Below are 288358 nucleotides of genomic sequence, written 5' to 3' on the forward strand. Positions count from 1 at the left end.
GGCATTCATTTTTACCCATCGTCTTAGCTCTTCATTTCTGGCTGCTCAGCTCCATTCTGACAAGTGCAAGAAATATGTGTGCTCCTAGATCCTTGTAAACCAAGCATTAGTCATGCTGTGTGTTTCAAGGACACCAGTCCACTAGTTTGTCAGCTGTAACAGAAAATGTGTTCTGCCAAGAGGCCTTTGTCCCAGTTTTATCGGTTACTAGTAAAAACAAAATTGCATATTTATGGCGATGAAGAGGCAGGCCAAGGTGTAGGAGGAAGACTAGTGGAAAAGATTATGAAGTCTACGTTAGTTCTGTATGGGGTTCCTATGAAAATAATAGCATCTTGTATTTTTATAGAGAGGAGAGGGATCTCTTGCTCCACCAATGAAAGTCATAAAGCACAGCAGCTGTTTAACAGCAAACAGCACTACCCAAGTTTAGGACAGGAACCAATTTCCATTTCACGCTGAAATTGCAGGGTGAATTTAGGTTGGTAGAATGCAAGGCTTTTGGTTAGGACTCAGTCTTTAACAATCTTAGGAAAGTGCCCAGGGATCTTTAAGGTCCTAATCCCTCATAATCATTATTTTTATGCCTCATACAGAACTGGCATTTCCAACACCACAACACTCTCTGTCAATGTGCTGGGCTGTAGGGGCCCCAGTACAGCAAAACACTTAAAAACGTTCTTAACTTTATACTTAAATTTCGTTGACTTTACTGACTCAGGGCCTTAGTCAGCACTGACTGTTAAGGAAGAATTTTAGTTATTGAGATACTGGCAGCACCTACCTGTTCCTTGGAAATCTCTCAGCTCCATGCTGACCCAGCCCAACCTAGGCTAATTAATGAGAGCTGGTCTACACTATGCGGGGGGGATCAATCTAAGTTCCGCAACTTCAGCTACATGAATAACGTAGCTGAAGTTGACGTACTTAGATCTACTTATCTTTACTAAAAAGAACAGGAGTACTTGTGGCACCTTAGAAACTAACAAATTTATTAGAGCATAAGCTTTCGTGGGCTACAGCCCACTTCATCGGATGCATAGAATGGATCATATAGTAAGATATATTTTTAGAGACAGAGATAAGTTGAAAGTTACCATACAAACTGTGAGAGGCTAATTAGTTAAGATGTGCTATTATCAGCAGGAGAAAAAAACTTTTGTAGTGATAATCAAGATGGCCCATTTAGAAAGTTGACAAGAAGGTGTGAGGATACTTAACTCACCAAGGCGATACCAAGGTGTTTATCAAGCATTCTTAAAACTACAGTACCCACCTGCCGAAGTGAAAAAACGGACTGACAGAGCCAGAAGAGTACCCAGAAGTCACCTACTACAGGACAGGCCCAACAAAGAAAATAACAGAACGCCACTAGCCATCACCTTCAGCCCTCAACGAAAACCTCTCCAGTGCATCATCAAGGATCTACAACCTATCCTGAAGGACGACCCATCACTCTCACAGATCTTGGGAGACAGACCAGTCCTCGCTTACAGACAGCCCCTCAACCTGAAGCAAATACTCACCAGCGACCACACAACAAAAACACTAACCCAGGAACCTATTCTTGCAACAAAGCCCGATGCCAATTCTGTGCACATATTTATTCAAGTGACACCATCATAGGACCTAATCACATTAGCCACGCCATCAGGGGCTCATTCACCTGCACATCATGTGATATATGCCATCATGTGCCAGCAATGCCCCTCTGCCATGTACATTGGCCAAACCGGACAGTCTCTACGCAAAAGAATAAATGGACACAAATCTGACGTCGGGAATCATAACATTCAAAAGCCGGTAGGAGAACACTTCAACCTCTCTGGCCACTCAGTAAAGGGTGGCAATTTTGCAACAGAAAAGCTTCAAAAACAGACTCTAATGAGAAACCGCTGAGCTTGAATTAATATGCAAACTAGATACCATTAACTTGGGTTTGACTAGAGACTGGGAGTGGCTGGGTCATTACACATATTGAATCCATTTCCTTAAGTTAAGTATTCTCGCACCTTCTTGTCAACTGTCTAAATAGGCCATCTTGATTATCACTACAAAAGTGTGTTTTTCCTGCTGATAATAGCTCATCTTAACTAATTAGCCTCTCACAGTTTGTATGGTTTCAGAGTAACAGCCGTGTTAGTCTGTATTCGCAAAAAGAAAAGGAGTACTTGTGGCACCTTAGAGACTAACCCATTTATTAGAGCATAAGCTTTCGTGAGCTACAGCTCACTTCCTCAGAGCTGTAGCTCACGAAAGCTTATGCTCTAATAAATGGGTTAGTCTCTAAGGTGCCACAAGTACTCCTTTACAGTTTGTATGGTAACTTTCAACTTATCTGTATGTGTATATCTATCTATCTTACTATATGTTCCATTCTATGCATCCGATGAAGTGGGCTATAGCCCATGAAAGCTTATGCTCTAATAAATTTGTTAGTCTCTAAGGTGCCACAAGTACTCCTGTTATTTTTGCTGATACAGACTAACATGGCTGCTACTCTGAAACTTATCTATACTAGACACGATAAATCGACCCCTGCTAAATTGATCACTGCCTGTTGATCCGGCCAGTAGTGTAGACAAGCCCTGAGATCTGGTAGTGTCATAGCACAAAGTGACATAATTGCAGATTAATTCTATTTTTTTTTAATTAAGTTAATTTGGGAAAGTATCTATATCTACATAAAGGGGCCCTGACATATTCTCTTCGCAGTGTCTCGCCTTCATAGGTTTTGGAGGATCAGAACTATTTAGATAAGCGCTGCAATATTTTTCCTTCTGATAAACTGTTTGAGATGACACTCAAGTTGGAAAAGAGACGTTAGGAGCACATGTTTTAGTAGAACTCAAGTTAAAAAATTTACCATCGTACCTGGGATGGTAATGTTATTTAATGTTGTTTTCACCATTTTAGGACACAGTAATAGCCATGTCATTCTGGATTATGCTTTTTGAATACGTTTTTTTCTGATGTATATAAGAAGATCAGGTTGTTTGATTATTTACATTTGAACAATGTATTACTTTGCAGAGAGTACTGTCTTGTATGTATATGCCAACTGTCCAGACTGCTGTGAATCGATTCCAAATACATTTACAGTTCCCATGCAGAGTCAATGCACAATTCTGTTTCGGACATAGACTCCCAAGCATGAAGAATTTAGCAGATCTGTACCTTATCACACATGCATCAGCGGCTGTCTTTTAATTGCCCTGCAAACCTTTACTTGTGTGTATGTGGTCCTTAATTGTGCATTGAGTCAATAAGATTACTCGTGTGAGTAAGGATTTGTTGGGTTGGGCTCCTACTTACCAAAAGAAAAATATACATTATAACACACTCTCAGCTGGTGAAACATTGATAGAATGTCAGGATTCAGCTATACACTGCAACAGCTGGGCTAGAGGCTTCTATTGATATGATGTGCTATCTAGCGTATATTGGTGTCGCACATCCTAGCAAGTCCCCCTTCCTAGCCCAGTTGGACTGCTACAAGGGGAATCCAAGCCTGTGTTGCTTTGTCTCCCTGGGGTGTTTCAAGCTGTTGGGGCCTGACTGGAATCCAGCCATGGCCCCAATCTCTGAGTCTCTAGGCATACTCTCTCAGCTCAGACCTTCTATCTAGCACCCCCCTCTGAGTGTTGTAACCCACTGTCCAGCTGTCTAGCCCCTCTGCATGCAGCACTGAGCCTTCAGCTCCCTTGTACTTAAGCATACCCTTCTCCTAGAACCCACCCAAAAGGTGTGAAGCTTCTGGTTTACAGTTTCTCTCTTTCAGGGCCAATGTGGTAGTTGTGAGCGCTTAAACACTAAGGGCAAGTCTACACTATAAAACTAAATCGACCTACGTTACGTTGACTTACAGTCACTGGAGTAATTAAATCGCTTTTCCATATCTGTACTAAGCTCCTTGTGTTGTTGGTGCGTGTCCTCACCAGGAGCGCTTGCACAGATTCAATTGTCAATGTTGGGTATTGTGGGATGGCTTCTGAATGGCAGTAGCAGTCAATGTAAGCAATGCAGTGTCTACACTGACACTGTGTCAACCGAACATCAACCTAAACGCTACGTCTCTCACAGAGGTGGAGTTATTAAGTAGTCGTAGTGGGTAAGTTACATCAGTGGGAGTGACATTTTCATGTAGACGCTTGCACTGTAGTGTAGTGTATTTTCATGTAGACAATGTAAGCTGCCTTATGTCGACTTAGGGTGACCAGACAGGAAGTGTGAAAAATTGGGACGGGGGTGGGGGGTAATAGGAGCCTATATAAGACACAGCTCCAAATATCGGGTCTGTCCCTATAAAATTGGGACATCTGGTCACCCTATGTCGATCTAACCTTGCAGTGTAGACCAAACCATACTGGTAGATAGGCTTAGCACCGATTCTAGCACCGCTGTTCTTTACTTAACAAAACACATAGAATACAGATCATACAGAAAACCATAAAATATCCTAAACGTAATGTCCCTCAGTAGCTCACCTTTCCCTTGGGAGCTCATCAGGCAGGCAGGGTTCTTTGCCCCCTTGCCTATCCTGCCCCCGCTGCAGGCTCCCTCATCTTAATCTGGTATAAAATGGCTCCCTCCCCCATGTCCCCTCTGTGTGTCCCTTTATAATTTCCTGCCGGGGAGTGGGGGTGACCTGCTGCTTTTGTTCTGCTTTTTGGTAACTTTCCATTGCTCCCAAGGCACCCCCCCCACCCCTTCAGACAAGAGGAGGAAGTGTCTTATCCCAGCTAGAGCAAATCCATTGTCCAAAGGTATTTTACTTTGAATAGGCTATTGTCTGCTTTGTCACCCACCATTGTCTCTGGCCTGGCAAAAATGTGAAACAACTCTAACTCGCGGTGGTTCTACAAACATATAGGCTTTCCAAGACACGGTAATGTCATGATACAATTTCATAACCTCATCCACAACTCAGAATTGGTACAGACAGAACCTCCAAATCGTCACAGTTGAGCAGATTGTTAAATCAAGACATTTTTATGGGAAGCTTGAATAAGAAATGCAGATTGACTTTCTAGCTGCTGATAAAGCAAGTGGTCTGGGTCATCGTCCAGCCCCCAAAATAAATAGCTGTGAGGTAAACTGGTCACTTTGTCAAGGGATGGTTACACAGCAAAGTTAGAAGCAGCACTGCCCAACTGGCAAACAGGGAGCATAACACTGAGTGTCTTCCCTCAGGGTATTATCCTGTAGTTTCCTGCTCTTTTCAGAACATGGTGGTTCTAGCAAAGGTGTTGTAATGTGTGGGTAGAATGAACGGGGGTTTGCTCTTCTGGATGCAAATTAATTTTATGGGACTACTTTGGTTTGCTTTCTGATTTTCAAACTCTTGGTTTTTTCAATCTTTCTATGTGCTGGTGAGCAACGTGCCAGATTCGGGTTGTCCTGATGCTCTGGGTCCATCTCTGGTCGATGTAGTCACACCAGCCGTATTTGATTGCCAAGTCAGACATTAGTATCTATGCTGCTGCTTATACCTAAAATAAAATAATAAAAATCCACCCTCTTGCTCTCCACCAAGGAAGTAATAACATCATAAATGTGTTTATACAAGCTGTCCAAACCCTACTATTTTGTTATGAACTAACAAAATTCTATTGTCAGGTAATGATAGACTTGGCACATCTTGGAGATCATATTAAGCTCTAATAAAACTCTTTGAACAATGCATCATATGGCATTTCTCTAGCTACCGAATAGCACCTTGGAAATTCAAAGAGCAATCTGAGTAGTGGAAGCTGTTCCCTCAGGATGGAGCCTCACAGAAAAAGATCCCTGAAGGGTTTCAATTTTTTTGAGCATCAGTTTAAAGAGGAAATGATGCATCTGTAAGGGAACTGTGTAAAGAAAGTAGGCCTATCCTGACCTGCCCTCTGGCTGAGCCCAAGAGATGCTCACCACCCACAACTCCCACTGGTGTTACGGGAAGTTGTGGATGCTCAGCACCTCCTTGGATCAGGCCCCAGGGCTTGGGAAAATAAATTAGTTTACTTACATTTTTGTAGACAGTCTATAATCCTCTCTGTTATCTTCTAATGGGACAGTCTGTTTTAATAATAATACAGTGCATATCCATAGCACCTTAAATGTGAGAATCACACATTACTTTACAAAAAGAAAAGGAGTACTCGTGGCACCTTAGAGACTAACTAATTTATTTGAGCATGAGCTTTCGTGAGCTACAGCTCACTTCATCGGATGCATACCGTGGAAACTGCAGAAGACATTATATACACAGAGACCATGAAACAATACCTCCTCCCACCCCACTGTCTCCTTTTCTTTTTGCGAATACAGACTAACACGGCTGTTACTCTGAAACCTGACATTACTTTACAAACACAAGTTTCAAATGACCTCTATAAGGAAGTATTATTATTACCATTTTATAGATTGGTCAGCTGAGGCACAGAAAGATTAAGTAACTTGCTTTAAAGAAATGATTGGCACTGCTAGGAATAGCACTCAAGAATTCTGTCTCAGAGCGTCCTGCTCCCAGCACTAGACTCCCCGAGCTCCTTTTAATGATGTGGGACATTCAGTTGTTTCTTTCCCTACTTTTCTCTGATGTTCAGTGGGATACATGCTCACAAGATGTTGCCTCCATGTTGAGGAAGCAGTCATATTTCAACAACATAGAATATATAGCTGCTAAACTAAAATAAGCATCCTGGAGGTGGGATGAATAATGTAGGGGACTGGTAATGCATGAAAATCTTCACCTGCAGGATCCAGTTTAAATCCAGCCCAGGATGCTAGGGAGTGAAAGTTGCTTCTGATGGCTCTTTGGTGGCCTTTGTCCAATTCCCAGTGGTGAAGTGTCCATAAGAGTAAGAAAAACAGCACAATAATTGTTACTAGTTGTCTTTTAGTAGAGTAGAGCAAGGACCGACTGGTGTGGTGAATAAATTATCCTCTCGGCTCTGGAAGGCTGGTGTCCCCTACATCTGGAGTTTGCTTTGCTGGTATACTGGTGGGGCAACGTGGCAGGAGCTGTTACTGGGACTGCCTGTTCTATAGATAAACAGAGCTGTCTGTCATGCCAGCACTAAAGGCACATGATGAGTTTAAATATATAAAAAAAGATGGAAATAAAAACCATATCAGGGATGTCAAAACAGTCTGTTTTATTTTACTGTGGGCGTGAAATGGCGAATAGGTGCAAAACAGTCATCTCTGTAATGATAAAATCAGTCTGTCTCACTTTGGCTTTTATGAAGCTCTATACATCTGGGAAGGTAGATTTTCCTCTTTTGAAATTGGCTCTCTGATTGAATTTTTTGATCAAAGAGCAATAATAACAAAGGAACCTGAGACCATCATCCTTCTGCTGCTGAACAGGTTCTGTGCAACTGAATTATTCACATGCAGGCTTTTTCCACATGAGGCACCTGCACGTTTTCCCAGATAGAACTTAATGCTGTGTCTTAATAAAAAAGAATCAATGTACATAAAAATGCATCTGACTAATCTGAATGTCTGCATGCTTCTTAGGTACTTGAAAAACAGTTTAGCTACTCTATGCAGAAACGTTTATACTACTCAATTATGAGAAAGGCATTTTGTGCTTCAGTTTCTCCATCTGTAAAATTGGGCTAATAATTCTTAAAAGGACACCAACTCAAAAATCACCTATAGACCTGATCCTATAAAGACTTATGCATGTACTTAAAGTTAAGCATATAGATAAGTCTTTGCAGCATTGTGGCCTTAGATTACTTTAAAAAACAAACAAACCCTTGCCATATTTTTCTCTATTTTCTTCACGTTGTGCATTTGACAGTACTTTATGCAGGTCTCTTTTACCATTTCCCTGGTAAGCTACCAGCCTACAATGTGATATTTGTGGGCAGACCTCTACGCCTGTCATTGAAGAATCAGGCTCTAAGGGCTTGATCCTACTCCCCTATAGCAGGATCAGGGCCCTGAATCAATTCCAGCCTTGCTGGAAATATCTTTACAAATATTAACACGGGAGCAGGCCAATCCCTTATAAAAATGTAAAGGAATGTTTAGAAAGTCAGGATATACTATTTAAAAGCTGATGTATCAGGAACTGGAATTTTTAAAAAGTAATTTTTAAAAGAATGACTTGATAGTGACCCACTATTGAGTCATGAAGTTTTAATTAGTTAATGTTTGTAAAGTAACTCCAGATCCTCACGTGGAAGGAGCTATACAAGAGCAAAATATTATTTTTGTATTAGCAAGATACAGAGCAATCTTGTAACACAAAAAGAAAAGGAGTACTTGTGGCACCTTAGAGACTAACCAATTTATTTGAGCATGAGCTTTCGTGAGCTACAGCTCACTTCATCAGATGTTTACCGTGGAAACTGCAGCAGACTTTATATACACACAGAAATCATGAAACAATACCTCCTCCCACCCCACTGTCCTGCTGGTAATAGCTTATCTAAAGTGATCAACAGGTGGGCCATTTCCAGTAACACAGTTAATTTCAATGGCAGGAATGCAAACAATTATTCTTTGGAGAAAATCAGGAAAAATTAACAACACAACCATGGAAATAGAGTACACAATAATAGAAAGAAGACAACAATCCTACATAGTTTGGAGAGACATCTAGGCTCCTGAAAATAACTGTTGCATTAGGCCAGTTATGCTGCAAACTGTTCCTTATGTAAATCCTACAATCTTTCATCAGTTCTTACCTAGGAAAAATGTCCTTGATTTCAGCTAGGCTTCTGGCTGAGTAAAGACTGAAGGATTTGGTTTCTGGATAGATTTCATTGCATTGCAGTTTGTGAATTTTAATACTGTACAATACAAAAAGGAGAAAGCATTGCGAGTGATATAGCATTTTACATTCCCACCATCCACCCACTCCCTATGCACCCATTAAATAAGTAACAGGGCGCCACCGTTTTAACTCCTCCGCCTCTGCCTCATCCAGTGGAAAACCACGCGAGTTTGCAGTGGAATATGAAGTTTAATGCGACACAAAAGGAACTGAGCATCTGTACCTTCCCTCCCTGCATCCAAGGGAGTCTGCATTGCAGTGTAAAGCAAACTGAATAACGCATCTGTCTTTAGCTCTGCCTTCCACTCCAGCCAACACAGACCACGGTAGTATGCATTGCAATGTTATTTATTTTTATCCTGGTAGCGCCCACGGTATGGTGCTTAACACAGGGCACGACTGACTGAGCAGCAGCATCTGCATTCTGCCCCCTTTTCAATGCAAGCGATGGGAGCTTGCAAGGCAATACAAAATGGATGGTGCGCCAGCATCTACATACCTCCCGCCTGCGCTCCTACCTCTACAGAGCAAATCATGTGAGATGGCATTGCCATGTGTGATGTTTAACACAGTGTAAACGGGCAGGCCCATGAGCACCCGCATCCTCCCCCTCCCGTGCTAAGGGAACGGAGCCATCCCCACGCTGGAGGAGGAAGCCCCGGGCTCTGCAGAGGGAGAGCAGGGGCCCAACCAGCCCTGGCTGTGACAGGAGTCCAGAGGAGAGGGCGGGGTAGTTTTGGTTTCTTCCAGGTAGAGCGTGAAAACAACCTTCCCCCCACAGAGATGAGATGGTTTTTTCCCCATCTGTCTACCGCCCCAGATGGTACTTTCCTTCTCTCAACCCCCGCCCCCCAACATTTCCCGCAGAAATGTTATCCACCCCCATGAGGTGGTCTCTCCCCTCCATGAACACCCCCCCCCGCAACAGGTTTGATTTCTCTCCTCCCTCTAATCCACCCCAAGAAATAAGGTGTGGGTGTCCCCCCCCCCATAAATGGTTCTACCCTCTTGCCCCAGGTGAGTTCTCTCCTTTTGCCCCTCTCCCCCTGCGAAGATTAAGTGGTTTGTTCCCCTCCTCCATAGGAATGAGGTGGTTTCTCCCATCCCGTATATCCCATCCCTCTCCCTCTCGCTGAGTTGGTTTCTCCCCGGCTCCCCCTCCCCCGCCTGGTAACCGCTGCGGGAGAGAATGAACCTAAGCATCAGCCGCCGCCATCTTGATCTTAGCGGCCGCTGGCGGAGTGCTGGGCTCTGAGGAAGGGAGCGGAGCTTCCTCAGCGCCCCGGACCCTCCGCCGCGCGGCGCGGGACGCAGCCCGGCCCGCTGGGGGCGCCCCCTGTCCTGTCTCTTAGGGGTCAATCCCCCCACCCGCTCTGAGCGGGGAGAGAGCGAGCGATGCTGCGCCCCGGGATGCTCTGCCCTCTCCTGACGCCCGCCTGGCTCCTCACCGCTGGGCTGCTCTGCGCTGGGGTCTGGGCTGCTAGAGGTGAGTGAGCCCCGGGGGGGGGGGTGAACCCGCCGCACTGAACCCTCCCTGGGAGACTGCGTGTGAGGGGGCGCCTCTAACCCCTACCCCGTGACACCCCGCCCGTCCTCTGCGGGGCTTGAGCCGCCCCCCCCTCAATTCCCCGTGACACCCCGCCCGTCCTCTGCGGGGCTTGAGCCACCCCCCCCAATTCCCCGTGACACCCCGCCCGTCCTCTGCGGGGCTTGAGCCACCCCCCCCAATTCCCCGTGACACCCCGCCCGTCCTCTGCGGGGCTTGAGCCGCCCCCCCCTCAATTCCCCGTGACACCCCGCCCGTCCTCTGCGGGGCTTGAGCCACCCCCCCCAATTCCCCGTGACACCCCGCCCGTCCTCTGCGGGGCTTGAGCCACCCCCCCCAATTCCCCGTGACACCCCGCCCGTCCTCTGCGGGGCTTGAGCCGCCCCCCCCCCAATTCCCCGTGACACCCCGCCCGTCCTCTGCGGGGCTTGAGCCGCCCCCCCCCCCAATTCCCCGTGACACCCCGCCCGTCCTCTGCGGGGCTTGAGCCACCCCCCCCCCCAATTCCCCGTGACACCCCGCCCGTCCTCTGCGGGGCTTGAGCCGCCCCCCCCCTCAATTCCCCGTGACACCCCGCCCGTCCTCTGCGGGGCTTGAGCCGCCCCCCCCCCTCAATTCCCCGTGACACCCCGCCCGTCCTCTGCGGGGCTTGAGCCGCCCCCCCCCCCAATTCCCCGTGACACCCCGCCCGTCCTCTGCGGGGCTTGAGCCGCCCCCCCCAATTCCCCGTGACACCCCGCCCGTCCTCTGCGGGGCTTGAGCCGCCCCCCCCCAATTCCCCGTGACACCCCGCCCGTCCTCTGCGGGGCTTGAGCCGCCCCCCCCCAATTCCCCGTGACACCCCGCCCGTCCTCTGCGGGGCTTGAGCCACCCCCCCCCCAATTCCCCGTGACACCCCGCCCGTCCTCTGCGGGGCTTGAGCCACCCCCCCCCAATTCCCCGTGACACCCCGCCCGTCCTCTGCGGGGCTTGAGCCGCCCCCCCCCAATTCCCCGTGACACCCCGCCCGTCCTCTGCGGGGCTTGAGCCGCCCCCCCCCCCAATTCCCCGTGACACCCCGCCCGTCCTCTGCGGGGCTTGAGCCGCCCCCCTCCTCAATTCCCCGTGACACCCCGCCCGTCCTCTGCGGGGCTTGAGCCGCCCCCCTCCTCAATTCCCCGTGACACCCCGCCCGTCCTCTGCGGGGCTTGAGCCGCCCCCCTCCTCAATTCCCCGTGACACCCCGCCCGTCCTCTGCGGGGCTTGAGCCGCGCCCCCCCCCCCAATTCCCCGTGACACCCCGCCCGTCCTCTGCGGGGCTTGAGCCGCGCCCCCCCCCCAATTCCCCGTGACACCCCGCCCGTCCTCTGCGGGGCTTGAGCCGCCCCCTCCTCAATTCCCCGTGACACCCCGCCCGTCCTCTGCGGGGCTTGAGCCGCCCCCCCCCCCCAATTCCCCGTGACACCCCGCCCGTCCTCTGCGGGGCTTGAGCCGCCCCCCTCCTCAATTCCCCGTGACACCCCGCCCGTCCTCTGCGGGGCTTGAGCCGCCCCCCCCCCCAATTCCCCGTGACAGCCCCGCCCGTCCTCTGCGGGGCTTGAGCCGCCCCCCCCCCCAATTCCCCGTGACAGCCCCGCCTGTCCTCTGCGGGGCTTGAGCCCCTCCCTCCCCCCCAATTCCCCGTGACACCCTATCTATAGATTTAACCCTATGGCACCCTAGCTGTCCCCTCTGGGAGGTTTGGACCCCTGTTCCCCTTTTTGGAGGTGAAGTTTACTCTATTTATGATGACATCTCATGCATCCCATCTATAATCTCTATGGCATTTAACCCCCAGTTCCCCTCTTTGATGGGGTCTAACCGCATTCTCTTTGGGGCACCCAATTTACCTACCTGTCTGTGTGGTTTGAGCCCCCTGCCCCTCTCCTTGAGGGGGGGAATCTAACCCGTTTTCCCCATGGTAATATCCCCTTTACCTCTCTCGCGGTGGAATTTAACCCTCTCTTATTTCATATGGGAATTAATCCCTTTACCTTGAGTAAAACCACCTTTTATGCGAGGGCTGAGTTGGGGTTGGAGGCAAGGTCGGCTTCCTTCGTTCTTTGGGGGATGATGGGTACTGCTGGATGATGATGCCTCTCTCCAGGGTGCTGGGGATGAAAGGGGGTTACTCACTCTCCTCCATGGTGCTGGGTTAGGGGGTGCAAGAGGTACGATGGGGAGTTACCCCCCTATACACAGCGTGCAACACATGATCCTAATCATAGATCAAAGGATGATGGAGGAGGGAGGAGAGAGTTGTCCTAGTGAGGGAGACTTCCCGACAGCTGGATGGGGATGGTTTATCGTGTGTGTGTTTGTGGTTGGGAAAGTTTAACCCCCCAAAAACTAGGGAGGGGAGTTGCCACCCGCACTTCTCTTTAATGCTGAGCCGGGCGTGATGATGGGTTGTAGTGGTGGGTTATTCCCGGTAAGGGAGACTTGCCCACCTTGGGTTAGGGTGGCTGTTCTCTTCCTTCTGAGAGATGTAGCTCGAGGCTCGACTGCCCAGGTCACTGGGAGTGGCTGGGGAGGCAATGGCTCTGCTAATGACTTTGTTTTAAGATGTATGTTGGTAGGAAGGAGAGGAATGCGGGAAGCATAATGCTTCTGACTCTGTTTTGGTTTGATCGTTGCGTTGATGGAGTCTGCAGCAAGGGGTGTGTGTGTTACATAATTCCCCCCCCACACGCACACAAAAAAATCTTGGATTTTACATCGTGAATATTTTCTTCGTCCTCTTAAAGGTAGTTTGCTCTGAAATTAATAGAGAAATAGAGGTCGTAACTCGTTTCAAAGAAAGGCTAAAGTCGTGAAATGTGATGAGACTACCCGCCCAATCCTAGACTGGTTGCGTATTGTAAATACAGCTTCTCCCCTGGTTCTTGAAAGGCAGGTGTGTGTGTGTGTGTGTGCAGTTTTAAAACCCTGATGGTATTTTGGTTAGTAGAAGAGCTTTGATCGTTAACTGTGAAAAGAAATGGGAAATCTAACACCTTATAGAGCCCCTTGGAACGTAATCTTCATGATTTTATAGAGAACATTGTCTTGTTCCTAAAGTAAACACGTAGTTTTATTGCGTCTTTTGCTATATACCCTTCTTAAACGTTAGCTGTTTGGATATTGATTGATCTTGCAAACTGAAAGCATACGCATTGCAGGTCTGCTTTTGAACAGATTTCATTAGAGTACTGTATTGCAAACTATTCTTTACCAGAATGTGAACCTATGTATTTGAAAGGCATACAAGATACTTTAATTGATCTGGTGGTGGTATTTGTGGACTTTAAATTTATAATTTAAAGGTGGAGCATCAAAAATGTGAATATTTGAAGAGATACTAAAATGCAACTGACTTCTTGCGATGGAAACATTTTATTTGTTTAATCTGTAAAAATGTTTGCTTCTATAAATTCACTGGAGTGAAATGCAATCTCTTGCTGCATTTTCTTTTCATAGCATCAAGACTTGATAAGTAATTGAAAGTCTACAGGACTTTATAGATAGTGGCTATGATTAAAAGTGCACAAGCTCTTTTCAGGTACTCTGACCAGTTATTATGAGTCTAAAGACCAAAATGTAACTATATTTTATACATGTAATATTTATGAAATCATCTCATTTTAACCCTGTGTATCTGCAGAACATGAATACTTGGTTGCTTTGTTGAAGTATTGGTAGAAATATCCGAAGGAAGATCGGAATACACGCTTACCTTTGTTCTATTTCTTTGAAAAGTTGGCTGCAGAAACTTAATTTTCCACTTGCTATTTTTATTTACTGCTAAGATTTCTGCAGAAGACTGTACATAAATGGTAGTTGTTTTAATCCACTAGAATTTCATCTACAGTTTCTTGTCAGAGCTCAGTCTGTTCTTATTTTCCAGCCTAAAGCTGCTTTTACTGGAGTAGAATCCTGAGCTGCTAGATTCTAAAGATTAGTTTTTAACTAACTTGTTGTTGTGAATTGTGGGTTATGAGGCCTTGTTTGGCTTTGGTACATCCACAGATAGAGGCTGCTACGCTTGAACACTTTAATTACTATAGATAGCACATACTAGAATGTTTATCTGAGGGTACATTTATCTGAAGCTACAAACTGTCTATAAGTAAATTATAGAATCGTGACTAGTGAAAGCTAGCAAAGCTTTTCATGGTGGTGTAATTTATAATGTGTATATAGCATTCTGTTACTATGCATAAAACTGAATAAACACACTTAAATTCTTACATTAAAAATACTATTTCCTTATATATGCTACTAATACATTAATAGTTTTAAAAAAGCAGACAGTGAAAATTGAATACTTGTATGTCATTCATCTTTGACAGTGAAAACCGACTAATCAATTAGTTGTTTTGTTTGTAATCAGTTTCACTTTCCAGTCCTCCTAACACAATGCAAACACTGCAGGAAAATGTCTTTGGGATGGGAAGCTGGTTCTCTTGTGGTAATTTAAAATAAATAACTACAACATGACAAAACATGGAAACATTTCAAGTGGGGCTAGGGGGTGTGTGTGTGCACGTGCGTGTACGTACACACACACACACACACACAAAGCTGTTGTCTGAATTTGACCTGACTGTGTCCTTTTAATACTTTGTGATTTCTTCCTACTGTTTCTGTCCTTCAAAGAAATTATATATATATAAGCTTAAATGGCAGTTTTCAGTTTTTGTTTAATCGGTGCTTTCAGGTATTATAAAGAACTAGAATATAAATGTTAAAAGTACAAACTATGTTGTTTAATGTCCATAGTATAAAAAGCAATTTTTATGAAATTATTTCTTTAGTGTTTATCTTGTAATCAGTTATGTTGCACTAAGAATGAGTATAATACCAGAGTTGTTAAACCTTTTAATATCAATTATAAGAAAAGTGTAGTGTTAGTATTGAGAAATACTCAATGCTTTGGTTAAATACTTCACTCTGATAAATAGAACTGAAAGGGAAATTGAATTGCAAAAGGGAAGAGTGCTTTCTTTCTGTCTTTTAAATGAGAAAGCAGTACATTTAATGACTAGTTCTTCAGCAGTCATTTACTGATCAGGTACAACATTAAGGTACCCCTGCTTCACCTCAGTCCTTAAGTCCTGTCTTTTAACTGAGTGATACAGATCACAGAAAGGAACAGTAAAAATCAAAACAGTAGTAATACCCAGGAAATCATAACTGATTTTGAGCAATTCAAGAGGTTTCCTGTGTTCTTAAGAATTTCTCAAACCTAACCACAAACAACTTTCTCACAAGTAGCATATGGTTTTTCAGATTGTTTATTCAAGATATTACAGTGGCCAGTCTTCTTGATACAGAGTGGTATATTTGGTTCCTTTTTTCCCTTTAGAAAAGTCAGAGTTTCAGATTTTCTTAAAAGATGGCTAAATCGAAAGGGACTTCCTTGTACCCTTGTAAATAAAAGAAGTCCTTTATGGGTCTAAAAGAGAAAATATGAAGGAGAAATTTATAAGTTACTGATAGAAAAACCTTTCTATTAATGCATGTATAATGTTGGGTAAGGCGTGGTATAATGGCCACCCTGTAAGTTGGATGAGACAATGCTAAGTGGTTTTTCCATCCATAGTACGAATGAGATGACGTGCATCTGCAGGGATTAAAGTGGAAGAAAAATGATTCTGTTTAAACAAGTATCCGTTGTTATGCCTATGTTTCCAGCATTCCACTACCTACTTTTTCTTCTCTCGCAGAAATAGCGTGCAGGTCACATGTCTTCCCCCCCTTACAGCCAACAAAGTAACATGAGCCGTAAGTTACGCTGATCGAAATCTCTGGTGTTATAGGAATAGCCTTTTTTTAGTTACCTTGTAATAAAAATTGAATGTGACCATGTAAGCTTTCATTCTGCTTTCTGAACTATCCATGAAACACTCATTGTAAATTTCTTTGCCCACTGCCTATGCCCGTCTGTCTATCTGGTTTTTAACTTCAAAATCACAGGCTACAGACTCCTTAACCTACATTTTTATTAACTTCATTTGTAATTTGTGTCAGTCTGTCGGGCTGTGCATGAGACCTCTGAGGTCTGGTCTATACCTTAAATTTAGGTTGACCTAGGTACATCCCTGTGTGATGTACAAGAGGGATGTAGTTAAGCCAACCTATCCCCAGTGACAACACGGTTAGGTTGATGGAAGAATTCTTCTGTTGACCTAGCTACCACCTATGAGAGGTGGATTTACTACAGCAATGAAAAAACCCCTTCCCTTAGCAGGTGTCCACACTGTATTCCCACAGTGGCACAGTTGTAGTGCTGATAGCTATGCTGCTGTAGTGTCTATAATACAGACCTAGGCTAAGTTTGATTTCTAGTCCAGATCCGCTACTTCTGCCTGGGAGTGAGAAACTGGAAATAATCTGATTTGGGTCTACCACATGACAATGCAGGCTGCCTTTAAACAAAAGTGTTTATCATTTGTTTAGTGAGAGTGTTAGAAATTCATGGGGATGGAGTTTTTTTTCCCATTTTTGTTTTGGTTACATTGGAGAAGACATCCAGGGACTGTCAGCATTTCCTTCAGGATTGTTTAAAAAAAAATTGATGTAGATGAGACACCATGATGGATGGTTTCAGAGTAGCAGCCATGTTAGTCAGTATTCGCAGAAAGAAAAGGAGTACTTATGGCACCTTAGAGACTAACCAATTTATCTGAGCATAAGCTTTCGTAAGCTACAGCTCACTTCATCGGATGTATAAAAACATAAATTGGTTAGTCTCTAAGGTGCCACAAGTACGCCTTTTCTTTTTGTGAAGAGATAGTAACATCAACTTGTATTCACGTGTATTTTAAAAGGCATCTGTGACTTGGACTATTCAGCCTGAGCAGTGATATATCTGCTGTGTACAATGAAGGTGAGAGTCCTCGTTAAATCTTGCTCACAGAGCTACTTAACTTCATCACAGGAATTCATTGCTCCCAAAATGGTTGAATCAAATATTGTACTGCTTTGCTAATTCAAGCTTTGCAGCATTAAAGTTTGCTGTTCTGTTGTGTGTTTAGTCTTGTTTAATTATAGCTGAAAAATGACAAGCTGGAGTTGAGAGAATATACAAAAGCTATTGTGGGAAGTTACTATATTGCGCCTTGCTAAACTGTTTAAAAAGAATTGTATCTTCAGTCATCTGGAATGAGTTAGTATTTCTCAAAGTAAAGAAGCCTGTTTTTAGCTTTCGTTGATGGGCATAATGGATATATCCATAGTGGTATCTGGGTAGTTAGGGTATCCTAACCTCTGAGTAGTTTTGTTTCCTGTTATGATTGCTTGCATATATGGAAACTAGGCAGTTTCTCAGTCAAATTTTGTACTCAACTGCAAGGAAGCAGTTTTCCTAATCAATAGAAAGGCTTGGCTGAATTAGATTTGTTTTAAAAATAATTTTGACAGATGATGATGTTTGTTGTTTGTTTTGTTTTTTTTCCTGTTTTTTTTTCAACTTTAAATTTTCACAGTTGCAGGAAATTATGGGGTGAGGGCATAACAATTATTTAATGACGGACATTGAGATTCAAAAAGTTAAAGCTTTATAACGGCTAAAACACAAACTCTCAACAACCCATGTCAAAATATACAAAGTAAATATCTGTAAATCAAACTCTAAGTTGAAAAGAAGCATTTTTGTACTTAGCCTGTCAATTTCGATTATGGATAGAAATATTTTTGTCAGTTTGTTTTATGTATGGTGAAATCAACGTTTACCAGTCAAAAAAAATTCTAATCCTTCCAAGCCTGCCAGTAGATGACAAGGTTAATATATGAAGCCCAGTAATACAAAAAAAAAAAAAAAAAACTTAGTGATAGCGCTTTTGGACCTGGTAACATACATTCTTTTAAATGAAAGGGAAATTATTATTCACCAATTCTGCTAAAATGTACAGTATTCATTTAATTTGAAAAAATAAAGCAATACAATAGACATTATGATCTTGTTTTTAGTATTTAAGGATACTTAAACTTCATTGACCAGTGTTTGTGTGAGTTTGATGTTAATCCTCATTGTTAAATTCAGTTGGCCAGATCTGATTTCAGGGCTTGAAAAATGATCAGATACCTGCTGAATCACTTGATTACCTGTTCTGTTCATTCCCTCTGAAGCACCTGGCACTGGCCACTTTCGGAAGACAGGATACTGGGCTAGATGGACCTTTGGTCTGACCCGTCCGGCTATTCTTGTCTTCTTACCTGTTAGCAGATTTAAAAGGTATTGGGGCCAACCCTCAATGCTCTTAGATTCCTAGCTTCCCAGACACACCCCACTGCTGGCAAGTGAGAAGGTGATGACATTTTGGCACGAGTGCTGAACATGACTTTGCTTGCTAACTTTGTACTGCTGCTGTTGCTTGGTAAAGCTGTGAGCAGCTGCAGAAGTGCTGAAACAGTGTTTGGAGGCTCATGAGAATCATATTTTTAGCTAGTAGCTAATGTTTAGATCATTGTTGGGCAACCTGCGGCCTATGGGCTGCATGCGGCCCATCAGAGTAATCTGATTGTAGGCCGCAAGACATTTTGCTGACGTTGACTGTCCACAGGCACCGCCCCCCGCAGCTCCCAGAAGCTGTGGTTCTCTGTTCCCAGCCAATGGGAGCGTTGGGAAGCAGCGCCTGCAGGCAAAGGGGCCACAGCGACATGCTGGCCATTGCTTCCCACTGGTCCCATTGGCTAGGAACAGAGGATGGTGTCTGCGGACAGTCAACGTCCGCAAAATGTCTCACGGCCCGCAATCAGATTACTCTGATGGGCTGCAGGTTGTCCACTACTGGTTTAGATGGTTTTCCTTCCATCATAAGGAATGAAAACTTTCTGCAGAATGTAAGCTTTCAGTTAAAAGAAATGTCCACCTCAGTTACTGAGAGAGCTACCCACTTTAGAGTGGATTTTTCATACTGGGTAATAATAATTATATTTTACTCTTTTCTAATATCTTTTGTTAAAAGGCCTCAAAATTCATCCAATTTTTCCAGACATGAATTCATTCAACTCTTTTAGCATCTTTGGGTCTAAAGAATCATCACTCCCCTATTTTATAGATGGAAATAAAGTGAGGCTGTATGACTTGTCCATGGTCACATAGTAAATCTGTGGAAAAGCTGGCAATTAGACCCTTGAGTCAGTCCTGTGGTTTAATGGCAAGATCACTTTTTGTCTCCTAAATTATTATACACTTATTCAGTCTTCAGGTCTGTCTTCCAAGCTTGAGTAATGCAAGGCACTGACCAGGAGATAAAGATCGAGGTCTTTGGGGGGAAAAAAACCTCTATACAGTTCAGCATGTTGTAACCAGTCTGCTAAGTAACAACAGTAGCCTGTGTCCTCTTGTTCCCCCCCCCCCCCCAGATGTTCTGGTTTAACTTGGATTTAAACTTGGAGAGTGGTCAGTTTGGATGAGCTATTACCAGCAGGAGAGTGAGTTTGTGTGTGTATGGGGGTGGGGGAGATGTGGGAAAACCTGGATTTGTGCAGGAAATAGCCCAACTTGATTGTCATGCACATTGTGTAAAAAGTTGTCACTTTGGATGGGCTATCACCAGCAGGAGAGTGAATTTGTGTGGGGGGGGTGGAGGGTGAGAAAACCTGGATTTGTGCTGGAAATGGCCCACCTGATGATCACTTTAGATAAGCTATTACCAGCAGGACAGTGGGGTGGGAGGAGGTATTGTTTCATATTCTCTGTGTATATATAAAGTCTGCTGCAGTTTCCACAGTATGCATCCGATGAAGTGAGCTGTAGCTCACGAAAGCTTATGCTCAAATAAATTGGTTAGTCTCTAAGGTGCCACAAGTACTCCTTTTCTTTTTGCGAATACGGACTAACACGGCTGTTACTCTGAAACAGTAGATGTGAGCACTTTATGCCATAGTTGGGACCCTCCTTCTAGATGATGTCCTGGTATCCTTTCGCACTGAGGATACTTCTCTGGGGCAGGGAACTCCACTTATTAGGAAGAGACAGGTTATAATGATGGGCAATTTGATTCTTAGAAATATAGGTAGTTGAGTTTGTGATGATTGGGAGAACTACTAAATAAATTGTGTGCTGGGCAGGAAGGTTGCGAACCTTTTGATCCATCTAGATGGACTTGTGTGCAGTGCTGAGGAGGAGTTGGTGGTCGTAGTACATGTAGGTACTAATGACATAGGGAAAGGTAGGACAGAGGCTGTGGAGGCCAAATTTAGGCTGCTACGTAAGAGATTGAAGTCCAGGACCTCAATGGAAGCATTTTCTGAAGTGCTTCTAGTTCCACATTCAGGGCCAGTTAGATGAGCAGAACTGCCGGGTCTCATGAATGAAATGATGGTGTTGGGAGGAGGGATTTCGTTTTATTAGGGAATGGGAAACCTTTTGGGAAAGGAGGAGCCAGTACAGGAAGGATGGGCTCCATCTAAACCAAAATGGAACCAGATTGGTGGCATGTAAAATTAAAAAGATTGTAGAGGAGTTCTTAAACTAAGAGCTGGGAGAAAGCTGACAGGTGTGGAGGAGCACACAGTTTGGACAAAGATGTCCCTTAGGGGAGGATTTATTAAAAAGGTTACTCTATAATCTAGCAAAGAAGAGAGGATAGAAGTTGATGAAGTACAGGTAGATACTGAAGAGAAACAGTCAAATGATGTATTCATTACATCACATGAAGGCAGACAGCTAAATATTGACAGATTTTACAAGTGCTTGTATACAAATTCTAGAAACCTAAATACTAAGATGGGTGAATCTGAGGGTCTGGTATTAAATGAGTATATTGATATAATAGGCATCACAGAAACTTGGTGGAACAATGGTAATCAGTGGGACATGAAAATACCAGGATACAAAATATATACAAATCACAGAGTAGGTCATGCTGGCATGGGAGTGGGACTATATATGAAAGAGAGCATAGAATCAAATATAGTAAAAATCTTACATGAATCAAACCCTACCATAGAATCTCTGATAGAAATTTCATGCTTGAATAATAAGACTGTAGCTGTAGGCATATACTGCTGACAGGATCGTGATGGTGATCGTGAAATGTTCAGGAGAATAGAGTGGCTACATAAATAGAAACCCCAATTATAATGTGGGAGTTCAACTCTCCCCATATTGACTGTGTATAGGTCATCTCAGGACAGGATAGTGAGAGAAAATTTCTAAACACCATTATTGCCTGCTTGTTGGAGGAGTTAGTCTTGTAACCCACAAGGAGTAAGGCAATTCTTGATTTAATCCTAAATGGAGTGCAGCATCTAGTCAAAGAGGTGGTTATAGCTGAACTGCTTGGTAATAGTGACCATAATGTGGTCATAATAGTGACCATCCCATAATTAAGTATAAACATCCTTGTGAGGGTGAAGATACCAAAGAAACACATCACAATTGTATTTAACATAAAAAAGGGGAGCTATACAAAAATGAAGAAGCTAGTTAAATAGAAATTTAAAGGAAGAATCACAAGGATGAAAAGCCTGCAAGCTATATGAAAACTGTTTAAAAACACCCTAATAGAGGCTCAAATTAAATGTACATCCCAAATAAAAAACAAACACAAAAATGTCACCATGGCTAAATATCAGAGTAAAAGAGGTGGTTAGAGACAAAAAGGCATCCTTTTAAAAATTGGAAGTCAAATCTGACTGAGGAAAATAGAAAGGAGCATAAACTCTGGCAAGTCAAGTGTAAAAGAAAAACTTGGCAAGTCAAAAAAGAATATGAAGAGAAACTAGTTAAGGATAGTTAAGAAAGTAACAGCAAAATATTGTTAAGTACATTCAGAAGCAGGAAGCCTGCCAAACAGTTAGTGGTTCTACTGGAAGATCAAGATCCTAAAGAAGCACTCAAGGAAGGCAAGGCCATAGCAGAGACAGTAATAAAAGGAGTACTTGTGGCGCTTTAGAGACTAACAAATTTATTTGAGCTACAGCTCGCTTCATCGGATGCATTCAGACAGTAATGAATTCTTTGCATCAGTCTTCACCACAGAGGAAGCGAGGGAGATACCTGCACCACTCTTCTTAGATGACAGATCTGAGGAACTGTCTCAGACTGGTGTGTCAGTAGAGGAGATTTTGGAACTAATTGATAAATTCAACAATAAGAAGTCACGAAGGCCAGATAGTATTCACCCAAGAGTTCTGAAGAAACTCAAATAGGAAATTGCAGAGCTACTAACTGTGGTAAGTAACTTGTCGCTTAAATCAGCCTCTGTATCAGATAACTGCTGAAGATTTTTTTTTTTTTTTTTTTTTAAAGCTTGGAACATAAGGAAGTACTTTTTCACTCAATGCAGAGTCTGCCTGTGAAATTCATTGCTAGGGGATGTTGTGAGGGCCAAAAGTATAACTAGGTTCAAAAAAGAATTAGATAAGTTCTTGAAGGATAGGTCTATCAGTGGCTGTTCGCCAAGATGGTCAGGGATGCAACCACATGCTCTGGGTGTCCCTAAACCTCTGACTGCCATAAATGGCAACTGGACAACAGGGAACGGATTACTCTGTAACTGCCTGTTTTGTTCATTCTCTCTGAAGCATCTGGCACTAGGGAAGATGGACCTTTGGTATGTCCCAGAATGGCCATTCTTATGTTCAGTTTTCTGCACAGGCTCCTTATTGTATACTGGGTCAAATAGAAGGAATGGTCTTAATCTTCAAAACCTTTGATGGGTTGGACCCAGGTTACCTCAGAGTGCGCCCTTCTACATGACTGCAAAATTATATTTTTCCAGAAACAATAGAACCACTCAATCCAAACTGTTTGTGAACTCTGGAGACAGAATTCTTGCTGGTTGGCTTATGGCTTTGGAACTTCCTTCTGCAGGACATGAGAATGACCACAAAGCTCACTGACATTTGGACAAAATACAGGACTTATCTTTAATTTTCCCATGGTTATGGGGGGAAAAGGAACTTCCCCTCACAATTTTACTGGATTGCTATGGAGTCATGAAATCAAAGTACAAGTTACTTATTTATTTTTTAGGGAGATCTGATATCATAGTGTGGTGCAGGGTATAAATACTTAAACGGTACAGATGGGTGAAAGTTGTATTTGACTTGGGCATGAATTCATTAAAGTAATTCTAAACTATATGTTACAATTTAAATGAACAAAATCACTAAACCCAGCATAATAGAATATTTTTTAAATGAAAATAAATGTTCTATAAATTTATTAAAATCAATACAATTACATCAAATAAAATTAGGTTGTTATATTAATGGAGTATCTTATTCCAGTGGACTTAATGGACAATGTCCATGTAGGGGTCATTAACCCCCACTGAAATTTAGCTATCTCTAGGGTGGGAAGTAGCATCCATCTTGCACCAGCAATATAACATATTTTTAAAGTAGTTAATGTGTTTTTAAAGGAAGAGTACAAGTGGTATTGGACAGTATATTATTACCTAAATTGAAATTAGGTGAGAATACTACAGTTAACACTCTTGCTTTTGTGAAAAGTTCTACTATATAGAGAGGGGGCTTAAACCAATACCTCTGATCTTAATACCACAATTTAAGTTCAAATGTAAGCTTTGCAGCTCTGGCCCATTTCTGCAACTACGACATGAGCATTTCTGCACTTGTTAATCAATTATACCAGTCATTACCAATTTCAGGGCTGGAGAAGAACCATTTCAGATATATCAAGGATATCTTCTTTGGACTAGTAAATTCAAATTTGAGAAACTGATTAGATGCAGAGGAAACAGGGAACTAGTCCTCCTCTTTCAAGCAGTGAATAAGTAGGCAGCAGAGAGATTTCAGTTTCATGGGAAACATGCTGGGCTCAGTAAATTATATAGTTTTGTTAATTTCCAGAGTAGTTATTCACCTGAAGGTTATGGAGGTTTGGAAGCTATCCGTATTCATACTTCAGCTCAGGCTATGAACACTTTCTCTCCAACTTTATATGGTCTCTAATAATAGAACTAGACCTAGTAGAGAATTAATGTAGGTAACAAGCCTGCACTGGGAGAGAGACTAGATAACTTCAGCTTCCTTACTTTCTGCAGTTTTAATGTCTCAAGCATTAAGCATTATGTTATTCCCTTGTAAAACTGTTCCAGAATCAAATAGAGTAAATTCAAATCAAATTTCTCACTGTGGGAAAGTTTCCTCATACTTAGCTGTAATTTTCATTTCATTACTTCATCCCATTCCTAGAATATCCACGTTGGGAGGGACCTCAGGAGGTCATCTAGTCCAACCCCCTGCTCAAAGCAGGACCAATCACCAATTTTTGCCCCAGATCCCTAAATGGCCCCCTCAAGCATTGAACTCACAACGCTGGGTTTAGCAGGCCAATGCTCAAACCACTGAGCTGTGCCTCCCCACACTGAGCTGTGCCTCCCCCCATTGCTTAAACCTATCCAAGGATTGCTTTAAAAATTGTCTGCAGCAGCCAGACTATGTCAGGTACGTGTACCTTTGGTGAGGTTATCTGTACGAAGAGTTCTATAAAGCCTTTATCTCAATAATTAATAGGCATTTCATTTCCATCATTATAATCTGTGTCATTTTCAAAGCTGCAGCTAAAATTCAAGAGGAAGTAATGTCTAGTATTCAAGAATCTCAGAACTTCATAAGGACTGAAATAGGTATTGTTATACCAGATTGTGTGAGGGAGAGTAGAGGCACAGAAACTGTGAACTGCAACCAAAGTTCAATAGTAAGTCTGTAGCAGAACAAGGAATAGAACCCACTCTTCAACCTACAGACCATGCTTCTCTCTTTTTCTCCAAAGTTTAGTGTGAATACATAGGTTCTATAAGACTGTATTCTTTAACTAACTCAAAGGGAACTGGAGTCTAATCTGGTTGACTTTTCCGTTTCCTCAGTTCTATGATCCTTGTATATTTACTACATTAAAATCCACCTGGAGTCTTGCACGTGAAAAGAAATTGTTTTAATATAAAGATTATGCGTTTATTTTTCCTGGGAATATGAAAGTGGTAGAAGGCTTTAAAATTACAGCTCTCTCACTGTTTAACACTGTATCACAGCAAGCAAAACAGAAGTGTTTGATCCAAGAGGAAGGCAGTGGGCTAAAGTTGCATGATATAATCAACAAAATTTGAATCTCTTGACCTTCAAGGCAAGAATCTTCTATTTATTCAAACCATTGAGGAGAGTAGTGACATTTTCAGAGGAGTTCATTTACACTCACATTGGTCACCATTATCTTGTAATGTGCTTATACTATACTTAATGATGTGTATATATTTTTATAGATTTTTGAACTAAATAAAGACTCTTAAGGAAATAATTTGTCTGAATAGTTTGTCATTGTATTAGACACCTAATTGACTGAGCTTGTGAAGCTCAATGATATTTAATTAGGCAATAATAGTGTACTTTAAATAATAATTCACTGATTTATTTCTCAAAGGAGTTGTTTTGACTTCAGTCTTTCTAACCTAGCTGTGAAGAATATTCCAGATGATGTGATCTTGTTTAACAGCCGCACCTCAAGCATGTCATTAAATGTTATTACACAAATTATCTGGAGGCCATGAAATGTTTTTTCTTCACACATCCTAGTCCTAGCTAGGTAGACTACCTAAAGCTGCAGTATCCCAGCTGCCACATCACATTTATAGAGATAAGATGCCCAAGGTGAGTGAGGTAATAGCTTGTATTGGACCAGCTTTTGTTGGTGAGAGAGATAAGCTTTTGAGTTTTCGCAGAGCTCTTCTTTAGGTCTGGGAATCCTACTCAGGGTGCCACTGTTAAATACAAGGTGGAGCAGATTGTTTAGCATAAATAGTTAACAAACATTTAAAGGGACCATTCCCTTATGCTAAACAATCTGTTTCACCTTGTATTTAACTGTGACACTCCAAGTACGTTTCTCAGACCTGCAGAAGAGCTTTGTGTAAGCTCAAAAGCTGCTTTCTCTCACCAGGAGAAGTTGGTGCAATAAAAGATATTCCCTCATCTCCTTGTCTCTCTAATAGTCTGGGACTGACATGGCCCAACTCTGTATACATCACATTTCTGACAGGTTCATTATCACCTCTCAAGGAAACAAACAATGCCTGTTATATTGATGAATGCACTATAAGGTGGGTAGAAAGCTGGCTAGATTGTCGGGCTCAACGGGTAGTGATCAATGGCTCCATGTCTAGTTGGCAGCCGGTATCAAGTGGAGTGCCCCAAGGGTCGGTCCTGGGGCCGGTTTTGTTCAATATCTTCATAAATGATCTGGAGGATGGTGTGGATTGCACTCTCAGCAAATTTGCGGATGATACTAAACTGGGAGGAGTGGTAGATACGCTGGAGGGGAGGGATAGGATACAGAAGGACCTAGACAAATTGGAGGATTGGGCCAAAAGGAATCTGATGAGGTTCAATAAGGATAAGTGCAGGGTCCTGCACTTAGGACGGAAGAACCTAATGTACAGCTACAGACTAGGGACCGAATGGCTAGGCAGCAGTTCTGCGGAAAAGGACCTAGGGGTGACAGTGGACGAGAAGCTGGATATGAGTCAGCAGTGTGCCCTTGTTGCCAAGAAGGCCAATGGCATTTTGGGATGTATAAGTAGGGACACTGCCAGTAGATCAAGGGATGTGATTGTTCCCCTCTATTCGACATTGGTGAGGCCTCCTCTGGAGTACTGTGTCCAGTTTTGGGCCCCACACTACAAGAAGGATGTGGATAAATTGGAGAGAGTCCAGCGAAGGGCAACAAAAATGATTAGGGGACTGGAACACATGAGTTATGAGGAGAGGCTGAGGGAGCTGGGATTGTTTAGCCTGCAGAAGAGAAGAATGAGGGGGGATTTGATAGCTGCTTTCAACTACCTGAAAGGGGGTTCCAAAGAGGATGGCTCTAGACTGTTCTCAATGGTAGCAGATGACAGAACGAGGAGTAATGGTCTCAAGTTGCAGTGGGGGAGGTTTAGATTGGATATTAGGAAAAACTTTTTCACTAAGAGGGTGGTGAAACACTGGAATGCGTTACCTAGGGAGGTGGTAGAATCTCCTTCCTTAGAGGTTTTTAAGGTCAGGCTTGACAAAGCCCTGGCTGGGATGATTTAACTGGGAATTGGTCCTGCTTTGAGCAGGGGGTTGGACTAGATGACCTTCTGGGGTCTCTTCCAACCCTGATATTCTATGATTCTATTAGGTTAATTTGCCCCACAACATGTTAGAAAAGACTTGCAATAGGAAAGAACAGGGCATCCACAGTGGGAAAAAGTAACATGTACAGACCTAATTGAACATGCATGAGCAGTTCTAAAAAAAAGTCACTGGGATTAAGCTTTTTTAATTCTTCTCCTGCTTCTTCTTTTTTTAAATTTAAAGGGGTGTGTGCTAAATGCAATGCTGATGTAATTATAACTCACTCAACGCATTTACACCTCTCAATGCCAGGACTCAATCTGGTACTCTTTTCTTAACGTTAATTACTATTAAAAAGTCAGGAAATCCTCATTTGAGGTTCCCATACCAACCTTAACACTCCCCACTTGCACATATACATTAGGTTTTTTTTCATCCTTTTGTGCGTCTGTAAGAAATAGCAGAAATTTCTGCCTATCGCTTGATCTGACAAGTCACACCCTTTACTGTAAGCTGCTGCTGTTAGAGAAGCAAAATGCCTAGAGTACCACACTTTCTCAGATTATCCTGCAGAACTATCTGTAGCAATATGAATTAGCATTAGCAGAAACTTGGGTGCTCCATTTCTCATTGTATGAGAAACTGGACATATTAGTCTACAGTGAGGGTATGTCTACACTGCAGCTGGTATAGTGGTACAGCTGTGGCAGTGCAGCTGTGCCACTGTACCACCATAGTGTAGATGTGTTTTACAATGACGGAAGGGGTTTCTCCACTGATGTAGTTAATCTACCTCTTTGAGAGGCAGTAGCTAATTTGACAGAAGAGTTACTCCATCAACCTACCTCTCTCTGCACTGGGGGTTTGGCTAACCTAACCATGGAATTTTGTGCGAAATTTAAGTGTAGACTAGGCCTCAATGAATTTTTTTAAAACTTGTGTTCAGCAAAGCAGATAGCATATCAGGCATTGATGCTCCCCACTCCCCATTGCTTAATAGCAATTGCCATTAGACAGATTAAGAATTTGACAGGTGCTTGGACTGACCTTGCAAAACAGAGCATGTTGCTGGCTCATGTGTGAATGTTAGCGGCTCTAACCTGACATTTAAATTTTCCTTTTATATTACCAACATCAGGACAAAGGAGGCTGTTTAGCTACTGCTTTCTTAATTTTGTTGGTGGGAGTTTTATATTTAAAATTCCATCTTAATAGGTAAATGAGTGCTATTTTAAAGCAGTGTGGATAAAAATCAGTGTTTTTTATTTTAAAAAAAGAACTGGATTTAAGCCTGTTTAAAAGGAAATATGAGTTAAATACAAAATACATTAAGGCCTAAACTTCTTATCTCTTGAAACAATTAAATAAAAAATAAATATGCTGAATCCAGGCGCTTCTGTCAAAAACTTTCAATTAAAGGCTGTTTTTCTATATAAAGAGAGATTTCCCCCCTCCGATTCTCACTTCTGAGATCAAGCTTTATAAATATGGCACAATAGTAGTAAATAGCAATATATCATTCACCATTTTGTAACATACTAAAAATGAATAAGAATCTGAAAATATTAAGTTATGTAGTTGCTTAAATAATTTTATATAGTTATAGTGTACCCTACTGAGTAGCAAAAGATGTATCAAGTCTAGTGGTAAGATTCTTTTATAAGTAAATCAACGTGTTTTAATGGTTATATCAACCAATGAGAATGCACCTTTCTTTAGAAAATAACTGAAGTGCAAATGGAAAAGTTGATTAAATGATTTAAATCAAGGCTTTCCATTTGGTGATTTAAATCAATGCACACTATTTTAACGATGACTAGCAGAGTTAAAGTAAAATTCAGTCTGCAGTCATTCGTGTGTCCAGGAAGTTTCTCTTATTCAACTGAATTAAATGTGAGCTAGGATATAATGTCACATATTCATCATGGGATTTACAGCAGATTCCAGCAGGGGCTGATAAAGTTAGGATGAATATTGTGTTTCAGAGAAACCAGTGTAACTTAACCTGTTTATGTGACAGGAGATTAACAGCAGATTATGCATGTTGTGAATGTCAGAGCTAAAGTGGGCTGCCTCTGTTTTATTTTGAACTGAATATTTCAAGGGCCTTTGGAAAGAGTTTAACCTTGTTTTGTTTTTTTGGACAGGCTTTTGGAATCCTTCTAGTTTTCTGACAAACTGAAGGAAAATCAGACTGACAAAACCATTGTTCGTTATCTAACAAACTGTCATTGGACTCTAGTAGTGTTCAGAGCATATAATGTTATATAAACCAATTGTGATTTGTCAAAGGTGAAATAAGTAACTATTAAGCATTATGTAAATACTTGATGTTTAATGAAACCTATTTAGTAAAGTATTGTACATAGGCCATGTCCAATACTCAGAAAATGCTGGCTTAAGAATTTTTGGCAGTGCTAGAAGGGTCTGACTGACACACCTTTAGTTTGTAGAACTTCATTTAAAAAAAAAAAATGTGGGAAAGGTTGCTATTATGAGACCATTCCGTAAACTACTAATTTCAGTAGTGGGTTCTGACTAAAAATCAATGTCCGGATATGGCCTAAACTTGGTACAGAGACAGCGTTATCTGCAGAAAGGAGTTGAGTGCTTTCACCAAAGCAAACAATTTTTAAGAGAAGCATGTGGACTTTTGGGTTGGAGAGATAGCTCTTACGGTTTGGTTCAGCCTCTACTGTTTATGGACTCTGCAATCCTATAACTTAGATTCATAGATACTAAGGTCAGAAGGGACCATTATGATCATCTAGTCTGACCTCCTGCAGAACGCAGGCCACAGAATTTCACCCACCCACTCCTGCGAAAAGCCTCTCACCTATATCTGAGCTATTGAAGTCCTAAGTATAGGTGAAAATTTGTGCCTCTACTGTAGTCTCACCTTGCCTAAAGTGTGAGATTCAGACTTGGGAACTGAACCTGGATCCCTTGTATGGCAGTTAGCTAAAATCACAATTGCAGCTAGTGTTCCTGCTAAATAAGGATGTCTTAACGTTTTAACTGAATGTTTTGTCAGAACTACTAGTTTCTCTTCCAATATAAGGCAAACCAGTTTATTTATTTATTCAGAATAAAAACCAATGTATATGCTAATAAGAAAACTCTTACTATAACTAGGATTTACAGTTTTAAAAATAGAAATAAATTATCTTAAACATCTGGCTCAGGATATCCGTTAGTCACATAATTGTTTGACTAATGTATTGAAAGCCAGGCTTACTGTAGGGTCTGTTCTATACTTGAAAGTTTTTCTGGCACAGCTATGTCAATTGGGTGTGATTTTTGTTTTTATTTTTAACCTCTTCCTCCCACCCATGATGTAGCTGGGGTGGCAAAATATGGTTGGTAAAGGAAAAATTACCCATGTTGTGAAATAGCAATTGTGCAAAAATTAGTGGACCACAAGTGTATATTTTACCATGGATGTCTGATAAATCATACATCCTTGCCATTCAACAAGAACATAATTCTGCTCATTTTAAATCTGCAGTGGTGTAGTTCAGCTTTTTGTAAGCACTTAAATTAGAATAGTTAATGTGTATGGTTTTGTTACTTGTAGCAAAAGGAAATGTAATGAGTTGGCCTTCAGTTACTCAAACTTGTCTGAAGCTTCAGGACAGCTGCAACAACTGGTCAGTTTTCCGCATAAGACAAAGTATGTTCAGTTCTTCTTCGAGTGCTTGTTCATGTCGATTCCAATCAGGTGTGCACGCACTGCATGTACGGTTGTCGGAAAGTTTTCCCTTAACAGCTCCTGTTGGGTTGGCTGTGGAACTCCCTGGAGTGGCGCCTTCATGGCGCTTAATATATGACCCTGCCAACCCGACCCCCTGCTTCAGTTCCTTCTTACAACTCTGGCTAGTTGTTTAATGTACACTGACTTCAGTTTGCAGAGTCTAGCACTGTGAATGTTGAGATACTATGTAGACAAAAGCATCCTGAAGGATAAAAATCTAAATGTTTATCAGGTGTGAGGATTATAGGCAAGATTCCCTATTAAGTTTTAATAGGAGTTCAAGTCTGAACAAAAATGCCTTCCCCCTTCTCAATCAGGCTATGTTTCCTTGGTGTATGATGTAAGTTTTCCAGACCTCCATAAGGTCCTCCAAGAAAAGCATTGTGGACAAGACCCTGGAATGTGTACTGTATAAATAAGAAGAACCAAGTCCCTGCCTCTTTATTTTTGAGCAGGCAGTGAGACATCTTGGGCCTTTTTCAAACATGAAAAAGCAAGAAAGGGACAAATCCATTTTCTTTCTGTACAGGTTACTTTTATCTGCATTTGATATAATTGCACAAAGGAAAAGGAGTTGGTAGTTTTGTTGGTGGTATGGACCTTGCATATTTGAGTGTTTGTTTCAGCAACACAGTCCTTCATGGGGTGGAATTAAAATACTTTAAATAAATGTATATCACTTGTTTCTGCATTATTTGTGCATATGTGTGAGTAAAGTTGAAACTCCCTTACTTTCTTTCCAAGCTGTATATTAGATTGTTATTAGAAATAAGTTCACTAAAATAAAAAGTGGAACTCTGTTTTTGGCCAGGAATGGCTTTAAAGAGGAGAAAAGCTACCCTCCATGTCCACTGCTCTTTGAACTTAATTCTGGTAGATCAGAAACCACTATTATGGGTTAGTACTATGGAGGAGTTCAAAATTATGCAACACTGGAGGAACTTTTTTCATAATTTAATTTGTTCATATGCAGGTATACAGAATACATAGGACATAGCTATTTTCTGAGTATCTTCAACCAGTTAAGCTGAAACTTGAGTTCTGGTAAAGAAAAAGGCAGCATTTTTAGAACTGATACTTTAGATCACTAATTGCCTGTTATATGATGACGACAAATGCAGCTAGACCCACTTTCTCACATTATTTTTTTTTAACTAATTGGTGCATTGTTTGCAGTTAGTATCTTGTAATTGTTTCAGTTCATGAAATCTTGGTGTATATGCTTAAGTCAGACATGGGGGTTACTCCAAAAAAGTGCAGAGCTGAATGGTTCTGCCTTGCTTTTGAGGGGAGCAGGAGAGGAGAGACCTATTGGTGATTGTACATATTAGGACCTTAATGGACCACCAAAACAAACTACTTTTCAAAGCTGACAGGTAGCAATGTTGTATCTCTTTAGAGTATCTGTTTATGTAATTATTTAACTCTAGTACTTAGATGTACATTTGCAGTGAGAATGTTGCTCTTGAAGCTTATGTGCAAGAACCTGCAGTTTCTTACATCTGTGGTATTGGTAGATTTTCCAGTCTCCTTGAACACTTAATAGTAAAAAGGTGCTGTAAATACAAAGGTTAAGCATGTAATTGGATTGGTGTTATGCTGAGCATTAAGTGGAGCAGTAGGAAGAGCAGTGAGGTTGTGTGGAAAATAAGCAGTCCTCTCATTTTATTCCTTAAACCTGTTTTTAAATTTAAATTAATTTATCTTAGCTTTAAATAAAATATGACTTGTAATTTTTCTGTAACTTTCTTAAAAAGAGAATTTCATACACACAAAATGTGCAAGATTGACATGAGTGTAGATAGAAGTAAAAAACAAAACCAAAGCAGATGTTGCATCAGCAACAGTAGTCTCCATGAAGTGGCCTTGAAAAAATTTGAGCCCTGGCACAGGCAATTCATCTTTGTTCTGATGACTGGTTAATAATAAAAAAATGAATTTCACTTGCCTGTCTAAAGCAACTCTCTTCATGAGTGGGTAAACAGAACTTTGCAAAGCTGCTATAGAGAGAAATTGGTGAGCTGTTCGTATCAGTAAAAGGTTCTTGCATATGTATCTGTATACAAAAAGGAAGTATTTGCAGATGAAGGTATAGACAGAAAACTTTTTTTTTTTTAAATAAAGAACACTTTGGGAAAATGGAGGCATAAATGCATGTAACATTAAGAAACCAGATTTCTTTGTTTTAATAATGTGCTGGTTCAAAATCTGAAAACTCAAAGTGGGAAAACATTTTCAGTATTTTAATAACTTTTAAAATAAAAATTAACTTTGTTTCCATAATCTTTTATTGTTCTTTATAGTTAACAAGCACAAGCCATGGATTGAAACGACATATCATGGTATAGTTACAGAAAATGACAACACAGTACTCCTGGATCCCCCCTTGATAGCCCTGGATAAAGATGCGCCTCTGCGGTTTGCAGGTACAGAATCTATCTTTATTGGTTTTTCCATTGATGTAAGTTCTTGTTTGTTAGAGATGCTGTGTGTTACTCAGCATTTTTTTTCCTAATGAACTGCAGCTTAAGAATGCTTCCTAAGGTTTTCCATAGCAAATGTTGGTTCATGATACTGGGTTTGTGTTTAAAAGATACAGCTCTTCTAAACAAGAGGTTGTTGTATCTTGCAGACTAGAGGTTTTATGCTTACACATTTCACTTCACAAGGAACATCCAGACAGACTGGTACAAGTGTAGACTTTAACCATCTCTTAAATACTTGTGCTCCAGATAACAGTTGCACCATTCAACACAGAAAACGTTCTGCGAAAGTCCGTTTTCTTATCATTCTGAAAGGACCCACCATTTATCTTCATAGTCTTCTTGGCTTGTGCTGGTTCTCAATTATAGACTGAAGGGGTTTGGTGAGGGTATGATTAATTGCTATCAGGATTAATGTTGTGTTCCTTTTGCACCATTTTTGGATTGAGGTTTTCTGCAGAAATCCAAAGGGTCAGTTTATTCAGTAATGTTGGATAATCTTTGGAAATGGATATCCTTTTCTACCTCTACAGTCACTCAGTCTAGTAGTTAATGCTATCCATATGCTTCCTCTGTGTTAGGAGATGAGAAGATATCTTATTTGTCTGTCCTGTTTTCTATATTAAAGTTAGTATTATGGAGTATCTTAAGCATCTTTTTTTTATCCCAGTAATATAGCTTGTTAGCTGAGGATCCTTTAGCCTGAAGTATAATGTTAGAAATCTGATTGCCAATCAGAGTAGCCTGGGAAGAATTCTGCATCCTCTTGGTAGGGAGACTGACTGTTCCTCTTAAGCCCTCTTAAGTGACCAACTAAAATACCTCATGGTCTGAATGCAGAATGCCTTAGTTTCTATATTGAAAGTGTCATATATAGTTTGGCCTGTTCTTGCCATAGGGCAGAAAATATATCCAGAAAATTGAGTTTTGCATCTGCATATTGATCTATTTATAAATTCATGGTACGCCCACATCTTGAAAACTGCATGCAAATCTGGTCGCCCCATTGGGATTGGAAAAGGTACAGAAAAGGGCAACAAAAATGATTAGGGATATGGAAGCTGTTCCATATCCCTAATGAGAAGAAATTAATAAGACTTTTCAGCTTGGAAAAGAGACAGGTGGGGGGAATATGGTAGAGGTCTATAAAATTGTAACTAGTGTGGAGAAAGTAAATAAGAAAGTCTTGTTTGTTTCTTCTCATAACACAAGAACCAGGAGTCATTTAATGAAAATAATAGGCAGCAGTTTTAAAACAAACAGAAGGAAGTATTTTTTCACATATTCACAGTCATTCTGTGGAACTCTCTGCCAGAGGATGTTGTGAAGGCCAAGACTATAACGGGGTTCAAAAAAGAACTGGATAAGTTCATAGAGGATAGGTCCATCAATGGCTATTAGCCAAGATGGGCAGGGATGCAAAACCATGCTTTGAAGTGTCTCTAGCCTCTGTTTGCCACAAGCTGGGAATGGGCTACAGGGGATGAATCACTTGGTTGCCTGTTCTGTTTGTTCCCTCTGAAGCACCTAGCATTGGCCACTGTCAGAAGACAGGATACTGACCTAGATGGACCTTTTGGTCTGACCCAGTATGGCCATTCTTAGAGTGCTTACTTCTGGTAGCTAATCATAAATGTACATCTTATCATTTTTATATCCCTTAAAAATCCCATCAAGTTACTATGGCATTTCCACGGTAAACATCTGATGAAGTGAGCTGTAGCTCACGAAAGCTCATGCTCAAATAAATTGGTTAGTCTCTAAGGTCTCTAAGGTGCCACAAGTACTCCTTTTCTTATGGCATTATGGTAGTACTTAAAGGCTTCAGTAGAGGTGGAGACTCATTCTAGTAGGTGCCATACAGATACATAGAGTGCCAGTCGCAGTTCCAAAGAGCTTTTAATATAAATAGACCAGAAAAATAAAGGGAGATAGGTAGTATTGTTATACTTTGTTTTACAGATAGGGAACTGAAGCACAGAGTAAGTGATTTGTCCTAGCTTGCACAAGACATCTAGGAATTGGATCCAGATCTCCTGGTCCATAAGCAGATGCCTCAGCAGCAAGACCATCCTCTTGCTAATGTGCTTCAAGTGACCACTAAAGAAAGCAGTCTCTAAGCTATTGGATAAAACGTTAGTTATTTGAAGATAGGCTGTGTTTTACTTTTTACATGGGAATAATGGCTTTCAGTTTCAGAAAGAAATTGTTGCTGATGACTATGTTTAAAGATACAGTAGCCAACAATGGGATACAGCTATCCCACAGATAGTCTCTTTGCTTGGGCTAGATATAAGAAGATTGTGTTTGAAGGACATTTCATGTTTTCAGCTCTCAGCCCGAATGAGATGTTTGTCTGCAGACACTTTCTTGTATAAGTAAAATCTTAAAGAATCTAGAGTTCCTGTAAAATAGTTGGAACTAGAGGCAATTCAACATTCTAGGCCTTATCAAGTTTAGGAATTTATCTTTTATTTGCAGCCTGGCAATAAAGACTGGAAATGATATGGAAATGAACTTACTAAATCAGCAGCCAGCTGAAATGTTGAGTATTCTAATTGTGTCAAGTGTTATGGATGTACTGGTCACAACTCCCTAGCTAAGAGTGCACTTACAGCAGGGATTTAACCTCTTTATGTATGAATATAAAGCCTATTCTGCCAAATATATAGCGCTTACACTTTAAGTACAGAACTAATTTTACAAGAATTTACAAGACAATCTACAAATTTATTTGAGCTGAAATTAATTTAAAACTGGGTCCTTTGACACAGGATGCTAAGCTTCATAGTCTTTTTCTTGTCAAGAATGATCTTAACAGGATGATACTCTTCAAACTGTCTGTATAGCTAAAAGTAACTGAAATCTTACGTATAGGCTATAATTTGAAGAAGTAGGCTGTAGCTGAGTTATAAATGACTATATCTAATTGTAGCTATGTAAACTACAGACAGGGTCAGGTCAACAGCTCAGGTAATTTTTAAGAGGAGCCATTGTCACCCTTCTTATACAGCTAATTTACATGAAACAATTACATTGGTTGTAATAAATCCACGATAGGAAGACTAGATAACTTGGGGGGAAATGTCTTTTAGAAATCAGTTTAATTTGGGACCATAAACACTTAACATTATAATGATTTTAAAAACTTATCACATGTCTTTACAGGACAGAGTTAAGATTCTTTGGTATCTTAATGTCTTTGGATTTCTTAAGTGTAACCATAACCCTGAATTTCGTGAGTTTTGTAATGATTGGTTTTGAGAAAACTGCAGCATCCTGTAATGGTTCACCCTTAAATTAATTATATTTACATTCAATCTTTAAACTAAATTAAAATGTAGTTTATCTTGGAATTGGAGACTGTTCTAATTTACCAGACCCTCTAACAGCTAACTTAGAAAGATACTTATCTGTAGCAAGAACAGACTTAATAAAGTTCTAACCATCTAATTATTGATCTCCTCACTTGTGTGCATCTGTCCCTTCTAGTACAAGGGAAAAGAAAACCATGCATAGAGAGGTGGCTCTCAATAAGAGTATGTAGATCAGTTACCAGCTTGCTCCCTCCCCAGTGATTCTTAACCATGGGTATTCTTAGAATTCCATGTTGTTCTACAGGTATGCACAGAGACTATTAAACAAAAAATAATCTAATAATGATATAGGAAGACAGACCTTCCGTCCTGTTGATTAGGAAAAGAGGATAGGACTTCTTTCTTACTGTTCAGAAATACTTCAAATGCTTGCCTTAATAGTCAATTGATGCTATGCAGTAGTTTGTAAAAGCAACAGATTAGGTATTCTGTATCTGCTGGGCAGTAAATGTCTTGGTACATTTAAAGTATAATTAAGCTTTAAGAAAACACTTGCAGGATATGTTCATATACCATATCAAATTTGTGAAGGGGAGGTTCAAGATTAGAGCATCATGTTACTTTACAAAACAACTCCTGTGTAGTGGTAGCAGTAAAAATATGTATGTAAACCTGCTTTACCTTAGCAAGTGCCTGTGACAATTGTAAGCTGACTTAATTGTGAGTTTAAATAAACATTAATACTGTGACTTCCAAGGAAACTAAAATTAGCAAAGTCCGAAGGGCAACAGTCTCAAATTGGCTAAGATCCTAGACTTTTATATGGTGTACATAAACAAAATATGCCGAGGGCTTTCCTTTATGTATTCAGAGCTGGTGGACTCGTATATTTAAATTCCTGATGACAAATACATTATGAGAATTTCTAAAAGTATTTGTCTAGCATTAAATAGGACAGTACTCTAATTTCCTTTTGAGGAGTGAAGATGTGGGCGTGGTGCTGAATCAGCATGATGACCTATTCTGGATTGGCTTATGCATATCTTAGAACAGAGAATAGTATTGTCATTGTCCAGCATCATTTTTGTGGGTGTTTAAGTGAGAAACCCTGTTAGAACAGTGACAAAATGTTGTCATAGCAAAACAAAGAGCTTCAGATTAATTGTTTTATTCTGCTTTAAGTGGTAAAGACTTAAATTGGTTAGACATGCACAATTTGTGTTGCCTAAAAGAGCTGAAGTTCTAATAAACTGCCCTTGCTTGTAGAAATTAAACCACTTCTTAAACTCTAATTTGGTTTTAAAATATTTAAAGTGAACTATTTAACCACTCTGATCATCCTCCATGTTATCCATCTTGAAACCTGTCAATGTGCTTTAATAATGCATTGAATTGTGGGACAAGGAACAGCAGTATTTTATGATTCATTAATATTGCTTTGCTCACTTGAATTGCACTATGGATGGTTCCCAATATTATGGCTTAACTATGATTACACATTCAAAGAATCCCAGGTGTTTGAAGCTAAATGTGATTATCCAAATATCTGCTTCCCAGTTAATTTGAGTGATTGGACATATGGAATATAACATATTTAAATAAAAGCAGGGATCTGAATGTGGTCCTACCAAATTGCCTTGTCTTGCTTTCTGACGTCAAAGTAGTCCCTGTGTAATAAATCTTGCTGATACCCTATTTTGTATCATGGGAATGCCTGGGGAGGATGACTGACAAAGTTGTGCAGTGAATCCTGTGTGAAAGCACTTCTACACTACAAATCTAGCTGTTGGGAGAATATGGTCAAATATAACTTTTTTTTTTCCTGGGACAATCACATTTTGAGTATAAATGAGATCAAACTGTTTAAAAATCATGCTAATGCCTTAAATTCTTAGCATACAAGGAACTTCTATCTACACTTCAATAAGGAACTATGCTTTTATGGTGCTTGTGGCACTGGGTCCCTCAAAACTGTTGAATTTGCAGTGTTGATGGACTTTAAATGGGTTTAAAGTAGGACTTTGTTTGAGATGAGCCACTAGTGGAATTAAGATTCTTCGGCATGATTATAATAGAGTTTTTAAAAGGTGGTAGTTAACCACTCTTAAACCATGTTATTTAGCTTTCCCCATATTAATAAATATAAAGAGGGCCCCCACAAAAATATTTCTTGGACTAGGAATCTTTGTGTTTAGAGAGTACATGTGTATGCAACTCTGAAAAATGCTCTTGTAGGATCTCTGTTCATTCTCTTGAAAAACAAAAAACACGTCTGTTAGCCCCTTCCTGGAGATGCATGTAACTCACATTTTCCAGTTGGTGACTGCTGTTGGTTTTTCTCCACACTGTACTGCCAGCCCTTGTTTGTTTAGGGCAGGGAACTGTGCTGACGTCCTGTCTGCAGCCTGCTAATGCGTAATGCGGCAGTCAACTATATAGTGGCTCTAAATAAAGGATAGGTTGGGTAGATGAATGCACAGTTTGTATAAAGGGTGAGCTTCCAAATGGCTTCCACACTTCAAAGTCCTAGTAATAGAATGATACATGTCTGGAATTTGTTAGAACATATTCATGCTTTCCCTCTTTGGAAGAAATGTTTTTCTCTTTGGAAGGGAGCTGGGATGAGATGCTGACACCAGTATTTTAAGAAGAATTTAGACATCAAACTCTTTATGCCCTCTAGTTCTAATATTTTAAAAACTAATTTTCAGTAAAGTATTTTACATCAAAGTACAGCATAATACCATGAGAGCCTAAAAAATATTACACTCATCAGAGCGTGCTGCAACAAAACAGTAAAAAGTTCCATGATAAAGAATGCCCTTAAGGAGACTGGATTATCTGTTTTCAGGCTTCAGTAAGGTGGATAAATAATCTTGTCAGTTTATACTGAACTGTATCTAAGTTTTGCTTAGCTACAGAGATGAAAATTTATCAAATGATAAACTAATATTCAACATGCTAATTGATTTCCGTTCCCTTCTGGGTGTGGCAGCGATGGAACCATGTTTCACCTCAATTCCAGAATGAGATAAGAAAGCTCTGACAAAAAGCATTGCTATATGAGGTAGATATAATGTAGCATGGTGCTTGTTCTTATTGGGCCGGTTTAGTGCTTGATGCATTATATGGAACTTAACTTTGTTGTGTCAGGATGAAGAAATTTACTAAAAAGAATTGTTTAATCATACGAAAGCTCTTGATGTACCAGGCTCCTGAGTTTTGCTGCAAAATCTCAGTTATTAGTTGTACTGATTTAAGGTGTATGTTATCCGTGCGCCATCTGCACATTGTCTTGTCCATCTTGATATATGCTCTGTAATAATACCTTTAACTTGGAGGGAGAAGAGGGAGCCTGCACCCTTGAAATATTTTGTACTTTAGGAAACTGAAATGTTCTGTTTTGCTGCTTATGTTAGAGACCATTTGGGGGGAAATAGCTGGTATTATCTGACAAGCTCTGCTCAAACTTGAAGCTGCATATGGTCTGTTAACAGCAATTTATCATAACTAACAGTTCGTTATGGGCTTCAGCTTTTTGATGCATAAGTCCCTTTCTTTGTAATGTCAGAGTTTTTGTTCCATAATGTTTTTTAAAATGGGCTTTTTATTAAAATAAGATCTCGTTACAATGAAATGGTAAAAGTTAACATATTGGGTAGATTCTTGTTCTGATAAATTGAACTGTAGTATATCTTGAGCAGAGACTTTAATACCCTTGGGAGTATCTGGAGACACATGAGTATTTATCAGGAAGATTAGTTGTGGATTACTGTAGTGGAGGGATGCCAAGGAATGTAGTACTTGAATTGCCTAGTGGCAGAGGTTGGCATTGGTGCTAGAGTTAGAGTTCAGTTCATCAAGAATTGAACAGCTTTTTTTCCTCCTAATAAAGACAACTGTCACATTAACACACTTCAAGACATTAAGCCCAATAATGTGTGTTGGGGTTATTCTGCCATATCATGGCCCTGCAGTTATGTAGTCTTCTGTAACCTTAATGCCTTGCACAGAATGCTTGACTCCCTAGGTGGGGTGTGCTCAGTACTTAAAAGCATGCAGTTGTGTTATAGTCATTTTTCTGTAGCTTTAGCCAGGAATTTAAGAAGCGTCCAGGTTTTTTTGAATAATCATGCCGTTAAAAATACCTTAAAATTCAGGATTATACTTATGTAAAATACCTTGGAATAGTTTGTACGGAAGCCCTAGGGGATCATAAACCTGGTGCATTTAAAATAAGGAGCTGATTATAAACCTGTGGTCTTCAGGGATAACTTCGTAAGAGGTGATTTCAGAAACTAGCTCCTTTATAATAAGGATCCACTATTTAAAAGTGAGGCATTCTGCAGTAATTTTTCCTTTATCCTGTAGGATACGTGTGCTTTAGTATTGAACCAATATTTTTTCTTGTACTTATAAACATAGCATTGGTCTGTTTGCTGCATAGATAATCTCTTTTTAGAGCCAATATTTAGAAGTTTACTATTGCACACTTATGTATTACTAAAATAAATGAGAATTAACACTGGTTCCACTTGACTTGCATATTAAGAGTCGGCTTTTTCTGTAACTGTATTTCAGATCAAAGATCATAGTAGTCAAAAGTGTAATGTTCAACAGTGTGTAACAAGTGCAAGTTCATAGTTTAATACTATAATTTCTATTTGGATAAAGCATACTGTCAGCTGTATCTAGTAATCATGTGTCCAGATTCAAGAAGTTAAGCGGCTGAGTGTGGCTGGGTAAGAGGAGTGGAAATTATTCCTTGTTCATTAAGTCTGGAAAATATACTTGAGGGTATGAAAAAATGGGGAGGGGGTGGGGAAAAAGGTCTTCCCAAGTTAAAGCTTTTTTTACGTTGAGTACGCTGCTTAAGTTAACATAAATGTTCATTTTAAGTCCTGAATTAAAGAAATACTGTGAAGTTAAATTTGACATTGAACTTAATTTGCGAACACAAGTTATTATAGAACCTATACCGATAGAAATGTTTTCAGGACACACAAAAATCCGGTGGCAATGAAGAAATCTTTGCTGTCTGCAACCCCATACATTGCATCATTTAGTATGAAAACCTGGTGGTGAAACTGATGAATGTTTGCATTGTTCAAGCTGTGAGAAATGTTAACTGTAAATAAACTTCATTAATGGTGAAATGTAAATTAGATTTAAAAAAAACTTTAGAAACCTGAAGTGGGGATAATAACGTTAAGTAAAATTTTAAAAAGCCAAACCCCTATTCAGGATGTATCCCTTAAATAGAGAGACTAGTGTACGCTAAGTTCAGTGAGAATTCAACTTGATGGAGTTCTGCAAAAACACAGAAGTTCACTTAGTATCTACCTGTTTAATACATGAATATCCAGTTTTATCACCAGTACCCAATAAGGGAATATGAAATCTTTTTACAATCTGAAAGCAAGTATTAATTTAACCTGAGAATTCCAGTGTATGATAAACTAAAGGCTGAGGTTAAATCACATTAGTGAATGAGGCTCTAGATTTGTAACAGTTAAGACCACTGGAATTTGTTCATACAATTTTGTCCAAAGCTTTTCTGTGTAATGTGTGCATCTTTGACTTTTTCCTTATTTGCTCCCTCTTCAGTCTTTCCTGTATTACTGACTTGGGTTTATCTTTTCTCCCTTTAGAGAGTTTTGAGGTGACAGTCACCAAAGAAGGTGATAAAGGGTTCTTTCTATCCCTTTTATGAATATTAACCCACTAACTTTGGTTATGAAATGGGGAATCAGCACCTAAACAGAAGATCCTGTCATGCTCTTTTACCCCCATTTTATTCTCCCAGTTTTTTTCTATTTTAAAATATATTGATAGAAACTGTTATGTAGCCAAACCCTTGGTTAGAAATATCTTTAAATCAGACATCCATTTGAACTGTTTGGGATTATATTTAGGATATATGAACACTGCAATTAAGCTTTGGTTAAAAAATAGTACTTTCACTTGTAGCTTACATTTTTGGGGCATCTTAGGTTTCTCCCACACATTTTTTTGAAGAAGTAATATAATTGCCAAAACATAGCCACAACCTGCAATACACTTTCCTCACTATATGATTAAGTAGTAATAGTAGATCTGATTTATAATCCAGTTTATAAATAGTTTTAGACATAATGAAAGTGATTTACTTTCTAGGTTTCTTTTTTAGGTCTGTTAGAAAGAAAAGTCTGACTAGAAAGGAATATCTAGTAAATCCCTCTACATGAAATAACTGTCAAGATTTAACATAATTGGTATATTAGTAGACAGCGTTGAAATGGATGCCTGAAAAGTTGGTATTTCTACCTTTCTCATTCAGTAGTTTATTTTGATTCCCTAATTTTAGCCAGGTACATTGCACAGGAAGACTTTGTCCTTTTGACCTGTTGACAGAATTTCTGTAATTGTGGTGCTGAACCTCTACCTGAAGCTTCTTCACCTCTCAACTCGTAAATGTGCATTTTAACCTTCTGCTTTGGTCAAAGTAAACAAGCTGCTCAGCTATTCCCAGTAGCTTGGCATAGAAGATATTACCAGTGGCCTTGGCTGTATGCTCTCATAAGATCTACTCTTACCCTAGAGCTATCTCAAGTACTCCTGTGAAATGCCTGTCTACGTTTCTCTTTTGTATTCCTGCATGAATGGATGCAAAGTAAACAAGTTGCTTGGAAGGCAGACATATGCTTTTTTTTACTAAATTTCTCGGAACTCACCCATTTTAAAGCACAGTGCTCTTGCTTTGTCCACAGACCCTCACAAATCCCTGGCTGCAAAATACTGAGTCATTTACATTTGAAAATGCATGGAGAGGTTTCTGACTGAAATTCTAACCTGTGCTGCTTTGAATCTCTAGGTGAGATTTGTGGATTTAAAATTCATGGGCAAAATGTCCCCTTTGATGCTGTGGTAGTGGATAAATCCACTGGTGAGGGAATAATACGCTCTAAAGAGAAACTTGATTGTGAACTACAGAAGGACTACACATTCACCATCCAGGCCTATGATTGTGGAAAAGGACCAGATGGCGCTAATGCAAAAAAATCCCACAAGTAAGTAAATCTGAGGGTGGCTGAGGGGAATTTCAGTTTAAGTAGTCTTCTGATTGATGTGGCCTATAGTCTGTATATTTGAAATGAACGTAAATCAGGTGATTCTGAAGGCTTAAAAATTATATTAATGCAAGTGGTTCAAAGCAAAACGAGAATTGCTTTGAAGTCGCTACACGTAAATTCTAGGGTGTAGTGACTTATTTGTCCTTTGACATATTGACACCTCCGGATGTTCCACAGGAAACTAATGTGCTAAATTAGGCTAAATTGGAAATACTGAGGAAAGCAGTTAGAATCCCATGAGAGCAAGGACCTCCAAGGGAAACTGAGCTGAAAGAGTAGTCCAAAGAAAATCTCTCCAATAGGTGTTAGTATTGTGGAGGGATAAAGGAACACATGTTTCTATAATTTCCAAGCAGCCTGAATAGAAAATCAAATTGTTGGTTTAAGATTCCTCTCTTTCTAGATTAAAACAACAATACCAGAGCAATCTGCTCTTTATGTAGATGGAAAGGAAATAACCACATAGTAACATCTGCTTTAAAAATAATACAGCACTTTGGAAGAAACATCTGTACAGCATGTGGCAGACTACTGGTAGTGCTCAGGGAAGAAGGGCATAAACAAGATGAGGATTGGGTCAGGAGGAGATGTCATTACTTTCCTAGCTATATATCTTACCTAAGTTAAAGGGGATACAAGCATGGGAAGCCTTTTTGTAGGGAAAGATGCTGTAGGAAAAGTGATATTTAGGTAAACAAAATATTTGATAATACAATCAACTATTGAAGAAATACTCAAAAGGAAAAGATTACAAACCACTTCAGAGACTGGGTGGAATTCTATCCTCTGTAAAGTGTGGCTTCATGTGACTCCCTCTGCACAGCAGCTGTTCATTTTGTAGTAGAATTTGCAATTTTCAGCCACTTTTCCCCATTGCTGCAGGAGATGGACCAAACACAAAATGGCAGAGTCCTGTGGCACGTTATAGTCTATAAGGTGCCACAGGACTCTTTGCCGCTTTTACAGATCCTGACTAATACTGTTACCCTTCTGATACCAAACACAAAATGTAAATGCCAGTTCCCACCAAAAGGAACATTCCCTAGATACAAAAGGGAAGACAAGCGGAGTCAACAGTTTAGAGCAAGCCCAGTGCATGGGTAAAAAAGCAACAGCACTGTGATACTTGCTTCCTAGAGCATCAATAAATGACTGCTTAAACTCACCCCCGGTGTCAAAAACTGCACTTTCACTTTGTGGGTGGCTAGGCTCTTAGTCATCAGCTCTGTATTACTTGTTCTCTTGGTGTTGAAATATGTTACTCTCATACAAATTATTGAGAATGTACTATCCTGAATCTCCTTAACTGATGTGTGGCAATAAAGTTAATCTCTTCCTGCTGATGAAAATGTATCCTGCATTAAAGGAAATTTAAATGTCTAGTGAGTCTCTTTGCACTGCATTTGTTGGCCATATTGGCTAAAATAAGCCCCCTTTTTAAAAGAGAAACTCTTAGGTAAGCATTAGAAATATTTACTTCTGGAGGACGGAGGCATTAATAAAATGTTTCTCTCTAATGTTTTTACATTCCTGACACTTGTTCCATGATTCACACTTTGCTCTTTGTTGTTTTCTTCATTGACACATTTTTCCATTCTGTATTTACGCACACACTGTGACAAGTGCAAGAGGAAAGGCACTGTGTCCCAGACTTTCTGGGATTACTTGGCTCATGATAAAATATTTTAGATGGGTTTTCTGCTATTTTCATAATCTCTGACCTTTCACTTCCCCCTACAAAAAAAGAGCTAATTTTGTTTTAGCTGACTTACACAACTTTATATATTCTTATTGAAACAAAACTAGTCTAATGTTCTTGATTGAGCCAGTAGTCTGAAGCCTGACTTCTAATTGTCATTTTATATTTGTTTTCCATAACAAATTGTTAATTAAAACATAATATTAGGTGTAGTATAAGCTTGCTATCTGATGGTGCATGATAGCAGAAAGGGATAGTAGCGTGTTTGAAGCACACAATTAATAATCAGATATTGAGGTTTTATTCCCAGTTTGCCACAAATTTTAGTTTTTTAACCTTTCTTTGCCTCCCTTTTCCTCTGTAAAATGGCAATAACTTACTTATTGCACAGGGGTGTTAAGGACTTATTACTCCTGGGGGAATTCTGCACCACTGTGCATGTGCAGGATTTATGTCCCCTGTAGATTTCTTTGCTTCCCTACAGAAAAATTACTTTCTGATCGCTCCTTCAGCTACAGGGGGAGGAATCACTGTACACGGAGCTGCTCGCCCACCAGCCATGCATCCAGACACTTGTGCTGAGCCAGACCCCCACTCCCCCTGCTCCTGGGCCACCCAGATGAACCACAAGCACCCAGATCCCCAGCATACCCCCAGATTTCAACTGACATTCCTATGTTAGTTGAATGGCAGCTCTCTAACATTCCTATTTCACCCAGTGTTAAAAGCTGACCATTCTGTCTCTTCTCCAGAGCAACAGTACATATTCAGGTGAATGATGTTAACGAGTATGCTCCAGTGTTTAAAGAGAAGTCCTACAAAGCAACAGTTATTGAGGGGAAGAGGTATGACAACATCCTGAAAGTAGAAGCTGTGGATGCAGATTGTTCTCCCCAGTTCAGCCAGATATGCACCTATGAAATTGTAACTCCAGATGTTCCCTTTGCTGTTGACAAAGATGGTAAGAACCAAGGAGGGGGGAGAAATTGTTCTAAAGTGGTACTTTAGAATAATGTTTCAAATTTGGTCAATGTCAAAATAAAATTAGTGCTTCAGAGTATTCTATTACAAACTTAAATCACTCCATTTTATAATCTAGTTCTACAGTGTAACTGAGCAGACATGTTTTTGTGAGCATTTTAGAGTCCTATTTGAACTGTATATAATATAAGGTAGGTTGTCTTTCACCGTTAGTATGAACCTCGCTATTTCACCTGTCTAACATATCTAGCTTCCACAAGTCTACATTCAGTGCCACACTCAAATAGCAGTGACTTCAAGTGTTTGCTGCTTCTGAAATTTTATTTTGTTGGAAAGTGTTGTGTCTGTGTCCAGCGCGCCATCCATATTCCCCCCCGCCAATATTTTAGAACCCAGGGACCAAAGAGAGCAGTTTCTAAGGCATTTGCTGTTTTGGTCAGGAAGGACAGTCTTTTTCAAACTTCTGTAGCATGTTTAATTGTGGGCTTTATTGAAGAAGCTGGTGCCAAGTTCAGGTCTTATGGGATGTTAACCATGAAGTACAGAGCCTATGGTCTGCTGCTGTTTTGTCTTTTAAAAACAGCAATGTAGATATACCATGTTCTAAACCAGCTGTTAAGATGGTTTTTCTTTCTATAACTGTTCTTCCGTATTTAGGATTGGTTTTACAAATAAACTTTCTATAAAGCTTGAAAACACCATGTAAAACCTTATTTAAGACAGAGAGGGCTTGAGAGGTTACACTATGGAGTGGAGGATGCTGTGGTCAATGAAAAGTACAAATTTAACTTGCTCCCTGAACTGTGAAGGCCACATACAGTTAGAGTTCTCACTCCTCATCTGCAGACAGTTAAATCTTTGGTTTTATTGAAAGATTTACACTAACATAATGAGCTGCAAAAAGACAGTGCTAAGACTGCATCTGCTGCTGTATTTATTTGTGTTAATCTTCTGGATTTAATCTTAAAGAATTGAGTTTGCTGTTTAGGGTATTACACCCACATAAATTGAGGGAAGGGTTAATTAAAGCTTAATTACATGTTACTATCCAAGTCTTAGCACCTGGAGGGGAAAAAAGTATACTTAATGAAGCTGAGTCTAAAAGATGAACATATATTTGCTGTTAATTGGCTCTCCACTTTTGCCAGGTTATATAAAAAATACAGAAAAGTTAAACTATGGCAAGGAGCACCAATATAAGCTTACAGTGACTGCATATGACTGTGGGAAGAAAAGAGCTGCTGAGGATGTATTGGTGAAGATTAGCATTAAGCCTACATGCAAGCCTGGCTGGCAAGGTTAGTTCAATCCCCTCCTTTCACCAGCTGCTATTACTTTACTGCAGTTAAACACTGGTAAACACCAGAGATCTCTAATCTTATTTCTTTGTGTGGATATACAGGCTGGAGCAAAAGAATGGAATATGAGCCTGGGACTGGTTCTCTGGCTCTATTCCCTAATATACATTTGGAGACCTGTGATGAACCCATAACTTCTATACAAGCAACAGTTGAACTAGAGACTAATCATATTGGGAAAGGTTGTGACAGAGATACTTACTCTGAGAAATCCCTTCACAGACTCTGTGGTAAGAATGCATTGATTGGTTTGAAACTGAGTAAAAGTCAGAATAAGGAATATCAAACGAATGGGCAGACTCAATAACGAGTCAGTACAAAAGTTGCCCCAAAATCTTATCTAGCAGACCTTTATATACTTGGTGAGTCTGACTGAACTTGATGTTTTCAAATGACTATCTCATCAGAGGAAGAAGAATCATATTGTAGTCCCCTTTTAACCTCCCTATTCTCCTATTTTGGGCAGTAATTTCTCTTACTGGTGAAAAATGCTCCAGAATTGAATGACTGGGGGTGTGTGTGGATGTTCATTATTATTGAAAACTGCCTATTTTTCAAGATGCAGGACAAATGTGGGGGTGTCTTTTCAGAGGCCGTGATGAAGAGATGGATTATAAAGTGGAGAAAATAAGTCCTGGAATGAAGGACTTCACTTAAACCAGCTAAATCTATGCTCTGTTGCATAGGGGCTAGAGGGCCCTTTTGCATTCACCTATGCTCTGATTAGGAGGATTAAAATTCGTGAGCCCCTCCGATGCAAAATGAAAGGATAGAAATTATGGGCCAGTCTGTCAATGATGTTCAGCACCTTCAGTTGAAGTCACCCAAGACTGTGGGTGGTTCAGCACCTCTGGAAGTCTGGCCATATGCTTATAATATGTTGCCAAACCGTCTCATTGGGTGTGAGAAGGAAATTCTCCTCCCAAAATGTTAACTGAGGCTATGTCTACGCTACAGTTTCGTCGACAAAAGTTATGCCTCTGTTGCATGTCTGCACTGTGCTCACTGTGTCGGCAGAGCGCATCCATATTAGCAGCTCTTGCATTGACACAGAGAGCAGTGCACTGTGGGTAGCTATCCCTCTGTGTGCAACTGGCGGCAGGGTGCTTTGGGAAGGATTTGCAATGCCTCATGGGGCAGGTATAGCATCACATGATGCAGATTTCTCAATCCCATCTTCCATGTGCATCCAACTAGATTGCCAGCCACTTTTCAACTGACGTGTTGGGGGAGAGTATTTGTGGGGGAGAGACAAACTAGCATGTACTGGGGGAGTGTGTATGTGCGAGATACTGTGTGTGTGTTGGGGGGAGAGTGAGTGTGTCGGTGTGCTGTCTCTTTAAGTTCAGACAGAGGCTGGAGCAACCAGTCCTGCGGCAGGGAGAGGGGGACACTTCCCCCCCCATATTAATCACTGCCTCCCTCCCTGGCTCTGCACAGCAGTTGTCCTTGCCCCCTCCCCCTTCCAGCCTGTAGCCTGTCTGCCCCTGTGTTCCTGTTGCCTGGGGAAAGCAGGATTTTGGGTTAATGATTTGCTATTTGCTGCCATATGCTTAGCTGTCAGAACTTCCCAGAGATTTAAAAACGGAGAGGCGCATGCCTGCGTAGCTGTATGCAGTGTGGCAGAGTTCGAAACAGTGAGCAGAGTGGTCATGGTGGGCATTGTGGGATAGTGGGGGAGGCCAATTATGGCGACATAATGAATGGCAGTGTCTACACCAGTGCTTTGTCTCTTTAACTTTGCTGCGAAAAGCTCTATGTCCCTTGTCAAGGTGGCTTTATTTTGTCGGCAAAACAAGAGTTTTGCCAACAAAAGTAGCATTATAGTATGTACATCTCTACTGTTTTGTCAGCAAAAGCTGCCTTTTGCTGACAAAACTGTGTAGTATAGATAAGGCTTAAACTTATTCTCTGTCCCTTATCATCTCTCCTCTTTACACTATTGTCTTTATAATGGTGTAAGTTTTACATGAGCAATTCTGCTTACTCAGGGGCTGAACTTGACTTGTATGTAGGTTTTAGGTGGATACGTGTGTGCAGCAGTCTTATTATCTGCTGAAACTTTAACCAATAACATCCATATTTGTGAACTTTACTTAATATTGTGGCAGTTCCTGAGCTGCTGGCACTATTAATCAATGCAGAAGTCTGGTGTGCTTCACTGTGACATCAGTTACCCTGGATTTGGAGTTCTGAGTAAACAGAATGCTGAGCTTCTTTTAGGGAGTGGATATTTTGCATGATTAAACGGCCATTCTTGTGACTGATTTGGGCTCCAAAGGGAATCTCATCCAGCCCTCTTTAACCAGAAGAAGTAAAGATCTCAAGACTGGTAAAGAGTTATAACAGGAGAAAAGTGGTGTCATCCTCATGGCTCTGGAATTCAGGAAGTAAAATGCCTTAATGTATGATATTATGACTCCTAGCATAAACAGTGACAAGGAGGCTCTAGGTAGGCAAAGCCTAGAGAGCAAACATTGTTTGCTACATTGGATGTCTACCAAGAGGTTAAATGGCTGGAACAAGTAATTCAAAGCTGTTAGGCTTGACCATGTTTAACTACATTGCAATTTAATTTAAAATTGCTTGGTGCATGACACTAATACAGGATTCTTACAGCTAATGCTGAAAGGTTAGCAATCAAAACAAACAAACAATTTGGTTTGACACCAATTCTTAGATTCCTTCTGTGTGTTTTTAGTAATATACTTTTATTGTAGGTGTTTCCTCTGGCACAGCTGAGCTGCTTCCCCCTCCAAGTAGCACTGCTAACTGGACAATAGGACTTCCTACTGATAATGGCCATGACAGTGACCAAGTCTTTGAATTTAATGGCACTCAAGCTGTGAAGATTCCAGATGGCATTGTCACAGTCAATCTAAAAGAGCCCTTTATGATTTCGGTGTGGATGAGGCATGGGCCTAGTACCAAGGAGAAGGAGACAGTACTCTGCAATTCAGACAAAACAGGTTTGTAAATACTTCAGTTGTAAACAGTCTCTCTTTGGTTTTGGTGATATATTTGTTGCAGGTCACTCAAGGCTCTTCTAGATTAGATTCACTTTGGAAGCAACAAGCCACGCTGAAAAACTCACTTTTATTCTGGAGTAATATCCAGGTAGGGAGTTATATTGGCATAGCTAGAACAGTATAATTATACAGCTGTAGTTCTACTGATCAATTTTCCTGTGTAGACAAGCCCTTAGAGTATTTAGTTTTCGTGTAGATAAAGGGAACTTAATACCAGTTTCTTTATACTGTAGAGATTTTAGCCATTGTGATATACCAATTGATCTGGCAGTACAATCTGTTTAGATTGTGTGATTTGAAACTCATTCTTGATACGTCATGACTATCATGAGGCTATATGCAGTAGGTTTAGCAATATGGATCCTCACTGTTCTGTTCTGTTCTCTTTTTTTTTAAAGAGGATTGAATGTGGAATATTTGCTTCTAGGGGAAAATAGCTCTCTCCCTCTCCTTCCACCCCCTCCATGGTGAAGCTGCTCTTATCCTTTGAATAGTTTCTGTGAATGCTTCAAACACCGTTTTGAAGACAGTATTTGTGATGGGTTCGGTCACAGAGACCCCCTTGGGACTGTCGCCTGTCATGCTGAATTTACCTCTGAGCCCATTTTCCCTGCCAGCTTGGGATTCCAGAACCCTGCCTTGTTGAGCCAGACATGCTAGCTTGCTGCAACACAGACCAAGGTCTGGTCCATGCCCCCAAAGCTGCAGACTTTAACCAAAAACTGCTCAGCAGGTCACCTATCTCCAGCACCGAGATCCCAATGGGATCCAAAATCCAAATAAATCCGTTTTACTCTGTATAAATCTTATACAGGTTAAACTCCTAAATTGTCCCTCCTCTATAACACTGATAGAGAGAGATTCACAGCTGTTTGCCTCCCCTGGGTATTAATCACTTACTCTGGGTATATCAATAAACAAAAGTGATTTTATTAAGTATAAAAAGTAGGATTTAAGTGGTTTCAGGTAATAACCGACAGAACAAAGTAAGTTACCAAGCAAAATCAAACAAAACACACAAGTCTAAGCTTAATACATTAAGAAACTGATTACAAATAAATCTCACTCTCAGATGTTCCAATAGGTTTCTTTCGCAGACTCGACTACTTCCTAGTCTGGGCCCAATCCTTTCCCCTGGTACAGTCCTTGTTAGTTTCTACAGGTGTTTTGGGTGAAAAGCAGGGACTTTCTCATGACTGGGACCCCTTTTGTTTGGCACAAGGCAGGAATCTTTTGTCTCTCTGGGTTCCCACCCCTCCTTCTAAATGGAAAAGCACCAGGTTTAAGATGGATTCCAGTATCAGGTGACACATTCACTTGTCCTGTGAGACCCCCTCCATTCTTCCAGGGCTGGTCCGCACATATACAGGAAGGCTTGCAAGTAAAGAAACCATTTACAACCAATTGTCCTAGTCAGTGAGAGCCATCAAGATTCTAAACCACCATTAATGGCCCACACTTTGCATAATTACAGTAGGACCTCAGAGTTTATATTTCATATTCCTAGTTTCAGATACAAGAATGATACATGCACACAAATAAGAGGAATATATTCAGTAGGTTATATGATACTTTACAAGAGACCTTTTGCCTGAAGCATATTCCAGTTACATCATATTTATACTCATAAACATATTTTTACAAAGTATATGGTGTGCAATGTCACTGTATTGGTACAAAAGAATATCTGATAACTCTTCTTTTGTAATTGCTTGCTGATAGAGTACAAGATTCTTGCCTCTGTTAGCTAGAGCAGGGGATTTGTTCAGTGATTTTTAGGAGAAGGCTTTCTGGGTAACAAGCTGTCTGGTCTCTCAAAGGAAGCCAAGCCAAAAATACAAGCAAAGCAAAACAAAACAAGGCCCCCTATCATTAACAGAATTGAATTTGATCAAAAGAGAGAGAGACATCTCTTTACATCTGATCTAAGAAATATTTTTCAACCTACTGCTGATACTGTCTACCTAGTAGCAAAGATCATTCTTTGAAACTTTTTTGTGTGTGTTTGCTTGAGAGTATCAGGATCAACAAAGAATCCTTGGAATTATTGGAATCCTTGAAGTAATTTGAATGAGAAAAAATAAACTTAGTTCAGAGTTGTGCCCTATTTTAACAGGGGAGGGAGGTGTACAGAGGTGGTATGCAGCATATCTCCAAAACAGACTGCTTTTTCTGCGCAGTTATGCATATTCCAGTATTGTTTGAGGTTGATAATTTCTGAAATTATGAATCCCTTTCATCTTCTTTTCAGCAGGATATTATACAGTTTCTTTTTTTAAAAAAACTAGGTCTCTTATGTTTAATCATAATATGTTTCTATTCATAATACATTTGTGTTGTTGGGATGGGAAACTACAAGGTTTGGGGCTTTTCCTTTCTCTCCCTCCTTGGCTGATTTATGCAAGATATGGGTAACCTGAATTAAAATTACTTCATCCTCACTCTCACTTCCTTGTATCTCCCAACATCTTCCTTTTATATTTAGTTTAGATCCACAGTTCTCAAACTGTGGGTCAGGACCCCAAAGTGGGTTGCAACCCCATTTTAATGGGGTTGCCAGAGCTGATGTTAGACTTGCTGGGGCCTGAAGCAGGAGTCCCACTGCCTAGGGCTGAAGCTGAAGCCTGAGGGCTTGAGCCCTGGGCAGCAGTAGTCAGGCTTCAGCCCTGGGTAGCGGGGGTCAGGTTACAGTCTCCCCCGACCTGGGCTGAAGCACTCAAGCTTTGGCCCCCCTCCTGGCTTTGTCCACCCACCCCCTGTGCAGCAGGGGTTGGGCTTCAGCTCTGGCCACCCCACCAAGGGCGGTGAGAGTTGGGTTTCAGTCCCCCTTCCTGGGGTCATGTAGTAATTTTTATGTCAGAAGGGGGTCACGGTGCAGTGAAGTTTGAGAAACCCTGGTTTAGATTGTTAATTCTTTAGGGCATGGACCATATGTGTTTAATATCCTCGTGAAGCATCTTTCCTACCTATAGTGCTATTATACATAGAATCATAGAATCTCAGGGTTGGAAGGGACCTCAGGAGGTCATCTAGTCCAACCCCCTGATCAAAGCAGGACCAATCCCCAATTTTTGCCCCAGATCCCTAAACGGCCCCCTCAGGGATTGAACTCGCAACTCTGGGTTTAGCAGGCCAGTGCTCAAACTACTGAGCTATCCCTCCCCCCCCAAACATGTTAAATGGTGTTAATTACCAGCAAGATATGCTGTTTAATTGGTAACAGAAGATTTTTCACTACCCACAATTTGAATTTTGTTCGATTTTCTCCTATTGGTAGGCTTACCCCTGTGATGCTTCAGTCCTAGTCCTTGGTTAGGATGGGGAAGGAAGAACATGTGTCTTATTAGCTATGATGTTATCAGTATTACTGTTGGATTGTTTAGGAATGGATGACCTAAAACTCCTTCCTGGGCACTTCTTTTCCCTTGAAGCTATAGCATGCTTGATTTATTTTAAATCTGTCTCGTGCTCTCATTTGTGAAGCTTAATACTATTCTGTAGGACGGTATTAATAGCACATTCACATATCAGTCATGTAGTTTAGGGTTACGTGAATTCTCAACTATCGTTTCCAGTTCTAGAGTTTTAGGGCACAGGGCAATGGGAAAGAGTAACATTAATGTAACCTTTTGTGCAGATATGAACCGGCACCACTACTCTCTTTATGCACACAATTGCCGACTTGTTTTCCTCTTCCGCCAAGATCCTTCAGAGGGAAAAACTTACAAACCTGCGGAATTCCACTGGAAACTGAACCAGGTGAGTATGAAAAGGGTACTTGTTAAGAAATTACAATTTAAGTATCCATAGGAGCCTAAAACAGCATGATAGTTTTACTTGTAAATTAAGTCTTTGTGGCAATCCAAACTCCTTATTCCACAGTTTACTAAAATAAACTGAACTGTGTTTTATAGTTCTAAAGTTTCAAGGCCATATTCTGCTATCCTTATTCATGTAGAGTTACATCTTGCTTCTGTAGTGTCCCTCAGGAAGTCAATGGGGATTAGTTATGGAATACAGTTCAATTCTGTATGAGTAAGGGTGGTAGAAACTAACTTTAGGTGAGTAAATTAAGTGTTTAAAAGATAGGAACCAGATTTGGTGGAACTTGTCTCCATTGAACACAATAAAAAATGAATGACCATTGTACTTGCAAGTATTCCCATGTGTTTATAACAATTAAGTACTTGTGAGCATATGACTTTTTTGTAGCCAGAGAATGTAATAAGATAAACTGTTTTTTAATTTTGCACACTGGAAGAAAAATTTTCCTGACACCATGTGCATTGCTGGTGTTAGATAAGCAAACTGACTTATTGGTAAAGCAATTTTTGTAATATTGGTAGCAGTCATGATCAGGAAGACTAACATTAGAGAGTTTAATTTTTTTTTTTATTGGACCAATAAATGTGAGCAAAATAAGTAAATTTGTGTGGTTAATAGCTCTCATATAGAGGTTCCTTTAACTGCTTCCAGCTAATGTTGAGGATCTGTTTGTTTGGTGCCAGTTATATAAGCAGTAAGACACATCTGAATTTCTGATGCTGGAATGTAACCACACAATTAGTAACTTTCTAGCATTCTTCACATACTGGCATATGCTGCTGTGATTATAAAATGGCCTTGTGCATAGGTATAGTGAGTTGACAACATTCCCATAATTGCAACCAGCTTCCATTATTAAAGATCTCTGATTTTGGCTTGGGACTCTTTTTTTTTTTTTTTTTTTTCCGAAATTGCCATATTTATATATTACACAGAATACTTCAGCAGAACAGGATCAAAATTTTTCAAATAGTGTTTTAATATGGCAGTGTACTAAATGTACTCCAGTGAGTACTTTTCTTTTCTGATTTCGGCTGTGCTGTGTTACAGGTTTTGTAAAAATTAAATTCATTGCACAGAAATATTTGCCCATATGGTGACTTTGCAACTTTCCTTTGTTGGCAATAGAAGAAACTATTAATGGATTTAACACAGACAAGCTTCTTTGGAAACAGCTTTGCTGTCCACAACTTTATTTATATACTTAAAAAAAAAATTGTTTCTTGGACAAAAAATTTTACTTAAGAAATAAAAGGTGCTGGAACTCTGTTTTTAAACATTACCGGTCTTTCTCTTCCCAGGTGTGTGACAAGGAATGGCATCATTATGTCCTCAATGTTGAATTTCCAACAGTGACGCTCTATGTAGATGGAGTTTCATATGATCCTTTCCCAGTGACTGAGGATTACCCACTACATCCTTCCAAGATAGAAACTCAGCTGGTAGTTGGAGCATGTTGGCAAGGTAATGATTGATTTTCTCATTTCCATGAATGGTTAGTTCTCTTCAGGGCAATGTAAAAAGCAATCTTTCATCTCCTACAGATTTTTTCCTCTGGCCCACTATCCCATATTTCTTCTTTAATTTAGTCACCTTTTCTGGAGTGCCGTTGTACTCATCACACATAGGTAGATATGAAATACCAAATTTACATCTAGAAATGCCAGGCAGGGTTTCACTTAAGAAGTGATTTCTGTAATAACTATGGGAGTATAGTCAGTTTCATTTTTGGTAATACTAACAAAGGTACATTTTATTCTTAAGATTACTAGGCAGAACCTTTGTTTCAAATTAGGTTAGAAAACAGACTTTAGAAAAACCAAGCTCTCATTTTTGGCCATGTTTCTATTTGAGGATTTAATTAAGTAACAGTAATGTTTTCCCTTGATGATTTTACCACTTGTGGTTATAAAAAGAAAAAAATAGCAGCAGTTTTATATGCCAACTAAGCTTCAATTGTGATTCTCTGCAGGCTGCTTAATGCTGATTCACAGCCTATATTACTGGTGATGCTTGCTCATCAAAAGCCTGAGAAAATGGGGCAGGTGTCCTCTGAACATGGAGCATTGGAAGTAGATTACCAAGGCACTGCAGTGGGCTGCTCAGTTCAGTGCTTTTTTTTTTTTTTTAAAAAAAGCATTTTGCTTACTGATGAAATTACTTACGAGTTGGAAAACTGCTGATCTAGCTAGAAAATCTTGACCTAATAGAACAATACTTTTTTAGTAGACAAGTATTAGATCATAGATATTTTACTATAGGTCTGCAAGCTTATGTCAAACTGTTGCATCTGCATACAGTACATAGGACATTCATAGAGCATGCAGTAAGGAGAGTCTTATGGTGCCTCTTTTTCTCTGAGATTTGAGGCCTTGGAAAGATAAAATGACAGTCAAGTGGTCAGAATAAGCATTACATATTGTGAGGGGCCTATTACCTTTTCAATACTTGCTCATTTGCAAAATTCATTAACTTGCATCCAGTCTCCCAATCATTAGAGTGAATTAGTGAGGTTCCAGTTCACTTCATTTATTGCTATATAGATGGATTTCAGATTATCCCTTTTTGTTTTGCTATAGTGCAGCAGCAAGTGGAGCAGTAACTAGCTTCCAGAGCGCTGCAGTGTGAAAGGGGAAACCAGAAATAATTTGCCAGCTAAATGTCTGGAATCCTCCAAGGCTTCGATATAGGCTCTTATATCCTAACACAAGCCCAATCATTTTTACCTGTTAATATTTGTGTTCCTTTGGTCTCCACATAGAGGTTCCCTGTTGTGATGTGCATTAGCACCACTATATAATCCTTTCATTCCTTCCTGCTTCCATCATGGCTGTTGCCAGTAATGGACTTGATTTGAAATGGGGATGCTAAAACTTTGGGATCGAGGACTTGTGGGTCTATCAGGAAATTCTATTGAAAACCTTATTTTAAGAGGATTATAACTCAGTCAGAGAAGAATTTATGCAAGAGTGAAACTAATGCTTAAGGTCTTGACCTGAGAGCAATATTGTTTGCTTTACCAAACTTTATATATAATCTAGATCAGCCCAATTTATTTAAAGAAGATTTTAAAACTTTTCCCTCCTTAAAGTTATGCTTTCTAAATCCTCTTTAACATTTTTAGTCTACTACTCTTCTAAAAAGCTGCAATTTCAAAAATTGGCCAATTAATATATGCAGTATTATTAAATTGGTCTGAATTATTAGTCAGTAATGGCTCCTTTTGATCTGTCCATAATACTTTTTTTCCTTAGGAGATCTGTTAACATAGACTTTAATCTCCCCATCATACCTGTGAAGATGGGAATATGAAGTATACCAGCTGCTGGGTTTGGCAATGGTTTATATAAGAAAATCCAACTCTGTGTCTAAGGCTAAAACTGATTAAATTCATACCAGTTGTGAGGAGCTGGTTGGGATATAAGCAGAATATGCTTGGTGAAAGGGTGTGTGTGTGTGTGTGTGTGTGAGAAATAACTTACAAGTCCCTCACTACTTGGTCCCTTCCCCATTGTCCCTATTCTTTGTCTTGCTTTTCTACAGAATATACAGGAAATGAAAATGACAATGAAACTGTGCCTGAAACATCTGCAGGTTGCTGGAGTATTTTCCACTACTTTTTTTTATTTCATTTTTAAGCCAAGACATTGCTTCATCTCACCCATAGCATGAAATGCAGGCATTGCATTTTGGCCATTGATACCCCAACATAATCTGCTTCTGGGCTGTTTTTTCATTGTACTGTTATTTCCAATGCTTCACTTCCTGATTTTATTTTTACTGCATATAAGTGCACATCCATGGACAAACTTGAAACCATTGTGATTGCAGTGAAGTGGTGTAATATGAGCCATTAATTAATGAGCCATTAATACAAAGTATTAGCTACACTTTTTTTATCCAGTTTTATTCAAATATCATTGCATAGATCTTATATGTAACCCAAAGGACAATATGTCTTGATAACACCTAGAATTCCCAGTGGAGTACTCACTTGACCAGAAGTCTGTAAAAATGTCAGTTGGAGCCAACAGAAATACCAGCTTTTCTTCCCATTTGGCTGACGTTGCAATGTTTTATTGTTCTACATAGTTTCAGTGGTTCTCTGGGTTTCATGTCTTGGTTTGAGATTTAATTTACTACATATTTCTAAGAGAATACATTTAGGTACTTAATATTTGTGTAAGGTCTGGAACTGCCTTGAATGCCGTAGAAGTACATACATGAGAAGATTTCTGATAGCTTACTTTTAACTTGGCAAACAAAAGCATAACAAGATCCAAGGGCTGGAAGTTGGAGCTAGGCAAATTCAGTCTGGAAGTGAGGGAAACTTTTAAATGAGGGAAACTATTGGAACCACTTACTGAGGGCTGCTGTGGATTTTTCTATCACTTGGATGTCTTTCTGAAACTGCACTCTAGCTCAATCAATGATGAACTTGAAATAAGAGTTACTAAGTGAAATTCTGTGCTCTGTGTTAGGCAGACTGGATCATTGTAACAATCCCTTCTGGTTTAAAATGTATGCAACACTTCAGGTTCTTGGTTTAGCATAAATTGTACTTTGTTGCACTTTCTCCTGTCCTGATAGGTGTCTCCTGATTTTCTAGCGTTAATGACCAATAGGAGATACCATTTCAGCACTAGGGTTAAAGTCTCATCAGAGAGCTCATAAGCTCTGTCTATGGTCTTCTTTAAGTACACCACCTCGCTGTATAGGCAAAAGTAACATTTGTGATGGAAACACTAGCCTCTGCTTCACAGTTCAGGATGGCCATACATGTCTGTTTTGAGGGCCATATGCATGATGAACTGTTTAATTCTTTCATTGTGCTTGAACATGATCACAAGTTTAATACCCGGAATGGATATAAACTAACTTGCATGTGAATACATAATGGTAAAATAAAGCACATTTGATGATAAAAAGAAAAGGTTTAAGGTCTATAAAGATTTTTTCCCCCTTCTCTTTATAAAGGTGGCGAACTCCACATGGCTCAGTTTTTCCGAGGCAATCTGGCTGGATTAATGATCCGGTCTGGTAAACTGGAGAACAAGAAGGTGATAGACTGCCTCTATACCTGCAAGGAAGGATTAGATTTGCAAATTGCAGACGGCATTGGCAAAGGCATGAAGGTAAATGTGCATATGGATGAAGTGAAATGCACCTGCTGTGATTTACTAAGGGTTTGTCTATACTAGAAATGCTACAGCGGCACAGCTACGGCTCTGCAGCACCACTGCTGGAGTACAGAAGGGTTCTTCTGTTGGTGGAGTAAACCCACCTCTCCGAGAGGTTTGGTCACCAGGTCAATGGAAGAATTCTTCTGTTGACCTAGCACTGTCTTCAGTGGGGCATAGGTTGGCTTAACAACATTGCTCTGGGCTGTGAATTTTTCATACCCCTGAGTGATGTATTTGGTCAACCTAACTTTCTAGTGTAGACTAGCCCTAAGAAAGCACGTTCTTGACCTGGTAAAGATTTTCCAAATAGCTATATTATAGATGCAGCTTATAAAAGCAAGAGTGTTTTTTCTCCAGTATATCTTATACCAGTTCCTCAAATGAAATAATCTATACCAACTAAAGCATTTTTGTGCTAGGATAGCTGCCTTTCACTAAGACTGTTAGTGGTATAGAGATGCAGTTTAAAAAAAATCACACCCCTAGTGATATTAATAAACCAGCAAAAGTTTTCTAGTGTAGGCTTGGCCTCTAGTGGCCTTTGAGAATGCAAATGGATGCATAAGCGCACACGTATGGAGCCTAACAAAACAACTTAACATAATAGGTCTCATTTATGCGTAGGTATTTTATTTCAGTAGCAAGGCCTGTGAGAACAAGGCTACGTTTTCCTGACTTGTTAGCTATATCTCTTTCGGATGACTAGAGTGACAACATTGTTCCAAATTCCTGGAATTTTTCTTGGATAATGAAATACTGTAAATGTTTGACTTAAACTTTTAGGCTAATTGGGGAAGTTAAACTGAGTTGTAAAGCCAGTGACTAATGATTCTTTCTGCTTTGAATACAAATGCTAATTATCTCAGTGCTTAATAGTTTAAGCAGTGCTGAGCTTTTTGGCTTAATTATTCTAGCACATTGGTACTTGGATCTCTTTTTTTGATTTTTCTTCTGCTCTTTGGAATGGTTTCAGATTAATGTGAATCCCAGCCGGTCAACATTGACCTTGGAAGGGGATGATATTGACAGGTTTGACAAAGCCATGCAACATATTTCCTACCTGAATTCCCGCCAGTTCCCAACACCTGGAATCCGGAGGCTCAAAATCACCAGCAATGTCAAGTATGTCCTAGTGCAGAAAAATGCATCTATACATAAGGATATTGGGGACTTGGAGAAATAAACTAGAACAAAATTCTTTAGTGCAATGCCATTGACATGGTCACTAATGCAGACCTTTACTTGTGAAGGCTTTGTTCATGAGCCTTGAGTACTGAGGTGAAAGGGAATCTTCCAGTGATTAAAGAGGGCTTTGAATCAGCCCTTAGAACAGTTACCAATACCAAATTTGTTCTGTTACATAAAAATCCTGATCTGTTTCTTGGGACTGTTGATTAGATATCAGTGGTATTGTAACATTTTTGGGGGATCTGATCCAGGGATCAATATTGTTCTAGATGTAAAGTAAGATATTTGATGCTGATTATGGCCAAAGTGTTCAAATTTAAGTGCCCAAATCTGTATCTAGGTACCTAAACAAGTGGTGTGACTTTTTTTTTTTTTTTAAAAGAGGTGTTAGGCACCTGCAATTCCCGCTTAAGTCAAATGAAACTTCTGGAATAGTGTTTTGGGACAGAATCTTTTTGCTGTGAACAGCAGCCTTAAGTGCCTTGAGCTATTGCATATTTGTTAGCATTGCTGTCAGAACTTCTCCAGACTGGTTTCAGATGACTTTGAAGACACTGATCAGAGGGGGGGTGACCAAAGTCAGGCTGGAAAATGGTAACTTAAAAAAAAAAAGGAAAAGACTATTTTGGATGTATTCTGTCATTCTTCAGGACTTTTTATGGTGACAAGAATGCACAATATTTCTGAGTATGCTGGTAATCTATAGGCCATTGATTCAGCTAGTGGCTGTCTACAAGCATCTGTATGAGATGGTTTATTGAAAGGAACTGCTATGCTGTTTGGACACTTAAACAGAGCTCTTGGCATTGGCATTGTTGCTTTACAGTAGTTCATGGGATGTTTCTCATTGGGTATGCATTTTCCTGGCTTCCTACCCAAGTTTTGGGTTTGAACGTACTCAGTATCCCAAAATAAAACTTGGAATGCTCCGGTGTAAAAAATCTTCACAAACAAAAGTTTCTCCTGGGTTTGCATCAGAGCATATGAAATTGTGAATTATGAACCATTATGTAGTTAGGCATCTAAATCCATCTGTATTTTCATGAAACAAAAAAGCATCATTTGGCCACTTTAATGACCAAAGTTCTCCAGGCCGTGTTAATAGGCATGTCACCCATCATTTCGAGTCTTATTTATATTTCTACTCAATTTATTTCTGGTTAGTTATTTCCTTAATGTCTGGTTTGATTTTTATTTTTCCTCGTTGGGCAATCTTGGTTGTGATCATTGCAAGTGTGCACTGTGAGGACTTCTCCAGTATTGCAGCCTTACCTAGTGGCATAATCTGTGGATGTTAGTCATAGCCCAGAAAATGGGGCAAAATGTTCTCTATGAGCAAAAATTCATTTTAACATTGTTCCCTTTGAGGGGGTGGTAGTGGTGATCTACATTTCCAACACAATTGATGGATTTATTATAGGACCCTTGGGTCTGAGACAGAGCTTATTTATATGGGATTTAATTAAATAGTTGAAATGTTTTGTAGTATTTTAACTATTTAATTGCCACTGCAGTGCATAACTGCCTCTCCTTTAAGCCTGTCTTGCACACTTAAACAAACAGCCGTTGTATCTTTTGTAGGTGTTTCAATGAAGAAGCCTGCATTGCCATTCCCTTTGTGGATGGGTATATAATGGTCTTGCAGCCTGAGGAACCCAAGATCAGTTTGAGTGGCATCAACCATTTTGCCCGTTCTGCCTCAGAGTTTGAGAGTCCAGAGGGAGTTTCTCTCTTCCCTGAGCTTCACATAATCAGCACCATCACTCGGGAGGTGGAACCAGAGGGAGAGGGAGATGAGGATCCTACAGGTAACAAACTTGATTACTAACCTGGTTGTGGAATCTGTCCCCGTCCTGCAAATTCTCTGCAGTGTGGGGATGGCCCTCCATGTGTGTATATCCCCACTGTAGCACAGAACAGAGGGGGTAGGTGTCAAATTCTTCATGATACTGTCTTTTTGATGTAGCAGGAAGAGAGTGGGAAGGCAGGGCTGGGTGAGAGGGTGGGCATACTGTTTTTTCCCTGGGCCTGCAGAACTTCAGTCAGAAGTGAGAACAGTCTTAGACTGTTTCCTCTCCAAGGGAGAGAATGCTTTTTGGGTGTGGTTTCTTAAATAAGAATTCAGTCTTACACCTAGATCATTCTTCATGGTCAAATCCATCGTACCTAGTCAGAAGGGAAGAATTATAGCTGCTTATGACAGCTCCTTCCACTTTGCCTTTGGCCTTTCTGCTTATTTCTTTGGCTTCCATGTCCTCCTTCAGTCCAAGAATCTTTGGTATCAGAGGAAATCATGCACAACTTGGATACATGTGAGGTCACAGTGCTAGGAGAGGAGCTAAATCAGGAGCAGGAAAGCCTCGAGGTTGACATGACACAGTTACAGCAGAAGGGCATTGAGATGAGCAGCTCCAACCTTGGCATGATCATCACAGGTAAGGGGTTGCCACCTTTGGCCTTGTGCTGGGAAGGGTTTGAGGCAAATGAGAACAGGAACTGTGTATTTGTGTGCTTACTAAGTGAAATATTTAAGTGAATGAAAACTTTGTCCTGTCCCATCTCCTTCCCCCACCCCAAAACCCCAAGTCTATAGTTCTGACAAGTAGCTGGGTTTTTTTTATCCTCCCAGGTGTTGATACTATGGCCAGCTATGAGGAGGTTTTGCACTTGATACGCTACAGAAACTGGCACACTGTCTCCCTGTTTGACCGAAAGTTCAAGTTGGTCTGTTCTGAGCTTAATGGTCGCTATGTCAGCAATGAATTTAAAGTGGAGGTATGTGAGCTAATCTCATCCCTTTGAAAGTGGTCAGAGCCTGCATAGATGAAAGTTAATGTTCCAAGAAATTGATCAGTAAATGGTTGGATCTCTGCTTTCTAAATATTACGTCATCAGAGTAGACTAGGGTGTGTTAAGCTATGTTTTAATGGGTTGTCAGTCTGAAAGTTGCCTTCACTGATTCCAACTCCAAGTGATGCACAAACCAGATCATATGGAGTTGGGACTCCGTGTGTATCCTACTATATGGAATGCAGTTAAGGGGAGTAAGTGGGGAAGAGGCTGGATGGGGAGGTGGGACACTAGAAAATGGACTGTTGGGAACAGTACTGCATTGGCCCTAAGGAAATGGACTTGAGAAGTCTTTTCCAACTCTAATTTCTGTGATTCTGTAAATTACTCTATTTTTTCTTGCAATGGGGCTTACTACTGTCTTGCTTGCATGACACAGAGGTTACCAGGAAGACTAATCCTGAGTGACAGGAGGAACTACTTGAAATAAAAATTATTATTGCCCTCCATGTTTACACTGGGAAAGAAGCTTAAAGCTACACAGTATCTATAGAAGAATATGAATTAATGAGTCCTGCTGTTGATGTGAACATCGAGGTTAACTAACCCTCAGTGTAAATATACACCAAAATTCATCAATAGGTCCTCTGAGTGATGATGATCTTGATATTTGCTGCAACATGAAGTTATTGTTGTATTGAGAGCCATTGTTGCATATCTGTATATCTGTCCATTGTAAACTTGAATTTCATAAGCTGCACTTTTAAAAATCAGCCAATGTGAGGACAGTGCAGTTAAATCTGACTAGCCAGCATTTGATAACCATCCCCCACTTCCCTTTCCCCATCGAGGAGCAGAAATTGCATGAGTAGCTAACATGGCTATGCTTCCTGAGGAAGTACTGTAAACTTTGATCCAGGATCTTTACAATTCAGCAAACTGGAAATGCCGTCCTTGGAAATGCTTCCTTGTCATTTACTATATTTCCCCTCTTCCTATTGTGCAGCTGGCCATGCACCACATCTGTCTAGTCACTACTCCCCATTACAGAGAAGGATACGCTTAGCAATGTATTGGTGGAGAGGAAAGGGAAGCTCACCAAAACATGAAATGTGCTGAACTTGTAGCTGAGCCTAACTTAATGAACCAGCTCTTCAGAACCTCTGTTAAACGTTTTTTCAAATGGTCTCTGGAGTTCCAAAGAATCTGAGTGTCTCAGTGTTTTGTCTGTGACCTGCTGTTTACTCATTGCTGTTAACTGAAGGTGATCCTACACCAGAATTGGGCAAACTACGGCCTGCGGGCCACATCCAGCCTGCAAGACTGTCCAGCCCAGCCCCTGGCCCGAGAGGCTAGCCCCTGAACCCTCCCCTGCTGTCCTCCCTCCCCCACACCCTCAGCTTGCTGCGCTGCCAGCGCTCTGGCCTGCCGCTTCTGCCAGGCAGCACGGCTGGCTCCAGCCAGGTGGTGGGGCTGCGAGCTCCTGCTGCCCTGAGCAGCATGGTAAGGGGGTGGGGAGCAGGGGGGTTGGATAGAGGGTGGGCCTGTGACAGATCTGTGCTGGTTGGTATTGTGTTGTGTTGTATTTTGTTTTGAGGGGGATAGATACTGATACACAGGAACTGGATCCCATCTACTTGAACCAAGTGCATAAACAAGCTGCTTTATTTCCCTACCTTATTTTTTCCTTTTTGTTTTCAGGTGAACGTTATCCATACAGCTAACCCAGTTGACCATGCAAATCATATAGCTATGCAACCACAGTTTGTTCATCCAGTGCATCACACGTTTGTTGACCTCTCTGGTCACAACCTAGCTAACCCCCACCCCTTTTCAGGTAAGGATGGTCAGTCACTTAACTCCAATTGATTTTTTTTTTTTTTTTTTTTTAAACTGGGGGCCTGACTGTGTGGCTTCTTGTTGCAGAGGGTTGGAGTTTCTTGGGGTGCCTTTCCAGAGACAGCCAGCAAATTAAACTAATAATCTACACAGCTATTAACTTCAATGCTCTCTAAAATGCGAAGTCCTGTTCTGCTCTCCACACAGGAGGGAACAGCCTGCTAGAGATCTAGAAAATGCCAATCTAATGACAGAAACAAAGTCCAGCCCTTCCTGACTTGGTAATTTTGGAATACAGAACACTGTAGTGGGTGCTGTATAAGGACCTACATAAAGGAACTGGGGAACGGATTTCTCTGAACAGTATGACTTTTTATTCATAGAATATCAGGGTTAGAAGGGACCTCAGGAGGTCATCTAGTCCCACCCCCTGCTCAAAGTAGGACTGATCCCCAACTAAATCATCCCAGCCAGGGCTTTGTCAAGCCTGACCTTAAAAACTTCAAAGGAAGGAGATTCCACCACCTCCCTAGGTAATGCATTCCAGTGCTTCACCACCCTCCTAGTGAAAAAGTATTTCCTAATATCCAACTTAAACCTCCCCCACTGCAACTTTGGACCACTACTCCTCGTTCTGTCATCTGCTACCACTGAGAACAGTCTAGAGCCATCCTCTTTAGAACCCCCTTTCAGGTAGTTGAAAGCAGCTATCAAATCCCCCCTCATTCTTCTCTTCCGCAGACTAAACAATCCCAGTTCTCTCAGCCTCTCCTCATAACTCATGTGTTCCAGTCCCCTAATCATTTTTGTTGCCCTCCGCTGGACATTTTCCAGTTTTTCCACATCCTTGTAGTGTGGGGCCCAAAACTGGACACAGTACTCCAGAGGAGGCCTCACCAATGTCGAATAGAGGGGAACAATCACATCCCTTGATCTACTGGCAGTGTCCCTACTTATACATCCCAAAATGCCATTGGCCTTCTTGACAACAAGGGCACACTGTTGACTTATATCCAGCTTCTTGTCTACTGTAACCCCAGGTCCTTTTCTACAGAACTGCTGCAGAGCCATTCGGTCCCTAGTCTGTAGCAGTGCATGGGATTCTTCCATCCTAAGTGCAGGACTCTGCACTTGTCCTTGTTGAACCTCATCAGATTTCTTTTGGCCCAATCCTCCAATTTGTCTAGGGCCCTATGTATCCTATCCCTACCCTCCAGCGTATCTACCTCTCCTCCCAGTTTAGTGTCATCTGCAAACTTGCTGAGGGTGCAATCCACACCATCCTCCAGATCATTAATGAAGATATTGAACAAAACCAGCCCCAGGACCGACCCTTCTGGGCACTCCACTTGATACTGGCTGCCAACTAGACATGGAGCCATTGATCACTACCCGTTGAGCCCGACAATCTAGCCAGCTCTCTATCCACCTTATAGTCCATTCATCCAGCCCATACTACTTTAACTTGTTGGCAAGAATACTGTGGGAGACTGTGTCAAAAGCTTTGCTAAAGTCAAGGAATAACATGTCCCCTGCTTTCCCCTCCTCCACAGAGCCAGTTATCTCGTTATTCCATTGAGGAAATCTGCCATTCCTCCACTATGTTTTAACTTGGTGTGAATTGTTTAATGTTCCAGTGGTGCATGTGGGAGGAAAGCAATAGGCTTTGAAGAAAGGAGCCTTCATAGTAAATTTTTAATTGGTGGCTGATCTTCTTTCAGATTGATGCAATTATACTTATTCCTCATAGTCCCTGTTTGTCTGATTTCAGTATCTATATAAAAGCACCAGTTGAGCATAATAGGCCTGGTTCTGTTCTGCCATGCAGCTTGGTCCTAGGCCTTTAAGTACTGGCATGCCTCTGGCTCCTGAGCAGATGCTGCTAACCCTAGTGAAACTGCATTTATTTTGTCAACATTCCTTCATCAGACTAGATTGATAGCACCAAACTCTTCACTTCTTACCTGAGCAAGGTATGAATCCAGCCCATTGGACTGTGCCACCAATAAAGAAACTTACTAGTTTAGCAATCTCACCAGAGGACTGGGAGCCAGGACTGTCTGTTTTTGTCCTTGGTTTCCTACTGGTTTATTCTGTGATTGTGGATAAATTTGCCTCAGTTTACTCATCTGTAATATGGGGTTGATATTTGAAAAAATTGTAAGTACTGTGGTATTAGTATGATTATTGTTAAACTCCCTTTTTCTTGTCACAGTTGTTCCAAGTACTGCTACTGTTGTCATTGTCGTGTGTGTCAGTTTCCTGGTTTTCATGATTATTCTGGGTGTGTTCCGAATCCGAGCTGCGCATCAGAGAACAATGCGTGACCAGGATACTGGAAAGGAAAATGAGATGGATTGGGATGACTCTGCCTTGACGATTACTGTGAATCCTATGGAGGTAAGGCTTGTGTCCCAGGATTATGTTACATTGCAATTGATGGAGTGAGTGTATTACTGGTGGGCATACCTAGGCTAGCTTTAAGCTAGGAAGCACATGTAATAGTGTGGACATGGTTGCACAGGCTTCAGCACAGCCTAGTAATCAGAACAAAAAGCCTGCTGGGGACGTTTGTATGTAACTGTTGCTAGTCTGTGCTGAAGCCTGTGCCACTGCGTCCACGCTACGGCTGTTACCTGTGCTAGCTAGATTAAAGCTAGCCTAGGTATGCCCACTAGTATTACAATCGCACCTTTTCTTGCAGAGTAGACAGAACCCTTAATCCTTTTTTACAAATAGTACTTTCCAATCTGTCAAACATGCATGACTGTCAGAGCAGTATCGACCTGGAAAGGGGGTACTGCCGCAACAAGTTTAATGCCACAGGGAAAATTTGAATCCATTCCTCAGAAAGAGAACATAAGAACTGCTATAGTGGGTCAGATCAAAGGTCCATCTAGCCCAGTATCCTGTCCTCCAACAGTGGCCAATGCCAGGTGCCCCAGAGGGAATGAACAGAACAGGTCATCATCAAGTGATCCATCCCCTGTCACCCATTCCCAGCTTCTGGCAAACAGAGGCTAGGGACACCATCCCTGCCCATTCTGGCTAATAGCCATTGATGGACTTATCCTCCATGAACTTACCTGGTTCTTTTTTGAACCCTGGTATAGTCTTGGCCTTCACAACATCCTCTAGCAGAGAGTGCCACAGGTTGACTGTACGTTGTGTGAGGAGCAGTCATGTTTCTTGTGATCTGTTGGGTGTGGCTTGATGGCAATAAACTGCTCAAAAAATACCTGTGTGTTGTGCCAGACTGTAAATAAATATCACTGGCTCCTTCAGTATATTCCTTACAATAAACCCCCACCACATCAGCTTTTTCCATTGAGTTATTCTTGCTGTCGTCCTGGTTTGATGCAGTTAGTTTTTGGGATCATTTCTACTTCAGTTAACTTCTGATGCTTTTTGATATTTTAAAAAAAAAAGGGGGGGTGGGGAGAGCAGGGACACTTTAAACCACTAATGCTGCTATGTTCACACCAAAGGATCCTATTTCAATAGTACTCTCTTCAAAGCACTGGATGACCTTTGGGAATGTATTTATACTAAACAGGGACAAGACTGGCTAGTAACTTTCTGAAATCTCAGAACTACTTCAGAGCCACTTTACTTTTGACAATAGCCAGCTGAGTATTGAGCATTCACAACTCCCAATGAAGGTAGCGTATAAAAGGATAGGAGCCTGTAGGCAGCTAGAAAAGTCAATGGCTAATTTGTGTCTGACAGACATATGAGGACCAGCACAGCAGTGAGGAGGAGGAGGAGGAAGAAGAAAGTGAAGATGGAGAGGAAGATGATGATATCACTAGTGCAGAGTCTGAAAGCAGTGAGGAGGAGGAAGGGGAGCGGGAAGAGGACCAACAGAATGTTAACAGACAGCAACAGCTGGAATGGGATGACTCTACACTCAGCTATTGATTCCAGCTGTTCCCTTTGTTTTTGCTCTAGAAGACTTCACTGTAACCCTCTCCATCAAGGATCCATGGTGTAAAAAAGTCATTTTGGCCAGTAGAGCCAACCAACACATCCCAATATGTGTGTTATATTGGCTAGTTCCTAATACTGTCTCTAGAACTGTAGTTAGCACCACTCCTCCCTCACCTGTCCCTCAGTGACTGGATTTTTTACACTATGTGAGGAACCACCTTGCACTTTTTTCTTCATGTCATCTCAGCTAAGTGACTCTACAGATGTGTAGCCATTGCACATGAGTTTCTGGACACTTCCTTCCCCCCCCCCCGGTGAAACAACTTTGGCTTGATTCATCTTATTCTTTCTGAAAGATGCAAAGGTCACTTGTTGACAAAGGGTAAAGTTGCTTATTTCAGCTTGGTGAATTTTTTCCCCCAAACTAGTGCATGTGTAAAGTGGCAGAATGAGGTTAATATGTAGAATGACTCTCTTTGAATATTTTGTAAATATATTGAATTATGTCATTTGTGGTAGTGAAAACAGGGACTGGGGTTTAAAACACGCTAAGGTAAAAATCATGAAGCATGAAATAATACAAGTTGCGTAACTATTGCAGCAGGAGCACAGGCACAGTTATCTAGTGTAGATGTATTAATAATGCAGTGTCATTGGCCTAGACTGCTGTGTTCACTCCAGCCCTGCTGTTACTTTCTTCCCCTCCTCCCCACTTTGTTTTATGGAGAGAACAGACAAGCTTGCAACTGTAAAGGTTTTTCAGAATTTCAACTGTACAGCCTACTACAGTTTAAGTTTTGATCCTTTGCTTATTTCAGTGTAAGGATTACTAAATTGAGAGGAAGAAATACTGCCTGGATGTAGAGCAAGTAAGTTTGCTATTGATATTCTGTTAATTAGAGTGGGGCTGGTTGTAGTCCAAGGCTGATGCTTGCTGGTCGCATTGCTGGCAGGGCAAGTTATTCAGTTGTTTGTAATAATGGTAACTGAAGCGTCTGAGACCTGTGTACACATGCACCTTGGCTACCAGTCTAGATAGGGATTTTATTTTTTGGGTTGTGAACTTTTCTGATTTAGGGCATGGGTGGGCATAGTTGGCATCATTCCTATTCAACACACTCTTGCTTAGTCCTTGTACAGTAATCTGGACTGTTGGTGTATTTAAACCTTTTGTTTACACTTAGTAAATCTGTTTTCCTGCTGATGAAATTATGGCATATATTATCCAACCAGCAAACCTTGTAAACTGAGTTAAGATTATTGTTCCAAGACATGGCAGGCTGATTTTCTGATCAAAGACCTCTAACGTGGAAGTGCAAACGACTACTTACTTAAAGGAATGGCTGAACGGTACGAAAAGTAAGTTATGACCCCATGGTGGTGAGTGCTAGATTTTTCGTAAGGCAGGTCTTGTTCTCTATTTAATACTTTTGGTCTTATTCAGAGCCTTGTCTTATGTATATCTGCTTAGTCAATTTAACATTTGGAGGTGGGTTAAAAGGTAACTTGATTTGCTTGCAATGTGAAATTAGAACTCCATTCACTCATTATAGTAGCAGAGTTCCAGATTTTGATATTGCATGTAATCTGTTTGTGTACATGGATTAAAACAGGTTAGTGGCTCAGCTTCCACCCCAGTAGTGGCAAATGTTGAATAGTTTCCAGTTGTTCCTTGAGCAGGTATAAAGGTGGGGGTTGGGGGGAAGGGTAGAGAGCAATGGGTGTGAACAACTGAAGGGAAAGTAGACCCAGTTACTTTCTATATCTTTTCAGAGCAGACCTATTCTTACCTACTACACATCTTGCCTCCCAGGGTGTGAAACAGGACCTACGTGTGGGTTTATCTGGGGTAAAGACTTGACTCTGGAGTGCCTTTTACAATAATGGACCTGAAAGCAGGGGAGAGAACCCACACAATCTACTTACTGTTTTTTAATGTAAAATTTTAGATTTCTAAAATGGGGAAATGGGTTTGACTACTTTTATGTGGTAACATAACTATTAGTTTTAAGTAAACTGGGGAACTTTTAACTTATGTCTGACAGTTGTCCTGTGTTAATGTCAATGTGTAGAAGACTTATTCTTCCATATACTGTAGCTGCTGTATTTTAGACTAAAACTGATCATGATTGAATGCTAGTGCTGAAAGGCTGTAAACTTTCTGATGCAGTTTGTAGCCAGTGTGGATGTAACTTTTCAGATCTGTATATTGGTAATAAGTCAGTCCAAAAAGTCTAAGCTACAATAAATTTCTGGTTCTAAAATCTGCTTGCTATGCTTTCTGAATGGTACAAAGTTGATGAGTCAAGTGATGGCTACAGTTTGACTTTAATGCCTAAAGGGAGGGAAAGATTTTGCCAGGACTAGTATACAACTTAAACATTTTATTTTTAGACTTACCAAAAGTGCACCTAAAATCAGATTGAAGGTAACTGAAAAAAATCCATCATGTAAACATACCATGGCTTAAAAAAATAAATTCATTTTTTCAGAGGGCACATACACAATAAGATCATGAATACCTTTCTAAATAAATAAGTATCAAAGTAAAAGGTAATTTCATCACTTTAAAAAGAATGCAACTTGTGTCTTGGACTTATTTACAAAAGGTAATAACCTTCATTTAAAAGAGGCTGAAACCATTGTTTGATACAATGTTTGCTTTGACTAGATCTTTGCTATACAAGATGGTATTAACAATTTTGTAGTTATTCCACAACTGAAGTGAGGGGGGAAAAACCTAAATTATTTTTATTCATGGCAGATAAGGTGAATTCTGCAAGACTGCCATGACCCCATTGTAGACTGATTAGACAGAAAGCACTTTAGTGCCTGCTTGTTTGGTGTGGTGTACACCTGCTATCTATTGCACTTTTAAAAACAAAACAGATGCAACTAACCTGCTGCATCATACCCTTACAAAACTAGAGCAGGGTCTGACCTAATGTAAACAAAAATGCTTCAGAATATTGTATCACTGCATAAACTGAAGGTGCAACTTTCCTGGTTCTATCCACTGCCATCACCCTGTATAGGGACAGTGCATCTTCTATCTTCAGTGGGTGAGGTGGCACCACCCATCTTCTCTCCTTCGTCGACAAGCCAGGCTGAAGGCGGATCTAGGGTGATGTTTCCCAACTACTGTGTATTAGAGCTTGGTAACATTATCTTCCGACTGTCAATAAAGCATCACAAGATGGAATACCCATTTCTAAAAATACAGCCCTGAAAGGGGTGGGGGCAGGTGAGCTGGTGAAATCTTCAACTAGAAAAAGTATTGCCTAGCAGCACCTTCCACTGTGATTACAGAGAGAGAGAGACTGAAGTTTAGATACACCAACATGCTATTTTCACTGCTAGTGCTATTCTAGTCTGGCTTTAAAAAGCTGATATGCCACTGGCCAAATTACAGCCTCTCTGAGCACAGCTCCACATCCCTAAAACTGTGCTAGTTCAGTACATTCCTCACCTACTGCTCAACAGCCTCACCTCCACCCTTAAATGATGGGCTGCATACTTAAGAACTTACATTTGCAAGCTTCACATACACCTACCTTTCAGTGTGTACAGTAATTTTATTGCCTCATGCTGTCCCCCTTCTGCCCTAGAGATCTAGAATGGGATTGTGCAGCTGTTGGTTAGGTAGACTCTTCGCAAACACTTGATCTGTAGAGGTGCAGGTGCTGATCTTCAACATGGCAACATTCAGCAGTCTTTGTCTATTGCTGTTACATTCACCTGGACCACACAAGGGCTATTTTGGTTGCTCTACTGTCTATTATCTTTGGATACATTGTGTGCCAACCAGTTCACCTTGGTTTTCCAGCTCTCTCGCAGGGCTTCATTAAATTTGAGTCTGAAGTGCTTCAATGCCTCCTCATCTGTTTTCCCTAAAGCTAGAGAATCCTGAAGGAAAGAGGCAGAAATTAGTATAGCCCTGCCCACCCAACTGACAGAGAAACAAACAAACCCCCCACCACCTTTGTTTTAGGCAGGCTGCTCTCTCAAAGTAAACCACATCCTATTTTCATGCTGGAGCTGGGAAAATCCTTTAAACACTAGCTTACAGCACAACCCCATTTCATCCAGCTGCAGGAAACCAGGTTTTTAGCACTTCAAAGGCACAGTGGGAACAGAAGGTGGTAGCTGGGAGAGCCAACACACTAAATGCTATGCCTGCCTCTTTGCAGCTGATTCTTCAACTGAGCATACCTGGCTGCAACAGGGGGCAAGGAAAAGGAAGACAGGATGGCAGAAGGTAATATTGCCAACTCTTGCAAAAAGAACAGGTCTCTCAAGCAACCTATTGGTTTTTAATTGAGAGATAATGAGTTTAGTTTGAACTTTTTGTAGTCCACATTAATTGAGAATCTCATTCATTTAAATGAAATCTCCAGCAGAGTCCCATCTCCTAGAATTGAGTGAGAAACTCTAAATAGTATGAGCAGGGAGCAACAGCATGAGGTAGAGAATCAATTACCAGCTGGTGCTGGCTATCTGACAGCTGGCTCCTGCATGCTGGAATATCTACTCATTGCTTTTGAAACTTGAAAGGAGCAATTTAACTCCCACTCCTTAACCGCTTACCTTTAGTCCTACCCTCTCCCACCCCCTGCCTCACCTTGAGATACTGAATGTCTTTAGAGCAGCTGAGTTCTGGCAAGCCAGCAGCTTTCATCAGTGCAAACAAATGCAGGAAGAGAAGTCCATGGCACCTCAGGATCATGTAGGCTTTTTCACAGTAATCCCTGAATCTGTACAGGAAGAGAAGGGGCAAAGAGCAAGTGAGACAAGCAGCCCAACTAAAGTAAGAGTACAGCCATGATAGCATAAAAACATGGCCAAGCTGAAGCTTCACCTCTATGTTGAACACAAGGTGTTCCAACAGCTGGCCAAATGTTTTTCGACTAGCCCATGCTTCCACGTGTTACCAAAAGAATATGCTTTAGCGAGAGCTGGAAAAGACTTAGTTCATAGTATGTATAGTCCAGTGGCACATTGGCCCCAAATCCAGACCTGAGTCTCTCTCACATACGAACTGTGTGTGTTTATGGGGGTATGGACAGAGACTGAGTGAGGCCAATTCTTATGACATGAGTACTTGATGCTAGAGCTCCTGCAGGGGAAAGCCAGTTCTCTGCTGCGCCCTGTAACCAAATCTTCTAAAAATGCATTATCTTAGGAACAGCCACTCATACCAGTGGATAATCCCCAAGGGTTTGTCAGCTCAAGCAAGTGCTAAGGGGTAGTCTGGGTCATTTTGAACTCAAGTACATTCGCCCACCCTAAATTTAAATTGCTGGTGTGGTTGGAAGAGGAAGCGTTGTAGCAAAACAGATGCAAAAAGCTGGAGATATTTCTCCACTGCTATGATGATCAATACTTGGCGCACCACACCTTTCAAGGTCCATGGGCCCCGTGCATGCCTAACGCAACACGTGATGTACCTCATCCAGGGCACTAAATGCTCCAGCAACAGTTCTGTGGGTAAAACCAGACCATCACTGCACTCTCAAATGAACTCTCACTGAATAACGATAAAAGACAAACACGCCCTGTTACCTGGAAGTGAACACTTTTCACAAAACTAGCAGGCCTCATCCTCAAAGGAAACCTGCACAACACCTTCAAAAGACAAGTCTGGGAGCTTAAATTTGCTAGAGCCTAAAAATCATGGACTGAATAGAGAGACTGGATTTACAGTTTAGAACAACAAATCTATACCTGCCCTCTCTTTCCCCTTCATGAATACAGAGGTGGTAACAGGCCACTTCACACTGAATGGTCCCTTGAAACCTGTGTTAACTAGTTATGCTAAACAATCTGTTCCACTTTTTGTATTTAGCTGTGACACTGAACACATTTTCCAGACCTGAGGAAGAGCTCTGTAAGCGCAAAAGCTTGTCTGTCTCCCACCAAATAAGATTACCTCACCCACCTTGTTGCTCTGTGTCCAAAACTGTTAGTGTGCATCTGGGGGCAACTGTTAGATGAAGTGATTGCTACAAACGGACACATCCAACCCAAAACATTTTACTACAGCCCAAGTCAGATCAGTGGAGCTTACCTTTCAAACTTCTCACTGTTGTTAGTTTTCCCTTGCTGGATCACATGCACAAAGTCGTAGGTTAAGATAAAAGGAACGCGTTCTCTGTTAATGCCAAATTTAGTCTTGAAGTTCCCCAAGAAATGGCCAAAATCAATGTGAAACAGCTGGAATTAAGAGAGAAAAGAATTATTAGGGGGATGTGTCTGCTTTCTGCTGATTAAACTCCCTTGCACTTCTCCGTATGAGAATGTGCTTTATCTCTCCAAGCGAAATAAAAAAAACCTACTCAGAATGATCAGGCCCCAGTGGCTGCCTGGCATCTGTACTCTACTCAGGATTCTATTCCAAAGCAATCAGACACAGTCTCATGGGAAACACTAGGCCACCTTTTGCATGTCAGTCCATCGATAGCAGGGGAAGTATTTACTTTGTAGGACACAAGTGTTACCAGTAATGCATCCATGCATAAGTTAAGTGCTGGCTGGGTCAGGAAGGATTCTTACCCCTGCAGCACTTGATACACATGGGGGATTTTTATGTTCTTCTAAAGCCTCGGGAGTAGGTCATTGCCGGAGGCAGGATAGCAAACTAGATGAGCCAATGATTCATTCCAGGAGGGCAATTCTGATTCCTGCATTATGGCTGGAGGGCTGATGCCCTGCTGGACGCAGCTGCAAAACTCTACACATGCCGATGAAGTGGTTGTTTTGGTTTTTTTTTTTTAGATAGCGCTCACTAGGTGAGTACAGGTTTTTCATGACCAGGTTGCAAGGCTGCTCTAAACCCTGAAATAAACAAATCAATGCTGCTGTTCAAAGGGTTCCAAGCACACTCTAGTGGCAAAAAGTGGATTGTCACAAGCTGTGCAGAATTTATATCCAAGAGCCTTGCAGATTCCCAAGCCTCCATGTCATTTCTGTCAAGCAGAAAGAAACCCTCAGCAGCTGCAGCTCTCCAGAGCTTTCATAGAATCGTAGAATATCAGGGGTGGAAGGGACCTCAGGAGGTCATCTAGTCCAACCCCCTGCTCAAAGCAGGACCAGTCCCCAATTTTTGCCCCAAATGGCCCCCTCAAGGATTGAACTCACAACCCTGGGTTTAGCAGGCCAATGGTCAAACCACTGAGCTATCCCTGCCCCCCTTTCTTGAGCCCCGTAGATGCAGAGTGCGAAGTTGGCCCCCTTCCTGCTGCATTCACAGAGCAGAGGCATCTCTAGGTTTTTATAAGGTCTTTCATCACAACAATAACTGTGCTTGTTTCCAGGACAGCACTTGTCCCACAACAGGCATCTAAAACAGTAAGGTGAAGCAGGGATCTAGGGGATGTTACATGAAGAAAGTGCAGACAGAGCCACTTATTTTCCACAGCTCTGAATTTCAGAGCTCAGCAGCTGATCGCTTGCTCACTAACATCAGACAGCAATTCAAACAGGACTATAGCACCTAGCAATCTACTGGGCCTCTTTCTAGTTCATCTCCCATAGACCAGTACATTGCTGTTTCCTATGGCTTTGGCTCATTTCAAACTAGACTGAACAAGAGATGGGACTTCCACCCCTTCCCACAAGACTGTCCCAACAGTCTAATGTGTCCTGTTGGCAAAAGGGGTTTCCCCTTCCTAGTTCTGCCTGTAGCCTCTGGAATAATGGAAGTAAAGGACACCATATAAGCTTCAAGATGAGACCTGAAACCCAATGGTCATTAAAAATCCCAGGGAAGTGAAATTACAGCACAGGTAACTAACTACCTTCTTTGGGACCTCAGCTTTCATTAAAGCCTCTAGTCTTTGTAATAGCAAAGTAAAGTTTCAAAATGGGAAGCCAGTGTAAATGACAACCTTGAACAATAGCTGTGAAGTGTGAATTGCACCCTAGCCATTACAAAGTGGGTGTTAACACTAGTCTAATAAATACTGACATTTCCACTGTCCAGAACTATTTCACAGCTCATCAAGGCACACAAGAAAGAAGGGCAAATATATTCTGAAGCTATATAATCGCCTGTAAGTCAAGTCTAGTTTTGGCCACACAAACGGGCAGAGCTAGTGAGAATTTTTTCCTTTTTCTACTGTTGGGCTGGAAGGTCTGGGGCCTTTATCTGGGCCTCAGCAGCTCCCACACTATCTGATCCGAAGATAGTGAAGAAACCAACTGGGATGTTTCCATTCCTCTCCGAGTGGCATGCACACACCTATGGCGAAAGATACAAACAGCAGCAATGAGATCTCCAGTGCCAGCGAATGCTCCATACCTGGCCAGTTTCCCGGATCATGATGTTGTCACTGTGCCGGTCCCCTATGCCCAGCACGTACGTTGCCACACAGTACCCGGCGCAGGAAAGAGTGAACTCCTCTATGGCTTGTTCTAGCGCTTCGCTGCGGGGGACACAAACAAAGATGAGTCTAAACCCAAACAGAAGATTCTACTTTGAATACAAATACTTCACCCTTGGACTCTCGCTCGCATATCCCCTCTCCCATGTAAACTTGCTGAACGTGGTGTGACATGTACACAAACTACCAATCCTGTATTTTCTGTAAGGTCTTTCACCGGGGACTCTTCTTGTCTCTCCTCCATCAGGGAAGGGTGGATGGGCCTCCTGCTCGGTCTTAACCAAATCCGTTGGCTTCACAGGACTGGAGGGGCTCTGGGGACTGAACAACCCCACTCATCCCTAGTGGTGGTTCCTACAGGTCTGGGATAGGCAGGGTGAATTTGGGGAGGAGGGAAGCACTGTTACTGCCCCACACTGTAAGTGATAGAGAACTCAAGCCTGCAGGGCCATCAATCTGTCCCTCTCATTTATATCCCTTAAGAAGTATCAGGATTCTACAAAATGGGGACGATGCAGGCCCTTATCCCTTAGTTTGCATCAAGAGTCTGATCCAATTGGTAATGAGCATCCATGACTCCCAATAAAGCTGTGGATGCTGAGCTCAGCCCCCCAGTTTGGGGGTGAACCTGAAAAAAGGCTCTCGTATCCCAAGGGAGTAGTGAGCTTTGTCCTGCCCTGGAACATTTCCAAGACCTAGCTGTACACACGGGATGCTTGCTGGTCTATCGGGGAAGGACACAGGCATGAGAATGAAGCTATAGCCCAGGGATGCAGCATGCACTCCCAACTGTTCTTGAATGGCTTGGAAATCAGAAGGAACCGAAGAGGGGAGGGGACAACAGGGCAAAGCACCAGAATGCGTCTCCAGTTGGAAGGAAGCCTGAAGCTGCAGTGAGCACAGTACCACCTACCCTGGGTTCTTGGATTTTAGCCAGTTCAGCAGCGCATCCTTGTTGAAGGCTGCAGTGGCTGCCATGTTGCTCTTGTTCAGCTGGATGTTGGCAATGGTGTCCGAGTGCATGACAACTTCGATCAGCCCCGTTTTGTCGCCTGTGGAGAGGCAGCCGTAAGGGGTCATCCTGCAGAGATGAGAGAAACCCCTTCCACTGAGACCTCACACAGCATTGGCTTGGCTTTTCTTTGGGATTCCCCATCCTCCACTTTACAAAGGGGATTTGCTGGGATAAATCCGGGGGCGGGAAGGGGGGACTTCACCTCAACTTCACACACAGCAACCAGGGACCTCTGCAAATCCCAAGGGTACTCAGCCAGTAACAAGCATCAGTGTACAAAGGTGCCAAGCGCCTCAACTTCCAATGACTCCCAAGTGAGCTGAGGGCAGGTTGCACCCTGGAGGACTGGGTGTACAGAAGAAAGAGGTGCTCACCTGAAGGCCCAGGTTAAACAATAAATATTTTGCCCTCGTCTAGCACCTTTACTCTGAGCCTCTTTAAGCACGTTACAGACATCCACTAGGCCTTGTCATAACCCTCCTGGGAGGCCGGTCAGTTTCATTACACATGCCCCCCCTCCACAATTTTAAAGATGAGCAAGGGCAAAGGGAGGTACAAAGAAGCAGGGTGACTTGCCCAAGGCTTCACCACGACGCAGTGGCAGAGCTTCAAATAAAGCTGAGGCGGCCCAACGTTCTGTGCCCTACTCTGACCACTACTCATGCCAATGCTGAATGTCAGGGCCGATAACTGTAGTAATGATGGAAAGAGGTGATGGGACACGGAGCTGGAGGAGTTCCTTTGGTTCTTGGGGTAAGCAGGAGGGGAGCAGGAGCTGCAGTTCTTCTGCCTCCTCCATCCACCCTCCCTCATTAGCCCCCTAAATAGGGCTAGCAGCTGGTTTCATGTGTAAGAGCAGCCCCACTGGTTCCCTCTAGGCACAGCTGTGACCCAATCAGCCCACATCTACTGTGATTTCAGCTGCAATATCAGACATTTAAGTTCTTTCTCCCTCGCCCAATCATACCTCTGCTCTTACCTCCCCCTGAAACAACCCACTCCACACAGACTCCGGCACAGGGGCTGTGTCTCGGCCTTTCCCTAGTAGGGCAATATAGGACGACTGACAAAGTGATTCGGTCCAAATGCAGACTATCACTGCCACAGCACAAGTGACTCACCTCAGGTCCAAACCCTCCTGCTTCCATAGTACGTCCATCAGCTGGATCATCTGCAGAGTCAGCATGTCCTGACGGAGATCTGGTCAGACGTTACAAATGAAGACAGAGTTCTACTTCTCTTATTTTCCCCCTCCTCCTGCTCAGCTTCAGCAAATGCTTTCTTGAGAGCACAGGCATATGGAAGATGCATTTGCCATACTTCTCACTTTCTATAGCTGACCACTAGGAGGCACCTGCATTCAGCAGAGTTTCCCACTGTCACCGCAACTGGGCCTGGCAGTGTTAGATGCCTTCCCTCTCCCCGGAGCGGGACAGGTTTGTCTATTGCATTTCATTTTGCCACTGGCTCTGTTCCCATGGCTCTGTCTGGGGCATTTCAGAAAGCCTCTCTCTGAACACAGGTATCACTGAGCCTCAGTGAGCCAAAATGCACCATGGCGAGAACCCCCTTGCTACAGCAACCCCTACTGGCAGAGGCTGGGATAGGAGTACCTGAAAGCTCTTCCAGTCCCAGCACTCCTTCCCCATTCCCAGCAGTGACTCCTGCTATGAGAGCCTAGGGCTCCCACGCAGCTCCAGCCTCATTCCTTACAGCGACTGGGGCTACAGAGCTACAAGAAAGTCTGAATGACAGAGCTGTGCCTGGTGACTATTTAGATAAAAGCCTGTTAGATCTCCATCGGAAATCCTGGTGTCAAAGCCGCAGCCTCCTTACCTAACAATGATACACGGTTGAGAGACCAAGCCCCAGCCCATTTACTGCACGTTAATGTTTTATATCTATTAATGCTCCCTGGCGATCAGAGGTACAGAACTCGTAGGACTTACCGTCTCCATTTTTGAAAATGATGCCCACTCCCCCTCCACCTTCTTCTTCGTTATTAAACACAATCCACAATGGCTTCATCTTGGAGTCCATAAAAGTACATTGATCCACACTAGAGAAAGAGAAGAAACCTTTCATCAGTCAGGGTCTCTTCCCGCTCAGACATGGGGTGTGGAGCCTCATATGCAAAACCAGCTGCAAATGCTCTTAACAGACAAGTGACTAGCATGGCAGGGAGGGAGAGATCAGGAAAGCCAGTGACCTAGGCTCTTCCACCAAACAGTAATGCAAAAACCACATGGCAGTTAAGGACATGGAGCACCAATCCTCCTTACCAAACTTCAGCAAGAATAATGGTGGGGTTCAGAGGGCACTGGAGATTGGAAAGTGCCTCAAGATAGGTCTCCTGCTTCATGCACACATGCATCATCTCCTTGGCTTGTGGTTTGGTGGCCTTCTGAGAGCTCACTTTAATGAAGTCATTCAAGGCTTTCATTTTATTAAGTGCTTCCCCCTGACACAGACAGAGGAAAAAAAATAAAGTAAGAAACCCTGCTTATAGGGCCACATGGGAACGTACTGCTGGCTTCATTCTTGTTTCCCCGTAGTGAACACTGGCTACACACCGCATGTTTGGGGGTGGCTGCCCGATGGAAGTCCAGAACTTGAATAGCAGGACAGCCTGCAGGTCAGGAGTGAGCTTATGTTGGCAAAGCAGGGGAGGGACTCAGTCCTGAAATAGCGGGTTAGTGTAGAGGCCCAGGACTGCAATAAGAGAGGGGGCTGTGGGTTAGCCATGAAGTGCTCTGGCAGAGTTGTGTAGGGGTCCCAGAACTGGAACACATATGCTGTGGATCAAGATTGACATGCATTGGCTAGATCTGCTGACAATCCTATGGGTCCTTCTAATTTATCTCTTCCTCTTTATCTAAGGTACTTCCATGGCCCATCACCATAGTACCTGAGCACCTCACAGTCTTTAGCGTATTGATCCTCAGCACAGCCCTGGAGGGACGGCAGCGCTATTATCCCCACGTTACAGATGGGGAACTGAGGCACAGCAAAGCTAAGTGGCTTGCCCGAGGTCACTTGAATCCAGGTCTCCCAAGTCCTAGGCTTGTGCCCTGCACCCTCCTTCCTCTATCATAAGCACTAACATTTCATCCAGAATTTAAACAAACAAACAATTCCGTGTTCACCATGAACTGAACAATGCAGCTTCATCAGAGCACCAGCCAAGAGGGCAGTGCCCCATCGCTCTCTGCTGAGGGGAAGTTACCAAACCTGCTGCTGGGGGTGCGGGGGGGGGAAATTTAACATGTCTTTATCCTGCAGTATAACTGAGGGCTTCTGGCTGTGCGCAAGCACCTCTCAGGAGCTGAAGTTTATGCCGTGGGTCACCAGAGTGGTAAGTGATTTTCAAATCACATCTTGGATTTGGCCTATGCCCTGGATATCACAGTCACATGCCCTCTCCTGGGACAGCTGTGTCTAACAGTCACAGATAATGCTTTGCACTTTTACAGCCCCTGTCAGCCAATGACTGAAACCCAGATTTCTCAAGTGCTTAAATAATCCCAACCTGGGGAAAGTGAAGCAGAGAGAGTCATGGCCCTAAATCAGACAGTGAGACAACAGCAGAACCAGGAACTGACACAGGAGATCGGACTCAGTCCTCACTAGTGAACATTGCATTGCACTGTACTGCTGGTCTGCAAAAAGTCCTATCCATTCTGGACCAACCCAGCTGGAAGAAGAGCACCTTCACTTCTAAACCTCGGATTGTGTGTGTGGTGGGGAGGGATGTGAGCAAAACTGCACATGAAGGGGAAGTCTGGGTCGAACACCCCATAAAGAAAAGAATTATCACTGTCAGTCTGATGTTAGTTAGTTATCCAGACTAAGTCCCTGGGGGCAGGGACCATCCTTTTGCTCGGTGTCTGCACAGTGCCTAATACAATGGGCTCCAGGCTGGGGATGTATCAGTGGGAAGCGACAGAGAAGGAGAAAACCTGGGTGTATTTGTTGATCACAGGATGACTATAAGCCAGAGAGCCGCCAGGGTGATGCAGCTGCGAAAAAGGCTAATGCAGTCCTAGGACACATCAGGTGAGGTATTTCCAGTGGAGACAGGGAAATGTTAGTCCCATTATACAAGGCACTGGTGAGACCTCCGCTGGAATACTGTGTGCAGTTCTGGTGTCCCATGTTTAAGATTCATTCAAACTGGAACCAGTGCAGAGAAGGGCTCCTAGGATGATCTGAGGAACGGAAAGCCTACCTTATAAGAGGAGACAAAGAGCTTGGCTTGTTTAGCCTAACCGAACGAAGGCTGAGGGGAGATAGGATTGCTCTTTATAAATATATCAGAGGGATAAATACCAGGGAGAGAGAATTGTTAATTAAGTTAAGTGCCAATGTTAGCACAAGAACAAATGGATATAAACTGGGCATCAACAAGTTTAAGCTTCAAATTAGATGAAGGTTTCTAACCATCCTCTGAATGAAGTTTCAGAACAGCCTTCCAAGGGGAGCAGTGAGGGGCAAAACATCTAACTAACTTCAAGACTGAGCTTGATAAGTCTATCGAGGGGATGGTACGGTGGGACTGCCTATGATGGCATGTAACTGACCTGCGACTGCTAGCAGCAAATATCTCCAACGGCCGGTGATGGGACACTAGATGAGGAGGGCTCTGAATTACTAGAGGAAACGGTTTCCCAGGTGTCTGGCTGGTGGGTCTTGCCCACATGCCCAGGATCTAACTGATCGCCATATTTGGGGTCAGGAAGGAATTTCCCCCCAGGTGAGATTGGCAGAGACCGTGGGGTTTTTCGCCTTCCTCTGCAGCGTGGGGCCTGGGTCACTTGCAGATTTAAACCAGTGTAAATGGTGGATTCTCTGTAACAATGTCTTTAAATCATGATTTGAGGATTCAGTAACTCAGCCAGAGGTTAGGGGCTTATGTCAGGAGTGGGTGAGGTTCTGTGGAGGACCGCAACGTGCAGGACGACAGACTAGATGATCACAATGGTCCGTTCTGGCCTTAAAGTCTGTGACTAAGGCTCCAAGGCACTACAGCAATGCAAATAAATCTTTAAACACTAACAGATGACATGGCTGTGAGCAGGGGACGGTCGGCCTCCTGCCTCAGAGCAGCCCTTACCTGCTTCATTAGAACTTTCATATGGTAGTTGCTGCCTCTGCAATAGGCCTCCAAAATCAGGCCAAACCTGAGGGCGACTGCAGGGACGTGCATCTCTGACCTATAGAGAGAGGGAGATTAAAGCCAGCCTGACTCTCTGTAGCTAGTGACTTGTTCTCTTGTTCACACCAGCACAGGAAAAATATTATTAATGGCGCCATTTAGATTCTTTTTATGTAACAGAGAAAAAAAAAACCCAGAGGGTTCGAAAGAAAACTCCATTGTCTGAAGCCACGAGCCTTCTTACTGGAGACTGACTTGTTAAGCATTCCTCTTGAGAGCCACCTCAGTGTTCTGGCCTGGAGGAGCCTGAATCCACATTTTCAGAAGCGACTGCTGATCCCGGGTGCCTAGCCTGAGACATCTTAAAGGAGCCTGATTTTCAGAAAGTGCTGAGCACCTGCCTTCTAAAAAGCAGGCCCCTGTAGGGCACCCAGTGGAAGCATCCCCCAGTCACCAAATCTGGGCATACACTGAGATGTGTCTAAGGCTTCATGGGGAGCGGAGAGAGGAGGAGGGAAAGCGCACCCTGAAAATGCAACTTTTATATCAGGATCACCGACGTACATTACAGGTGCAAGCTAAACTGACACAAGCCAGAGTTAAACCAATGAAATTGTGTTGCACTGACTTAGTTAAACCCTGTGTGTGGAACATCATACCTCCTGTTAAACTAGTGCGACTTTGGGTGTGGATCAGGCCTGGTCTGTCCCAGAATGTTTAGAATCTCAGCAATCTGGAGTCTAAAAATATATGCCACCATCTTGCCTCTCAGATTCCAGGGTGAATTTGCCAGGCTGGCAGTTAGAAACAACAAGTAAAACTGTGAAAAGCACCTAAACTGACTTAGAAGCCTCAGTGCTCTGGGACATCAACCTGTCTTAAGCTCCCAAATCACTAAAGTACTTTTGAAAATCGTACTCAACATCTTGTTACTCGTCAAATGAGTCCCATTTGATATGGAATCAGCAAGAGAAGAAACACACAGAGGACCCTGGGATGCCATTTTGACAGTCACTTTCAGAGTCAGAACTGCACTCCTGGAAGTCTCACAACCATAGAAATACTTCAACTGAAAGAGACTGGGTAAGACTTATCAAAAGCCTTTCAATACGTGTATTAAACCCAGTCCCCCCCTCTCTCTCTCACATACACACACTCCTGCGCAATCAGGATTTCAGTAAAGGCCGGTTTTACTTGGTTACCCAGGCAGAGAATGAAACACGGTTGCTCCTTACCTGAGATGCCAAAACAGAAAGTGTCCTATTTTGCGATTGGCTAACGCTCTGTCCAATAGGAACTTGGTTAATTCACAGTCTAAGTAGGATTCATACTTGAGCACCTGGACGAGCTGCAGCAGATACTGAAACAATTCATCATCTCTGGGGAAGGAAAAGGAAGATCAAAGATGACGTCACCCTGGCTGCATCACCCGTACTTATGTCTACAGAAGAGGCTCAAGCATTTGCCCATAATCCTCCTCTGCCACCTTCCAGCCAATCAGAAAGCAGCTCAACAGCTTCCCCGCCGTGGTGTGCACTTACGTCAGCTTTTTTAACGAGTTGATCGTGAAGGAACCAACATAGCGATCCGGGAAGCTAAAATCCAGCAGCTCCAGGGCATTCAGGACAGGCAGCTCCGGCCAGGACTGGAGCAGGGAGACCATCTGCAGGGGCAAGAACGAGATGTGGAACAAGTAGTCAGAAAGGAAGAGGAGACAATGGCCACCGAGAGAGACTGATGCAAGGAGCCAGGCCTTGAGCCTGGAACACTTTGCTAACTGACAAAGGTTGCATTAGTTTTGGCCTCGGCAGCTGTGTATGCTCTGGGGGGCAAGGACAGTTTTCATCTGTGTCTTATATAGCGCCCAGAGCCTGCAAAGCCCAGAACACAGCAGAACCTTGACTTTGTCAGAGATGGTGCGGGGGGGACAATGTCTCATTGGACCCAACAGAACCAGGAGCCAGCTCCTCAAGTCCCAACCCAAAAGCCCTACAGCATATATTGCCTGCACCGTAACAGAATCCACAAGCTCTGGGATCTTAGGACCTGAAGGGGCTGAGGACACCCCAATGCGCCTGTGCACAGAGCAAAGGCCAATGGAAAATGGAAGACAAAAGCAGCTGCACACTGTCCCGCTTCCCAACTGGGGTCCCCGAAGTCCATTATCTGGGCTGGCTGCTTGACCCATGGCCCTCACCCGCCCCAGCCTCACCTGGGCAACATCCTCATGTTTGTTCCACTTGGTGATGATGAGGAGCTTTGCCAAGGCCTCTGGGTACTGGTCCCGGATCTCGTACCTCATCTTCCACACCAGATCCTTCTCATGCTCGTAGAGTTCGGTGTGGCTCCTCCGCTCCAGGATCTCCCTCAGCTGCTGCTTCTGCTCACAGGAACATATGGGGCTCAGTCTGAATTTGAAATGGCCTCGCAGTTCGCTCCATTCCCTGGGAGATGCTGCAAGGCTGGGCCCCAGGGGGAGCTATTAGAGTGCACAACCCAAGTGGAGAAAGGAGCCAGGATGGACATGGGACAAAGCTTGTGGGGGCCCTCTCCCAGGAAAGCCAGGCCCATGCAGAGCTGAGGGCAGCTGGGTGAGGATGGGGTAGGGGGCGGGTCTCCCAGAAAAAGCACCCACAGAGTCCTATGTGTGTAGTTCCTTAGGGAGGGCCTGTCAGACCTGACAGCAGGTTGCTGGATGATGCCAGACACTTACCTCCTCTAGATCCTCTGGTATGGCACGGGTGTACTCTCCGTTCCTCCCCAACTCCAACAGCTGCAATACAAATACAGGCTAAGTGAAGCATCTGCCTTCATCTTCTTCACGGCCCACCTCCCCTTTATGCCCACCGGGGAACCCGCTCTTCAGCTACACTTCATGAGAGCCCAGCGAGTTCCCAAGCCCTCCAGAGCAGAATCAAGCCCTGCTGACAGTTCGGCAGCAGGAGTGTGTGTAGTGATCAGCCATGCAGTTCTGCTCTCACCACCAGGGGTCACTACACCAAGCAGAAAGTAGAAGGTAGAGAAATGGGCAAGAGGGCAGCAATCATGCAAGCCAAGGGTTCGAGTCCCTCTATGAGAATGGCACGCCTGTCAACAGTCGCAGAGATGTGAGGCACAGCCACGCTCAGTGATGTCCAAGATAACACAAGCCATTCCCTCCAGAGCAACAACAGTGATGGATTCTTGGAAGTGCTCCAGCCAAGCAGATGGTTTTGTACAAGCTGCCACGTGTGGTGACACAGTCGGTCATGGACATGTGTGCAGGGAATTATCAATCTCTTCCAGCAAGAGCAGAATTCCCGCTTCCTTTTCTCTCCTGAAGCTGTTTCCACTCCAGATGTCTGGTCAGTGGAGATGAGCAATAGATGTAGCTTTCTCATACCACATTTTCAGTTATCAGTGAGTGCTGGCCAGCTGGGAGCTCTCTCACAACACTCATTTTCCCTTACGTGTCTCTCCCCTCCTTTCCACAAACCTCACGCCAAGACAGGCCTTTTCAGAAACCTGCCCTTCTGTAAACACTGCAGAATTCTGGGCCCTTCACTTCTGACTTGCAACTGTCCATCTGAAATTTTACCCTCATTTGGAATCAGGCGGTTTTGCATTAACAAGCTTCTACTAGTGATAGGGAAACTCTTCCTTTTTGAACAAAGCCACTTCAGATAATCTGAGGTTGTCAAAAGAGGAAGCCCAAAGTTCTGACCCCGATGAAATGCAGGCAGAGCTCGCTTTCCACCACAGCTTGCAAAGTTCGTAAATCAGTTTGCGGACAAATGCTCATCTACGCGGAGCAGGTTTTCTGGGGCTTAGATGGGACTGACTGACAGGCTGGACCCACCCCAGTGTGTGTGGCGATAAGAACAAAGCTTTCAGTTAGTCCTTGGCAGCCTTTATTAACCAGCTACCTGCACCCAGCCCTGCTATGCTGCTCTATGGGACACTTAAGAACTTTGTGTTCTATAGACCAGGAAGCAAGGTGACCCATCCAGAGAGATGCCCTACCCTTTACCTGCTCGAAGGATGGGTAATACACAGAATGGGGTGTGACGCTAGGGAAGCAGATGACCAGGGCTGCTGCGCTCTCCGTGTTGGGGTTGCTCTGGACTGTGCCCATGGGGTTCAACAGCTCCCCTTTCTCATCTGAAAAAGTAAAAAGATCCTCAGGCTGGATTCCCAAAGCTCAGTGAAGGGAGATGGGAGGGCACCGTGTGGCACAGCAGACAGGGCACTGGACTGAGACTCAGGAGATCCAAGTTCTATTCTCAGCTCTGTCACTGACCTGCTGTCTGGCCTAGGGCATGTCTCCTCAGTTCTCGGTGCCCTGTTTCCCCTCCCAGCCTGCTGTGTCTTGTCTCTCTAGCTTGTGAGCCACTCTGGGCAGAGTCTGTCTCTCATGACATGTGCACCCAGCGTGCAGCACGAGGGGCCCTGATCTGGGTGGGGCCTCTAGGTGCTACTGTAACACAGAGACTTAATAACAGTCCCACCAGCGGGCAGAGAGAGTGTCAGTAAAATACAAGAACTCTTGCTCCTTCTGTGCTGCTAATAGGAGATGCCGCCCTTGCCCTTCCTGTGCTCCGTCCCCACTCCGATGGAGGAGACCAGAGCTGTAGTTCCTGGTACCTGGAAATGACGACCACATATGCAGGCAGCACTCTCCTGTTTTCAGCTGGTCCTTGTAGTCGAAGAGCATGACATTCACCCAGGCTATTGGGCAGTCCTGCAAGGGGAACACGGAGATTGAACCAGGTGTGGTGCCAGGAGCTGGCTGATGGGAAGAGGAGAGGGTTAGCAAGGGAGCAAGAGCAAAACAGCCCCCCCCCCAAATATCAAGAAATAACCCCGCCCCCCAAGAGCCCTAAAAATCTCCACATCCAGCACCTGGAGCAGGTAAAATTACACCCAACACTATATAGTACCCATTGCACCCACCCCTGGGGTGGAACCAGCAGCTTTTCAACAGCAAGTAGATCATTATGCTTCAGTTAGGGCAAGAAGAGCACTGTACCCACTTGAAACTGCAGGGGGAATTTAAGAAGGCAGAATGTAGTTACTGGAGTTGGAATTTGGCCACACGGACAGGACTGAAGTGCCTACACTTGTGGGAAGTGATCACACATGGCAAGGACTTCAGAGTAGGGGTTATCATAGAATCATAGAATATCAGGGTTGGAAAGGACCTCAGGAGGTCATCTAGTCCAACCCCCTGCTCAAAGCAGGACCAATCCCCAACTAAATCATCCCAGCCAGGGCTTTGTCAAGCCTGACCTTAAGAACTTCAAAGGAAGGACATTCCACCATCTCCCTAGGTAACGCATTCCAGTGCTTCACCACCCTCCTAGTGAAAAAGTTTTTCCTAATATCCAACCTAAACCTCCCCCACTGCAACTTGAGACCATTACTCCTCGTTCTGTCATCAGCTACCACAGAGAACAGTCTAGAGCCATCCTCTTTGGAATGCCCTTTCAGGCAGTTGAAAGCAGCTATCAAATCCCCCCTCATTCTTCTCTTCCGCAGACTAAACAATCCCAGTTCCCTCAGCCTCTCCTCATAAGTCATGGGTTCCAGTCCCCTAATCGTTTTTGTTGCCCTCCGCTGGACGTTTTCCAATTTTTCCACATCCTTCTTGTAGTGTGGGGCCCAAAACTGGACACAGCACTCCAGATGAGGCCTCACCAATGACGAATAGAGGGGAACGATCACATCCCTTGATCTGCTGGCATGTCTTACCATTACACTTGGCTACTTTGTATATTTCTACAGTTCCCTCCAAGACACTTTAATACAGGGACCAATTCAGTAAATATGGATTCAGAAACCAGGTTGTGCAGATAAAGCCAGGTATATCTGATCAAGGGGGAGAGGGGGATTGTTATTGTTTAATAAAAGGGGAAGGGACAGATTGCTGATCCTTTAGTATAACAATTAGCACTTTCCACCCACAGATCTCAAAGCACTTTGCAAAAGGTGGCAAAGTATAAATAACCTCATTTTACCGATAGGAGAAATCAGAACAGAGATGGTGGCAGAACCAATAATAAAGCCCATCTCCCCTAGACTCGCAGTCTGCTGCTCTTCCCATTAGACTACACTGCCTTCTTGGAACTCCACTGGCAAGCTGAGTTTGTTTGCACTCAATTCTTCAACAAAACAGTTTGGTCAGTGTGGCAGAACCAGCATTAAACAAGACTTGTCAGAAGCCTCCATGGTTTAAAGAGAAAACACACACAGAAACTGATCTCCCAAGAGGGTAGCTGGGGAGAGATCTTAGATGAAATTATCAGCACAGCCTGAAAGGGACATTTCAGTGCAAATGTGCGCACACACACAAAGGGGGCATCTATCAGATTTAAAAGGAGCCATGATAAGCCCTTTACATCCTTCCACTGACACGTTCTCAAGAAAACACTAAGGCTTCTCTAGCAGTCCTGGCAAAGGGATTTTTAATTCATGGGAGCGGCGGGGAAGTCAGCTGTTTCCCTAGAGTACTAAACATGAAACACTTCTGACTGACCTCTCACAATCTCCAAGCCCCTTTGTTGATTTAGTCAGACTCTGGGTAACTTCAGCATGATCACGTTTGCAACATTAGCTTCTAGGCCACAATGAGAAGCCAAACAACAACAAAAGTCCCTATCAAAACACATGGTGGAGGCTGCCAAAGCACAAAGTGAGATACTTAGTGGATAAGGTCCAGAAAGCAATGACTCAACATCTTCTATGTAAGGGCAGAAATAGCTTTGGCATGACTCAAAGAGGAAAGAGAACAAACCAGAAAAACACTAGTAATCTGACTCATTCCTGTAAGCACGCAGGTTCGCCTCTTTTCTTGGTAGTAAGTGATTCAACCTCACCTTCCTGCTTCTGGACAGTCCAGAGAGACCAACGGCGCTCTCCAGCTAGTTCATGCATCGCATCTCAGAACAGTTACAATGCTATTAGCAAGCAAGAGGCTGACCAGGGACCATGCTAGACAACAGGAAAGATTGTGGTACAAGGCTGGGAGTTTCAAAAGAATTTAAAGAAATTGGGCATACAATTCCCACTGAATTTCAGCGATGGCCTAGCTATTACTTAGTCCTGCTATGACTGCAAGGGACTGGACTAGATGACCTCTCAAGGTCCCTTCCACTCCTACGATTCTATGAAATTTGGGCTCCTAAAGGACTTCTTTGAAAAGCCCAACCTAAATGCACAGGCAAATCTGCCTATTCAAAGCCCCATCCTCCCGATACCAGCAGTCTCTCACTAAAGTCCGGTTCCCTTCTATCACCAGGACAAGCACATGGGTAAGAGCCTCTAACAATTCAGCTCAGACTCATAGTCTTTAAGGTCAGAAGGGACCATCGTGATCATCTAGTCTGCCCTCCTGCATATCACAGACCACAGAATCTCGCCCATCCACTTCTGTAATAGACCCCTAACCTCTGGCTGAGTTTCTGAAGTCCTCAAATCATGCTTTAAAGACTTCGAGTTACAGAGAATCCACCATTTACACTAGTATAATCCTGCATGTAACCTGTGCCCCATGCTGCAGAAGAAAGCAAAAAAAAACCTCAGGGCCTCTGCCAATCTGACCAAGGGGAAAATTCCTTCCTGACCCCAAATATGGTGATCAGTTAGAGCCTGAGCATGTGAGCAAGACTCACCAACCAGACACCTGGGAAAGAATTCTCTGCAGTAATTCAGAGCCCCCCATATCTAGTGTCCCATCACCGGCCTTTGGAGATATTTGCTGCTAGCAGTTGCAGATTAACTACATGCCATCGTACGCAGTCTCATCATCCCATCCCCTCCATAAATTTATCAAGCTCAGCCTTGAAGCTAGTTAGGCTTTTGCTCCCACTCCTCCCCTTGGAAGGCTGTTTCAGAACTTCACTCCTCTGATGGTTAGAAACCTTTGCCAATTTCAAGCCTAAACTTGTTGATGGACAGTTTATATCATTTCGTACTTGTGTCAACATTGGCACTTAACAAACCAAACTGGAGTTATTTAAGTTAACCCAACTGCCCAGATTTCTTCCCAATGGCCTTAAAGATGAATATTGCCTCTTGAACATCCACAGAACTGCAGCATTTGAATGACTCTCAGGTTTTATTTGTACTGAGGTAGCACCCAGAGGCCTCAGTCAGGGATCGGGGCTCCACTGTGCTAGGCATTGGTTCCCCCACTTAAAAAAAACCAGTCTCTCCTTCAAAGTGCTTCAGTCTCAGGCCTCCATGCAAATGGGACACCTGCACAGAACGCTGTTAGCATCAATTCATTCTGCCCACAAGAAGCCCCATCAATGCCAACATGGCTCTGTGCAAGCACAGGGGTCCCATCTGCCAGGAGGCACTTGCAGGACTGGGGCATCAGTAAGACCTTATGATCAAACAGCATCAACCCTCTGCTTTTCGATCCTCTTGCAAAGGCAGCCTGATGAACCCTGCATGCCTCTGGTTCTCAGCTTCGGGACTGTGCCTATGTTTTCAAGGAGGTTGCAAACTTTTGTACAGAATCGAAGCATTTGCGTGGAAATGAAAGTGTTTCTTGCCCTTCGGGGGTCGTTAAGAAAACTTTCCAAAGGGAAAGAGCTGGAGGGATTAAGTTTACTGACTAGATAGTACCAGGGAATGTGCAATTCCTGGGTGCAGAGAATATGCTTTTGGATCTATAATATTATGAATTAAAATTATCGCATTCCTGTACACTGGCTGTACAATGCTACACTTGGCCTCATGTGGGACAACAGACATTACCCTGTGTCTTCTCACTTGGGGCCGAAATAGCATAATGCACCCTTGAATATGGCAGACAGAGGATTCTGAGAGATGGGATCACAGGAGGGTCATTTTGGGGTGCAGGCGATGAAGGTATGAGAACAAAAGGAGCTCGCAAAGTGAATATGAGCACCATGGGCCTTCCCTTCTGTTGCTTGCACCAAACAGCCTCCCTAAATGTGTCTGTGCTTCCCTGCCTGTCCAACCCATTTCAAATGTCACCTGAAAACACATCTTTTCTGCTCCCTGCTTATTCCTCTTGTTCTCTCCTCCGCTTGGCTGTAAAATAGCTCTGCACAGGGTTTGTTCTCACGCCCCCTGGGCTGTAAACTAGTTCCTTACAGAGTTTGTTCTCTTCCCCCACTCCCTTGGCGGTAAACTAGCTGTGCACAGGGTTTGCATGAAAGACATTACTATAGAGAAGAGCCATCATATAATGACTTTTAACCTCAGCTACAAATGAGGAAGCCCTGGAATGCAGAGAAAGGGAAATGAAAATAATTCCCCTTTCTTTGCAGTTAAATATGGAGTAAGTTACTGAATTTCCTCTCCCCTCCCTCCCCAGAGCAGTTACAATGGAACAGCTCCATCATAATGGCAGCCATTCCCCAATTTCCTGCTCCCCTTGGAGCAGTTGCAATGGGACAGCCCTTCATGGCAGCAGCTTTTCTATTGGCTGAAGTTCCCTCTTTGAACAGCAAGAGTCCTAAGTGTTTAGCTCAATGCTGCTTCCGCTGCCATACGGAGCTGGTGAGAATGGCCCAGCACCCACCCCAACCCCTCCTGGGCCTCACTTACAGCTTTCTTGGATTTCTTCTTGGTGGATCGTGCCTTCTTGGCCTTCTCGATGACAGCGTAGAGGGCGAAGCAGAGTCGTGCCATGCGGGGCAGGTCACAGATGCTAATGTCAAAATCCAGCCTCTGTTTCCACACCGGCTCCGAACACACATTCACCTCGGCGCTCGACACCATCTTGCAGAGCATCTCGTTGCCATGGTAAAGGCCTGCCTGTACCACCAACTGAGAGAGAAGAGTGCATTGGGATCACAATGTCCTGAGCTCTTCACTTGGGGACGCAGTTAGAATAGGGCCAGAACTGGGAGCCATGACTCCTGGGTGCTATTCCTATCTTTTGCCACTGTCTCTCTGCGAGCCCTTGGTCAAGTCCCTTAACTTCTCTGTGTGTCAGTGTACTGATCTATACAATTAATATGATCTCTTCCTACCTCACATGTGGGTTGTCAGATTTAATTAATGATTGCAAAGTGCTCATTTAATCCACTAGTAAGCTTGTACTACAGGTCCCTTTCTGTGCCCGATCAACAGAGATGAGTCTGTTACAGGCTTGGCTACTGAGCCTGACTATTTAGCTTAAGCTGTAGAAACTCATGTCTCTCTCTCTGGAGGTCACCAGTTCAATTCCCAGCATGTTGGATAAGATGACTGCGATCACCCTTGCTAGAAAGCACATTCTGCCCACATATATGTAATGTTTGGAACCCTGGCGTGTCAATTCAGTGCTGGTAAAAGGCATCAGATCAACAGCCCTGGAGAATTAAATCCTGTTAATCCCAGGACAGGTACCACATGGGCAACAGTGGTACAAGCTGTCCTTTGCCAGTGTGCCTTACCCAGGACCCAGAGAGTCTCTACTCTATAGGGAAATTTAGGCTATTTTCTTAGGAGCACTGAAATTCAGTGGGAGTTGGGCACTTAATTGCCATAGGTTGGAATTTTCAGAAGCACCTGGGTAATTTAGAAACACAATTCCCAGCGCAAGTCAACAGGGAATTGTGCTCCTAAATCACTTAGACACGTCTGACTAGCCCTCCCTTGAATCTCCACGCTCCAGTGAGTCATTGGCCTTTCTGCTGAGCCTGCCAACACAGATGCAAATTGCTGTTATCGGGTTTTTTTCTGGTGTGGTCTTGCTAGGTAAAATTATCAAAAGGGCCAAGTGACTTAGGAGCCTACTTTTGAAAATGGGATTTAGGCCCTTATGAAAAGCGTACCCCTTGTCATAAGACATTACTGCCTTGACAGAGACCCAGGTGAGTGAGGTACTCTCTCTTACTGGACCAACTTCTGTCGGAGAGAGAGAGAGAGAGAGGGAAAGAGAGAAGCTTTAGAGCCACACAGGGCCTTCTGGGACTGTCAAGGCTACAACTATATCGTATACATAACTGAGAGCAAGTCACTCATTTCACACCAGCCCCTAAATATGGGAATAACGCTAGAAATGACGCTGGAATTGTTCTTAGACCAAACATACAAAAATACTATAAACTAAAATCCAACAGCAGTAAAACCAATTGGTGGGAACATTTAACAAATCTTAACTGCCTAAAGGCTAGACAGGCCCAGATGAGGAAACTGGACCATGCCCCGTAGGGAAAGCAACCAACAAGAAACGGACATGAGCTTATGCCAAGGAGAAGCAAATTAATAGCACTGGGGAGGATGTGTAGAACTGGCGTGGATGCAGAACAAACTGCAAAGCACATCGCCGGTGGTTAGTTATCCCCTTTGAAATGCCTCTGCATATGAAGCTGCATTTCTGGCATTTGCAAGTCTCCATATGGGTAAATGCATCAGCCCTCACTTCTCCTCTCTCCTGCCTGGACCCTATCACAGAACAGGAAAGAGACCTCTTCCTAGCCTGTGCCACATCCCTCCTGCTGCACGTTCGTCCAGGTACTAGAAATCACCTCCAGTCAGGATCCCCTGCGTGTACTGGGAGCCACTTTCAGCGAGGCAAGAGCCTTATGAGCCCACAATGTCTACATGTGACACCTTCAGGCACCATTCTCTGCCTCCTTTATCTTCATTTGCCAAATCTCAGGGGTCCCACTCCATTTGTTGCCTGCTCCATTCTGTTAGCAAGTCCTCTGTTTCCCAGGGCCTATTTTCTCTCCATTCCCCCTATTGCTCCCCTATGCTGGGGCCACCTCCCCGTTCCTCTGCCCTTCCCCCCCCCTCACACAGCCCCAGTTCCGCCTCCTTTGCTGGTCTCCAGCACTTCTGCATCTCTGTTGAGGTGAGATCACCGCAGATGAGTAGCTAGGCTCAGTACTCAGAAACTCTTGCAGCTGAGGCTTCCAAGAATTTGCCACTCGCTCAGCAAGCTGCTGGCTAACAAGTTCCCTTCTCCTTCCTGTTGTGAAACTTTTTAGAGGTCGCCCTAAAGCTGAATGAAGGACAATGCGGTAAGGGGTCATGTGATCTTAGGTCTTTGATCCCTGCTATCTTTCACACAAGCGGTAAGCAACCAGATGCAAAAAACCAAACAACCCACACCCAGCCCGCACCTACCTTCATCCTCTCATCTGCATTCACCTTACTGCCTTGCACCAGTTCAATGTAAAAAGGCTGATGAAGGGACCAGAGAGACTCATGAGTTGGCTAGAAAGGGCAGAGAGAACAGAACTTAAGTCAGCACATGGACCAGAATGAAGACCGACCTGCATTCTCCGTGGCCAGGAGACAGGCTGGTGCCCTCCCAGCAGCAGGGCCCCTCATCGCCACTTAGCTAATCTCTATGCTCCCCTGGGATGTACTGTACCCACCTTAGAGATGGGAAACTGATTCAGGACCAAATTCAGCCAGAGTAAGTGGGTGGATCTCCCACTTTAACTGTAATACCTAGCACTTCTATAGCGCTCTTCAGAAAAGGTCTTTATGGAGATGTTCAGTATCATTTTCCCCATTGGGAACTGGGGCACAAAAAGGTGAACTGACTCACCTGGCTGGTTAGAGGCTGAGCCAGGAATAGAACCCAGTTCTCCTGCACCACAGTCCAGTGCTCTAGCCACTGTGCAAGACAGCCAGTGGACGCTGCTCATGCCAGGGCTGAATCTGGCTCAGAAAAATTATGGAATTAATCCAAAGCCAGAGTGACAGAGTGAGAGCTGGAATTAGAATGCTGGAGTTCCTGGCTCCCTGTCCTGTGCTCAAACTATTAACCCTGAGAATAGGGATGGAGAGGTGGACCTGGGGCGGGCATAGGGAGTCACTCCCATATTGACCTCAGGATCTCTGATAGGAAAGAGGAGGTTACTTACCTGTAACTAGAGGTTCTATGAGCTGTGGTAGCCCTATTTGTATTCCAAACGTGGGCGCACATGCGTGCCATACACCCGAGTTCGCAAGGTTGTCCGCTGACCCACACATTTGTCCTGCGTCCCCTCATGCTCATGGCCGAGTGTATAATAGGTTGTATGGGTCAACACCTCTCTCGTATCCCTCTTACCACTGGGTAGTCCAGTCTGCATCACAACAGCTGGAGGAAGGGTACTGGAATAGAGGTAAGGGCCACACATCTCAAAGAACCTCCATTTACAGGTAAGTAACCTCCTCCTCCTCTTCTTCTTCGAGCGATGGTCCTTATATGGATTCCAAACACAGGTGAGTAGCGAGCAACGATCATCGTGGAGATGGGTGCAAAGACGTGAGAGGAAGTGCAGTCCGCAGTACAACACGGCTTACAGCAGCATCCGCAGCTGCCACTTGGGTGACTGAGTAGTGGGAGGTGAACATGTGGACAGAGCGCCAGGTTGCTCCATGACAGATGTCTTGCCAGGAGACGTCCGCTAAGCAGGCTCGTGTAGAGTGTGCTGTGACTCCATCTGTTGGGTAGCGTCGTAGCATGCGCGGATGCACCCGGAGACCCATTTGGAGATTCGTTGGGAGAAGAGGGATTGGCCCTTAGATTGGTCGGCAATGGCTACAAACCGTTTTGGCGATGCGTGAGAGGCATTGGTCCTGTGGAGGTAGGACGCCAAGGCACGGCGGATGTCGACGGAGTGCAGGACCCTGTCCGCATGGGAGACGTACGGTTTGGGGCAGAACACAGAGAGGTGAATGCACTGATATAGGTGGAACTCCGACACTACCTTTGGGAGGAATTTAGAGTGTAGCCATAAGGAAACTTTATCTGTGTGGAATACGGTGTGAGGGGGAATCTGCCATCCTGGCTGCCTGTTCACTGACCCGTCTAGCTGAGGTGATGGTGACCAAGAAAATGACCTTCATGGAGAGCTGGGAGAGGGACATGTTGCCAGCGGCTTGAAGGGTGGGTTCATGAGGGCAGAGAGAACAAGATTAAGGTCCCAAAGGGGTGGGGCTTGAGTACTGGCAGGAAGGCACTGAGTAAACCCTTCATGAAAATGGACAGCGATAAGGTGTATAAACACGGAGCCGCTGTCTACGGGGAGGTGGGGAAGAAGGGGGAGGCACTGAGCACTGTCAAGTGGACTTGTATAGAACTGAGGGAAAGGCCTGACATTTTGAGATCAAGAAGGCAGTTGAGGAGGAAAGGTATAGATATCGCATTCACTGGGTGGTGATGGCAGTGAGCCCATGAGGTGAATCGTTGCCACTTAACTTAGTAGCAGGCCCTGGTGGACGCCCTCCTGCTTTGGTTAAGGATGTGTCGCACCAGAGTGGAGCAAGCCCTAACCACCCTCGTGGTCCTAATACCCGGCCATGAGGTGAAGCGGGCTTGGGTTCCGAACCTGGCCCCAATCCTGTGTGAGGAGATCCGGGAGTGTTCGGAGGCGGAGTGGTGTGCGGGTGGAAAGTCTGAGGTGGTCTGTGAATCAGAACCAGTGTGGCCAGAACAGGGCTATGCATATTACAGTAGCTCGGTCCCGTCGGATCTTGTGGGAGGAAGGGAATGAGGGGAAAGGTGTAGCAGAGGTCACCTATCCATGGGAAGAGAAGAACGTCACCCTGCAAATCCTCCCCTATGCCTCCCCTAGAACAATAAAGGGGCAGCTTTTGGGTTTCATGAGTGGCAAAGCGGTCCCACCTTGGGGTGCCCCATTGGTGGAAGAGGTATCGGAATGTGACGTTGTGTAACTCCCACTCATGGGAGAGGTAGAGAGTCCTGCTGAGTGCATCTGCTAGGACATTTTGGGTGCCTGGGAGGTATGTGGCTTGGAGCATCATGTGGTGTTTGATACACCAGTTCTGAAGGTGGATGGACTTGGAGAAGTGGGTGAGAGACCGGGCGCCATCCTGCTGGTTGATGTACAAGACTGCGGCGATGTTGCTGGAGAGCAGGACCCGATGATGGGAAGAAATGCCTGGCATGCAAAATGGACTGCCCTCAGTTCCAGCACGTTTGTACGAATCCTGGCCTCTCGTGGCATCCAGATTCCCTGTGCTGTGTGATGGTCCAGACAGGCTCCCCAACCTGCAAGGGATGGTTGCCTGCAGGGTGGGAAGGATGAAGGGGGTCCCTATCATGACCTTGGAAGGGTTGGTCCACCACGTGAGGGAGGCCACAACCGTCTTGGGGACAATGACTCTGGTGTCCAAATGGTCCTGGTTGGGTCTGCAGATAGAGAAGAGCCATAGCTGGAGGCAACGCATGTGCAGTTGTGAGTGTAGCATGATGGCGGTACAAACTGCCATATGCCCAAGGAGAGACAGACAACAGCAGATGTGCTTGTGATGCAGGTCTGCAATTATAGTCATCAGCATTATGAAGTGGTCCACCGGAAGGAAGGTTCATGCCACGATGGAGTAGAACCGTGCCCCAGTAAAGTGTATCATCTGTGTAGGTACGAGCACTGACTTCTCCTCGGTGATGCAAATACCTAGAGACATTAGGAGAGTGCAAAGGGCGAGGATGGCAGAGGTGAGTTCTTGTCAGGATAGCACAACAAGGAGCCAGTCGTCCAGGTAGGGGGACACACCAAGTAGCAGCATATTTGTGCTGTTATGACGGCGAAGACAGCTCGCGACCCCCATCGAAACCCCTTGTGACCCCTTGAGGGGGGGACACACCAAGTAGCAGCATATTTGTGCTGTTATGACGGCGAAGACAGCTCGCGACCCCCATCGAAACACCTTGTGACCCCTTGAGGGGTCATGACCCCGCTTGAGAACCCCTGGTCTGATGGCAGTTTGTCCTAGAACTCTACTAGCCCCGTATAATTATTAAAATCAAATTTGGCTAGCAGAGTCTGACAGTTTACTCTTCAGAACTGCAGCATCTCCAGGGAATACATTTTCCTCCCCAAGAGGTCCATGCATTTCGCCACCCGATCTGGAGGGGTTGATTTCTGTTGGTGCTGCGGGAGGAAGGCCTCATTAATAAATGGTTTCAGAGGTTGGAGAACGTCCAGGAGCTGGTGCTGCTGATCCTGAATCTCTTCCAGCAGTATTCCCAGGTCCTCTTCCACCAACTGGAGCAGGTCCTGATACTGCCGGTGATCATCTGGCGGAGACAGGGAAGGAGGAAGTGGCCATGGGGACCGGAGGAGCCAACAGTACTAGCTCAACATCCATCTCTTCCTCTGTGTTCAAGGGTGCTGATGGAGGAGCCTGGGTGGAGTGACAGGATGTTTGGAAAGGCGGAGAGACCTAGCGGTAGGTGTTCCAGGGTGCCCCGTGCAGCCAAGGCAAAGGGCGCTGTGGGGTGTGGGGTGCCCCACAGGTACTAGTACCAGACTCTCGCTGCTGGATCATACACGGGCGGATAAGGCAGTCGGGGACGCGAATCCAAGCTGTGGTGTGACGTGGGGGGAGAACGAAGGCCCCGACACCAAAAATTCCTCTGACTCCGAGGATGGTTCCAGCAGCGGGGGAACCAGTGAAACAGGTGGGCTGCAGGGTGGCACCACCGGGGGGTCATTCCAGGAGCAGCAGGAGTGGTTTGTCCACTGGAGCAGGGACCCCCCCAGGCGAGGGGGGGCTGGAGAGGATCGAAGAGGGAGGGGAGGACAGCACCAATTCCACGGTGGAGAGGAGGGGCTCCGAGCAGCTGGGAGTCCTACAAGTGCCCATGGAAATGCTCGAGGGGCCAGGTAGCGTCTCCGGCTTGTCCAAGTGCCACAGAGGTGGCGGTGGGACAGGTGGTTCAGGAGGTTCAGGAGCTGGTGAGCACTCTGCACGGGCGGGAACTAGGGTGGCCATCTGTACTGCCAGACCCCGTTTGCGCTGAGCTTTTCCCTGCCCCTGGGGAAGGTTGGGCATCGGTGTGGTTGTCTCCACGCATAACGTCTCATCCAACCAGGCGCGGCTCAGGGAGGAAACGCTGCGTTTAGTAGCAGGCTGCTGTGGGGACCTACTTTTGTGCCCATGAGAGGGCTTCTTGCTCTCATGGCTGGGCCTGCCCTTCCCCGGTGGTATTGCTGGATCCGGGGCATGGGAAATAATGGAAGGGGCGCACACCGCCGGTGAAGGTCACTGTGTCAGCGGTTCCGATGGTCCCGGATCCGAACGAGCAAGTGGCCTCATTGCTTCCTCCATGGAGGAACTTAACGGAGGCGGAGCTCCCAAGCTTCCCAGGTCCAGTGCAGGAAGGACATGCAGAGGGAACAAGGAGCCGCAACATGAGCCTCACCACAGTGATAAAGACCCCTCCGGTGCTTGCTGCTCACAGAGAATGAATGCAGGCAGGAGAGAGAGTTTTTAAACCCCAGAACGTGGGCCTGGTGCCCAAGCGAGGAGAGGGGGCAGGGAGTCCCCAAACGGGAATGACTAGCACGAACCAACCTACTACTAACTCTGCAGCTACTGTACACAACTATAGGCAAACGGACAGAAATCACTCTCTTAGCAAAAACTAAGAGCGCGAAGGACCAGGGCCGACACAGGCCATGTGGCCGTAAGAGGGAACTAGAGAGGCTTCGACCCACACGACCTATTATACCCTCAGCTGCAAGCATGTGGGGATGCATGACACACATGTGGGTCAACAGACACTGCTAGGAAACCTTTTGGATTCAGGCACATGCGCAACCATGTTTGGAGGACATATAGGGACCATCGTTTGAAGAAGTAGAGGGTCTCTGTGCAGGTCCTTTATGTAACTGAGGGATGGGCCTCCCCAATTACCCCCTTTTGGCCTTGTTATGATTCCCGCATTAAGGAGCCAGGGTGTCACTCTGCCTGCTGGGCAGTCACTTCCAGGTGGCACTAGCATCTCAATTTGATTGTGGAAAAGACAGAGAAGGAGCAAATGGGTGTGTCAGAGTGGTGGGGGCAGGGAGAGAAGGGTGTCCAGTGCGCTAGCATGGTTACCTTTTTCTTGGGGAGCGGCGGAGGCTTGGCAACCATCTTCGGGGTGTGGGCAGTGCAGTTGGTCTGCTCCTCTCGCATAGCAATGATGGAAGAGAAGTGTACCATCGTCAGGTGGGGCATCAGGCCATGGTGCAGGCAGCTGCGGATGTACTGGTGGGAGGAGGGGCAGAGAGAGAACAGAGTAATCATGGCAGAACAGACGGCCTAGAAGCCACGAGGATGTGGAGAGGGCAGCGATGGGGGTGAACCAGGGCTGGGTCAGAAAGGAGAGGAAGGGCAGCATGTGGAAGTGACCCAGCAGCCACCAAAACTAAGTTCTGCTGCCAATTCCTTTCTAAACCTACATCTTTCCCAAGAGGCGTCTCTGGCACGAAGAACCCTGAAGACTAAAGTGCAGTTGCAAGAGTGAGTGGGTCCAGGTGCCCAAACCCATCCCCCATATATGCACCGGACTGCCTGGGTTTATGGTACGATGCCGGGAAGGATTCATTGCTCCGGACAGCAGAGAGCCCACTTTTGTCACAGCACAGGAGAGGGGATGCCGTTTGGGGGACAGTGTTGCTTCCGAGTAGTGGGAGGCGCTGTTCAACCCTGACGTTCAGCAGCTACATCCTGGCTGGGGAGAGGGGATGGAGGGAGTCACCCCTCAGAACCCCCCCCCAACACACACACAAGCTCACACCCAGTGATGGGTTTGGCTCATTAGCACTCAATGCCAAATGGACTCACAATCAAGTCACACTTTCTCCACCCATCTTCCATGAGCGAGCCCAGCCTTATGATCTTCGTGGTGCCTGCTCATAGACTCCCCACCAGAGGGCCATCCATTGGGGCAGCATCCAGGTCACTTTGTTAACTGGACAACGGACTGGGTCCCTTTAGGGTGTACTTCCAGCTCAACATAAGGGACATGGACGACAATAGCATGGACCTTTTCCTGCCTCCCAGAGAGAAAAAAGTTCCTGTATGCTTGGGAAAGAGCTCACCTGTAGGTGGAGGAAAGAGACTCACCTGGAACTGGTACAGGGGGTAGTTCCCATAGAGATATTCACATTTCCCTTTCACCTGCAGAGTATAATCCTCAGGGCTCTCCACTGTCTGGTGGCGGAAAACGGTAGCTTGCTTCTTGATGGCATAGCTCATTAACGTGACAGGGAATTCCTTGGGGGAGATCTGGAAGGTGAAGCTCTCCTGCAATCCCAACAGAACAGCATGTACAGTCAAATACCAGCTGAGCAGGGGATGAAATTAGTATCGGGAGTCGCAGAGAGAGTCCCGCAGCCCCGGATGCCAGAGGGGATAGCTAGATTCCCCAAAAGCACCTAGGGATGAAGAGAAGGCTACAGATGCAATGTGATTATCCACATTACAAACAGAGGTCAGAGTGGAGAGGGACATGTCCAGTGGTGCAACACAGGACTGGGAGCCAGGAACTTCCTGAGTCCCATTTGAAGTTCTGCCGTCTACTCCCTCTGCAGCCTTCAGCACGTCATTTAAAACTTCCTGCCTCCACTTCCTCAGTCTGCACAAAAGGGGGACAATACCTGCTAATCAGGGGTGGCTGCCAGGATGAATGCTTGGCAAGTGCTATGTTTTATGGATGGTTCCATTCAGGTTGAGCGGGTGCCTCCTTAGAAATTTTGTTTAATGCCTGGGCCCAATATGCCAGGACTGGGGTTATCAGAGGGCAGCAGGAAGGAATGAGAAGTTATCAGGTGCTCCGTGGCAGAGACAGCCTAATGCCTGGAAGCAGCAGGCTGGGATCATGAGACCACTTGACTCTTATTTCGAAAGAAAAGGGGATTTGTTTCAGCAGTGCAGAATTTTGAGAGAGGATGAGGGCAAAGCCCCATTTGGGAAGGGGAGCGTTTCCATCAATCAGTTGTTTGGTGGGGAGGTGGCCGGTTTACACACAGTCCTTCCAAACATCTCAATCTCAAGGAGTCAAGATAACTCCCAAACAGATGGAACCATGGGTGGTTGATCCCACAGCTGGATGCAGAACTGAGCGCGCAAACCCTTTACACATAACAGGAAGCTCAGGTTTTACCCCGCCAGACTCAAACTTGACGTTGACAAAGATGTTCTTGTTGGGGACGCGAAGGGCGCCAGTCCTGGGGCCTTTGGCCAAGGGCTCCAGTTGCAAGGGAAAGCTGTACTCCATCCAGGCCATCCAGGTCAGCTGCTGCCGCTTCGCCGCCTTCTCCTCACACAACTGTCGCATTTTTGCACGGAAGTCATTCACCTCCGGGTCGCGCACCGAGTCAAACTCATGCAAACCTGAGCAGGGTGTTAAAATCAATAGATAGATAGATAGATAAATAAATAAAAGGAGAAGATCCACATAGCAGTAGGGTCACTGGTCCTTGATAATCAGCTGCCTCTGCTGGGCGGGGAGATCGCAGCATCTCATAACATACGGTAGAAAAAGCCAAGTCTACAGCATTAGACTATGATGGCTACACAATTACACCAGTCCCTTCTCGGGACTCTTGCTGGGACAGGCTGGGACTAGACCAGAGGAGAGATCACCCCTTTTCCTCTGTCAGTCCACAGGGACTCCTGCTAGGACTGGCATAGCCGAGAGCTCCCCTAAGTCAGCATGCATGCATCTGAAGAAGTGGGCTTTTTACCCACGAAAGCTTATGCCCGAATAAATCTGCTAGTCTTTAAGGTGCCACCAGACTCAGTCTGTATCCACAAAAACAACACGAACACAGCTACCCCCGATACCTAACTCAGTCAGTGCATCTGTGATACTCCCTACACAGCAACCCTGGCTGAGAGAGGTTGAGCCTGAAGTAACTGAGCTCCCCCTGCAGCCAGCACTCGTGCTCTACCCTGATTAAAGCAGCTCCTCCTGGCACTAAGATGGAGACTCACCTTTCCCAATGAGCAAGCTGATCTGGGAGTTAATCAGCTTCTTGACGCGGTCACCTTCACGAGCCACCAGCCGAAGGACAGGCAGGAAGGGCTGGATGTCGCAGAGGCGCCGCTGCTCATCCTCCAGCTCCTGCTGCTCGGCCGTCTGGTTGATACACGTGAAGACGTACGCTTCGGGGTCATTGAGCATGTGATACAATGGCTCATACTGTGCGTGACGCCAGACCACCTGGGACAAAGCGACAGCAGGGTGTATCCACCGATGTGCCAGCCGACCTATCACATCCCCTCCCTACTGCCCCACTCTCCACCCACAATCCCCCATGGCCATTACACACAGTCACAAACAACAGCAGGGCAGCTATTGACTGGGATCTTGCAGGGCCTTAATGAAAGCCCCTGGAGAAGAGTAATAGTCATTTGTATGACACCTGAGAAATGCCATCCCTTGGAAATTCACAACTGCACACCCATGGGCAGAGGCGCAGTGCACTACAATGGGAGGCAGTGCTAACCCTTTTCACTACATCCCCTGGTCTCTACGCATAGACCACATGAGTAGCTGTAACTATTACTGACCTGATTATTTCTCAATGACTGATCTCACAGAATCAACTGTGAGGACCCAATTTTCAGCCAGACTTTAACCTGGCTTCCCTTTTTGTGCTTGCAATGAGCTGCAATAAATCTCTCTAGGTATCTACAGTATCTGAGCACCTCACAATGCTTATTCTTGGGTTTTTAGCCTTGCAACACCCCTGTCTGGTAGGGAGGCATTACCCCCATTATACAGATGGGGAGCTGAGGCACAAGTCTCACATCTATGACAGACCCAGGAATTGAAGCCAGGTCTCCTGTACCCCAGTCCAGTCCAGTGCCTTCCCCACTAGACCATCCTTCCACCCCAGTGGATGCCATTTAGACAGTTAACAAATTACCTGATTGTGACCACATAGCTGGTGACTTAACAACTAAAGCACATCTATTGTGTCCACAGTTTTCTGGCCTGAAAACTGCCGGCACAGAAAGAACTTCTAATGATCTGGCACTGACTGTCTGTCTCTTGTGCTGTGTGAGTCATGTAAGCCAGGCTGCTATTGCAACGAGAACCTTTTCCACGCTGATTTTTGCCTAGTGAATTGAAAAGGTAATTTCATTTCCTCTACTATTCTGTTCAGCATTTTATGCCTCAAAGGAAACACCGAAAACTTTTCTTTTTAACCAAAGTTCCCAATCGCCACGACACAGCTTCTGCTGTGCAAAAAAATTAGGCTACGTCTACACTGCAATAAAAGACCCATGGCACGGCCGCAGCTGGCCTGAATCAGCTGCCATGGGCTTGCAGGGCTAAAAATGGCAGTGTAGACGCTTGGGCTGGACCCTGAAACCTTGCAAGAGGGGTGGGCCTCAGAGCCCAGGCTCCTGCTGGAATCAGAACGTCTAACACTGCTAGTTTTAGCCCTGCACGCCAAGCCGCATGAGGCCCAAGTCAATTGACCTGGGATCTGAGACTTGGTGTCATGGATTTTTTATTGCTGTGGACACATACCCTAAAAGGGCAGTCACAGCAGAGAACAACTGCAGAACATGTGACTTAATCCAGAATTTGTATTCGGCTTGCCAGGGAGGATTTCTCTCGCTGGCCCACAGAAGACCATTGAGACTGAAAGGCTCAGGGTGAGGAGCGAGTGCTCCGGTGAGCGAGTGAGTGGCAACGGAATATGGGAATCTTTCACTCCTCAGTTGCTGATTCAAATCAGTAGTTACTCAAAAACCTATTACCATCTGAGGGCTGATGTGAACTGAGTCAAGTTCCCAGTGGACTGATGCCCATCACAGCTGGCCCTGTAACTGCCCCATATGTTGGCAGCCTCAGCAGCAACACCAAGGACTGACAAGGACTGTGGAGAGAGCGTCCCAGAGGAGGGTCCCTCTGGGTCAGGAATAAGGCATTCTATTAGCACAGTGTGGGAGAAGCCTGCATTGCTGCCAGTGTGTGGCTAAATGGGGCTGTGAATCCAACCCCTTTCTCAGGCACTGAGTTCACTTAAGAAAAATGCCCTGCACGCTTGTAAAATCGATCCCAAAGGTGACTCTTTAGCCACAGGGGTGAGGCTTGTGGTAAAGGCTGGTACCTTTTTGATGGTCCCCAAGCTGGCATTGCAGGATACAGAGAGGTTCAGGTATATGCCTGTAGGCAGCAGGAAGTCCACCTGGATAGTTTGGTTTTCCTCCTTGGACCAAAATTCCACAGGGCAATAGATGCCTGGGGGCATCCTGCTCACTTCTTAGCTACAATCTGCAACAAAGGGAGAGAAAGGACAATTATTTGTATTGCAGTAATTCCTAGAGGCCCCAACAAGACCAGGGCTTAAGCACTGCACAGACACACTGGGACACGGTCCCTGCTCTGACCAGACCAGATTATCATCCCCATTTCATGGATGGGGAAACTGAATTCAATCCGATCTCCAGAGTCCAAAACCTGTGCCTTAAATCAAGGACGCCCTTGTTCGGGTCCACCCAGACCCTGCCATGCGTACACTTCAAAGCAGTTTCTACGTAGTCATTGGAAAATATGAAATACTTAGTGTTACAGCTGGGCAAATTTTTTTTTAGTGCATGTTAAATGCGCCAAAAAATGAAATTGGGCACAGAAACGGTTTGCAACTTGGGATCACATACCGTGAATAGTTTTGGTCAGAAAAAAAAACAACACACAAAACAAAAAACAACCCACCACCACCTGATATATTTTTTTCCCCCAGAAATGTCATTTCTTCTAGTGGACGTTCTCTTTTGTTAGTCAAACTGTGTGTGTGTGTGTGTTTTGGTGAGGGGAGAAAAGGTTTATTTTGAACTGAAATGGAATTTTTTGTTTTTTACATTTTATTTTTTGGCTTGGCCCTGAACTGACCCCTCCCACCCCACCCCCACGCACACTCCCAAGCCCAATGATTTTATCAGCTCTAGCATTCGTATTAGCCTTCCCATCGACCCCCCACCCCCACCCCCGCTTCACAAAGGAGATTCCAGAATTCTCTCCCCCACAGTACAGGTGGGGAGACTGAGGCACCAAGAAGTGAAGGGGCTTCCCCACACACTCAGTCCGTGACAGAACAGCGAACAGACCCCAGGAGTCCCAACTCCCAGCCTGACATCCTGCTCCCTGTACCTCATTGTCTCAACCCCATTTCTGTCTTCCAGAGCCAAGTTCCAGGTATACTAGGAAGAGTTGGTGCGGGTCCAGATTATAATTTTTTAAGATTAAAAATTATTATTTTGTTTTTAAAAGAATAGGGGGAATAAATGCACAGAGTGGGATGGCCAGGAGTGGGGGCGGGGGGGGCCACAGGATGGGGGCTGATTTTGGCTTTATCCCTCCTTCCTTGCGGGAATGTGTAATTTGCTCCCCACACTATGAATAGCAGGAGAGTCTGTCCCCAAACCCAAAGAGTTGTTTTCAAACTTCAGATGGCAAACACTCCAAGGACAGCAGAGGGCATTAGTCATTACCCAGAAGCCACAGACTATCCTAATCCCCTCACTTTAGGGTTGCCAACCCTCCACGATTGTCCTGGAGTCTCCCAGAATTAAAAATTAATCTTTAATTAAAGTTTATGTTATGGGATGAAACCTCCAGCAATACATCCAACCAAAACTGGCAACCCTACCGCACTTGGTTTCTTCTTTGGGGATATGTAATGCTGATCAGGAGAATTCATCAGTTTCCACCCATTTATCCAGCAGGAAACATCCACAAGAGAACATAGCTTGGATTAATTTACTCTGCTGATTATGGTCAGAAAAGCGTTGTTCCCATCTGTTGATCTGTGCAGAATGAGTTTGGAGATGTTGGGTATAGTTCCTGATGGGCAGGTGCCCACATCACATCGGGATGGTTCCAGTTAGCCCTTTAGGATACGTCTACACACCAGCTGGCAGCATACTTCCCAGCACTGTTCAAGCTAACATGCTAAAACAGTGTGGCCACAACAGCACAGGCAATGGCTCAGGCTAGCTACCCAAGTACCTACCCAGAGGGTCAGACAGGCTCATACTGGCAGTCTCAGCAAAGAAACCAAGGCCTGAATAAGCCACAGGGCTGAAGTCCCTTCTTGCTCGCAGAGGGGACCCCCTTCGCGTCGGGGTGAGGCACGAAGACTATGCAGCGTGAGGAAAGCTCACCCTATTGCTTCTCACGCCGTGGATAATCAAGGCTTTGGCTTCTATCAAACTGACCCCTTTCCCTAGCACCTAAACCCAGTCTTGCCCACACTAGGAGCAACACTATGGGGTTTCATTTATTCTCCCTCCATGAAACTTGTGTTGAATTTGCTGTTTACAACTTAAAACCCAGGCTCAGCAGCTGCCAGAAAGGGGTCGCGTTTGGGGCCGCGAGTTCTCTCCCCCTTTAATCTGAGGGGGAAACCTGGGCTGCAGAGGCCAGGCAGGATCCCCAAAGTACCTCGGGAGCTGCTTGTAAGCCAGTCTTATGCATAAGCATGACAAGAGAAGCCCAGAATCTTATCTGCCAGTGCCTAGGAGCACAACACTTCCCCATCAGCAGTGAGGTAAGGATTCCCAGAAACACGAGCCATGTTTTATCTGTCCCACTTCCTTAAAGAACATGTTGTATCACACTGGGACCGGATGCAGAGACCACAAGCCACCCATGTGTCTTAGAGAGGGAGGGAAGGAGCAGGGTTTGTGAGTTCAAGTCAGGCACAGCAACAGAAATGATCCTGCTCTCCTGTCCACTCACTACCAGTGAGAGTAGCAAATTTCCAGGACTCCCACCCACGACCTCCACTTCCCCACTACACCAACACGGTTCCAGTACTCTCCAGGAGGGCAGCGGGGGGTTGACTCTCCAGCACAGCTAAACTGGATTTTACATCCCATGCGGCATCCTGGAGGTGTGGCTCTGTGATCCAGACAGCAGGTGTGAAATACTGTACCCAGACTCCCTAGCAGCACAGCAGGGCTAACTCAGTCCTTTCCTCGGGAGGAAGATAAATTGAAGACCATGCACTGAGCCCTGCAGGGATTCCTCAGTCCAGGCCTTGAGTAACTCTGCCTGGACTGTAACACCACCATAGCGCCTGGAAACGGTGTGTTAGGAGAAAATTCATGCATCACTCACGTCCCGTCCCGTCCCGTCCCCCCAGCATGCCACAGAAGGGTGATCCTCAGGCTAGGCCCTGGCTTGTACCATGCTCACCTGTGGACACGAAGGACAACAGCGGCAGCATTTCCTTCTCCATGGAGCCGCGCTGTGGCATGCAGCTTACTCAGAGTGTAGCACCAACACTTGGGTCACCGCGTTGAGCTACCCATAGTATATGACTCTTTACCCAGGCTGCCTATAAACGGTGGAGTGGAGGACTGAAGATGCTGATTTTGGCTTTCAAAGCTCTGGCAGGCCCTGGCTCCGTTCCAGACATTACCTGGTGGGTATGCGGGCTCGCCCAGCACCCTGCCACCAGAGATCCCATCTTATGCTCTTCCTGTAGCACAAGTGATAGGGCTCTGAGCTGAAGGTCCAGGGTTCAAGGCCTGCAAATCTTTGAAAGCCACTAGGGACAGGCGTTAGCTTCTTGGCAGGCGCTCAGGTACTACAGTGATACAAGAACCGGAATTATGCCAGAAGGGACCCAGGCTTTAGCTGTGGTGTTCACAGTTCGCTCACCCTTGAGGTTCTGGTCTCTCTCTTCCCCAAACTTTTAAATAAAAGCCCACTCCCAGGTGATGTTTTAAACATGACTAATGTCCCTGTCTTAGTCATTCTTCCTCCCAACCCTGTAGCCACTTGCTCCCTCAACCTGTATTCATTTACAATGTTACAGGGTTCGTTTATTATTGTTGGATGACATTTGGCCAGGTTCTGAACACCGCCCCCCAGCACCCTGAACACACTGACCATGACATTTTGGTAAAAGCCAGGAGTTGGGACGGGTGCCTTTGGGCCAGAATCCACCGCTCCACCCCCTTGTGCAGTGTCCTCCCTGCCAGCTTGTCGCTTCTCCCCACTCCAGGAGGGGCTACACGACTGTCGCAGAGTCTGATCTTTCATCCTGGGGGACCCCAGGGCACTCCAGGGACCATGCACTGGAGGTACATGTAAAAATATTAGCAAGATCAGCCCACCAGGAAACCTTCTTCCACTTTTCTCATCTCCTACGCCCAGCCCTATGTCATCAGTGTCACCCGCTGAACAACACCTGAGAGCCAAACCTGCCGCACATGTGAAAAGGGCTGCAGGATGAGGCTATCTATGGCATTTACTTGGCTCCTATAATTTCATCTTTGGACCTCACAGTCATTAACGCATTTATCCTCACAGCAGCCGGCAAGGGTGGACTGTTCTATTATCCCCATGTCACAGAGAAGGAGTAGAGCCATATATAAAAGAGACTAAATAACTCCCTCAAGGTCAGACAGAAAGTCGGTGGCAGAGCAGGGAATTGAACTCATGTCTCAGGCCCCAGGCTCACACCCTAACATCTTAAACACCCTTCCTCCCTGGGTGTGTATTTTAATTCTTTGTTCTGTAGGGCCCTGACCATAGCCCTCTGCAGGGATATACATAGGTTTGTCACCACACCCATTTGCTCAAGCGGCAGAAAGAGATGCTGTGATGGATGAGTGCTACAGAAAAGCCAAAAGAGAGAAATGGGCACAAAAAAAGCACAGAGCTCCCCAGAACCTTACAGAAATAATAGTCTGTGTATAGACCACAGACACACAGCACAGCAACAAAAATATACCACGAGCACCTCCCATTAGAACACAGCCCTAAGGAGGGGCCTCACCCTCCAATGCTTCCTCATTCACCCTGGGAAAGAACCTCTTTCCTGGCCCATCTGTGCACAAAAGTCTCTTACCCCGGGGGCAGCATTTTAGCTCCTCCGTAGCTCCAAGTCTTTGCTTAACAAGAGCACCAGTGAGATGTCCTTTGAGGTAAGGTGACTATTTCCCAAAGGGAAAACAGGACACCACGTGGGGCTAGCCCTGGCCCTCCCTCCCTCCCTGCACAGGGCTGGCCCGAGCTGCTCACCTGAGGCTTCCCTGCCTCCCGTGCAAGGCTGACCCAACCTACTCGCCCCAGCCCCATGCAGGGCTGGCGTCACTGCTCACCGGAGTCCGGACTGTCCCCCCTGCGAGGCTGGGGCTGGTGTCGCTACTCGTTTCAGCCCTGCTTCCCGCCCGCGCAGGGCTAGCATCTCTGCTCACCCCCATGCATGTTCCTCTGTGCCCCACTTTCATTTGTCCTGTTTGCTCATGCCAACTGATCAAGTTGGCAAAAGCAAACAGGACAAATGCCCACTTCTGCCAAAAAAAAAAAAAAAAGTCGGGACAGCCAGGACAGGGCTTAAAAAGGGACTGTCCTGGCCAAAACAGGATGTATGGTCACCTTACTCCAGGGCTCTGCTTTGGCTGACTGGGCTTTTCAAGTCCTGCAGTAGCTGCCTCTTGGAAGGGGCTGTGTACGGTCTGCAGCCCCCTTTATGGGTGCTGCAGGCATGACTGGGTGCATAGCAATAAGATGAAGGGAAATGTATTTTGCTCAGAATGTATTCTCTGATCTCCTGAGATGGGCAGGGCCCCAGCAGACTGAGGGGCAGAGTTGCCCCATCTTTACCCCTTACCCTTCTGTAAGGAACAAACCTGTCTGATGGGGACCACAATGAGGCTAGCAGGAGGATGCGTGGGAGAACCCATGCAGGACAGGAGACAACCAGGTCATTGCTGGATTCTTGAAAGTGACCTGCATATCTGAGGAAGGTTTGGGCCATGAACACATCCTCTGCGCGGAGCCTTCCATCACCCCTAGCAGTCTTTAAGACAGACAAGCTCCTATGTGACAGAGATGACAAAGCTTGGACCTCCCAGCAGGCATGGAAGAGGAGGCATGATGCCTCAGTTCCCTAACCTCTCCTAGAAGATCAGGCCTGTGAAAGACAACTGATTTTACGAGGCGATTAAGAAAAGCCCACTGCCTCTGCGCACTGACGGCTCCTGGAGGTTTCATCACAGTGTGCTGACCACGGGAATGGCCACACTGTGGAATAATTTTTTTAGAAACGTAAACCAACTGTGGGAGACTGGGCTGGTAATGAGATATTGAGCTCTCTCCCCATGGCCCCCGTCGCCGGTTCAGAGTTAGCCCAGCAGCGACCAAGAGATGGTAACAACTAACAGTCGTTGCGTAAGTTCCTTTGTAAAATGAATGGTGTGGGTTCGGCCTAGTTCCTAGGGGACGTCACCAAAGCTATCACTACTGGCACTAACTGGCTCCCTTATGGCAGCCTCGTGGCCCGCTGTTCCACACGTAGGGGCCTTGTCTTCACTAGGGGTGCTCTTACTTCCAGTTAGCTAACACGACATGAAATCCTAGGGAAGACACGGCAATCGTAGTTTAAAACACAGGCTGGAAATGGAGGTTAAACCTTAAACTCCCCCATAGCCTTCATCTTACCCTGCTAACCCACGTGAAAGCTGCAAACTGCCCTGCCTTCACTAGGCTTCTACCTCGTGTTAGTTACCATGAGATAAGAAGGTCCCCTTCTTCTTAATGCATTTGCACCGCAAGAGCATGTCAGGGCAGGGTTGAAGTACATTGGTGAGACAATGTAGAAAATACCTACAATGCAGGGTAGTCCCTGAACTGGTATATCGGGGTAGCATTTGCAAAACTACATTATTTGTTGCCATGCTAAACATATTGGTATGACATAAGTATGGGGCTTCAGTCATGTACTATGAGTTCAGAACATGCCCCGAGGACGGTGTCATCACATACAAAGCTCTTCTTTATGCAGTACATTACATAAAGAGACACTTAAAGTTATCCAGTCACTATTAAGCAAGCCAGCCCCTTGAAAAACAAAAAACCTATCTCCTCCTACAAAGCTTATCAACCACAGCTCCAGCGTGTTTACAATATGCAACCACTCAGGGGGTGAGAGAAAAAAAAAAGATCACAAACGGCACAGCATTACACAAGCCTCCACCATGCTGCACCAGGCAGATGCGAATGCTCCGACGCCTACAAATTGACAGCAGCAACATTGCTAATCCCACGACTGCAAAACTAACTTTCCAGTTTGTAAAAAGTGCCTGGTGCAGAGCTCACAGGTGATGCACGTAGAGTAGGGGACAGCAAGAAGGGACTTTCATGTTAGGCAGTGACGGGGGTGGGGAAGACGACCAAGGGAATTTATACCCAGACACACACACACCCTTCCCCCACCCCCCAACTTTGATGAAAATAGACCAAAGTTCCTATTTTGGCTCCATTCTTGCAATAAGTTCTGCACAGACAGAAATCACGGTGGACTCACCCACAACAAGCTCACTGCAAGAGGACGGCCTTTGTGGCTACATTTGTCCGTTAAAGTCATCTAGAACCAATTAACCTGGAAAATGTATTTATTTATTTAAAGTGAATTTCACGCTGGTGAAAGGTGCCAGAACAGCTTCCTTGGGGACTGAATTCATCTCTCTGTGGCAATGCAAGCTTCCCCTGCATCATCCCAGCAAATGCATCTACCCATACCTACAGGGCTCTATCTCGGCGCAAAAAACCCTTCAGTTCTAGGCTTCTTTATTGAATCTTGCCAGCAAGGCAGGAAGGACTCTCTGTTCCGCTACCAAGAGTACTGACACCACCAACTCATTTCACATAGGCCACTACTGAACAGCCATCAGATGGTGACTTACTGGTTGCTGTCAGCCTTGAGCAGATATAAGCCAGTAGCTATATCTAGTGGCTAGTAGAAGTTGCTGCTTCACTTCCCCCTTATGAAGCCCCTGAGGAACCCAGCCCACATCATTGTGGGAGTCACCAAAGCCTTGCTCCTGGGCTACCAAGGGCATTCTCTTTGGGGAACAGTAAGAACATTTATGCTCATCAAGTTTTGCTTATACCTTACAATTCCTATTAAGTCATTTATGAAAGGCCCAGACCCTACGGTCCAGCTCAGCTGTGCCTAAAGACATGTTTGTGCGCCCCCAATCCCTGGGACAACCAGTAGCTTGTTTGACCCTCCACATAAATAAGAGCTGCCACAGGGCTGCTCTAACTTCTGTTACCATCCATCCTATTTTACTCCCTCTTAAGGTCTTTGGTTCCCTCTCCAGTATGGTGTGGCCAGATCTGACCAATAAACTAAACACACAAGGTTATCTAACCAAAGTTAGTTTCTTATCCACACAGGTAAAACTCTCATCATCTAATGTTTTTATTACTGCAACTTCTCTCTGGCCCTGACAAATGCCATCTTGCCCTGCTCATATCCATTCAGAATGCTGCCACAAAGATCCTTTTCCTAGGCCATCACTTGGACTATAGCACTCTCTTTGAATCCCTCCACCAGCTCCCCCTCCTCCATTAAATCAAATACAAGCTGCTTGTCTTCCCTTTTAAGGTCCTTCACAGTCAATCCCCACCCTACATAACATCTCTCGTTTCCTATCAAGCTGTCGATGCTCCCCTCCAATCCGCCCACAATGCCAGCTGCCGCTGCCCACTTGTTACATTTTCAAACAAGCACCTTTGTACTTTCTCCTCTGTTGCCCCATATGCTTGGGAGGTGCTCTCAGCACAGATCTGCAACGCTACCTAATTATCCACCTTCAAATCCCTCCTTAACCCTCTCCTTTGCCATGATACCTACAGAAAAAAATTGACAACAGCGACACTGACTGTTGGCGTGCAGAGACTATTGCCTATCATGATGATGAATACTGTCTCATTGTTCACTTATGCACCCCCATCTATCTATATCTATTTGTTGTCTCATCTTATACTTCAATTGTACACTGCTTGGGGTAGGGACTTTTTGTTGTGTTCATATAGTGACCAATGGGGTCCTGGTCCGTGACTAGGTACTATGGCAATACAAATTAATAAATAATTATTAATAATAATATGAAATAAATGTTAATTTCCTCAAATCCTCATTTGTATTATCTACTCTATTTCAGACTATTTGGCCAACCATATTCTGAACTCTACTTCTATCTAAAATAAAATCAAGGAAAGGATTTCCACGTCTTCTCATGTCTAAACCAGCCTATATTTTATACATCAATCATTTATATTCTGCCAGTTAATTCACTGCATTCCTTTGCTAATAGCCTTTTTCATCCTTTTGCTGTTTATATATAATCTTATCTGCTATAATGTTTCTACAGTGTCTTTGAGTTAAAGATCTAAGCACTTGACAATTAATCTCCTTTACTCACCTTCTTCATAGGTTGGTTAAAAACACAAAACTATTAAACTGAAGCAGAGGGGTCCAATTCAACTTGTCCAAGACAGCAGAACAAGAACTAAATCAGAGTCAAGACCCACCAGTACTTTGTTCTGAACACTAGACAATGATTCCCTTCCTTGATAGCAGAAGAGCTGATGTTATCCATTGCTTGTTCGGTATCTCTTAGTGTCAAAATATCAATGAGGAACATCAGTGTAGTGACCATGGAGTCTCATTAGACACCCCACATGATGTAGATTTAATACTGCATTGCCTGACGTCTCAGTCCTGCAGATCAAACCCTTTGCTGAAGTCGAGGGAAATTTTATCTACACAAGGACCACAAGGTCAGCCCCAAAGCATTCACTTCTACCCTTTGGTTTAATCCTGCTCTTTCATATGCAGGAACTCTTGTCCCCAGAGACTTTACACTGCTCACACAAACACATACAGCCATTAGAAGCTCACAGGGGAAAATAATGGGAAGCAGAGCTCTGCTAATATAATCTGGACTGGAACTAACCTTGTTTGTGCATATGGCTAATGGGGAAGGGGCTGTCAGCAAGGGGAGACAGAAAAGAAGTCCTTATACATAACAGGCTGCTGTTCTATAGGTCTTCCTGCTCCAGAATAAATAGAAAGAAGAATATCAAACCGATCCACCCTCACTTACACTAATAGACAAGCATGGGTGAAATACCAGACCCCTGAATCTAACCACAAGCATATGCAGGGGTAAGTGGGGGATGGGGCGGTGGAGATCAGGTAAAAATCATTTAGAAGAAGAATACCAAAGCCAAACATCATGCACCATCCTGGAAGTGACACACAAATCAACGGGTTTGAGAGAGGGGGTAGAGGGAAAAGCTTGGACAAGTTAAAGAGAACAGCAGAAGAATAGTGAGGAAAATTAGCTGTCTAGAGCAGGGGTTCTCACTGCAAATTTTTTGGTGGCCACTATTACAATTTTCCCTAAAATAATTAATTTAAGAAAAACAAATAAATATGCACATATACCTGTCCAAATCAGTTATTTACATAGGGTTTTTATTTGCACACTCAATAATAATGTACAGTTGTGTCTATTCTTTACTGGACTTAAACAGAACAGAAACACAAAAAAGGTGTTTTGCATGTTCTTGTCTTTTTTTGGCTGTGGTTTTTGGAGAGTTTTTTAGGCTTACTAGCTAGAAAGTCTGCTCCTGTGAAGTGATATTTGTATATTTTTTAATATCACTTTTCACAGCAGCAGACTGGTTACCTAGCTCTGAGGCAGTGATGAGTGATATTTACAAACATACAAATACCACTTTTCACATCAGACTTACTCAGCCCTGGCAAGCCAGGGGACATATTAAGCCCTGGATGGGGAGGTGGGTGGGGAGACAGCAGGGGCCAAGGGTGATGGGATGGATGGGTGAAGGGCTGGGGGCAGCAGCGGGGGCCAAGGGTGATGAGGGGGGTGATGAGCCCAGGGCCAGGAAAAAGGAGCCTGCCACTGCACAGCCAAAACCCAGAGCCCAAAGCCCCAAGGTTAGAGCCCGTGGCCGGAGCCTGCCGCTTGCCACCTGCCACCCACCACCCCAGGCCTGAAGCCGGAAGCCTGAACCCCACTGCCCCTGGGAAGGTGGGGAACTCACACCAGCTATCTGCTCCTCTTGGACTTGTGGCGCCAAAGGGGGGCAGGGCCCAACCCCTCCTTGCAGCCCAAGGGAAGGAACCGTTGCTTTGCCCCCACCCCCAATCACTGCCCAGGAGGTTGTGGCCACAAGAAAAGCCCCTGGTGGCCACATGTGGCCATGGTGGCTGCATTTGAGAAACACTGGTCTAGAGGGACCAAAGACCCTTTTCTGGGTAGAAAGATTTTGGGTGTCACAACGCAATAGATGCGTTCATAGTGAAGCGATTGAGTTCTCAATGTTACTTGAGGAAGCATGTCTAGGGGAAAACAGCACAGTCCAGCAGTTAACGCGGGGGCTTGGGCAATCAGGACTCCTAGATTCCATTCCCCACTCTGACTCTGTGTGCGACCATGGGCAAATTATCTAACTCCTCTGCTTATCAGTTTCCCCAGAAGTTAAACAGAAATACCAAAATCTACCTTACAGGGATGCTGTAAGTCTTAAATATTTGTAAAGCGCTTTGGGATCCTTTGATGAAAGGCACAACAGAAGTGGAAGGTATTATTACCTGCTCAACTGAGCTCAATTTGGAGTTTGGTGGAGCTGGTGATGAATTAAAGCATCTAATTAGAGAGAAGACGTTTCTGAAATAAATGTTTCAACCCCTGTATGGGCCATAAAGCCAGAAACCCAATACATCTCACTGGTGGAAAAGAAAGAAGCCTCTAACATATTTCTAACTACCAGACAGGAACCAACTTTCTCTGTTTTTGGCTCCCTCCCTCCCTAAACACACACACACACACACAAGATGTACACATATCTCAGTTTTTAAAAGACCTTCTTCCTCATACCCCATCAAACCACATAATTCAAACTCCACAGCTAAGAACACAATAGGCAGCGTCTGCTGCCATTAACTGGGTATTTGGCAGCACACCCTAGTATCCAATGAGGTAAGGCTGGCTACGGTTGGCCAGCCACAAAAATAAGTGGGTGACTCCTGATAGCTGCAGGCAATCTGCTGGGTGGGTGATGAATTCTAAAGCTCAGGAACAAGGAAGAACAGGCTTAAGTATTAACAGGTCAAGTGCCTTCCACCTAGTGGTGCAGAACAGGAATCTCAGAGCAGTGGGAGATTTAAGAGTGAGCCTCATTCAGCCCTCCTTGGCCAAAAGGAAAGTCACTGCAACATGGTGTTCTCTGAGGTGTTCTCTGAGAAAGGGGTACAAAATGGGGGGGAGCGGAGAATGTGAAAGGAAATTCTTAGGGCTCTGAAAGCAACAAAGCAATCCAGGTGTTAGAGGAAAATATTTCCTAAGCACCAAACTATAGCTCATCAGACTCTTTTAAACTTGCTAAAGAAACAGCTTGTCTGGAGAATAAGACGGTCTCCTGGTGGCCCAAAAATTAATAAGGCTTCATGGCATACAGCACATACTTATACTGGATCCTCCATATGCCACAGCAACATTGAGAGTTCACCAGCTGGCAAGCTACAAAGCATTGGAACCTAATGGACAATGAGGCCTTATAATCGCTCAAAAATGGAGAGATTAAATTGAGGTTTGTCTACACTAAAGGAAGATCTGTAAAACAGCTGAAGTGTCACATGGCAACATGTAGAGCTACAAGAGTGATTAGAAAGCGTGGAGGGACTGAGATGTGAAAAGGTTAAAAGGGGTAAATATGCTAAGCAATAACTAAGGGAGGGAGCAATCTACAAATGCATGAAGGATGAAAAGAAAAACAGGGAAAGAAAGGGATTTAGCGTGTCAACAAAAAGCTATAACAAGGAATAATGACAAAAAGCTGATAATAATTAGGCTGAATATCAGGAAAAACTGCCTGATGCCAAGGTCACATCTATTGGCTCGTAGAATAGCCTCCCAAAGCAAGCGGTAGAAGCCCCATTGCTTGAGAAGCTAAGATTGACGCTAGCTGCCCATGATATGCCAAATTTTCAAACACCTCAAGTAACATTCCCCAAAAGATACTAAACCCCCTTAAATTTCTTATGCCCTATATCTCATGCCAGGATAGAATTTTGGGGGGGAAGTTTAGAAGAGAGTTTTATTTCCTATAATGGAAATGTCTCCCCAGACTAGAAAACCAGGATTTCTTAATCACCTTGTAACCTGATCACATTTGTGATAGTCAAAAAAATGGCTTACAATAGTCTAAATGCACTAGCATCTAAAGTCCCAACCAAGATTGAGTCCCTGTTATACTAGGGACTATACAAAACACAAAAGATGCTGCCCCCAAAAAGCTTGCGAACTAATTACACAGCAAGATTAAGGCTGGGTGGGTTATGTAAATCAAGCAGGGGTAATAATGAGGATTTTAAAGCAATGGGAAACTGTCTGCATCCCTTAACTGTTTACTTCCAGACTTCTTAATGTTTGGGATTTCTTCTGAAGTTGTGGAATTTTTGTAAAGAAGATTTCTGTTGCTAGAAAACTCTTTAATCTAACAGACAAAGTCACATCAAGATCCAATGGCTGGAAGTTGAAGCTTGACAAATTCAAACTGGAAATAAGGCCCAAATTGTTATTGAGGAGGAACCATTGGAACAACTTACCAACCAATGTGGTGGATTCTCCATCACTTGAAGTCTTTAAATCAAGACAGGATATCTTTCTCTAGTCTAACCACAAGTTATTGTGCTTCATGCATGAATTACCAAGTGAAATTCTATGAGCGGACTAGATAATTACAATGTACCCTTTCTGGATTTAAAAATCTATGAAATTTTGGGAGGGTGATGACTGGATGCCATTGAAACACACTTTAGTTTTAATTTGGGAATTTAAATTAGATTGGATAAAACATTAGGAAGTGCATAACAGGGATCAATCCTGAATACGTGGGGGGAGGGGGATCAAGGAGGGAATGGGTATGAAAGGACCTAGAGGACCTTCCTCTGTAGATAGCACAAATTTATGAACAGAAAAGAGCTATAAATGGTCTAGAAAAGGGAGCAGAAAGAAGCCAGATGACATAAGAAATGGATCCAAAAACTCAACACTGGGAAGTGAAACATGTCTGGTCCTGCCAGCCCTTCCTCTTCAATGATGCCTGCCTTCCTTCCCCCCCACACCCCTACAAAAATATAATCTTACAATGGTCTGCTCTCCAAAACGCTTTGTTATAAAAAGCATTTTTCCTTTTTTCTGTTTTGTTTCTGAAGAGTATGATAAGCAAATTGTAATGTAGATTGTTTAGCAAATGTTCTTGGGCATTAAAACAGTTTAACTTGCCTAAAAGGGATGTCTCTTTTAGGGGCAAATACTTCCAATTGTTTCAACAAGTATTATAGTAAAAACCACTAACCATTCAATCCAAACAAGACCAGTCTGAAACAATTGTTGCAGTCAAAGTTGCCACACACAAAAAGACACACTGCTTCAAGCTTGTTTTTCCTCTTGCAACAAAAACCCCTCACAATCGCTTATGATGCTTTGGAAACAAACTCACCTCATTTCTTAATATCACATACTAATATCAGCACACAAAAATGACTGACTTCACGCTACTGAGACGATAAAGCACTCAAAGGAAGGAGGAGGATCTTATTGGAGACTATGTCATATCCTAGAAACAGAGCACTGTGTTGATATATTGGATGTGACAAATTATAATGAACATGCTGGGTTATAAAAATCACACAAGGCAAAAATATTAAACGGCTACTCCTAGGAGAGGGAAGGAAGCGTATTTTAAAATCAGAGTCTGACTTTAACTCCATGTCTTCTTGTTGTGTGTATAGCAAAGGCATCTTAACAACGAACACTTGGTAGGCTTGCATGTTCTCTAGGCAGGGCGGCTGAATTCTTGATGAAGTAATACCATGTAGTGGCTCAGAAAAATCTCAAGTAGCAGGAGTCCGCACACAAAGAAAATGAAATATTCATTTCAGTCCAAAGAACGAGAACATCTGGCATTCAGCAGCCAAAGCGCAGCAGGAGTACATGGGTGCCCAGCTTCCCAAGACCGCTTTGCCTGAGAGGATGGGACCAGCCCACAGGAGCGGAAGGCGGCCCAGCGCTCTGCATTATGACTCAAGGAGGAAGCAGGGAAAGGGACAGCGGGCCCGGCAGCTTTACCCGCAAGGATGGAGAGAAGGGCAAAGCCGCAGGAACGCCGGCAGGGCCCACCCCCACCCTAGGGAGCCTGGGGCGGGGAGGCCAGCGAGGGGCAAGGCCGGGGTGCTGCAGAGAGGAGTCCGGGTCGTTTCCTGCGGCTCCTTTAACGGGGTGCATGGACGGGGGCGCAGTGGGGAGCGCTCCCCCCTCCCGCAGGGGTCTGGCTGCGCCCCCCCCGGAGCATTGGGGGGGCTGCCCCCCAGGAGCATTGGGGGGGCTGCCCCCCCCTCCTCCTCCTCCTCCTCCACTGACCTGACTCGGCCGGCTCCGTGCCCATTCCTGGCCGGGCTGCTGCTCTCCCCGCCCGGCATGGACCCGCTCGCTCGCCCGCCCGCCGGTGTAGCGGCGCGGCTGCAGCCGCCGTCCCCGCCCGGGGAGGGGGAGCGGGGGGCTGGGCCCCAGCGCGCGGCTCCGCCCCTCCCCAGGGATAGGGCAGGGCAGGGAGCGGCGGCAAAGTGCCCAGCTCGGCAGCAAGGGCGTCAGGGGCCGTCTGTAAAGTGCCCGGCCCCAGGGGGCAAGGACTCCCCGGCAAAGCCCCCACCTGGCAGCTGGGGAAGGGTGGCTGGGGGCCCAGCTCCCGCAGCACGAAGTCAAGGGGTTACACTGAGCCGGGGTGAGAGCCTGGGCAAACCCAGTGACATCCCCGCCCCAGGCCAGATCTGGCCCTTGAATTCCTGCAAGACCTACCACACCCAGGAGCATCACTATCCAGACAGACTCTGACCTGGCCAGGAATTTCCCCACAGCAAAGAGAGTCCCCCAGATTACCACAGTACTGATTGCCACAGGAGCCTTGTCAAACTCTACCAGCCTATACTTGTTACTATTGCAGCCTCCATCAGGAGTGGGGCCCTGGCCTGCCAGGTGCTCCTGCAAACACAGAGTGAGGACTATCCACCCTCCACCTTTCAGTGAGCTTGCAGCCTAATTTAAAGTAAAATACAACAAAGCAAGTGTGTCAAACAACAGAAGGGAACCAGAGAAATTATTTTGAAAGTAATACATTAATTTTTTCCATCATCGTCATCATGACGGTTGAAGGAGAAGGTTTTGTACCATGTTTGCAAGTTTGTGCTAGAAATCGAGGGCAATGACTGGCGAGTACCTCTGAGCCTTCCAAGGCCCAAATGTGAGACACAATGTAGCACAAACATCCCAAATCTCTCTCTCGCACACACACAAAATTATTCAGAGCAAACAAGCTGATATGGGATTCATTCCTCTTCTGAAAATAGCTTTCTATAATCTCAGTTACATGATTTTTCCTAATTACAATTAATTTTCAAAATTAAAAGTGAGGGGACACTAACTCTGTGTGGAAAGTAGGTAACTAAAATGAGCGCCATCCATCAAAACGAGATACATTTGAGAGCTTTGTGATAGACACATACTGTAGCTACTCTTTCATAACAGCTCGTTGCATTTAGTCAGTGCCTTCTGTTCAAGGATCTCTCAGTATAAATTGAATGAATCAAGCCCCAGAACACCCCGGGAGGTTGCCATTATCCCCATTTTACAGATAGGGAAACCGAGGCACAAAGAGTCTGTGACTTGCCTGAGTTGTCAGAGAGAGTTAATGGCTCTTAGGAGAGATTTTCAAATGCACACATGGCATTTAGGCTACTAACTCTGATGGAAAATTAATGGGAGTTAGATGGCTCACTGCCATATGTGCATTTGAAAATCTCCCGCTCTTACAAGTTCAAAACGTATTTTTGACGCATGGGGTGTTAAATAATAAATAGCCAACAATAGAACCCAGATTTCCTGATTCCTGTTTCCTTGCTTAGTTCCCTAATGACCTACCTCTTTATGATTTGTTTCTATTTATGTTACAATAGTCGATCAGAGTAGAAAGAGAATAATTCTATGTTATAAATGTTAGAGCATTATCCCACTCTCACTGGTATCAGCTCTTGTGATTTTACCATGATGTTTTTCTCACAACACTTGATGTTTTTCTTGAAGTCCCAGACTCCTGGAAGGGGATTCTTGCTCAGTCACACACAAGATATTTTTTGAAAATATCTCATCATTTTTTACATTTGGGGTTGGTAATACCAAAACCTTAGCATAAGTACAAAATGTCACTATCAATCATAGAGTTAGACAGAACACCTTGTCTTTAATATTGTTTAAATCCAGATATTTTATAAATCACATTTTATTCTGACCTTTTTAAATTCTGAGCCTCTCAGTTTTAAACCATAGGCCCTGGCATGTGTTGAGATATTTTTGACAGACAGTTTACAGGAATTCTGGTTTCTGTTCTGCTTTTTTGTAACAGCCTTTCTATTCATTATTTTTGCCTATCACATGTGCAGCAGTACATGGCAACAACATGGGCTTGTGGCAGTATATGGTAATAACAAAACATTTGCCAGAGGGGCCCACATGACACTGGACAAAGAAAAGTGGGCTGTGGGAGACAGGGGAGTTGAAAGGAGAAAAAAAAAATAGTTACAGTCCCACACCGGTAAGACCCTAAGAACTCCAGGACAGCAAGAGAAAGGAGTGGTAAGTTTTGGTTTGCTCTCTATCCCATATTACTCCAGTAACTCAAGAGTTAATTCTTTTATAGAGACCAAAAGAATACTTAGGGCTTCAGAAAAAACATAGAAGACATGGTCCGTTGCCCCAGAGAATGTACAAGCTAAATTTTACAAAGATGACATAGTAAGTTAGGATAACAAATCAGTAGGAAGCGGGTGTGATGTGAAAGGATCATGTTGTTACTTGGTGTATACACATGGTCTGAGCCAAGTCCATTTAGTTTCTGTGTTCCTGTTTATTAGACATTCCTGAAAACAGAATCATACATTGTTACAACTACTGTTCAAGCCTACACCCGTGTTTAACTGATTATTCTGGAGACTGAGCAAGTGTGAAGGAAGTGTGGTAGTTTCTAAACTGGGGACAAAATTTATTTTATATGCACATAGCCACAAGCGAGAACATTAAAAGCAAAACAAAAAGACCCACCTTTTTGTGAGCAACATTAAAGACACCATTTGTTTGCCTGACTGGGTTTTATGATAGAAGAAGCTACTGGTGTGGGCCAGGAAGAAAGGATTAATGAAAACCCTCCAACTCATGCTGTTGTTGGCCCATATTGCAAGATACCTTGACCCGAGTCCTTCCGGTATAAACAAGGCCCTGAGTTCAGCTCCCCCACCTACAGAAAATAAAACACAGTAAGTACGTGTGTTGGATCATGGGCTGCTGCTGCATGATCACCAAAGTCAAATCGAGAGTATATTTTCAAGGCAGGAGACACCTATCTTGTGACCACATGTGGGTATGACTATATATGTATTACACCCTCCTCTTTGAATTTGTTCTCCTCTTACACCAAATCTAGTCCAAGCCTTTTGTCTTCATCATCAAGGCCTTTCACAGCTCTTTCCCTCCATATTTATCCACTAGCCTCTTTTCACATTGCTCTCTACCCTTTCTGTTCCAAACAATGATGTCAGCCATAACCACCTGCTCATTTGCTTTTCCCACAACACCCCGTATGCACAGAACATGTTCTGTGAACGGATCCATATAGCTGCTAACCTGCCTTCCTTCAAATCCCTTCTCAAGACCAATTTCTGCTGTGAAGCTTACAATAAATTCATCCAATGTTTAAAGGTTAGACAGAACAGGCAGGCAGGGGCAGCTGAAGAACATTATTACAGCTCAGCTCCAGGTACTGCTAGCAAGAGTGCTCTCAGCTACCATGGCGGAACATGGGGAGAGAAATGACATATGGGCTCCCAGGACCCAAGCCCTATAGGGCTTTATAATAGTATCACATATAATTTTATTTATAACCTGTACACAGAACTGCCAGTGTCAAAGCTCCAATAGCCAGGAGTTTAAAAAAAACAAACCCCAAAAAAACACAAAAAAAACCACAACCACATTTAATTGCACCACAAAGCAAACAGGAAGCCATCACACTCTTTGGAGAATTACTACTATTTTCTCCATGGGGTTAACACCATTAAACAGGCAGGCAACCACATTCTTCATCAGCTGTAATTTCCAGTGGATCTGCAAGGGTAGCTGGTTCCCACTCTAATTTAAGCACGATATAAAATCTAGGTAATAAATAAATAAATCATTATTATTATTGAAGTCAAAAGAGTGGTTTTGCCACTGGACGCGTAGCAGGGTCAGGCTTGCGTAGGGTGAGCAGGAGGTCAGGCTAGATGATCATGATGGTTCCGTCTGACCTTAAAGTCTATGAGTGCATTACAATAATGCAATCTGGAAGTCACAGAGGGAAGACGTCCACGACCTCGTCAACTCACCTCTCAGAGTACAAACACACAGAAGATAAGGTCCTTTTTTAGAGGAGCTTACAGCCGGCCAATGGACAGTATACCAGTACTGGTATTTTAAGATATGATGACCATTATTCTAGATTCTCTTTTCCCATCCTCAAGTTGAGTCTCTGCAGTGGGTTCTAGTGTCACACTGCTGCCTTTTACATCCATTCTTAATTTGGAGCAGCACACGGTCTCTCCTGGGTCAGGAACATAAATACAGAGCAGAGCCTAAGAGAGTAGCCTGCAAATCTTAGGACTTTACAGTGTTCTTCTATACCAGATATTAGGGGGAAGGAATAGTTAGCATGTATATACGAAAAAGAAAAGCAGTACTTGTGGCACCTTAGACACTAACAAATTTATTTGAGCATCCAATGAAGTAAGCTGTAGCTCACGAAAGCTTATGCTCAAATAAATTTGTTAGTCTCTAAGGTGCCACAAGTACTCCTGTTCTTTTTATAGTGATATAGATATACAGATAAGTTGGAAGTTACCATACAAAGTGTGAGAGGCTAATTAGTTAAGATGAGCTATTATCAGCAGGAGAAAAAACTTTTGTAGTGATAATCAAGATGGCCCATTTAGACAGTTGACAAGAAGGTGTGAGGATACTTAAGGAAATAGAAAAGGAGTACTTGTGGCACCTTAGCGACTAACCAATTTATTTGAGCATAAGCTTTCATGAGCTACATGCATCCGATGAAGTGAGCTGTAGCTCACGAAAGCTTATGCTCAAATAAATTGGTTAGTCTCTAAGGTGCCACAAGTCCTCCTTTTCTTTTTGCAAATACAGATTAACACGGCTGCTACTCTGAAATCTGTCATGTATATACTGTAGCACTTTAAGTGAGCAGTAGCTCACGAAAGCTTATGCTCTAATAAATTGGTTAGTCTCTAAGGTGCCACAAGTCCTCCTTTTCTTTTTTCTTCCTCAGACTGCTATGAACATTCATTCTCACATTTACAGCTTCCCTATTCTCCACCTTTAAGCACCTAAAATGCCACAGCAGAGCAGTCCAATGAGGACTTTACAGGAAGCTTCATACATGAACTTTTTTAGACAGTCCCTACAGAAAGCAGTAAGAAGGTGGAGCTAATTTAATCCCACTTCCACCTCCCAGACCAGACTATTTAATGATACAAGAAAAAATAATTATTAATGGGACTGAACTAGAACCCAGATCCATAGAATCATAGAATCCCAGGGTTGGAAGGGACCTCAGAAGGTCATCTAGTCCAACTGCCTGCTCAAAGCAGGACCAATCCCCAACTTTTGCCCCAGAACGCTAAATGGCCCCCTCAAGGATTGAACTCACAACGCTGGGTTTAGCAGGCCAAGGCTCAAACCACTGAACTATCCCTTCGCCTTTAGGGAAGTTCAGATCTGGCTCCAAAATTTGAATTTCAAGCCCATTATTATTATTATGGATATAGCATCAACAGCGGTACCACATTAGTGATAGCACACAACAAATCAGAGGCATCATCAGAACAAATGCTCATTGGCTGGTTATACCCCCAAAAGCAAGACACTTAGCAACCAACTAACAAAAGCTGCTGGCTTTACAAGCTAATTTTTTCATAGGTGAGGGTGCCCATAATCTGCACTACACCAATGTGCAAAAAAACCAACACTTTTCCTTTACCGCTCTCAAAGTATTCTAAAAAGTGAGTAATCATTGTAACCTTCCCCCCACACACACACACCCTTTTTCTAAACAGAGGGGGAAATGAAGCCACAAAGAAGTGACTTGCCCCTAAAATCATAGAGGCAGACAGCAAAAGAGTGAAAAATAGAACCAAGGTCTTGAGTCCCCATCCAGTGCCCCAGCCACAGAGCTATAGCGCTTGTTTTGTTTTACAGCGGTATGAATCCCTTGTACTGCGGAGTAGCGGGAAAATTAAACAAAACCTAACAACTCATAGGATCAGGGAGGTGAGTAGTGAGCGCAGATGAGTAATTAGGGTTTTGAGGCAGCAACGGAATGAAACACATAACTGGAAGTATTTAAAAGTTGTTGGCTAATGATCCCTTAAGACATGAATTTGAGAGCAATGAGAAGGAAGATCAGTAGTCCTGAGGGTAATGCCAGTTGCCACCTGAGAGCGTGTGGATACAGGGAGATATTTCAAAGCTCATTGTAAAGGATACCAGGGTTAGGTGATGTGAACAGACGGAAAGAAGAGAGCTGCTCTGGGAAGCATGAAAGCTGGGTGCTAATCTGCAGTACACAAAGCTTCCAATTAATTGGTATTATAAAGGATTCTCTCTTTTTGCTGAAAAATCTTTGTTCTAGTTAAAGCAATTGGGGGGCTGCGAGGGGGCAAGGGAGAGAATTCACTGTGGTACGTTATCAAAGGTAAATGACCTTCTGACCTCTGCAGATGCACCAAGGAACAAAAGGTGAGTTGAGGCAGTCAATCCAAGCACCACCAAAAAGGTATCTCTCACACTGACTACAGTCAGGGAAAGGTCAGGTGACCATGATGAACACCACGAATAGGGACATAAAGGTTACAAGCATACTCAATGGCTATTCTGCAGCTAAGAGGGCCGTAAGAACTGGCATTTAGTATTTTATTCTGGATTCCATTCTCAGCTACATTGTGTGGGTCTTCTCCGGGGTGCCAGCGGAGCTCCATTGCTACTGTTTGCTCATAGGAAGCACGTACACAGAAGCTGGTATTTAGTTCCTTCCGTTCCTCTGTGTTTACTCTTGGGTAACCTTCCCAAGAAGGAGATGTGTTGAATGTAGGTCACGATGAAAATGAAAAAAAGCAATGGTTATTGCACAAGACCAGACTTGGGGTCAGCTGGGCAGTCTCACTAGCTTCTGTGCTAGTTTATAATTTTCCCCCTGGGGAGGATGCCAGGAGCTCTAGAGAAGCATATATATGGACGATAGGGACTTGGTGGGTTTTTTGTTCATTCACTGGACAAACATCAAAATGGAAACAAAAGAAAGGAATCTTTCCGTGAACTCTGCGGAAAGTGACTGATGGAGTAGGGGAAAAAACTCAACAGCAGGCCAGCACCAGGTGCTGGTTGTAACAGAACCAAGCCTATATCCATTGGAGGTTATACAGCACCATGCCACCACACACGTACTGGGAAGGACACAGCATGAGCTTCCAATGACCTTGCCTAGATGGAGTCTCATCTAAAAGGCATCCTTGAATCAAAACATATGCTGAAACAAAACAGGATGTAGAAATGGCAGGAAGAAGGAAGGTGAAGACAAGAAAAATTACCTTCTCTGTCTCAAGGACAGAATGGCACATTTTAGTGTTTATTCCTAGGGGGAAAACACTGTTCAAGTTGTGTGGCTGGATAGTGGACACTGTGGATTTAAAAAGACTACACAATTTACCCCAGCAATATTAGCAGAAGAAAAATAAGCAGCAAGAACTGACCTGAACTAGCTGGAACAAGACAGTTGAGATTCCTATCTTATTGATCACTGATGATAGCACAAGGCTTCTAAAGAAAAAAAAGTCCCTCAAACTTGTTTGGATTAGTAAAATGAGAAAGGAACCATCAGGCCTTGCTTGATACCTCTTCGAATCTAACTTCTGAAACCCTGTTGGAGAAACCAGCTCTGTGTGCCAAAATAGAACATTAAAGGAAAAAAATAAACTGACTTCTGCATTGATTTTACAGACAGTGGAGCAGCACTTCATAGCGCAGAGTGGAATTTATTAGCCACATGTTAAAAAAAGGGGTGGAAAAGCCACTGACCCACTTCTATTGATACATGAGGGACTAACAGCATAAGGCATAGTGTCAGTTATTCACTTATAAAACAAGAGGCAAAACAAGTTTACAAAAAAATAATTAAAAAAAAAAAGTTAGTTTAACCTTTTCACAGAGGGAACTCGGAGTCAGGAGCTCATGAATTCTAATCCCAGGACTGACACTCTGTGACCTTGGGCAAGTCACTTTGCCTGCTTGTGTCTCAGTTTCCCCATATGCAAAATAGGGATGAAACTATTTCCAAATCTCACAGGACTTTTTGTAAGTCTTAATGTCTATACAGTATTCTGAGATCATCAAAGGGCAGCGCTGTTGAAATGAAAGCATCAGTATGTGAACACAGAAAATAACATTGTTAATTTCTTTATCCCTTTAGAAATTGTACCAATTTCCCTAGCCCTCCCCCCCAGGATAAGAAAGTCAGTAATGCTTCTCACACACACTCCTTTTTTTTTTTTTTTGCTGAGGATCTTCAAAGACACAGGTACTAAATACAACGAGCATTAACAGATGCCACAACTTTCTTTTCAGTGGTTTGCAACCCAAATTTCTTGGGAGTATTTTTGCAGAAAGTAAGTGACCCATAAAACCACAAATTTCCACCATGAGCTGCAACGGCCTGTTCAAATAAACCAAGGTATTTATTCTTAAAATTACTGTTGGAGGATTATATAGCCCTTGTCTGATATCAGCAGTGATGAGGCATTCAATCATCACGTACCCAAAACTCCAGTTGAAGTCAACAGGGTGCACAAGGAATGTAAGAGTGGTTACCCAATGTAAAGCTGGGGCTTCAGAGAAAGCTTGGCTTGTGTTTCAATATTTAAATTGCCCTTGAATCTCCTAGCTCTGGAATTTTGGGGGTCCTTATTAGCCGTTTCCATTAAGGCCCAGATCTTGGAAGCGCCTTCTGGGGTGGACGCCGATATGCACAGCGCCCTGTTAAACCCATGCAAGTGCAGCTGTCTGCCTGCACAGGACAGCTTTAGGATTGGGACTTATGGGGCCTGGAAAGGTTGCTTGCTTTGGACTGTTAATTAAAAAAACCCAATTAAAGTTCAAGGTGTTTTATGCTGAATTTTTTAAGCAAAGAACCACACCCAGTATGTAACAAACCAAACCAGAAACTATACAGAGTTATGCATGAATGGACAGTTGCTCGTGACAGAGGTTACAAGAAGTTTTCCCACCACCTGAAAAACCACTTATAAGCAGCAAAGGCCATTGCATGAGTCATTGATGCCAAAGGGCTGAGGGGAAAGAGGTAGTTATGTGAAAAGACTTTAATTTAAAAAAAAAAAAGTGTTTTGGCAAGACAAAAATTGTTAGTTTAGCTATTAAAAGGATGAAATTTCCATTGGTGAACCAGGGGGAATTTCCACCCAAGAAATTCATGAAGAAGCAGCACATGTTCACACAGCAGCTGGGAAAACTGCAACTGTTGTCCCGGGGGGCAGTGCTGGGAAGAAAAGGAACCATCTTTGGTAACAGAAAGATTTTGTACTCAAACTTTGGTCCAAAAAAAAAAAAAAAATTTTTTTTTAAAGTTTGTAGTTTATTAAACATATTGTTAAAAATGACAGGTATGTTTCACAGAGGCATAGTTTAAGCAGGAGCAGGAGCAAGGACTCACAAATATTATCACTACTTATATTTATTATGACATGTTGTTTATAATGCAGTAGTGCCCAGTGGCTTTAACCAGGTCAGAGCCCCATTGTGCTAAGCACAAACATATAGTGAAATACATTCCCCATCTCAAAGACCTTTTACCAGCTCTCTTCTGACCACTTCTGTGATTGTGGACAACTCACAAACTTGTTACCTCAGTTTCTCCTTTTGTGAAGTAGGAACAACAGTATTTAACCACCTCTGAGCAGTGTTGAGAGGAATGTTGTTAATGTTTGTAAAGTGCTTTGCCCCAGTGGTGAGATGATTAGTTTGCACGGATAGAAATAAGACCTAATAGGTTTTCTTTTTTCTTGTCTTTCCACCTATGGTACCTCCACCGCCCTCACTCACCCTTTTATTTATTTTTTTTAGCCTAAAACAAAATAGTTGCGGTCTTTAGGGACAGCTTTTCTGACATCCTGGTTGTAATAATAGGGACTAATTACTGTGTTACATCTGAAATAAATATTCCCCACTCTGATCGGAGATTCTAAACTGTTTGTTGACTAGAACAAACCAAGAATAAAACCACAGACCTGTTTGTGTAACTGTCTCCATACGACTATAGTAATCAACAAACTCAATTGGCACTTTCCAAGAGCTTGGGGAAGTTACTTGAAGGCTTTCTGGTTTGGGCCCGTGACCCCTTGCTCACCACCAGATTCCAGATTGGCAGCTGACAGCCTGCTGGGCTATTAAACAAGGCAACAAGGGAGACCTGTCAACAAAACCAACCGCTTCTTAAAATGTACATGGCCTGAATATATTCCTGCAGTAATTTACTGTGGCAATGGGGTGGCAAGCTTGGGACATGGAACTTTTAACTGGCTTCTTCCCTTTGACTGCAAATGGCCACACACCCCAATACACAGGACACCTAGTGCATCCCCCACAAGAATACAGAGCTCTTCCCTATATTAGGAGCAGATTATGTAATGACGATATATAGAAAATATGTGCCTACAGGTCTTTCTCTCTCTCACACACACACATCCCTACCCCCCAGCCTGATATGGAAACCATACAAACTAAGCTATACAGGAGATGCCTGCTAGATATAAGTATTGTATCTAAAATATATCAAAAGCCATTCCCACATATGTACCTTTACTATACCCTTTTGGACCAAGTGAAATTTTTCATACCAATAGTCTGCAAATAAGTTTCTCTCTCTTTGCAATGTTGGCACTAGGTGCTATAAATAAGGCAAATTTCTCTTCTGAAAATACTGTATCACATCACCCCTTGCAGACTGCAATATGTACACAAACTTCACTTCTTTCTGTGTAGATAATATAACATATATGCCCCTTATCCAGAGATTTCCCTTCCAAGCCCAGTTTGTCAAGCCACCATCCTCTCGCCATTCAAATCACTCATTATTATTTGCCTCTTCCATGATGCCCACAAAAAGTGATTTAACAATTTTAAAAAATTCTAGCCATCTTTCTCCTCTGAGCTTTCCAGTGAGTCATGTTGTCTGTCTGTCTTTTAGGTCCCGATTTAGAAAAGCATTTATGCATATGTTTAACTTTAAGTAAAGTAGGAGCCCCATTAAAATCATTGGAACTTCACTTAAAGCATATGTTTAAGCTAGATCAAAGTTATCCACTCACACTGATGTAAGTGTTTCCACATGGGATGGTTGCACCCATAGCTAAATCAATTTTAGTGAACTGGTGCAATGTGTGTGTAGAGCAGGCCCTTAGAATGTAAACTGCTTGAGGCAGGAACGATGTTCATGTCTGTCTCTTTTACAGCATTGAGCGCACTGCTGGAACTTAAATAGTAAATAATAAATAAATATTTTTGTATTATAGCACTCACAGAGAGCAATCTTATCTAGCATGTTTACATACCAACTTCTGTTGCATAATCCCCATTTTCACCACATATAAGGACTGGATCTACGCACAAAAGTTGCACCAACATAACTAAAAGGGTTTTAATTTACTCCTTTCATTATTTTGGTGCCCATCTGTCTGTGGGTGCTCATTTCAGAATACTGCCTTACGTAAAATCAAAACAGGACACTTTTATTCTGAAAAAAAAAGTGTCTACACATAAATTTGCAGTGACATAACAAAAGCTGTGAATTAAAACCAATTTTATCATTTTGGTTCAACTTTGAGAGTAGACTGGCCCTGATCATTCTCTAATTTGCCTAGTCATCTGAAAATGTCCATGCCTGGTACCAGAGCAAGTGACTGAAGTTTGAGGAAAATGCCTTCATCTAAACTTTTTTCCACTTTAAATAAAATCAACGACACAGTATAACTACCCCCAACTTGTACACCTTCACATATCCTGCTAAGCCGTCACTTGTCTGGAAAGTTGTAGTGTTTTAAGAGTTAATTTCATTCAACTTTATTTCCACTGGGTCCTCATTAGTTGATTCCTGGACAAGTATAGTGCATGGCAACTCCTGTTTCTTCTATACATATTCTTTAAACAAAAATGACATTCTAAGACTAAGTGGTTAGATGTTCTCTTTTACCTGTGACACCTGGAAGCTGCCTCTCCAGTCCATTCCTACTGGAGGTAACTTCAGTAAAGAGGTCTAAAGTTTGGCTCTGCCCAACTACTGAAAAAGAAGCAACATCTTACAGGTGCTGCAGGAAAGTGCAGGCAGGTCATGCACTAAATGCACAGCAAGTTCATAGCTGTAGACAACCTGAGCTTGCATTTCCTATTGTGTTTCCTTGGTACCTGGCAACAGGAAAAAACAACTCTTGTTCCTCTCCCACAACCCACCTCCAGCTCTGTGTTTAGAACAGATGGTGAAATCAGCTCAATGAGCTGCAGAATTTTTTGGGGGACGGGTGGGGAGGGGGGAATTACTTTTTTCCAGCGCAATATTGGGTAAAACAATGAAGGACAAAATCCTTTCCTTGCGTGGTGCTGTGTAATGGGGAAGAAGGCAGTTCCAGCTATACATGAATTACCAGAACAGCCTGAGTGCCTGGGGAATGAGGCTAACAGTGCTGTAGACACTCAAAGCACAGGATTAGGAGAGGGGAGACCTGAATTCTAGTCTCCGTTAGGCCACAGAGTTCTTGTCACTGAAAATCTCCCCTAAATGAGCTGTTCCAAAGGTGGAAATGGAAACTGTGGAGAGGGGCACCTAACTTCCTCAAGCTCCTTTGAAAATCCCAACCTCAACCTTTCTGTGCCTCAGTTTCCTTGTCTGTTAAAGGGGAATGTAATTAATACAAGGATGCCTAGCAAATGAAGCTGAAGCCCTATCGGCATAGGAGAGACAGGGAAGCTGGCAGGTAGGTCTGTGTTAGTGCTCTGCTCTTTGGAACTCACCTCCTGATTGCATCTAAGCAGCTGGATGGCCTAGTGGTAAGGCTTTCGTCTACCAGGCCAGAGATACTGAGTTCAAATAGCTGTAGTGCTGTATTTGGGTGATTGAAAAGTAAAAATGTAGACAGGCATGGCCTAGGAGATCAGGCCCTAGACACAGAATCACAAGACCTTGAGTTCAATTCCTGCCTCTACCACTGACCTGCTGTATGACTCTGGACAAGTCGCCTGCTTTTCTGTGCATAAGTTAAGTTTATGCCTATATGGCCATACTGGACAGAATGCACCCAGTCTTGGCTGATCTCAGAAGCTTACCTGTCCTGGGCCTGGCTAGTACTTGGATGGGAGACCACCTGAGGATCTCAGGTGCTGTATTTTTTCCTGAGGTACACTTTGTCCTGCCTCAGCACTCGGGGGTTGCACTGGATAACCTCTTGAGAGCCCTTCCAGCCCTATGCTTCTATGATTCTGTATCTCTGACAGCCTTCAGCGCATGCTGCAAGGACTACTTTTTCCGCCAGCCTTGCCCCTGAGAAGCTGGGTAGCAATAGTGTGGGAATTGTGTAGGGAGGATGACTGATTTTTATCATTGTTATAGCAAACTGTGCTGTTATGAGTCATGGCTGCATAAAGACTCAGGATGAAACTCCACAGAAAGAGTCAATTACCTCTTGCATTAAATGCACCCTGACAGTTGTTAAGAGGTCTGTATACTGTAATGCAGTTGGAGCGTCTCTGTAATAATTTACAAATGCTGTATATTGACCAGGTGATGGAGAGGTTTTCTGGACACATATATTGGTGTAGTTTAATAGGGGGCTATAAGGAAAAACATAGAGGAAGGAAAAAGAATGGCTCCAGACAAGGATCTTCTCTGCAAACACGTGACGGTTGTTAAGACACAAAGCCAGGAAAAGGCCTGGGAGACAGAATGTCCAAAGGAGTACAGCAGTGTAAAAAGGAACACTCAGTGGGGACTTGTATGGGGGAATCTGACTGACACACAGGCATCTGCTGGGATGTCTGAAGAAGCGAGGCCAGCCCCAGTTGCTACCCAGGAATTGTAAGACTTTAGGTAAGGGAGATGTGTGCAGACTGGTGGTTGTTTTCCAATCTTTCTCTCTCTAATACTTTGTTCCTACTGTTAAAATAGACACTATTTCAGTTTTAAGAAGGCTGTCTGATCACTGGTCACAGATTCCCACAGGAAAGAACTGCAGGTGTCTGAACCCAGTTGGTCCTACTGGGTAAGTACAGTGGATACATAAAGTACTGTAGGAGAATTGTGGAATTCTGCCCCAGAATAGGTAAAGGCATGGGGCCTGGCACCTGGTAAGGTGCATGAAAGGGGACACAGTTGCAGACAGCCCTGTAACCAGCACTCTCCTTTGCTTAAATGAGCAGCCATACCTTTTTTGAGGTTCCGTTATGTTGCAGAGCAGCCACACAAAAAGTTCAATGCTTAGGCTCACCTTTCCAGAGCACGTGGTCCAAGATGAGCTGTTTTGCACTCCCGCATTCCCCAGGTGAAATACGGGGGCAGAGGCAGGAAAAGAAAACAGAGAGGAGAGAACCCAGTACAAAAACAGTCTTGTCTACACAAGAAAATCAGACTAGTTTAATCAATTATTTTAGAAAGTGATTTAGTCATATCACTGCAACCCTCCTGCCTGAGCATACAACTGGCACTAAATACTAGAGTTGGTCAGAAAAGGCTTTCATCACCCTGCCCCGCTCCCCTCCACACACACACACAGAGAAAATGCTGACTTTTCATCACAAAACCAAAACCTGAAAAACTTCCGCCAACATTTTTATCAGTTTTAGCGGATCTTGGGGGGCCGGGGGGGCAGGGAGGGGAGTTCCAAAAGTTTTTGGCTGAAAACCAAAAAGCTTGTCTGGAATAAAATTGTTTTTCCAGATTGAAACAGTTGGTTCTCAAGTTTTGGAGCATTCTGATGTTTAAAAAATAACTGTTCAGGGAAAGCAGATCCTCGCTGAGAAAACATTTAATAAAAAATAAAAAAATTTCCAATGGGGGGAAAAAATTGACAGAAATTTGCCACCACCCACACATCAGAGTAAGTAGAGATGGAGACACACCGCAAAATTCACTTGCAGATTTTGAACCACTACTGGGCTTGGCATTTTCTGGTCTAGGGTTTTGATTTGGGCTCCACTCCAAGATACTAACAAGGAGAGAAGATCACATAAGAACCGAGAGAGAATAAACTAATTGACAGGCAAGTTGGGCGCTGAGAGAGTCAATAAGAGATGGAGTTGATTGTTAGCAATCAGGTCTCAGGCTCCATGTCTTAGAAAAGATGAATATATAAAGACTTAATAATAAGGAAAAAGGAACCAGAAAAAGGAACCAGAAAAAGGAACCAGCTTCCTCTTCCCTGTACTAATACCCATGCTGATGGGAGATTGATACCCACTCCCCAACATCCCACCTCAGCTCAAATGTCTCCTCTGTGCTCAGAGATCTGGAGCTTAAGCACCCCTGCTGCAGCAGATTTAACTCCAGAGAAGAGCTCTTTGATGTGGCTTAGACAAAGTACCATGCTGGCTAGTGCCTATGGCTCACCACTGCCCTCTGCTCGATGAAATATCAGGCGAGCTCACTTCTAGGTCATAAGCCCTAATACTGCTCCAGGTAATGGAAATTCTCCCTGAGCCCAAGGGGTAAAGGCCTCTACTTCTGGAGCAGAACACCAGTTGTCACCATTAAGTGGTGCAGGACCATAGCAAGCAGAAGAGCAACATCTAGGTCCTAGGTTACGTTACAGCAGTTGAAAAAAGCAACGCGTGAGAAGTTAAACCAGCCTGAGACGCCTTAGATGTCTGCCTTTTATATGAGGCGCAGCTTAAAGGTCTCAGGGAGGCTTGTGAGTCTCTCCAGGCAGCAAACATATGACACACCACCTTGAAGGTGTCCCCAATGAGAGTGTTTCCTCTCCACTGCGCTGACCACACATTCACCCACTTACTAGTCTCTCAGGGTTACTTCAGGACGCTCTGAGGAACTGAGATATTCACCCAGCTGTGTAAAGACGAGTTTGCAAAAAACAGGCGCATTAAATAACATAGCCAGATGCTACACCTGTGATTATTATGTGGCAAAAGCAAAGAGCTTCAGAGACCCTTTGACACTAAAAATATATCCTGCCTCCTTCTCAGACTTCTCTTTTTTAAGAGAAGCACACTGCTCTCTTTGCTGTTTCCCAGCCTAATTTGTCTCTCTTGATAATTCAGAAGCATCTGCTCTGGGGCCAAATGGAGCCTCTGGCATAAAACTTCTTCTGATGCCACAGGGGTCTTTAGAGAGACAGGTGGGTCCTTCAGATCCTGAAGAAGAGCTCTGTGTTGCACAAAAGCTGGTCTCTCTCACCAATAGAAGTTGGTCCAATAAAAGACATTCCCTTATCTGTGTTGTCTCTCTAATATCCTGGGACCGACATGGCTACAACAACACTGCGTACAATATATGGGTCTTTAACACTCTGTCACTGTAGAATCTAGGTATAATATCTATGTAGAGATAATTCTGTGCTGAAGGTCCACGCTCTCTGCATTCCTCCATGTACATTATTTATTCATAGGGTTGCCTCTTCCTTTGAAATGTCATCTATTGCTGCTGATTATTCCCCACACTCTATTTGTGACATTTCTGGATTGTGCAGTTAAGAGCCTTGCCTAAGGTCACACAAGTAGTATCTAGCAGAGCATGGAACAAAGGCTACCTCTGACTCCTGGCCTTAATGCAAGACAATCCTTCCCCAGACTACATGTAAAACATCCACAGCAATAAAGAATGTCTGAACAGGGGAGACTGGGGAAAGGAGGACAGGTGGCTCAGCAAATTGGTAATCAATAGTGGGAACATTTCCGCTGCTGGATCAGATCCAGCCCAGGTCTGGAGTAACTGAAGGGTATTGACAGCTGATGGAATTTCAGACACCAACGCTGTAACAAAGGAGATGGAGAAGTACGTGCCCTACGCTCACTCTTCGCACAGCAGCAGTACCCCTCGTCTCCCACAGCTCCCCCTTTGCAGAACTGTTGCCTTCCCTCACCTCTGATTGTCCAGACTCTCTCACCCCATTTACCAGCAGGCTCCGTGCACTGGAGCAGAGGAAGGATTTCCGCAGGATGGACTGGAAGCAGCACCACATGAGCTGTTGTAGCTGTTGTAGAAGGCTCAGTGCCTGGTTCCACTTGGATTGTTCAGCAAGGGAGCATCACAGCAACTCTCCCCACCCATTCTGCTGCCCCTCCTCTAGAGTCTCTGGCTAACTGGAGGGAGGAGGAGGCCAGAATCGTGTATATTTGCAAACATACTGTGCATGGCACCTGAAGCCGCCCCTCTTGCCCGCCCCCCCGTGTGCCATACTGGGGAAACCAAGGCGCTTGTCAGGTGTATTAGCAAGGGCCACATGATCCACAGAGTTCAGGGGAATGAAGCCTTCCAATCAGGTAGCAAAGCACCCACAAGCTCATGGAACACTTATCGTAGAATCATAGAAATGTCCAGCTGGAAGGGACTTTGAAGTCTTCTAGTCCATCCCCCTGTGCTGAGATAGGACCAAGGAAACCTGACAGGGGTTTTTCCAAACTGTTCTTAAAGACCTTCAAAGATGGGGATTCCACAGCATCCCTTGGAGACCTATTCCAGAGCCTAACTGCCCTGAGTTAGAAAGTTTTTCCTAATATCTAACCTAAATCTCCCATGCTACAGATTAAGCCCATTGCTTCCTGGCTTACCTTTAAATGGCCTTCTCTTGGCCCTGGCTCAATTGTGAGTAGCTTCCACTCTTGATCCTCCTCTAGGGGGGCAGCTGCTGTGGCCATGGGCCCCCGTCGGTTAAACAGAGGAAGGGGAGAACACATGTTCTCCCACCCCACCTGCTCCCTCTGGTTCCAGCAGCCTTGCCTGCATGAGGCAAGTTGGCAATCGCAGCAGCACAGTAGCTAGTGGGCAAGCCTCCTTTCACCACAAGCCCCCCGTCACACTGAATTTGGATAGAACCGAGCCGCCCTGTTGGCAGCTTCAGCAGAAAACCTAGGACTGAATGGTCAGCGACTCCTTCCCATTGCTTTGTGGTCAGTTTTAGGGCACGTGAGGAGGGGAGTGTGTGGGAAGCTTGCACTGCTCTCTCTCGTGCCACAAAGAACAAGAAATAGAGGAAGAGACCAACAGAAAACACATATCAGCAGAATCTGATTCTTAAAACACAGGTTTAAGTTTTGCATGAGGAGTCAGCAGCTGTGATTGCCATGTACAAATTCCCCAGAAGTTTCCGAGAGACTTCATGTTACCGAGAGACACGGGGCATTTCCTGTAGATAAGAACCCTCATAGGGAGGGTCACTGATACTTTGTAACTTGTTTCTATGTTCCCTGCAAGAGCCTATCAATACTAACCGAATTATCCCCAACCACCTTCATGGTGCTGACTCTCCATGGATGGAAGAATGATCGGCAGCACTTCTCTCAGTTGCAAGTGCTCAGAATTCACCTTTCGGCTACACACCTGATTTTCCACTCACGCTACTTCCCTGCTCTCATGCTGGGATACTCCCTTCAGTGGTCCTTCATCCATGCTGGGTCCCATACGCAGGGCCAGATTATCGCATGGGCTTTAGGGGCTGCAGCCCAGGGCCTCGGGCTAAGGGGGCCCAGAAAAAAAACAACAACATAATTATATACAATTCAGTGGTCACCAACCCATCGATCTTGGAGCCTCTCCCAGTCGATCGCAAACTTCAGGCCACTAAAAGTCCAGCGGCACAGCAGGGCTCAGGCAGGCTGCCTGCATGACATGGCCCCACGCCACTCCCGGAAGTGACCGGCTGCTGGCACATCTCTGCGGTCCCTGGAGGGGGGCGGCGGAGTGGGGGGAGGTGGCTCCATGTGCTGCCCCTTCCCCCAGCACCGCCCCCGCAGCTCCCATTGCCCAGTTCCCAGCCAATGGGAGCTGCGAGGGCAGCGCTTGCAGACATGGTCAGCACACGGCGACACACGGTCTCTCTCCCCCGGGGGTACGCAGAGACGTGCCAACAGCTGGCCGCTTCCAGGAGCGGCGTGGGGCCATGGCATGCAGCATGCCTAAGCCCAGCTGCACTGCCGTCAGCCGGGAGCCACCTGTGGTAAGTGCCTCCGGGCCAGAGCCTGCACCTTGCACCCCCTCCTGCACCCCAACCCCCTGCCCCAGGTCAGAATCCCCCTCCTGCACTCAAACTCCCTCCCAGAAAGAAACTAATATACCAGCTGTTCTAAAGTAAGAAGTAGGCTATTTTGAATTAACTGAACTATATTCTACATGTTTTAAGAATGAAATGTAACCACAGAACAGCTTTATGTTAATTAAAAGGCAAGTTTAGTATAGCGTTAATAGCCTTGATGCCATAATTGTGATCATTTTGTTTTAAATTAGGAAAAAGACTTGTATACAGGTGCCCCACAAAATCTAATAGCCACAGGAGAGTTAATTTGGCCCTGCCCATAGGTCAGTTGTTCTTCACTCCCAGCAAGGAGCTGCCCGTCAGAAAGCTGAGGGTTGTCAATTTGGCAGCAGTTTTCTCCAATGAATAAAGCATAGTAATAGCTTCATTGCTCTTCTGGGTTTATCACATGTCTCTTTAAAATTGATGAGGGTTATAGAGAAGGACATTGGAAAGAGAGGGGGTTTGACTCCTGTGTACACCTAGCCAGCACAGAAAGCAGACACATGGGACTCTCTGCTAAGATCACGATAGAGCAGTAGCTAAACTCTAGACATGGGAGAACATAAAAATGGCCATACTGGCTCAGAATAATGGTCCGTCTAGATGGGGGAGATCTCCGCTGGGAACCAGAGAGAGAGCCAAGAGCCAAGCAGATGAATAAAACAGTATGGATGGACATCTTGAAGACCGAAGTGTGACACGTTCCCCCCAGGGTGCCACCTGGAACTGGGGTACCACTGAGCCCTCTGACCCATCAGCCTGGGCTCTCTCTCACACTGCTGCTGTGACAAGTTGCAAAGCCCTCCAAGCTTGCACTTCTACCAGCATTCACACAGGAAGGGGCACACCAAGCTGCAGCCACATGCAGGCTCCCTAACCACCAGCCTAGGACCCCAGAGCAGTGCCGTCCTGCCCTAGTCAAATCTGGCTAATATATGGGTTTAATACACGGTCTGCCTCTCCCTCAATGTGAAGAGGACCATGCACACGTGTGGTAACCAAGCTGAGATTTTCCCCAGACACCTTAGTCAAACGCTCACTGGTTTGGATTAAAACATAAAATAAGTTTATTAATGACAAAAGGATAGATTTTAAGTGATTATAAGTGATAGCAAACAGATCAAAGCAGATTACCTAGTAAATAAACAAAACCACAAACTGAGTTTAACACACTAGATAGGTAGGATATGAATTAGGAAATTCTCACCCTGAGTAATAAACAGGTTGGCAGATTCTTAAGGCACAAGCTGCCTTGGTTTTGCAGCTTGGGTTTCCCAGGTTTTCATACACAGGCTAGAAATCTCTTTTAGCCTGGGACCATCACTTCTCCCTGTTCAGTCTTTTTTCCTCAGGTGTTTCCAAGTGTTGTTGTTGTAGGGAGAATGAGGTCCCCCCCATGATGCCATTTTCCCCCTTTTAGATCTTCTTCCCACTTGCTGGAAAGCTCTTTAGCTGTGTCCTGGGTTAAACAGTTCCCACTGTGCAGTGCTATCTCTGAGAGGTTTCTGTTGTACACAGTTCCTGGGGTAATCCTTGTGCTTGTGTGCATTTTCTCAATGAGCCATTCACATTGTTTGGCCTTTTTACTGTTGTACCTAAAAGGCTGCTTGTGGGTGTTTCCAACCTCAAACAGGTTTCAGTAACACACACAGAGCCAAACTTCATAACTTCACATATGATGATAGCACACACAATCCAACGAGATATTAATGTCTAGCAGATCAAGACTTTTAAAAGGATACCTCACAAGGCCTACTTTGCACAAAACATGTCCTAATGACATGACAGTGGTGAATATTGGGGTGCCAGGGTGTCACACAAAGAATCTAAAAGGGCACCACACAGACACTCACACCACAAGCAGTAGGGACACCTCGTTTACATTTATGACACAATAGACTCCCATTACTTGAGCCTATTAGCTATATGTCTGTATCACAGAAGACAGTTACTTCTGCCATCATATCTGAGACCACAAATAATACAGCAGCCAGGTCATTCTTGTGCCAGTGTCCTTGAATTTAACTATCCACTGTTTTGTAATCTTATGAAAAAGGAAATTGTTAATACCCACCAGAAAGCTGGCATTCAGGAACCAGGAGGTACCGATATTCTGACCAAATCCCTTTGTTACCCTGGAACTGCTTCAGGTAGAACAAAGTCACGTAGCCCCTCACATACTTAGCAAGTGTTTGCATACCCTGCTCTCTCCCATCTTCACACCTGTGACATCTGAGGTCAGAAAAGGGCCAAGAAAGTGGCATTTTATTTGTAGGGGTTTAACAACTGTATAGAGGGTACCTCCACTTCCGGGATCTGCACCCACACAAATTAGAATGTTCATTTTTAGTTCCCTCCTGCTTTAGAGTAAGTTAATTTTAAAAAATTGCTCTATTATTTTCCCTCCTCTTCTGTCTCAGTTTGGATCCTTCCCCATGCCTTTGATATGGGCTCTGTATCTGGCTTTATTCCCCTCTCTGCCCCTTTGCCTGCTGCTACCTTGGCTTATTATTTTACAAGGCTCAGTAATCAATGCAATCTCTCCCCTTTTCTTCCTACAGCAGCTGCTCACAGATGACTTCCCATCCACCACCTACTGAGGTGAACCATTGCTAGAGCAAGCTCATTCCCTTTGTAGCTAACATCCCCATTTACCTTTCTCTGAGCCCTGCTGCTGTCAGCCAAAGGGACAGCTTTTTTCAGTCAATGGGAGTCGGAGGGTGCTCAGCTACATCCAGCATCAGAGCCATACGGTATGTCTATGCATTGAGCTGGAGGGGTAAATCCTAGCTCCAGTAGACAAACCTACGCTGGCACCCTTTGGCTGACAGCAGCCGGGCTCAGAGAAAGATAAATAGAACAATTAAATAGAGCAGGGTTCCTTGGTTGCCAGAGTCAATGGTGTAGGAAAAAAAGGGGGGGAGAGACCGCATCAATCATGGGGCTTTGTAAAAATAGAGCGTAGTGCGGGTAGCCGCTCCCAGTATGTACCCATTGTCTTGGACGGGTATGGACTCGGCGTGGCTAGCCCCTCCTGCCAGTCATGCGGATGCTATTTTTAACATGCTAGCTGCTCTATAGAAAGTCCTGTCCACACTGCATCCTGAACCCACTTGGCTCCAGCCTGGACTGAACACAGTTGTTTATCTCCATTCTGCCAAAATTTTGCTTCTGAACAGTTTACTTTTTTTTGGCTCTAGCCAACACATTTGCATCACTTAGTCATGGTGGACAAGATTGTCAATTCTGTAACAACCGTGCTAGCCAAAGTTGGGCGAGACCTGCCTGCTGCAGGGCTTCCTGCACCTTCCTCTTGGCCACCATCAGAGCACGACACTGGACCAGATGGATGGTTCAGCACGGTTGTAACCACAGTGTGTATGAACCTGGGCGTGTTACAACTCTCCAAGGCTGCAACTGTGCAGGTTTGGATATGACAAGTCCTAGTATGGACCTTGTTGTAGATTTGCTATGGGCAGGACCTCAATCTTGCTCATAGCAGACCATTTCTTAACAGAGATTACCTTCTGGAAGCCTTCCTTCCTATTATGGCTGAACAACATCCATGTGACAGGTACTGACATCACTCACATGGAAAAGTAATACCAGGAAAGTATTTAATGGATTTTTAGCTTCTTTGAATGCTATATAGCAGCTGCAGATGACGAGGAGGAAGAACCAGCACCATTCAATCACCCACAGACTACGCACAAGTGCTCCATGGACCAGAGTTTGGGACTCACCTCTCTGAACAGTTCACTCATTTTCCAGCATTTGCACAAGTTGCTAGCACTTAGGTTAGGGCAGCCTGTAGCTTTACCACCTCAGGCTGTGAGCTTACCTGGTCTCACAAGCTAAACAAGACTGGGCCTGCTTGGTATTTGGATAGGAGACCTCAGATGCTGCTGAAAACAGTGCTGGCAATCCAGAACTTAACCCAGCGGTCCCAGGATGGCGTGTGTGTGTGGTGTGGTGGACACAGGACACTATGGGGATGCTGATAGAACTGTCGTTCAAGCTCTGGCCACTTGTGGTCCAGGATCCCATGGGACTTTCCACAAGAGGCCAGTGCCCTGGGCAAATTCCAGCTCAACAATTGCAGTCACATCTCCTGAAATATTGTTGTATCATTCCAGCTTTCCCTGCTGATAGCCCTGCTCTGAGCACTCTCCTGGGCCAGGGACACTGTGAAGGAGTGATGTTCCTTGGAGTAACATGTGCCTATGCCAGCACTCCCGTCTCGGAGATTAGGTAGCCCCTTTCATATGGGCATGGCCCCACATGCAGCTGCAGGTGCCTCTTGGGATGCATCAGTGTGGAATGCTAGGCCTGAAGGCAGAGGCGCCTCCGTGCCCACTAACCTCCTCCTGCCCCAAGCTGTCCTCTCAGTCACTTGCAGCTTGTTGTTTCAAAGAGCAATGGTGTGAAAAAACAGGAAGTCAGCCAGAGGAGAGAGACAGAAGAAAGATCAAGGCAACAAGCAGCAGCAGTTGCAGCAGCTCCCCGCTCCTTTCCCCTCCCACCCCATTACCACAGGCCCCTCTCCGTGAGACGTGCCACACCAACTCTGACGGGAAACTGGTTACGCTGCAGTGTGACCAGAGAGCCCCAGAGAGGGGAAATCCAGCAGCCTGAAGGGAAATGCTTCTTACAAACCTATATAGACTCAAGGGGTTTTTGTGTTAAAATTAAAAAGGGCGAAAAAACAAACAAACAGGGCTGCGGTACAGCAAGGGCTCACGGATCCCCGGCAGCACGGGTTATTAATACAATTCCTGGCAGACCCCAGGCCAGAAATGGACTGAATGAGCAGCAAAACTAAGAAGAGGGAGCAGAGCCCCAGAGCTTGGCATCTCACGCCCACTCCTGCGAGATCTACATGGCTGCTCGGTCAGACCCAAGTCCTCGGACCAGGCATAGTCCATGGTGGACACTGGGAACTCCACCGGGGCAATGTGGAAGGGAACTGTGCTGCCATGACTCCACCCTCTGCTCTCCACAGATACAGGTGTCCAGTGACCCCATCCTGCATAGAGAAGAAATAGCGAGCTACTGTACGAGTGTGGGGGGCCACCTGCAAAGCTGGAGCCTCTACTTCTAGGAGTCCGATGGCAGCTCCCTCCCCATTCCCTTTGAATCCCCTTGCTTTTCCCTCTTTCACTGGTAAGCGTGGTCTCTCCTGGGCTTCCTCTCTCTCCCCTTCTGTTACTAGCCTTCCCTTGGGCTGCCAGCGATTCCACTCCCACTATCATCTCCTCGCCCCCGCAGCTGTTCACTGCTCCAGATGTTCTAGGCTAGATTGTAAGAAGTGACTAAGGATTTGGGGCACCCAAAATCACCAATTGCACTCTAAAACCTTGGTCTCTGTATAGTGACCATGGGACACGGTAGCTCCTGCCATAACAAGTGCCATCCCCAGCACAGACTGTGCTGTTCCACTATGCAGCCCCCTGCTCTTCCCCCTGGTGCTGCTGCTCTTCACTGCCATTGTGTCTGTTCTTTAGTCCTTTCCATAGCTCAGCCCTCCTCCAACACTCTAGCTGGCCATTTATGGGGTTAACGGTTGGATGAGAAACTGCCAGCTACAGCCCTGTGACCCACCCCTCTCCAAGCTAGCCATAAAGGGGCAGGATCTGTCACTCAACTAGAACTTCCAAAAGTTGCATTTGCCATAGGTCACACTCCTGTGGCCATGGAGGACCTGAAATGCACTCCGCACAGAGGCTGCTCTTCTCTCTTGTCAATACTGAGCACTTTCCTTTCTCCCCAGTGTGCTGGATTTGTAGCTTCAAATGCCCACTGAGGATCTGCAGCAAATCACAACACCTTCCATGAAATCAAGTGGGGTAACAGCCTTTGGCTCCTTTTGTACAGCCATTTAATTACTGAGCGGCTCTCTCCTTCCCTCTCACCTAGTCGTGTGCACCCACCGAAGATGGAAGGCGAATCCTCTTGCCCTGCGGCCCCTCAGAATTCAGAGATCACCAGTGATTTCTGAGAGGAGGGAGAGGCCTCTATTCCGAGGAAGTCGTCATTGTTCATGGCCTTATTTCTCCATTGTACATGACACAGAGATTAAGGAGTGGGGAGAAGGGAACTGAACAGCTAGGGACAAAAAGTCAGTGTGGGTGGGAAAGCCAAACAATCCACTGCACAGACCAACAGCCAACATCAATGATCCTTAAAAATAAAAGGAGTACTTGTGGCACCTTAGAGACTAACCAGTTTATTTGAGCATAAGCTTTCGTGAGCTACAGCTCACTTCATCGGATGCATACTGTGGAAAGTATAGAAGATCTTTTTATTTATCGTGTAGCTCACAAAAGCTTATGCTCAGATCTTCTATACTTTCCACAGTATGCATCCGATGAAGTGAGCTGTAGCTCACGAAAGCTCATGTTCAAATAAATTGGTTAGTCTCTAAGGTGCCACAAGTACTCCTTTTCTTTTTGCGAATACAGACTAACACGGCTGTTACTCTGAAACCTATCAATGATCCTTATTTATACAGTTGCTCAAAGGGTTGCCAGCTTCTTCGCTTTATTGCCATGACCAGCTGCTTCTATTTTTACACTGTACAATTAACTGGATAAAGTAGGAGCAATAGAAACAATATCACAAGGAGCTCAGTGATACTGAAGGGAAACATGCTGGCCTTGTGCCTCTGCAGACCCAGGCTCCAATTCTGATAAGGTTGCAGGAAGAATGCATTCAATGATCTCAGCCTAACCTTTATTGGACAACTGGGTTCATAGCATGAAGCCACCAAACAACCTAGTACAGTTCAGAATGATTGACAGCTTCTACTCAAGACAATGATAGTTGGCAGTGTTGCAGGTCAAGACTCAGGTGCATTGGCAGAGCTAGGGGTGGGGGGGGCATCAGTGTAGCACCTCTCTGCACTATGCCTGACTTCAGTGGAAGTCACCCTGCTGGGTTTTGTGGGTTGCAAGTCTCTTGTACACACAAACGAGGGTAGAGTTGTGCAATGCAAAAGCAGAATGCTTGTAACAGTGCAGGTGTCCTCACTGCCACAATTTCTCAGGTACTCATTTTGCATGTTACTAAACTCAGCATGGGTGACAGACACTGACTGTCTGGTAGAAGAGGGAAAGAGACAAGAGAAGAGAGGCTACCAGAGCAGCACTGCAGGATCAGTTTGGATCCCAGATCCACACAGCCTTCATCAGATCTCATGAGTCATGCAAAATTGCATGCACATGTATCAGCACCTGCACTTTACGAGTGCAAATACCTGCATGCATGCTTTTAAAAAATCCAAACACCTGTATGCATAGAATTGTTGGGCTTTGCACCTGCAAAACCCCTTTGCCCTACTGGGTGTTGTGGGTAGAAAGTCTCTTACACATGCAAGTGTAGAATTGTTCAAGTGCGCACACACAGTGAGTACACTATAGCTGGGGTACATATGTGAAAACACAAATGGCAACTAGGGGACAAAACATGCCCTGAATGCAAACCTGACGCTCACACAGTTTAAACTGCTGCCAGACCTGCCATGCAAAATCCACTCTTGTTCTTCTTGCACAGAGAGCACCCCCTAGTGTAGCGAAGTGGGAAAAAAGCTGTCTGTGTCATCCTCTTCTAATCCCTAGTGGGGGAAATGCAACTAACCATTTCTGGATTTGTTTTTAAAAGGTCTTCATATTGCTCACACAGAGGGCTGTGGCTGAGGACAGACACAGCTTGGTTTATTTGCAGGACTGACAACAATAATGGCAATTATTTTATTTTCTTAAAATGATACAGACCTGAAGAGATCAGCATTTAAACAGAAACACACAGGGACACAGACGCAGGAGGAGATTTACCAACAAAAGACTCACAGCTTTAACAGGAATATAAAACCCACCGAGGATGGCCCCAAATACTCCTGAACAGCTAGACCAGCTTCAGGCCAGCCTCCCAGGCTTTGACAAAGTCAGTATTCCCATGGCAGGCATGGAGAACGACAATACTTGGCAGCCCTACAAAAGACCTTGCCATAAAAGGATCTAATTGCTCACTGATGGGGCATGCCTCTTTCCTCACCACCTGGGAAGTGGGACAGACCGACTGCGGCATGAGAAACACCAGAGGAGACAGTGGAAGGTCCAGTCCTTGGCATTAACCTCTGCACAACGGAGTCCATAACCCCAGCATCATGATCGCAGGGCCCGAGTCACATAGGCCCTGATTAGGGATACAGTGAGTGCCATTTCTGTTGGCTGGTCCATACACATATCCAAGCACCTTAATTGAAATTAATTTAACCCAGCCTAGCCGAATCCATCACAAAGATCTCGGGACCAGGTCCTGAGACAGGGTCAGCAGTAGAGGATTCTCATTTATCTGTAGCTCAGTAACAACAACAGATATAGTTTCCGAGCTCTTCTCCCACAGGATGAGGGACCCACACCCCATAATTTTCAGAACCTCCCTCTAGATAAGATTTGCTTACAACTGTAGGGTTTTATGGCCTCATTTTCAGAGGGGATGAGCAATTGTAGGTGCTTCCCCCCCCAATGACTAAAAATAAAGCAGCCACTATCCAAATAGCACAATGCAAAGGCACCATCTAGTGGAGATAGGCAGTAAAGCACCCAGGAGCTGAAGAAGTCTTCTCTCTAGTGACCATTCTCTTAGCTTAGACATGCCCAGCTGCTTTTAGCATCATCAGTGGGAGTGACAAGCACATAATGAAGAACAGACCCCGCCCCCCCTGCCCCCATCCACCTTCCCATGTTCCCTCAAGCTTGTTACCTCTGTGTATTTTGCACAGAGATGAAAATGAGCCTCAAGGGCCCACTCTGAACTTGTCCTAAATTTGGGTGTTTTGGGTGGGGTCCACCTATAATTTTGCTCCATTATTGCTGTGTCTTGATGGGTGATGGGATGTATTCATTAATTGTTTTTGAAAGGTATTGTGAACTGAGATGTAACTCACAATTTGACATTCAGACACACACTGATCAATCTGCACTACCGCCAGAATTTCCTGTCATAGAGGATTTCCATGACAAGGCCTGTCCGAAAGAACTCACACATGCCTGGTACTCAATGTATTCACCTTGGGATCGTTGAGCGGACCCTGATGGGATTCAAACCTGTGATGTTCCAGGGATTCAGGGAGTTCCAGCTCAATGAAATACAGCCACAGTAAGAGGGAGAAAAAGTGGGGGGGGGAGGTATTTGTAAGGAGATACCAGTTAGCTTTCAACCTGCAACTATCCTGCCCTGCAACCAGTATCTCTCTCAATATCGAGCAAAAAGCATTGCACACATGGGCAGGCGTAAGTGGTTAGCAAGACTGAGAGGAGATCTCAGTTGTGTATTCAACCCAATATGCAGTTGGATGTAAGGCTGGTCAAAAATTTTCTGTTGAAACTGTTTTTTAATGGAAAATGGGAGGGGGTGGGTTGACTAAAGTAACTAGACAGTGAAAAATGTTGACTTCCTGCAAAAAAAATAAAATTGATTTTTCATTGAAAAAAACTAATTCCCAAAACCCAAAATGTTTCTATTTGGATACAAGGTCACTGTGTCTTCTGGGAGCTGTAGTTCAGTTGTCTCATATCCCCAGTCTCTTCGATGGACTTTCATTCTCTCCCAGCCAGATTACATCTCGTCATGCACATGGGCAGAGACTCCCATGATGCACCACCTGTCCTCACCAGCCAGGGCTCCCATGCACCAATCAGGAAGCCCACAGGAACATCTGAACTACAACTCCCATGAGGCACTCCATTGGCATTTTGGTATCAAAATATTTTGGGTTAGGGTTTCCCCCCCCCCCACCGAAAAACTGAACTTTTCAGTGGAAAGACACCTCCATTTTCTGATCAGCCCTACCTGGGTGTCTGATGAATAGCTAGGGAGCTTTCATGGCAGTGTTAGTCTCCCCTTTTCAGGGTAACTGATCACCTGCAGAAAGAATGTTCCCATGCTGCTGTAAAGGCCATGACCATGCCAGTGAGATGTACTTACTAAGAGTAAAAGCCATGAACACCATGGAGGTGGAGAAGCGGGGTCCCCCTTCTATATATTTCTCCTGCTCTTTTGTCATCTGCTCACACCTCGAGTCCAGACACAAGCACTGTATCTACCCAGCGGAGGAGACTCAAAGACCATTCCTGATATACTCAACGCCTATTGCCTCCCTCTGCCCCCTCTCCCCCCAGACCACATATCAGCAGATTACAATAACCCTCACCTCACTTAACTAGAGCTTGCCTGGGTCTCCCCTGGGGTGGCTAGCTTTCCACTCTAAGCCACTGGACACCCTGTGGCACAAAGCCTAGGGCTAGATCCTCCCCTCTGATGGGAAATCCATGTGCTCAAAAGGGAAGGACGACAGGGGTCACAGGATCGGCAATACTGCTGGATCGTGGTAAAGACCCCGGGCCAGTAAAAGTTCTGTAGCAACCTCTGCCGGGTGCACCGGATTCCCTGGTGCCCTGCGAGGGGGATGTCATGGGCCAGGTACAGGAGCTTGCGGCGATACTTCTGGGGGACCACCAGCTGCCTCCTGATCCCACAGGACTCTACTTCCCTTGTGGGAGCCCATTCTCGGTACAGGAACCCCTTCTCCCACAGGAACCTCTCCTGGCAGCCTCTCCTCATGGTCCGTACCACACTGAGGTCAGCCAGATCCCTGAGCTTCCGCAAGGAGGGATCTTTCCTCAACTCGGCCTGGAACTCAGCGGCTGGGGAAGGGACGGGGCCCGGTTCCCCCTCAGTGACCAGGTCTGAGGCCTCAGCCTCTCTGAGCCGTGCCCCTCGGCGCTCCCCCCCCCACCAGGGTAGGGTCCTGCGCCTCCGGTGTGGTACCCTCCCCAAGGTCAGGGTGCAGTGCCCCTCGCCGGCTCTGGCTACGCGTCACAACCAGGGCGGTCTGGGGCTTGCTTGGCCAGTCCTCTAGGTCTCCCCCCATCAAAACCTCAGTGGGCAAATGGTGGTGTACCCCCACATCCTTGGGGCCCTCCTTGGCCTCCCATTTCAGGTGTACCCTTGCCACGGGCACCTTAAATGGGGTCCCGCCCACCCCTGGCAGGGTCAGGTAGGTGTTGGGCACCACCCGATCTGGGGCCACCACCTCAGGCCGGGCCAGCGTCACCTCCACGCCCGTATCCCAGTATCCATTGACCTTCCTCCCATCCACCTCCAGGGGAACAAGGCACTCTCTCCGGAGGGACAGCCCCACGCCCACCCTGTAAACCGAGCACCCTGAGTCCAGAGCCTCCAGCCCTCTGGCGGAGTTGGCCTGGGGTACTCTTCCCTCCTGAGCAGGTGGTAAACTGGCAGCCCCCCTTTCCTGGGTCGTCTGCCCCTCGTCCAGCTGGGTCCCTACCCAGTTAACCCTGGGTAGGTTGGGTCTGCTCAGTCTGTCCCTGAGCCCAGGGCACTGGGACCGTACGTGGCCTCTCTGGCCACAGTGATAGCAGCTCAGGTCACGTTGGTCCCCTCGAGCAGGTCGGAGGGGCCCGACGCTAGGCGTTCCCCGTGGGAGGGGGTTCTCCCTATTTCCCCGCTGGGAGGCCCCCTGGTGACTCTCTCTCTGCATCGGGGGGGGGGGGGGGGCTGTTCTTTTGGGACTCCTCCCGGCTACCCCCTGACCGACTGTTCACAAACTCGTCGGCCAGCTGCCCTGCGTGCTGGGGGTTCTCGAGCTTTTTGTCCACCAACCACAGCCTCAGGTCGGAAGGGCACTGTTCATACAGTTGCTCCAGTACAATTAGGTCAAGCAGGTCCTCTTTAGCTCAGGCCCCAGCTGTCCACTTGTGGGCATACCCCTGCATCCGGTTGACCAGTTGTAGGTAGGTGACCTCAGGCGTTTTACGCTGACTCCGGAACCTTCTCCGGTACATCTCGGGGGTCAGCCCAAACTCACGGAGCAGGGCCTGTTTGAACAGTTCATAGTCCCCTGCCTCCGGCCCTGTCATCCAGCTGTACACCTCCACAGCTTTGGGGTCCAGTAAGGGAGTGAGGAACTGGAGCCTGTCCGCAGGGTCAACCCTGTGCAGCTCACAGGCATTCTCAAAGGCCGTCAGGAAGCTATCTATGTCCTCCCCCTCCTTCCGCTGGGCCAGGAAGCACTTATCAAAGTTCCTTGCCGTCCTGGGTCCCCCCTCACTCACCGCAGCCGGCGCCCCACTGCTCCTCAGCCTGGCCAGCTCCAGTTCATGTTGTCTTTGTTTCTCCTCCTCCTCCTGCTCATGTTGACGTTGTTTCTCCTCATGTTGACGTTGTTTCTCATGATCCTCCAGCTCCCTCATTTTCATCTCCCTCTCCCATTCCAGCCGCCTCCGCTCCAGGGATGGGGAGCTCCGCCGGGAGGATCCCCTGCTGGGTGCCAGGGTGCCCTCGGTATTCACTGGGCTTCCCCCAACCCCTTCCCCAGGCATAGGTAGGAAGGGTCTCGGGATGTCCTCGGCAGCAGTCTGACCCCTCCCAGCCCGGTCAGGCCCCAGGGCCCATGCTGCGTCTGCCGGGCAGCTTCCCTCAGGGACAGGGATCGGGTCATCCAAGCGATCCCTCTCCTCCAACTGGGCAATCAGCTGTTCCTTGGTGGACCTCCCGATGCGCAGCCCCCTCTGCCTGCACAGCTCCACCAGGTCGCTCTTAAGGCGTTTAGCGTACATCTCTCTGCTGGCCACTCGCAGGCCGGGCAGCTTCCCACGGTTTCCAGGAAAAGCCCTTAATGTGCCAGTCCTTCTTGAGGTCACCACCTCTTTGCCAGGGTCGAGCTGCAGACTCCTCCGCCCCTGGGACTGCTCGCTGCAATCCCCGGGGAACCCTGTTACTGCAAAAGTCCTTCTCTCTGGTCGCACATTCCCAGGGGTTAACCGCTCCCCGAAACTGTCTCTCTCTGAATCTTCAGCATGCCTGGTCCCTGTCAATTCCCCTTCGTTTTACTGTTCCCCAGTCACTTACTGCAGGAAGCGCCGTTCACGGGGTGCAGTACATCCCACCGCTACCACCAGTTGTCACGGAGTGTGGGGGAGTCCAGGCCCTGCACCCCTCTTCCTGGGATCCACTGAGACTCTCAGCCAGCCAGTAAAACAGAAGGTTTATTGGACAACAGGAACACAGTCCACAACAGAGCTTGTGGGTACACCCAGGACCCCTCAGTCGAGTCCTTCTGGGGGAGCAGGGAGCTTAGACCCCAGCCCTGGGGTTCCCTGTGTTCCTCCACCCAGCCCCAAACTGAAACTAAACCCACCCAGCAGGTTCCCTGCTGCAGCCTCCGTCCACATTCCTGGGCAGAGGTGTTACTCCTCCTCCCCCTCCTGGCGCAGGTGACAGGCTCTCAGGTCTCCCATCCCCAGGGCACATTCCCAGGTCAACACTCCCCCCTCCCTGCTGAGTCACATCGTCACATCTCGTTACGGACTGGAAGGAGAGGGAGCACCTCATGCTGCTCCCTAGTGTCTCCCTGTGGCCAACTGTGGGAACAGCACTGTACCCAACTAAAGCTGGCCAGAAAAGAAGAATTCTGTTTTGCAAAATATTTCACGGTTTTGCCATTTGGTTCTATTCTGATGTGGAATGAAACCAAGAACTTCCAAAAATTTCATGGGGCGGGGGGAGGGGGAGCAACACACAGAGAAAGAGATGCACACCTGGGATGTGTATGCTTTAGCCACCAGGTTACTGGCTATTCTAGAGTGGGTTTTTCTCTCTGGTTTTGACCAGAAATCCCATTCTAGACCTGAGAAACCTTCCCAAGGAAAGTTTCTTCAAGAGGGTTTAATAGGGATGCTCTGCTTGGTTCAGAGCAGGGACCTGAACCTAGCGCTTCCAGATCCCAGGTCAGTGCCCCTCTCTCTAGCCCAATGAATATTTATTCATAAAAAGTGGAACAATTCCAGTAGGTGAGAGTTAAAGAAAGAGACAGACTCTATAGCCCAGTGGTTAGGGCATTCATGAGGGATGTAGGAGACCCAAGTTCATCCTGTTCATAAAAACTGATACGTTTGTGTGAAGTTTTGGTTTCAACAAAATCAGCATTTTCAGACAAGAAAACATTTTGTCAAAAAGCTGCCAACAAGCTCTATGCTCAACCTTCCTCCGAGCGGGAAAGCTGCCTCCATGTTGGTCTTGACAGAGCGGGTGCATTGGGAGGAGGGTAAGAGGAGATCCTGCCCTTCAAAAACTCGTCCAGCAAGACAGTCTTTTGTTTTATCAGTTACTGAGGCTTGATAGACGATCAAATGTTTCCCATTGGGCTTTGAGCACCTTTTCTCTAGGGCTATTTCCAGGATAAACCCTGCAATAATGGTTAAAATTATGAGATAGTTAAGTGAAGAGGAGGAGACCAGTGCTTCCTGTCAAAGTGTTCCTTGGCCGATAAGCTGATTTACCTTGGCTTTGGGAAGCTTTAAGTACCCAAAACAAGACTTAACCCTCTGTGCAGCCACAACTCTGAGGGGTCCATTTACCATATTCTGATCCCTTCCTGCTACCTTCATTACTGGGAAATTCACACCCTTTGCCAGTTTCATTTTACGCAGCTTTGTAATTGTTCCCCTCCAGCGAGGGTCAGTATTTCACTCTTAACATCTGCTCCCTTTCATCCAATGCACAAAGGCACCAAATCGAATGACAGTGAATATAGTCCTGGGAAAGGTCCCCGAGTCTTGGCCCCGATGACTGAAATCTCCTGTTTGTCCACACAGCAGCTACAGTGCAGCCAGCAGCAGCACAAGCTTCCCCTGTACTTCCTCAATCCTGAGCCAGGATGGGTTAGAACGGATGACCTGTAGTTGCCTGTCACCAATGTTCTGATCCATTCATACATCCCTCTGCCCCCACCATACATTTAAAAGGTAGCTTTATCATGCACACCATCCCAAGGATTTTCTCTCTTCAGAGCAGCATTGCTCAGGGATAAGGAAAAAAAACCTGATGTTAAGACTTGACAGTCCACTCAGTCTCCCATTGCTGTGTTTTAGGATTTATCCTGCTCCTTAATTTTGTATTTCTTGGGCTTTTTAAAGCGATCATCATACAAACAGACTTTCTGACATTTAATTAAACACAAATATTGTCATACATGTTAAGCATGCTTAGTGCAGATGGGTCCACTGCAATCACTAAATAAAACAAAGACTGAAGCAGTATTCAAATATTTATCAGCTCACAGCTTCCTTTTCCTAGACAGAGAACACTTTGTGGAGAAAAACAACAGGACCTGGAATGTTGTCGTTGTGAAGATTATTATAGAGACAAGAATTGCTGTTTACTTATTATAATTAAATCCAGACACCTAAATTAAAAGCTAAAACTGCTCCTTGGAAAGCATGATGAGTGTTGTTTTTTTTTTTAATTATCCCTTTCAAAGCCAGAATTTACTATAAGGGACAATTCCTGAAAGAATCTCTTTCAGATGAGAGATTGGCAAATCTTTGAAAGGTGTCATACACATGAAGAGAAGCGTGAAGGGAATGAACAATTAGCCAGGGCCCAGATTTTCAAAAATGACTGATTTTGCATACCTCACAACATTTCCAGTGGCTAAAGTGGTCCTGCCCCTGGAGGTGGGAGGTCCTGAGGTGGGGGACTGAGTGCTGTTCCCTGGAAGTAGGACACCCTGGGGGATTGGGTGCTGTCCTGCCCCCAGGCAGTGGGAGGTTTCTGGGGGTAGGGAAGTCGCAGAGTGACACCCGCCCCCCCCCACCACACACACACCTTGCAGCGGTAGCTCCTATCCCGCAGGGCTGGCTGAGCTTGGCTTCCTGCTCCGGATATCATGACCTGACTCCTGGGATTGCAGTGCTGCTCAGGTTTGGCCTGGCCCCCTCTTTAGCCACTTGAAACATTGGGAGGCATGCAAAATCATAGTCACGGGAGCTGCTACTTCAGATGAACAGAGGGTTTGGGGAGTCCAAGTGGGACAGTCCCACAAAAGCCAGGGCTGTTAGGAGATCTGGGTTTTGGGTGGCCAACTTAAACCATCTTAAAAAGAGACTGATTTTCAGAATCAGCCTCCTGTAACGTGTCTCAGGTCAGATACCCACATTCACTGGTCACTTTTGAAATCTGGGCCCAGGTCTAGCTAAACATGTATACCTTGCTCCTCACTGTAGTAGTGAAGCGTCTGAAGTTTCAAAGTCACTCTAAATTCATCTCTGGAAGCTGGAACAAGAGATATTTAAAAAAATATTCATAACTACAGTATTAGGGTCAGAAAGAGCGACTCTCTCTCTTCCTAAATGCAGGATTGTTCCATGCTTTGTCCAGCCTAAGTGTGAGTAATTTACTTGGATTATAAGGATCTTGGGACAGGGACTGATGCCTTTTTCTGTGTTTGTACAGCACCTAGCACAGTGGGGCACTGGCCCAAGACTGGAGCCCCTCGGTGCTACTGCAATACAAACAACAACCAGGTATGCAAATCTAACAGCTCCCTTTCTAAAGCCGCTGTATAGTAGTTTAACTATCGTAGAAAATATTTCTTGATGTCCAGTCTAAACTGTTTTACTTTATTCCATCCCATTATAGATTGTAGTCAGTTTCCCATTCTTGTCCTTTTTAACCAAGCTACATATATTTAATTCTTATAATGCCTCCTCCACTCTCTGCGTCTTTGTTGCTTCTCTTATTATCCTTTCTAACTGGCCTATGAGCTTGGAGTTCAAGCACAGGACTGAGACTTGGAAGATCTGGATTCTCCTCCCAGATATACCAGGCTCCTCATGTGACCATTAGCAAGTCACCTGCCATCTCCGTGGCTCAGTTTCTCCATCTGTAACAGGGAAACCTATCTCACAGTGTTGCAGGAGGCTTAAATTGTTGATGCTTGTGCAATGTATTGAGATCCTTGGATAAAAACAACTACATAATGGCTGGATTGTAACTATAGTTAGGTGTTCCAAAATTGCAAATAAAATTCCACATAGGGGCTTAGCAACGCTGAATAGAGGAGGACTATCACCTATGGTTTTCAATTAGATGCTTCTCTGTATATAGCTCAAGGTGGCTAAAAAGCTGATTCTATTAATACTTTATGGGCTCATATCCAACGTGCTGGTCACAGTTACAAGCCTACTCTACAACAGAAAAGCTGGCTAATATAACTATGCAGGTATAGCTATACTGGCAAACTCTCCTAGTGTAGATGCAGCTTCTACTGGCAAAAGAGCGTTTTTCCTGGTGTAGCCCATACCAGGTTCCCTGGATTAAAAAGAAAAAAGCTCTACCAGCAAAGCACTCCCCCCCATATTAGGGCATCCACACTTGGGCTTTTGCCAGTATAGGAATGTCATTAAAATATCACCCCCCGCCCCCAGTGCACTATTAAACTGGCCATAATTTTGAATGTCAACCTGGCCATCCACAGGGGTCTTTCGGCATTAGTTCTAACGACTCCCTTCCATTCCCCCACCCCAGCATACTCTGGCTCCTGCCTATCAGACAGCACCTCCTCTGTATGTACCGTTGCAACTGCTGAGATCCGCTAAGGTGCTGGAGCTAAGAACCCATTGATCAAAGTCTGGGGGACAGTTGCAGAGTATTCTCAGCAGGGGGGCAGCAACTCTAGCATTCACTTATTCCACTGGTAAGACAGTCATGTTCTGTTGGCCTTACAGGAGTCATGGAAGGCCTCTCTCTTCTCAGGGTTTTTCCTTAGAAGATAATAACAAAGAGGAGGTTGGTTTCTACTGTCTTTTCTTTTTTTTTTTTTTTTTTTGGGGGGGGGGGGGAAGAGGAGAGAGAGAGAGTTGGTTAATCACAAAAGCTGTGTCCTCCTCCCTTTCAAATCTACAACATTTGCCTTGAGCTTGTAAAAACTGGGCCTGTTTAATCCATTAAAGTGAATCAATTCAACACCGCTGTGTGTGATTGTTTGTGGCTAAACTTAGGAAGTTACATTTTTCCAAATTAAAACTCATTTTATGAGTTTCTGCCAAATTTTTACAGTTTCTCTGAATCACCCTGTACTTCCTTCTTTGCTCCCCTTGGAGTCTGCATCACCTCCTAGCTTGAGACCATCTGTGAATTTAATTAACATGCTAGTTACTTCCATCCACATCATTTACAATCTCACATAGATGTTCAAGCATAACACAATGCTTACCCCTAGGAGGCTCTACAAGTCACCTCACCCCAATTAGATGCAGTGCCATCTAAAAACTATCTTCATTAGGCATCAAAGATCCCTTCACCCCATTCAAATATGTAAAATGGGCGGGCATGTGTTCGTTCCAGCAAATGATTTTTTCTTTGCTCGGTCTCTCATAACAACATCTTGACACTTTGTCCCAGAAACTGTAACTGCATGGTATTCAGTTGTCATCATCAATGTTCTGATGCTCACGCAGAGCAATACCACAAAACCCCTGAGGTTATCAACACAAAGCAGAGAAGACAGACAATGGAGCACATATTCCAGACTATACAGTCTAATTGCCTGACTAAAGAATTTCCATCTCACCCCTAGGATTTGCTGTGAGATTTCAGATATAAGGTTTATGGCCTGATTTTCAAAGTTGCAGAGCACCTGCAGTTCCCATTGACTTCACTGGGAGCTGGGTTTGTTCAGTGCCTCTAAAAACGTGGGCATTAATCATTTGGCTTTTTCTGCCTTTAAAGCCCATGAGCGTGCTCATGGCTGATCTCCCCATGCTGCCTGTTTTCTTAAATGCAGGAAGCTGGATAACTTTTTACACACAGAGCAATACTTGTGACTTGAGTTTGCATGTTTCATACTTTGTTTGATTCACTCTAGGATACTCTACTGCTGAATAGCAAAGGTCAAAGTATAAGCTCAATAGAGACAAACACCCTTTCATTTCCTTAGTAATGAACCTGAGAGCCATCACAACTCTAAAATAAGTCTGTTAGACGGTTTTCCTTACCCAACAGAAACTACCTTATGTGACTCCAGCTACAGGGTGTCAGGTTTTAAATTCGTGAAATGCAAAGGAAGCTGCATATATTGGGGTCAGTGGACATAGGTACAGCAATTCCTACATTTAGGAAAATAGAGACCCTTCCCCTCTCCACCACAGGGTAGAGCCAGGACCAAGAATGAAGGCAAGCCTAGGAATAAGACCACATCATCATACTAATGAAAACCCGCTCTCCCCTCGTAGATAGAGAATGGTGGGTGGATGACTTACAGGACTGAAAATACAAATCAGAGTCACCTCAAAGTCACAGGCTTGAATGAAAACCCATGCAAGTAGCAACTGAAAGCTGTTACTGCTTGGGTGGCTGGTCAGTTCCCTGTGTTCAAGGAGTTGATGGTCTCAGTCCAGCTACCATGTGGACTGCATAGTTAAAACCAACAGGGAAACTGGACCATTTTTTGCAGTCTTAAGAGAGAAGCTAAGGGCAACGGCAATGAACACAGGTGGAACAGTGTGGAGACACTTGCACAGCTAATGCCGTGTTTGTTTTGTGCATGGGAGGGAGGCTTTCAGTCTTCAGCACCTCCCACAAGCACCAAAATTTAAAAAAGTAGAACATTTTAGGAACCAGAGATAAACACCCTGTACTCTGCCCCACATTGATGATGCAGGAGGCGCACTGATGGAATCTAAGGAGTTCCATCTGACCCCCTTTGGCTAGCATGTGGTAATAAAACGAGGCTTTCCATAGGGTAGGAAGTGAGCCAGAGAAAAGGTCAGGGGACCCTTGAGGGACACACAAAAAATACTTCCTCCCCCCTCCCACAGGTTAGAGCTTTACTATCTAATGCTTTCATGTGCACCAAACATCTAACTACTGCCAGGAATAAAGCACTTTTTCACCATCAGCTGAAATATCCAACTGCTAGGGGTTGGTGTTATTTGGTGGCCTTCTCATACCAGCATGTCTGTGGTGACCCCATCAGTTTCTGCACAATTTTTGTTTAACACTAAAAAAACATTGTTCTCTCATTTTTTGTATTGCAGTAGCACCTAGGAGGCCCACTTATAGACCAGGACCACATTGTGCTAGGCACTGTACGAACAAAGACAGTCCTGCCCTAGAGAGCTTGCAATCTAAGACTTTCCTAGTGTGGCTGCAAAGAAAATTTTCTGCATGTGAACTAAATATGAACTGGTGTGTTTATCTTCTTGAGTCTGCAGACAGACCAAAACAATAACTATAGATGAAAGGTATGAACTATGCCTTTCATCACACTGGTGGTATTGGCTCTGAAGCCATGTGACAATATTGAAATGTCACCATTTCACTATGGTTTCTTTTAGCAGAAGCATTCCTCTTCTCTGTGATTGCATTCACATTTTGGGATTACAGGAAGAGCAGAGTAGAGTATGACTACTACTTTCCCCCTGCCCTCCCCTCCCCCAAGAATCATACCCCTGCCAACAGTTTACAAGCTCAGACCCTGACTGCCCATTCAGGCCAGATCACTGAAAAATTAAACAAAACAATTCACCACCCTATTTAAATGGAATTCATTATTTTCAAAGTTCTTCTACCTAGTTTTGAAAGGCTAACGCCCATTCTGATGGGAGCTGGAATGTTATAGATGCCAACAGCAGGAGAGCTGGATCTGTCTTGTACATTTCACCTGTGGCTGCCCACCAGTAACTGCAAGTCCTGCATTGGGTTTTTCCCTCATTTGAAGACAGACATTCTGATACAAGGAAAGGAAACACACTAACAAGCCCTGACCTCTGTAATAAAGCACAAAGCTGATCAGTTGTCTCCTTTTACTATGGTAATTTTTGAAAGGTTTATTTCTCTCCCACTCGTAGACACAGTCATACATATTATGCATATATTTGATATATGTTATAAGGCAGCAAATGTTAAAAGAACATGAACTACCATTATTAACTTCTTTTTGCTTGATGATAACTTTCTGAAAAGATCTATGGGGCTAAACTTTTCATCCCTGCTTCCAGCCTAAGGTTTTTATTTAATATATTTTATAATTCATATGTATTTCATACAGAGAGAGAGAGTATATATATAAATCTGAGGAAAGACCATTCAAAGATTTTTGAGTTATGAGAGGGGGGAAAAAAACCAAAATTTCCTTTTTCAGTTTAAAAAACACATGCGCGCACACACACACGCTCATGTATCTCACAGATAACTCAAAAGTGGCTGGGGACAAAAAATTCCACCGTGGCAGAGGCTCCAGTAACACATTGTATTTATCTCGGGTCTACAGTTTATTTTACTCCTTTGGCTACCTCTTCTATAGTCTGTCTTTTGTCTTCCATTAACTTCTAGGGGAGTCTGGTCTATACTTAAAAGCCTGGTCTATACTTAAAAATTGGATTGACCTACCTAAGCTACTCAGGGCTGTGACAATTTTGCATCCTGAGCACCGTCCGCAGTGAGGTCGACCTAGCCCCCCCACCCCACCCCACCGGGTAAACGCAGCTAGGTCAGTAGAAGGGTTTTTCTATCTGCCTAGCTACCACATCTCAAAAAAGTAGATTAACTACAGTGAGGGAAAAGCCCCTTCCATGGAATTATCCACTGTAAAATCCCAGAATTATTTTTTCGTAGCTTTTTTTCTGCATTTAATACCCAAAGTTCAGCTATAAGCAGGTGGTCTGTTGAACAATATATTAGGGTTCACATTAAAGCAACAGTGGAAAATTACTTATTTATCTGAAAATCTTAATACTGCAACAAATGGATATTTCTTATATACACTTGCTTCACCAACGGATGGTCCCATAACTAAAATCTACTAAGGTTGCTAAAATTTTGTTTGTGTTGTATTATGGAAGTTAGTTTGAAGAACAACAACTTCAAAACTACTTTAAAGATTAAATATTAGAACTCTGGTCTAGTTTGGGTGACACATTCTTTTAAATCAAGGGGAGGGAGGAAGTCAACACAGTATTAAAAATAGTTTAAATAAAGCCATATTTTTTATAAAGTAACAAATATTTATTGAAACAAGTCTCAAAATGTAACACACCAGAAAATGCTGCTATGCATATTGATAGTATCTCAACCATTCATTTCTATAACAAACTGCGATTTCGACTAGAAATACTATTTGCGTTTAGAATCTTTTTTTGACAGGAAAAGAGCTGAAGCCACTCCTGAAATTCAAACAACAAAAGGACCGCTGCATTGCCATTATAACCCTGTTCACAATAACTATACTAACAAGGAACAGTATATAAAATGCCTCTGACTTCACTTCAACCAAAATAGTTTCTCTTTAAATATAAAAACGTAAGGATTACAACATTTATCCCAAAAGTCTTTGGTATTTAGCATCTTTTTAAAAAATAAAGTTATTCCTTTACATAACGCTTTTAAAAAAAAAAAGTTCAGAAATTGAGTTTTGAAGGACATTTGCAAAAAGTATTTCACTTTTAAAAATGATAGCACATTACTTTCAGTCCCCAAAACAATTTCTCAGACTTAACAAAACTGAAATATCAGTTCATCAACTTCTCTTGCTTACAGATAACAGCCCAAGGTCAGGCATTTCCAGTTTCACTAGTACCACTGAATTTAACACAATAAAAGAAACAATGGTTATGCAGTGGAGAATTCACGTTTCTTAGGAGCCACCGGAAAGAATGAAACAAGGCAGCATACTTTAAATCCCTTCAATAATCCAAAAAAAATAAAATAAAATAGACAGGTTTTTAAATTCTTAACAGATGTACCAACCACCATTTTCAAATATATTGTCCTTGATGCTTCCTCAGTAACTGCGTATTTTAAAGCGGCTTTCATGAATAAAAGTCTCTGAAAACGTTAACGCTATTCTTACTTAAACAACACATTATACCACTTCTACAATAACTATGTAACAGGAAACTAGCCTGAAACTCTTCATTCTTTCTTTGGAACAAGAAAGTTTTGACCCCAAATTCAAGTTATTTATAATACTTTGCAGACAGGGAATTTCTAAAATATTAGGGTTAGTTTTGCAGAACAAATAACGTCCTCTAGGATCCTCTGCCCGGAGAAGAATCAGTTTGGAGAGAATTAGAGCTGCAGGGCGAATCTCCGGAGCCCTGATATTGTTAGTGAAACGCACAACTCACTGTATTCATTTGGACTTCAAAGTTAATGCTTGTGTTTGCATTTATAATGTGGTACTGTCCCAGTTCCTCCCCTTTCCAAAGCAAGGGAAGTACAGGCTCACTTCCGAAGTCCATTCCGATGTGGCTCCTCTTCTCAGAACGGTGGTTCCCCTTTCAACCGAATTTGCACCCCCTTCTTTCAGCGAGGCTCCCCAAAAGCCTTTCAACGACTCCTCTTTAGAGGCGGCGCGCAACAAACCTCGCCTGCCGGTTACTGCGTTAACACGGGAGGGGTCCCCGTGATCAATCCAAGCGCTCCCCGCAACGCTCAGAGGAGAAGCGGGGAGAAGGGGAGAACACGGGGTTGTTTGGGCTCCGATCCCGATCCGCCGGGGAGAGGGAAAGGCCGGGGCACCTCTCAGGGTCCGGGCGCAGCACCCGGGGCCCTCTCCTGTCCGATGGCCAAGGAGTCAAAGGTCTATGCCGGCGGGCAAGGCGCCGTAGGGTCTCTCCTGCTCCCCCCAGTACCGCATGAAGGGCAGCTCCGGGGGCTGCTGGTAAGGGCAGCCGGACCCCGCTGCGGCAGGGCTCAGGTGCGGATGCGCCACCGCCCCGGGCAGCAGCAGCCGCGGGCAGGGGCCGTAGCCGCCCAGGGGCGCCGGGCACGGGGCGGGGCGGCCGCTGCTGAGCGGGCAGCCCGGCGGGCCTTGCCCCAGGGACGCCCAGGCGCTGCCCAGCAGGTAGGCGCCCGGGGGGCTCTGGCGGGGCAGGTAGGCGGGCGGCTGCGGGCCGGCGGGGGCCGGGCCGGGCCCAGCCAGGGCGGCCCGCTGGGGTCTCTGCACCCGCCGCCGGCGCCGGTAGTTGCCCTGCTGGAACATGTCGTGGAAAGCCGGGTCCAGGGTCCAGTCGCTGCCCTTGCGCTCGGCGCCCCGCGCCCGGGGCAGCTTGAGGAAGCAGGCGTTGAGGCTGAGGTTGTGGCGGACGCTGTTCTGCCAGCCCTTCTGGCCCAGCCGGTAGTAAGGGAAGCGCCCCGCGATGGACTGGTAGATGCCGCTCAGCGGCAGCCGCTGCCCCGGGCTCTCCCGGATGGCCATGGCGATCAGCGCCACGTACGAGTAAGGGGGCTTCTGCGGGGCGGCCTCCCCCGCGCCCTGCCCGTCTCCCGCCGGCGGGGGGCCCAGCGCTCCGGACCCCGCGCCCTCCATGGCGCCGGCGCACGGCGCTGGAGGAGGGGAGGGGAGGGGAAGGGGCCGGGGGTGTCCCGGCGGCGCCGGTCGCTTCTGGGTCCCAGCCCGGGCGGGCGGCTCCCGGTCCCTGGGCTCCCTGCGCTCCCCCTCTCGGGCTCCTGTCTGCGGAGCCGGCCCCGTGCGCTCTGCCTGCCCTTGTGCCCTGGCCGGGGGGCCGCCCCCCGGCTCTCAGAGCTCCTGGCGCTTGTTTAGGGTCACGGCCAGGTCACGCCTTTGCTGTCATTAAAAACAAAAACAAACAAAAAAACCAAACCCAAATACAGCAGCCGGTCAAGAGGTTGCACCTGGACCCCGCCCTCTCCCCGCACCGGGCAGAGCCTGCAGGGCGCGTTAAAGGCGGGTAAGGAGAGCGAGTTCCCCCCCTCGCACAAACTCACCGGCTGCGAAGGGGCCCCGCCGCCTGCCTCCAGGAGAGACAGCGGGGTCGGGGCCGAAGCGGTCCTCCGCTGCGGGCAGGGTCCAGGGAGAAGGGCCGGCAGCAGGGGGGCCCCAGGGCAGCATGGCCCTGCGCCGAGACATCCCCTCTCCCCGTAGGCCCGGCCCCTGAGCTTGGCCACAGGAGCGTGAGCTAAGGCCTTGTCCACACTGGGCAGCTGCACTGTTTGTAAGGGGACTCGTTCAAGCCGCCCCGGCAGGGCTGGCGCAGCCTGGGGCGCAGCCCGCTCATCACCGTAAGTCAGGGCAGCTGCAAGGCGCTCTCGTACCTCAGCTGCCAGCAGCAGAGCATTCTGGGAGATTGCACAAGCCCAGCCCTGGCCTGAGGGAGGACTCTTGGGGGGCCCTATGGCCACTAAAACAAGTGAACCAAACAGTATCTAGCCCCCCAGCAGCACAGCCCCTTCCCAAGGGCAGGGATTGCCTTGAGCTTGGACAATGCTGGGGGTATTTCAGTCCTGCTCCAGGACACACACACTGTTCCTGGGACATTTTGTTCCAGCACGGAAAGCTGTGGGCCTAATGGTAAATTTAAAAGAATACACAGAGCAGCATCTACTTGCCTCTTTCTTGGCTGTGACTATACATTCAGCAGCAAAAAGAAAGGCCCCTTGATAAGCAGTTAAAGGGAGTTAGTTGATGGGAAAAGCCTTGAACACAGATAACCAAGACCAAGAAGAGAGTGCAAGATGGTTTAAGGTCTATCACAGTAAAGTTTAAAATTAGTGCCAACACCCCTTACGCTTATGAAAAGATAACTATTAAATAATTTAAAGTAATGACAGGTAAACCTCCTCCCGTTGAAATCACTGCTGGAAGTCAGTAGGACTTCTGCCAGTGATTTCAACCAGAGCAGACCTGTAAACAATATTTGAATTACAAAGTGTGGGTCAATGCTACCATGTGAATATAAAAGTTATTTACTTGTCAATTTATACATCTATTAATTTAAATGAGAAAATTAAATTAGCAAATTATACTATATATGTTTTGCAGAGTGTGTGAGGTAGAGAAAGGCTAGTAAGTAAAATTGGGGAATCACTATTTTTTTTTTTTTTTAAAATACTGTCAGCACATTGAGAAAGTTACCATTCACCAAGGAATCAACATATGGGTCTTGAACCCTCCATAGAAAGTGTCTGAGTTTGACTTGTGGCCTAAGTGGCCAACCAGGCTCAATCTAGCACTCTATCCAGTTTAGTAACCCCAGCAGCCTCCCTTATATCAGATAGATAGAGGATGACGTCTGCTGGATGATCCCATAAGTGAAGGCGGCATAGTGGCAGAATGCTACAGTGCTACGGCAACTCCTGCCCACGCTATGCCCGTCTCATCACAGTCTGCCACATTCACAAGTACGACAATTCACCAAACACTAAAATGTAAGAGTCAATGAGAGAGGGATAGTCTAGATTCTGGTTACACAACAAGTCACATTAGATCCTTAAAGAGCCTCTGCAGCTGCTTCCAACCACTTACCTAACCTAACCAAAGCTGTTTTGACTTATAATTAAGACCTTACCTACCTTTGCCATTAATTTAATAAAGTTATTGGTGCTTGTTTGTCTGGGCAACAGAGGCTCTGTTCTGCAGAAACAATTTTTATAAAATGAAGAAAGAGAAATGTATTTGAGTGTCATTTTGTTGCATTTAGATCCAAAGCAGCAATAGCTTGATGCTAGTGGATCACACAAAAGCCGTCATGATACGTTTAATTGATTACTAAATCTCTTACCTTCACTCTCGGACTTAAAGTAATGAGGGTAGAAATAGCACAAAGATATTCAGGATGAAATATCCCCGCCACCAACTGATAGCTCTCCTTTGAAACAGTTTCTGTTGACGTTTCAGAGTAGCAGCCATGTTAGTCTGTAGCCTCAAAAAGAAAAGGCTTCACTAGTACTCCTTTTCTTTTTTCTGTTGAGGGTGGTTTGTAAGGAAGTATGGATGGATTATGGAGGTACATCTCCTCTGCAATGGTGTTCAAGTCTTTGCACACTGCAATGAGAATACATCACTACCACTGCTCTTAACTGTAGACCCATGAAATTCCAGTAATACCTGACAGTGTTTGAAATGAGAAGTTTGCATGGTACAAGGACAATGCAGCCCTTTTAGAGAGTCCAGCAATATTCTCTTCCAGGGCTATTCTGATATCTTCCTATTGGTGCAGTTCAGTGCATTTGAAAAGGAGAAACTGAACAAAACATCACTCTTCAGCTGTATCATTATAAGCCAGGTACAGAAGTCTTCACAGATGAGGATGCAATATTATCAACTTGAAGCATTCTATCTTTAAAGAGGAGAATGAAAATGATGCAGGGAATTATTGACCATTCAGCCTAACTTTGATACCTGGAAAAATACTGGAACAAATTATTAAACAATTAATTTGTATCCACCTAGAATAATAAGGTGATAAGGAATAGCCACCATGGACTGGTCAAGAACAAATCATGCCAACCAAATTTCCTTCTCAGTGAACAGTGGGGAAGCAGTAGAGGTGATATATCTTGATTTTAGTAAGGCTTCACAATCCCACATGACATTCTCAGAAGCAAACTAGGGAAATGTGGTCTAGATGAAATTACTGTAAAGTGCGGGGGACGGGACACAGCTGTTTGAAAGACCATACCGAGTAGTTATCATTGGTTTGATGTAAAACTGAGGGGGTGGGGGAGAGAGCAAGAGTAGTAGGTGCGATAGGGGTTAGTCCTGGGAATGGTACTATTCAATATTTTCATTAATGAATAGTGGAGCGGAGAACATGCATATACAATTTGCAGATGATACCAAGCTTCAAGGGGTTGCAAGCACTTTGGAGGACAGGATTAGAATAGAAAATGACCTTGACAAATTGCAACGTTGGTCTGAATTCAACAAGATGACATTCAATGAAGACAAGTGCAAAGAACTACACTTAGGAAGAAAAAAATTAAATGCCCAGCTAGAAAGAGGGGAAATAACTGGCTCAGAGGTAGTACTGCTGGAAAGTATCTGGGGGTTCTAGCGGATCACAAGTTGAATAGGAGTCAACAATGCATTGCCATTGCGGAAAAGGCAAATATTCTGGGATGTATTAACGGGAGTGTTGTTTTTAGAACAGGGGAGGGAGTTGTCCTGCTCTACTTGGCACTGGTGAGGCCTCAGCTGGAGTACTGTGTCCAATTCTGGGCACCACACTTTATGAAAGATGTGGACAAATTGGAGAGAGTCCAGAGGAGAGCAACAAAAATGATAAAAGGTTTAGAAAACCTAACCTATGAGGAATGGGCATGTTTAGTTTAGAGAAACAAAGACTGAGGGAGGGACGACCTGATAACAGTCTTCAAATATGTTAAGGGCTGTTATAAAGGGGACAGGGGGACCAAGTGTTCTTCTCCTTGTCCACTGAATGTAGGACAAGACATAATGGGCTTAATCTGCAGCAAGGGAGATTTAGGTTAGATCAGGGGTGGGCAAACTTTTTGGCCTGAGGGCCATATCGGGGATGCGAAACGGTATGGAAGGCCAGATAGGGAAGGCTGTGCCTCCGCAAACAGCCTGGTCCCTGCCCCCTGACTGCCCCCCTCTGAACTCCTGACCCACCCGACCCATACAATCCCCCCGCGCTCCTTGTCCCTAACTGCCCCCCCGACCCCACCCCCTATCCAACTCCCCCACTCCCTGCCCTCCCTCCCCCCTCAAGAAGAGAAGGAATGAAAACTATCCAGTAGATTCTAGCATTAAATGGAAGGGAAAAACATACAAAATAAAGAGACTGAAGAACAAAGAAGTCTCCCACACCAGAAGAAAAAGTGTCTGGAAATTAGCACCCCCATTCCATAACAATAAATAGAAAAAATTTTCAGAGAAACTTCAGAAAGACAAAACACATTTGCTTTAATGTGTCCTGGAGGTTGCCAAACACCAGCAATAAAAGGAGGGGGGAAAAAAGTGGTAGTCTTTAAAGTCTACATTCAAACAAGAAGCTCTGATTAACCCACTCAGATCTTCCAAAATTTTAACTTCCACTACAAAATTAAAACATAAGCTTACCTGACAAGTATAAGCAAAACCCTGCCAAAGGAGAACACAAATCACAAGGCTATTGTCATAATTGGACCACCTTGATACTGAAGAGCTTGCACATATGGCATTTGGGGGGCTGAATCTAGCAGCGCTTATGCACTCACATGACTAATCCCTACTCATGCGAAGTAATGCCATGGAAGAAAATAGCACTACTTGCATGTGTCAGGATTGCAGGATCAGGATCTAAGCATCTTCACTCTCTCTCTCTCACATACACACCTTTGCCTATGAAACACTGGAAGACATAATGGCAAATTACTATTTGTATAACAGTATTGCCTAGAGGTCCCCGCTGAGATCAGGCCCATTGATGCCAGGGGCTTTACCTACAAATAGCAGGAGTCCCTGCCTCAAAGGAGATTAAATGACAAAGTCTACTGAAAGAGGCAACTGAATGTGGCTAATAATTAAGAACATTAAGTTTGCTGCACGAAATGGCTTTCCTTTCACCTGGAGGGGCTCAGGCTTCCAAGCACGATCTTTCTCAATCTTCCCCATCTCTGCTCTCTAACCTGGGGCTCCTCCTTGCCTTGAATCACAGGCCTCTCCTCATCTTGCCCGGCCCCATGACAATGAGGCTCAGGACACTCCAGTAGTAATGCAAAGATACTGGCTTAGTCCATGTTGGAGTTGTAGTACTTCCATTCTGGGTTGTCATGAAGTCCCATCCTCCAAGCGACTGCTCTGAAACGGAGGTAGAGGAGGGAGGCTCATGAGGCGTGCAGTTTGGATCCCACCCAGCCAGCTGAAAGTCATCCTTCCAGAGCCCCAGCCTGCGCAGGGAGCAAGTGGCCTGATCTTACACAAATCTTGAGAATTACCATGTGGTGCTGCCACCAAGACACACATTTTTACTTACTTCCTCTAAATTAACATCAGGCTCCAAAGACATTTTAAAACGAATACATCTATGAAATCAACACATTAGGTAGTAGGATTATAAAGCAGTTTCCCATTACACCAGTGTTTATCAACTATTATGTAGTCTGCAATAGTGTCCAAAGGCTCCCATCAGTGCTGAGACCCCACTGTGCTAGGCAGTTATATCAGTATCCACCAGTCTCATTTTTCTATGCTTAAGTTGCATTGTATTTGGCACAAGGAAACCCAACGTGCATAGTGCATCCCAGCTAGCTAGCTGGAGTGTGAGACTAGCACTGGGTTCATAGGCTAGTTACTTACCACTGGGTGTCCAGACTGGCAATGGAGAATAAATAAAGGACCATACAGGGCTAGCAGGAACAAACTCTCCCCATTAAAAAGACATTCTGGTCCATTTCCCCACGGGTAGGCAGCAGGAATACCGAATAGTAAAGCAGAATTTGAAAAATGCTTCTTTGATGGACACACATCATCAATAAGAAAGCACTGAAAGGGGAAGTCCCTAATTTTTCTAGTACACCTTATCGATCACACCTTCTGTGCTAATGAATGGACCTGATATGTCCAGCAGAGATGAGTCTAGACGATTAAATGACTGATAATGGGAAACAGACCCTCTCTCTCTCACTACTGATGTTCTAGCAAACTAGAAATGAAAGTTACCACCAGCTCTGTGGCAGGTCAGTGGCTGACATGGTACCTGTTGGTGGGTCTCAATTTAGTTTCTAATAGATACCTGTCCACATCACAAAATTCCCATTCACAACCGACACCCTGACTGGCAGTCTCCATGGAGGAGAAAGAATCAAATGGGCAAGATTATCAAGTTTCCCACTCACCCTAAAGGCGATTCCCTCCAGGTCAGGGTTGAATTTCATTGGTGGGGCACTGCATGGGGGCAACTTGCATTGCCTTGAGTTGTCTGCTAACTCTGTGTAGCTTTGAGATCACAGCTTGATTGCAAGGTACGCATGCGCACACACCAGCGGTCTCCCCCCCACCCACATGCGCGCACGGACACACAGAAATAAAAGACACATTTAAATGAGATTTATAATTTCAAATTTTTTGGGGTATTTTTTTCTGTTGTTTTTTAAAGAAAAATAATCCTCTTTAAACACCGAGCATGAACTAAAAACCTCCTGGGGACAGATTTCCCCGTAACTGGAGCACAATATAACTAAACTGTACAGCATCAGAGCCCAAAGCAAGCATACAGATAACATACAACATTTCTTTAGTAGGAGATAAGGTTTAGGACTCCGCTTTATCATCATTCCCCCCCTCCCCAAATACCTACTTCTACCAGCAGGTACCTCAAACCTTTCCCCACCCATCCAAGGACACGGAGGATTTGATAGTCACTTCTGGAGGCAGCGTTTGTGGAAACAGCTTCCTTGCACTGACGAAATAGGTGCTTTCTGACGTTCTTACAGACATCTGGGATAGAAGTTAAGGAAGGGTGGTTGGGAAATATAGCAGTATCCAGAGATATCCAGAGGCAGCACAGGCTCCCAGCTGCATCACTTTAGAGACCCCCAACTAGTTCGGCAATGTTTCACAATATTACTGTCACCCAGGAATAGGGAGTGGGATTTGGACGTTCACTGGCCAAAATTTGCCACTGAGTAAGCGGGCTGAACTGCAGCGAGTTCAGTCCGCTTATGTGCCAGGAATGCTTACCTCTAGGTCTGGGCTATTATAGGATATGACAACTTGTTCTCCAAACTCTCTTCACTCCCTGAACAATATACACAACACCTGCTGATACAGCTATGCTCTTGAAAAGTAGCATTGGGAATCCAAGATCCCGCCCTTAATTCAGAGCTGACATCATCATGGGAAGACTCTCCAGGGTCTTGGGACATGCATAATAAATCTGGGCACAGAGAAGAAGGATGTGTGCATCTTTAAGGGAGGATGGGGAGGAGAGAGGGTGATCATTCAGCAGCAGGGCTGAGGTTCCTTTTGGTAAGAGTTCATTTATGTCCCACCTCTCAGTCAACCTTGACCTTATTTAAATAAAGCTCAAATCTTGTTTAATGTACAGAAAGTTTACATCCATCCCCCACTCCTAAAAGGCTTTTACAGCAAAAACAATTGGAAAAATAAAATTCCATCCCTGAACAATATTGTACGAAGACCCATGCCACCAGCAATTCATGCACAAAGATTTTGACCGGGGAACCATTTTTTTGATTCCTCCAAACCAGCGTTATATAGAACAGCAGCAGGATGGACATACTGTCCAGTAGCTGGATTAGGGCTGACAATATAGTGACAAACATGGGCTCAGATCTTTCAAAATGAAGAAACTCTTCAAACATTTATACACACACATGCACACACACTAACAACAGTGAAGGCTCTGCATCAGCAATAGCATCGCTCCTGCTTTGTTCTAGCACCAGATTGAAAGGGCTTGTGAATTTCCTCTTAAGTGAGAGCGTCCAAAAAGTCTTAAAACGGCTTCAGACAGGGTCACCTAAATGCCTGGCCAGGAGCCCAACCTCCTGGCAGCAGATTCAGAAATGGAATCAGGGAGTTCCTGAAACAAGAAACATGCAAGAGGAAGAAAGGAGGGGCTGGGAGTCTACAGAGCCGCGGGTGCTGGGAACAAAGAAGAAATGCTAGACAGGGGCAAATCCAGCACTGGAGTTTGGTGGGGACAAATAAAAACCATGTGAAGTGGGGCCATGTGCTAGATGTGGCGGTGGGTAAATACAGCACAGACCGTGAGGTGAGAAGTGAAACAAATTTCGTAGCATAAGCAAAGTCACAGTGCACATCTATCACAATAAGACATACAAGACCACCATACTCTACGGCATGCCAGTCTCCACTTAGGAGCATGTGAGCACGCCAAAAGTCAGGACAAGGGGCCCTGACCAGGATACCACGGGTTGCTGCGGGTCAGGAGTGAGTTACAGGGCCACAGCGGTATGGAGAATGCTTGTGGAATGCCACTACCAGTTTTTTGCCTGTATGAACACTAAATACAACCCAAAGAAACATTAGAGGGACACAAATCTCACCACTATGAGGTCGCAGACTAGCCCAAACATGGGAAACATTTAATGCAAGTTACAAAGAGTTACTAATCAGCATAGGGCATGGCCCACTATTTCTGATACAGTTGCTAGTCTGAATCTAGGCCGTGGGGAAGGAGTTGCCTGGTAGACAGCCAGGCCAGAACACCAAAGGAGGGTCCAGACAAAGCTACAGAGTCAGAGATCCTGCTTCCACAATCTCTTGATAAGAGCCCGTGGCAGTCAGTCAGTCTCCTGCATGTGACGAGAGAGAGGAGAAGGCAGTAGGAGGGCTTCGCGGACCAATAGGGGCTATAAGAAGGTTGCTAAGATAATGCAAGAATAGGTGCAGAGACACAGGGAGAGCAAGACTTGAGTCACCAGCAATAAAGGCCACTTACCTGGATGGGCAGCACATTGATTAGTGTGTTTGGTTATCACTTTGTTTGTCCTAGGAGAGGGCATGACGGCTCAATAAGCAACATGAAGGAAAAGCAGTTTCTTAAAGCACCAGATCTCTACTATGAGGTGAGATTTTCAGATTAGTAGGGAAGTCTGTTATCGCCAACAGACTACCACAGTGGTTGGTTGTGGAGGAGGAGGAGGAGGAATGCCCAAAGTAGCCAGTAGAAGGGCATGCAGAGGGGAAGAGACATGGCAAGCGCAATTCAGTAGATCCAAAACAGAAGAAGATGTGGAGAGGTAAGAGGATTCAAGACCAAAAGGAGAACAGGACCAGAACCACAGGAAGGTTCTGGGCAGAGTCCTGTCATGCTTCAGAGGCCTCATCCTTTGGGCCAGCCAGGTCTCCCTTTGTGCCATGTGGTTGGGATGGAGGAATTTAGACATTGGGGCCATAATTTTCAGACATGCCCATGATTTTGGGTGTCCAACTGGACACCTTAAAGGCACCTGACTTCCAAGGAGCGCTGAACACACCCTCTGGAAAAAAATTACCTGGCTCCTTTAAGGCATCTCAAGTTGGACACCCAAAAAATGGAGACTTTCAAAATTAGAAACTATTTTTGAAAGTCTTGGGCTAGCACCATGGATTTTAAGGGACATCCTGGACGTTTAGCTGGTCTGGTGCATCTCTAGCTGAGACAGACTTGCAGTTTAGCCAAGAAGGCAATACCTTAAATAATGAATGATAAAGGCCTCCACCAACCATGAGGAGCCAGGCCTCTAGAGTGGGGCATGTTATCAGACTCCTCCCTGTTAGAAGTGCTCTTCACACAGTTTCCAAAACAGTATGTTTATGTGGTTTACAGTAAGAACAAGCTGTGCAGCTCCCAATGTCAACAAACACATCAGCAGTCAGAGCTGCAGCCTGGAGCTCCTGAGGCCCGATGCAAGCGCATCAGGGCACATATTACAGTAGTATTGGCGAGGCAAAAAGCATCGGTTTGCTTTTTTAATGCAGATGTGCCCAGCTCTACAGCAGCTGTACTGGTTTGAGCAATGGACATGAATGGTTACCGGGAGCCAGAATTGCAGGAAGGCAACTGGCTAGAGACCTCAGACAGCAGATCACACACACACACACACACAGAGCAAGAGAATCACAGAGCAGCTAAGGTCCCCACTATGGGTTCCGGAAACCTTAAGGAGGACATAAAACCATTCATATAGAACAGAACCAGGGAGAGTGAGAGGGAGGGAGAATAGGTGCCAACAAGGAAACCAGGCTGGGGAAGCCATTTCAATAATTGAAGACCAGGTCCTGCTTCTTGTCTCCAACTTATTGTTCAAATTCTTCTTATTCCATCGTGACCGTCCATCCAAGGTTGGTTAATAGGTGGGAAAGATGGGGTGAGACAAAGCCAACCAGGTCATTTACATCTTCTCCGGTTCATGCCGCGGACAGATTCTTTAGAAAGAAGATGCAAGGGACGTTAGCTGACCTCTCACCTTGAGCTGGGTATTACGAAGAGTCCCGCTGGCCACCTCCAGCATCACAACAGCCCTTCAATACGTTCTGCTCCGAGGTGGCAGCAGCAGCTGTCTGGCCCGGTGTCCCTGCAGCCTGGCAGGCAGTGGTTGATAAGCAGCATGCGCCTGTGGCATGGCCATAGGACACCAAAGCTGCGGTTGAATTGTTCTCGTGTCAGTCTCTTGGGAAGTAGGTGGCGTCACGAAGAGCCGGGGCGGCGCAGGTCAGCGCAGGCTCTGGTAGAGGTAGGCTGATGTGAAGATCGCATTGGCTGTCAGGCTCACGGCAAGGAGACCTCGGATAGTGGAGTTACCAAAATGACCTTTGCAGGGGCGGAGACGGGAGGGAGGGGGGGGAAAAAAAAGAAAAGAAGATGCCAGTAAGAACTGGTAAGGAACTTGATGAAATAACGATGAACAGAAGTCTCCCTTTCCAGGCCCAATGTTTTTATTCGGATCAGAAGTTGGTGAACCAGGTTTCCAGCCACAATCCAGGCAGGAAAGACTCTGATGTACTTCTCCATCCAATTCTTTCCCATTCCCTTCTAATCTCACCCACCGTTTCCTGACCCAGGAGAACACTGTAGTGCTCAGTGTTTCTCTGACAATCTGAGGAATAAGGAGAGCCTTGTAGTAAAGGCACAGGACTGGCACAGAGGAGATCTGCTGCCTTCTCCTGTCTCTGCCAATTATTTTTGTTTGATTATTGCCAAGTCACTTAGACACAATGAACAGTTCGTTCTCTCTCTCTCTCTCTGAGACACACACACACAGCCTGCCACCCACCTCTCCAGCCTGCTGGGTCTTCTCCTTTGGTGGTTGTGTCCACCACACAGGTGGATGAATGTGACGAATTATCCTCTTTTTTGATGGAATTATTACTGCAAATACTCCCTCTTTCCATGACTGACCTCATATCTGCAAGAGGAGAGGAAGAGGCACCATCAGAAAAAAACAGATGCAATGGAAATTATAAGCCTGTCGCCAGAATTGGATGGTGAAACATTGCAGAGCAGTGCTGCACAAGAGGTTAGGACTGGAAGTGAAGACAAAAGACAAATCCAGGAGCTCTTTGGCATAATTCATCAGTGTGAAACAAACAATCTTACCACAACTGCAATGGCTGGATGAATTTCAGAAGTCAGAATGTAATTATTTAAGCTAGAATGTGGTCAGGACAATTGGGTTAACACCCTTAATCATGTGAAAGCACCTATGATCATCCAAATAATAAAAATAAATAACAACAATGGGATCTTAAATGGCAAGTGGAGAGGATCTTGGTTTCACGTCGAATCTGAAGGACAGGGCCTCCAGCAGTACAGTGGCCCCCTAATTTTACCCACCCCCTACAGTGGTACACAAAGGGCCACTGGACCCAATAGGGACTCTCAGCTACTGAACCATCGGTACCACTTGGGTTTTCCTTGATGGTCTCCCCTTCCTTTTACCAACTGCTTAGCTTGCAAGCTGACCGACTGTGACTGGACTGGATGCTGGGGAAGAGGTCAGGCACGTACCAGGCATTCCACGCTCGCGGAGGTTCTTTTTTGGGAACAGGGTCAGCTCAGCAGCGAAGACATTGCTGTCGGGGTGCGGAGGCTCATCCAAGCTGGTCGGCGTGTGCAGGGCGTCACTCTGGGATGGGAAAAGCAGCAGCTTCTGCCCTTTCAGGTTCAGGCGTGCAGGACTGATGAGGGGCCGGCGGTAATGCAACGAGCCGGAGCTGGAGGTGACGGAGCCAGCCACCGAAGGTGCTGGAGATGGGATGGGGGATGGGGCGCAGCTTCCAGACAGCAGGGAGTAGTACTCTGAAATGGAGACACGCCGGGGGGCAGAGAGAGGGGATTTAGGCTGGGAAATGTGGTGGATGTGTTCGCCAAACAGTCTGCGAGAGGAGGGTGTGTATGTGTCCCTATTCATTTCAAAAAGTCCTTGCTGTGCTATGAGTGACCGGAGCATCTCCTCTATGCCCGTTCTTTACTCTGAGAACACACATTGTAAGATTGGGGCGGTTGGGGGGGGGGGGGGGGGATTCAAAAGTAATTCTCTGCTGTTTCCTAGGGTCAGAGCCAAAAACTTCTATCTTTGCAAAGGAACTTGGGGAAACAAGGTATATCATAGTAGTCCTCAGTTAACTCTGTTAAGGCTATGTCTATACACAAGCGTTGCAGCAATTTGACTAAGCTGACTTATAAAATGATGCATTAGATCTGTGCAACTTGTCTTTAGAAAAGACCCAAGACTTTGCTCCATTTAAATGGAGATCGTTTAAATTCTCTGTTGCCCAACAGAACAGGAGGTTAGAAGGTCAACTCTCCTCTCCGTTCACTGAACTTTTCACCTCATGCAGCCCAGGTTCAACCCACTCTTACCCTTTCCACCCTTTAAGGTTCCCCAAGCCACAGATCAGCTACTTCTACTGCACCATCACCCCAGCATCTATCATGGAACTCAATGGAGAAAATTCAGCTGGGATTTCTGGTACTGAAACCACGATGTCACATCATGGTTCATGCTGGTGCATCACAATGGGGTAACTTTGGAGGGGAGAAGAACACTTAGAACAGGAGAGAGAAGGTAAGTTTTTAATGACCCAACACCCGCTTTGGGTCTGGTCGCTGGGCTCCTTCAGTGGAGTTTACATTTTGCATGCAGCTTATTTTTAAAGGAGTGATTTTGGCAGATACTTTCAGACCGTTTGTTTGAAGAGTACACCAGGAAAGTGGGGGGTGGGCAGGGAATTAACCCAGACTGCAGCTGCGTTCGGATTGTTAAAACACGGGCAGTACAAACTTGATGCAGAGGCAAGGGATCCAGACGGGGACAGAAGGTCTGTCTGGGGTCAGAAGTGCAACAGACAGGTCACCGGTATGATGGGGCAGCGAAGAGGCACAGCAGACAAAGAAGTTTGATAATCAGTTCCTTGGACAGGGGGAAAAAAAAACAAAACAAAACCTAAAGAAAGAGGAAAAGAGCTGCAGATGGAAAGCTTGAAATCACTCAGTGAGATCTCAGCTTTTACATGTTTTCCAATATTTCTGCAGCTATCAAAAGAACGTGAAGCCTGGGGATACCACAGAGTAGCTTTTACCCTTTACTCTTCAGTTCTTCCTCAGTGGCCCTACATAACATTCACCTCTCTCCAAGCCAGGTAACTGTAACTGCATACACTTGTTGCAGGGATAAAGCACTCCAGCCCACACATGCACCCTCTTCCTGTTCTTCTCTGCCTCGAGGCAGGATGATGCTACTTCTGCAGCATTCCCCATCCCTGTTGGCCCAAGAAATGGAGAACCTGAACTCTTCCATGGCAGCAAGCTATACTGTCACGAAGTGACTGAGCCAATTCAAGGTCCAGTTGTGCGTGTAACATCCCAAGCAATAGAAGAAGTCTCTGACCACACCCCAGTGGGCAACAAAACTGTTGCAACTGGCCAGTCTCTGGGAAGAGGCCAAGGACTGAGCGGGCATGGAGAGTAAGTTTCCCTCCTAGCTTTGAGGTGTTGCCCTCCAGATCAGGGCTGAAATGCAACATACTTGCACTGTTGCTGCCAATGCAGCTGCCTAGAGCCTACAGGGCTCTCTCTGGCACTAAATGTAGACTTTAAAAGGTGTGTGTGTGTGTGTGTGTGTGTGTCTCTCTCTCTCTCTCTCTGAAATACTAGATTTTCCAGCCCATTTTGTATTCCCATTTGCAATAAGATTTTATAAAGGGCGATGCAGAGGACTTATAGCTGTAGCACTGTTGATGCATCAGTACACTAGCAAACCGTGATCCTGACTTTGGTGGGTGAGGGAACAGGGAAGGACTTTAGCAGTGGAGTTGCACTGCAGAGACCTTTGGAGCTGTATGATCTGGAAAAATAATAGTGTTTGGAAGTCACTCTGACCCTCACCCACTCAGAAGGCATCATGTTAAGGTCAGATCCAAATCCAAGGAAGGCTGATCTTGTGTTTAAAGCACTGCACTGGACACTAGAGATTTGGGTTCAATTCTTGATTCCACTGCAGATGCTGTAGCCCACTGGGTAAGTCACATAACTGCTCCATCCTTTCTACGTCTGTCTTGTCTACTTAATTGTAAGCTTTTGTGGGCAAGGGTTTCCTTATTGTGTGGAAGTACAGCACCTAGCGTGATGGGGATCTGAGCCTCAGTTCAGGCTACAAGGTGCTACTTGCAATCTTACTAATGATTACTCTGATCTTTCATTGGAAAGTGGGCAGGAGGGAAGAGATGGGGAAGAAATAGGGTTAACCTTCTACCACATGTTTTAGCAAGTCATTTCAACCCCTGGGAGTCTCGGCACTGAAAGTTCTTACCCTTACCTGACGCAGGCGACTCCTTAGACTGAGATCCCTGGGATGCCGGGCGGCTTCCACTGAACAAGTAGCCAGAATCTAAAAAGCAAACCAAAGAAACTCAGCACAGGTGCTAAATACTGTAGCAAGCACCAAGAAAAGCACCTGTGTTGTCCAGCCTCGCTAACACAAGTTAATGTACCAGCTCCAGCAACTTCCTCCCAGGACTGTCGTGTGCTCTGCTAAAAGGGGCTCTTCATAACCCCAAGCTGTCACACCGTGGCTAAGGGGAGACAGGCCTGAGGTGCACATGGGTTTGAGTGTTCAGTCATCCAGATCACCCCTCTGCTATAGAGCTGGCTTCCACCCCCACTGAGGGCGAGCAGAGGGCAAGCTGCTGAAGACAAACTCATCTTAATTACCTGGACCCAGGCAGCCGGGTAGCATTCAGGGACCCGGTGTAAGAGTCACCACTGCCGACGTAAAGCTGCATGGACTAAGGCTAAGCCACTTCTAGCCCTAGTTCCATAGTCAGAGTGATCCTGGCCCCATTTGTTGCTTCCCTCTCTGCGCCTCCTTTCCTCCCTTCCCTTAAATCCTCGATAAAGCCCCTCATGACTGGCTCCCATAGTACCCCCCTCACAAGATGTGGCTCAGACCAAAAGCCCATTTAAGACCCTATAGGGTGTCACCCCAGGGTCCTGCCCACTGCCGAGTGAAGGGCCCTCCATTTCAATTCAACATTCCCCCTTCTTATTCCCTGCCCTACTGTGTAGTGTGGTGTTGAACAACTGTCACCTTTGCCCCTAGAAGTGGCTGCATTTCATTGACTGGCAAAACTAGGGTTAAACTATCTGGGATGAGGACACAGAGAGAAACATATGGTGTTATTACTACACCATATGTCTCAGCTTCTCAGAGAGTCTGAGCAATGGATGCATTGTGTGAGAGCGTTTCTGGCGACCAAGGCTGCTCAGTAACTATTTTGGAGTTGCATCCCCTGCCTTTTATGGTTCAGTTCTCCTGCCTGAGCTGGAAATGCTCAGTGCTGTAGAGGGAGCCAGCTCCAACTAAATGCTTGAGAAGTGCGAAGGCAAATCCAAGGACACTGAGTGCACAAGTCCTCCCTCGGGCCTTGTGTGCAGAAAGGGATCCCTTCTCTGCCTGGCTGCAGGGGAACAGAAGCAGCCAGCAAACTTCAAAAAAGTTCTTGGTAGGAGGCAGGTTGAGAGTCCCACAGCAGCGAGAGAGGAGAACTCGCCCCCTCCCCTCCCATGTTCCCCAGACAGCCTTTGCAGGCGCTGCGTGCGGCCTGCTCCTTCGTTCTATAGCTATGGACAAATCTATGACCCTTGGTGCTTCCCAAGAGGATCTTTATCCTTGTTTGAGTTGCTCTGTATTTTAAATGAACTAAGAAGCTGCTGGCCTGACAAAGAGCTGGGGAGAGGGTCTGAGAAGGCAACAGGAGGAGAAAAAGGAAGAAGCTGGCAAGGAGACTTGTGGTTTAACTGACACCAGCAGAAGATTCTACCACTCTGTGCTGCATAGCCAGTAACTTACGGGACTTTACTGTGGTGCCCATTACTTTCAGGATCCCACCTCTACTCAAGTGACCCTTCCAGTTCTCTCTGATTGCAAAAGTACTAACTGAGCCAGGATCTTTAGGTTCTGAGCCCTGTGCTTGGCGCGTCCCCTGCTTTGGCAGGGACTTCAGCATTTCAATGGGTCTGGACCGCACAGCACCTTAAATGCGTTGCGGGCTCAGTGCTATTTTAGAAAGCATCAGTACCAGCTCCCAACAGTCGCTTGCATGTGGCTCCCTCACCAGGGAGCCAAGGGCCATTAGGTGCACATTTCCTGCCATGCATTTGCACCATGGGGTGGCTTGTCACGATCTTAAAGGATGGAAGGTAGAGAAAAGATTCCACCCTCTCCTGCATGACTGAGCATGCAACTCTCTCTCACGTTCTAGTGACAGAATCACATGAATTTCCATCTGCATCTTTGGATGTGCAGCGAGGAACCTATGGTAAAGTTCAAATAAAGCTGCAAGAACCAGAAGACCCAAGCGTTATCCCCAAAACCTCAGTCCTGACATTGTCCTTTGGGACAAAGCTATTTAAATAAATATTGCTAGAGGTGCCAAATGGGTTTGGAGACTGAAAGCCCTGTTATGCACAGAAGAGATGCGGCACAGACAGGGCAAGCTTCCATGCACTGCTCAGCCCCGGTGCCTCAGCCTGGAGCGGCAAAGCCAAGCAAAAGTATGGTGGAGTTGGGGTGGGGGGGGAGAGAATCACAGCTGCATGGCAGATTTGCACCTGCTGTCCCCAGTTGTAAAGGAATAGGAAGAAGAATGCTATGCCAAAAAGCCACCGTCCAGCTGAAAGGTTTTGCACGGCTGTTCTTTCAACTGTTCCTGATGGATCCAGGAGAGCAGCTGGTGGCACGAGTCAAACTGAACAAAAAAGGCTCGGCTGTTCTTACCACGGTGGTGTTATTCTAGAACCCATCAGTGGCTTGGCCTCTGACCCTTGATAATCACTCACTGACAGGGCAGGGCAGCGCTTCCCTTGGATGGAGAGTAGCATGTGCTTGCTGGTTTCAAGAACAAATTTAGGGCTGAGGTTTAATGCACTGGTAGGAGACAATCTTCCCTCAGGCTTATAAATCTTCCCTGCACTGCACAGACTCTAGTCAGAGGCCCTCCCAGCCAGACAGTACAAAACCAGGAGCGTGGTGGGTTGCAGCTGTGTTTGTGCACAATAAAATCAGACTTAAAAGATGGCCCAGTCCTCTGCCCCATCAGTTTGTAGTGAGAAAAAGCAGCCTTACCCGCAAGCAGATGTACTCCAGTGAGAAACAGTAAATCAGGGCTAGTTTACACGAGTTCCTGCTCAGCAAGCTGGTGCACGGCAGATTCACGTTCGCCTTGCCATGCAGTAAGTTGTCATGTAGACAAGACCTCGGTCTCAGACTAGGAGAAGCTAACTTAGTGACTCAGGCCCGTTTTGTTCAGTTACTTTAAGACAAAGACAGCTCCACTCTTCTTCCCACAACCACTATCGTAATTAGCTCACGCCCCCCCCCCCCCACCTGACATTGGCCCAAGAACTGAACTCTTTCACGCCTAGAAGATACCACAATAGGTGAAGGTTGAGCATGCTGGATGGGCAGCGTGCAGGGGATGTTTGCATCATTGCTGCCTGGGTTGCACTTATTTTAGATGTCTTCAAGCTCCAGAGCTGTCAAGTTTGTACCTTTGACTGACACTGAATTCACATTTAAAACCAAAAAAAAAAACCCAAACAAAACAAAAAAACACCCACCAGAAAACGTTGCAGCTTTGCAGCCTGGTTCTCCCTCACATGCAGAGATTTAAACTGTAATTACTATTATTTAAACTCAACAGTTCTGTTCACCTGCCTCCTCTAAACACGTTCCTAAAAAAAAAACCCTCCAGGAAAAGAGTGGGTGTGTTGGAAGTGTATGTTTAAATTGAGACAGACCCGGATCGCGACAGTGAAATGGAGACCACAGGCTGGGGCACTTGTTAGGGTGTTTAAAAGACCTCAGAGACACTCAGAACTACTACCAGAGCAGGTCTGGAATCGGGGTATGGAATACAAGACCCTGCTGATGGCTGTAAATTCTCCCCAGACACTTCTGGCTCCAGTTACAGCACACTGGTCCAGATGACAGATTTGAGCAGTGTGTTTTACGCTTCTGTTGCTGAGGAGGACAGGAATGTCCCACTCTAAGAGTCTGACTTTTATTAAGCTTCCTATCTCCCCCTGGCCAAAAAATACTTCTAATGCACTGCACAACCACCTGTGGGTAAAATATTTGCTTTCTCTCCTCCACCCTCAAAACAAAGGCAATTTGATCTCCCATGACAGCTCATTTGGAAGAGGGCTCCCACTGAGGGCAAGGATCCACACTACATTGGTAGTCATCCTCAATGATTGATCTTTCCCTCTCTTCACAAATGTGGAGGCTAAACTTTTCCAAGCTGCCCTAAGAGACCCAGATGCCCCTTTACGAGGAATTGGAGACCAGAGTCTCTTAGGAGGCTTTGAGGACAAGATCTAGCCCACCCAGACATCTTGAGGCAGTGTTTCTATCAGAGTACTCTGCACTAGAGCTATTGCCTCTCAAGGAGGTGGATTACCCAGGCTGACGAGAGAACCCATGGTGCAGCTAGGCCACTATAGAATTTTTCATGTAGATGAGCCCTGAGTCAGGGACAGCTGGGGCTTTAAAACCAGGAGATAGTTAAGCAAGAGTCACTTTTCAAAGACAGGCTCAATCTGACAGTTGGTAACAAGTTAACATTGCAATGTTGCTCTCTGCAGCCTACCTCAAACACCCGTTGGAGGGATGGTTCAATGGTCTAAGGATCAGATCTGCAGCAAACACAATTCCCTGAGTCCACAGGTTCAAATCCCAGAAAGGTTGACACTGCCATCCTGGCCTTTGCTACTGGCCTGTTGCTGAGACAGACACTGACTATAAGGCAGGATCTTCTGTCCAAGGGAGGGTCCCAGCAATTGCGGAGGAGTTGAGAAGACTTTGACCTCCTAGGGCCCCATAAGACAGATGGGTGACTCCTGGTACGTTTAAATGTGTTTATTGTTTTTATTATGTTTTCTCAGTGACGTTTCCGCTTTAGGAATAAATGTGCTTGCTTAGAACAGCAATTAATATGACTGGTAAATCACACCGGTCATAGCCCTTGGAGAGAAAGCAAAGCATCAGCGCTGGCCATTAGGCAGTCTGGCTTGCTGGGGGTATCACAGTGCAAGGCAGGGGCTGTGCAGCCTTAAAACCCCTGGTCAGAAGGCAATGGAAACAGGGTCTCTACCCAGAGACAGGCAATGGCAGGAGTTCTGAGTCCTGACTGGGCATGCCTGGAGTGGACCACGGAGGGAGGAATACGGGGGCAGTGATCCCTGATACTGTGACAGCTGTGCTTTGGGGCTGAGGCATTCCGGTCACTGCCTTGTGTGTCAACAGTGGGCAAAGCAAGCCCTGTGTCTGCAGCTCATGGAGAGCTTTGGGTTGAAAGGCCCTAAAGGAGACATAGTGACACACTTGAAATACAAATCTGAGTGACTGATCCTCTCCTCACATGATTTTTGTGATTACAGTTCCTGAAAACTAATAACTTTCAATCTAGTCCACTGCTGGAGAACGGAACTCTCTGGAAAACACAAAGAGAACCTCTGACTGGAAACATTAAGCGGGTCAGTCACTGGGGGCAATGCTCTTTGTTCTGGCTTCCCAGCTCCACAAACTCCACCCACAGCTACTCACCTACCAACCTAAGAGCTCCTTTGCTCTACCTAGGTGGTGACAATACCAAAGTTAGTTGTCTAGTATTAAAATCAACCGCTTGACCCATAGCCATGGAAGAGCATTGTATGGTACTCTTCTGCACCACAGGGACTGCAACCACCCAAGGATCAATGAAAAGCATTTACACGCAACTCCTATCAAGAGCTGCCACCCAGGCAATAAGAATTAGCTTATGTGCACGAGCGCCAGCTTACAGACTCTCTGTTGCCTTTGAAGAATCAGTTATACCGAACCGGCAGGCTGACCATCTTAGAAGCAAGCCCTATGCTATACATGCTGTGCCTACAGTATCTGTGAGACACCTCGTGCAAGACCTGCAAGGAGAGTGTGTGCACACCCAACTCGTCACTGCCCACCAGCGTGCAGCGACTTATTCCGAATAACTAGTACTCACCACTCAGTTTGCACTTTTACAAGCAACATCATACAGTGCACAACAATGACCTCTAACTAGACTTACTAGTCTATTAGGCAACAGGCCAGGCACATTACAGTGGGTGGGATTCCATGACTCACTCCCACTCGGGTATGAACACAGCTACACTTTCATTTCCATCAGGTGTAGAAATGTGATGCATGCCTTACCTGTCCTGGCTAGAGAAGGGATGGTGCCCAGTGAGAGGGCCCTGTTCAGACGTCCAGGGAGCGAGGAAGAGGAAGCTCTGCGTGGGGATCTGAAGAACTGCTGGTTCGTCAGCTGGAGGATGCTGGGGGGCGTTGGGATAAAAACAGACGGCGAGCCAGTGGAACAAGGAAAACCAATCCCAGAGCCACTGGGGAACAGAGTGACCGAATCCCCGGAAATAAACCTGTAAATGATATGCATGACAAATATTCAGCAAGGGATAAATTCCAGCATCAACTGCTCACTGAGCTCTCACAGATGCACAAAAAGTGCAAAGCGACAAATCTCCACACACTCAGTAGTGCAACTAAGTATAGGTTGGTATGCTTGGTGGGGATGCCAGGATTGTGCCAATGCCTAGTCAGTCTACACAGGGAACATAGCACCAAATTAATCAGGAGTTAGCATCAAGTGGTGCCAATGTGAACAAGTGTGTCCCACAGATGTTCTATTCCAGCAATACTGAAAAAACCACCATGTCCACCTACCTCCAGTCAGTGCAGGGGCTGGCTACAAACCATTTAAAGGAGTTCACAACAAGCTAAGATGCTTGGCCTTGTTTATATGAGTCAGTTGCACCTGTTAATCTAAAGGTGTGATTTTAAACTGGTTTACTTAGAACCATTGTGGACACTTACTTCAGTTAAGCCTAAATCAATTAAAAACGGACTCAAGCAACACCCAAATAAACCACTCAAACTGAAGTAAGTGTCCACCACAGGGGTTTGCACTGGTTTTAAGTAAACCAGTTTAAAATCGCAACTTCAGTTAAACAGGTACAACCGACTCATGTGGATAAGGTCTTACTCTACAGGAAAGGATCTCACAGTAAAGCACCATTGTTGCCCGCTGCAGCAGTGTCCTGTCACCTTTGCCCGTCAGCTCTCTCCCTTGACTTCCAGCATGGATCATAGCAGTCATAGTAGGTTCAATTAGACAGCTGCCAGTTTGCTCCTCTTGTACGTACAAGTATTGCTTTTTGCTACAGTTAAACGCAGCAGCAGCCAATGTGACTAACTGGTTTATTTAGGCCTTTGCAGAATACATGCAAGTCTAGGACTATAGGGTTAACTTTCTGATGAGTAAGGGAGCTCGTATTTTTCTTCGTTCCAGGACACTGACGGGGTTACACATTTTTGGTGTGTCTACTCCTCCATCATCACGTATCTATCAATACTTAAGTTTCTCAACGTCGGAATGGAAGATCTAAAAGAGAAGTTGATGTTTAGACTCCAATGGAATAATACTCAGGGGATTCCATCAATTTACATTGAGGCCTCGGGCTCAAAGCAGTTGGTGGGCCAGATTCTCTGCTGGTATACATTGGTGTAACTCCACTGGTTTAATTATCAGCTAAGAATCTGACCAGATGTTGATAACTAGAATGCCTTATGAAGTGCATAAAAGCACAGTACCAATGGTGTGCGCTTGCGATTGCCCTGATGTTCATGGGAGTTAGGTGGTGAATAGAATAGCTTCCATCTCTAAAGTTCAGAGTTAAAAATCTCACCTCTGGTCATGCTAATACACTGAACATTAATGTGGTGGGCTCTTGTTCGCTAGCACCTCAGTTCTCTAGCTTGCTCTCTAGCCAAGTTACTTTTATGCCCCCCCCCACACACGACTGTAGTATCTGAGCACCTCACAACATCCCCCGCAAGGCAGAGAAATGCTGCTATCCTCCTCATTCAGATGGATCAGTGAGGCACAGAGAGATGAAGGGACTTGCCTGAGGGCACACAGAGACGCTATGGAGGAGCAGGGACTTGAACTGAGACCTCCCAAGTCCTAGGCTAATGCCTGAATCATCCTTCCTCCACTCCTCCTCTAGGGGTTGCAGTTCATACAAATGTGCACTAGCAAAGCTATGCAGTGGGAACTGTGCTCCCCAGTGATGCACATTGCTTGATTGGCTCATATCGCTTTATTAGTCTCTCTTACTTTCATGGACACACACAAAATACTGGAGTTCTCGACGTGGAAAAGTTTAGAAAATTTAAAAAAGTTTGCCTATATTCCAGAACAGTGATTCTCAACCTGTTTACCAATGGGGGCTGCATATGCGGCTCTGTGTGTGTGTTAAGTGAGCTGCATCCACACAACGTATATACCACCTGTATGGCCCTGAGGATGTCACATGGGCCGCAGCTGTGTACTGATTGGACCACAGATTGAGAACCACTGATCCAGAGCAACAACAGCCCTGGTTTCATGGGCAGTGGGTACAATAGGCTGGGGAAGGCTGTGCCTCCCCAAACAGCCAGGTGTGGCTCCGCCCATGCTCTGCCCCCAGGCTCCCCCGTCCTGCTTCTGCTCAGTGCAGTCGCTGCTCCAGTCTCCCTGTGGGGTGGCCCCAACTGGGGCTGCGCTGCCTGCCCTCACGTTGCTTCCGGTGGGGGTGTGTGTGTGGTGTTGGGCCACCCGCCGTCCCGTCACTCTGGGGCTGCGGCTGCCCCCCTGGTGCTCTGGGGCTGGGGCCGTGCTGCCCACCCTCCTGGTGCTCCAGGCGCGGAGCCTTGGGTGGAAGGGCTGGGACTGAGCACTAGCCTCCCCCAGCTGGCAGTTCAGGCACCACCCATGCCTGGTTCCCTGGACCATTTCAGAAAGCTTCCAACCAAGTCTCAGGAGGGGCTAGAGGACAGTGCCCCAGGCCTAAGAACATAAAAGAGTAGATGTAGATTTAAAGGAGGACATACCAAAAATACCAGTGTCAGATATTGTAAAATAAAGCTCTCAACTGTATAACAGGGTTCTAGTCCATAGCTGGGACAGCCATACCACAGGGATGCGTTTTGTTTTTTTTAAAATAGGGCAAGACAAGACAACTTTCCCAGCATTTTTCTCACAGGATTACTCCATACAAATAAACTATGCAGTTAGCAAAGCTGCATTAGATGTCACAATTCTACCACCTACATTGACATTGGTTCATAGCCCTAACAAACGATATATCAAAAGATTACTCCCATTGCCGCCCTCTTCTGTTCCTCCTGGCAATTTTGAAACAATCATGGTCATCAGAGCCCCTGGACACGTACGCATAGCTCAGATGATCTACACAGCAGACAGACAGTTCTGTTCTAATGACACTACAAAAAACAATGCTTACCCAGGCTCCAACATCAGAATCATGGGGCAGGCACAAGCTTAGTTTCTGGTGGCTTTTTTAAATTGTATTATTGAAAGATGTCACAGGAAAAACCTGCTTTATTTAAATTTTATACAAGATATCCCCATGTTCTATTACAGGATTTGTAAAACAGTTAAAAACTACAGGAGAGAAAAGCAAGGGGTGGTGAGAAGCAAACTGCCAATACGTGGAGGAGTAATGGGATAGACAGTGCAATGGTGTGACATCAAAGCAATCTATTTGCATACTTCAGTCCCATCACTTAGACTATCAGATGTCTAGGGACGCTCAGATTTTAAGAAAGTGACTTCAGAGAGAAGTGATGTAGTCCCGTAGTTACACTGACCGAGCATCAACTTGTTAGATAAATACTTTACATTTTTGTAGTGCCTGATAGCAGAGGACCTCAGAAAGTTGAAACATCTAACTAATCTAAGTTTTGACATCCCGGTGGAGGTAAAGTATTACTCCCACTATAGATGGGAACACAGACACAGAAAAGTGAAGTAACTTGCCCAAGGCCATACAGGAAGCAGAACAGGGAGAAGCTGCCAGAATTCCCTGACTCTGTGCTCAGATTTATGGTGATTTATGCTATATAGCATTTTGAAACAAATGAAGCACATGCCATTCTCTTTCATGGATAATGGGGTGATACAGTGACACAATGGAAGCAACAAGACAAATTTGTCTACAACAAGCAGGTTAATTTTAAAAGATCACTGCACTTTAAAGGACAGAGTCAACATCTGAAATTTTCCTCTCTTTTTAAAAGCAATCTGCAAGTATTGGAGAAACTATCCAACTAGTTTCACCTATCAGGCTAACCAAGATCTGCATCAGCCAACCTTACAGTAACGTTCTCAGTCTGGACATGTCTCGTAACAGAGGCAAGCAGCTTATCAGTAAACCAAAATCTTCCCTCTGCCTAGATTCCAGAGGGCCTAGGACAAGATGCCATGCTTCTCAAGTCTAGCTTTACCCTTTAATGTTCGCACACCCACTCCCCCAACCCACACACCCAGATCCAAGCTCCGTCTGTGGAGCAGAAACGGACGTACACAGCTGGAACGGGATGGAAATGAAACAAGACTACGTGTCAGTGGAAATTGCCCATCCCAGAGAAATACCCACCATACACAAAGTGGCCAGAACAGCAAGGAACAAATCCAAGTCCTCACACGTGGTTCGTCAGGTTGCTTTCTCCTACCGCCATACCTTGCTACATTTTGGGGCAAAGGGTTTGATTTTGGACAGCTCCTCTCTGTGCCCGAACACACTGTGTCCAGCTCACGAGCTGTTGGAGCTTTCTCACTTGAGAACTTTGAAGATTTTACAGTCATTCATCACTTTCAGAGTCCATGACTGGGATTTAAGCTACTGTTTGAGTTAGATTTCTCCCTCATTTTCTTCCTGTAGACCATGCGGCTCTCCAGCCTTACTGCGCCCTAAACCTCACCTGGGCAGAGGGTCTCCTGTCTCCCAGACAGTGGAAGCAGGGAGGGAAATTATTCCCCTTGCACCATAATGATATGAGAACTCTTACAGTCAAGAAGGACAAGAGTGGCCAGGTAATCTGAGTAGAGGTCATGAGCGCAGCAGGCCCCTGGCACTGACTGACGGGGAGGAGAGTTCTGAAGGACTCTTGGTTTGACTGTAAAAAAAATTAAGTCCTCTGGCTGTTTTAAGTCAACAAGCACAGCTTAGCGTATGCAAAAGCCTGCCCCTTCTACAACACCCATCTCTTGTGGCCTGTCCAGTGGTGCCTTCTTCCCTTCAGTTATAGTGAGGAGTGAGTTCAGCACTGCTTAGGAGCTAGAGCAGAGGGCCTAGCATGGAAACGGGTTTCCATGCCTGAGCAGTAGAGCGCTCACCTAAGCAGTTTATAGAAGCAGGTGGAAAGGAAGAGGAGGAAGAACAGAGTCACTGTGCAGGAAGCAGCCACATCAGCCCCTAAAAACACAGCAATGCAGGATGGAGCTGTGACCTCTTCTCTCTGCCTCCCCAGGGGGCGAAGAACGGGCTCTGAACTGCGTTGCTCCATGTTGTGCATGTATAAACACTTGAGCAGCAGTGGCGAAGTGATGAAAAAAGGCTTTGGAGTCAAATGGGTGTTGGAAATAGTCAGGGCCACGAAGCCGTTTATTTTAAAACTCGATGTCATGAACAATAATCTAGTATCTCGAGTCATGTTTACAGTGATTCTAAAAATTACGAGACAGTCAGCCACAATTCTACTGTACAGGTACTTTAAATAGTGGTTAAGTAAAACATTGCCTGATATGGGACAGTATGCAGGACTGGAAGAGCTGCCTCCCACCAGCAGGGCCTACTCTGTGCCAAAGCCTTTCCTCAGTTCAGAACAAGGCCCACAAAGGGTGGATTTTGAATGCCATCTAAGGGAACTGAACAGGGACGACTTGTCATCCCCAGGGCAGAGAGGAGTAGTCAGCGTTAGTATGTGTCAGCAGGGCCCACATGGACCCACTCCAGTGACTGGACTAGCACGGAGGGGGAAAAAACCAAGGCAACATGCAGTCAAGACCAGATAATCTGCTTTTTCCACATATGCCTGCTCTGCCCACTGGACAGGGCCATATACAGTCAGCTTTCGGGCTCCATCTGCCCTGGCATAAGTGATCCCTACACATTTCACATCCCATCAAGGTCCACCTACAAGGATTCCTTTCTCCCAGAAGTCACCCTCCTTTAGGGGACGAGGGGCAGATGGAGCATGGCCAGAAAGCCACTTGCCCCATGTTCGTTCACGACCCTTCCTGAGCACTCACATTCAGCACGGAGAGTTCCGGCTTCCCACCTGACCAGCAGCACTGGATATTTTACAGTGTGCGCGGGAGATGCAGTGAGTCAGTGTGTGTGTGTCGCCACCCCCTGGAATGGCCCCTTTGGGGAGGGAGGGTGCAGGTGACCTCTCCATCGGACACCTTCTCACTGCTGCTCTATAGGGGGTGCAATTTAAAGTGCACTTCAGAACTGAATACTGTCCCTTTGGAGAACTTCCGCTACTACCACGAAAGCCTCAAGCGTTAAGCCGCACATTTCACCCCAGCTATGCACGTGCTGGATGCTGGTCACAAGCAGCTCTTACAAATTAAGCCAACCCCCCACCCCCAATTTCAAAGACAGAGTCAAACAAGCTGGGGCAATGGCAGCAGCTATTATATTAATATAATTTTTTAGAATAAGAGCATAAATAATTCCTCTACATTACAGCCACATATACATCTGCTGCAGTGTCTAACATGATTATTAGCATCACACAATTTCAGCTTGCTTTAAAGTAAAGAAGAGCACAAGTTAAAACAAAAACAAAAAAAAGGTTAAATTTCCCTCCTTTCCCCGTCCATCTGGCACACCCAGCTCATGCACACCACAGACTTGTACCAGGGAGGGAAAGGAAGGGATAATAGCAAGGGAAAGATGGGATATAAATATGCTGAAGTAAAAACTGCAAGGGGGTCAATTTACATGCAAAGACACGTTTCGGAAGGAGAGGAGCAGCAGCTGGGTGGGTTTCCCTGCTGCAAATCCTTTGCTCTCCCTCTTCCCCTGCTGGGGTCGGCAAAGCACCTTGGAAATATAAAGCACCATCCAAGTATCCTCTCAGCCCCAGCCAGCCTTGTTGGTAGGTAACAGAACAGAAGCAGTAGCTCAGCTGAAGCATGGGCTCTCTGTCCAAGCCAGCCAGCTCAGTCCCAACTAAGGCAGAGCCATTTAGTGTTGCAGAAGTTAGTGTATTCAGGGAAAGGCATGTCTCTGCCCCTTCCTTATCAGTCCACTTCTATCACTGAAGTGATTGTTCCTGCTGACAGGCAGCTGCCTCCCTCAGCCTTGGAACGGAGGGAACTGGCTCCCTGTAGAAGGAGCAGAGTTCACAGACAAAGTTTGTCAGATGGTGGCCATGTTTAGACTGATGGACAAAGCCAGCCACCATTTCTCACCACCCACTATCCCTACATGTTTGTAGCATCATGCTAATAAGGCAGAGTCCTTGCCCCAGTTTGCATCCTGCACTTGGATCTACTGGTGTGCCACCAAAACGAGGCCGATGGAAGCACAGAGTACCTGGGGCAGGATGTTTTTAATTTGGGAACATCTACACTGCTGGGTACAGGCACTCGATTTCGTTTGTATGCACAGGCCTGCAAGGCTTCGGGAATCTTCAGGCAACAGCCCTGCTTTGGTGGCTGATAAAACAGACCACAAGCTTCCTTGCTGACTGATCTCCAGTCCAGCTGAGAGGAGACACAGCAGGAAGGTTAGGGGAGCAAAGCACCTTAATTCCTGGTCTGGCACACTGTTGTGAACAGCCCAGATGGCATTCCGACTTGGGAGTTTCAAGAATGACCCTAAGAAAAGGCAGTGTTATGGTTTATTTATTAGCGCTGGTGACTGCAGTTCCAAAGACAGTCAAAGCATCTGCAAGCAGTCAGGCTGCAACAAGAGATGAGAACCTTCTACCCAGATCTAAGTGCACAAAAACACCCAACCAACGCCCCAGTATGACTGATACACCCTGTATGGATCACCCTGGGTATGGAAACAAGCATCCTACATCTGAGAGCTACAGTGAGTTAGACAAGATTGGCACAAGGAGGACAGGACAGGACAGATTAAGTTAGAGTCTTCCAGTGAGTCAGTCACTGCCAGTTTGATTTCGCTGCATTGTGCGATTCCATAAAAAAAAGTTATTTCTACTGATTATTTCTAGCCACATGCAGCAGCACGCACCTGCCAAGGCACCCAGAAACATCAAAGTAACATGACAGTGTGTTGACAAGAGCCTCTGAGGCTAAAATAAAACTGTTTCCAGTATTTTCCAGAAGGCTGTCTTGCCTTTGAATGTTCTGGTTAGAAACCTTTTAGGGATCCAAAAAAATTGGCTAAAAGCACTCTGGGATCTATCCCTTCAGCAGTACAGCCTAGCAGGTACCCAAAATACCTCTTGCTAAACCAAGATGTTAAATTGTCAGGGAATGTATATTTCCCACTCCCCCTGCCTTGAGGTCATGAACTCCAGTTTGATTTCATGCTTCCTAGCTGCAGTAACAGACTATCCAGATCAAGGGATTCTGGCCGCCCACAGTTTAAAGATAGATTATTGTCTCGGCTGCTTATTTCTGGTGTCTAACTTCCCCTGCACCCTCACCCGCCTCCACCCGTCTGCCACAGCAGCATATCGGAGGAAAGAACAGAGCTAGAGATCAAGCACACTGGATGGAGGGTGACATAACACAGCCAGCAAACTGGCATGCGTTTCTTTAGAAAAGGTGCCAGAGACCTAATGGCTAGAGGCAGGACACATCTAAACAGTTAGAAACTAAGGCACTGTCAAAGGGAAGCGAGAGGGCAAGAAGCCTGCCATCTGACCGAGGCCCAAGCGAAACCTCAGCTGGAAAACGACCGCCGAACCTTTGGGCACCAAGAAGAAAATGGGTGAAATGGTTCTCAAAGGACTGCTGCTTGAGCTGCCGTGGAGCATCTTCTTGCCAGCTGGGGAGTCAGCCAGGCTGATCCTTGGAGTGAGACCAACAGGGACGTGGCACTGGTCAGAACAGCCTCAGCCACTTTCCCTGCTTCCACTGGCAGCGTGGCAGGCTCCTGGACAGAGGAGGAGCTTGAAGCAGCGCCGGAGAAGACAACTCCCCTAAGGGGACAGGGACGGACGGGTGGGCAAAAGAACGTCCACCCTTCAGAGAGCTGCAAGCAGCAGCGCGAAAAGGATTGCAGAAGCACTGAAGAGGCCTTTGCCCTGCAGTGGTCTGGATCAGCTGCTGTGGCTGATGGCTCAGCAATAGGTTTGATTGGCATTGCAACCCTGGGACGGGCTCAAAACAGGTAAGACTCGTCTTGTTTGAGCAAACAAGCTCCATCCCAGCACGTACTTGGTGTATCATTAGCCACGGAGCCTTTCAGCTCATGTGGGGCCAGCGTCAACTCCCACAAGGACTTTATTAGCTCTTGAACTGCATGCCCTGGGAAGAGCTCACAGCCCTCTTTCCTGGAATGGAATTGATACTTCCCCTTAGCACAAGGTTCCCCACGTCACAGCCTTTCCCCAGCACCCATGCTTCCACCTGACCCTGAGCCAGCCCCTGTGGACAGCCACACATCTACCATGCACAGCGCACCTCTGTGGTTACATAGGGATGCCAGAGAGGGACAAGCAACCTAGAGTGAAGAACTGTTAATGGCTCTGCATTCACAGCTAAGCATGCCTGGCAAAACCATAAGGGGATCAATTCCATACCAGGCGCTCACTGACACCAAGGAGAAACCTAGCTCTGTGCAGCACTCTGCCTCTTAGGAGCTGGCAGAAACACACACAAGCAAATGATCTGATCCCTGACCTGCCAGCCCTCTGCAAACCCAGGAGTCACCTGCTTACACCAGCAGAAGGGCTCTGGTACACTGTGGAGGATAAGAAGGAACTATGACACAGCAAATGAACAGGTGGGATTAGCTCTTTACCCTGCAAGCTACAGTGCTTTCCTCACTGACCACCTTGTTCTGCACTCTTCTCAAAAGGTTCCTCCCCCTTGCCCCGTTCCCCTCTGCACACACGCGTGATGGCTACCCACTATGCTGGCCTCCCCTGAGCTACAGGCCTTACTGGGATAAAGGGGAGGCCATGCACAGCGCTGACCATTTAGTCAATCCCACCTCCACCATGAACAACAGTATCTTAATGCGAGTACCATGCGCTTGTTTGGGCACGGAGCACCCATTATTCACTAGCCCTGATCGAGGTGTTCAGGTGCAAATGACCCAGAAGCTACAGACAGCTAGAGACAAGAGTGCCAGGGCAACCTCCTTTAAGTGCCTGTATAACTGGAGATGGCTGCGGGCTGAAGAACAGAAGTCTGAGTTGAACGCAAGAAGCTTTAGAGGATAGATGAGGAGTGCACTTGCAAAGCAGCTAGAGCCTTGAGGCAAAAGTGATGCTGCTCATGCAAAGAGCTCACAGTCGGACACCTGGCAAGTCTCCCAAAACCCGCTAGTGTCATCAGAGATCCAGATGTGACCACGAGATGATAGATCTGAGCAACGAAGAGGGGAGATTATTCCCTTCGCAGCTCGTTAAAGAGGAAATCTGAGAACCCAGAAGGTCCTCTGGCTCAGAGCGGCCTCACAAGAGGAGATGAGCAAGGTCACAAGGCTAGAAGGAACCTTTCAGCAAGGCAAGGACAGAGGCTGTGGGTCTCTATCCAGCTAAGGCGGCAACACAGCAGAGTGAAAACTTGGGTCTCACACCACATAGACTTTGCTGGAGATTGAAAAACCTCCAAACAGGGAAAAGGAAAAGCAAAATACTGGATATCCAGCTCAACAGAACTTACATTTTTGTGCAGCTTAGCTGTGAATGGAGTGAACCTGAATCAGATCTGGCCCAACTGCCAGAAAATTTATTATATGGTTTTACCCAAGACAGTTCTGATGGTCAATATAGCGCCAGTTACTGATGCATTTGCAAGGATTTATTAGGCAACCCAGCTGGCCTGTAAGTGACCAGGCAATGGCACTAATTGAGAATGACCACTTCGTTAGGTGTGCATGTGGTACTAGGGGCAGTACCAGTGAGTGGACAAGTGGCCTGTTCCGTTTCTTAGATCAAATTCGCTCCTGCTACGATTCCATTTTGGAAGGAGAAGGAGCAAAGAGAAATCACCATGTCTCTGGGAATCTCCAGCCGGGGGGGGGGGGGACGACGACGACAAGATGGCTGCTCTGGGCAAGCTTCTTCACTCCTTTCTTCCCCTGCCAGGAGACCGTGTGATGCCTTGCAACCTTTGCTTTTAAAAAGAAGCCCTTTAATACAAAGGGTTGTGTTCCCCATCACAACTGAAGCCCTGTATGGCAATCTTAGAGCCCAAGAGTCAAACTGGTAATAGAAAGCGAGGCCCTCACCCTGGCAGGTGGCCCTATAGGTCGGGTTGAGCAAGGCTGGCAGAGCAGTGGGGAGAAGCTTGCCTTTGCAAATGCTGGGGCTACTGTGGATAAGTAGGTCTTAATTCTCCAGAGCAACACCCTTCACAAGTACCAAAGTTGTATGTGCGTGGGGAGAGTGGGTGGGGGTGTTTGTCTGAGAGCAGAGAAGGGATTTGGATAGTAAAGTTCCCTGAAGACACCAGCAAAAAATCCCAACAAGAGGGATCTTAGGGTAAAGCTCCATGGTCAGGCTCTGTGCATGGACTTCCTCGAACAGTCGCCCGACACAGTTACAGGAGTTGCTGTGACAGCTGCCTAAGTTACAGCTGCACTGCTGTTTCTACAGGAAAGAGGATGGCTGTACATCCCAGGCTGCAGCCAGCTGACTTTGTTTGCTCTTACTGGAGATTTCATCAGACCAGCTCAGCATTACAACTCCGCTGTCTTGGTGAATAGCGGTTACAAGTGGCACTGCAGTGAATAGTTAGACATGAAAAATTGTTTTAAAAAAACCTCAAGCTTTCAGATATTCCCTTCTGTTTCACCATTTCTCTCACTCTGAGTAGCACCACTGACTTCCTGGGTGGGAGACACAGATTCTTTCTAGCAGGAGCTCCATTTTGATTTAACAAACACATGGTAAAGCAGAAGACCATTTAATCTACTGTCAGGATGGCAGCTCCCTGTGCTGTTTCATAAATATAATGCAAAAGAATAAGTAAGCAGAATCTTAAGTAATGTTGCAGTTTCCCTTTTAGAGCCCACCTTTTGCTGCAAGGCCTGTGTCCAGGCTAGAATGTCCTACACAACCAAATGCAGAACCACCCAGACCAGACCATCTAACCCATGGTGGATGCCCAAATTGTTCCTCCTGGAAACACTCAGCCAAGAGAAAGATCCTCCCTTCCCCAACGCACCTCACCATTTGGGTCTCAAGATTTCATTTGGACCCTACTGGAAAGAATGCCGCCGATCACATTTCATGGGCTCGTTTTTTGGCATGGGTAACCCCTCCCTCACCTCCCAACTGCCACAACTCCAAAAAACCTAAGCACTTTCCTTTAGGTAACACCACGTAATCCAGATCTGTTTTCATGAAGTCCCATCTAATTAGTAACCAACCCCCTGGATTCCACCTCTCTGGCACTTCCTCCCATCAGATGTCCTGAACTCAGATGTCTTGAATACAAAAGACAACACTGAATGGAGTAAGGCTTATGGTTATGTATGCCGGAAGACTGACTATACAGCACAGCACCTCCTAGTTGTGATTTGTGGCCTAGCGTGTCCTCCTCCACTGCTAAGGCTACAGGAGCAGAGGAGAACGGTTTAATGAATACATAAATAAAAATTGTGCTTCCATTTAGATCTTCTTTACAACCTCCCCCTCAAAACACAGAAATTTGGAGATAAAATTTTAAAACAGTTGAAGATTTTGCACCAGTCAAGATACCCTGAGTTAAATAATCTTTAAAAGCACCTCTGTTTTCAAGCTATTAATAGTTCCAGTAAAAGCACCCAAGGAGCTCTTCCTATTCAGAGTAGAAGCCAGAGCACAGCAAAAGGACATGCGGTTAGGTGAGGCTACACAGTGGAGGGTGAGTGGAAGCAGGTTATTTAACAAGCGTGTCTCATCCCCCCTCCCCATTAAGGATCAGCCATGCAGTGTAAGTACAGAGAGGTTAAAAAGAATCCAGGAGTGCATTCCCGTCAGTGTAAACTAAAAATGATCAGCACCATTAGGAGACAACGTGGCATAGCCCTTGAGAGGCTCAGGGCAGAGGATCCCTCCAGGACTAGCTAGGGATGGACACGCAGTGAGTGGAGCTGGAAGGACAGAAGCAGCCAGAATCTCTTTGGCCGGAGGCGCAGAATGGGGGATGAGAGCAGTCTGTGAAGCAGCTGGTGGAAGATTTGGCTCTGGGGTCGCGCAGGGGTTGGTGTTTGCACCTCTGGCGGAGGTTTCAGGAGGAGGGAGAATGGAGGCGGCAGAAGCGGCTTCCTTGGCTAACGGAGGCGGCAGAAAGGCTATGAGCAGCTGGCTTGGTAGGAAGCGAGAGTGGAAAAAGGAGGAAGAGTCTTCACTGTGCTTCTAGGGGAAAAAAATAGAAAGAAAAAAAGAGGGAAAAAAAAAAGAGGAGAGAGAAGCACCAGTCGCACAGAGTTCGCACGGCTTTTTTCCTCCTTCCCCCAGGGTCACTGCTCTGGCTCTGACCTTCGGGGCCGGTATCTCCGTTGGCCCGTTGACTTTCGCGTGGCCACTGCTGCGGTGAAGCCCACCAGGCAGCACAGGGACGTGGTGCCGAATTTGGCCGTGTCCAGCCAGCTGGGTGTGTCCGCCTTCAGGTACTTTTCAGCCAAGTGCAAACCCATCACCAGGAGCCACAGGACCGAGGCGAAGGCATCGATTCTCCGCAGCCTGGAATGCCAAAAAAAACGAGGATGTGCGTCAGAGCAACACGCCTACAAACTGGCCACCCAGAGCCAAGCCAGGCGTGGCCCCGGAGGGCGGCGCTGAGGAGTGAAGGAGGTGGCAGCCTGGGATGAACAGACTGAAGCAGGCTATAGGCCACCTCCCAATAAGCTGTGTCAGCTGCACGGCCCCCCCACCTGCCCTGATCAGTTACTGCTCCATTCACTAGACTGCAGGACAACAAAGAGATTTCTCCATCCTTGGTAATTCAGGCCATGGTTATAATCCAATGGGATTATCTAAGAACTCCCCCGCCCAAAATCTATATCTTTCAGAGAGTCCTTTGCAACCTCAATAGCATCCCAAGAATCTTCTCCCACAATCCGAGCACTGAATGGGAGACCGCCATAACAATATACATAGGCCTTTTAATCTGACAGGCAGGTAGGCATCACTCTAGGCACAGAGGCTCACTTAGTACCCGAGATAGAGGCAGGACTAGAACCCAGGTCTCCCGATTCAGCTGGCTTGGAGGATGGCTTGTGAGCACCGCAAGGAGACAGGAGGCCAGTGCTGCCAATTGCTGCATTCTCAGCCCTGTGCAGAGAATCAGTCCCCGGTTTGGATCTCCAACAGCCCCCAGATGGACACAGAGAGCACACAGGAGACCCACCTGATCCGTCCGGCCAGAAGCATGGCTAACAGGCAGGTGAACAGCCCGAGGAGGACGACCGCAATCTGATGGTTCCTCCCGTAGGTCCAAGCGACACTCAAGTTCTTCACCGTTTGCTCTGGCAGCAGGTGGAGTAGCTCCCACCAGCCTGCAATTCCCAGGAGAGTGCGATTCTCCGAGGCCACTGCTGGGCTCGCTGCAGTCCCATTCCCAATGGCCACGGGGCCAGTTTCCATAGGAACAGGGGCCGTGACTTTGAGTGAGAAGGGGTCACCTGACCCATACAAGGCCATCAGGACAAGGAACGCACAGCTGAGGAAAGTCAGGAACCGCAGAATTATCACCTGAGTCGGGGTGCTCATGGAGGAGGAGGAAGAGCAAAAGCTCTGCAAAGAGGAAGGAGAAATATCTCTGGTCACAAGCAAAACAAGTTGGGGGGCAGGGGAGGATCCTCAGACTGGTGCCAACTAAACATTTCTACATCGTATCGACCTACTGAGCAACTTGGCCTCACTGAACAGGGGGCTGCAGGTCAAGAGTGAGGGGTATCAGCACCGCAGTGGGCTGGGGAGGGGCAGGAAGGAGGAGAGCCCAGGACTGGAACAGCAGGGGATTGTAGGAGAAGGGCCAAACCCTCAAGTTATCACTCCCGCCCCTTGCTCAGTTCCACACTTGCTCAGTCCCACACTTCATAGTTCCCCTGCGGCAGGGCGAGTTGGTTCTTCCCACCCCTGCTCCACCCCTCCCTCACTCCTTCCAGTTCAATGGTGCCCCATAGATCATCCCAGCAAGATGCAAGCATCGCACAGTGAGGGGTGTTGCAATCCCCCAGCCTGGCACAAACCCAATGCCAAACATTAGAGACCAGCTCATCAGGGCCCGAGAGAGAGAATTATACTGAGAGAGATCTGGGCAGACATCTAGGGCACCATCAGCTGGACAGACAAGCTGGCAGGGGACTGTGATCACAGAAGACTCACTGTTATTCACCCCTCTGGATTTATTTACAGCTACAACATCAAATTTGGCCGAAGACCAGATGTTAGCCCTGGCCCCAACTTAAGCCAAATGTGATCCCATCATCCCACTTAACTCAAAAGCGGAATCCATCAGAGCCGCCCGGGCAGACACACTCACTTCCAGCCCCGCTCCTGGGTCGGATGCCGATGAGCCTGGGTCACTGCACCACTCTCCTTGCCACTCACCCTGCTGCCCATGGCCACGTACCTGCATATAGGGCTTGTCAGTCTCCCGGCGTTTGAAATGGTGGCTCAGCAGCAGCGCCCGGAGCTGCCGGTTCTGGTGCTTGATGTAATATTCCACAGCGGCCTGGCATGGGCGGCACAGCTTGTAGGTCTGCTCCAAGTGGTGCTTATATACCTCGATCTCCTCATCGTATTTACCCTTGGGAGAGAACAGGGAAGCAGATCAGAGGCACCAAACCCCAGCAGTCAGAGGGCACCATCGCTCTTCCACCAATGCACAGATCCCGATCTCCATACTATAGAGCAGCTGGGTACCACCTCAGAATTCTAGGTCAGCTGGGATCAAAACACCCAGCTAGCACGTGGGAAATGTCTCTCAGCCCCACACAGTCTGGGAGAGAGACAGACAGTGCTGATGGAGCAGAACCAAGCCACAGCAGCCTTTGGTGGTTTATGGGATATGGAACACAGTCAGCCATGACCTTGCTGATTTTATCAGCTAAGGACCACATCTAGGGGGAGAGGTGTCCCATATCTGTAAGCAGGTACCCCAGCTGGTACCTGCCCACAGAGATTTTCACTCAGCCCAGGCAAGCCAGCCAGCCAAGCTGCTTCCTCTTTCTGGCCTAGGTTCAGCAGCAGTCACCGGCAAAAACCCCCCCGCTCAAATCAGTGCAATAAATCATCATCAATGGTTGTCAAAACAGCCTGTGCGAAGGGTGCATTTATCACTGTCACTGGAGCGGAGACGTCACTCATCATGGCAGGTCCCAGGGCTCTTTCAACGCCATCTCCATTCCCAGGCTGTTCTGGGCTCCCTGCCCCAGCCGTGGCATCGGAAGGTCAGTTCTCTCCCAAACTTGGCTCCTGTTTCACCAGGGGGGAGCCAGGATGGGCCGGCCCCTCCCCTTCCCACATGCTTTATTTAGTCTTGCAGGCTGGGCTCCTATCTGAACCCTACAGCTCAGAAGTAGCTCAGGTAGCGGGGCAGCATGGGAGAAATCTTATCCTGCCCCAAGAACAAACAGGGGCCTCCATTCCCCAGGGCTGTCTACCAGCCCCATGTGGCTCAGAACTCCTGCTTCAGTTATGATGAAACACAGGTGGCCCTGAACACCACAAGATCAGAGCCTCCAATGCCACAGCCCCTGCACTCAAGGGGAGCATCACACGGATGTTCTGCTGGCTTGAGTCTAAGCAGCCAAAGGGACAGCTCCCGAGCTTTCGACAGCACCCAGCATGGGCATCACTACCCATAGGACCCCAGGAGCAACAGTGCCTCGGAAAACAGAACAGACCCAGGTTGTTCTGATTGAACTCCGGCAGGACAACATGCCCACCCCAGCCTGTCCCTTCCTCTCCTCAACCCCTCATCTGTCCTCACTCCCAGCATGGACCTGCAGAGAGATCTCGAGGATGGGAGCGTGCAACTTTGCGTGGAGGCTGCTGAGCACTGACTCTACTGGGAGGAAAAATCCAGGCACGAGGGTCACCTCTCTGTGCAGGTCTTTTTTGGGACGGCTGGGGGGAGGAACGGGGTCAAAGAGCTGCATTTGAGAGTGCTAAAGGAGTTGGTGGATGTGATTGCAGAGCCATTGGCCGTTATCTTTGAAAACTCATGGCGATTGGGGGAGGTCCCGGACAACTGGAAAAAGGCTAATGTAGTGCCCATCTTTACAAAAGGGAAGGAGGATGATCCTGGGAACTACAGGCCAGTCAGCCTCACCAAAGGCCCTGGAAAAATCATGGAGCAGGTCCTCAAGGAATCAATTCTGAAGCACTTAAAGGAGAGTAAAAGTGATCAGGAACAGTCAGCATGGGTTCACCAAGGGCAAGTCATTCCTGACTAATCTAATTGCCTTCAATGATGAGATAACTTGCTCTGTGCATGAGGGGAAAGCAGTGGACATGTTATTCCTTGATTTTAGCAAAGTTTTTGATACGGTCTCCCACAGTATTCTTGCCAGCAAGTTAAAGAAGTATGGGCTAGATGAATGAAGTATAAGGTAGACAGAAAGCTGGCTAGATCATCGGGCTCAATGGGTAGTGATCAATGGCTCCATGTCTAGTTGGCAGCCGGTATCAAGCGGAGTGCCCCAAGGGTCGGTCCTGGGGCCGATTTTGTTCAATATCTTCGTTAATGATCTGGAGGATGGCATGGACTGCACCCTCAGCAAGTTTGCAGATGACACTAAACTGGGAGGAGTGATAGATACGCTGGAGGGTAGGGATAGGATACAAAGGGACCTAGACAAATTAGATGATTGGGCCAAAAGAAATCAACCAAAACAAGGATAAGTGCAGAGTCCTGAACTTAGGACAGAAGAACCCCATGCACCGCTACAGACTAGAGACCGAACGGCTAGGCAGCAGTTCTACAGAAAAGGACCTATGGGTTACAGTGGATGAGAAGCTGGATATGAGTCAACAGTGTACCCTTGTTGCCAAGAAGGCCAATGGCATTTTGGGATGTATAAGTAGGGGAATTGTCAGCAGATCGAGGGACGTGATCGTTCCCCTCTATTTGACATTGGTGAGGCCTCATCTGGAATACTGTGTCCAGTTTTGGGCCCCACACTACAAGAAGGATGTGGAAAAATTGGAAAACGTCCAGCGGAGGGCAACAAAAATGATTAGGGGACTGGAACACATGACTTATGAGGAGAGGCTGAGGGAGCTGGGATTGTTTAGTCTGCGGAAGAGAAGAATGAGGGGGGATTTGATAGCTGCTTTCAACTACTTGAAAGGGGGTTCCAAAGAGGATGGATCTAGACTGTTCTCTGTGGTAGCAGATGACAGAACGAGGAGTAATGGTCTCAAGTTGCAGTGGGGGAGGTTTAGGTTTGATATTAGGAAAAACTTTTTCACTAGGATGGTGGTGAAGCACTGGAATGCGTTACCTAGGGAGGTGATAGAATCTCCTTCCTTTGAAGTTTTTAAGGTCAGGCTTGACAAAGCCCTGGCTGGGATGATTTAGTTGGGGATTGGTCCTGCTTTGAGCAGGGGGTTGCACTAGATGAACTCCTGTGGTCCCTTCCAACCCTGATATTCTAATGATTCTATGAAAGGCAAAGTGATTTGCTTGACGTCAAACAAGGTTCTCGATGGCCCTGGGATTTGCCCAGGGGAGATGGGCACCTTTGTCCCAACAGTTGCAAGACACTGGGAAGGAAGCCACAAGCTGTATAGGAGAGTAGGTCTTTGAGCTGGCTACTCCTCTTAACAGCGACCCACAGCAATGGAGTGTGCGTGTGTGTGGGGTGCATGTGAAGGGCCACACCGGAGGTGACAATGCTATTATGACTTTGTATCCTGTTTGCACTTTACCACGTTCACAAGCGAGTCACAGCTCCAAAGATGCTCCCAAAACTTCTGCCTCATTAACGTCTTCAGCAACAACGGGAAACATTCCGGATTCCCTCCCTACCCCTATTGGATGGCTTCGTCCCCAGGCACAGCTGCCCGAGCACTAGAAACCCAGGTGCACCGAGGGCCCTGCAGACTTCACTGCAAATGGCCCATGGCCAAGATGAGGCTGCGTGGAAGGTTTAATGCTCCTTGTTCACACAGCAGCGAGGTTGCCAGCTGCTGCAGTTTACTGCTCCGTCAGGTCAGAGCAGGTGCTTATTACTGTGCCGGACAAAGGCGGCTTTATCCAGGGGGTAAGGGAGGAAAGGCCCATCTCCCTGGCTATCGCCGTGCCAAGGGCTCCCTCTGCTGGCACCCAGCTAGAATTACATAGGATAAGAGTGCTCTGCAAGCGTGGGAACCTAAGGGATGGGGCTGGGAATTTGGCAGCCACCTTTGGACCCTGCCTCTCTTCTCTAAGCTGGAAAGGAACAGTGTTCTGGAAGAGAGTCATTGCACAAGCATGAACTGTGGGAGGTCTTGAGGATTTGGGCATCAGGCTAGTGGGCACAAGAGAACTCTGCAGCTCACAATGTTACTACATTGACAAAGATCTTGGGAGGGCCAAGTGACCAGGCATCTCTACAGAAGGCAGCACCGTCCAGAAGCGCTGAGACCCAGACAGGGAGCGAAGAAACCCACATTCTCTCTGCCTCTGCCACTAACATGCTACCTGGCCTCAAGCAAGTCATTTCACCTCTCTGTCTAAAAGACAGGCAGTAACGATACCTCCATGGCCTTTGCAAAGCAATTTGTAATGGCCGGATGAAAAACACAATGGAACTGCCATGTATTATCACTGAGGGTCACAACCTTCTGGACTGAGATGCTTTGGGCTGCCACCAAGAGACACTCTGAGGAGCTGCTCAGCGGCAGCAGGCTCATCACATTACTGCACAGCCGCTCTTTGCAGGGAGTAAAGACTGAGCCAGCAGTTTATATGCTGACCCCACATGTCTAGCCAGTGTGGAACCAGCAAACGGTCAGGCAGAGGTGAATCAACCACAGAGGAAGCGAAAACTGCTGTTTCAGGAGCAAGTGGACAGAATCAGCATGAGACAGAGACACAAGAGAAACTCAAACACCATGAAACTGCCAGAAGGCATCCTCATTAATCACAATCCATGGGTTCAAATCTGCTCCCCAGGAGACATCCTGATTAAGCAGGCTCCAATTACATGGAATAGATTGGATAAGAAAAAGTCTACAGAGTAAAACTAACCCACTAGGTCCTGGGGTTGCAACCCAGGGGGCCCAGAATTTTTCTGCTGTAATAAGGGGGCTCATTGCATGGCAGAGGATGAGACCTACTGCCCTAGATACTTTGCAGGAACACAGTTAAAATAAGAAGCTGGGGGAGAGAAGCCCACACCAGAGCGGACTACCATCCCGCGCTCCACTGGGTGGACAGCACTGACGTCAATCAGCAGGAGAGCTTCCTAGAGCTGCACGAGTGGCAGCCTCATTGTCCTACGCAAGCATGAAGATGAACCTACTACTCCCAGGAGAAATGTCAACTGGACTGCGTTATTCTTTTTAACCTCAGTAGCTGGATCAGAGCAGCTCAGCTGAGGCCCTGTAGAAAAGGGCAGGGCGCTTGAGAACTACCACTATGTTATTCTGCCCATCGCATCCCACAAATTTAAGCAGGGCGAGGTCCGACCAGTATGGAGATGGGAAACCTCCCACGGAAACCCAGCCTAGTGGCAAGAAGTTATGCTAGCTGCTCAGTAGGTGGCGCTCTTCCTTCCGTGACTGACATGGTGTTGTTTGGCAGGCTGGACAAAACCTTAGAAGTCCTAACTACGCTAGCGATCCCACAGCAACCTTTGCAAGGTTAGGGAGAGGCGGTTCCAGTTTCCTGGCCACATTCTAACTCCGCTAATTCAATTCTTCCCATCTATAAACCCCCTCGCCAATGCCAATCAGAATGGAGAGTCTTCTTCACTCCCCCTCCTGAACTGTTTGCACAAAGTCCCTGGGCAGCACTGAATACAGCATTCTACCCTCCAGCTGAGCGAAGAACCCCTCTCCCCCCATTACCAGCCTCCTGGGGCCTGGTGTCATTTGTAAAGCCTCACACAAAAGGCTACTCATGCAAAGTATTAAAGGGAGGGAGTTCAAAGAGCTGCAGAAATAATTGGGAGGCTGGCAGGATTCACTCAAGGAAAGATTAAAAAGAAGAATACAAACCCCCCATTTGGCTAAGGGTGAGGGGAGAGACATAACCAGCCTAGTAACATGTGCCGAAAAGGGAAAGGAACTGGCCTAATGAATGGATGGGTAAAAACTAGAGGTAATGAGCTAAAATTCAGAGACTCTGGCTGAAGATTGGGGGGGGAAAATAAAGAACACCCTCCCCCCCATGTAAACAATGAAATCTATTAGGCCTAGGCGTTGCAAACACACTGCTCTTTCCATACTGCTAATTGGGTCAGTGGGGTTCTGGTCCGGGAAAGGATTAGAACCACTGTTCCAGGCTGTGGCTCAGTTTCCATAGGGAAGTGATAGAAGTATCCTGGCTTGCCTCATTTCAAACCGAACAGGACCATAGTCTGCAAAATGGACAACAGGGAACCACGCTGTATTTGCAGAGGGGACCCAACAGTCTGGACTCTGAATAATAAGGGAAGTGAAGATATAAAGTGGGGCTGAGTTTAACATCGGGGAAATTCCTCCCCAAGACAGACTGTGAGGGCTGCACTCAGGGGCTCCTTGCTCAGTGTTCATCCAGGATTCTGCCATCAGCTCAGAGGACTCAGTTTTCTTAAGGCCCTGGACAAAAAGCTCTTTGTGTAGGTGGGACAGTAATTCCCTATCTGCATCATCATGCAGTTGCCATGGCCTCCCAGATAACTGGGGCAGGCACTTCACACACAGACACATGGGCTGCGCTCACAGTTAGAATGAGCAGAGGATGAGCTACCTGCATGGCAGGGAGAAGACAAGAAACAGCCCTGCTGTCTGGAGGATGCAATCCATGGAAAAATCCAGGGCAGGGACAGCAGGAGAACAACTTGGAGGCTGCTCGCATTGCTGAATGCCCTGCTCAGGGATCAAATCAACAGATTTGCCCTCCAGCTCCGAGGCACACACCACTCTCTGGAGACATAGGAGGGGGCTGGGTGGGCAGACAGAAAGGGTCTTGGTAGTTCAGTCATCTTACAATTGCCCAGAGCTTATCAAAATGGTAGATCAGGATTAAAGGCTGTTGTTCCTCCAGCAACGTACAGTGGGAACATAAGATGCCTTCATGGATAGATCTGGGGACACCTGGATGTTATCTTTACCCAAACAGGATAGAGAGAGAGAGTCTGTCCAAGCCAGCACCTACCTCTTCCCTGGGTGCGAAGGACGCCAGCTGCTTGATCTTCATGGTCTGGTGATTGTTGCATTTCTTGCACAGCAAGATCTGGCTGCTCACCCACTGCTGTGGCTTGGTGGGGTCGCAAAAGGTGGTGGCGCCTGACACGACGTGGTTTAGGTGCTCCATGTACTGGGCAGGAATGGGTTTGTTGTAGTCTCCATTCTGCCAAGCAGCAAAGAAAAGCATGAGCTCTTGAGTCCACCCTCTGCAAGGGTTCCACTGTCAGTGCCCTGCCTCATACGATGAGGAAGAAATAAAACCAGAATAAGATCCATTGCTCTTCCCCCCATTCTGTACGCCACTCCCAGCTGTTTTACAGGCCGCGCTGCAGAGATTCGTGCATACTCCTGGGCCATGGATTGTCTAGTGCACACACCACTAAGGGGTGCAAAATCAGCACTGTACCCTGCATTTCACTAAACTGCCCAGGAGCCACAGCAGGGGACAGACGGGCCCTATCAAAAATGTCCTTAAGCAGCTAAAGGTTACCAAGCACCCATGCCCATCAAATGCCACTGCATATCCTGTGACAAACATATTAGCCAGCACCTCTGGACCCTTCAGTCTTCAGCAGCCCAGCATCCACCAACTAACAGCTGGCAAACAACGAGGTTCAACACAGAAGATGAGTCTCCCACGGCAGAGAACAGCATCGGGCTATAACCCTGTGCATGCAGATGTGCAGGCCACAGACTAACATCTGGACAGAGTTTCTACCAAGATTTTAGGGCCAGTCAACATATAACAAAGTGTGCACACCCCAGAAGTGGGAGAGGTTTGGAAGGAGGAGAAGATGCAGCAGAGTTGGCTTCTTTTGCCATACGTTTGATGAGCTAATTATAGGGGAATGGCTTTAAGGGAAGGGAATACATGGAAGGGCAGGAAGGGAGTCAAAGTGCCTCGAGGTCAGACTTTAAGGAAATCCTGGCTGGGGACATAAAGCCAGGGGAAAGATGGTTGTGTGGTTAGAAGCAAAGGACTGGAGATCAGGAGACTGGGATTCTATTCCTGGCTTTGTCAAAGACCCACCCTGTGACCTTGAGCAAACCCTTTGTGCCTCAATTTCCCCACCTGAAAACTGGGCACAACCCTTCTGACGGAGTGGAGGGTGGGGTTTAATCTCTCTCTGTAAAGAGAGAGACTTTGGGAATCTTGGCTAGAAAGCCCTGCAGTTAAGGCTACGATGAAGCCATTTTCTGATGCTTATTACGCCGGGTATGTCTACCCAGCAGCAGGGAGGTTAAGTCCCAGCATCGGTAGGCATATGCGCGAGCTCCTAAAACACCATCATGGCCATAGCAACACAGGCGGTCGCTTGGGCTAGCCGGTCAAGTTCAATCCTACCCAACCTCTGGGTCAGGGGTGAGCAAACTTTTTGGCCCAAGGGCCACATCGGGGTTGCGAAACTGTATGGAGGGCCAGGTAGGGAAGGCTGTTCCTCCCCAAACAGCCTGGTCCCTGCCCCCTCCCACTTGCTGCCCCCTGACTGCCTCCCTCAGAACCCCTGCTCCCTCCAACCCCCCTGCCCAACCCCTTGTCCCCTGACCGCCACCTGCCAGGACCCCCCACCCATTCCAACCCCTCCCCCGCTCCCTGTCCCCTAACTGACCCGACCCCCTATCCACACCCCCACCCTGTAACTGCTCCCCCATCCAACCACCCCTGTTCCCTGACCCCTATCCACACCCCCACCCCGGCCCCCCAGGACTCCCATGCCTATCCAACCTCTCCCTGTTCCCCATCCCCTGACCGCCCCCCACCCAAACCTCTGCCCCATCCAACAGCCCCTTGCTCCCTGACTGCCCCCCGGGACCCTCTGGCCCGTATCCAACCCCCCCACTCCCCACCCCCTTACCATGCTGCTTAGAGCGGCAGGACTGGCAGCCATGCCGGCCTGAGCCAGCCGCACCGCCTGCGCGGCGACATAGCCGTGGGGGAGTGGGGACAGCAGGGGCGGGGGCTACCCTCCCCGGCCAGGAGCTCAAGGGCCAGGTAGGACGGTCCCGTGTGCCGGATGTGGCCCTCGGGCTGTAGTTTGCCCACCTTTGCCCTGGGTACATACCTGAGCAGTAGCAGCCATGCTGCTATTTTGTGTGCGCTAGCGTGTATGCGTCTGGGACTTGCACCTCCCCGCTGCTGGGCGGACAGACCCTCCTGCAAAGGCTCACCGTTCGGGCTGAAGTTTCCCATGCGGTGCCTACCAGCCCCGGCTGAATTTACTTTTTTTTTTTTTTTTTTTTAAAGCTAGAATGGTTCAGCCATTTTGGAAAACAAGGTTGGGGGAAAAATACATCATTTTATCCATGTCAAAAAATTCCCACATCTGTTTTGTTGAGAAAAATCTAGTGCCTCGATGCTCTGGAGCAAGGACTTGAAATCTGACAGGGTCTCCCTTTCGCTGTTTGTGAAATTCACTCAAACTTGACCAAATGATAAATCTCAGTTTACACATGCTCAGTAGAGACTTGTTAGTGTATAGCAGCTAAATTCTCTGCAGATTTCATCTGCACAGAGCATGCTCTGTCATGTGGGATTGAGTAGGGATTTCCCTGCAACTGCTGCTCCCACAGGGCACAGCCCCTCCCAGCAGCCTTCTAGCCAGGTAGCCCCTGCGGTACCTCTTGGAAGCCATTGTATTGTTCACAGTAGGGACAGTCCCAGCAGTTGCGATTCCCATAGGGCACCACCGTGTCCTGGTTACAGAACCAGCAGTTCACAGACATGTGTGTGGGCTTCTTCCTGTTAGAAACAGAAACAGAAGGGTGTCAAACTGAGCTGGGCCAGTGAGCTAGAAGGAAACAGGGCAGCAGCCTGTTTGCTCAAATCGGAAAATACAGGTGTGTTTTACATACAAGTCTGAGAATAGTAACCAACTTTCCGCACCCCATGCAGCCTCACAGTAACATCAGGATTTGAATGATCCTTCTTAGGATGGGGCAGAAGACTGGAGAGATGAGTACAGGCAATTCCAGCACCTCCTGGCTAGTCTCCCTGGGGCTTGCACAAGGAAAGTACCAACAATGATGGCTTTGCCTGGAATCCTGCTCTGCTATTTCTGCACCCCCAGAACTGCCTCATGTGCCATCCCCGGTGTGGCTAGCATCAATGCAACTGGAGGGTGCACAACAGTACCTGCCTAGGCTACAGGGTCCTGGCACACCTTCAAGTTTGTGCTCCAGTTGCCATGGGAAAGGGAAGCCTTGGTGGTATTGAAAGCTGCCGTGACCATCACATTCTATCAGGCCATGTGTGGGGACATCAGAAATATGAGAGACTAGCTGATAATCGCTGTGTGCCCAAATGGCTCATCGCACCTCACATTAAAGGGACATGGGTAGATCAGATTTGGCCCCAAGTTCAGCCATTGTAAACTGAAGCTTTTTACACAGCACTAGACAAATGAATTGGCAAGGAGGACTGAAGGATTAATAGGTCATTTCTAATTCCTACACAGTGTTCCCATAATCTTAAAACAACAGCCAGAGAAGGCAAGTTTTGCTCAAAAGCCAGCTATTTATCAGACCTCTGTAGTTACAATCCAAACCCACTACACTGGGCTAGTGCATGAAAATCAGAGAGACTTAACAGAATGAAACTGACTGGTCTACTGTCACTGTGCAAGCAGAGAGCTGCAGCAAGGAATTCATTGTCATAAACAGGGAACAACTAATTAGACTGTCAGGCAAGGTGCTAGATTGGCAGCCCTGGAGACTAAAATCATCCACCCACAAGGCAGATCTAAAGCACTGGGCGGGGGGGCCTTCCCCCACAACGCTCCTTTGTCAACATCTCCTTTAGAGGCAACAGGGGAGTTAATTCTCATGCCCTATTCAACTTGTGATCTCTCTCTGCCAATAAAAATGAAGTAGTGAGATTTTTGAAATATGGATTCCTGCCCACTGGGAACTAGACTGAGACCCAAACTCATGTCACACAAGCCACTAATTTTCAGACGGAAACAACTTCCAATCCCCATTTTTCTGTGCCTGGGTTTGAACCATCAGCCCAATCCCCTGAGCCCATCAGTCCCCCTTTTTTAAAACAATCCTGATAAAATAGGAATCTCAGCAAGTTTAGCCTCCTTCATGATGCAGCCTGACTGGAGGAGACCACAACAAAGACTTTGCTTAAAGTCTCCGCATTTGGACCTCTCGGATCTCTCAAGTAAAATTCTCTGATTTGGTCTTCCACCAGGAACCGAGCCAAGAAACAAGTTTCATCGTAGCTCAAAGAACAGAGTTAATCTGTTTGGGTTTATTAAAACCAGCCAACCAGGTCTGGGAGCGAAGGGACAGCTGTTCAAGCCAACAGCCAATCAGTGACTGTGTACAACAGCTGTCTCGAGTGACAGGGACAGCTGCTACCCAAATCAAGAATAGCAGTTTCTAGTTATGCCACGCAATGGCCGTGTCGCCAATGGACAGCGTGTTGGAAAGGGCTGTCCATGGCGTACTGCAGTAAACACTTGTGTGACAGGTGAGTAGCTGCTACATGTTGACCCTGTGGGACAAAATAAGACTCAAACACCGGCCATCTGTACCCAGGGAGGCAGAGGGGTGGAGTTCTCCTTTGACGCTTGTCCAATACGGCTGCAGCAGCAGGGCATGCAAGCACATCACGGGCTTAGAAATCAGAAAAAACCCCACAGGAGCTCCAGCAGCTATGAGAAACTTCCCATCCTCCTGCTGTGTGGAATCTGCTCTTTGCCTCCAATCTCTGCCCTTTTCGGTATTTTATCAATAGGACTTCTGTCCTGGTGCTTAGTGGGTACTCAAATCTGCTTTGCGTTACACAGATGCCTGGCTCCTCCTATAAATATTACCTGGGTGCTTCGATCTCTCTCCTCACCACCGTATCTGTGCAGCTACAGCTAGACAGGCATGCAGGACAGGCGCTTGAATGATTAAGTTCAAGAAACATTCAATGGCCATTGGGACTATAAAACAACGTGAAGTACCTATCTGACCCTGCCCTTCTTCTGGGAGGTGGGCAAGATGGTTGGGCTAGATACTCAACTCAAAGAAAGGGGTAGAGGCTTGGTCTGCTGATAAATGCCAATCTTCCTTCTCCCCTTTGATTGCCCACCTCAGATGGCTACTTTATAAACAAATACGGAAAGCTGCAATTAAAATAAATCAATCCAATGGCTGAGTGACAGCAACAGACTTGGGGATGGAAGATTCAGAAAAACAGCTCCAAGGAAGAGCCAATGGAAAGGGGACGCAGGAGGGTCTGAGATTAACTGATCTACCCACCTCTGCGTTTACATACCCTGCACTCACTGTGAACGAAAGCTGCCTGGCCACCCCGTGCTGGGGCAAGCTGAAGCAGTAAGTAACTACTTCAGTTCTCTTGGGCAGTAGAAATGCCACTGGAAGCAAGTAGAGGGGAAAAAGGCTTCTCACTTCTCTGCACATACCCAAGGCCTCTGCAACACAACCTCATTGCAAGACACAGATACCTTAGGGCCCCCACAAAAAGCTGCCTTAAAGATGAAGCTGAAAATCTGCCCAAGCTCCGTTTGCAGCCACCCTATGCAGTCAGTCAGCTGGCCACAAAGGCCCATTTGAACTACAGCTGTTGATAAGAACAGGAGGAGAAATGCCCATCTGAAGGCATCTCATTCACACAAGCCCTCAGGACAGACGCAGAAGCCAACCCACCCAGAGCAATGGCACTCATTCATTAGTGGACTGCGGCCAGCTCTGCTGGGACCCACATGGGCTCCCTTTGAGTCCTGGATTATCCAGCAGCCCTTGATGAGGGATCATGCTGACAATTGCAACCCAGACAGCCGGCACATAACATGCTTATAAACCCTCCCAGGGCCCTAGCATGGGGTCTATGCCAAGAGATCAGAGCTGAGAAAGTTTCTCTGAGGATACCAACTAGGTACAGATGGCAGGGCTGGGAGCTTTCCTTTTTCTTGTCCCATTTCCCACCTTCACACCCCTTTCAGTTCCAGTCCTGTGATTCCTGTCCATCTTCTCTCCACACTTCTCCCTCAGGGCCCCCAAGACTCCTTTCCCTACTCCTGCCTAAAAGACATGGCCAGGGATCAGTCACAGCAAGGAGCGCTCTGCGGCCCACCCTGGCCTTGTGTCAAAGGCAGAGCTGCTGGCATTGTTGCAGAACTAGTTCTGTTAAAGATCTTCTACATACTCTCTGCTGTCAGGGAACTGTTCCCTCCACAATCCACAAAGGACCCTGCTGCAAGGGAAGCTACCGACTGAAGGACTTGGGCGAATCTCAGAGAACCAGTGAGAAGCAGCAGCCACCGCTACCACCCGTGATGAGATTATAAATGCCAGGATACAGAATGCTAGCTGGACGGCAGGAGTTAAAGGGAGTGTGGTAGGGATGTGGGTACACCCCCTAATGCAAGACACTCCTATTTGAAACAGGAGACTTGGCAGGACCATAAATAAAGGGGTCAGCGTCAGCTCTTGAGTTTCTCCCACCCTGCCCAACAGTGCTGCTGCTCTCTACCAGTGAAGTTCAAGGTGGTGTGGAAAGTCGTACTGCTGGGATAAAAATGCTGCCCTGCACCAGAATACCCATCCCCATGGGCTCTACGGCAGGCAATAGAGTGGGTTGGGGAGAAGAAAGAAAGAGAGAGAAACAAACACATATTGAAACCAACAGTCTATTGCAGGGGTGGCCAACCTCTGGCTCCAAAGCTGCATGCAGCTCTTCAGAAGTTGATATGTGTCTCCTTGCATAGGCACCAACTCTCTAATGTGCCGGGGGGGGTGTGTGGTAAAAGTGCGCGCATGCTCACTGCAACTCCTGACTCTGCCACAGGCCCTGCCCCTACTTCACCCCTTCCCCCAAGGCCTCCACTCCTTCCTGCCCCCTTCCCTGAGCCTGCCATGCCCTCGCTCCTCCCCCTCGAGCTTGCATGCCGCAGGAGGCATAGGAAAGGAGAGGGAGGTGCTGATCAGCAGGGCTGCTGGCAGGCGGGGGGTGGGGAGGGAGCTGATGGGGGGCTGCTGAGGTATTACTGGGGCTCTTTGGCAATGTACATAGGTAAATTCTGGCTCCTTCTCAGGCGCAGGTTGGCCACCCCTGGTCCATTGGTTAGGAGGTATGAGTGGGAGAGTCCTGGAGATTTTGGGCCAGAGAAAGATGGTGGTCTTCACTGGTGAGCATTCTGGATCAGAGAGACAGCAACGTTAACCCCAAGCGTTCCAAAAGTCACAGGTACTCTTTGTCTTCTGGTTTCTGAGTCTGTAGGGTACGCTCCGGTCACATTTTCAAGCTTTTCTTTGCAATCAAGAAGGCTGGATTTTTTAAAGATGAAAACAGATTCTCATGTAATCACAAACTTCCAGGAACTGGAACATGAAGAAATACATCAAATATCTCAGCCTTTGTGCAATGTGCCTCAGGTGGCATGCGATCAGGATTCATCACTGAATTTGGTCCACTGGTTGGCTCGTTAGCTTCCCCAGCCCGGGTACTGGCGGGGAGTGAGACACGAGCGCAGATCCACGCCTCCCACACCAAATACCGTGAAACACCTACTAAAATTGGAAGAGCTGGCTACCCTGGAGACAGTAAACAGTCAGATATTTGCTGCCTAAGTTATCACTAAATGGTCTCAGCCCAGCTCCCAGGTGCACACCTCTCAAAAACACCAGCATAACTAGTACCAACTGGTTCCCTTCATGGCAATCTCAGCAGAGCACGCAACAAGTAAGTGGGCATGAGACTTGGATCCCGAGCAGGTGGTCTCCTTACCACATCATTAAAACATTCATGAGCAAGTGTGCCTAGCTGCTGTTGTGCTATACCTGCTTTGTGGTAAGATGAGGTCATTGGTCCCCAGGGCTGAGAACGGAGCATAAATATCGCACACACGGTGGTATTTCACGAGAGGGAAAAAGGCGTATTCTGAACTCCAGTGGAAATCCTAGAGAAGACAAGGCAGTTTGTAGTCTTCTTATGAATTAGCAGGTCCAATTAAAGACTATGAGGGAGCCTAGGGATTACCTGGACCTGCTAACTTCTGTGAAAACTATGCACTGTCTTGTCTTCCCTAGGATTTTAGCTCATGTTGGTTAATGCTAGTTCAGAGTGAATCTTCTCCCCCACAGTGAAGACAAGACCACACAGAGAAAATCTTCAGTGGTTAAGAGACCTATAGGAAAGAGAGGCCCTTCCCTCTATCCCCCTGAGAGAGTCCTAAGGCAATAAGATTTATTTTAATGCCCAACGTGCTCAATTCAAGACAGGTACTTAAAGAACACTGTTAAAATTGGGGGGGGGGGGGGAAGAGAAGAGAAGAGAGATGTCCTTCCTTTAGATTAGGTGGCCAATCCAAGTAAGCCACGGGCTACCGGCATTCACCTTTCAGCAGCCAAGCAGACCACCATACAGGAGTTTGAGGTCCATTTGAGGCACACTTCAGTCTACTTCTGGCTCCTCCAGACAGGTCTGCTAGAGGGCATGCTCACCAGCCCCTTAAGGATGATATAGTACTGGATGCCGTGGGCACAAAAGAGGGGTGGGGTCTATTGGGTCTGCCTCTGAGAAACTAGGAGAAAAGGAGTGCTTTCGTCCCGTCCAAAGGTTTGCTGGTACCAGAGACTACACAGGAGAACTAGACTAATAGGTACAAGAGCACTCTCTACTGTGGGAAGAGCATGGAAGCTCCGATTCCTACAAACATGCTTCTGTTTCTCCCCTCCAGATTTGCATCCTTATCAGGGTGGCGGAATGGCCACAAAGAATTCAATATCAACCCTTCCTTCACACAAAGGATCAGGATTTCTCCAGCTCCTCCTGCTTATTCAGGATAAGAAGCAATAATCCCCCTGGTATGACCCTGTAATCTGTTGCCATGGAAATGGGTTCAAAAATCAGAAGATCCCAACCTCATGGAGGGGAGGATGGTTTGTGGTGAGAGCATGTGAGTGGGATATTACCCATCTAATTGCAGGGCAGGAGTGAGGGACGAAAGTATGGGTACGGAGGGATTTCCCTAGGCTGGACTCCAAGGGATCTGTTCCAAGGTTCTAGAGTGACACAAAGTTGGATCAAAGTTTTAAAATGTATTTAACAAATTTACCTTTTTCAAAAAATCTTTTTGAGAGTCAATGCTCCATCTTAAATCAGTGTTCTCAATCCCTCAGACTACATCAGTCTTCCTCAGTACCCAATCCACACCAACCCCTCCCACTCCTGAAACTGCTTTGAAAAACTGTCCTTCATCAGTGGAAATATGCTCTAGAGTACCGTAACTTCACCAGAAACTCCTTAAGGGGATCTCTACACTGCAGCTAGGAACCTGTTTCCTGCTGCAGGAAGAGCAAATGTAGACATGCCCAGTGAGTGTAATCTAGGTCTGCAGACATTATAAGTGCTAATGACTCCATTCATCTCAGTGGGATGGGGTCACTCAGAAACCTAGGCTGCTCTGGGGTGGCCCATTAGTAGCAGGGGTTTCAGAGTTAACTACCCATTAATTTGTACTGGACAATTCACACTTCTTCCAGGTACTGTTGCAGGCCCCCAGCCCAGTAGAGAATTCTGTAGGGAAGTGTCACTGCCACCCCATCGTCCCTTTGCTGTTAGCAAATTATAGGAGGACTGGGAAGCGCTGGTGGAATAATTTTTAACAAAAAGAACAGGAGTACTTGTGGGCACGTTAGAGACTAACAAATTTATTTGAGCATAGATTTTGTTTCATGTTCTCTGTGTATATAAAATCTCCCCACTGTATTTTCCACTGCATGCATCCAATGAAGTGAGCTGTAGCTCATGAAAGCATATGCTCTAATAAATTGGTTAGTCTCTAAGGTGCCACAAGTACTCCTTTTCTTTTCGCAGATACAGACTAACACGGCTGCTACTCTGAAACCTAATTTTGAACAGTACTTTGTCCCGGCAGTGCTCAGCACCACTATGTTACCCCCCAAACAGTTATGAAGACCAGTCCCTGAGAATGTTTTCAGAACAGTGGTAATTTCCCTGTACAGAAGGGGCTCAAAAAACTCTAAGATTCTCTGGATTCCACAAACACATTCCACCTGAGCCACTTAAGCAAAGCAAAGAGGCACTTTGGCTAAATCAGCACCAAGAATGGTCATGGAAGCATGGCTTATTTCATGGAAGATAGCTGCACGCCATCAGTTTCTTATCTACCCTTAATGTCAAATGGAAATGTCAGGTCCTTTACATGGGGGAACATTGACTGTTGTCCTATTTGTTCATTTATATAAAGCCTACGTGTTTTAGAAGAAACCTGAACTATTCTGCTGTAGGTGTCTTATTTCCATTTGAAAGTTCAAACTGTAAATGAACCTTACACTGGTCATGGGGACTGTCTCCTACTCCAGTGAAGCACAGTATGGGTGATAGGATGGCCCAAGTTTGCTCTGTTACACCAAGTGTGTCTTGTCAAAAAGCACATATCAAACATTGGTTTTAAGTTATGCTAGTTCTAAGCTTCTCAAATTCAACTCAGCTCCCACTGTGCAATTCAAATCCTGACTCCACCCCAGATACAAGAGGCTATAGAAAATAATGTTTCAAGGAATAAGCCTGAAAAAGGGGAAAAGATAACTAATAGAAGCGTATATAAGGTATATAAAGCTTCCTTAGGCCAGTACAACTCCATTCGATTCAGCAGGAATCACCAAAAATAACCAAAGCCTAAAGAGCACCATTAACCCCTGCTTACCTTTCTAAGTTGCTATAGTGCACCACTGTATGGCATGAGTGTACCATCTTGGCATTGCTTTCCCTAGTGGGATTCTGTTCCATTGCACTTATACACGCCTGCCTCCCCGCTAATGAACCAACCAAAAGTCTGCAAACCAAGTAAGTAGCTCTCACCTTCCCCATTATAATGCCTGTTCATTTGCTTAAAAAAATAAAAATAAAAAAAATATTGGAGCTCGAAAGAAAATCTCAAAGCCTGAGGCCAAACTTACTTCGGTATAAGTAGATTGCTCAGGGGGTGTGAAAAATCCACACCCCGTAGCAACACACTGACCTAACACCCAGTGTAGATAGCACTATGACATGGGAGAGTTTCTCCAATTGACATAGTTAATCCACCTTTGTGAGTGGCGGTAGCTATGCCAATGGGAGCTCTCCCATCAGCATAGTACTGTCTTCACTAAGGCCAGCTCTATACTATCACTCACTTTGATATAATTTATGCTCCTGGGTGAATTCTGTGCCGATGTGCAATGCAGAATTTGTGCAGAATTAATGTTCTTTGTAGAATTTTATTTTACCCCTGCAAAATAGGCGCTGCAAAGCTGCTGGACCTGGCAGAGTTCAGCTTACCAGCTCACAGTGTGCCTGCATGGGAGGCATGGGCAGGCTGCAGTTGCTGGCATGGCCTGAATGAAGGAAGCATTGTGTGGGCCACAGCCTTGCAGCAAGTAGAGCTCTGAGTCCAGCAGGGATGCAGACTGCACACACGGGCTACCGAGCCTGATCCTCATCTGCCCAGGGATGGGAGCAGACCCAGCTGCGCCATCTCTCCCAAACGGTGAGGAAGGGAAGGCTGCACCGCATTCCGCAGAGGGACAGTAACGAAGCTGCACAGAAAGGAGCCTGTGGCTGGGCTCTGGGGAGGAGCGAGGGTGCGGGCATCTGGGCCTGGGGGCACCTCGCAGCTGGTCTCTGGGGGGAAGAGGTGCAAGTGTCTGGGCCAGCAACCCCCAAATACCCCCTCCCAGTGTACACACCCCTCCAGCATGCTCCGAATACCCACCCCTATTGTACGCCCCCCTTCCAACTGCCCCTCGCCCTGCCATTGTCCTCTATTTAGGAACTTGAAATATGGTACCCCTACGCGGGCAAGGCAAAAAAGTGAGAATCAACTACGAGATGTGTCCAGCTGGCATGTGTGACACACCGAGTCAGGCACTCAACAAAAGCATAGAGGTTTCTTTAATTCTCTACTCATGGGGAAATCTTTTGTTGTTGACTGTATTGTTACAGACATACTTGCTGACAGATATTTTGAAATAAATCATCAAAATAACTGAAACTGGAGGGATTATATTGTGTTATTCTGACAAATAAAACATGGAGACTTTTAAAATATAGGGTGCAGAATTTTTAATTTTTTGGCACAGAATTCTGCCAGGAGTAAAACGTTCATTGCTCAGGGGTGCAAATAAGCCACCCTCCTGAGCAATGTAAGTTACACCCACCGAAGCAGAGCTTCTCCCGCTGACATAGCTACCACCTCTCATGGAGGTGGATTTAATATGCCAACGGGAGAACTCTCTCCCATCGGCACAGAGCATCTCCACCAGACGCACTGTAGCGGAGCAGCTGCATCAGTGCAGGTGCACAGATAAATAACTTATTGTAAATAACTTATTGTAATATAGTTCACAAAAAATGCCAGCCACTGACACATCTACAGAAGGAAGGGAAGACACTTCAGATTTTATGAATTTATGTATCTCCTGTAAGAGCCAAGTGCCTGGTGTTCAGTTATGGAACACAAAGACAGGAAATAGTTTTGGGGACGGGGAAAAAAATGTATCCGGCTATCCCCCTACAAATAACTGCTCCCAAACAGCTCAAACTTTTGCCCATTTCGGAATTTTGTTTCCTAGACAGATACTGAAATTATGGAAGAAATTAAAAAAAAAGACAGAAATGCCCTTCTCAGTTGCGTTCCTACCCATTCCACATATTTTAATCACACACAATTTTACCGTAAGACCCAAAAGTCCCAGTAGCAACTGAGGCATCCCCATGCTTGGTACTGAACAATCACATAAAGACGCAGTGTTTGCCGCAAAGAGCTTACAACTAGACTGGACAAAATTGGATTTTATTTTTTAAGAATTTGGACAAATACCCATTTTTAAGCATGTTTTCAACTTTTTACAGGTGTGGAAAATGAACGGGGGGGGGGTCAGACACTAATTATTTAACGGCAGGGGACATAACTACTTGTGGACTGCCAAAGCTTTGTAACTGTTAAAACACAAGCTGTCAACATCACGTCAAAATATTCGGAGCAGGCGGCTACTAAATCAAACTAAAAAGTGCTGAAGCATCATCTTCCTTAGCTGCAAATGTTGATAATCCAGGGAAATATATTCCCCCCCCCACACGGTTTACGGTGAAACGGACCTTTATAGCCATTTTTCGATCAAATCTCATCCTCCCAAGCCTCTTTAGAGCCTAAATACCCGGGGGGGGGGTCAGACAGGGCCACGGCACCCGAACAGGACAGCTCCGACGGTTTATGGACCGCCTAGTCCCGTGAGCATCTGTCCTTCCTACTCCAGCCCGGTCGGGGCCAAAGCTCCCAGCGGCCGGGGTCTTTTCTCCTCTTTTGCCGCCTGTGCGCCAGTGACAAGCTCGGGGGAGAGCTACGCCTCCTCCCCTGCTTAGCAGAGGGCGCCGGGCTTCCTGCCCCTTCAGTCTCTCTCCTTCAGCCACCCGCATGGCGAGCACGGTCCCCTCCACGCGTCGTCCCCCGTCCCGCCCGGCCAGCCGGCCCCACCACGCGCCCGCAAGAGCGCCACCCGCCGCGGCGGCAGCGCCCGGGACCCCGGTCCACTTCCCGGATTCCCCCTTCGACCGCACCCCGCCTCCCGCGGCGGCAGGACCCAGGCACCCATCGCCGCCTCCGCACAAAGGGAGCCCCGCGCGGGGGGGGGGGGGGGGGAAGCGAGGCAGCAGGGAAAGCCCCGCTCCCCGGCGGAGCGCCTACGGGAGGAGCCCGGCGGCAGCGGGCCGGCCGGCGCGGTTCCGCTTCCCGCGCCCATGCGGCAGAAGAGGAGGCCGCCCCTTACCTCCGCGCGATCCTGCAGAGGAGCAGCCCGGCGGCGGCGGCGGCGCAGACGGTGACCCCCAGCCCCCCGGCCAGGCCGGCGACCGGGCAGCCGGCCAGCAGCGCGCTGGCCGCCTCCATTGCCGGAGAGCGGCCCGCGGAACGCCCGGTAACGGCCCGGTAACGGCCCGCCCGCCCCGAAGGCGGAGTAGCCGCGCGGAGAACGCGCCCGGGCCCCTCCGCGCGCTCCCTCGCCAGCCGATCCGCCGCCTGTGACCTTCGCCGCCGCGCTTTGTAAGCGCCGCCGGCCGCCCCTCCGCCCCGCCGCGCGCCCGCCGGTCCGCCAATCAGCGGCGGGCAGAGGGGGCGGGCGGGGATCGCGGAGGCTTGGCGGAGGGGGGAAGCGTGCAAGTGACTCATGCCTCGGAGGCGGCCCCCGGCTGCTGCGTCTGCAGCGGCTGGCCGGCGGAGGTGGGCGTAGGAGTGGAGGAGGCAGCGTGAAAGGCCAATGTCGTGCCAGGGGGGGCTGTGAATCAGGGAAGGCGGGCGTGTGTGTGATTCAAGCGCGCAGCGGCCGGCCTGGCAGGGAGGAAGAAGAGGGCAGTGGTCCGACAGCCGCACGGATTGGTCGCTGCACGCACCAGGAGGGCAGCTGGGGAGAGACGGGTTGTGAAACGTTAAGATCGTGCGGAGCCAGGGAGGCGGCGGAGAAGGTCGTGTTAGAGGGACGGGCAGGGGGCCAATCCCTCTCCAAGTCCGAGCAGGTTCCCTACCTGGGGTGCAGATGCTAGGGGAGTGAGAGTCAGAAAATGTTGAAGATCCAGGCTGCGGCTTGTACGAACTGATTCTGTGCACTGCCCTCAGCTTGGACTGTGAAGAGTGACCCTGTTCCCTTTCCTCATGGGAAATGTTTCATCTTATCTACTACCCTGGGGCTTGCAAACAATGGAAAGACCCAGGGCTGCAACCCCCTCCGGTTTTCAGACTGGCAAGGTAAATCTCGGTTTTTCAATAAGTTTCTGGTCTTTGAGAGAAAAATGACATGAAAGTATGCTAGTTTTGCTTGACAAATGCAGGTTAGTTACCGGTCTCCTCTACATCAGCCCAGCACTGGCTTTCCGAGCCTATGGCTAGAGTCAGTAATTTGATGGAAGAGTAACTGGGGCAGGGCCCTCTCTCTCCTGCCTCTGTTCAAGTCCACGTCCTCCTCAGAGACCTTTCGCCTGGACGAACACTGGGTGCAGGTTGTTTACAATATTAGTTTCCACCGCCCATATACTCTACACAGCACCACTCCAACAGTCCTGGAGAACCCTCCGCTCCTGGGGCAAGCAGGAAAGAGCACTCTTCCTGTCTGCTTCCCTGCACTTCCTTCCTGTGCCTTTTGTACCATCTGTCTAATTAGCCTCGCAGTTCTCAGCCCATCAGTTAGGCACAGCTCTTCTTAATGAGGTCTGCTCTCAAGTATTGAATTAGAACTGCTGTACCCAGCAGTCTGTCACACACCTCCTTACCCCCTCCTCCACCATCCCTTACCAGAGGTGCCTCCATGTAGGAGTCTCTCTCTCTCCCTAGGGTAATCATCTGGGTCACCCTGGTGGAGTCTGCTCATTTTCCACCCACAGAAATCACACTTTGTGGGAGGAGGATACCCCCACAGCTCAGGCTTAGCCCACAAGTCTTCACAGCATGGGCACCTGGGGGAATGGCTCACAAGATTCTCTCCCTTTGTATCTAGCAACGGATCAAGGTTACTCTCTTTATCCCACTGCTCACTCGGGGCCTCGGGTTCTCCAAATCCTCAAAACCATGCCTGGGTTTCTTCTCCTTGGGGCTGTGGAGCAGGGGACTTCATAGGTCCATCAGGCTCTACTAAGGAGTTCAGGCTATTTCCCCTGTACCTCCTTCCTTAATTCCTATCCCCGCACCCTCAGTTTCCTGAAGGACTCTCCTTTCCTTCTGACTTACGCTTTGTTGTCTAGAGGCTTCTACTGCTTTTCTTTCGGGCTCATTCTCTTCTCTTTCCTCTGGCTTCTTTTTCCCCACCCTGGGATTCCTTATACCGCCTTGTTTCCCTGTTGGGAAGGGGTTCCAGTCAGTGCCCAATACAACCAGATAGGACAGCCCGTCCACTACCCCAACCTGTTTCCAACAAAACCTCCCACTGACCTCAAGGCGCACCCAGGCCATAGGGCAGCATTTCTTATCCCCATGGACTCACTATGTTCCTAGTTGCTCCTAGAATCATCCAGTAAGACTTCACCAGCTCCCTCCAGACCAGAGAGCAAGCTGAGGCTGTATCCACAAGTCCCCTCCAGAGAGTTTCCTTCCCACCATAACTGAAGTGTGGACAGTTTGTCCATTGCTTTTCTCTAGTTTTGGCCCAGCTACAAAACTCAGCAAAACCACAGTCCATGTACAGGCAATCCCTGCGTGTGTCCCTGTCACCTGTCTCTCTATCCCCTTCCTGCTGAGGGTCTCTGGTCTGCCTCCCATGCTCCAGATCCCTATATGGTAATCCTCCCTTTGTGGGAAAGTCCACCTCTGTGCATTCCTCAGTTAATATTATGGCCGCATCCATCAGACCCCGTAGATGCTTCCTGGCCCACACTTGGTTATTCTCAGGAAGGCCCTGAAGGAACTGTTCTAGCACCAGAGCTCCCTTATTCCCCGCCCCCCAGTTTGGGTGTCTGGTCTCAGTCAGCAGATGGCCTAGTCCATCTGCCTTTGGGTGAATGCCCAGGGCCATAAACCCCCAGCCCGCCTTGCAGATCAGAACTTTCAGTGGAACTTCAGTGGGCAGCCCCACCCGCTCCAGAATGGCTCCCCTCACTGCCTTGTAATTCGTGGCTTAAGCCTCATTCAGAGCCATATAGGCCGCTTGGGCTTTCCCCACAGATAGGGAGCCAGCCTCAGGGCCCAGGTTCCCCTATCCCAACCTGCATCCATACCTACCCTCTCAAAAGTACCCAGAATGCATCAGGATCCTCAGCAGGGCCTATCTTATGTAGGCCCTAGGCCCTGTGTCTGGTTTACCATCCCCCATCACAGGACTCACCACTTTCTGTAGGAGCTGCTGTGACATGTTGGCAAGCTTTTCTGCTGTAAGGCCTGCCTCTCCATGCAATAGGCTTGTTGGAAACTTTGCAGGGTCTTCTCTGTTTCACCAGCCATTGCAGGGTCTCCTCCATCATCCAGGCCACCAAACCTTCACGCTGGCTACGATCCCAGACAAGCCCCCACGTGTGGCAACCCCCCCCCAGCCCCCGCTCAAGTTCACAGACAGTTCAGAGGCCTTTTCAGGTAAAACACCCAGTGCTGTTTATTTGCAATATTAGTCTGCACCACCCCCATATCCTCCCTCCAACAGTCCTATGGAGCCCTCAGCTCCCAAGGCAAGCAGGGAAGACCAGTCTCTCCCATCCCACTTTCTTCCTGTGCCTTTTGTATCATCTGCCTAACAGCCTGATTAGCCTCTCAGTCCTCCTCAGCCCAGCAGTTAGGCACAGCTCCTCTTAACGAGGTCTGCTCTGTTAGAGCCGCAGTGACCAAAGTGCTGGCTCAGCTGCTATTTCCCAGCACCCCTCTGGTCCCCTGCTTTTGACCCTGTTGAATCATTCTTTGTCCCCTGCTTGACTTGAACCTTGGATTTAGTGCTTCCTCCCCTCAGGCTGGGGGAGGGGCCTTCTGATACAGGTAGGCTGGTTCCCTTCCCCCTCCCCCCTGAATTTAATAGATGATGTTGCCCAGTACACAGCTGTGAAATGGAAGTGGCACCTGGGCTGCAGCTTCTGGCTGGCTGGAAGTGGGACAGCTCTTTGGCTATAAAGAGGGTCAGTTCAATAGAGAGGTGCAGCCTAGGATCAACAAGAGGGGCTGCTTTTAAGAAACCAGCACTAGTTTTACATTTCTCAACTTCTGGACACCTGTATTTGGCCTAGTTTTCCAGAGGTGCTAAGTACCCACAGTTCCCACTGACATCAAAGAAAATTCCAGGTGTGAGAACTTCTGAAAACCAAAGACCAAGCTGTTTCAAAACCTGGGCCCCCAGAATCAATGGACAAATCAGAAAATTTGGCTGAGACACCTGTATTCTAATCCTAGCTCTGACACACTCCCTCCTTCTGGCATTGGTCAAGTTGCTTATAATTTCTGCCTCCTTTACTTCCAACTGTACAAGAGATATCTACCCACTTCATAATTACGAAGCAAGGCTGCTTCCACATGAGTACTTACTAAAAATGAAACAGGACCACAAAGACAGGTGGGGATGAGGCAGAACATGAAAGAAAAGGGGAATAGAGAATGGAATGAATATACACAAACTCTTCAAAGTTGGAGGTAATCAGCTACTTTTCAGGAGGAGGAAAAAGAAGTGACAGATCAAGACTGCACCACTTTCTCTAGGCACGACCATAATATATAACCAGTCATGCAAACAGCCTTCTGAGGAGCCAGGACACTACACCTGATCCATCCTCTCACCATCAATTCCATCAGAGCTACCCCAAAAATTAGACTTACAGAAACTGGTATCCTGAACCACCGTACGGCTTGTTTTAACCATTCTCCTACAACGGGTGAAATCCTGGCCTCACTGTTGTCAATGCGAGTTTTGCCACTGACTTCAATGGGGCCAGGATATTACCCAGTATTTGCAACATGGTGTTAGGAAGCAAGAACCTGGAAGTGAAACAAGTGACATTGACTAGTATATTTTCATTACCTAAACAGAATGAATTTTTAAAAAGACCACATCAATTGTGAAAAAACACAAACATCTCATCATAAAAAGGACTCCCCTGCCTTTTTAGAGTATTTTAACATGAATGTCCCTTGAACTATTTCCAGTCCTTTCCTCCAATAATGGAGTTAGGCCTAGACTTACTGAAGCAGACTTCAGTGAGAGATTACTCACAAAGCATGACATTAAATGTGTATAAATCTTTACAGGATTAGGGTCTTAGACTTTTGAACTTTTTGGATTTTAGTGTAAGGGGAGGGAATAATTTAAACTTGAATTCATCTTCCAACAGCTGTCAATATGATACTTTCAATCACCATCAAATAATTTGCCAAGGTCATTAGTAAAAACAAAATCCAAAACACCTTATTGAACAGGCTTAGGTATTTTAAAAAACCCTGTTTGTAATCTCAAGTTTTGAGCTTCAAGCAAACCACTAGTTTCCCTTTTTCTAAAAGGGAAGCACCAGCAGCTCAGACACTTGACCAATGCTGTAAAAGGGAGCCAATGTACATGAAAAACAGGAATAATTTAAGAAAGCAGATCTCAGATTCAAGTTTTGAAGGAATAAGCAGCAAAAATCTTTTGGTTTTCAAAACTGACAGTTTAGAGTCCCACAAGGGTTTTAGAAGAGAGACAAGAAGCAAAACTATTTTAAGAGTCCTTTCACAATTTCTAGTTTATTCAACTTTCAATTTTTTTAATTTTAAATTCAAATTAAATGTTACATTCTCTCCTTGCCAATGAACCACTGTAGGATTTAATAAATTCTTCTATAGTTACATTGGGCCTCATCTATAGGGTACATATGCTTCACTTCCTCCTACCTCTGCAGTTGTCCTCAAGGGGGGCTTAACTGTTAGCATCCAGATTGGCATTCTAGTACAGAGACAGAGTGGGTCAGTAAGTACATTTCTAACCATCATGGTTATTCTCATTAGCCTTTTATAAGCAGACAGGATTCTAGAGCCCTAGCCTCACTCCTGGGCTTTTTCCTAACTATTTGTAACACACTCCGAAGTCTGGGTTTGCTTCTTGGTGAAGTTAGAGAAGTAAACACTGGTGCATGCCCAAGAATTCAACACCTGCTGAAGTCACGAGGAGCTCAGTTGTTCAGTTCCACTGTAGAAAAGACAGAAGATGATCTTTCTTGCGCTGTAGCATTTGTCTCAGCTGTCAAAGCAAATTACACTAATGGGTACAAGAACACAGTGGCCAGTCAAAAAGGCAAAACCAATTGTAACCCTTTAAGTCCCCCCAAAATAATCCAGAAACACCCAGCAATTATACCCGGACAGTGATATCTAGGCCGCTGGGTGCTACAACAATGTACGTGACTGCTTAAGTTTAAGCACCTTTCAAGAGCCCCATGAAAGGATTCGAGTTATGCAGGGTGCGTCATTTAAAATGGAAAGGCAGGAGCTATGTCACTGACTCGTGGTGAAAGATGACCAAAGTGTGTGTGTGTGTGTGGGGGAGCCATTCAATCCGGTCTCTTTGGAGCACACAAGAGATTACTGAACCTACATTAAGTGGGGGGGGGGGGGAGAACAGTCCAATAGGTTGTACTGGAGTAGGAGATCTGTCTCTCTCCATTTTTAACTTCATACATGGTTTCCTTAAAGTCTCATTACATAACTTTATATGGTTTTTACTTAGCCCAGTGAGGTAGCAAGGGTTATCAGGAGGTAAAATGTGCATGATTCCATTCCAATCCCCAAGTTTCTATTTCCCGGGGCAAATCAGATTAATAATAATTATTGATATCACCAATTAAAACTGTTTAGCTCCTAGATATTGCACCAGAAAGTGGAGCTCTAGAGTTGGCTTCATACCTCGAAGAATTTGTACTGATTCCCCCATGCCATTCAGAAAAGAAGTCACCCACTGGAGATGAGGAAAGTAATAGATTAGAGAAGACTTAAATGATGCAAACATTAAATGAGGTGCCCCTCCCAAGTATGATTTAAGTTTATCTCAGGGGAGCTATTTTGCTTAGCCTTTACAGGAATGTCTTCCAACATAGTGGCTTATCCAGGAAATTCCGGCATGAACATTTTATACTGGTCGAGTTGCAAGTTACAAAGCTGCCTCACTGTGCTCAGTACCCCATTCTGAAAGATCACAGGAATGATGAGTATTACACCCATGAATCAGCCATGAAGCACACTGAAAAGTCTCAGGCCTCAGTACTTCTGGGAAACAATAGTGTGACACACCAGTGGTAGGTCTCAGTTTCAGACGCCAAACCAGTTCCTCTCCCACTTCAATACAGTTTTAATGACTATCAATCCAAGAGACATCTCAATAGCACAGGTACATATATGCCACATATACCTGTGCTTAAAGAAAAGGACAAACAAAACATACATAAATTAAATGCATGATTTAATTTAGTAGCAGTTTAATTCTGAATCATCTCTCCTTAAGTTAAAAAGTTTAATTAACTATTAACGTTAATGAGTTGAACCCTTCCAGAAAGCATGAATCCAAAAGGAAAAAAGTGTCCAGCAGGTGATCAGAGACTCATAGCTATTCTCCATCTTCATCACCTGTATCAGTCTCTTAAATGGCTATTTGCTCAAGTCAGTTTTTATTTTCCAAAGGATGTTCCCTGGCTCTGCTACTTAGTGCGGTCTTCCAACAGGTACACAATTAGCTCATAGGTGGACAACACAATGGCTGTGTTTGGTATCTGCCTGATGAGCTGCGCAAAGAGTCCTCTATAGAAAGCCAGGTAGCCTTCCTCACGTGCTACCAGACGAGCCGTCTGAAAGAAAGTCTTGTATTTTGTGCCTTCCTCTCGCAGTCTTGTCCGTATGACCTCTGGGGGGGAACAAACAGAGCACTAGGTTAGTGTCTCCAGTCAAATCCCCCAGCGCAGAAACACATACAGGTTTCGGAAAGAGCCTGCATAGCTTAGGGCAACCAGAACCTTACCCTGGACAAGTGAGATGCCTGTTGGATAATCCGCTCACCTACAAACCCTGGAGTCCTGCAGGCACTGCTCGTCAGGCAAGGCAGGAAGTTAAAATTGGCTTTCCACTTCCATGTAAACACCAAACTGCACAAAAAATGGATGGCTTGCTCATGACAGCTGTTAGTCAGCTGACTACCTCCTCTGTTTCTGCTCACATTCCCCACACTGTGCTTTGGGAAGGGGGTACACAGTTAAGTATGTCCTGTGCTCTCCTCAAGCTGGTGTATGGTGTGAGCTGTGGCTTGGTGGCATTTACTTACGATGAAACAGAGGGAAGCCACTTCTGATTTGGCACAGCTACAGTGTTGTTCAAGGCCATAGCTGTGATCGACAGATGCATTTGGGCTGGATTCCAATTGATTGAACAAGAGAGGCGGCTTGCAGTACAGTGCTTTCTGTGAGGGGCCCACCACTCTGAAACTAGCTTCCTCCTCTGCTCCAAAATAGCCAGGCTCCATTGAACTTCAGAACATCTTGCAAGATGCATCAATTTGTGTGGGCTGCTGTGGTGGGCAGCTTTGGAAAGGAATCAGATTTGGGGTGGGGGGATATCTGCATGGGGTGTGGGCTGTTTAGCTTTATGGCAGCGGCATCTACTCCCTTAGATAGGAGCCACTTGTAATTTGTATAAATCAAAACATTTATACAAGAATCAGGCTCTCTTTGGACAAGTCACCCTAGATTTTTTTTCTTACCTGACTCATTTGCACATAAATTTATATACTGTTCAGGTATGATGGAAGTCAAAAACAGTCTCTGTACAGTTGCAATAAAAACTGGCCTCATCTAATCTGTCTGGAGAGCTATGGCAGAGAAAGGCTTCTTATAGATTCAGAGCATTGATGGCACTATGAAATCTCTATGGAGTTGCATTCATTAAACAAGGTACCGAGGACAATTTAAAAAAGGAAGAGGAAGGCCTGGAATAGAATTAGTTTCTGACTAAAACTAAATTAGTCAATGGTTTGGTGAATCGGATTTCATGGTCTTTTCTCCCCCCTGGCTCTCTTCCATTTGTGATGTGATCTGTTGCCTAAAAGTGAGTGCCAAGAATGAGGTAAAAGCCCAGATTGGCATTTTCATGGTAGCATCTAAGGGTATCAGACTAAGAATTCAAGCCATGTTAACAGCCAGTATCTAGGGCTCTGATTTTAAAAGGAAGGAAAGAATTTGGCAGAGAGAGATGTGCAGGGAATCAGAATAATTTTTCCATAAAGCACAGCATATAGCGGAGTAAAGAAATACTGCCGGATAAGGAAGAGAATATCTTTGGCATTTTAGGACCAGCCTCATTGCCCTGTTTCCATCTCTCCCTTTAGCAGCCTTCTCCGTGCTACCCCTTCTGTATGGAACTCCCATCAATTTTCATTGTCTGAGGGGATGGTGATGGCTAGGCCAAATCCCTGCTAAACCCCTCTACTGAGCTGCCTACAAGAGGTGGGATGCGGCATCTATTTAACCACAATGACAAGCATAATCCAAATGCTGCAACCTTGTCATTCCCCAGCCCCCTTCTCCCTTGATGCATCTCTTCAGGACAGAAACAATAGTCTATTTGTTCTGTAAAGCACTTACCTCCAGTCATTTATGTGGCACTCAAAGTGAGCTAATAAAAATGAAAAACACACTCATGCTCCAAAGACCTGTGAGGAGCTGGATGAGGCTAATAGTGAAGAACAAGAGAAGGGAGGGAGAAGAGTTCGCTTTCTGTAGCGAACCTCCTTCAGGAAGTCCCAGCAATCAGCTGTTTAGCTAGCAAGGAGTAAGGGGAACAATGCTGAAGATCTGGGTACATAGACAGTCACTGCAGTAACATGGCATCTGCAGACATCCAGATTAATAAGAATATTACAGCACTGTCAGCCATAGAATAATACAGACTAAAGGCAACAGCTGTTCTACTGTACTGGTAAATGGAGAGTTTTAACATACCATGCGGATAAGCAATACAGGAGGCACAGCCCTTAGAAACAGCAGCAGCAAACATCAGTCCAAAAAAGTTTGTGGAGTTCCTCTTGGTCCCATTAGTAGGGGAAGGGGGCAGCTGGACATCCTTCAGGTGCTTCTTTAAACTTTCATAAATAGCAAAGCAGATAATGGTCTCCGAAATCCCAGCATAGGAGGCCGTCAAGCCTCTGTAAAAACCACGGACCCCTTCTGTCTGGTAAACGTATCTAGCACACTGCCAAGCATTCATCGGCTTTGAACCCCTGACTCTAAAGGGAGCAAATTAAAACAGGGTTAGAACAAGGCAAAACTCAAGAGGTTCAAAAATCTGCACAGACATTACAAATGAAAAGTGATCCAGGAGAAACAAGAACAGCTCTCTGCTAAGTGTAGCTGCAGGAATTTTCTAGGAATGCTGTGCAGAGACTTTTAATGTTCCTTTCATTGCTTTTGGCATTGTAGTCACATTTCAAATGCCAGTAGCAGGACTGTAATGCTAATTGTGCACATTTGCCTTTTCCAGTCAGCTAATACATGCCTGTGCTAATCTTTTCAGCGCCAGTCCTGGCTCCTCTGTCATAGTTTAGTGCTTTAATAACAGTACTATGGAGGGAGCATTGCTTTTTATTGAACTAGCAATTTCCTTCTTGTCTGGTTGGGGTGGGGCCAGAGACAAAGGTCTGTCTGTGGAATGATTCTTCAGGTAACAAGCAGCATTTAGGTTCAAAGGTGCCACCTAGTGAACTACTGGAGTTAGGCTTTTTAAATAATTTATAAACTGCGTAAACCAACATATTTTCAAGTACTTCTTGGTGAGTAATCTCAGTATCTTAAGGATCTTTCTGATCTATCACCAAACATATCCCTGGGAAAAAAATTGCCATTTTAAAGAGTCACATTATTAATGTAACCTTAACTATAGCAGAGCTCTCACTGTGCTAGAATCCCTCATGGCTTTCACATCCACCGGTGGATGTGAATCATTCAGCGCCAAGCTGTTACTATCAATTTTTACGTAAGACTATCCTCTGTCTCTAGAACATGTGGTTGAGAGTAATAGAGTCTTGAAGGGGGAGCCAAAGGACTTTAAACCCCTGAAGGGGACCCTTTTATTGCCATTATAGTGTTCTATGAAATTAAACAACCTCAATGATAGGATTTTTAAAAAAAACTTCACATTGTTCAGAGCATAGCTAATGGGCAGTTACGGAGGGGCTTGTATTATTGAACTAGCCGAAGAGAATATAGAACCTACTTCTGTATGATTTAGGGCCAATATTAATGCTTTTTTTGTCGTAGAGGGGACACACATTGCATCCTCAGTCCTGACCTTTACCTCGTTGAACCCACCCTGAGCATTTCTCTTCGGTGCTTGGATAGTTCGGTAATGGGGGTCATACAAGTGCCGCACAATCTTTCATGTACTTAGGTTTGACACCACTGTGTGTGAGGTGGGAAAAATGGGGAACTGAGGCAGAGAAAAAGACTAGTGACTTGTCCAAGGCCACACAAGAAGTCTGGGGCAGAGGTGGGAACTGAACGTGGGTCTTGAATCCCAAGCTAGCACCAATTGGACCATCCTTCCCCTCCTCAGTAGTGACCCCTCTTGTCAAATTAAGGTACAAAACTGATAGGCTTAAGCTGTACCCTGGTCATCTGACAGGACAGGGACTTAAAGGGTATGGGGGTTGACTGGGACAGGGAATAGGAAAAGCGCTTTGTCAGGGATGCCAGAGCCACAGATGGAAGGGGCAAGAACGTGTGTTTTGGAGCTCCTCTCAACTAAGATGACCCGATTTCTTTCAGTCACTTACTTCCGTTCCAGCTGCATTCTGGTTTTCACCATCCATATAGGGTTCATCAGGGAATTTGTGACAAAAGCTGAAAGACAAAGAAAACAAAAAAACAGCGTAATTAAGAGGGATTGGTTGCTGCAATAACCATGACAATTGCTAAGCTTTAATGCTCTGTAGTCCCATAGGCGAGATTCTATTTAGAGATTTCAGAACAGGAAGTATAGGGAGGGACGTAGTCAGTTTGGAATCAACACACTGCTACAGAATCATAGCAAGTTCCCCTTATGAGGTATTCATTCTCTCTACCGTAGGATTTTGTTAGCACTCAGCACTGGTATTATTATGTAGCCCGGGTTGCTGTAAACAATCTTTCTATAAGATTTAATATTTACTGATTGGTTTTAGAATAATTTATTAACTTGTCCATGAACCAATCATCCATACCAGATAGTTCAAGACTCTAGGTGGTGCTGTTGAGCCATCTCCTTAACTGAACCCATCCATGCTTGAAATAATTTGAGAATGTTTTTTAATGGGCAGTTAGGTGACTTAGGTCTGAGTAAACTGGTGCAGTCATCCTGAGGTAAATTCTCCCAGAACAGCAAAGTACCATCCCAACACTGACAAAGAGAGAGACTACAAAGAATAGCTGATTTAAAAACCATTCTGATTGGGGATTGGCTGATTTCAATTAAATTGCACCTTTCCTTATTGTTCACAGGAGCATCAGCATAACCTCCTCCTCCTCATCTGCAAATGGCAAACGTATTTTCAGAAGAAATGTACACAAAGTTTTCCACATTAAAAGGGTTCCTACATAAGCAAGATGAAATACACTTGAGCACTAGCACATTCACTTGATATTGTGCTGCATGAGAGGTTAGTAACTTCACCTCTTCCCACCCCTTAAATCTTTAAGTCTCAGTTTCAAAGGCACTTATTATAACACGCAAATGGTTTCTTTCCCCAGCTGAGGGAATGACGACATATTGCTGGTCGCTGCTCAAGAACTGCAGTGCTTGGTGTATAACACAGGGTAAGATTTCTTTAAGACTAGGATTGTCAAAGGAGCCTAAGGCCCTGTCTATACTCTAATTGTACCGCTTGAATTATTCCGGTATAGTCTAGCACTACAAGCCCCCTAGTGGGATGCATTTACACCAGTACAAAAGTGTTTTGTTTTTTTTCTGGTAAATCTTATTCCTGTATGGGAAGGAGAATAAACTAGTCCAGAATAAGACACCTTTATATTGGTATAATTGTGCCAACACTAGGAGTTATAACAGTGTAAGTATTTCAGTAAATAGTTACTACTCCCCACCCCGAACCCCCCTCCCCAACATTGTTTTACTTGTGTAAAAACGTCGACAGAGCAGGCCTAAGGGACTTGTGTGCCCAACTCCCTTGGAAAGCCCCATAGTCTTATTTGAAAATCCCAGCTTAAATTCCTTGTTCCACTGGGTAATCCATCCAGTACTCTTCAGAATTTGTGACATATTGGACCCTCTGCGGTATACCAGTTGTTAGGCATTTCTTTATGTGGGGTGACTACAGCATGTACATATCTTATGTGGGTATTCACCTGGCAGGCTCCTCTAGAGTTTTATTTCTCACCTTCCAAATGCTTTACGGTGACTTTGAAAGTATCCTTGTCAGAGCGTCCCACAACTATGTTATACAACTGGTAAAAACAACCCTTGTTTGGAATTAATTCCTCCCTGGTTGAAACGGATACTCAGTTGTGTAAGTAGAGAGCTGCAGAAGTAAGCTGCATGACTAAGCCTCTGCATGAACATTAACTTCTAGTTCTGCAAAGAGGGGTTCCTTAAGAATCCATAGAGGAGCTTGCCAAGTTGCCTCCTGCCTCCCTGTTTTGAAGAGAGCTGGAAGTTTCTGGTCCAGCAGAGTTGATTTTCAACAGTCCCTGTACTTTGATTCCTGAGAGGTGCCCTTCCCAACATCATTGTTTCATGAACTCAGCCACCTCTCCTGATCTCAATCTTTTATGGAGATCATTTGCTGGATAAATGTTCCTTGGGAAAAGAATGCCCTTCTCCATGGTGAGGCCCAGCAACACAGTGGGTGTACAAACCCAGGGAGACCAAATGAACATTTTCAGGAAGATCTGGGCATTTCTGCACCATAATACACAGCTTGTGTCTTCGTGTGTATTATGGTAGCATACAGAGGTATCGATCAGATCAGGCGCCATTGTACAGGGTACTAATACAAACACAGTTCCCTGTTTTATGCTTCATTGCCAACATTTCCTGCTGCTTTAGTTGGGAAATGTGCTTTAGGCAGCCCTAGATGGTACGTGTACCATACAGAGTAGCATGTCGAAAGAATTATGGACCATCTGATAGATAAAACTTCTTCATTGCCCTCTATAAAGAGAGGTTCTTGAGAGTGGAGTGGAAAGGAAATGGTGCGTGACTGATTCTGGAGTAGGATCACCACGGATAACCCATTACTGGAAGCAGAATGGCTGGGCACCTTTGTACTATGGCAAGACAGCCTCGGAGACAAAGGGACACCCTCCATGTGATAACATACCTGCAGAGCCTGCTGAGCAAATGTGCACAATGTTGCTGTTGGGCACAAAAGTGCCATTAAATCGCTCCTTGGCTTTGGAGTAGCATGCAAAGTAGACCGCCCTGTGCCAGGAAGAAGAGAAGAAATTGCAACAGAGGATAATCTACAGACATGCAATTCAAACCAGTCACTGCTTTCCTCCCATAGTCCTGACCAACAAGGTAGATCTCAGAAGGGCCTCAACATTATTGTTTCCATCTGCAAAGGCTCAGCCTGCCAACCTGCACCGGGATGTCTGCCTTTACAGCCAGAGGATTAGAACTAGGGTGTCGTGCATTTCATAGCTTCTGTGGGCCAAGCTCAGTGTGCACATCAGGAACTCCATGCATTCCTCCATTCCACCCCACATGTTCCCATGTGCCACCCCCTCTATTTCAGGGACTCCCTGCAACTTCCTCACTGCTCCCTTACGTACAGGGCTCTAACTCCCACATCCTTCATTCACCTCCTCAATGCCAGTGGCTCTGCCTGCCCCCCATTCCTCCCTCTCAATCTCCCCCCTGCCACCAGGGGCTCTGAGGTTCCCCCACTCCTCCGTTGGCAGAAGCTATGCCCCCCATTCCTCCCACTCTCCCCCACCAGAGGTTCAGAGTGCCATCCCCCCATGGCAGGGGCTCTGTGTACACCCCTATCCCCCCAAACTAGGAACCCCCAATTTCCCCTCCACCAGGTGTTGTGTGTGCCCCATTTTCCCCATGCCAGAACTTTGTGCATGCCCACATTTGCTGCCCCCTTTCTTTTTGGTCTGTCTTAATGTAAATCTCACATTTTTTGCACCCCTTTATTTCTATTGTCCCCGTCTATGCCCAGCGAGTCACCCATTCCTGATATTCATTTAAATACATGGTTCAGTCTACATATTTAAAAAAAAAAATAAAGGACTGGCTTGTACTAACAGAAACCCCTCTTTTTATCCAATCTCAAGTTCCCTCTCTGCAGATCAGTTATGTTAAGACAGTGTGTGAAACTGATAATGAAAAGCAAAAATCATAAGTAGCAGCCTGGATACACACACAGAGAAACAAAATGTACAGAAGCCAATAAATATGCCAGAGATAGCCAGATTTTTAGGCGCTGTAAACAGGCACTTGCTTTCAGTCTGCTCGTACACCTTCTCCCAGGGAGAAGGAGAAGGAAACAGACAAGGAATTGAAAAGTGCTAGGCAAGTACTAAGTAAGATTAATTCACATTCAGTTTTGATTTGCACACCTCAAAAATAATGGCTCGAATTTAATATATATTTGCATCACACTTGCATGGCACTTTTTTCATCCATAGATTTGCAACTGCTTTATGACAAGGAAAGAGCTTCAGTAGCCCCATTTCACAGATGGGGTAGCTAAGGTATATAAAAGTTAAGCAACTTGTCCCAAATCACTGAGTACATCTGTGACAGAGCTGGAATTGGAATTCAGGTCTTCTGTCTACTAGGACTATGTGCTCTTACCACTGGCCAGCAGTTAGTTCATAAATGAACTGTTCGGGTGGTTTTTAGACTAGTTTAATAAAAACAGAGCATTTATAATATGCTTAGTACAATCTTTTTGCCACAGCCTTAAAATGTACTTTTTTATTATTATGGAACTGAACCCTTTAAGATCTTTACCTTGATGGTGCCACTCCAACCAAGTTTGGACCCAATCCTCGGAAGAGCGACCTTGGTCCTTCTTTTTCCAAAATTGACCTAAAAAAATAAAAATAAAAAACAAAAATAAAGATCACCAACTACCTCTCCTGGTAGATAATAACCATCAGTCACAGATCAGGAAAACTGCGGTAAAAGATAACACAGTATTAAACAACAAACCTATTAGCGATCAGGCTGTGCTCTTTGGTAGAAAGCTGGCTGATTTAGCTATTGACTTGAAAAAGGAAGCTAATGCAATGGAACTTAAGGGTATTACAGACAAATCTGCATTTGTGTCATATGAGAGCAGCTTAATAGCTCAATTGCTAGAAAACTATTGGGAGCTGGGTTATTAAAAAAGTTAATGGAGATCACAAGAGAAGTCAGTTCTGAAAGACAAAAAAAGCATTCATTCTATCACAGCTATTCCTTCAGGGGGAACATTTGAAGGGAAGTGGAGATTTCATTGAGAAGCAAAGGTGTATGGGGTTGAGAGGCCTTGCTAAATGGTGCACCCCTTCAAATGGGTCACCTGTGGGGGCTAACGAGCATAGGAGGTGGTGTTCCCTGCCCACTCTGCGGTGGGCGCGAGACTGAGCTTTCCTAGTCCTGAGTCAGTGACGCAGGGGCTGCCCGGACCCTATGAGAATCAGAGAACCATGCAGATTTCCCCACATGGGAGGGAGGAATGGGGAGATAAAGACTAGAGTGGAACTGCCCCACACGCTCTTTTTGGAGGACTGTGAGAGTATTTTTTGGGGAAAAGGGGGACAGGAGAACACATGGTCAGAGCATGGGGGGAGGGTGAGGACTAGTTTCCAGAAGTAGGAACCTACACATTCCTCCTTCCAAGGGGAAGCATACACTCCCTGTTACGCAGCTTGGAGTCTAGTCTGACCAGGCATTACAAATTCTGGTTTAGGCCTCCTAAGCAGAAGCACAGAACACTGCAGTTGCAGTACTGTCAATTCCGAGCATTGAAAAAAATCATGCATTTGATATAGCAGAGCCTAAGTTGGCTTTAAAACTCATGAGATTTAAAAATAAAATAATAAATAATAATGTTGGGATTCATTCTCTTTGCCTTCTGGGTTTTGAGCTTTTAGGTTACACCTGGATCACGTTTTCAAGCTTTTCTTTGCAATTATGATGGCTAGAAATGTACTCTTCTAAAATGAAAGCTGAGATTGTCACAATCACGAGACTCTAAGAGCTGGGGCTTTAAGACAGCCACCAAATATAGTGCGAGTTGGCAACACCGGTGAAGATCAGTCCAAATTCCTGACCTTGAGCGTAATTTTTTCCTTCCCATGGTTTAAACCCAAATGGGTGAGATGAGCTGGCACCAATATAAAAAAGGGAAAATGGTTTGGATGCCTCCTGGGGACCCTGCACAATTTGTACAAGTTTGGCTCAAAAGCATCGCTAGTGTAGGGTTCGATTCCAAGCAAGAAGCCTTGGCACAGAGGGACATTTACAAGTAAGAAAATAATGGTTGAGCCCTAGTAAGTATCCGTGGACCATATTTCAACCATCAGCAAAAGCCACTTTTATTGCCATGGAGCTGCTTTGGATTTCAGTACGGTGGCCTGCAAGGCAGTAGCAGCCCTCCTATTTAATAAAAAAAAAAGTGCGTGTGAAAAACATGCGAGGAAATTCAAACAGCTCCTGCTTCCAAAGGTCCTTCACACGTGCCTGTTCTTTTGGTTTAAGTCTCCCATTTTGCAAAGTTTACTTTCCAGGTCATTAATGCTGCTGGCAACGTTTGCCGCAGAGCCCAAAAAACAAGCTCATTAGAAAGCTTCTGAAATGCATCCCCAAAGCAGAGCCGAATATTCTGTGTAAACTCCGAGGCTAAGTGTCTCCTAGGAAACAGATCCAGTGACTGCTTGTTCTTTGTCACTTTAATAGTCACGACTGTGGCTTCCAGCTGAGGTGACTCACCAAAATCTGGTTTACACACAAGCAGCTTGCCCTTCTGGGACCATTTTCCATTCTGAAAGGTTCCACAGGCAAGTTTAACCAGGTCTGTCCAGGGCATTTATTTTCTTTCTAGCCTTAACAGTCAGTGTTTTCATAGCCAATACACAACTCCCTGGGAGCAATCTGACAGAGGCCTCTGAAGGCTTTTCCCCTTTCAATGGAATTATTGATACCACTCAAAGCACCTAGTTCACCCACCCCCAGCTCAGCAGTTTCAGAAGAGAAGGGCAGAGGGAATTAATGCAAAAGACCCAATTTGCTCTCCATCCTGCTTTAAGGTTTCAAGTTCACAGCAGCAGGAAGGATCGCCACCAGCAGCATTATTTGAATTGTAGTGGCATTTAGGAGCTCCAATCATGGATCAGGACCCCACTGAGGTTGTTGTGTGTTTGCACAGCATCTACAACAATAAAAAGACAATCTATGCCCCAAACCCCTAGTATTCTACAGCCTGGAACACGCTGAGACATCAGTAAGAGGAGCCCCAAAAAGTCATCACCGCTCATTACCTGCTCTAGAAGGCTTGCTTGAGTCGAAAGCTATTAATACAGCATCTTCTCTGAAGAATCAATCATGAATAAGGCTAAGATTTTGTCACGGTTATTTTTAGTAAAAAAAAGTCATGGACAGGTCACGGGCAATAAATAAAACTTCATGGAAGCCATGACCTCTGTGACTTTTGCTGCTGTGGCTCCATGGTTTCCCCCGCCACTGTAGTAGCCGGGAGCTGTGGGGAACCCCCTCTGCCTGCGGCAGCTGCAGAGCAAGCCCCCCCTTTCACCTACAGATGTTGGGAGCTGCAGGATGACCATTTCTGTCAAAGAGAAAATGGGACACCCCCAGCCACTTGCCCAAGGTGGCCCCCTCCCCTCCTCACCCCTCCACTTGAGGCTGTTGCCCATCGCTGGAACCCTGAGGAGGGCCCCCTCAGGAGGCTGTTGCCTGTTGCTGGAAACTTGAAGGGGGCCCCCGTCACTGCTGTCACCTGTTGCTGGAACCTTCCTGGGGACCCGCTGGCTGCCAGCTCCAGTCCCTCGGCCCCTGGGGCTGAAGCAGAGACGGTCACGGAGGATTCTGGAAGTCAGGGATTCCATGACCTCAATGTAGCCTTAATCATGAAGAATCAGGTTCTGAACAGTTGACTCCAACGATATAACTAAGAAAAATGCTGAACGAGTCCATGCTCCCTCTATACCCCTTCATCCAATGTTGCTATAGAGAAGGCAATTAGTCTTGGGAGGAAAGTGCACTCCTATCTATAGGGAACGCTCTACAAATGTGGTCTCTGAAAACTTTCTTTGGTGGAGGTGGCAACAAGGAAGGCGTTTACACTTTCCTTGGAGAATGTGCCCATTTACACAAAGTTGTGGTTAACTGCAGCATCAAGGGGGTCTGATTTCATCAAAATGGGAAAGGGGAGCCAGTGGCAAGTGTACACTGTCTCTTTAGGAGAGTGCACTGAGGTCCTGTGTGAAATCAATTCTAGACTCTGAAGAATTTATTGTCTGTGAAATACAAACAGTACAATCGATTCGCAAGATTGCTTCACAGACATCTGGAAAAGGAGCCAGGCAAGCGACAGACTTTGAGCAGTTGCTGAAATGAAACAAGATTAAATAAATCCAGACCACAAATGCTGACTTTAATGAGTCTATAAGGATGGTAAAAGCTCACCCAGTTTTAGCCAACTTTCTATCTCCCCACAAAGGACAACCCTGAAAATGAGAGAGTGGTGAATACTGTCACAAGAACTGGCTACCTTGAAATGGTTTTATTGGACTCCCTTTTAATCAGGATTGCTTTGTGTCGCAGGAGGGAGGGGAGTTAGATGCATCCAAAATGTACTGATTTGCTCCGGTTACCTTGGTTGTGCATCGTGTACTGCTCTAGACTCAATCTGACCAAAAAAAAATGTTATAAAGAGGAGTGCTTGGCATTTGTGGGATAGGGTGGGAGAGAAGTATTGCTTATCTATAATAAGAGATTCAAGTTGTGACGTGACGCAAGCTACACAGTCTGTAGAGGACTTGATTGCCACTGTATTGTTATCTAATTCGTGCAACTTCACTGGGCAATGTGCCAAATTTATCAGTATTACATGAATCAACCAACATGTTTGGCTGGGCTTTTTTTGGGGGGGGGGGAAGGGGTGCACCAAAATGCCTGATGTAAACAAAAAATCGTTGCACGAAAATAAAGTGCAAATATTTATTTGCACAGATCCACATAAACCTGGTGCAGATTAGATTTTGCCTTTGCTTTCTTCAGAAATGTAGCAGCAGAGACCTAGGCCTCAGGTTAGGCCATACAAACCCATTAGCTTGGGAGCACTGACTTGCCTTCGATCCAGTCTTCTTTTGTTGGATGTATGTCATGAAAAGATTAGGCTGAACACACTGCTGCTCCTACCTGTCTGCAGAGGCATCTGACGAGCCTTGGAGATTTTCCAACAGGGATATGCAGGGGGAGTTCAAACTCCCAGCTGAGGATTTACGGGAATGACCATATAATGTGCACTGCCTGAAACCACACATCAGTAGCAGACAGAAGGCTGCTCGTTCAGTCAGAAATAGCAAAAGAGGAGGAAAGAATAGGGCTGTCTTAGGGACTGTTCATGCTGGGTTTTCTAGCTGGACTGCTTTTGTGAAAGACACTGTCTCCTTCCTCTTCCCTCTCCTCCCCCATGAGTTCCCATGTGGCATGTCACAATCAGCGCCTTTCATAACAGTGCAGAGAAGCCCTCATTCACACGCATTCACCAGTGCCCTACCTGTACCAGAAAGGCCTCCAAATTCAAAAGATCACCCTAGACCAGGGGTGTGCAAGCTTTTTGGGTCAAGGGCCACATCAGGGTTGCAAAATGGTATGGAGGGCTGGGTAGGGAAGGCTGTGCCTTCGCAAACTGCCTGGCCCCTGCCTCCCTCCCATTTCCCGCCCCTGAATGCCCCCCTCAGAAACCCTGATCCATTCAACTCCCCCCCCCGGCTCCTTGTCCCCTGACCGACCCCTCCTGGGACCCCTGTCCCTAACTGTCCCCCAGGACCGCACGCCCTATCCAACCCCCCCGTTCCCTGTCCCCCCTCTTCCTGGGATCCCCTAACCCGCTCCCTGTTTCCTGACCAGTGTGTGTCTCCCCCCCCCCTCCCCACAAAACCTCCGCCCCGTCCAACCAATCCCTGTCCCCTGGGACCTCCTGCCCCGTATCCAACTCCCCCCGCCCCCTTACCATGCCGCTCAGAGCAGTGGGACGGGCTTATTGGAAAGCCTCGGAGGTGGGCGGGCACAAGATGTGCTGCCCGCGCAGCGGCGCGCCTGCGGGGGAAGGAAAACAGCGGGGGAGGGGCCAGGGCCTAGTCTCCTTGGCTGGGAGCTCAAGGGCCGGGCAGGACGGTCCCGTGGGCTGTAGTTTGCCTGCCTCTGCCCGAGACCTTCCAACCCCAGGTACTGAGCAAAGATTACATCATGTAGATCCTGTTTGCATCAGCTCAGGTTCTTGGACAGAAACCAAGTCTCATCTAATTTGCAGCACGTAGCTGGGAATGTAAGAAGGGGGACAGCAACGAATGATGTGGCAAACATGAAAGATAGGAAGCTTGTATAAAATGGATTGTTAGTTTTATCAATCTATTGTTTCAAAGAAGCTGGGAACAGGAAACCTGGCAGCCAGATCGCCACTGGAAAAGCTCAGTCTTGAAGCTGCCAATTGGGCAGTTTTTGGCAGAATCTAAGCCTTAAAAGAAAGACATGGATAGATTGCTCTGAAAAGCAATCCCAACTGTACACCACTGCGCTACTGCCCTGCAAACCCAGAGCAGTGGCATGTTACACACCCCTTCACCCTCCAGCACAGAGTGTGTCAGAGGTTAGTTTGGACCATTCCAATATTATGAAACTACAGTCTAATACTCTAAAACACAGTGCCAGTCGAGCAATGCAAGACACCACACGCTATGGCCTTTACACTCTTCCCTTCTTCATCACTTGATGGGCTTTTGGCTCTCTCTCTTTTTTTTTTAAAGTGAATTTTAGGCCAAGCCCCACACTATTTGATGACTGGTGTTTGTGGATTCTGCCCATAAAAGCAACTGAACACCCACCCACACAGGCGGGAGGGGGGCCCACAAAACCTTAGAAAGGTGGGTACAGCCCATCGAAACAAAAGGGACCAGGCTCCCTGAAACAGGTGGAGGGGTAGACCCCAGTTAGAGTGACAGTCTTGGAGTCCATGGTCCCCAGAACAGGTACACAGCACAGACAGCAGCAACGAAAAGTTTTTCTCCCATGCTGCTCCAACTCTGAACTAGGATCGTCATCAGCTCCAGAGATGAGAGGGAGGAGTTCTGCCTCAGTGGCTCACTCAGTCTTTCAGTCACACTGCTAAGACAGGGGCCTAGCCAGCAGGACTTGCCCATCACACTGCTCCAGTGCAAAAGACTGAGAAACATGAGAAATCCAAAAGGATGAACAGGGTGAGAATCCACATGTTCTGAGCTATAGGAAATGCTATGGAGGAAAGGCATATTTTTAAAACTTCTCCTGCAAGCAGACATACATATCACCTGTCAAGAGAATACTACCGTCTCTTGATCCTTGGGGCTTCATACTTACCAGAAAGCTTAGAGCCAATAAGTCTATTTAAAAATACTACCTCCAGACACTTATCCAAACCAATACTCTTTGGAAAGCTTCTCAGTGCAGTTTTAAATAAGTTCCTTTGAAAATTCAAAGGTGCTTCCACAAGATGTATTTTTAAAGGTTAATTCAACTTTTCAGTTGATGCTGAATACATAAGGCCCAATTCCCATCTCACACCAGTGAGAGTCCAGAAGGACACCATTCAAGTGTAAAACCAGTGCCAATGAAATCAGAGTCAAGTCCACTGGTTGCACAGAGGGCTACGAATGACAAGAGCTGTACTCACTTTAGAACCCGGAGAAGTCCGGGTGATACAGATGTCGGCCTGACCATTCCTTCCCCACTGATCGTCCCCAGCTGGACTTGAGGATAGTAGACAGTCCGGAAAGCTAGCCTTGAAGACTGGAGCCTGGTCTTTATTACTTCTAAGGGACATGTAACAATGGCACCAACTGTACCCCCGCACCTGTATGGCACAATGCAAACAGAATACGGTGTAAGCAAAAGAAGGTCATATCGAAACACCACCGTTATATAACAAGTGAAGTTCTTTCCCCTCCCTTCTCCCACTGCAAGAAAGAGTTACAACTGTGTTTATGTCAATACCAGGAGAGGGGAATTTTTGGCATGAGATAAAAGAGGAGGATTTAAAAAGAGATTCAGGAGCACTAATGCTTCCTTGTCTCAAAAAGATTTAGTGAATCATTTTCTACTCAATGCTTGCATAAGTTACCAGTGGCAGGAGGATTCTGAAGGTCAGCAAAACGCCCAAATCAATAGCAACTGATCAGTTCTTAGTCCCGTGTTCTATGTTCCTGTTTGTCCAGGTCACCTGATCTTACTGTGCAAGAGAATTTAGTTTTCTTGAATGGAGTGGGGTAATTCCAGTTTTTAGTGGGTCACTAGCCCTATTACAAAGAAGGCTCTAGATTTATGTCCTTGGGGGATTCTTCCATCAAGAAAGCCTAGCTAGAGAAGGTAAAAAATAGCAATTGTAGGGGACTTGTGCCAAAAGTGATGTGACAAAGCCTTCTCTCCTTCAGTCAGTCGTTTTAAAAGCAGTTCATACGCTCTCTTCTGAGAAGTGGAAGGTGGAGGAATCTCAGACTTCCAAGTTAATTGCCCTGAAAAACTAGCTAATATTTGAGAACAAGACAGGGGGCAGGAGAGGGGGGCAAAAGGACAAGCTCTGTGGTCAAATTGGATGGGTCACTGACTCTGATATGGGAAGCTCAGGTGTAATTTATATATTACCTTTACTAACAATTTAAAAAGAAACAAACCATGAATTCCAAGCCTGTGCATTAGCCCCTACTCACAAGGGTCAAGAAAATCTTGTCCTTGACACAAACGGTTGCCACCTGATAGAATCAAAACAAAAAAGTGTAATGAAAGCATTTAGTTTTATTTCAGTTTGTCTGTTGTTTTCTCAACTGTAACACCATGTGCTATGGTTGCTGCTCTTGTTCAACTCTTAATTTCCCCACCATTATCTACATGCTGACAAAACCCAATTTAGTCTTCTTCGCCTTCCTTTTCTTGACTAATGGTTTCTTCCTGTTAGCAAATGGTATAGAGAGGACTCGTTTACTTGGGGACAAAGGAAAATTAATGTGAATTAATTTATGGTGTGAATTTAAAGTGGATTTGTTAAACTGCATGAAATCCCTGAGTGGACACACTCATTCAGAATTTAAGTGATCTTATCTCAGTTTAGTTTAATTCACTAGTGAACAAAACCGAAATAAGGCCACTTAAATTCTGAAAGAGTGTCCACCCAGGGATTAATGGGGTGTAACTAATGCACTTTTAATTCCAAATTAACTAAAAGTGTCCATTTCTTTCCTGAATGTCCCTGAGTAGACAAGCCCTTAAGGGTGTCTACACACGGCATCGTAAATCCAGGTCAGTGGGGTCCAGGCTTGTGGACCGTGCTTCCAAGCCTGTGCTCAAGCATCCTCACTGTATTGGACACCTGGGTTTACAATTGCTGGACCATGATATCACAGCCATGCTAATGTGCGTCAGTACTGCACTACACAGACATTCTGACTTGGGTCTACAGCTTGAGCTGCATCCACCGTGCAAAACGTTCGAGGGGTGGGTGAGAGCCCGAAGCCCTAGCAGGGTCCTATGACCCAGGTCCTGAGTGCTTGCTGATATGAGTTAGACTGATTCGTGTGTGCGGATGAAGGGAGGGCTTGGGCTGAACCTGAATCAGAGCCTGGGCTTAGTGTGCAGTGCAGGCATACTGTAAGTTCGGGGGTGGGGTTCTCAACGTTTTCCTTTCTGAGCCCCCACCCCAACATGCTATAAAAACTCCACGTCCCACTTATGCCACAACAACAGGTTTTCTGCATACAAAAGCCAGGACCAACATTAGTGGGTAGCAAGCAGGGCAACTGCCCGGGGCCCCATGTCACAGAGGGCCCTGTGAAGCTAAGTTGCTCAGGCTTCAACTTCAGCCCCAAGGGGGCAGAGCTTGGGGCCCCGAGCTACACGTGGTGGGGCTTCAGCTTTCGGTCATGAGCCCCAGAAAGCCTAATGCAGTACCTGCTCGGCAGACCCCCTGAAACCTGCTCATGCACACCCCACCCCAAGGACTAGCAACTACTGTGTATACATTGAGCAATGAACAATGCTAACTCACACTACTGATTGGGAAACCCTCTGGAAATTAAAATAAACAAACAAACATGATTGAAAAACAAGGATAGTTGATTGCAAGATGTAGCTGGTTCATTTATTTTGACAAATGTTGTTTACAATGATTTATCCTAACAGTTCACTGCATGCTAGCAAATGTTTTTTTTCCCATAGTACATATTGTGTAAAGCTTCAGTAACACGCATAACTTTTCCAGTAAGCTTACAACACCATTCTGCTATTACATCTGTGCTGAGATGTGGGGCAAGGCTGCAGGTTAGGACAATATGCAAGTTTGTGGCTCAGAGAGGTTCTACAGTAACTCCTCACTTAACATCCTCTCGCTTAATGTTGTTTCGATCTTACGTCCCTCCTCAATTACAGAACATGCTCCATTTAAAGTTGTGCAATGCTTTGCTATAATGTCGTTTGGCTGTCTACTTTGTCCACAGCTGGCAGCCCCCGATCAGCTCCCCTACGCCGCCCCCGCCCCCCACAGCACCTCCCACCCGCTGGCAGATCCTGTGGATCAGCACTTTCCCCCTCCTTCCCCCGCCTCCTGCCCATGGCAATCAGCTGGCTTGCAGCATTCAGGAGGGAGGGGGGAGGAGTGAGGACTCGGTGCACAGGCTCCCCCTCCCTCCCTCCAATGCCCCCTAAACGTCGCAAGGCGAGGCAGGGGAGAAGCAAGGATGTGGCGTGCGGAGTGAAGGGGGAGGGAGGGAGGGTAGAAGAGACGGGTCAAGGGTGGGGGCTTGGGGAAAGGGGTGGAGTGGGCAGGCTGAGGGTTCAGTGCCCTGCCCCTGGTGCTTGCAGAGTAGGGGAAGCTGCAGCTGTGCAACGTGCTTCTCCTAGCCTACAGCACCTTCAGCCTCCTTGCCTGCCTCATGGTCTCCAGTGCCAGTGGGCTGTGCCTGTGTGGGGTAAGGCGGGGGCACCTCCCAACTATAGTACTGTACTGTACGGCAAAAAAAAAAATTTCCCTGGAACCTAACCCCCCCCATTTACATCCATTCTTATGGGGAAATTGGATTCGCTTAACATCGTTTCACTTAAAGTCACATTTTTCAGGAACAGAACTACAACGTTAAGTGAGGAGTTTACTGTACTGCTACGTAAGCGGCCTCCCCACTGCAGCCCATAGAGGAGAAGCCCATATAGCCACGCTGCCGGCTCTGTCTTCTGCAGGCACCACCCCCTGCAGCTCCCATTGGCTGGGGGAGAGGGACAGAAATATCATCACTAATCATTGGGCAGAATCAGCCATGGAGGCAGCATCATTAGTTGCCAGGCAGAGTAAGCCGTGGAGGCAGTGTCACTCCCCCACCCCAAGTCAAAATACCGGCCCACAACTATCTGATGCACACCTTGCCATAATCCTGAAGGTTTCAACGGCTTTGTCACTGAGGCCAAACATCAACAAACTGACAGAACTGAAGTGTTGCCAGGTGTCTGGCAAACACTAAAAACTCTCTGGCACGCAAAGAACTGTATAAAGTTGTATGACAGTTTTATTATTGCTAAGAAATTCAAAATAAAAAACAAAACAAACATTTTCTTTTCGGACCACCATTGTCAGTGACATTACTGGCCTGCTGGGGGGATTTGAGGACTGGCACTGGCTCTAAGGTAAATTGAGTGTGAGACCCCCTGAACTAGTGTGTTGCACCTCACCTTACATGCATGCTGCTGCTTCCTGCAATCATGCTGAAGCTCTCTGCTCCAGAATTAACCCTTGCCAGTAATGATCAACAGAGGCAGTGTGGCCAAGTGGATAGAGCTCCAAACTAAAACTCAAAAGAGCTGGGTATTATTCTCATCTCTTCCACTGCCCTGGCTGAGTGGCCTTGGTCAAAACTCTTTGCCCCTGTGTGCCTCAGTAGGATACTTCTTTTGTGAAGTGCTTTGTGATCTACTGAAGAAGTGTGCTATAAGATATTATTATAGGCGTTAGCTAGGATGTAGAATGAAAAGTTCAGTTTTCTACAACTTAAATAGGAGAGATCTTCCACAGCTCAACTCAATGGAAGGAAGCATTTTCTTTGTTTACACAAGCGTCTTAGCATTTCTTGAAGTGATAACATGCTATGAGATTCCCTTTGGAGAATACCATTTAATTCAGTGGATCTTATGGTGAAATTGCAATTTAGGTGTTGTCCATGAGAAGGAAGCAAAAAACTGCCCCTCATCTTACTCACAGGCCAAGCAGTGCCTGATAGAGTTACAAGGAACTTGCTGGAAAAACTCATACGCACCAGAGTAAAGTCTAATGCCAGGTCTACACACTAAGAACTTTTGCTGCTATAGCCAGGCTGGTTAGGGGTGATTTTCTCTGACATTTCTATGCAGGCAAATGCCCTAGTGTTAGGGGCGTGCACAAGAATAAAAGTTTGGTCGCTTTTGGAGGGGCAATCTCTGTGCTGTCCGCGGCTCGAGAGGCTGGTTCCCCCCTTCCCCCGAGTCAGTGGACCTTACTCATCTCTCCCCGTCCCGCCCCGGGGGCCAGTGGAGCTCGCTCTCCCTGACCCAGCACCGCAGGAGTTCTGTGCCCCTGCTGATTGGAGGTGGGCCTGTGCCACTTCTTGCCCCCTGTTACGCAAGCCCCTACCTAGCAAGGGATTTGCTGAACAACTCTTTTTGGTGGCCTCAGAGTGCGGCCACCAACCCCTGCTGGTGGCTGCTCTGACAATTTTTCCAACCCTAAGCCCCACTGCCCCAGGCTGAAGCCTGCAGCCCCCTGAGCACGCTGGCACACTGGCCCCACATGTCTGCAGAGGCGCTGTCCGGAGCCCCCAAGAGGCTCTGTGGTGAAGAGCGCTGATCCCTTGCTGGCAGTGCTAGCAAACACCAAGGCAGCCAGGAGCAACTCCTTTGCGACCCTCCACCCAATCTCCACCCAGGCCACAGAAAAATCCCCTGGTGACCGCATTTGAGAAAAGCTGGTCATAACATGTGCTTTTGGTGGTAGAGCTAATTTTGCTTGCTGAATTGATATAAACTATCAGGGCAAAAGCATTTATTTTTGCCTGTATAAGCTGCATCTATCTACACTATAGGGGTTTTGACAGCAAAACTTTTAAGGATAGACTAGGCCTTACTGTAAAGATGATCAGAACATCCAGGACTATTTGGAAACATAGAGGGTACTTTAATTCCAGTTTCCCCATTATTGTTTGTATTTGCTGGATAGACTGCAAGATTCTTCCTCCCTTTACCATTAATAATTCTCCCCCATGCAAACAGCCCCCCTGTGAAATCTGAGAACTTTAGAGCCTTAAACTATGAGTAACAATATCAGTCAAGTGTGTTTTCCTTCGTCTTCTTGATTCTTGCTCCTTCCTATCACAAACAGAAAGAGCTTATCCTAAACTATTGGCAATCCATGCATTTTACAGTAACAGGTATTCTGAGAAACAGCTTTGCCTCCAGACATTTTAATCCACTTGATTTTGACCTTGGCTGTAGAATAAAACACCGAAGCTGCTTAGGAAGCTAGGCACACACACAGCAGCTGAAATTCTGTTGCATGGATGGAGGCTGAGCTACATTTACAGAAAAACTGACACAAAAGACTGACTGAACAAGCAGCTTGGTTGTTATCAGCACTTTGCTCACTTTGTGTACAGAACCTGGGCCTGACATTAGCTATCTGCTCTGCAAATAGAGCTTTGGAGCACAAGGCTTTAGCACATCTTCCTCAATGGACAGCATGAACTGTGCATGCTGCCCATGTGCTTGCCTGAACACAGAGGTGGTGGAGGGGGAAGGGACTGGGGCCCTGGGCAGGGAAAACCCTTCACAACAAAACCTTTGTCCGGTCCCAGAGTACAGACTTTAAAATAGTTTGGGGTTGGAATTGCATTCTGGGCATGGATCTGACATGTACCTCAAGTCCTTCCCTCTGCTCCTGAATGCCTGGATCCAACACTGGCACAACAAACCAGATTCTACCTTCACTTATGGTAGTGTAAATCACAAGTGACTCCGCTGAAATCCATGGCGTGAGAGGAGAACTTGACTCAGCCTGTCTACACCCCCATCTTAAAGAATTTATCATCCAAGAGCAGAAACCGAAGTGATTAATGAATTCCCTTTGAAATGAAAAATTATGTAAGCACAGTAGTAGGTTTCTGCTTTCACCAAAGAAAGTCATCCTTCCCTATTTACATAAATAATGGGACAGATGCTTTAGTCATACAATCTTCTTTGCTGGCTTTCTTTTTATAGAGTGTCTAAACTGCTAGGTGCTATTACAGGGGGGGAAATTGGAGACACAAAATTATATGTAAAGCCACTCAAAAAAGGCAGAGCTTCGTAACCACCATTTTTGCAGTGTGTCACCCACATCCACATTATGTAACCAGATGCTGGTGAGACTAAATATTAAAAAAAACCCACACCCCTAAAACCAGAGTTTATATGCTCGGCAATGCCCTTAGAATTCTGGCAGGCTGCAAAGAGGGCAGAGAAAGCCCTCTCACTGCTCCTGGCAACTAACCAGCCATCAAAGAATTTCAGACCTTAATTGCTACAACAGGGTGCTAGGCAAAAGGCAATCTTGGCTACTGGGGTCCCTTTTTATTCAGGGCCGTAGGACTGTAGCCAAAACTCTGAATTGCATCTTGAAGCGAACAGGTGGCAGTGCAAAGAACATGAGCACTTGCTGCCTAATCTGTGCTTTCGTGCTGTTAGAGTTAAACATAAAGAACACAATGTTATGCTTTGATCATTTATATTACAGTAGCACTTAGACTGGGATCAGGGCCCCATCGTACAGGGACTGTAAGAAACTTTCCCTGCCTGAATCTTACAAATCTAAACATACAATACAGGTAATGGGTGTGAGAAAGGAGGCATTATCTCTGTTTCACAGATGGGGAAACCAAAGCACTGAGTGATTGAGTGACTTGCCCAAGGTCACACAGGAAGTCTGCATTAGAACCAGGAATAGCCCACACTGCACCATGCCAAACATCTAGTTACATCTTGTTTATTCCATATACATGATAAAACGAAGTTAACTACTTACAGACAATAGATTACACAATATGAAAAGGTTATCCGATTCTATGATTATTTTGTGCAGCTTGCTTCTAAAAATATACGGTCTAGGGTTTTACGTGAGTATGTGTACTAACTACCACAGCCCTCATGACTGACAGGAGAGCATTATGATTCCTACACTGAGTGACATCTCTTGTTATGCAATTTCTCCAACCTTCTCGGATACCTGGCCATTCTCCTCCAGCCACTAGCTACCTCCTCTGCCATCTTGTCCTGTTCACACACACGAACTGCCCTTCCATCCTGCAATTCAGTAACCTCCGACACGTATGCAGCCTCTACCATTTAAGTGCAAGTACCTCCTGGAATAAGTGTGTAACCTTTTCATACACAGCACGAGTTAGTATCCACATAATCAGCTTTAACCGCTCAGGGCAAATGTTACCAGCATGACTTTAAACACAACACTATCTAGCACAGCAAATCTCTGGACTTCTCTGCAGGTCAGCTCCAGTAAGTACTTCAGTATATTAACACTATGCTCTGATCAGCTGATTTTCCTCCGCATGAGGTTTCCTTGCATCATCTCTCCCTGTGATGTTTATTTCCTGGGAAGACAGCTGAAAATAGCCTGCTGCACATAAAGGAAATACTTTCTAGTATTCCCAGAGTGTCTCATACTCCCACATCTGGGAAAAGGAAAAAAACAGCAACAACCTTAAACAGCTACGCAAACAAAGCCAAACCCTTGCAGTACTGGATTATGAATAGGCAGCCAGATCAGAGTTTCCAAAGTAAAAGTTACAGCTATCGCGTCCACCAAGACTCCATATTGGTTAAAATTACTTTGAGGTACCAGCTGCAAAATTTTAGTTCTCATGACAAGATACACAGCTTTTATTGCATCGGCCTCTTGTAAAATCAAAATAAAAGGGTTTCACAATCAATTTGTTCTTCATTAGGAAAGAGAAAGCAGTCCAGAATCAGAAAGGTCTAAAGGTAGCTAAAAGTAGCGTCTACTCTCTCCACCCTCACCTAAGAATTACAGGCAGCAGAAACACGTGATCGCAACAGAAATGGATCTTTCCCATGATGTGCAAGAATTCCCATCAGTGCCAGAAGGACCACAAAGCAGCTAGTAAGCAGTTATGACAAGAACTGATGGGAAGCCCTATGTAACTACATACAGGGGGGCTGGAACAATTTGTATAGTGAGGATGCTGCGAGACATTGAACTGAACTGTAAACCCTGTATATAATTGGAAACCACTTGAAGCCAGGGGGTGCAGTAGCACCCCCCGTACCTCTCTGTACATATGATTACATAAGTATATTTGTTTATTTATTGTAGATGCAAAAGCTTTATTTAAAAATCATGTCCTGGTTGCTAGGCTCAACATTTGATTGTGCTTCTCTTTTTACCTCCCACTTTCTATATTTGCAAAGACCTTGACATTCATACTTAATGTCTGCCCCAGTACACAGTGACTTTATTCTAAAGAAGCTGTCAGCATCCCAACAACCTAGTCTATGTGCACGACTCCCAAAACTTAAAACCAAAACTCAACTAGAAAGGAAACCCGAACTCAGCATTGCTAGACCAAGCATAATTGTTGGGGAAAATTAAGAATGGTAAATGGTGTAATCCCAGAAGACACAGAATGGGTCAAAAACTGCTATGAGCCCAGCCAAGGCTATAATGAAGGATAATTTGAGAGGACCAGATTGGAAGCCCCCTTATTCACGCTGTCAAGCATTTGATAACACTTCACTCTTATATAGCACTTCTCAACAGTTGATCTCAAAGCGCTTTGCAAAGGAGGGCAGTATTATTTACCCCCCATTTTAAATATTGAGAAACTGAGGCACAGAGAAAGGAAATGACTTGCCCAGGGTCGCCCAGCAGGTCAATTCCCTTCAGTGGGACCACTCAGGTAAATAATTGCTCATTTACACAAGTAAGGGGCTCAATATCTAGCTCTTAACATTTCATTGTGCGCCCATCTTCGTCCTAGGAAAACTGGAAGCACTGAGAAGCGTCCCCAACAGCTGAATTTTGAATCATCTCAAAGTTAGGGGGTTCTGAGGTGAATGCTCTTTACAGAGCTTTTCCCCTGATTTATTTTGCGGTGGAAAGTTTCAGTCTGTTTTTCTGCAACATGCCACAATCTCCAGCAATGAATACTCAGTGGGGACTGTTAAGCAGGTCATGCCTTCAATGCTTGAGCACTGCATTAAGTGAAATAAGTGGATGCAAACTCAGGGACTGAAGCAGATTTTGTATTAAAATAAGTAATGAAATAAGGACAAGCAGACAAGCCCCTTAATTATATTAAGCATTCAATAAAGTTCCAACTAATAATTTTGTTACCAGGTACATGAATTCTTGCAAAGCATTTTCCTGTTTTCAGATCAGTGCTGTGTTTAGACACTACTCAGGAAATAGAAAGACCTTTTTCTTATCAGAGTGTACACAGACTGGTGGACTAAGCATTGGACTGGGAGCCAGGAACTCTTGAGTTCCAATCCAGATTTTGCCCATAATTTACTGTGGCCCTGCAAGTCATGTTAACCTGCATGTCTCTGTTTCCCCTATCTGTAAGGTAGATGAATTAGTATTCTCCTCCTCCCAGAGGGTGTTGTAAGGATGAGTGTTTGCACTGCACTATACAAGTATTAACCTCTGCTGGAGCAATTTATTAGGAGGCCTCCTCTGCCCTGTTCCTTATTGATTTAAGAAAACCCCACAAATCTACCTGCTACTGCAAGTGCTCTACATGGATCAATATTTTAAATCCTGAAGCTAGTGCAGAGAGTGGCAGCTTGTTTGTTAAATAGAGTCCTTCACCATAAAAACATGACACCAATGTTTTGTGACCTGCATTGGCTACCCAGTGGTCCCATGTGAAGTTTAAAGGTGTTGGTTTTGATCAATAGAGCCATAAATGGCCTGGGACTCACCTGTTTGAAACACCTCTTGCAGATGCAGTGATGCAACTTAACACATTGGCAGCGATCAAACTAGAGCAACTTTGGATGTAACTGAGAGCAGCCAGGAAGGTTCTCCATGAGGACTCCTTGTATCTTCCTCATCTTTGGAATCTGCCCCACACCTTTGGTCTGAAATAGCTTGAGCTGGTTGACCTTCAGGGCATACTGCAAACCCAATCTTTTCCAGCAGGCTTTTCAAGAGGGCTTTGCTGGCTGTTTCCTTTTGGAATCTGCGAAGCAGGGGAGGTTTTGAATTGGGCCCCAATCCTTGAAACATTTAAGCACACACACAAATTAAAAATTTTATTAAAGCGAATGTTGAAAAAATTATATAATACACAGGTTGGGAAAAGAATGTCTATACATCTAGGTATAGTGCATAGAGTATCCACAAACACAAAGTTAGTTTTTAAAAGTCATATGATACAGAGAATACATAATCAGCAATAACCCAAATTTAGCTGAATAGATTGAATAATACAGTTTAGATATTAGAATCCGAATACTCAGATACACTACTCATGAAAAGTTGTATAGAGATTTGGTAATGGAAAGCACATCTCAATGAGGGGAGTTTGTCCCTCAGTAATTGAGAATTAGGTTGGTTGTCCATTTAGAAAATACAATCCATGAGGACAGTATTTGTTACTTTCCTGAATGCATCCGATGAAGCGAGCTGTAGCTCACGAAAGCTTATGCTCAAATAAATTGGTTAGTCTCTAAGGTGCCAAAAGTACTCCTTTTCTTTTTGCGAATACAGACTAACACGGCTGCTACTCTGAAACCTTTCCTGACTGTGTTTCTCATCAGCACTCCAGCTCATTCCTCCTGGTATTGCTGATGTCCAGTGACGTGTTCTATGGAGATGTCCCTCAACCACCTGATGGCATCCAACACCATGAGTTGCCGCATCAGCTGGGCGTAGTGTTGACCAATTCCGCATTCTCTCAGCACTCACTCTTACTGGGGTCCCATGAGTGTAAGGCTCCGACGATCAGCGCACATGTCTGGACCTGTTAACCCTTAGCTCTCAAGGTTTCGGCCAGAGGGGCATACTTCTTTACCTTTCGAGCTCGGGCATCGTGGAAGGCTGGGGTCCTGTTCTTGAATAGCGCTGTGATGTCCACCATGATGATCTTGTTCCAGTCCCCATTGATGAGGACAATGTCTGGTCGCAGTTGGCTGTCAGTTCCAGGGATGGCGGAGTTTACAGCAACCTTCCCCACAGGTTGCGGAATGGCTCTGGCCAGGTGATCTTGGATGGCGTTGTGTCGCAGCCGCCAATCTCGCATGGGGCTTGCAGCTACACAGTACGTGGGGTAGCGTCTCGTTGGCATAGCTGCACTTCCTGCATCGCTTGTTCCGATTCCCGTGGTGAACAGCTCTGTTCAATGGGATGCAGTTGAGCCAGGTCTTGTGGATGAACCTCCAGTTGGCAAATCAGGGAAGAAGTGGTTGCTGGCTTCCCACTTGCACGCACATCCAGTGGCAGCTGATGCACTTCTCCAGTCATCACATAGCGTTGCGGGCATGAGTCCAGAGCAAAGCAAAGTCTCCCCATCTCTTCCAAATTCACTTTCCAGCGAGCCGCTCAGGTAGGTGCGACATCTTGTTTGGAGGGGGTCCTTGCGATTTGCTTCTTGACAGCATCCTGCAGAGCACTCTCCGCGATGTTCCTCACCGTGGTGTCCGGGCACGTCAGAAGGCGTGAGCGATCACGGTAACGTCACACAGATCACCCATTCAAGGTGTTCAAGGCGTTACCAGGTCTCATTCTTGTTTGTTGCTGATTAAATCCTTCTTGCCTCAGACTCATCTTTCCAATCCACAGCACAGGAGGATTTGCTTTGCTGTTGTTAGTGTGATCCTTAACAGAAACACTCCATCTAACGAACAAGACGAAATCAGCAAGAACCACTGTGACTGCCTATAAATACACTAAAGCTAATAGGAAGCTCTCTCTCTACAATTTAAAGATGCTTTCTAGTGTCAAAGTCCATTCTTTCACTCCTAGTCTGCATTAAGTGCTGGATAGCTTCAAAGCTGTAGGGTTAGGTAAACTTGCATGCTGGTTGGGGCAGGGTCCATTTTAGTTTTGTATAAGCACAGTGCCTAGCACAATAGGGCCCCGCAGCCATCGCCATAATCACCAACAACATTGTTTTAAGTGATGGAGTGGCTCTTATATCAACTGCAAAATTGTCATTAAAAGGGGGTTTAAGTTCAGAATTTATCTTACAGAAACTTCATTTGTTCCCACTTTCTTAATGCTTTCTACTGGCAAAGTAGAACCTTTTCATCCTAGGCCCTGGTACTACAACCAACTCTGTGTGGGCTGAGGGAGCCCACTGAGTTCAGTGGATCACCATGCCAGGATCTGATTAGGTGGAGGTGCTTGCAGGACCGGAGTCCTAGTTTGCACCATCAAAGAGACCCTGATGGGAATTATTATTATTTGTGTGTACTGAGGTAGCACCTACGAGCCTCACTCATGGACCAGGACCCCATTGTGCTAGCTGTACAAACAGAACAAAGAGACAGTCCCTACTCCACAGAGTTTACATGGAGGGGAAACAAGAAACTTTGCCCCTCACTTGAATGGAAGAGCTGAAGCAGTGACAATGGTTTACAAAAATTGCTTTGATAGTGTAATATAGTTAGCAAAATAAATATCTAATCACTGAAGTTCTCCTTTAATCAGATTTTGTCTCTCAAGGGAATGTGCTGTAAGTTTATTATACTGCTAAAAAGCAAAACCCCATAAGGATAGCAGGGTTTATAACACTTAATCCAAGGTGATGTTGGTTTCCCAAGTTTATGTATCTTGTCACTGTTCCAAAACACACCAGATTTCCTATGCATATGTGAAGAGAAAAAGAACAATTCAGTAGTTAGGGTGCTAGTCCAGGACACTGAAGATTTGATTTAAATTCCTGCTTTGCCTCAGACTTTCTATGTCGCATTGGGCAAGTATGTCTCTCTCTGTCTTAGTTCCCCATCTGCAAAAATGGGCATAAACGCATACAAATTAAGCACATGCTTAAGTGTATGCAGGATTGGGACCTTGGATTAGGAGCTCTTCCAAACAGTTTGGACAATGCCTAGCAGATAGCACAGTAGCACCCATAACTATCTACATGTCTTAGGTTTTCATACGGACTTTATCACCATAGTAACATAGCACCTAACAATCTTTAATTGTAAATATCCTCAAGCAACGAACAATGGGTTGAAGAAAGATACAGCACACAACTCAGACATATCAGCTATCCCCAACAGGTTCCCTATTGAGCTATTACAGCTGGCTAATTTCTCAGCTATCTTAGTAGAAGCAAGTCTAGAGGAAGAATTTAAGTTCAGTGCATTAAGAGTTCACATGGAAGAAAGCAGGAAGACAGAAATGAATAGGGGCAGAGGGAGCCTCCAGCACAGCAGAAGAGAAGTGGTTGGTCACATGGTTAAGAGCTGTAAATGTTAAATAGCATAACCACACTGTGACCACCTAGGCACTTCACTGTCACCACTATGCTGCATAAAACAGCTTTATGAATTTCACCTAGATCCTCTAGCCTCAGGAGTGCAGGCTATGAGCTTGAAGACAAGACTTCACGACTACTTTGTTATTTTCATTTTTATAGACGTTTCTGTGGTGTTCATCACGATCATATATTCGCAAAACAGTGACCAAGCACAAAGCTGAGCAATTCCAGCCCAATCCAATACAGGGTAGTGGTGCACATTTGCACTAGCTTGGTTTGTTACAGTACCATTACTGCTGTTGAGTGCGAACTGTCAGTCATGAAACATGGATGACCGACAGCAAGGATGGATGGGAGACCTTCAGCATAGGGATCCTCTTCTATTAGTCTGTCTGTACAGTGCCTGATCTACCTCCCTGTGCCTTACTGCCAAACATGTGGTCTCAAGGGTGCTTGAACTAGACCCCCTCGTTATAAAAGAGGGGATGGTTGGCAGGGTGTTTCCTGTGACAGCCCAAGATTGGTGACTTTCTAGGTACGCTGCAAAAGACACCTGTTCAATAGGATCTCTGGAGAAGCTGAGGTTAGGTGGTGAAGGGGATGGCTCAGGTCCTGTGGAACTGATTTTAATGCTGCTGAGGATCAATTTAATTATTATTTATTGTACAATTACATTGGGACACCTGGAACCTTGGATAAGCATCTTTATTATCTACATAAATGAACAGATAGGGCCCACATCTCAGTGGCGGGATCCAGATACTACTGTACTTAAGTCAACATGTACTACTACAAGCCAGAAGGAGAAGAGGTAGTGCCTTCAGAAAACAGCTTTGTGGGGTTTAATTTACTGGATGAATCAGTACTGCTAACTTGAAAAACAGAGTATAAAAAGCTGTAATGGTTCCTGGCATTTCTGAGTAAATAACCTTCACAGAGAGTTCTGTGCTCCACCTTTTAAAGAGTTGTAAACTTCTTTCCTATTTTTATGTGAAAGTTCAGTATACTACATGTAGGATCCTAGATATTCTAAAAGTGACTAAATGATGAAAAGGCTACACTCTCTTTTCTCCTCCTGAATAACTTCTTGCAATAACATTTAAAAATATGGTGCGTCTCTCTCATTTTATGGTTGACATTCTTAGAGAAAAATCCTGCAATGCTAGCACTAAGTAATTACATGAAGCTTGGTCAATTTCCATTATAAGCCCATCTTTTTGGATAGTTCATCTGTCTGCACTACAAAACCTTCTTCCAAAGTACTTGCCAACTGACAGGACTTCAGTAGACTATATGAAATTGATCGCTGGTCTTAATCTAGTTAATAGTGGAGCCTTGCTTACCTCTCAGAACATTGGTCTGTTGCTAAATAGAGGACTTCAGTCTCCACAGTCTTCTGGCATCTTTTGAAACATTAGGTTATGCAGTTTCAAGGCCTTACTTTTTAATCGCAGCCTATGCAAGAAGTTCTAAATACGCTCTGCAAACATTCCCACCCCCACCCCAAATTCAGTTAATTGATGCTCAGGCAAGTTGCCTAAAGACCACGGGCTGAGCTCTGCCTTTGTATGACGTCCTGCATTGACTTCAACAGGAGGCACACATAAGGGCAGGATTTAGCCTCAAGTCATTCATTTAACAAATGCAGCAAAATGTCACAGTTATATATGATTTTGTAATTACACACACTTGGATATCATAGCAAACACAACTCACTTTTCCTAAGGGCTTGTCTACACTGGCAATTAACAGCGCTGCAACTTTCTTGCTCAGGGGTGTGAAAAAAACACCCCCGAGCAGAGTGCTGTAAAGCGCCAGTGTAAACAGTGCCCCAGCACTGGGAGCTACACCCCTCATTGAGGTGAGTTTTTTTAGAGGGCTGGGAGAGCTCTCTCCCAGCGCTGCGACCACACAAGGTACACAAGACCACAGCAGCACTTTAGCATTGCCAGTGTAGACTAGCCCTCAGTCCGGTCCCAAGACCCACTAAGTTAGGGTAGGTCTTCACTAGCAACATAGTCATGGCACCAGCACTGGGAGAAAGCTCTCCCAGCGCTGTTAAAAAACCCACCACCTCCATGAGGGGACTAGCTCCCAGCACTGGTGCACTGTCTACACTGCACTTTACAGCACTGAAACTTGTAGCGCTCAGGGGGGTGTTTTTTCACACCCAAGCAAGAAAGTTGCAGCACTGTAAAGTGGCAGTGTAGACAAAACCTTTGACTTCTATCTTTACTGCCTAAGAGCTGCCTTGCAAACCAGTCATAATTTGCCAGCCCTGGCACAGAATCCATTGGTTTTTATTATGAAGACAATGGGAAAAACAACACACTTTCATAATTCTGATTAGTACACACACAAAAAGGCTTTAGTGTTAATACCTAGCAGGTCAGTACAGAAACATACAACTGGGTAGATACTGCTTTTTTAAGTCTCATGTCTCAAGCAAAAGCCTCTGAACTGTGCTCTTATGTAATCAAGAAACAAAACACAAAGCCTTAAAGCTATTGAAATTCGCTTTGGACAAGACTGAATTCCAGCATGTGGTCAACCACAACTATCAACTGCCATTACCCTTCCCAAGTCATCCTCATAGATCACACACTGCTAAGATCAAGAAAAACAAAATCCTCCCCACCGGGACATCCCTGCACCTGTATATGAAAGAAACCTGAGGATTCCAGGCGTTCAATCATAGTATTAAAAGGAAATTCTTGCCCTGCCACGTAAGTCCTCTGCACTTTTTCAGGACATGGTCTCTTCTATACTGCAGATGTGGACCTAGTGACTCCATCACAAACTGCTCTTTTCCCTTTGCCTGCCGCAGGCTGCACGAGCTTTACAGCATGAATGCATAATACAGGTCCTCAGAATGCTCCTTTCCTCTACCAGGACTAGTCAATATGCACCACAAGCGCAGGGTCTAGAAAGAATAGATTATTACACTGACCCTTCCAGGAAGGTAGTGACATTTACACCGAGTCCAAACTTCACTTTTATGGGGACGTTCTCAAGGGAGAGAAACACTTTTTGTCACTGAGGTGTGGGAGGGGGAAGAAGCACTAAACCATTCAGCCTCCGGAGGAATGAACACAGATTGCTATGTTGCTACTCCATGGCTCTTTCTGGCTTTGCAGATTAATGGCAATTGCTGCTCAGGGTATCCCTGGGATGTGGCACTCCAGTGCAGTCATGTTTCCAGCCAAGTGGCCCCAGTATCAAATGCCCACAAAGTCCATACCAAAGGCTGACCAGGGCTCTAAGAACCTCCCTAGTACCTTCTCAATTGCTAACACCATCAATACTGCACCAAAAACACCCCCATTTCCTTCTCAGTCATAAGGCTTTAGACTTGCTTGCCCCTAATAATGCAATATTTGGAAAAGATGTTTTATTTTGCTAAGATGCAATACAGTTCCACTGCAGGGAAGCAGCAGCACCACCTTACACAGCCTTATTGCAATGGCACAAACAACAAGAATACAGGGGAAGGAGGTGGATGAGACAAGGAAAGATTTAAAAGACTGAAAGGGAAAAAAACAGCAGATCAATAACAACCCAACATCTGATTCCAGGAGACAGAGAAAGCAACAATACCGTAGCATCAAATGTTTGCAATATCAATATAAAAAAATATGTATAAAAGGATGAGGAATTGCAGCCCAAAGGGAAAGTTTCCAGTGAGGTTATGAGCAGCTGAAAACAGGTTATAATGCAAAACTCAGTGCAAACCAGAACTGCAACGGTAGCAGCAGGCATGCACTGTGATCCAGAGCACTTCCAGATATCACTGCCACTTTGGCCTATGCTGTCAGCAGGTATATCCTGTGTGCCTGCACTAGAGCATGAACGTTTTGGGTCATGGATTGTGCCTTCCACGTCCACACAGCCAGGTCTTTAAAAGACAGGAAGGAGAATGAGCCAGTCTGCCCTAACCCCAGCCTTGGCTGCTGCAGAAAGGCATGTTCTACTGTGTGTGTGTGTCATGTGAACCTCATTAACCCCATCCCTGCCCGTACCACTTCCCCCCGCTCCTCAGTCGTATTTCTCTCTGAACTGAGGCACATTTGGGTGGACATGGGGGGGAGGAGGGTGGCGGCGATACTTTCCCTTCCCCCCATCCCACGTGTGAGACTATTCAAGTCTCACCCTCCCCATACAAAATCTCTTTATAACCGAAGCCTTTTAAGAGAATATCTAGAGATATCAACAGGAGAGGAAGGGAAGATGAGGCAGGAAAAATTAAGGGGGGACAGGAAAGAAGGAGAAGGGAGATATCAGCTGGTGAAGGGGGAACGAGTGCTGAGCCAGGACACCCGAGGGAGATGCAAGGAAGGAATAGGGGGGGAAGAAGAGAGGAGAGCAGGTGAAGGGGGAAGGGAAGAGGGGGCTGATCCAGGGCACCCGAAGGGAAGGAAGAAAAGAATGGGGGGGGAGGAAGCTGGGGACGTGGGGGGACCTGAGCCAGGACACCTGAGGGAGAAGGAAGGAAGGAAAGAAGGAATGGGGGGGGGGGAGGAGGAGAGAGGCTGATCCAGGACACCCAAGGGAGACACCAGGAAGGAATGGGGGGAAGGAGGAGAGAGGGGAACAGGTGAAGGGGGAAGGAGGAGGGGGGCTGGTCCCAGGACACCCCAGGGAGGAATGGGGGGAAGGAGAAGGGGGGAAGGGGGCTGGTCCCAGGACACCCCAGGGAGGAATGGGGGGCAGGGAGGGGGGCTGGTCCCAGGACACCCCAGGGAGGAATGGGGGGCAGGGAGGGGGGCTGGTCCCAGGACACCCCAGGGAGGAATGGGGGGGAAGGAGGAGTGGGGAAGGGGGCTGGTCCCAGGACACCCCAGGGAGAAATGGGGGAGGGAGGAGCCCCGGGGAGGCCGGGCCCGGGCACTCACCCCCCCGCGAAGAGGTGGAGCAGCGTGTTCTCCTGCGGGGCTCCCGCCATGGCTCCGCCGCCGGCTCCTGCTACCGGCTCCGCGACTGCCTCCTCACTGCGCCTGCGCCGACCGGGCCTGGGACCAGGGCCTGGTGGGGGCGGAGCCTCGGAAATCACGTGAAGCCAGCGGGATGTGAACCCACCAACCAGGGACTTTCGGGGGCGGGACTTTCGGGGGCGGGGCGGGGGCGCTGGCACTGACGTCATAGGGGGAAACGAAAGCTCTGGTGCTACAATGCGGAGGAGGCGAGCCTGGAGCATTGCGGGATGGGGGGGTGCAGGGAGCTTGGGGGGTGCAATGGTATGGGGGTGCAGGGAGATTGGGGACGCAATGGAATAGGGGGTGCAGGGAGATTGGGGGTGCAGTGGGATGGGGTGCAATGGGATTGGGGGTGCAATGGGATGGGGTGCAGGGCGATTGGGGGCGCAATGGGATAGGGGGTGCAATGGGATAGGGGTGCAGGGCGATTGGGGGTGCAATGGGATGGGAGTGTAGGGAGATGGGGGGTGCAGCCCAGAGGCTGGTGCAATGGGGGTGCATTGGATGGGGGTGAAGACTTGGGGCTGGTGCAGTGAGATTGGAAGGGGTATGCAAGGGTATGGGTTTAGGGCTGGCACATTGGGGCTGGGAAGTACAGCAAAGGTAGGGCTGCAGGGGCAATCAGGTAGGGCTGCACTGGAATTAGATATGCAGCAAGAAGACTGTGCAGTGGGAATGGGGTTTCAGCAAGCAGGTAGGCAGTGCACGGAGGCTGTGTGTACACCAAGGAGGCAGCTCTTGCAGTGGGGCTTGATTACATTAAGGACACAGCCAAATCAGTTCGTATAACAGGATTGTGAGGTTCAATGGGGCAGGCTGTTGGGACAGCTGGAACCTAGGGTGCAATAGAGCAACTGTTTGCAACTGTGCAAAGTGTTGTCTGCAGTCTTTCAAGCAGATTGATGCTACAATGTGGTGACCAGGTTGCAGATATTTAGGCCTTGAGATGGGTGGAGATTTGAGATCAGAGGCATAATGATAGTGTCTGATAGGAGAGTTCCAGGCCATAAATTCAGAGCCTTCCTGAGATAAGAAAATCTTATCTGATCCTCCCTTGTGATTGCCTTGCTGATTGGAGTTCCTGGGTATTAGAGCTGAGTGCATTATACTTCTGAAGTTGGTGGGGGGGGATGAAAGCAGTGGCACGATTTGTCCTAAAGGTATTTTGCTACTGACACATTTCAGACAAAATAAACTAAACGCTGCATCTTTTCCCTGAGTGTAATGTCAGCATATTTTGCACATCTAATATCTCCCTCGCCTATCCTTCAAATCTCTCAACTAAACTGTCAGCTGACATCCCATTCCCATCATGCTCTATCCAGGTGTTTTCTATGGTCATTCACTTGCCTGACCTGGCAGGATTGAAACCCTCTACTTGGTATTGGCAGCCCAAATTTCCCCAAATTAAAAAATCATGAGTTTGGCTTAAAGATAACACATTTCATGTTCTATTTCCAGTCTGGTTTTTGAATCTTTAAAGGGCCCAAGGGTCACATTTGCCAGCTTTTCACCACAGGCATGAGGGCTAGAGGCTTTCAACTTAAAAAAAAAAAAAAAAGTACACTGACTTTCTCACAATCTCTTGACTTCTGGAGTTGCGGCTTTAAGAAAAATACCAAACAAAATCACAAGAGTTGGCCACGCTGTCGCACCCCAAAAAACATGGCTATTCAAATGATTGTAACTCACACTGTGGGCATGCAAAACAAAATATGATCCTTTAAAAACTTCTCCCTTTATCCTCTTAACCTCTCCAGAACAAACACACAGGTACTTGATCTGGATCCTTAATGTCTTTATTGACTGTGTTACCTGTATAAATCAGAATGTAAGCTACTCAGGGCTGGGCCCTTGCCTGCTATGATACCTACTGTGAGCCATGTGGAGCTATGGCCTTGATTCAGCAAAGTAATGGGACTATTCACTTGGTTCAAGCTAGGTGTGTGCTTAAGTATCTTGGGCATATGTAAACGGTAATTAATAATCAGATCATCCTCTGTATCCTGCCAGATACAGTTGGAGAAGCAGAGACTTGCCAAAAACACAGGCATTTCTAGACAGATGTCAAACACAGGGCACCTGGCTCAGATATCAGCTCACATCAACAGCTAACAACTCCGCCTGCATCACACATTTACTTCTTTATAGAGTCAGCATGCTTTCTAATACTGTCATTGAACACAGAACTATTTCACAAATATACCGGGAGTCTGTGGATTATTATTATAACAGGTATTTTTAAAGTGCTTATCAATGTAGCATCTGGACTGAGACTCTCAGGGGGTACAAGCCAGCAGTGCTATTAACCTCCTGCACCCACATCTTCCTTTAAGCATCTACATTGTGCCTTTTTATAACCTGACCCTTAAAGCTGGAGCTAGGATCTTGTGTCTGAATCACTTTAATGATCATTTATGTTGCACTTTTCTTCCACGGACTTCAAAGCAGCTTCCAAGGTATTCTATTCCAAGGTATCCTGTTCTGTTCTATGAAAGTTCTTATACCACGCTTATCACTGTAGTGTCTGAGCTCTTTTCACTAGTGCATAAAGCAACGTGACTACACATCTGTCATGGGTTGTTTGTTGTCTCATCCTGTCCCCAGGGGGAGAAGCACGTGCAGTGGAGTGTCTTGTTTTTGTAGGTTTTTTTACTGTTCTTATTTTTAAACATGCCTGTTGCTATGTGTTTATGTTGGCTAAGGCAGTTCCCAGAAATGTGCCTTGCAGTGGAAGGCAATAAGGTTTTTGATGGTCTTTGGTTCTTGTGGGGGAGTTCATTCCACAGTCTCAGACTGGCCCCTGAGAAAGTTCTGTCTCCTGCACAGACAAGCTTTACCCTTATTGTAGAGAGTAGTTGAGTTGTGAACCATGGTCTTCCTTCCAGAATGTTAGGTGATCTTTTAGATGTCCTAGGCCCAGGCCATGAAGCACTTTGAAGAGGACTGAGAAGACTTTGAAACTGATTTGAAATTGAATGGGGAAGCCAGTGCAGAGAGCAGAGGACTGGTCTGAGGTGCTCACAGCAGACTGTGCTGATGAGAAGAAACACTGCAGCATTCTGTATTAGCTGGAGTTTCCCAAGTGCTGAAGGTTTCATGCCCTGAAAATTTATCACATTGCTGTAGTCCAGTTGAGAAGTGATGAAGGCATGAATAACTGAGGCCAAATCATCATCCGCCAAGATGGGACAGAGTCTCTTAGCCAGATGGATATGACAGAAAGCATTACTCGCAGATTCTGTTATGTGAGATCTTGGCATCCGCAAGGAATCCAAGAGTACTCCTAGATTATGGAACAAATTGACCACTTGTGAATGTCTACCATCAACCAAAGGAAATGGCACCCTAACTGCAAACTCTTCAAAATGCTAGGTGAAAAGAAAAGGAGTACTTGTGGCACCTTAGAGACTAACCAATTTGAGCGTAAGCTTTCATGAGCTACAGCTCACTTCATCGGATGCATTCAGTGGAAAATACAGTGAGGAGATTTATATACACACGGAACATGAAAAAATGGGTGTTATCATACACACTATAAGGAGAGTGATAACACCCATTTTTTCATGTTCTGTGTGTACGTAAATCTCCTCACTGTATTTTCCACTGAATGCATCCAATGAAGTGAGCTGTAGCTCACGAAAGCTTACGCTCAGATAAATTGGTTTGTCTCTAAGGTGCCACAAGTCCTCCTTTTCTTTTTGCGAATACAGACTAACACTGCTGCTACTCTTCAAAATGCTAGGTATATCCCTAATTTGCAGATGTGGAAACTGACGAACTGAGAGTCAGCAATTTGCCCAAGTTTGCATGCTGAGTCAGTGGAAGAATCAGGAATAAAATCCAGTTCTCTTGTAGCCCAGTTATCTGATCTACCCACCAGACAATTCTGCCTCTAGTTCATTTTACCCTTTCACTGCCAAAAATATTTCAAACCACTCACCCACAGGAATGTTGTGGTTTAAAGATTAAAGTATTTCTCAGGCCAGTAACTGCATGTTTTCTCTGGAACGCCCATATGATACATTGATTTTCTTACTAGAATAATAATTAGGGTCTTTCATTACAAAGGATCAGACACACTACATACAACCCATTGGAATGCAGCCACCTCTGGGGCAGAGGCAGGCAAATAAGTTGAACACAGGAATAAATTTTGGCTATGCACATAGGGGACAAAATCCAACTACTACCAAAAAGTGCCATCAGATTTTACCAGTACTTTTATATTTTCACTTTGGTTCAGTCCATGTCATCATAAGAAATAAGAATCCATACATGGTTAGCAATTATAAACCTAATCTATGCAGCACAGTAAGCCTGTGTACCAATTCAACTATACTCAAGTGCTATGAAGAGGACTATGTATATGTTATTCAGGGAGTAGCTGACTGTAAATGTTTTTTGCAGAATGGAAAGGTGTAGGTGGGGAAGTTTAAAAGTCATCCTTGAAATGCCCGTACTATATGTCTGTGTTATAAAAGGTCCCATTCCAGTTCCAACCTGTGACACACTTTGCTGGCATTCTAATACCATTCAGCAGCAGGGATCTCAGTTTCATGTGTTTCAAGCCACCAACTGCAGTCCCAGAAAATCATGCCCTCTCTCACATGGTTCCCGACAGGCAGCTGTCAGTCATGGGACAAGCCTTGCACAGGGATAATTTTGGAAGTAGTGTAGTTTAAATGAGGGACCAACGTGGAGAGGGAAGGAGAAGAGGCAATACAGACACTCCAGGAAAAATGTTTCACCAGGATATTATGTTATATATAGGCAAAGACACTGCAGCTAGTAGAAACGTGTTTGTGATAGATAGATGGATAACAAGGAAAGATGACTTAGGTTCCGATTCCCAAAATGAAGGGGAGCTCCACAGAAGCCCTGTTGAGAATGATGCTATCTAGCAGTTTAATGTCAAAGGTAATGTGACATCCTTTCCTCGCCCACTCACGTTCATTATCTTACCTTGGCTCAGATGATCTGGCCCTGCTCTACTGTTCTTGCACTTTCTGGTCTGATTTTTGGGCAGCATCCTCCAGTCTGCAATTTACGAGGGCCACTTTTTCTGGGTCCAAAGTCTCTGTCCTGCCCTCCCCCACTTGCTCTGTATCTGCAGCCAACCCAAGATTTTTAAAAAGTGCATTAGCCTGAGACCTAGGGCATATCAATGCAAGCACTTACTGTGCCCCCACCAAGCTGGAGTGTACATCTACAGCACTCCAGCGTGCCACAAAGAGGGTCTATGTGGACCCTGCTGGTGTGCACTATAGGTTCCCTAGTGCAGATTGCTACAGGGTCCACATAGACACGTAGTGTGTGGCACACTGGAGCATTGTAGATTTACACCCCAGCTTGCCACACAGTAAGTGCTCATGTAGACATGTCCCAAGACTGAGGCCCTCTCTGTACTAGTGGTTCCATTGCAGAACCTGGTTACAACAGTAGTCACCTAACATGGTTAAAGGATGGCTCTGTTTTCACTATAGAATCATAGGGGTAGACTCCTGAATGGTGCTAAAGCTTTGGACTTTCCCAGGGTCTGAGGGAGGAGGGTCCCAAGCCCGAGTCCTGAACATCTACACCATAATTAAACTGCCCCTTATCCTGAGCCCTGTGAGTCTGAGTGAGCTGACATGGGCCAGCCTGGGTGTCTAATTGCAGTGTATTGAATTCCTGCAGGGGAAGCAGGGTTGCCATCTTGGTGAATTTGTCCAACAGCACAAATCCAGCTACTCTTATCTCCTGGGGCAAACCTAATGAGCTGCGACGATATTGCATCCAAACCACCAGCATAGTGCAGTGAAAACCACTTCATCACAGTGACATATTTTGGGATCCATGCAGGGCTAATACGAATGCTGCTGGAAATACGGCCTTGTGTTCACTAACTCACCCAAGTTGCACTGTCCTGTAGATGTACAGCTACATCGGTGGTAGCAATGATGGGATTGCCTAATGCAGACAGGCCTTAGGCTCTGGACAGGGGGGGTTAGAAAACACAGTGGGGAAAATTCCAGGGCCCTGTCTACACTAGAATCCCTATCATCGCTCCTGCGGGTGGAGAGACACAGGTGGCGATGCAGGTCAAACTAGATGATTTGTAGTTCGCCCCAAAAAGTTTAGCGTTGACACAGCCAATGCAGGAGCGCCCCGACACAATCAGGAATATCCTGAGCGAATGACAGCCCTACCTGGGAGGTGTTTCCTAGTCTGCTTGGTCCTTACAGTTTAGTATCATGTGTCATTATCAGACAAAGAATCACTGGCAATATGTATTAGCGTGTTATTGTGAATTGCCAGCACTGGCCCAAATCTTACATAAAAACCACAAAAATCTCCACTCTTTTTTTTCCTGACAAAACTGTAGTTGCCACTTGTCCTGGGGTGGAACTCCACTAAGTGGGCCCCTTCCAAACCCTTCCAGGTCCCCAGAGGACTTCAGAGATATCAGAGTCTCATGTTGCAAAGATGACTTATTGCATCTATGTACATTTTAAGAACAAGGGGAAGCATCTCAGCAATTTCAATAATTCAAGGAAGAGTCAACAGTTCTGTTTACCTATTCAAACCAGGCAGCTTTATCCCCATCCTTTGATGTGCCTGGGGAAAGCTCAGACAGCTGCATTCTGGCCACGTGAGTTAGCTGGATGTTTCTGAGAGGAATATCAACAGTGTTTAACAGTGTTTATATTTCAGGGACACATGATATTAAGCTCCAAAGTTTACATCCTACTGAATTCAACGGAGGAACTTTGTCCTTATGTTAGTGCAATGGTTTACACCCAGCTCCCCGCAGACACAATATGCCATCAGTTTATATGCTGCGGGTTTACTTCACAACCAGAAGGGCTACTGCAGTGTTGCCAACTCTCATGATTTTGTCATGAGTCACATGATAATTATTGTTTTCCTTAAAGCCCCAGCTCCTGGAGTCAAGTGGAGATGTGATGCTTTCAGCCTTCATTCTTAAAGAAAAAGTAAGTTTCTTGCCCTTGTGGCTGTGGAGAAAGCTTCAAAATGTGACCCCAGTGCACCCTAAAGGCTCAAAACGCAGAAGGCAAATAAAAAGAACCCCAAATCGATTATTTTTACATAATCTTATGATTTTTGGTGAGACTGACTCATGATTTTTGAACATTTAGGGTTGGTGATACTGAGCTAGGAATGTCTGGCTTTATACATAGATGTTTTAATCCTGGGGAAAATATTAAAGTCCACAGAAAGACCCTCACTCTGCACATTTTCCATAAACATGGGTTTTCTATTATTCCTGACAATAGCTCTGAACTAATGCCCCTGCAGCCTGAATCCAGAGTTGAACTTCAGGTCGCCCTCATGGGACAAACCAAACCGCTGGCTCTGAACGCTTCCAAACTTGTGTGTTTGAGATCTGGATCTGAACTTCCCCAAATTTCAGGATTCAGCCCACTGCACAAAAAGGTTCAAGTAGTGAACTCAGAACCATTATCTGGATCCAGAGTGTGGATCAGTTCAGTATCATGGGGTTCCAAATTTGTAGCCCTGTCCCTGCCCCTCAAACTCCAAAGAGCAGTCATGTTAGGCCATTTTGTATCTCTCTGCACTGACAATGCTGATGATGCTCACAAAAGTCAGAAGTTATTTTGGAAAAATGCTTTAGATTTTAACTACCTCGTTTGGTGGCTTGCGTGAGATGTCTTCAACACATTCATGGATTTTAAGCCTAGCAGGGACCATTGTGATCATCTAGTTTGACCTCCATAACACAAGCCATAGGATTTCCATGAATTAATTCCTGCTTCTAGTCCAATAGCTGGGCTTGAACTACAGCAGTTCTTTTAGAAAAACATCTGATCTTAATTTTAAAATGTCCAGTGATGGAGAATCCACCACAACCCTTGGTAAATTGGTCCAAGGTTTAATTATCCTCTTAGTTAAAAATTTGCACCTTATTTCTAATCTGAATTTGTCTGGCTTCAACTTCCAGCCATTGGGTTTTGTTACACTTTTGTCTGCTAGGTTGAAGAGCTCAGGCAGCCCCTGGGCCAGCAGCAGTAGTTTGGGTGTGTGGGAGGGGGCTCAGGGCTAGGGGGTTGGGGGAGTGCGGGAGGCACTTACCTCGGGGTGGGGGGTGCTCCCCGGCTCCCACTGGCATGGCCCCCCTGCAGCTCCTCTGGGCGGGGGAGGGGTCTCTGCGTTGCCCGCACCTGCAGGCCCTGCCCACGCAGCTCCCATGGACTGTGGCACCCGGTGCTTGTGGTGGGAACAGCCCCTGCCTCCGCCGCCTCGGAGCTACAGGGATGAGGAGCCGGGTGAGAAGCCTCTGCCAGCCCCGCCAAGTGCCAAGCTCTCGCGCCCACAGCGCTGTCCACACTACCGAAACGTGTCACTCCGGGGAGTGGTTTCTTCACAGCCCTGAGGGACATACATGTTGCCGACGTAAGCGGCAGCGTGGCCGTGGCCGTGTTTGCACTTAAACCACGGCAGTGGTGCAGCTCCAGCACTACGGCTGCGATGCTGTAGCGGGTCAGGGCCGACGCTCACATAGATTCATAGATTCATAGATATTTAGGTCAGAAGGGACCATTATGATCATCTAGTCTGACCTCCTGCACAATGCAGGCCACAGAACTTCACCCACCACTCCTAAAAAAGACCTCACACCTATATCTGTGCTATTGAAGTCCTCAAATTGTAGTTTGAAGACCTCAAGGAGCAGAGAATCCTCCAGCAAGTGACCCATGCCCCATGCTACAGAGGAAGGCGAAAAACCTCCAGGGCCTTCCAATCTGCCCTGGAGGAAAATTCCTTCCCGACCCCAAATATGGCGATCAGCTAAACCCTGAGCATATGGGCAAGATTCATCAGCCAGATACTACAGAAAATTCTTTCCCGGGTAACTTGGATCTTACCCCATCTAAAAACCCATCACAGGCCATTGGGCCTATTTACCATGAATATTTAATTACCAAAACCATGTTATCCCATCATACCATCTCCTCCATAAACTTATCGAGTTTAATCTTAAAGCAAGATAGATCTTTTGCCCCCACTACTTCCCTCGGAAGGCTATTCCAAAACTTCACTCCTCTGATGGTTAGAAACCTTCGTCTAATTTCTAATCTAAATTTCCTAGTGGCCAGTTTATATCCGTTTGTTCTTGTGTCCACATTGGTACTGAGTTTAAATAATTCCTCTCCCTCTCTGGTATTTATCCCTCTGATATATTTATAGAGAGCAATCATATCTCCCCTCAACCTTCTTTTAGTTAGGCTAAACAAGCCAAGCTCCCTGAGTCTCCTTTCATAAGACAAGTTTTCCATTCCTCGGATCATCCTAGTAGCCCTTCTCTGTACCTGTTCCAGTTTGAATTCATCCTTCTTAAACATGGGAGACCAGAACTGCACACAGTATTCCAGGTGAGGTCTCACCAGTGCCTTATATAACGGTACTAAAACCTCCTTATCCCTACTGGAAATACCTCTCCTGATGCATCCCAAGACGACATTAGCTTTTTTCACAGCCATATCACATTGGCAGCTCATAGTCAACCTATGATCAACCAATACTCCAAGGTCCTTTTCCTCCTCCGTTACTTCTAGTTGATGCGTCCCTAGCTTATAACTAAAATTCTTGTTATTAATCCCTAAATGCATGACCTTACACTTCTCACTATTAAATTTCATCCTATTCCTATTACTCCAGTTTACAAGGTCATCCAGATCCTCCTGTAGGGTATCCCTGTCCTTCTCTAAATTAGCAATACCTCCCAGCTTTGTATCATCTGCAAACTTTATTAGCACACTCCCACTTTTTGTGCCCAGGTCAGTAATAAAAAGATTAAATAAGATTGGTCCCAAAACCGATCCTTGAGGAACTCCACTGGTAACCTCCCTCCAACTTGACAGTTCACCTTTCAGTAGGACCCGTTGTAGTCTCCCCTTTAACCAATTCCCTATCCACCTTTCAATTTTCCTATTGATGCCCATCTTATCCAATTTAACTAATAATTCCCCATGTGGCACAGTATCAAACGCCTTACTAAAATCTAAATTAGATCCACTGCGTTTCCTTTATCTAAAAAATCTGTTACTCTCTCAAAGAAGGAAATCAGGTTGGTTTGGCACGATCTACCTTTTGTAAAACCATGTTGTATTTTGTCCCATTTACCATTGACTTCAATGTCCTTAACTACCTTCTCCTTCAAAATTTTTTCCAAGACCTTGCATACTACAGATGTCAAACTAACAGGCCTATAATTACTTGGATCACTTTTTTTCCCTTTCTTAAAAATAGGAACTATGTTAGCAATTCTCCAATCATATGGTACAACCCCTGAATTTACAGATTCATTAAAAATTCTTGCTAATGGGCTTGCAATTTCTTGTGCCAATTCTTTTAATATTCTTGGATGAAGATTATCTGGGCCCCCCGATTTAGCCCCATTAAGCTGTTTGAGTTTCGCTTCTACCTCAGATATGGTGATGTCTACCTCCATATCCTCATTCCCATTTATCATGCTACCATTATCCCTAAGATCCTCTTTAGTCTTATTAAAGACTGAGGCAAAGTATTTGTTTAGATATTGGGCCATGCCTAGATTATCCTTGACCTCCACTCCATCCTCAGTTTTTAGCGGTCCCACTTCTTCTTTCTTTGTTTTCTTCCTATTTATATGACTATAGAACCTTTTACTATTGGTTTTAATTCCCTTTGCAAGGTCCAACTCTACTTGACTTTTAGCCTGTCTCACTTTATCCCTACATATTCTGACCTCAATAAGGTAGCTTTCCTTACTGATCCCTCCCTTCTTCCACTCCCTATATGCTTTCTGCTTTTTCTTAATTACCTCTCTAAGATGCTTGCTCATCCAGCTTGGTCTACAACTCCTGCCTATGAATTTTTTCCCCTTTCTTGGGATGCAGGCTTCCGATAGCTTCTGCAGCTTTAATTTAAAATAATCCCAGGCCTCCTCTACCTTTAAACCCATAAGTTCTTCAGTCCAATCCACTTCCCTAACTAATTTCCTTAATTTTTGAAAGTCAGCCCTTTTGAAATCAAAAACCCTAGTTGCAGATTTATTTTTGTTAATCCTTCCATTCAGTTTGAACTGAATTAGCTCATGATCACTTAAGCCAAGATTATCCCCTACAACCATTTCCTCTATGAGATCCTCATTACTCGCCAAGACCAAATCTAAAATGGCATCCCCTCTAGTCGGTTCAGCAACTACTTGTTGAAGGAATCCATCAGCTATCGCATCTAGGAAAATCTGAGCCCTATTATTATTACTAGCACTCATCCTCCAGTCTATATCTGGGAAGTTAAAGTCTCCCATGATCACACAGTTTCCATTAGTATTTACTTTATTAAAAACATTAAAAAGGGCTCTATCCATATCCAAATTAGATCCCGGCGGTCTATAGCACACCCCAAGCACTATCCCAGGGGAGGCTCTAATAGCTTTCTTCCCCAATTTAATTATTGCCCAGACAGACTCAGTCATATCCATTTCATCGCTTCTTATTTCTTTACATTCTATCTCATTATTGATATACAGTGCTACTCCACCACCTTTACCTTTATTTCGGTCTTTCCTAAACAGCACATACCCTTCAATACCTGTAGTCCAGTCATGACTACTATTCCACCAGGTCTCTGTTATACCTATAATATCTGGTTTCACTTCCTGCACCAGTAACTCTAGTTCCTCCATTTTGTTACCTAGGCTCCTTGCATTAGTGTACAAACATCTTAATTTTTGCTGTTTGGCCTCACTCACATTCTGTACCCTATTAGGCACGGTTATTTTACTACCAGTATAACCTATTAGACTTGTATCTACACTGCCCTTCCTCCTACCTACAGCTGTATCCACTCTTACTTCATTTTCTTTCCACTCTATGCTAAATTCTGGCGTGGAGATTACCTGGACATCTCCCAACCATCTCCCCCAAATTCCTAGTTTAAAGCTCTCTTAATCAGTTGTGCCAGCCTCCATCCTAGAAGTCTATTTCCTTCCCTACTCAGATGAAGTCCATCCCAAGAGAACTGTCCTCTATCCATGAATGCCTCCCAATGGCCATACATCCCAAAGCCCTCCTTATAGCACCACTGCCTAAGCCATCTATTGATAGTCATAATCTTGTCACACCTTTGTTGCCCTTCTCTAGGAACAGGCAGAATCCCACTAAAGATCACCTGAGCCTCAATTTCCTTAAGCGTCCTCCCCAGCCTAACATAGTCTCCCTTAATACTTTCCAGTGAGAATCTAGCCGTATCATTTGTTCCCACATGAAGGATAATTAGGGGATTCTTTCCCGCTCCCTTTAGAATCCTTTTTAACCTCAGGTCTACATCCCGTATCTTAGCACCTGGAAGACAGCACACCCTCCTATTTTCTGGATCAGCTCTGGTTACAGGCCTATCTATTCTTCTCAATAAAGAGTCCCCAATCACATAGACCTGCCTTTTCCTAGTGACGGTGCTATTCTCCAGTCTATCCCCTGTTCCCTCTGGCTGCAAGTTTTTTCCATTCCCATTCTCCCTTGTAATCCTTTTTAACCCATCCTGTATCCTCCTGGGGCTCATATTTGGTGTAATCTCCATTAACTCTTCCCCTTTTCCTATAGGACTAACCGCTCTTCTCTTCTTCCTTGCCCTGTCACCTTCAGTGACTACCTGCTGAGCCCCTTCTTCATTTTCCAACTTTGCAAACCTATTCTGAAGCTCTATTTCTCCTTCACTAGCCCGTCTTTTCCTCTGCCTAGTTCTTTTAGTCACATGCTTCCACTGACCACTTTCCTCACCCAGTCTCCCCTCAGAATTCCCTAGTCCTGCTTCCATCTGCAAGTCTGAGCTTTTCCCTTCAGATACCTCATGTCTTTGCTCCATAATCTGCTCAAACCCCTTCCTAAACTCTACCAGACTTTCCACCTGCATCTCCAAACCTCTGATCTTTTCCTCCATCAGCTCTATCAGACGGCATTTCATGCAGACAAAACTCTTAACAGGTGCCCCCTCCAGGATCATGTACATACCACAGCTTACACATCCAGTCATCTTCATTGTGTCATCTGCTACATGGGTCACTCCCACTGCCACCTCTGAATCTGTCATAGCCTTCCCACCTAAATCCTGTTAATCTGGGAAACACAAACCACACCAAAACACCACCACCCACAGCAAAACCAAACCCCACACAAGCACCACAAGACAAACTCCGCTTTCAAACTCCCACTCAAACTCCCCTGTTTACAGCTCTGTTTGCTAGCTCCTGTGCTGCTGCCTGACTGGCTGCTACCTTTATAGGACCCCTAGTCAGTGAAGCCCCGCCCCCTAATCAGGGCTCAGCTTCTCTCCCAGCACAAAGCCCCTACACATACAAATACTACCAATACAAAGCCAAACAAACACAAATACCTTCTCCTCCAACAGAACTCCCACTCAAACTCCCCTGTTTACAGCTCTGTTTGCTAGCTCCTGTGCTGCTGCAGCTGTCTGTGCTGCTGCCTGACTGGCTGCTACCTTTATAGGACCCCTAGTCAGTGAAGCCCCGCCCCCTAATCAGGGCTCAGCTTCTCTCCCAGCACAAAGCCCCTACACATACAAATACTACCAATACAAAGCCAAACAAACACAAATACCTTCTCCTCCAACAGAACTCCCACTCAAACTCCCCTGTTTACAGCTCTGTTTGCTAGCTCCTGTGCTGCTGCAGCTGTCTGTGCTGCTGCCTGACTGGCTGCTACCTTTATAGGACCCCTAGTCAGTGAAGCCCCGCCCCCTAATCAGGGCTCAGCTTCTCTCCCAGCACAAAGCCCCTACACATACAAATACTACCAATACAAAGCCAAACAAACACAAATACCTTCTCCTCCAACAGAACTCCCACTCAAACTCCCCTGTTTACAGCTCTGTTTGCTAGCTCCTGTGCTGCTGCCTGACTGGCTGCTACCTTTATAGGACCCCTAGTCAGTGAAGCCCCGCCCCCTAATCAGGGCTCAGCTTCTCTCCCAGCACGAAGCCCCTACACATACAAATACTACCAATACAAAGCTAAACAAACACAAATACCTTCTCCTCCAACAGAACTCCCACTCAAACTCCCCTGTTTACAGCTCTGTTTGCTAGCTCCTGTGCTGCTGCCTGACTGGCTGCTACCTTTATAGGACCCCTAGTCAGTGAAGCCCCGCCCCCTAATCAGGGCTCAGCTTCTCTCCCAGCACGAAGCCCCTACACATACAAATACTACCAATACAAAGCCAAACAAACACAAATACCTTCTCCTCCAACAGAACTCCCACTCAAACTCCCCTGTTTACAGCTCTGTTTGCTAGCTCCTGTGCTGCTGCCTGACTGGCTGCTACCTTTATAGGACCCCTAGTCAGTGAAGCCCCGCCCCCTAATCAGGGCTCAGCTTCTCTCCCAGCACGAAGCCCCTACACATACAAATACTACCAATACAAAGCCAAACAAACACAAATACCTTCTCCTCCAACAGAACTCCCACTCAAACTCCCCTGTTTACAGCTCTGTTTGCTAGCTCCTGTGCTGCTGCCTGACTGGCTGCTACCTTTATAGGACCCCTAGTCAGTGAAGCCCCGCCCCCTAATCAGGGCTCAGCTTCTCTCCCAGCACAAAGCCCCTACACATACAAATACTACCAATACAAAGCCAAACAAACACAAATACCTTCTCCTCCAACAGAACTCCCACTCAAACTCCCCTGTTTACAGCTCTGTTTGCTAGCTCCTGTGCTGCTGCAGCTGTCTGTGCTGCTGCCTGACTGGCTGCTACCTTTATAGGACCCCTAGTCAGTGAAGCCCCGCCCCCTAATCAGGGCTCAGCTTCTCTCCCAGCACAAAGCCCCTACAAGCCTCTACACATACAAATACTACCAATACAAAGCCAAACAAACACAAATACCTTCTCCTCCAACAGAACTCCCACTCAAACTCCCCTGTTTACAGCTCTGTTTGCTAGCTCCTGTGCTGCTGCAGCTGTCTGTGCTGCTGCCTGACTGGCTGCTACCTTTATAGGACCCCTAGTCAGTGAAGCCCCGCCCCCTAATCAGGGCTCAGCTTCTCTCCCAGCACAAAGCCCCTACACATACAAATACTACCAATACAAAGCCAAACAAACACAAATACCTTCTCCTCCAACAGAACTCCCACTCAAACTCCCCTGTTTACAGCTCTGTTTGCTAGCTCCTGTGCTGCTGCAGCTGTCTGTGCTGCTGCCTGACTGGCTGCTACCTTTATAGGACCCCTAGTCAGTGAAGCCCCGCCCCCTAATCAGGGCTCAGCTTCTCTCCCAGCACAAAGCCCCTACAAGCCTCTACACATACAAATACTACCAATACAAAGCCAAACAAACACAAATACCTTCTCCTCCAACAGAACTCCCACTCAAACTCCCCTGTTTACAGCTCTGTTTGCTAGCTCCTGTGCTGCTGCAGCTGTCTGTCTCACTACAGAGATGGGAGCGGTTCTCCCACCGCTGCCGTTAATGCACCTCCCCACGAAGTGGGTAGCTCCACCGGCCTCGCGCTGTCTGCGCTGGGGGTTAGGATTCTTCACACCCCTGAGAGACGTAGCTATGCCAGGGTAACTTCTCAGTGTGGACCAGCCCTGTGGGTTTGCTTTGACTACAGTCAGTGGGTGTGACTGCAGCTCAGGGCCACGCACCCGACCTAGCTTTAATCTCGCTAGCTCAGGCCCAGAGCGAGCTGCAGCAGTGAAAGCTTCAGTGCAGGCTGTCCAGATTTGCACAGTACTCCTGGGGCTAGCCCATGCTGCCATGGCTCCTCTGGATTAGATTAACGCTGGCTCAGGTATGTCGGCTCGAGCAGCAATCATACCTAGGGATTGCAGTCTAGACCTACCCTAAGGATTGAACAGGGCACTGGGTGAAGGTTTGCATTGTTTTGTACCTTCTCGGTGGCTACAGGACCCATGGCTGTCACTTGGGTCCTCTGAAGCACAGTGACTCACTCCCTGCATGCGTAAATGCCTGTTTGAGGTTGCAGACAAGCGAGCACAAGGAGAGGCAACTCCCGCAGATACACACTGACGGCCTGGGCTCCATGCAACTCAGGATCCTGGGTATTCTGTCTGCTCCCACCAGACTCCATGCAGTTCCTGCATCTTCTGTGTAGCTATCTTGGGTATGTCCATGGAGGTCTGTAGATGTGCCAGTCCCAAATATATCTAAGGACCAGTGCTGGGAATGCTGAACTATGTGAATTATATCAGCTAGAACAATTGAGTGCTTTTCCCTATGAGTGACCCTGATGGGCCATGTGAATGTATGGAGATAGGAAAGTCTGGGAAAGAGGCAGCTTATTCAGCTTCAGAACTGATCTGGTGACCTTTGCAGGTTTATCAGAATGTAGGTGAACAAGCAAGCCTGATTAGTGTGTCTCTCCCTTTTGTTTGCTGACAGTATTGATCTAACCATCATGTGATCTTTGAAGATCTTCCTTGGGTCGACAGCCTCTGATCAACTAATAAACCCTTTAACTTTGATAAGACTTTTCCTAACCTGGCAGTTAACTATCAACACATAGAGAGCACGTGTCTATGCCACTTGGTAACAGCCATCTAATCACAGGGACAGTGCTCTCCTCTACATTTTGCAATTAATTCCATCTCTTGGCTCCTGGGAATGTGTGAATCCAGAGACAAGAGACTGGCTCCTAAGGAGGTGGGGACTCACTGTGAGTATGCAGCCAGAAGGGAATGACTCCCAAGGGGCATGGGTGCCTGCTGCCCAGAAAGAAGGATCCAACTTCCAGGATGGGGGTATGAGGAAGAGTGCCCATTGTCCAGTCAAGAAGGGAGGCCCAGGTGCTCATCTGGCTGCCCATGAAGTCAACAAGCAATTCTATCGAGAGAAAAACACTGAACTAAAGATGGAGGGTGCAGGGCCATCCCTAGGCATACGCAGCATACACGGCTGCATCGGACACCCGAAAATTTGGGGCACCACCGGGACTATAGGCGCTGACTTCTCATCTTGCCAGGGGGTGCTCGACCCCCCCGCCTCTGCTCCAGGACCTACCCCCACTCTACCCCTTCTCCGAAGCCCCCACCCCGCCTCTTCCCGTGCCTGCTCCACCCCTGCCCCGCCTCTTCCCCACCTCCTCCCCCAAGTGGCTCCATCCCCACTCTTCCCCCTCCCTCCCAGAGCTTGAACGCTGTGAATCAGCTGTTCGCGGCTCTCCAGAAGCACTGTGAGTGCAGGGCCACCAGCACACGAGAGCCATGGGGGGAGAGGAGGAGCTTGGCTCTGGTGGGTGCTCTGCACCCACTAAATTTTCCCCAGGATGCTCCAGCTCCGGAGCACTCACCCACGGAGTTCGTGCCTATAACTGGGACAGCAGGAAAGAGCAGGTCGGCTCCCACACACCCAGCGCGCTCTGCGGTCTCCTTACTAGGCAGAAGCCAGGGGCCATATTCGCAGAGCTGAATGAGCCAGCATAGGGGCATCAGTTTAATAATACTGCGTAGGGCCCCATAAATCCTAAGGACAGCCCTGGGAGGGTGCACTGTACACAGCTTGTGTGAAGAGCTGCAATAAAGCTGCTTCCATATGAGAAACCTGCTACAGTGCCCTGTAGAGCTGTGTGAATCACAGATTTTTTTGTTGTGCTGGCAGAGCCAAAAAATTATGGGGCAAAAGAGTTTCGGATTGAACTGAAAATTAAATTTTTCATCTAACTGAAAAGAAAAAAAAAGAATAATTGAAATGAAAAGTTTTGTTTTGATTTTGAACTTTTTTGTTTTTACTTAAAAGTACAATAAAAGGACATTTTGAAACAGTCATTCTGAATTTTAAAAAATCAAAAGATTTCATTTAGAAAATGTCCAAAAAAAAAAACATTTAATTTTTTTTTCCAAAGTGAACAATTTGGTGCAATCAACACTAATTTGCAAAACGTTTCAGTGCTGCTGAATCTGCATTTTTGACCCCCCAAAAAATTTTTTGGCAAAAAAACGTCAAGCAGCTCGAATCCCCTGGGCTCTGAAAGAGCCAGTAGGGACCAGTTTAATGGAGTTCCAACCCTCTCTTTCTGCTGGGATTACTTTTTGGGCTCTGGGCCAAGCTTAGAAAAACATCATCCCCAATGACTAAACCATCAACATCCAGGAGAACTAGATGGACATTTTCACTATCCACTGCTTGCCTGGCATTTAATTACAGCTCAGCTCAAGCTACTGCCACAGAACAAAGGCTACAGGGTGAAAAAGCTAAAGGCACCAAGTTCACTGATGTGCACAGCTCTCAAATGTTCACAAATACATACAAAAAAAACACACACTGATGCAAACAGCTGTGGAATAAGCTCTCTTCTACATAACCCTCCCTCCCACCCCTGCCCAGTACATACAAATGCACAAAGCTGACATAGCTGGGGTTGCTCTTCTCCTATATACACACAACCACAGATGTGTACACAGACACACAAACATACACAGAGCAGGGCTAGTCCTTCTACATATACAACCATGTTATAAAAAAATCAGCACCTTTTAAGCCCCAATTTCAGGCACAAATGCCATCCCCTCCACCCTCAAGCACCCCGCACAAAGATGGGAAGGTCCCCCTCCCCCCCCACACCACTGTGTGCCAAGAGCAGTGCCAAGAGATTAGTTATAACCCAGAAGCTAGCTCAGGAGAGCAGCTCCTGGATGGAACCGGTTTGCTCACCTGGGGAGGTGCCAAGTAACCTTTTCACAAGCTGGAAACAGGAAATTGGATCGTCTAGCTTGAGCTGTGAGAGAGGGGGGAGAATCTGCTTCTGCCAGGTGACTGAGAGGGGAGGGAGAAGTCAGCATGCCCAGGTGATGGAGGGTGTGGCGGAGAGGAGCCACACCAAGCAGCTGACTAGGGAGTGGGGAAAGAGAGGGAGAAGTGGGGATACCCAGGTGATGGGGTGGGGATGCGGGAGAGGAGCCAGCCTTGGCAGGTCAGGGATGGGGGAGAAATGGCTGCTCCCCTGGCATGGAGGAGAAGATGGAAAAGTTTCTCCTGATAGGAAAAGGAGGGAGTTGTCAGATGGGGGAGGGGGATTACAAAGTTGCTCATGTCTAGGGATGCAGGGTGGAGTGGGGAAGCAGAAGCTGCAGGGGGGATGGGGAGAAGCATGCCCAGCTTAAGGGTCCCAGTAGGGTGCGTGGATGAGATGGGCTATGGCTCAGTCTGCGGGGTCTTTCCCCCAGTTTAGTTTATTCAGTAGCCACCCCACTGCTGTATTTCTGTCCCAACCGTACGCCTGAGGGGGAGTCCACCATGGCCGTCGCTCAGTTCACTGGGCAGCAAGCTCTGCCATGATGGCAAGTGGCCAAACAGGAGCAAGAGCGACGGACAGGAATGAGGAGAACACCAGCTGCCCAGAACACCAGCTGCTCAGGAGAACGCCACAGCCCAATGCAGCAGGGCGTGAAGAAGGCGTAGGCTCAAGACAGCCACTCAGCAAGCAGCTCTAGGAAAAGCCCTTGGGCAGGGGTCCTAGCAGGCTGCAAGTGATCCTGGGACTTGGAGAGGGAGGCCCTGTCTTCACTGAGAGCTGAACTGTTCTTGGACAAAGATCTGTCATGCACGGTGTGCCTGACGAGCGTGGACAGGCTAGAAATGCATCAGGGAGGTCTGGTTACAACACACTCAGTAAAAGCTGTAGGCTTGATTCTCAGTTTCCCCATTCCTGCACTGGGAAGGAATGCAGTGGGGCAGATAAAGGTAAGGTTTCAGAGTAGCAGCCGTGTTAGTCTGTATTCGCAAAGAAAAGGAGTACTTGTGGCACCTTAGAGACTAACCAATTTATGTGAGCATAAGCTTTCGTGAGTTTTGTGCTGATTGTATTCTGGAGTCATCCAAGACATACCCAGCTCCAAGGATAAGTTAGAATAGCCTCAGGGGATCCTGCTCCATGACTTGGGATCCTAAATACGACCCCAATACAAACAAATAGTAAGAGGTGATTTAGACACCCAGGCCACAGAACTGGGCTACTCCAACTCATTTCATATATGCCACAGCCATTTTCAGATACCAGCAGCCCGACGTGGATGTAAACACATGGCCTAGAGGGTTCAGCTATTATTAGAAAGTCTCTGAGCCGTCCTGTCCCTCTAAAGTCACCCTTTTATTCTCAACATTAACAAAAGCAAAACCAGAACCAACCAAACAAAAACAAAAACAAACCCCCAGTCCAGCTGATTCTGGAGGATTTTTGCTTTTCCCTCCATGGTTTGAAGCCTTATTTCCGGAGTTAAATCCCTAAATAGAGGGGAGGAATATACTTAACAATGGACTATAATGGGATCTTGACTGGAGCAGATATTTTGATCACTTTAATTCGTTTCACTTCAATTACTCTTTGTCACCAGCACAGGGAGGAAGTAGGGTGCTCAGGTAAGAATCACTGCCTGCTCTCTAAAGCCATATCTTACACTGGATTTCAGGTCTCATTAAGGAGCCTATTTACATATGGTTCCAGCTAAGTGGTTTGTAACGTGGCTTGGCTGGTCAGTGTGAATGTAGCCAAATTGCATTGGAAGCATGTTTTGCCTGAGATCATCACCATTCTGACTTAAAAGCTAGCAGAGATTGGCAATTATATTCAGAATTACTGCAGATGTTCATGTATTTCATCCTTACCTTGGCTAGAATGTGTTTCTCAAACACAGTTCAGCCCAGTCCATGCTGGCTGGCCAAACCATACTGCAGAACAATTTAGCTGGAGCAATCTCTAAGCCAAATTTAAACACTGCTCCTTTGCTCATTTCCCAACCCAGTGTGCATGCCGATGAAGAATGTCTACCATCCAGCTGCCTTCTAGCTCACAGTCACCACCAGAGAGCACTCTAAGACCAGAGTCAGGAGCACAGACAACTCAGAGCAGTGTAGGAGTTAGAGCCAGATGCAGGAGGATCTTTACCAGATCTTGTAAATTAGCTCTGCCTGTACATCTCTGGGTCAGTTTTATCTGCATGTTTTCAGGTCTCACCAGCCTCCATGGATTCAGAGCCCTCCTTATGCATCCTCCCTAATGGCCACTGCTCCGGTCAAGATACACGCCGGAGAGATCAGCATAAAAATTCAGGTGATAACAGTAGTCGATCTGAAACTCAGGAGTGCAGAGCCCCCATCACTCCTCAAGCTTCTCACTCCGCTTCATTAGAGATCAGGATCCCATTACAGCCTTCCTCTGTACCCCTTTCAGATCAGTATCCTGGCCCCACACTTTCTCTTCCTAACCATGGTGAGAACAAGCTTCTGCATTTGCCTGTATTTATTGGCTTTCTGTCACTGTTCATGTCACACCCCAGAGATGCAAATATGGCTTTACCTACTGGCTCTCCTTTCTTTTCCATTCTCCTCTTTCAGGATTGCTCTGAAATTGAGGGATCTGTAAAAACTGTAGGGTCTCTTTGCAACCATAGGCATGGCATGCCCCAGACTCCTGCACTGTCCACAGTGCCCAAATCTTTCTGTTGCGCCAGCCAGACACTCTGAGTGGGTTTGGCCTATTGTGGAGTTCCATGCTCAGGAGCATCTGGTATTCTGGCATGCTGAGTGGCACACCCAGAACTTGAAACAGGAAACATTGGGGCCCACAGGTAGCAGTTTAAGGAGTTGCAATCAAAGGTAAGAGACAGGGAACTAAGAGAGCTATTGGAGTAATCCTAGGACAGTGTCAAAGCAGCAGCACTGTGGGTCAGAACCAGCATCCATGGAAAAACACCGTATTCCAGCTGATTTTTATGGCAGGGCTGGGGGTGGTTCTAGTGAAGTTAATGCTCAGTAAAAATGCCCTGCAGAGACCTTAAAGCTTGTTTATCTAAAGAACAGGTACAGAATGTGCTGAAACCTGATCAGGAGAAACCAGGGGGAGTTCAGGCTCTCCAAGCCTATTCAGACTTCTGGTCCTTGTGCTGGAACAGGGCAGCAGTTTTGTAAAGTGGATTGGTGGGAACTACACTGAGAACTCAGCAACTCACTTCACCTCAGCTACCAGGTGGCAGCTTTTTCAATCACTACCAGCCTGGGTTAGATTCAAACCAGCCACACACAGCTGAAAGGCAGAGCAACCCCATTACAATCCCCCCATTCCACTTACTGTTTTAGGGCTAGAATCAATTCCCATTTAAGACAACTGCAGTCTTTCCATTGACTTCAATGGGAGCTGGATCTGACCTTTCCACAGCAGTCCTGTCTCAAGACCTAAGTTAGCGGAAACACAGGGATTGTTGTAACAAAACACTCACACAGCAGAACAGATCAATGGCTGCAGCTCAGCTATTTGCTGGCATTCGAAGACAAATCAGCAGGGGAGCCAGGAGAGAGCAAGCGGAATGATGATGCTTCCCTGAAGACACTGAATGTCTGAGCTAAAGTAGCCAGAGTACCTGGTGAAAGGAATCTGGCCAGTGATGTGTATCATGGAGGCTGATGTGTATCTGAAGCTCTCCTTCCTTTTCCAAACTGCAGCCCTGCCAGAAGCAGCAGCAGGGAAACATCCATGGTGTGAAGAAGGAATTGATAAAGCTCAGCTGTCCCAGGAATGGCTGACTGAGGTCATTCCTTGTCAGTTTGGGGGCAGCTTCCACTTTTGGGGAGAGGTGCATGTCTGGGAGCATGGAAGCAGGGTGAATAGTGGGGAGTATTATGGGCAGGAAGGGGGTTGTGTGTCATCTAGAGATTCCATCAATGTATCTTTTTTAAGCCATGTTACATGGTTTAATAAAAATCACTCAGGACTTTATTTAATACAAACTATTTTAACTCCTATAGCTGCCTTTCTTCCTGGGATCTCACAGCACTTTGCAAGCTTGAATAAATCAAACTGCACAAGCCTGCCAAGCAGAGTGATTATAGACTATTCCCATTTTACACATGGGAAAGCTGAGGCAGAGAGCCAACAGGCACAAAATAAGTTAGGACAGATGAGGCTGGGGCTGGAATAACTAATCCAAAGGCCATACAAGCCTGGCTTATGCTAGCATGTTCTGCACCCATTATCAGCTGCCCTGTTGCTGATGATGGTTTAAATATGAGTGGCTCTATCTATACTTGGATGCTGTGCACTCAGTTTCCTACCATTGCTAAGATAGGTTCAGTTCCACCTGTGAAGGAAGTTCTAGTACACACAGTGGTCCAGGCAGCTGCAGGTGTTTTAAGCATTGTATCATCTAACCCTGCCTAGGAGTGGTTGATGTGACATTGGGAGCAGCACGCTGTCAGCAAGAGGGCGTTCAATTAAATTAAAAGGTGGCAAATTCAAAACTGTTAAAAGGAAATGCTTTTTCCATTAAATGTGCAATTAAGCAACGGAACTCACTGCTGCAGGAAGTTGTTAAGGCTAAGAATTTGTAAGATTCAAAAACAGATTAATGACTTATATGGATAACTACATTTGTGTAGTACAGAGCCCAAGTGACTTGGCTTATGAGGAAAATTTCAAAGGGCTAATGCATATAGCTCAGCTATAACTAATTGGTCAGGGACATGGTGGCGGGGGGAGTTGGTCAACATGTTGCAAGGGGGTGTAACTTTGAGCAATGGGCTGAAACTGAGCCTAGGAAAAGAAAAATGTAGGGTGACGAGGAGGGATAACTGTCTAAAAGAGAGAGGGATTCGGCTGTGGAATAATCTTCCAAGGGAGTGCTGGAAACCCTATTGTTTGGGACTTGTGAAACTAGACTGGCCAAAGCTTTTTAGAATGTGCTGCAGGGAGCAATCAGACACTGACTGGATGCAGAGGGGGCACAAGAGGAAATGGCTGCATTACTTAACATTTTCCACCACTAGCTTCCACAAACAAAGGGTACCACTGTATTAAGCATATGCTCCCTGCACCTGCTCTGGGTTTCAATCCAGTTGCCCTTGGGTAACGTTTTTTTACAGGTAAAGGGCATGCTCATGTGGGTCTGTGAGAAGCACCTGAAGCCTAGCTACTATACTGAATCAAACCCCACTGAACCCGTCATCCCCCAGAGCGGGGCAGAAATGACACCCAGTTTGATCTAGAACGAGTCATTCACATACACTCCCTGGAGCAGATTTCACAAAGAAGACAGTACATTGCAAGTACAGACCCCAAAGGGCAGAGTGAATCCTGGATGAGAATGAGGGGCGGTGGCAAAGTAGAAGGGGAGCAGCATCTCCCATAGCTGCCCCACCCCATCCCCATAGTCAGCTTCTCTGCAGGCAAAGCTTGGACTAATAGAAAGTATATGGGAGGAGAGCCTGTGACCCAGGGCTTCAGGAGCTGCAGCTGAGGTACTGAGGAACAGCCTGGCACCCACTCAGGAATGTGTTCACTGATCAAATAGCTCATGAATGGGGAGTGGGGTTGGAGGGTGCGGGGGGAGAGGGATTAAAAAGTACGTGGCTCCAGCTCCAGTGCTCCCCACCCTCCTGGTGAAATAATTAGTCATAATCCAGTCTGGAGAAAGGATTCCAAGTCCATAACAATGAAAGAGTGAGAATCACTAACAATGCCCTCCGCCCTCCCCCAGCTCTCACTGTAGACTCAGAGCAAACAGGAGGAGCCAGGCTCATACCCAGTTCAGGGCTCCGATCCCCGATCCACTCTTCCCTCAAGACCTGCCATCCTCAGGGTGCTTCACTGCTGCTGTATGTGCTAGGGATGGGCCAGAAGCAAGGCCAAATGCTTCTAGCCGTGTCTGCGCGGGCGGTTAGGCTCACATAGCTGCAGCACTCAAGCGTGTGGATTTTCTCACCCCCCACCCCGACCCTGACCACCGT

At 45.9% G+C, this 288358-nt stretch overlaps 5 protein-coding genes and 2 long non-coding RNA genes across 21 annotated transcripts; 2 read left to right on the top strand and 5 right to left on the bottom strand.

Annotated features, from left to right (window-relative positions):
- Positions 1-4969: 4969 nt before the first annotated feature.
- LOC140900183 (uncharacterized) lies at positions 4970-9457 on the bottom strand. Its single transcript, XR_012155589.1, has 3 exons — positions 9003-9457; positions 8691-8795; positions 4970-5492 (listed from the first exon to the last, which is right to left on the bottom strand). It is a non-coding gene; the product is annotated as an uncharacterized lncRNA (long non-coding RNA).
- A 482-nt stretch (positions 9458-9939) lies between these two features.
- On the top strand, positions 9940-72153 carry CLSTN1 (calsyntenin 1). 4 transcript variants are annotated; one of them, XM_073316578.1, is made up of 19 exons: positions 9940-10265; positions 33459-33581; positions 42607-42636; positions 43809-44004; positions 46519-46727; positions 47896-48045; positions 48150-48335; positions 50826-51074; positions 54772-54893; positions 56261-56423; positions 58503-58553; positions 59937-60094; positions 61116-61264; positions 62912-63138; positions 63595-63765; positions 63960-64105; positions 65822-65957; positions 68175-68359; positions 69689-72153. In XM_073316578.1, the coding sequence occupies exons 1-19, from the start codon at positions 10175-10177 to the stop codon at positions 69878-69880; spliced, it is 2934 nt and encodes a 977-aa protein (XP_073172679.1). In that variant the 5' UTR covers positions 9940-10174; the 3' UTR covers positions 69881-72153. The 4 variants fall into 4 exon arrangements, with proteins under 4 accessions (XP_073172679.1, XP_073172681.1, XP_073172680.1 ...); XM_073316580.1 differs by lacking the exon at positions 58503-58553; XM_073316579.1 differs by lacking the exon at positions 42607-42636 and having other exon boundaries at positions 9941-10265.
- On the bottom strand, positions 68624-122520 carry PIK3CD (phosphatidylinositol-4,5-bisphosphate 3-kinase catalytic subunit delta). 4 transcript variants are annotated; one of them, XR_012155539.1, is made up of 24 exons: positions 122406-122520; positions 107255-107418; positions 105120-105348; positions 104287-104516; positions 103248-103427; positions 102237-102386; positions 96516-96605; positions 94002-94223; positions 89064-89160; positions 88450-88580; positions 87154-87213; positions 86653-86820; positions 85982-86103; positions 85676-85819; positions 84399-84498; positions 81568-81746; positions 81235-81344; positions 80407-80485; positions 79184-79351; positions 78189-78312; positions 75957-76102; positions 74511-74643; positions 73444-73795; positions 68624-69198 (listed from the first exon to the last, which is right to left on the bottom strand). XR_012155539.1 is itself a non-coding variant. In XM_073316575.1 (23 exons), the coding sequence occupies exons 2-23, from the start codon at positions 107393-107395 to the stop codon at positions 73658-73660; spliced, it is 3141 nt and encodes a 1046-aa protein (XP_073172676.1). In that variant the 5' UTR covers positions 107396-107418; positions 122406-122520; the 3' UTR covers positions 71508-73657. The 4 variants fall into 4 exon arrangements, 2 of the variants coding, with proteins under 2 accessions (XP_073172676.1, XP_073172678.1); XR_012155538.1 differs by lacking the exon at positions 68624-69198 and adding an exon at positions 71508-73064; XM_073316575.1 differs by lacking the exon at positions 68624-69198 and having other exon boundaries at positions 71508-73795.
- Positions 122521-164876: 42356 nt separating this feature from the next.
- LOC140900227 (forkhead box protein L2-like) lies at positions 164877-166566 on the bottom strand. The gene is made up of 2 exons (XM_073317104.1): positions 166031-166566; positions 164877-165869 (listed from the first exon to the last, which is right to left on the bottom strand). Exon 2 carries the CDS (start codon positions 165609-165611, stop codon positions 164877-164879), a length of 735 nt encoding a protein of 244 aa, XP_073173205.1. The 5' UTR covers positions 165612-165869; positions 166031-166566.
- A 3326-nt stretch (positions 166567-169892) lies between these two features.
- TMEM201 (transmembrane protein 201) lies at positions 169893-222561 on the bottom strand. 6 transcript variants are annotated; one of them, XR_012155561.1, is made up of 12 exons: positions 222224-222557; positions 211055-211175; positions 208404-208598; positions 201684-201860; positions 200457-200842; positions 199586-199789; positions 186251-186474; positions 180329-180406; positions 177526-177816; positions 176792-176923; positions 175985-176328; positions 169893-170846 (listed from the first exon to the last, which is right to left on the bottom strand). XR_012155561.1 is itself a non-coding variant. In XM_073316750.1 (11 exons), exons 1-11 carry the CDS (start codon positions 222340-222342, stop codon positions 176231-176233), a joined length of 2025 nt encoding a protein of 674 aa, XP_073172851.1. In that variant the 5' UTR covers positions 222343-222557; the 3' UTR covers positions 172119-176230. The 6 variants fall into 6 exon arrangements, 5 of the variants coding, with proteins under 5 accessions (XP_073172851.1, XP_073172852.1, XP_073172853.1 ...); XM_073316750.1 differs by lacking the exon at positions 169893-170846 and having other exon boundaries at positions 172119-176328; XM_073316751.1 differs by lacking the exon at positions 169893-170846 and having other exon boundaries at positions 172119-176328; positions 180335-180406; positions 222224-222556.
- Positions 222516-256295, top strand: LOC140900113 (uncharacterized). Of its 3 annotated transcripts, none has more exons than XR_012155563.1 (4): positions 222516-223194; positions 234390-234547; positions 234639-234704; positions 255911-256295. It is a non-coding gene; the product is annotated as an uncharacterized lncRNA (long non-coding RNA). The 3 variants fall into 3 exon arrangements; XR_012155564.1 differs by having other exon boundaries at positions 255961-256295; XR_012155562.1 differs by lacking the exon at positions 255911-256295 and having other exon boundaries at positions 234639-242007.
- SLC25A33 (solute carrier family 25 member 33) lies at positions 229333-263624 on the bottom strand. 2 transcript variants are annotated; one of them, XM_073316755.1, is made up of 7 exons: positions 263522-263624; positions 244796-244975; positions 237871-237948; positions 236225-236325; positions 233687-233753; positions 231858-232141; positions 229333-229771 (listed from the first exon to the last, which is right to left on the bottom strand). In XM_073316755.1, the coding sequence occupies exons 1-7, from the start codon at positions 263569-263571 to the stop codon at positions 229569-229571; spliced, it is 963 nt and encodes a 320-aa protein (XP_073172856.1). In that variant the 5' UTR covers positions 263572-263624; the 3' UTR covers positions 229333-229568. The 2 variants fall into 2 exon arrangements, with proteins under 2 accessions (XP_073172856.1, XP_073172858.1); XM_073316757.1 differs by lacking the exon at positions 263522-263624 and adding an exon at positions 245829-245870.
- Positions 263625-288358: the final 24734 nt, after the last annotated feature.

The sequence above is a fragment of the Lepidochelys kempii genome, chromosome 18, assembly GCF_965140265.1.
Source record: "Lepidochelys kempii isolate rLepKem1 chromosome 18, rLepKem1.hap2, whole genome shotgun sequence".
In the NCBI taxonomy this organism is placed as follows: domain Eukaryota; kingdom Metazoa; phylum Chordata; order Testudines; family Cheloniidae; genus Lepidochelys; species Lepidochelys kempii.

What these genes read in the sequence shown, in the direction of transcription:
- CLSTN1 (XM_073316578.1), top strand. Translation starts at nt 10,175, where the DNA reads ATGCTGCGCCCCGGGATGCTCTGCCCTCTCCTGACGCCCGCCTGGCTC. An exon ending in CTTTGCTGTTGACAAAGATG is followed by an intron (nt 46,728 to 47,895) that starts GTAAGAACCAAG and finishes CACTTTTGCCAG; the next exon opens with GTTATATAAAAAATACAGAA. An exon ending in TAACCCCCACCCCTTTTCAG is followed by an intron (nt 65,958 to 68,174) that starts GTAAGGATGGTC and finishes TTCTTGTCACAG; the next exon opens with TTGTTCCAAGTACTGCTACT.
- PIK3CD (XM_073316575.1), bottom strand. Translation starts at nt 107,395, where the DNA reads ATGCCCCCAGGCATCTATTGCCCTGTGGAATTTTGGTCCAAGGAGGAA. An exon ending in AACATGAGGATGTTGCCCAG is followed by an intron (nt 86,104 to 86,652) that starts GTGAGGCTGGGG and finishes TTGCCCCTGCAG; the next exon opens with ATGGTCTCCCTGCTCCAGTC. An exon ending in TGATCCGGGAAACTGGCCAG is followed by an intron (nt 76,103 to 78,188) that starts GTATGGAGCATT and finishes TCTTAATTCCAG; the next exon opens with CTGTTTCACATTGATTTTGG.
- LOC140900227 (XM_073317104.1), bottom strand. Translation starts at nt 165,611, where the DNA reads ATGGAGGGCGCGGGGTCCGGAGCGCTGGGCCCCCCGCCGGCGGGAGAC.
- TMEM201 (XM_073316750.1), bottom strand. Translation starts at nt 222,342, where the DNA reads ATGGAGGCGGCCAGCGCGCTGCTGGCCGGCTGCCCGGTCGCCGGCCTG. An exon ending in CCTTCGCACCCAGGGAAGAG is followed by an intron (nt 201,861 to 208,403) that starts GTAGGTGCTGGC and finishes TTCTCTCCCAAG; the next exon opens with GGTAAATACGATGAGGAGAT. An exon ending in CTGACAAGCCCTATATGCAG is followed by an intron (nt 200,843 to 201,683) that starts GTACGTGGCCAT and finishes TCCTCTTTGCAG; the next exon opens with AGCTTTTGCTCTTCCTCCTC.
- SLC25A33 (XM_073316755.1), bottom strand. Translation starts at nt 263,571, where the DNA reads ATGGCGGGAGCCCCGCAGGAGAACACGCTGCTCCACCTCTTCGCGGGG. An exon ending in CTCCACCTCTTCGCGGGGGG is followed by an intron (nt 244,976 to 263,521) that starts GTGAGTGCCCGG and finishes TGTGCCATACAG; the next exon opens with GTGCGGGGGTACAGTTGGTG. An exon ending in TTGCTCAGCAGGCTCTGCAG is followed by an intron (nt 233,754 to 236,224) that starts GTATGTTATCAC and finishes TTTGTCTTTCAG; the next exon opens with CTTTTGTCACAAATTCCCTG.